At 42.4% G+C, this 278,081-nt stretch overlaps 6 protein-coding genes across 7 annotated transcripts; 3 read left to right on the top strand and 3 right to left on the bottom strand.

Moving 5' to 3' along the window:
- Nucleotides 1-9,438: 9,438 nt before the first annotated feature.
- igsf21a (immunoglobin superfamily, member 21a) lies at nt 9,439-190,891 on the top strand. 2 transcript variants are annotated; one of them, XM_070958331.1, is made up of 10 exons: nt 9,439-9,911; nt 69,853-69,965; nt 111,884-112,005; nt 123,075-123,193; nt 156,418-156,533; nt 168,020-168,500; nt 175,377-175,462; nt 180,533-180,725; nt 184,076-184,114; nt 188,625-190,891. In XM_070958331.1, exons 1-10 carry the CDS (start codon nt 9,773-9,775, stop codon nt 188,699-188,701), a joined length of 1,485 nt encoding a protein of 494 aa, XP_070814432.1. In that variant the 5' UTR covers nt 9,439-9,772; the 3' UTR covers nt 188,702-190,891. The 2 variants fall into 2 exon arrangements, with proteins under 2 accessions (XP_070814432.1, XP_070814431.1); XM_070958330.1 differs by having other exon boundaries at nt 9,441-9,911; nt 175,377-175,477; nt 188,625-189,891.
- On the top strand, nt 190,878-195,064 carry klhdc7a (kelch domain containing 7A). The gene has a single exon (XM_070958329.1). The coding sequence runs from the start codon at nt 192,662-192,664 to the stop codon at nt 194,954-194,956; it is 2,295 nt and encodes a 764-aa protein (XP_070814430.1). The 5' UTR covers nt 190,878-192,661; the 3' UTR covers nt 194,957-195,064.
- Nucleotides 195,065-195,869: 805 nt separating this feature from the next.
- Nucleotides 195,870-198,653, bottom strand: cfap107 (cilia and flagella associated protein 107). Its single transcript, XM_070958332.1, has 4 exons — nt 198,455-198,653; nt 197,884-197,994; nt 197,359-197,533; nt 195,870-197,081 (listed from the first exon to the last, which is right to left on the bottom strand). Exons 1-4 carry the CDS (start codon nt 198,563-198,565, stop codon nt 196,807-196,809), a joined length of 672 nt encoding a protein of 223 aa, XP_070814433.1. The 5' UTR covers nt 198,566-198,653; the 3' UTR covers nt 195,870-196,806.
- Nucleotides 198,654-199,059: 406 nt separating this feature from the next.
- Nucleotides 199,060-201,394, bottom strand: aadacl4 (arylacetamide deacetylase-like 4). Its single transcript, XM_070959816.1, has 4 exons — nt 201,218-201,394; nt 200,571-200,796; nt 199,953-200,016; nt 199,060-199,843 (listed from the first exon to the last, which is right to left on the bottom strand). Exons 1-4 carry the CDS (start codon nt 201,392-201,394, stop codon nt 199,060-199,062), a joined length of 1,251 nt encoding a protein of 416 aa, XP_070815917.1.
- A 2,051-nt stretch (nt 201,395-203,445) lies between these two features.
- dhrs3b (dehydrogenase/reductase (SDR family) member 3b) lies at nt 203,446-211,521 on the top strand. Its single transcript, XM_070958830.1, has 6 exons — nt 203,446-204,196; nt 208,553-208,696; nt 209,007-209,126; nt 209,558-209,796; nt 210,821-210,946; nt 211,051-211,521. Exons 1-6 carry the CDS (start codon nt 204,002-204,004, stop codon nt 211,133-211,135), a joined length of 909 nt encoding a protein of 302 aa, XP_070814931.1. The 5' UTR covers nt 203,446-204,001; the 3' UTR covers nt 211,136-211,521.
- A 29,274-nt stretch (nt 211,522-240,795) lies between these two features.
- LOC139329099 (leucine-rich repeat-containing protein 38) lies at nt 240,796-257,653 on the bottom strand. The gene is made up of 2 exons (XM_070959239.1): nt 256,083-257,653; nt 240,796-242,667 (listed from the first exon to the last, which is right to left on the bottom strand). Exons 1-2 carry the CDS (start codon nt 256,708-256,710, stop codon nt 242,420-242,422), a joined length of 876 nt encoding a protein of 291 aa, XP_070815340.1. The 5' UTR covers nt 256,711-257,653; the 3' UTR covers nt 240,796-242,419.
- Between the last annotated feature and the right edge of the window lie 20,428 nt (nt 257,654-278,081).

Genomic DNA, 278,081 nt, shown 5'->3' on the forward strand with positions numbered 1-278,081 from the left:
GGTTTAAGCCTCCCATTTGGCACTTATTTCAGATGGACAATAGCAGCCTTTCTACAATCTGCATATTACCGTTTTCAAAATCCAACAACAACCTCTGAGCTAGGTCGCTAATGGTGTGAACGTCAACCAGCTAGCAGCCATTAGCTTTTCCTTTGCGGTGACTTAGCTGTTTAATGCAAGGCCTTGCCCCTCCACATGCAAATTTTCCACCAGAGCATGTTCCCCCTGACACTATTTTTCAAGGGCACCCTCGCTGCATCCTGCACTTTGTGCCACCTAAGACGACTGATTGGTGGAGGGAAATATAAAGAAGCCAGAGTGTTTTTCCCCCCCGTACCAGAATGATAATGGTGTAGCTAGACCTTTCCCCAGCAGTGACACAGCACTGTGGGGAAACGTGTGGCTAAGCTATTGTGAGTAATTATTTCAATCTTATATTAATCTTTTGGTGCTAGAGAGACAAAGCAAGTGGAGCTTATGCAGCTTATACACTTCCTTAAATGTACTTTTTCTTGACCGTATTTGAAGATGTGCATAATAATGAAGCCACTGTAAGTGACCCTTCTTCCCCTTTTGTGCGTGAGTGATTACTGTATCATCGGCCACAAGCATGCTGCAAAGCCACCACAGGGTATCGCTCTTTTCAGTGAGTCATACATGAGGCCAACTGCTTCAGGAAACACTTGTAGCTGACATAGATGTTTTATTTCTCCCGATGTACGTGTGCTGCAAATAAAGCGAAATTGTGCAGCTAAAGCACGTCTACAGCTGGTTCCAACCTGGTCAACCCCGCAAGCCTGGTCTTGTCCCATTTTAAGAAGTCACCCGTAATCTCTGGTGATGGTTCAGGCACACTGCAATGTGTTCCCCACTGGCAGACTTCTGAGTCGTCCCCATGCATAATATCCATGCAATTCTGCTTCTGACAGATATGTGTTGTAATCTCTTTGAAAATGAGCATTTGCAACATGTAAGAGCCTCAAAGCTGTGGGTCTGAGAAGTGTGAGGGAGAAAATGACATAGAAATACTGCGATGTTAAAAAAAAAAAAAAATCCCTGCCTTGAGCTTGGCCTTTTATCCATGTTTTCATACAGAGTTTGGTATTAATTTCTTTGAAAGCAGTAACTGTAATACATTTATTATATAAACATTTTTAACTTTAAATGAACAAAATGGTCAAGTGACAGTTAGAAAAAGATTTTAATATGATCACCTGCTGGACAATCATATTAGACAAATGTGTTTCACACCTGGAAACATGTTTCTGTTCTTTTAGGAAAGTAACCATAAAGCAGCTGCACAACAAATATCTGATCCCTCTGACTCTGCAGCTCTCAGTCTGAGATAAAATCTGTTTTAATACCCGTATCAACTCACCCTTGCATTCAGAAAACACAACTGAAGGCCATGTAAAGGAAGCTAAACTTGCCGCCTCAATATTTAATCTCTGCCCGTGTTTTCACTCGTCTGTGGATATGCATTGAATGCTTGCATGCAAAATGATCAAATAGAGTGGCCACAATTTTTGCTCATGCTTAAGAAAGCAATAGTGATCGTAATCTTTCTTCCCCAGTACTTTACAGCGCCCAGCCTGTCCCATTTCCAAAATGGAAGTGTAAAAGCCTTTTCAGATGTGATTGTCTTATTAAATTCTCCTCACATGAGACTCTAAACATGAAAGCCATTTGAATTGAGTAATGGAGATAATTAAAATCAATCCTAATGTACCTGAGCAATTAAATTGGTCAAAATTGAAAGGTGGTTAATAATAGCTGGCAGGGCATTTACATTGACGACAAGACAAGTTTATATTCAGATCAAGGTTTCAGATGATAAGAGGCAATTCCATTGTCACACATTTGGGTAGTAATGTACCCTGAGTAATAATGTGAGTAATAGATAGAGACTATTGAAGAGACCAGCATTGTTAAGATGGGATTTCTGATGTTCAACCATAGGCACAGTGTCTTTAAAGGGATCCCTCCTCCGCTTAATGACTTAGACGCCCTCAGAGAGAGTGTATCACAAAGTCCGTTGCACAGGAATTATAATGTCAGGGTCCTTACACAACAAGCTGACTGTCCAGCTGTTGGATGTCATTGGGATGTTTGTGGCTGACCCTCGGATGTAGTTTTTGTGGTGTTTCCAGCACCATCAGCAGTGTTTGACCCCCCACTGCCTGCATACAGAGAGTTGGATGAAGGTAATTTCAGAAATCCTGCATCCAAGACTGACATTCACTTCGCTGACATTAATTCACTTGTGTTTACATTCATTCTATGCATTGCATCACCCAAATGAAAAAATCAGAATGCGTAACTATTCATTATCCATGTGCAGTGAGTAAAAGAAAATGTCTAACACTAGTCTGATAAAACTTCTTTGCAGCTCTTCTGTAATCAGAATTATTTACAGAGTCTTTATTGTGATCAAACAACAGTTTTGTGTTGGTAATAACTGGGTGAATTGGGAACATCCTTAATGTCTGACACTTCGCAACATAATTTTTTTTCAAATCACAGTAGTGCATGCAATATTCATTGGAAGGTGACAAAGAGTTGGCCATTCAAAATGCCAGTACTGCTGGAAGATGCAGGAATTGCTAGCAGCAGCAAATCAGGACAGCAAGGAGACGCTTCTCCATCCTTGAATATCATATTATTCCTATTAGGGACATTTACATTACACAGAATAAAAAATGATTTGTGTTCTCTTAATGTTACAATTGATTTCTAAGTGACTAAGACAAACAAATCTGTAGTCTCAGCTGATGCCAGTGCAGCATAAGAACAGCTACACACTGCGATGTTAGCTCAGTGTACATTCAGCCAAAGGTGGACAAGATCTTTTTTTGTTTGTAATCCCACATCCACAGCAAAACGCCAAGGGTTCTCACAGATATCCTCTTGGCAGCTGTTCTTAATGCTTAGAAGTTGTCTTTAGCAACAGTTCCCTCATAAATTCCCTTGTGATTGCACCACTGCTGTTTGCAGGTGTGAGGGCGTGTCACTGATTTGTGTACACAACTCACTTTAGTCGATTGATTCACGTCATTTTGCTTGATGCTTCCATTGACCATCGCTATAAGCCTTGTGTGCTGTTCCAAACGGCAAGCTTAGAGCTACGTATGCTGTGAATGACATGTACATATCTGTCCTCTGGGAGACATTTTCAAGGGTTTGGAGAATCAGGTCGATACTGTATTTGGGCTGTTCTTAAGCCAGCATCACTAATGCTGTTAAACATTTTGTTATAGAATTATTTAGCTGTTTGCATTGCATGCCTAATGTGCCACTGGTGGTGTGCCCTGAGGAGAAAGGGGGAAGGAATTCCAGTCATTGTTTGCCAGTTGTGGATTTGCTTATATTTAGACTTTCTAATCATCTTAGTATGCACTAAAGGCATGTACTGTGTAAGTGAATTATATTTAGAGATTGATCTGGCCTTTCTGATGGTCCACCTGTCCTGTTATGCTTGGAGATGCCTCCTCCTCTCATGCTCCTTTCTTCTGTGGTGTCCCCCTGGGGTCTGTTCTGGGTCCCCTCTTATTTACTATACACATGCATCCCCTGAGGCAAATCATGTGTAGACATACTGTAACATTGATTTTCATTGCTACGTGGATGATATGAAGCTCTACCATTAAAGCCTGGTAAGACCGTTGTATCCTTTTCCATGTCTCACCTCAAGGAAATTAAGAATCTGATATCCAGAATTTCCTGCAATCAAATGACTCTAAACCAGAAGTGATTATCGTTACGCCTTCTGGCTCCAGCACTAGCAGCATGAACAATTTTTTGTCTAGTCTGGGTGCCTTATGTAATAAGGTAGAGGAGGCCCGAAACCTCGGTGTACATTTTGACTCGGTTATCTTTTGATGCTTATGTGGCTAAAGTCATGCAGTCCTGATTTCTCCAACTGAGCATTTAACCAAGATCAGGTCATTCCTTTCATCTGTAGATCTATAACAGGTCATCCATGGCTTTATATCCTCCCAGACTTGACTTCCGCAAAGTACTTTACTCTGGTATTAGCAGGTGAGACATCCAAAGAATGCAGCTTACAGTATACAAAACAAAGCTGCCAGACTTTGAACACATATGAAGAGAAGCGACCACGTCACACCGATCCTTGCTGCCATTCACTCGTTTCCTGTTTTACAACTGAAGATTTTACATCTGTGATCTGTTCACTCCCTATGAGCCCGATCGCTGCTTGACATCTACTGGCGGGACCCTGAAAGTGATTCAAAAATCGTGATTTGTTACTGAAGGTGACCGGGCCTTTGCTGTCTGGGTCCCTCAGCTGTCGCTCTCAGGCAGGGATCAGGCCCATAGTTGTCTTAAACAAATCTCTTCTCCTCATTTTTATCTTATGGCTTTGTCTTAATTTGTAGTATTTGCTGTAATTATTCATATTATTATGTCCCATATTTTGGATTTTATTATCTACTTTTATTATTTCTACTGTAAAGCACATTCTAACATTGTTTTGAAAGGTCTTTTATAATCATTATTATTATTATTATTATTATTATTATTATTATTATTATTATTATTATTATTAGCCCTTTTTATTGATTTTCACTTGAACACAGCCCACAGCACAAATAAGGATGCTACGCTAATATTTTCAAAGCTGATACTGACCTATTTGCTCGCGGCAATTTTTATTTTTTCAATTAAAAATGGACAGGGGTTCGAGTTAATGTGATTTTATCTGTCTGTAGGTTTCTGTATAACCAGGTTTGGGTTAATAAAGCACACTTTATTGTTCCATAATAGCATCACTTCAGCTGTTATGAAAGCTCAAAGCTATCAGTCGATCAGGTCAGCATCCTCCTGCTTCCCTGTAAAGCTCAGGTGGATCACCCAGAACAGTCTGCACCAGAGTGTGTCACGACTGCTGTCCGAGGTGCTGATCCTCGTACTGCCAAGGATGCAGGAACTGTCTGGGCCGCTCGCAATCGTTCGTGTGCTGACAGTCAGGATTCTTACTGCCAACAATGAAGGATACACTCTTAACTGAACTCATGGGATTTGCTATTTTAAGCACCAATTTTGTTTGTCGACACCCTGGTAGCAAATTTGTGTGGTGGAGGGAAAGCATCGAGCAGCTTACGTTTCTTAGACCATGGTACATGTGTAAGCCTGTCCCAAACTATCTGAATATCCATTTGACACATCTGTATTCTGACGTCAAGCCAAATTTTCTTTTTTATTTTGAAAAAAAGTTAATTGCCCTGTATTTTGTTTTTTCAGCAAATGCACTTTTTTGATGTATCAGTTTCATGGTTGTCATTGAAACAAAAGGCATTAGTAGGCAAACTTGTCAAAAGCATATCTACCATGTAAAACATTAAAGCACAGCACACAGCCTAAGGACAGATGTAGTGATTTATCACATTTGAGGCAGCACATATGCGCCTGAATGTTCAGTGCATAGCAATTACTTGTGGATGATACTTCCATGTTTCACTCATTCAAACATCGTTGTAGCATCTTCACTCTCTGTTCCTCTCTGTTCAGTTATGTTGCTAATGTAAAATTATTAACCTGTAAAGTCACTGTCTATGCACCAGTTCATAGATCACATGAGTCACAATAAAAGCATTTTAATGTCAGTGCAGTGCTAGACCTGAGAGGCCACCTAAACAAGAGGATGGACAACACTGCCAAATACAAACAACATCAACAATTGACTTTTTACAAATGGAGAAAAAAGCAGTAAAAACACAAAGCAAAGGGTTCAGCCTGATTGGCTAAGCAAATTCATGTAAGTTTATGAAGCATATAGGGACTGTGAGTGTGCATGAAATAGAATCTAAGTGATACTTAGGCAGTCTAGCAACATGGTGCAATATCAGCCAGATAAAATCTGGTCAGACGTGCACCTTGAAAAATGAAATATGTGTTGTGGTCACTGTGGGGTTGTTCAGGTAGACTTGGAAAAACCTAACTTAAAAAATAAAAATGCCTGCAGCTGCATCCTTCAATGAGATGATTTTACGTGCCAAACATTAAAGGTAACACCAACAGAGGACTTGCTGATCATCCGATGTATTTCCATGTCAAATAATCGTTCAGTGACAGAAAATTAATGAATGACATTTTCACTAAGTACCTGCTGATTTAAGTATCATCATGTATCCATAAAAATGCCACTATTGTTCAAAGTTGAGGATTTGCCTGCTTTTCTCTGTTTCACACCATTACAAATGAAATATTTTGTCATTGTTACGCAGACGAAATAGGCTAATGGAAGAATAATGGTAAATAAATGACTGCAGTTAAATAGCTCTTTTATCCAAATCACTTCACAGTGTTGCCTCTCCCGCAACCAGTCGCACACACTGATGGTGGTAAGCCATGCAAGGTGCTGGCCTGTCCAACGGGAGCAGTTCAGGCTTCAGTCTCTTGCCCAAGGACACTTTGACATGCAGACAGGAGATCGAACTGCCAACCCTGTGATCGGTGGACGAGCCGCTCTACCTTCTGATCCACAGCTGCCAGGAGGTGACATGAATCCCATGATAGTCGAAACACAAAACTAAGCCGAGAGGAAGCACATGACACCACGATAGTTTGGATTTCATTTGTAGGATTTTTCTGCTCATGGTCCAAATGAAACTACTGATTTGGCTGCCTTAAATATATAATCTATATTTGAGTATTAATGTTTTTCAAAGAGATCCTAGATTAGTCTTATGAGGCTCCAAATGGGAACAAGCACAACACCATGCAGTCCAGCGATAATGATTATAGTGAAGAACAAACTTAGTACAAAAAGCAACCAAGTCTATCTATGGGTGGGGGTCGGGTTAGAGTGGAGGACCACACACGACCCTCACACAGGAGACCAGGATCCGATCCATGTGAAATTACTTTTTTTACTTTTTTTCTAAGGAAGCTACAAAACCATTATCTTTAATAGTTTTTGTGCCCAACCCTGAACAAACTGCAACCGTCACCTGAAATGTTTCTCAGAAAGCTTTATTTCGAAAGAGTAACTGGATGGTTCATATTTATTATTGCAAACTTGCCCTGGGGATGAGAAGGTGTTGTTTTCACACCTAGTTGATGCAAATCATGACACAGACGCGGTGGATCGGCATGAACCGGCAGTACGTGACACCAGCTTGTGCAGTCACACACATACATTTAAATGTATTTATCCCATATCATCAGTTTAAACCTAGCCAGCAAGTGTGTGTTCTCACCTTTGCATTCAGTGGTTGACTGTTTCTTTGGGCTTGCTGACCGTCTTTTTAACTAAAATCATTAGCACTTAGACAGGGTACCGCTAAGTATGCTACCACACAATCAGAGACAGAACTGTGTCCGCCCAGTAGCCGTGAGTATCCTCGCATCTCTGATAGCAGAATGGCCCTCAGCAACACGATATACACTCACAAAACAGTTACTGGATTAGTGGGAATGATACAGGCATCACAACAAATAATTCAAAGGGACAAGTACTTAATGATTACTGGGGAGACAAGAAGAATGAGAGGAGACAGTGTAATCCTCACCAAGATGGAGTCAGTCCTATCTGCTTGTCAGCTTTCCTCTTCCTCGCAGTTGCTCAGATCCGAAATAAAAAGCTAAGAAACAGTTTAAGGCTTATTGATTTGCGCCTATGATACAAAGAGAAAAGTAAACATCGGTATGTGGATCCTCGCAAGACTGAAGACCTGTCTTTGTTAGCAGGTCGGGTGCCATATGGACAGCAACACGTTCAGCTATGTTACCCCAGTAAATTGTTGTTGACACTGCCCTCTAGAGATTTGTGATAGTGCATTAGTACTGCAGACCTTAACCAAGGAAGCATCCTCTCTCCCTGTCTGCTGTGAGGGGAGGGGGTGTGGGAGAGTCTCTGGCACTGCATTTAAATGCCCCAAAGAGCTTGAATTTATGTATTTGTGGCGCTTTATCCTGTTGTCTTTTGAGGAGCAGGTAGTTCATCTCGCTCAGCTCGGTGTCATTGCACTGCACGATGAGGTTCCAATAATGAGCACAGTGCGTGAACCACCGAATCGCTACCTGCAAGAAAGCCGCTTTCCTAGGTCCCTGTATGGGTAAAAGTGAATGATGCTCAGATCAATACAAGTTTACGGCCTTGATCTATTGAGTGGCTTTGCTGAAAATGGTAGACCAATGGCTTTATTCACCTGGATTCATATTTTTGGGGGAATGGATTTGGCATGCCGGTGGCTGTCTTCCTGAATAACTTATTGCCTAGACTTTGAAAGAGAACCCCAAGGACCACTTCACAAAGGGCTCGTCATGCTGCAAACATCATTTCAGAGGAAAAGAGTGTTGCGAACCAGGGCTAACCTTGCTAAGGTGATGCTGATTAGAATGACATAGCCCGAGGCGCCTGTCAAAGTTTGGAGAGTCTTGACGATATTTGTTGCCCCATCACTCACTCTTCTTGCGATTTTGGAGGGTAACGTTAAGACAGGAAATGCTGAATTTGACTCCCTATTACTTAAGTCTACATCTATTAATCAAATGCGACTGATGTAAAAACCGGTTTATCTCTGTGATGGCAGGGATATGCTAATTGGAACTTCTGGAAAATGTCATTGAAAGTACGCATGGGGCATAATTTTAATGAAACTGACATTTACAAACAGCCTTTTTGCGCTGAGCGACATAACAGCATGAAAAAGGTAACACTGCAGCCATTCTTAATGTACTGTAACATACAGGCATCACTCCTCAAGTAAAAAACAGTCACTTCATCTCAGGCAAAATCCTCCCTGACACTTGAATCCACACTTGCCTGCCTGCATGACAGATGATCCTTAATGAGACAAATGATTGCAGCCAATTTGAACCAGAAGAGTGACTTTAACCTGCCGGAATAGGTCCATTACTCAGCCACTCATGAAGTTCAATTAAGTCCTTATGGGTTCAATGTTGTTCTAACAAAATATATATACATGTTGGTCATCTGCAGTTAAGCTAGTTGGACTAAAAGTGGACAACAATACATTTTTTAAAGCACGAGAAGCTGAGTGAATCTTGATTTAGTGCAACATGCAGTAGAGTTTAAAGCAAAATAAACTGAGCCAAAACACCTTTTAATTTGCAGATCAGAGCTTTTGAGTCTGCACAAAAGAAGGTAAATGAAATATTTTCTGATTCTGATTTCTGAATTTCGATGAACTGAACACCGCTGCTCTATTTGTACATCTTGTAGTTATAATATAGGCTAACCTGTATCATACACCGCAGCATAAGGATCTTTAAAACACGTTTTTTGTTTTGTTTTTTTAAACAAGGAAAGAAAAAATCCGACAGAAATAAATCGGCTTAATGGACAGAATTAGAGTGGTCTGAATCCAGGGTAGGATTAAGGAAAATTGTGTGAAATAAAAGAGCGAGTGATCAGGAATGACTGTGCGTCTGTCTGGAGGGCGGGAGGGGGGGGAGAGAGAGAGAGAGAGAGAGAGAGAGAGAGAGGAGCACATTTTCATCCAAACCTCCGTTTTTTCCACAGCCTATCTCTCCGCTCCGCGCCTCACCGCAGCTCCCTATTGTTTAAACTGGGAGGAGAGAGAGGGAAAAAACAACACTCCGCTTGTTCTATAATCGCAGCCAGTGACTCATATTTTTTATTTTTTTATTTTTTGTTTTTTGATCTGATGCTCGATTTTCGCCGCTCTGAATGCCGTATTCATTGTCAACTTCTCCGATTTCTCCACTTAGACTTGAGCTGCATCATGAGTAGTTTGGGGGCACCTTTCAATCGCATACCTCTGGAATGGCGGGGATTACACAGCCGAAACCCGGAGAGCATGTAAACGCAAATGGAGTTTGGGATTTATTGCAAAATAAGGGAAAGATGACCGTCTTCTCGTTGTGCTTGCTCTTGTGCGCGGATCTACTGGATTTCGCCGTCGGTAAGTCTGACCCCCCCCATCCCAGTCATGTTATTTTCACACAGTCGGAACCTCTCGCGCAGCCCTGCGACCCATGATCGGGGGTCTAACAATAGCCCAAGTGTTAATGAGTTGAGTGATTCATACGTGACAGTGAAATACTCACTGGCCAATTAACAGAACAGCCGGATGGAGGCGATCGGTGCCATTCTTGCCAACTTTCCCCCCTCGGTGGCGAGCAAGTCGCGGGAGAAGGGAAATCAATGAATAATGGTCGGATTCAGTGGCGGTGTCGGAAAAGGAAATGCAAAAAAAAGAGGGGTGGCAGGAGGCCTGGTTATGTATTAAGTCTTAATTCCTCTGCACTATTACGAGCAGCACGCATGACGGCACCTACTTCTGAGCACCGCACAACTAACGCATGCCGAGGCGCACTCCTCGGCGGTCTGGTCATCGTGGCTTTTGCACACCAGGTAGCGCCTGGGCTCAACAGATATTAAAGTTGCTGCCTTGAAAAACATTAAAGTGCGTCTTCTACTCCCCCCCTCCACACACACACACACACACACACCTCATACGTGTCTGCTTTCAGCGCGAGCTGCTCTGCACAGCGGTGGCATCGCTGTCGCGTGTTTTCTCTCCATCCTGCTTTGACGTGTTTGGATGTTGGAGGATGGAAACACAACATTGATCATTTTTCGTGAAAGCGCCGTCGGATGTGAAATAATATGTGTGTATCCTAAAGAATCATTTGGCTGGTTTCTGCAGGGTTGTATTCTCTCTTTTTTTTTGGGAGGAAGCAATGATGGCACTGGGGGTGTCATACTGCAATTTAGGAGAAGCCAGTATTCAAATATTTGCGACAGATAAGGACCTGCTGGCAGTAATTTAAGCATGTTCCCGCACTGCTGGGATATTTCCTGTCCTGTCATATATGTCTGTGGTCATATGCATGTTGTTTTGTACATGCTGTCATATCAATAGCTCGCACTACAGGACTGCATTGCAATCAGTTGCTTCCCTTCCAGAGGAAAGAGTGAGGCTCCTTTTCATTCTGCTGGAGTTGGGCTCACTGAGTGCAGTGGTGGTAACACTGTAGTGTTTGAAGGACTTCAGAGGAGAATTGACTCCTAGCTAGAAGATCAGAGCAGCGTGCCTCATGAACTAACCTGTTAACCTGTGCTGTTAGCCGAGGGTTTTGTTGTTTTGAAGTGTTTCTGACCTTCGCTGACCCATATAGGAAATCATTATGTCAGCTGTGCTCAACATAATGTTAAATGATAAAATGCCGCTGGGTCTGTCTTGCTCAGATGATGCTGCACTCCTCGCAAGCTCTGCACCATGCAAGGCACATAGGACTGCCTCAGTAATGTAAACATTTCAAGTGTTAGATTGCTTTGGTTTCATTGCTTAAGTACACTCAAGTGAGATTTTCCATGTCAGAGTTAACATTGATCGGCATGTAAACAAAGGAAGGTGGAATTTGAGCGGTCAATCGACAGGATGTCAGCTGTAGTGACTAGCAGTCAGCCTGCATGTTTGTTGTTTCTACTGTTGCAACAAAACACATTTAAACTGCAGCTACACCCCACAGTTTCACCTTCGTCTGTTTTTTTTCCCTCCCAAGTGGTGCTCTTTATAGAAACTGATGTCTGCTGTCTTCAGGATATCGCATCAGCTTCTAGTGTACAATTTTCCTCTGTGTGTGCGTGCGTGTTTTAACAGCATCAAGGTTTCTCTGTTTCCATGTGTGCTCCAGCGTCTTAAGATAGATTTCGTTCCCCACAGACGAGGCCTGTGGTCAGCGATTCCACTCTCATCTCTATCTTCAAATGTCATACATTTTTATTTCCCCCAACAGTTTCTTTCATGCCGCTAAAAAAAGTGGAGGGATGATACGTTCGCTGTCTCATTTCGGAGTGAAACTCTTTCAGGTGCTCTGTTAACTAGCAGCCTGTCGCCCTTCTGCCAGATGTGTTCTTCTTTTAGAAACTTCGGCACAGCTCCCTGCTTAATGCATCTGCGCCTGCAAACTAGCCTCAGCCAGTGAAATTTAGTCGTTCAGGATTTATGTGTGCCTGTTGAGCATGTCACAGTTATGCTTGAACAGCAGGCTATGCTACATATTACGCATGCACATGGGGTAGAGTATGGGTAAGCGCCTTTCCCCAGACATTCAGTGTAAATGCCAACAAATATAAAATGGTGTTCTGCATAACATACTAAATGTGTACACTTGGACTACGTGTTCACAACATGTAGCTGTGTCTTCAGCCTCCAGCGCACCTGTTGCACCTGACTGACTTTTGCACCAGTCAGTGCAGACACACTATGAGGAGCGATCAGACCCTGTAGCTCAAATATTTATAGAGAAATCAAGTCCAATCGAAGAGATCTCAGCAGCATTGGCTCCTGAGCTGACAAGAATTATGTCATACTGTGAACTTTAGAGGCATCTAACATTGCAAAGAAGCTCAGGAAGACCATTCCCGTTGGTTAAATAAATTGTTCAACATTTTGTGAAATACACTTATTTGCTTTCTTGCCAAGAGTTGAAGGAGCAGGTCGATACCACTCTCCTATGGTATCTGTCAGGTAAACATGAAGCTACAGCCAGCACACACTTAGCTTAGCAGTAAAGACTGGAGGAAGAGGAGGTGGAAACATGGTGAATCGACACATTACATCTCGTTTGTGTAAAAAGGATAAGTTGCAGTTTTACATGGGGTTATGTGCCAGCCTGTTTCCAGGTTGCTTGGCAACCTTAAGGTGACAACAAGACTTTAGGAAACACACTTCAGCTCCTAGCAAAGAATTAGCCTGGCACACAACCCCCCATAAAACTACAGCTTGTCATTTCCAACATTGGTTTTTGTTAAGCAAACGAGACATAACGTTAATTGGTGAGCTTTGGAGATGCTGGTTGGCGGTTTTCATCGCCTTAGGACAGAGCCAGATGAGCTGTTTCCAATCTTTATGCTAAACTAAGCTAACTGTCTGCTGGCTGTAGCCTTTATTTGAACCAAAAGGCTAATTAGCATATTTCCCAATGGTTAAAACTATTGCTTTTAACTAGAGAAGTATTAACGAGGTCAAAGGAAGCGTGGAAAGTCCTTTAGTCAGTCGGTGATGTGTTCATTTTTAACATGACTCCATGGTTAGGGTTAAGCCTAATCTTATTTTGTTGCAGAGATGGCTTCATCAGTGAATACTGAATGCTGCTGAATAATCACAGACATATTATTGGAATATTAGAGGCAGCATTGCACCTCTATGATCCTCTCGCTCTTCCATGACTACACATTACTACTTGTCACTTTGATCACGAGGTGACAGCAAATAGGCTATGATACATTAATTAAATGGAGTGTTCATAGTGTGTATTTTAGACAGTATTATTGATCCAAGACAGAACTGACAGAAGAGAGGGACTGAGAGAAAAATGCGCAATTTCAAACCCATCTGCTACTTCAGCACCGCGGACAGCGCCATGGATTTATCAATAAAAAAGCACAGTCAGGTGACTGATATTTCAGAGCCGCGGTCAGCGCCATAGATTCTGACATGCACAACCTCAATCAGATAAAGGATCAATGAGTCAGACAGACTAGACGGACATATTCAGCTAAACAAGCCCTCCGCCCCCGCACTCTCTCTGCTACTAGAGGTTGGAGAGTGAGGACGGCGGGTTAACAAGAGGGACGGCATTGTCCCTCATGCCCCTTCAAGTCGCCTGCCGCCCTTAGTTTGCCGTAGTGTGTCACTTCGATGTAACGTAAGATAAAAGCTGTGCATTTTTGTTTGCAGAGGTTACAGGGGTGTTGATTTCTAAGCTGCAGCAGTAACATCACACGTTCACAGCTTTACAGTAAGGTGCTACCGCTAAATTAAACATGAGGCACTTAGCTTTGACAATGGTGGTGACCTGATGTCTTGATACTGAAGTAGATCAGAAAATGTGCGAGGCAGATGATTTATTGGTCCAGCTTCTTCTAGACTAACCAATCATCATTGCCGCTCTGAGATCACTTGCAGCTGTTCGAGAGATAGTTTATAGTTCAGGGTTAAGTTGTGATTTATTGCTTCTTGTTGGGGAGAAATTAATATACCCAACCCTCTAGAGTTTAATTGGGCAACGAGTGTTCTTCGGTGTTCTTCTGGGTCTTTCAGCTTTCCTCTGCAGTGCCATTTGTGATTTTGGTGAATGTGAAATGTGTGTGTTTTCACATTAGAGTGGTGTATAGGGTCGCTTAATGCAATGTTTTTAGTCTTTGCAGATCACCACCACCCCCCGAAGAAACAAGAAACATAATCAGTTAGCATAAGGTGGTATTGCCGCCTGCATTATAATATCATTTAGAGAAGAAGGGATTGCCTCGTTGGGCTTCAGAGATGTCTCGAAGAGATTAAGGACTAGATAAGACTATTCAGAATTCAGATTTAAATTACAGAAAATTGCAGCTTTTTTTATGCTTTTTCTGTGGGAAGAGCAGTTAGCTTGGTATTTTCACTCATTCGTCCTCTGGCCTAGACCATTTTCTAAGATCAGCCTTCCCTCGAAATCAAAGTCTGTATCTCATTTCCCTTTCACTTTTTACAGCAGTCTTACATGGAATTTTAGATATGTCCTTCTGCATAATTCTTATGAATAATGCTTTTCCTGAAAACGAATAATACCTCTGCTTGTTTACTCTCACAGCAAGTGACACTTTGCTATCCAATGCAATCACTTATGTCTTTCCCATGATGCTCGTATTTCTATGTCTTGTTTCAGTCTTCTCCCAGGTGGAGCTGCAGTGAATACAAGAAAATATTTTTATGCGCATGTCTTTGGCTGAACACAAACGGCCAGTGGGCACTGCTTTAGGTTCAGGTCTGAACAGCTGGACGTGAGTTCAAAGAGCAATGCGGTAAAGTACAAGGCGCTCTGATTTTATGTAGATCAGGAAATGGGACAGGCGAGCTCTAGTGATTTGCTACCAGTAGAGTCTGGTCAGTATATTACAGGGATAAGGAGTAAAATAATCAACGCTCATGGACTCATGTTGACTGTGCCAAAGGTCAAAGGGATACTGAGTATTATGGACAACATCACCGACCAATACACTGCTGTGGCTGTTTTAGCTACTGCAGTTAAAAAAGCAGAGTCAGTATAGAAATATATGAGTGATATTACAGCTACAGGTGGCTGTTAAATTATAGGCTGTCAATCAACTAGACATCCCTGTAGTAGACTGAGTGGAGCTGTTGTTTGAATCTGCTATAGGTAAAAAACAGCATTTCATGTAATAAATTCTTTCAGCACTTGTTTATTTTAACCCTGTTTGGTTCCACCTACTGAACAAAGCATCTAAGAAAACCATGCTGCCTCACGCCACAGCACCGGAGGTGGGGCGCTGCAGATCGCGGATCATAGCGGTGTTGACAGATTTAACAGGCACTGCATCTCTGTTTGATCTGATGGTTTCCGGTGCACTGTGACTGTCTGCCACTGATGGCTGGTCTTGACTCACAGGAAGTGAGAAGAGATATTGGCTGGAAAATGGGCTGTGGTTATGCCACTATCTAACAATCATCAGGCTTTGCATCAGCACTGCAGCTTTCAGCAGTTATATAAAATGATTATACTCAGATTAGGAGCTGTCTTCATTGTTTTGTTCTGCTGTTGTTCGTCAGTCATTCTCACTGTTTACATCTACATACCCTCTTTTTCTTACACTGGAGATTGTGTAAAAGCACAATTCAGCACTTTGACTTACGTATTGATTTATTGCTCGCGACTCATTTCTTGATTATTTTTGATTCCCTCGGACCAACCTGCACCCAATGTGCAGCACTTTTGAGATAGACTGTAATTTAATAAGCACCATCCTCTGCAGCTGATAGGATCTCATTTGTCTTAAAACTCTATTAAGAATATATTGATATCTCTGATGCAACAGTGAGTTCAAATAATGAGGAAAATGTAGCAAGTGCAGCTCACATGGACCCAGTGGCACAGCGACACAGAGCGGCTCTCTGGTTGACCTCTTACGCTAGCTGACAGAAGTGACATCAGGGCAGCAAAACCACACAAAGGTGGCTGGACTGCGCGTAACAGCTTCACTGAAGGAGAAAAAACAACATTCAGAAACCAGGACTTTCCTGTAGCGCAGCCACATAATGTGTGCCAATTGTCCCGTTCAGTGATCATCCTCAATCAAAGTATAATTTTTGTTATGCTCACCTTTTAGTCTATATCTTTTGTAACTTGAAATTCCATTTAATGTTATGAAAGAGCCATATTAAGACTTGAAACAGGTTGGCGACCCAGAAATGACAGCTTTTGTTGAAGGGCTTCAGCCAGCTTTGTGCATGCAGACCACTGTGCTAAAAATTAAATGGCTTTCACTGAAAAAAAAAAAAAAAAAAAAATCAAAATGACCATAAAAGGTCTTTATGGTGTCACGCAGTCCCTGCAGGACTTCAGTGAATATCTGGACTTTATTAATCTGATTATGGGAAGTAGAAGAGCTTTAACTTCTGTGAGTAAAGAGCATCTTTAGCTTCTGTTTTATGGCCTCTCTCCAAGTGAAATGTAATATGTTGGTGAGCTATAATTACGAGAAGGATTTGATTAAAACTTGATTTGATTGGATCATCCAAAAGTGGGTATGGATCACGGGATGCAAAGCAATACGGAGCTGCTGCAGAAGACTGTTCGCTTCCACCTCCCTCACCTGGGCTGTTAGATTAGGAGCAGGACAACAGGGGAGAAATTAACAAATTGGAGCACAACCACGCTCTTTTGGAAAAGTAAACGCACACGTCTGACCCATGATATCAGCCTGCTATCCAGCAAGCAGGGTTAGCTAGTTGCACCAAATCAGGAAAAGAGGGAGTTTGACACATACTTACTAAAAAAAAGCTGATATATATTTGACAGAAACCAAGAGATGACAGATCAATTCACACTGGATTTAGATTAACCATGTCTTTTAAGGGTCAGTGCACCCAATCAAAAAATATCTGGCAATGGTTTATTTGGTGACGTTTGCTGAAACTTGGAATTTGGATGTGGGATTCAGTTTCTAGTCCCGAAATTACATTAAACAACTGAACAGCAGCTTAATTTCCCCCATAGAAAGAGAATTTTCCAGCTGCAGGTAATATTTGACGCCAAATGAAGACAATATCTAAATGTTACAACCCCTAGCTCATGGTGGAAAAAGGCAAGCAACATAAACCAGTTGGAATTGGTTAAAGCAAAGTTATTTATTATAAAGGTAAAGAAAAATGATATTTACAAACAAAAACCTGAGGCAACTCTAAAGGAAAATGGGCCTGCGAGTGCTGATAAATCAAAAAACAATTAAAACCAAAAGAGGACACAGCTAATTAACAAGAAACAAACTCTCTGCTTAACTAGAATTTAACATAACCAACAAATCAGCGCCCCCTTCTTCCTAATGTGCGCTAAACAAGGTCTACAGTGTCCACAGTGAGGGCCAGTTATCACGACTGACCACCCCCTGGTTTCCTGGTATTGTTGAGTTTTCCAAATGAAATGCTTTGAGCATTGAGTTCCATTCGCCTCCACCGTCGCGTTGATAGAAGTCTCTGGTGGAGATCTCAATGGGTGAGCTAATCCTTTAACATTGGTTTCAATCTTTTATGTGAAAATCACAGTGTGCTGTTTCACAGTGGTGCTAAATCAGCTTGGTATGCTTTTTTTTTTTTTTTTTTAAACAAAACTCAGACACTTAATGCTACAAATTTTCCAACAGCAGGCCTGAAATGGTTTTACACTCCTCAAGCATGCATTCATTTGCTTTTCACATCGAGGTACCGGTGTTGATCTTGAAAGAAATTCTGGCTTTTAGTTTCTTCAAAGGCATCCATCCCAATAGCGTGACACCCTGAAATGTCTGAGACAGTGATAAGCCACATGTGAGAGAATAACGTATCCTCGACATTAGCATACATGCCAACTATCTGCTTTTCAGGTAAATGTGTGAAACCCAGTCATCTCTCTGACATTTCGGATGAGCTAAAGGGTTTTGTTTGCAGTGAAGCAGTCATTGGAAACCCATTAGCATATTTTATTAACAGCTAGCGTCCCCATATGGGGGGTTGCAGACATGTTGGGACTTGTTGCCTCCGAGCCTCGAACCCAAGAGTTCAGCCACAGGCTATACGTCTCCCACAATGCAAATAATGCAACAGAATCTGGAGCGATCGTGACAAATCTGTCCTCCCCCACTGCCACCACAACAGCCTCTTGCACGCAAAGTGGTGAGGGGGAGAATCAAGGAAGATGTCCTGAAAACATGTTTTTTCCTTCGCCACATATGGCTGAAATACATTTGCATTCTCGAGCGGCGATGCTCCAAATGATCAATGATAAAGCCTATGATTAGGAGAGACAACTAAATGCTCCGGGCAAGGAAGTTCAAACAGCACAGTAACTTTCCTTTCTACCCCTGAAGTCCTTCATACGCAGATGTAAGCTGGCTTGCTGATGTCTCTGGCTTGCGTGGGAGTTTGAAGCAACTCTGATTCCCTCAGCAGCTGGTGGTGTGCAGAGATAGGAAAAAAAAAGAGTAGAGAGGCTTTGCTCAGAGAGGTCTCCCATGACGGGCTACAGCGAGAACATGTAACGTTCCTGTTTGTGATCGACGGTTAGCAAACAGTTTTGTCAGATGGTGGAGTTGTGCTCCCTCGCCAGAGATCTTATCTGTAAATGCTATTTTTTTCCATGGCTGAAATTTTGATATCTGAACCTTGTTTGTCTGAAATTAGCAGCCGGAATAAGCAGGGATTTCTTGACAGGTTTTATCAGCACTTCTCTCCCCTCACTGTTTCCTACATGCTAATGTGGATTATGTGATTTTGCTTATCGTGTTCAAACATGGCTGCTGAGCAATAACAATTGCTCTGCCACTGTGTCCCAACATTAGCCTCCTTATTTAAAGACTTTGAGAAGTGCCTTGTGTAATATACATGACACTTATCTCTGCATTCATGCTTCATCACAGGGGGCTTAAGCTTCCAGGAGTAACACTGCTGTGCACAGATGATTTTTCATCCACAGACGTTCTGATTCTTTGCAGTTTGCTCCCTTTTTGCTAGCGAGGAGTGTTTTCAGAGAACCTGAGCAAGTGGAATTATTCACCGTCGCTGTGACCTCAGTTTGGAAAGACACTTGCTGTCCTTGTGTTTTTCTGTGTTAGCATACTCAGATATACACAGTATATCAAGGTTGCGTCCTAAAGACACATGGAGGGGACAGCAAGACTTGCATTAGCAAGAAAATATACCAGATTTGGGATAAGATTGGTGAGGGCAGGCACAGGCAGGATTGTGAAGTTCATGTAAGCTAAATGAGGACAAAAGAACAGGGTCACAATGTGTCACTTTAATGAGAAACCCATAGAAATCAACCTTTTCATTTAATTGGAATTATATGGAGAGTATATTTGCTATGGCAGATTACTTTCACCCATTCTGTAAAACAAACAACAATTCTTCAGCAGGCTGAAATACTAATGTTTTAATTTTAAACCCCCTTTCGCACTTGGCTATACTCTCACTGTGTAGTCGCTGTAAATATCCCAAATCACTCTTTTTAGCTTGATTCTCCCGTTATTTAGCTATTCAAAGCCGCATCTTCCAGGCAGTGAATGCAGCATCGCAGAGGTTTCATGAAAAGTCGAGATTAGGCGTGAAAAAAGGGAAGAGAAGGGATAGGAGAGGGAAAAAGCTCTAATCTGCACATTGACGTCACTCTGGATGGGCTGAAGCTGTGCAGATGGGAGTGAGGGAGGATTGTGTGGGCTATGCATCTTATGACAACAGATTATTTCCTTTTATGCATGCTGACTTCCTCCATATGAGCCACAGAGAGACTTTCTTCCCCCGGGACAGCATCCCTGCATTTCCTATCACCGAAAAATCATGAAGACATCAATCTCCAGTCACAGGAGCAGGTCTTGGTGAAGTTTCGCAGACGGAGAGTCAGTCTATGATAGGACAAGTCTCTGTGTTCATCCTATAACATCTGCCGTTTACGATAACATTTATCAGCAAACCTTTGATCCGCCACACAACTTGTCTTGCAAGTTCAGGGAATTAATCTCCTGAACACGTGACGTGAGTTATACAGGAACAGAAGCTGCAGTTGCACGTGGATCATAGCCGGCATTAGATATGATTATTTAGCTTCACTGTTTTTCATGATGAATCTTAATATCATGAGGTTGCTTCAGCTTCTGGGGTGATTACGCTTAACTTTTTGCTGCTTGCTCCTCCATTCTGAATTTTCATATAAAGCTCAGATGATCTAATTTATTCTTGCCCAATAAAACTGTCAGCATTAATTTGACTCTGAAAGTGAGTGTGGCTTATGCCTTTTACCTGGTAACACTGGTAGAGTGCAGTGTTCCCAGGACAGGATAAAATATTGTCAGAGACTGGCTGTAATGAATCCTCGCTGCTGTTTGCTTGTATTGCAGTTGCTAACCTGCAGTGTGAAAGTATATAATGTGGGGTCATGTTGTGATTTGTCCTCTTCTGATTGCAATCTCTTGAAGCCTACAAACATTAAAATTTCAAGCTCTTTACATTTACAAACCTTCATATAGCTGTCTTCATAGAGCACAGCCATTTTTTTCTTTCCCTGTGGCCACTTGCTTGTAACTTGAGCTCTGTTCAGGCACGAACTCTCCATTATATTTTTCTTAAAGATTATTTTCTTCTGGCTGTGATAGCTTTGTAATTGAATTGTGGAGCAACTGTTTGTCAAACCTTCTGGCCTCGTCTTTGCTTTAGCGCAGCCGCTGGTAAGAGAACAAGCTCTTGTGCTCCTCTTTACATTTAGCTGTAACTATCAGCCACTACAAGTTGCACAATTTGTTACTCTGTCGAAAGTTTTTACATCAAATCTTACTGTGCATGTACCGTCGCGGGCATGGATATAGAGACCGTCTGCTGTATCACTTTTGAGCTTTACCTCGTGCAGACGTTTGCAGGCTGTGCCGGAGCTCACAAATTGTATCCCCAAATGTGTCAAAATAGCTGAAAAACTGTGACGCATTAGCTTTATACCTCATCATGTTGCTTAGACCAAAGGCAAGGCAAGACAGAGGCGGATGAGCAGAGGAAGACAGGGTATTTTTCTGGGGAACAGTGCTTCTTGAACAACATCATCGTGAGCAAAATTAGGTTGACTGATGATACGGTGAATGTCCATATCAATTTTTGTCATGTGTGGTATGTCACCCTGCTCTAATCCTGAAATGTATTTGTTCAGAGCCCGAGCGCTGCTAAAGACGGTTGCCTTAGCACCTCAGCAGATCTGTCTGCCTTCATTTACACCTCCCAGAAATAACGTTTATATCCAACTAATTTGCTTTCATGATTGCGCTGACAAACGTAATCGCTGCCTGGATTGTGTTCAGCGTCAATGTTTGTTTCAGTGAATGAAAAACTACATCTTATGTGCTGTGTGGAGTTGGAGGAGGGTGGTCGGGGGTGGGAGGAGGATGCGTAAAGGGCAGAATCCAGGGTTTGCATCCACTCGTGCAACTCATTGCAAGCATCTTTAGCTTAGAGAAAGTAATTGCTGCCTGCTTTTTCTGCATTAAAACAGACCACAATCTTTTCCTAACATTAACCAAGTGCTGCGGGTGCATTGAAAAGTTCCTCTTTTGGTGAAAAACAAATGAAATACATTGCCAGTAAACATGTCAACATTTTTGCAACTTGCCAGGTACGTTAATTAGCAGCATTTCCTCATTATACTAATACAAAACCTAATTCAGTCGGCATTGCCTTTCCTTCAAAACATATTCGTTGCTGCTAATTGGTTGTATATAAATGCAATTTCTGGGAGACGGGCTCTCATTTATCATGTCTGCAAAGTTTTATTTTTTAATTCTTGCATAATAAACCTCAAATGGTTTATGTGACAGATGTCCAATTCTCTGTAAACACAGACAAATGCTTTGCTACCTGCAGATGTTGATTCATCTAAATCACAGAATTTGATTCGTTCCTGTTAATCTAATACATGCCATCACCCCAAGTTTAGCTGTATACCCAACAGCACCACAATATCTTACACTGTACACTAGCCTTTTTCTTTTTTCATTCCCGGATATCAAAGTCAGAGCGTCTGTCAATATGAATTCAAGCCACTTACGGCACATTAGATGTCACCTCCGTTTTCCTCAAAACAAATCTAGCGGTCCGAGCTTTTTGTGGACAGAAGACCTCTCGCTGAACAAAGTCACAGAATCTGAAAAGAATAGTTTCTGCTCAGTCGTGACAGTCCAGACACAAAACTGCCATACATGCCGTTAAAATTCCATTAGCCTCGCTGCTGCTGCTGATGCCATTATATTTACAATCACTCAGCACGGTGCAGGCTGTGTGCTGCTAGCAGGGCACGCATGCCACCAATCACACCGTTGCTCTCATCACTTAATATGAAGTGGTTATGAAGCAGGTCTGTCTTTGGTGGCATTTCAGCAGGTGACACTCAGCCCACATGTCATTTGCAGGCAGTTTATTCTGAACATTATCAAGTTTATAGTTCATCGATCTTACTATCTTTAATACTCCAGCTTTATTGACAGTGTTACACACTCAGGCAGTAATTTACCCGTATAGTGGAATATAGGAAACAGTATATAAAGCTGTCCATGTTCTCGTGCATCAGTTTATGAACATATTTGATGCGGCATGGTGTTACAGTCAAATCTCTTATGGTCGACAACAGCAGATTTTAGAGAAAATTGCTCTGCACACACCTTTCATAAAGTGTTGTGGAATCCCAGGGTTTTTTGTGTGTGTGTGTGTGTGTTGTCACATAATCTTGCATCCCTCGTGCTGATTGTCCTCAGACAACAGGTGGCCGAGCCCAACAGGCTCCCCTGTGTTACTGGACCTCTCACTAGATTGAGAATCTGTGTATCCAGACCGTAATCAAAGTGATGAATACGAGGTGGGAATAGGGAAAAGGAACACTTGTGCAAAGTCTTTGGCTCTGACGCAGCAGAGTAAAGTCAGCCCTCGGCCATGGATCAAGTTTGTGCTGAAACAACCCCACTGGATTGTACTTAATCAAACTTAGAGCACAGCATGGGGAAGTAATGGTAATAGGGAAAGGGAGTAGGTGGAAAACGGCCTGAAGAGCTGTGCACTTTAAATGTGTAATAAGTAGATTGGCAGACTGGGAATCTCTCTTTCCGAGCTTTCGTCACGAACTGAAACTAAACTCTTGGATTTTCGCTTTCCGAGCTTTCATCATGCACTAAAGCTAAACTCCTTGGATTAAGTCAAGGTTGATTGCCCCATCCACATTATCCAGACGGGTGCAGATCGAGCCATTTATTATGAATGCATGTGCAAAATTGTGCCAATGAAATACACAAAGCAAGTAATGTGAACATAGTTGTATCAGGTCTTTAATACCAAAAGGGCTGCTGATGATTGTGGATTCTTTTTGAACCTCAGAACTGGACTTTTTATTCATGCTGGGGAGCAAAAAGGCTGTCTGAACCTTCCTGCCTTAGACTGACACTTCTGTTCCCATAAATATTACACAAAACTCCATAGGAAGCTATATTACACAGGATTACTTTAGCTGTGCAGCTGTCGACTGACTCAATCAGGCAGATTCTCAGTATTAGATAATCTGAACTGGGATCGAATTATTTGGACGTTTTCTAATGGATGGTTGGTGCTTGAGCAGCACTAATCTTGATCAAGCGAAGTTACCTTCACATTAATGACCACGTTTCACCACGTCTTCGTCTTTTTAACTTGTCAAACCTGCAGAATATTTTTACCGCAAGTACGACATGTTGGCTATGCACCTGTTTGGCAAAATCAGCGACAAAGTTGAATTGAATTGCTTTCCTGTCATCTCAGCAGTTTGATTTACAAACCCACTCAGCTGCTCGGATCCCTCATGTGGCTGCCTCTTCCAAGGGGAGTTGAATGTAAGAGAAAGCTCACATTAGTCCTCGTCACAGCTGACTGAACATTAGGCTACATTCTGCAGTGAGATAGTGAGACCTCCATTATGTCATAGTAACACTAAGGGATGGGAAACGCCAGTTTCAGGATGCAGTCAGATTGTGGATTCAATAGAGTGTATTATCAATTTTGTTTGCCATTTTATCTAATCCCCTTTTCCCTGCAAACCCAATGAATATGTATGCCCAGCCTCAATTTTTGCACAAAAGCAGCTCTGAAAATGAGAAAAATTCAGTGCACTTTGACTTCATAGAAATCCAGCGAAATGCCCTTGATATCAGATGTTAGACATCTGATGCCACAACAGCGAAACAGATGTTATGTAATTAAAAGTAACCCTGCGCTGCATTTTTATTTCTTTATTTAAAAACCTAGCGGGCAGCGCTGTATATGTTGGACAGCTGAGCGTGAATCACTGGGAGATTACGGCGTTAGACTGACACTCTCTCTGTCATTTGGTTTGAGGGGAGGAACAAAGGTCAGTGCTTCAGATTCCTACAGTAACATTATCATCACAGCTGAGATAAAACACACCAATAAGTGCTATGAGCAGCGTTGGAATATGTAAATCATCTCCGCCTGGCGTGAGAGATTCAATGACACTGGGAGATGACTGTTTTTTCTCTCTAGAATTAAAGTGTATTGTGAAGTAGACATCTGTCACCCTGCCAGAGACAGATTCTGGTGATATACGTCTCATCCCTTCTATCCCTCTCTTCCATCCCATCGGACCACTCTCCTGATGGGTCCACACTGGCTGCTATCAGTGTTTAGTATGATAATCTGAGAATAAAGAGGAAGATGAATCCTGTCAGTCGTAGGGCTGGACTAGTCATAATTCCCACTCTTTAAGCGTTCCATCTGAGGCTGCACAGTGCTTAATATTAATTCTATTGTTTAAGCTCCACCCATGAGGAAAAACATCAGCTGACGAAAGGATTATGCTACACCGAGCCAGAAAAAGATCTGGCTGAAACAACACATTTGTTCTTTTGTTTATGATCATGTGCTCTTGGGGCGGAAAGTTAAAACAACTCTGGATGATAACGATACGCCCACCGGAGATGCCGGGGAACACCTGCTCAGGTTTAATCCACGCTGCAGCATGATTTTAAATCTCAGTGTAAAAGACAAACCAGAGGTTTATGACAAAAGCTGCTGTAAACACAGTTTAAATCACTTATCGCAGTAATACAAGCAACGTTCAGGCGGATCTCATTCAATTATGCAAACTTAGAGGCTGTTAAAGAAGAAAGGAGGCGACCTGCAGCTTTACCTGCCATTAGACTGCTGTAGGAAAATAGCTTAAAGAGAGAGGGAGAACATCACACCATGAAGACACACTGCCTTTTTTTTCTTTTTAACATTTTATTTATTACTTTGGATGCAGTCGATAATGATATTTACAGCTTTTCCTCATTAAAAAGCAGCCACAAATCACAATGCACTGTGTTTCCATATAAATTCATTAATGTCAGGCTTAATCTGTTGCTGTCTGATGTTTGTGATTACATTTTTTTGTATGACTTTCCGTGGAGCTCTATTTATTGTATGTCTTTCACCATGATTTTTTTTTAATTGTGCAATCAAATTAAGACTCATTAAGATCCAGATGATCCCTGAGGATTTCCATCTCTTTACATAGTGTCGATAGGCGTAGATATATAGATGGGTAGATACAGATAAAGCACCTTCTATCCTGTTGACATCAGTGCTTTTGTTTCCCCCATGAAGGCGTGCAAACATGATGCATGCAATGCAGTTCTCGCTTCAGTCCCGTCTTGCTATATTGAATTTACATCCTGATGAATGAAGCAAAACAGCATTATTTTACCAAAATACTCCACGGTGGCCTACAAGAGTTACGTTTCAAAGAGCGAATGACTCCTGTAGTATGAGAGTACCTGTCATACCCGTCAGTGCTGTACAGCTGGGTTTCTGGGAAGGCAGAATGGCAGCTTTACATAGTTTTTCTTGACCTCTTAACTCAGTGCTTTCCAGTATATCATTCTGAGCCAATAGCTGGATAATTGGTAAAAATTCTTATCAGCAGAGTCCACTTATGAGGTCAGAAATGAACATGCAGAGATGCAGGAAGAGCATAAACAGCAGAACGTTCACTGCGAGTAGTTGTCTCCATAATAAGGCAAAATCAGGGATATTGTTTAACAGAAAAAAAGAGAGCCTGTGGTTGCATAAATCTCTAGTAATATATATATATTCCACCCAAGTATTTCCATTAATGCAGAAATAATTAGTCCATCAGTTATACTATAGTAATTATAATAATTATAACTACTTAGACTTTTATTAAAAGCTTTTAAAAAGTTTAATATATCATTGATTTAACGGCAAATACCCAGAAGGGTGTGATAGTGAAGTTGTTGAATGTAGTGTAATTCTTATTATTAGTTTATTTATTTAAACGTATAATTTTGGACAGCCCGAGCTACATTTTCTGCATTCAGAATATGTCACGAGGATCTCTGTCGATGTCCCAACATCTTTAATTTTAGTGACATTTCCATTTCAAACTAGGCTAATTTTAGCAAAGTGTGATTTCCAGAAGGAGGTATTTCAGTGTAAGTATAGAGCAGAAGAAGAATAAGAGGTAGACAGGGATCAGATTACAGCATGTGACCAAAGCAGGCCAGTAAAGAATAAAGCCTGCAGTAGATTAAAAACTGAAAGCTTGTCAAGGATATAAAGTGATGAGAGGAAGAAAAAAAAAAAAAAAAGGATGTAATTATGAAGAGAGCAGTGAAGGCTGTGACTTCATCTTCGCTGTCCCATGTTTTAATGAAACAAGGAGAGCTTTCCTTCACATGTGATGAGACTCTCAATTGCCGCCTCTGAAGAAACAAGGTGATTTTGCACCAAGGTTAGCGAGAAGTCGCAGAACCCACCGCCGAAAGCCTCGTTTTCACTCCCAGGAAGCAGAGTGAGAAAATACATGAGAAAACGTCTGTGTCAGTTTATATTTTTCATCATTTTGCAAAACAAATATTGTGAAATTGCATTCTGTAAATGTTAATAATTACAACATTTGCTTCTACTGCATTTCAAGTGTGTCTGCAGATTTGCTTTTTTTTTTTTTTTTTTAATTCTCATTAAATTAATTTATTCATATGGAAATATGTAAAAGCAAATAGCTGGAGAACTAATCAACATTCAGAAAGTGAAACAAGAATAGAAACATTGGGAGTGTACTGCTGACTCTACCAATAATACGACATGTTAAATCTTAAAACATCTCAAAACACGGTTTTCTGTGCCGCCATCCTCTTTTGACTGCAGCGAAGCAGCCGTTGCTCATTCATCACATACGAACAGCACCCATAATAATGACAGCAATTACCTCAAATGTTGGGGCTGGATTCATTATGGAAAAGAAGCTTAGGCGTAATTGTTTTTCTCATTTTTGCATGCTTCTCAACAAAGAGCATGGCCCAGTCAACGAGGAGCTGAAGCGAAGGGAGGAGCATGTGACCAACTGTACGCTTCAAAATGCCAAAAAACATTCTTTTTTTTTTACAGCAGTTCATGTGGCGGATTTTCAGTGCAGCTCTTAGCGTTGGGAGAAATATAATTAAATCTTTAGCTTAAGTCCTCATTGATATGTGGGGGGCGTCATCTCAGCATTGTGTGCATCATGAGACTGTTGTCCCAAGAAAAACAACAGAATCAATTGTTTGTGAAAATGCCTAAAAATGACATTTAACTGGCCTGTAGAGGCTAAATATGGCTGCCGTCCATCAAATGTGGAAGTCGCCATAGAGCCTTGAACTGAAGTGTTGCCACTTTATTAGGTACAGCTAGCTAAAGCCAATGCAGTCTAATCCAGCAGCCCACCTCCATGAAGGTTTGAATGCTGTTCAGGTGTTGATTCAGTCGTAGGGTCCTTTCAGAGGGTTTCTGTAGGACTGTAATGCGTTCTAAAAACAGGTGTTTCAGTCATTTAGCTGTCAGTATAACACAAACTCACATAGCAGTAAGCACTTGACTAAAGGAGGGATTGTGCAAATGGGGGATGAGATTTGATAAATGTGGTCGATGCATTCTGTCAGATTTACTCAAGGGCGTATTTCTGCATATTGACAGTCGGGACGCGTCCTTATTTTGACAGGACAGACGTGTCCCTGTCAATGTTTGAGCAAACTTATTCTCATTATCTTTGGAGTGAGGTCATATTATGTGACGGGTTGCCTCAGATGTCCGTACCAATGTTGAGGCCAAACCAGCGTCCTTGGATTTATTAGCGCTCTCAGTTTTTAAGGGCCAGTTTTGAATGTGAACTTCTTCGGCTCTCAAACTTTCACTCGTAAATGAAAGCTGTAGCGGCCGGGGGCTCACTGATAGTCCAGTTCAGTCTCAGTTTAATTGGTCACACGTAGGTTAACACGGGGACGAGTCAGCTCAGCATGGAGAGCACCCGTTATGAGATATATTTTTTAAATGCACTTTATACATACATGAACCACCATTTGCATATATGAGGATGAGGATTGCATGATTGTATGTTGCAATCCTTGTGTATTACTATGTAAACAGTATTCTAACATTAGTGCACAGAGAGTGTGTGAAAGTCCTGGTTAAGTAGCAGCAGTCATGGTTAATAGTGCCAGTGTAATAATATTGAAGTTACACTAAATTAGTTATTAGGAATAAAAACAACTGTTGATGATAATAATAATAATAATAATAATAATAATAATAATAATAATAATAATAATAATAATAATGATCATGATCTTCTTCTTGAGGAATGGTGGCGCAGTAGGTAGTGCATGTGTCTCACAGCAAGAAGGTCGCCGGTTTGATCCCTGGGTCGGGAAGTTTGCATGTTTGCATGTTTTCCTCTCACAGACCAAAAACATGCTCATTAGGTTAACTGGTGACTCTTAATTGTCCTTAGGTGTGAGTGTGAATGGTGTGTGTCTGTGTGTGTTGTCCTGCATTCGACTGGCGACCGGTCCAGGGTGTACCCCGCCTCTCGCCCGTTGACAGCTGGGATAGACTCCAGCCCCCCCGCAACCCTGAAAAGGGATAGTCGGGCACAGACAATGGATGGATGGATGAAAAGTCTTAGTAGTAATATTGTTATTGTAACCATTAGGATACAACATGTGTCCATTGTCTTCCACTGAAGAGAAGAGGATGTCCAATGATCTCTGTGGTGGTTCCACCTTTTAGAAAGACTCCCCCACTGCCGGTGTGTATTATTAACTCTGGATTCTTGAGTGACGCCAGCTGTATTGGTGCTATCTGCCTCCTCCAAAGGCTCTGCAGTGAGTGTGTTCACAGCCAGCTGTTCCATTCTTTTCCCCATGAGCAACCTTTTTCCTTTGTGCGCTCATGTCTTTCCATTTCCGTTTTCATTTCCGTACAAGCCTACGTAGTGACTTCCACTGCATTAAGTTTATGTTCAAATATGAAATATGAATGGCCAAATAAGTTTGCTCAGGTAAAGCGGAGCTGTACGAAGTTTCAGCAGCTTGTTATGTCACTGATGAGGATTTCTATTTCTGTATGCCTGAACTCATTTTCTTTTATTTCCTTTCTTTTGTTGATTTCTCCACCTTTGGTAGATTCCACCACCATATGGTATGTTTGAACTCCGAGTTTGAGCCTTTTTGCTTAATTAGCTACTGCATTGGTAAATTAGATGCTAATTTCACACACACACACACACGCCTTTCTCACACACACACTTTGTGCACAAACGCCCTGAAGACTTCATCTTCTACGTAGAATAATCCATACCCTTTATCTTATATCCACAGTGTCGTCACTGGTGCACATGCTTTATTCATGAGCGCTTGAACGCCTCCCTGTGTGCAGTGAAAGACCTTTGATGGCTGTGTTTTAGTAAAAACTACATGAAATGAAAACTGCTCACAACAGGGTCTGTGAGTTACTTCATCAAGTCATTGTACCGTTATCTGTTATAGTAGTATTTTCAAATCTAATTTTTACTACGTGCCACATGTGGCAGGTAATTTTTGGTACTTATGAGTGCCATAAATCAAATGCCACTGATGTGCTGGCACAGCAGACACCTGTAAATGCTGGCAAATCAAATGGAAGCATTAGCCCTGCAAATAAGAAGCAGAAGAACAGATTCAGATGGGTGACCATGTGCGAAAGGACGCATGCTGCCCAAATAGAAGTTACCCCTCTCTGGATTCATGAAAAATAAATGTGGTTCAGGTTGTAGTCTCTCTTGATCCGGCACCTGTTCCGGATTCGTCTGGATGCGTGCGCTGCTTCTCGCATTAGTGATCGCGGTTGTCACACAGCCAGTCTTTGGGCTAGCCCTGTGGTCATGGCGAGTTATCCTTATCAAGAAAGCAGAAATAATTAGTCCAAAACCCACTGCTCTTTCATCTCAGTCTCTTCTAAAGCTCCTCACACAGTTCACTCAGCATGATGCAAGCTACAAAGTAGTTAATTTACTGTACGGCTTCCATACTGAACGACAGCAATGAAGCAATCCTGCTAAATGGCTCCATTAAGGAGAATAGAATCCAGTTGCTTATTTTCTATTTGTATTCTATTATAATTATTGCTACCGGCGTTCTACAACATGCTACATCTGAAAATGTGGCACTACTGTCATTATTTGCTTTTGCCAAAAAGCTGATTTATGTTTTAGGCTAATAACTGTTTAAGACATATCTGCATTGAACGCACCTTTGCTGTCGGCTCCATCGCTGTTCGTCTCCTCGGCGCTCCGATGTGAGACTGTAAAACTGTAACCGTATATAAATTCCACGTTCCAAGGGTTCTGCTCAGACAACACTGTGATGTATGAAGTTGCTGGCAGAGAAAAGGGCAGGTGACGAAGCTGTTTGATATTCAGAGGGTAAGCCTCCTCAGACTGTCCTGAGTGAGTAGTAAAAGCACTTGCAGTTCAGTCTCCAAGACAACAATTTTCAGTGAAAACCGTCCATCCATCCATTGTCTATGCCCGACTATCCCTTTCGGGGTTGCTGGGGGCTGGAGCCTATCCCAGCTGTCATTGGGCGAGGGGTGGGGTACACCCTGGACCGGTCGCCAGCCAATCGCGGGGCAACATATAGAGACAGACAAACAAGCCATTCACACTCACACTCACACCTAAGGACAATTTAGAGTCACCAGTTAACCTAATGAGCATGTTTTTGGTCTGTGGGAGGAGGCCGGAGTGCCCGGAGAGAACCCACGCATGCACAGGAAGAACATGCAAACTTCACACACAAAGGCCCCGCCTGACCCGGGGATCGAACCGGCGACCTTCTTGCTGTGAGGCACGCACACTTCAGTGAAAACTGTCTCTGCTTATAGTAATGTCCGAATTGTCTGATGATTTACAGACTGAGGGCGACTATTATTTCCCTTCTGCCTTCATGGATTAGATTTTGTCGACCGGAAGTGACTTGAAACTTGAAACTGCTGCTGATCCATCCAGGACTAAAGTGGCTTTTCTTGTCGTTTTATCATTCAGTTATTCACTGACCTTGGCAGGACCACTGTGCCTTAGAAGAAGGTAATGTTGTCTCAATAATACCGTCCAAACCACTGTGACAGAGAACAGACCTGCCAACCAGTTGTGTTGTCTGAAAAGCAGGTAGCATTTACACTCCTTTGAAATCTGTACACACTCTCAGTGCTGGGTGTTCTTTAGAACAAGTGTTACTTGGAACGATGTGGCCTGAGCACAGGGAACACTCTGGTCTGCAGCCAAAGTGCTCCTGCTTGGCTTTGTAGTCTGTCCTCACTGCAAAATGCCATCTTCGGTTTGCCCCCCCTCCAAAATACTCCTCCATCACCAGATGTATTTCTGCTTTGAACAGCACCAGACAAAATCAACCTCTTGGCAAGTGCTCTGCAGCTTAGAGTCAGCAATAGGTAATCAATAGAGATTTACAGGAGAACTTTTCCCAGCCATCAGTGCGTGACATCTTCACTGTCACCTGACTGTGCAAACGGCAAAGTTCAACTGTAGGGCTACAGTAATTTCTGTGGGGTGTCTCCAGCTCAGATATCTTAACTGGGCCAGGCAGCGAGGCTGTGCTCCACCTCGAACTATCCATATCCGCTTAGTTAACAAGGCTGTGCATAAAAGGAACAGGGATTGCTCCGTGCAGCGCAGTAGGGCAAGTTCTTAATGTAGTGGATATATTTCATGCTGCTTTATTATGTCGCTCTTGTTATTATGCTGTTCTGGCTTTGCCGTCTTATTATAAACTTACTTATATTTCATGAACTGGTTGCAGGTTGAGTCGTTATTGCGGCAAAAGACAAAAATATATTGTGAATGAATTCTGTTCAAACACTGGGATGTTCAGACGTCTTGCAGGTCTGTTGAAAGGTTGCAGGATTAGAACATCGGTGAGGGTGAAATAAGGCTTTCTACACAGCTGTACAGTTTGTGGTGAATTGATTAAATGCTTGATTAAACACTAGGCAGACGAGTCTGGCACCCTAATTCAAACGCATATGCAAATAATCTTGTTTCATAGATTATTGCCTTTTATGCATCCTTTCACACACGCACGCACACGCCCGTGCTATCTGCTCATGCACATTCAGACGCACAAACACCGAACAAACTAAGTGTACATATCGTATATACTGTAAACATCCCAGCGCGCACATAGGCAGGCGCAAAATTAAGCAATTTCATTTCAGAAGTAGAGATACGTATCCACACACGGCTAGCACACGCAATTTAAGGAAATCAACCAGCATTCACATTATCCTCACAGGCTTTACAGCAGGCCACAGCATATTTTGTCGAGGATTACAGTTTTCAGAGTTTGAGCAAGTACACAGCCTGAGGCAGTGTTTCCCAACCTTTTTCTACCATGGCACACTTTCAGCGTTCAAAGATACGGGCGCTCACTGCTGTCCTGTTATCCACAAATATGTCACAGAGTATCACAGCACGGGGTCACGGCCGGCAGACACAGTGTCGCTCACCTGAGGCGGGATCAATCTTTGCCTTTTTAGAAAGAATAACGTATGAATTATCAGATATGTTGATGTTTAACAGGCCTTACTGAACAATTTCTGAATTGTAGACTTTTATTAGGTATAGAAAGTGTTGAAAAGTAATTACAAGTACGCATTTTGTTACTTTTGAGCTTAATTTAAAGCATGATGGACATATACTTCTAAATATGTACTTCTAAACAGATGTCACTTAAAAAAGAATATACTACTTCTAAGTGTATCAAGGTGTACTATTTTCAAGTTAACTAAGTCATTTTAAGTGTATTTCCAACACATTGTTGATATAATACCAAGTGTATTTTGAATACTCGTGAATCATGATTTTCACTGGTGTACTTCAGTACACTTAGAGTTTGATTCTCTGCCAATTCGGCAACTATTTACACTTCAAGCATACTCAAGTATCAAGTGGTACCCAAGGACCACCTGAGCACACTTAAATATACTTGAAGGCGACAAAAATAGCACAAAGTGTACTTAGCGTGTTCTTCAGAAAGTCTAATTTATGTGTAATCTGAGTTCACCTGGCATGTCTTTGATGAAACGCCATGTCTCAGCCCCGCTTCACACCACGAGCGTCGCACAGGAAGTCCTGTGTTTCTTTATTTAACTGCAGCGTGCGTCATTCAGCTGCTGTCCTGCAATAAAACGTGAAACACTACAAAAGCTTTCGTAAGATCTGGAAGTGATAATTTGTCCTGCTGTGTCATCGTTTGCCAAGTCTGTCTCATTACCCGAGCCTGAACCCATTTGAGGAATCACTTTGATGTGCAGTAAATGGTCATGGATTTGAACGTGCGTGTGTTTGATTTCCATTCTGTCTGTCTGCGCAGTAAGCGCTCTGATTGGCTGTTTCCTGTCGGCGCTTGGTCTTCCTTTTTTCCGTTAAGCCACCTGCTGTAATGAAACCACGCAGCATCACTCTTACAGAGAATCTTTGGAGAATCATTACCTCTCATTGTGCCGTCTTAAGCGATTGTATGTAAGGACATGAAAATGTGATGAGCTCAGCTCCCCCCGGTGCAGCTAAACCAACAGGAAATCCTTTCATTAACTAAATCAATAAGCTCCTCAGGTTGTGTGTGGTCACATACTGTATACTCTTACTTTTACTTTGTTTTTGCATGCTAGGAGTTGGCTGTTTTTTCCCTTTGTGGTTACTCTTCTGTTTTCTCGTTTGCCCTCGTCGCTGTCACTGACAGAGGCAGCGTTATCATTCAGATTACATTTTTATGGAGGTCCTGTTTCAGGCTTGCCACCCACAGTTTACATGAATGTTGATTTGTTCTAGTTGCTGGGTAACATATATTTTTGTTGTTGAATTTTTGTATTAGTTTTTCCATTTTTCAAACAAGCAACATGCATCAGCTTTAGTTTCAATTCAATATTCCTTTATTCGTCCATCCAGGGGAAATTCCAAAACAGGATTTGTGCGAAGGAATAATGTTTCTGCAAAGTAATGACGTGTTTAAAGGAGAGTTCCTGTATGATTGCATTGTTAATTCCTCGTATTCTCTCCATATGGGGATGGATAACGCTAGGCATGGTGACACAAAATCATCAGATTTGTACCTTTACTTGACCTGAAGTCTGGTCAGCCCACAATAGATACACAGACAGAAGTATTCTCATTATTTGCAGGTCTGTACAGAGACATGGGTGTTAGAAAATGTTCTCGGCAGCGGTGTCTTCCAGAAATGACTTGAAACAGGAAATATGATGGTCTCCAGGATACGCTGTGCATGTAATCACAGCCAGCGCTATAAGAGATGACTGCAAATATCACTGAACTTTCACATAAAATCCTCAACAGGCAGGATGATTCGGCACAATGCAAAAATATGTCCCCCGCAAAAGATGATTCAATAAGCACAGAGGCTGAGTATGAGTACTTACCTCCCGATTTTAAATTTATTTGATTTATTTAATCTTTGTCCATCTCCGTCTGCAGATGTCTTTACAATTCGATCTGATGCTTTACTTTGGTGGAGAATAAGAGATAATGCGAATAATCTCGGAATATCTTTGGGCCAAGATGGAGATGGATTTCTCTGAAACACAATGTTTAATGACTCATTATTGCGGTCAGCCACTGAAAATAGATGAGATAGACATTTTATCCTGATTAACGCGCCTAATGGGTTTGCCCATAAAACCAAACTGTTCCTTCAGTGATGCATGCTGAGTCTGTCTCTCTCTCATATTTTCAGGTCGATAATGCATACACTAATCCATCAAGATTGACAATGATCATTAGAATAATAAGGAGAGCAGATATTTGATATGAACTCTCTTGGTGGCTGTTGCCAGTAGAATAAAATTGTCTGAGACAAGCGGGCAACCTTGACAGCAGAAGCCAATAACTCGGTGAAATTCATCATTCATCCCACAAAAGTTCATCCCCAAGATAAAGTTTTCCATTTGCGAATAAATATAGATGTATTTTTTACTAACTCCGGCACACAAGCAGACATTGTTTGAGGTTCCTGCCCTTGTGTCTCAGTAGAGGCACAGACACAGCTGAGACTCAATAATGTACTACCCATAAACAATCTATATTTACTAAAGTGTTATCAACCCAGTGCTGAAGGCATAAACATAATTTATTATGCAGGCAGCAAGGGGAAGGTGTGTGTGTGTGTGCGCCCGACTGTGTGCATGCACTGTATATTCATGTGAACGTGGGTTTCCAGGTGTGAATGCTTGTCAGCAAATATGCATGTGTGTGGCTCAGAATTATGTGCCAAAGACAGCCAACAAATATTTATACTGTATATCTCTGAGCAAGTTTTATTTCAGCATCTTATTAAATATTAGTTTGTTGTCTGTTCGCAAACTCTGCCGCAACTCTCGGAACTGTGTCGCTCGACAAAATTCAAAATACCTCCATTAATTGTGTAATGATGTGTGCGTTACAAAGGAAGTAACTCACGGGCCGAGACGCCGCGCTGAGATTTACGGACGGGGACGGTAAGTCGTCCAGTCCCCGTGTTGAAATAGAGCCGTCATGTCAGTTCAGGACTAAGTTCAGCACTGCAGATGCATTGGTAGTAAAATGGAGCTAATGGAGCCAGCGGCCATCCATCTCTCAAGTACCTGCACTTGGATCAGAAATTAAGCTCGTCATGGTGCAGGTGTGGTGAAGCTCGGAAAAATGCTCGTTGAATGGGGTTTTGAGGGCAGAGAGGTGAAGCACCCATTTCACCCCACTTACAGACACAATAACACCGGAAGTGAGCATGTTAACGTCTGCGAGCCGCTTCACCCGATGAACGCATCAAAGCTTGTGCTCCTTCTGATGATCGTCATGTATCAGCTGCCGTTCGTGCTGCTGGAATCACCTTTAACGACAGCATTTCTCCCGCACAGGAGTGTGTGTTTACTGCAATAACCTGTCATTTCATTTCTCACAACGTCGTCTAATGAGTTCAAAAGTTTCTTATGCTTCAGTCTTCATTACTTTGTTGCTTATTTTACTTTTTCACTCAGAGAGATAAGATAAATAGTCGTGGTCATGGGTGACATCACTGTCAAGCAGTGATAATGATAACAATAATTTCTTTTTTCTCTTGATAAGTAACACATTTCTTCCTATCTTTTTCATATTTCCAGTGGTAATTAGTTTGGTAACAAGTACGTTGTTCGTTTTAACAGCACTGTAGCTTGTTAAATGATTTTGTACTTTGAATATTTGAATGTCTGTATTAAATTAATGGTGCTTGGTGTCAGTATGTTGTTTCCTTAATGACTGAGTCAATCATGCTGAAACTGTTGCCAAACAGAAGGAGCGATGGAGGAGGCAGCTCTGTTACCGTCACTGGTTTTTCGGGGTCATTGAATTCCAGGAAATGAATTAAATCTTTTAGTCCGTGGGCTAAAATATCTATAAATAGTGTCATTTTGCGGTGCTTTGAACACTGATTTGTGAACTACAGCACTTTCTTGTTAACTTCAGGTTCTAATATGCTGTAATTTAGATGACGTCCCCGTGGTTCAGATAGCCTAAAGATACATTACTAATTCAAAGTTTTTACAGTGCAGGTGAATTAAGGGAGCACAAGGTATAATTTGAGGACCAACTGCTGCATTTTGCAAGGCGTTACTAGATCAAATTCACTTATTTTTTTAACAGAGGAGGAATTATTTGCTATTTTTAAAAAGACCATGTCCTTTGATAATTGGCTTGATTAACGCTTCCTGCCCCCAGTGCTGAGCTCTATCCTGTGCAATAATGTGCCATGGCTGCCCTTAACAGTCATTAAATGCACTTGATTTAAGTAATTTATAGACAGGAATAATCAATTTTTGACAGCTTTTTCATGGTTGGTTGGATATTGAATGCATTTTAGAAACACGGCTGGGATTTCTTTTGCCTAAACCAAACCAATGTTAAACTTTTCCTGTAATATGTCTTTAGAAATATTTTAACTGTGCTGGGGCTTTCTCATCTTCTAGTCTTCAGATTCTTTTCATGAGCATTGCACGTCTTTTTCACAATGCATAAACTACTGTCCTCATCTGAAATCACTTATTCATTGAATCAGTCTGTAAATCACCTTGGTGACATTAAAGAATATGTGAGCAGACAGAGACAAATGCTCAGTTTCCTGGATACCGGTTACAACATCAAATATAGAATATCAAGATTTGACTCACAGACGTTTTCACATAAATGTTTCCAGTCTTTTTTTGAATCAAGAAATCTCAGATTATTTAAGCATACAACCACATCCAACAAATAAACATCTAGACATGATGTTAAATAGTACCATGAAATGCAATATAAAACCAAAAGGCTATTCAGGATGTGTGATTTTTCTGTGGAGCAGCTGCACTGCACAGCTGCAGCCGCCATCTACAAAATTAGCAAGTTAGCATGCTGCTAGTGATATTACACATGCGGATGCAGTTCAAGTACAAAACATTACATCATTAAAAAAAAAAAATCAAAATAAATCTTATAAATATCTGTGACTCCCACAGATTTCCATTAACATCTGTTGGGAACAATTAAGCACCTAAAACTCTTATTAAAACTCTTATTATTTCATAGTTCAGTGAAGTCTGATGGATATACGAAAGCTTAGGAGCTTACATTACTTTAACATCAAGCACAGTTCGTGGGGCAGGGAAGAATTTCAAGGCATTACATGAAGAGAAAAGAGAAAGAAACCGTCGTTAAGTCCTCCTGTCCTGCACTTAATCCAGGTTCACTCCAGTTCACTGGAAGTGCAAGTTATTCACAAACAATGAGGCTAAAGCTGCAAGAGGCATTGCAACATTAAATGTAAAATCTGATTCAGCATGTTTTAATAATAGCAACAGATTATTCTGCATCTCAGAAATTACACAAGTCCTCTTTTATTGCACATATATTTTGTGTGTGGTGGTCTTTTTTTTTTTTTTTTCCCCATGCTCTCTTCATCGCCTAAGGATAAAACTTCTTTTCCGCCAATGCCTGCAGGGCCTGCCAGTTAGTGGAGCAGGTAGTGGTTAAGTGTCTTGCTGAAGGATATTTCCTCATTTTCGGATGCACAGTGGTTGTGCTCAGGCCCCTTGCGTGGAAAATGACCTTATTAACCACCAGTCTATGGAGCTGGAGGAACTGAATTGGTTCATCCCAGATAACCGAGTTAAAACCACAGAAAACCAAGCAGGCTGGATGGAAAACTGTACCCTCTGCAAGGTCATCCACTGTTACCAGTATGTGTAACGAAAAAATATCTAAGAGGTTTTGTGAAACACCCTTGAAAACGCAGTACTTGCAGAGATTTGAGGATATCTATTTCTCAAGGTGCAGGCTATCTGGAAATACACCACAAGTCAGCAATTCATATATTCATAGTGTTTTCCTTGTTGCCTTGTGTACATTTTCTGTGTAGGTTATGAATAGGAAGATATGGAAATCGGATAAACACTTCATGATTGAGAGGTGAAAGTGCGACTTTATACTGTTTTAGTGCAAATTACGTATGTACAAATGACGCAAGCTCGCGTGAGATTTTTGCAGATGTTAACGTGCTACTAGTTGTATTTCACTCCAGCCCTAAAAAATAAGAGAACCGTTATCCTCAGAAGAAACAGAAGATGATACGCAGATTGGAAAAAAGCCGCCACGGAGGAGCCTCCACTTGGGTCCACACCGATCACGAAACTTATTTTTCATCCGAGTGTGCACATTCGCCCTGAAGCAGCCGTGCGATTTATTAACGCGCACCCGTCTAAAATTCAATGACAGTAAGCCAGGAAAGGCCATGCATCCCACTCTGCTCGCTTCTCCCAGCTTGTGTCACATGCGGCTGTTGAGCCACCTCATTAGACCATATAAGCGCAGAGGCTGTCATGGCTGACACAGGTATGAAGTGCACACCGGGGCAGAATTTGTCCTTGCGTTGGCACCCTGTCTTCACTCTGACTGCCGTGGGGTGGGGCTGGAAGGCATGAGAGCGCCGGCGCTGACCCTGAGGAAATGATCACATCTTCACTGAGGCTTGTCAGTCACTTGGACGACACGTCAGTGTCTGCACAGCGCGCGCCGTAAACCGTGCGTCAGCCTCGGATACAGTGTGATTGATTGGCAGATATTTATGTCTGTTCTCACACCACTAACTCCCGAAGTGTTCCAGCCAATTAGCTTTAGTTAAGAGTGATTTCCTTGGAGACATGGTGGAAAAGCAGTTTTTTGGCAAGTGAGCAGGCATGTCAAATGACTCAAATAATCAATTCCAGTGCCAAATTGGCGCCATTTAGAGTATGTTGTTTTATCATAGCTCTCCTGCTGTTTCTCATTACATTTACTTTCACACCTTGAAATGCAACTTGAATCCCAATTCTGGGAAGAAGTAGCTCTTTGCATGCACTGAGGGTCCATTGGGCTCTGCCAGCAAAAAGTCCAGTTATCAGGATCCTCGCTCCATGTTCTGTGCTATCTCAAACAGCTTATTATAATACACCTCTGATGCATGTTGAAAGAGCCTTTTCATTGAATTCAAAGTGGCCAGCAATGTACTGCGTCATTCTTTCTGACTGACTGCTCTGCAAGCATGAGATCTGCAGAAGCTCTTTTGGATGGCGAGCTTCGCTGATCTTTATCCCCTCATTATATTCACTCGTTCATTTCCACCTTAACTTTGTGCGCAATAGAGGAGGCCTGATGGGATCTTAAATGTACCGCAAAGCAAAACTGTGGCAATTTAAAGCGAAATCTTTCACATTATGACATTTTGAACAGCAGTATACACTTTCAGAGTACGGGCATTCAAGGCATTCAACGTCAGAATATTAGTCATTCAGGATGACATACCAGCCTGCTCTCATGAATGTTTGCCTTTTTTAAAAAATAATAATAATTATAATCATTTATTTTTTGCATTCTGTTTTTCCTGCAGAGGAAGATACTGCAAAGCCACTACTTAAGATGGTTATAGATAAATTCAATAATCTTCTGCCGAAGTGGCTCATTGTAATAGTAATTTTTCAGCATGCAACTGTAATACACTATGGACTCGTGCTCTAAACAATGATTATTCTATATGAGTCATGAGCAGCGTCAGACAGCTTAATCCATCACTGAGCTCAAGCAACCACTCTCTTCCTCTGGTTTCTGCTGGCCTTGATGAATCTATACCACCTTTTCCGGGAGCCTCATGACTTACTGCCTTTAATGTTCAGCTCTCACTTCTCGGCCCTTTTTCTTTTTATTTTCATAGCCTTTGATGTAAAGAATGTACTCTTAAAGACAGAGAATTCAGCAGCAATAAGTCACCGTTTTGGATATTGTGGAGGCTCGGGCTGTTCCTCACTGCACAGATTCGCAGCTCATGCAAGACAATTACTTTTACCACTCCATCATTTTTCGTGCCAGAATCCCATCCAATCCAACTGTTATGCAATCTGTAAACTTGTATAATAATCTTGTTGTGTAATAATCATTGTCATACACTGTTGCTGTCGAACACTCTACGGATGGATGCATGGATGGATGGATGAATGGATTCAAAAACAGCCTTCTTTTGCAGACACGAGCTGTATTAAATTTAGTGCAGAATGTAGCACCATTAACTCACAGGAAAAAAAATGTCCTGCGCTCAAACCTCGACATTGTTTCCTGTGCAGGGTTTGCATATATTAACATGCATTTTTTTCCACCTGCATTCTTCGCTTTGCCCCCACAGTCTAAACACATGCAAGTTTGGTTGTTTACAGATGCTAAAGTGCTCATACTGTAGCTGTGGCTGTTTGTCTGTTGTTCACCCTGCTCAGGGCTTGGAAAGAGGCTCTACCCCTGCACAATCCCTGCACAAACTAAGTGGGTTTTAGAGAGCAGATGGGGGTATGGACAGCTAGATGAGATGGCACCACAATATCAGATGAAATGATGTACCACTTGGAAATACTGTTAAAAGTAATTCATAAGCAAGGCTGCTCTTTGTCCATTCTTTACTGAATTATGTAAAACTGGTAACTCTCTGTGCTGTGACTAAGAGAGCCCATTTATGACGGCACACTGAGAAAAAGAAAAATCAGAAACCATGTATGGTATTGCAGACTGACAGGTCTAAATATCACAAGCTGCCAGAGGTCTTTCAGATCTCTCTCAGTTTACTGGATCAACAGTATGGCTCAGTGCATTGCACTACAAAGCTGTGCCAAAACATCTTAGAAACAGAAGCCTATATGGCACGGAGAGATAAGATGACTGTTTCATCTCATAGCACGGTATATCCATCCTGTTTTCGTGTCAATAAACCTTCCATAAGGCTTTCATTCTAGTCCAGATACCTTTCCTTAAGGTTGCTCCTTCCTCTCCATTGAAGCAAACAAAATAGCTATCCATGACAACAGCTTTGTGGATAATTATCTGAATGATGTAATTAGGGCCTCTTAGGGCCCTTTGGTCCTGAAGGACTCACCAGAAGGCTCCCTCCCATGGAGCGCAGAGGTAGACACACGGCCCCAGCGCCAGGCAGAGAGGTGTGAAGCATCCTCTTGCATTCATTCATCTTGCCCACAACACGAGGCTTTTTCCTGCTCATTAGAGCTATACTTATGCTCTAATGAGGAAGCAGGAGGGGTGTTGGCCATGGGGTGGAGACGCACAGCGGTCATTTTATTTTTGTTTGAAGGTGACCATGGTATTTAATGGAGGCGCGCCACATGCATGTGATCCGTCTCCCCTGAGTTGTTAAACTCCTCATCGCTTTGTCTCTTTAAACTTATTGTCTCCTTGTCTCTGGTCTTTGGCTCTGGCTTGCCCTCCCCCAACTCCTTCTTTCTGTCACTCACTTGCACTCTCTCCTGCCCCTGCGTCTCCTTCACCAGAGCCGAGGTGCATGTTGGAGCTCTTCCTATCGTGAATAATGCGCATCAACTGCAGAGGTCAAATGGAATGGGTTTTGTGAGATAATGACTGGAGTGATGGTACCTGGGCGCCACCAGATTGTGGAGTGTCTGAGCTTGTCATAAAACGACAGGGGAGGAGGACGCTGGATGCTCACTGTGTCCTTTAAGCATTATGAATGTCAGAAAAGGCAATGTCAGAGCCATCCTGTTTTCATCCCACCCCTCTCCAGCTCCCTGCACCAACAATCTCTTTGTCATTTTTGTCTTCATCCAAGCAGAAAAAACCCCTCAGTTCATCCATAGGTCACACGTCCATGTACAGCATTTACAAACTCAATCTGTGATTGAGTGACAGCCATATCGGACAGCTCCGTGTCATCATCCAACATCACATGCCGCTCAAAGCTAATATTTATTGCATCTGTCGTCTTGTCATTGAATGACTTTGATGCCTCTCTCCTGCATTACGAAGTCGAGGTTCGCTCCCTCTTTGCGTCGGCCCCCTCTGTATCTTCCTGAGATTTACAGCTCCATTGACTCTTTCCCTTTTCTCCCCTCCTTCCACCACGTTTAAAACCCAAGGAAACATCACAAGTTAAGGGAATCGGGGGCATCGCTCTGCTGTCTTCCTCCACTTTGCTGCTCCAAACGCAGAGTTTCAGCTCAAATTGCATCCTATTAAAAGTCAATGAGCCGTTGTCACATTATTACAGGCCCTGGACTTGACAGCTCACAAAATAATCTATTAAAACCCATGAGTCACCGTGATGTGTTTGTAGCTAGAGCACAACATTAAAATTGATATTTGGGACACAGGATATCACCTGTCATTGGGAGAGCGGGGCCATCATTGAATAATAATTAGCTGGAAAATCAAATAAATAAGTGAAATGAGAGGAGACTTGGAAATCCGGTGCCATTTTTTATTCAGACAGCTGTATGTGAACTGTGACTTTGCAGACAAGTAGAGCGACTTGGCGAAGAAGCAGTTTGAGAACAAAGGCAGCGTAGGATCGCGCCTCTGTCTTCCCCAGCAGCCATCACCTCGCTCACACGGCGTTCACACGGCATCGCTTTGTGGACTGGCCCGAGCCTGAAAGTGAAAATAATCACATGTGAGCATTGTTATGCAAGGAAATGGCCAACTTGATAGATCATCTAGCCAACCAACATATGTCAGCCTAAACCTACGTGCAGTCATTTTTAAACACAAGCCTCTGCAGCTTCAAAATGACATCGGTAGTAATATTTTGACAATGTCACTACGTCGACTGGGTTTCTCTGCATTGCACACATTTAACTTTCACTTGAAGTTTAATTTGTCCTTTTTTCAGAGGGAGAAATGTACGTTGCTGTGCTTTATTTGTGCACATATGATGTATCTTACGCATCTAAATTAGAGGAATGAGACAGCTCTATTACAGCCTGTCTTTGTGGTCTAGGCAAGGTGTTCATTTACATAAAAATCTTCCTTTTGCAGCTTCGTGGCTGTAATAATTTATTTAGTCAGATCTGTTTGGTGACATGGTGTATGTGGGTTCTTTTCACAGGGAAGGTCAATGTTCAATTCAGAGAATTGTTTTGAATCTCTTGTAATACATCTGTTCCCTCATCAAGGTCTTAACCAGCGCTGCTTTCTCAGGTTTTCAAGTCTCAGTGCAATCACAGCCTCTGGTGCTGGAGCCTCACACAAGTGGAGGTTCGCTCGGTGCAGATGTTAACACCTGATTGCTCCCGTCCCCCCATGACGGTAACCCAGGGCCCTGGTGGGATAGCTGACCTTGTGGACAGGTTCAGGGTTTTGCCAAGGATGCCTCTCGTGTTCCTTATTTAGACCGCTTTGCTAAAGTGGGAGGCTGAGACAGATGAGCATCCTGAGTGAACATGCTGCAGGGACCCTGGGTGATAGCAGGGACTTCCATCATTTAGCTTTATGCCTTCACTACTCTGCCTCCCCTACACCCATCCTTCCCACCCCTACTGCCTTGTGATTAAACAATCACACTTACTGTTAACATAAGATTTACAGTGACAGTGCTTCTACAGTGAATATACACAGATACAACACATCCTCATACCTAAACGACTGGATAGGTCGATTGCAAGTGACTCCTGAAGCAACTTATATCACTATTGGAGAGTAGCAGGACAAGAAAGAAAGAAAGAAAGAAAGAAAGAAAGAAAGAAAGAAAGAAAGAAAGAAAGAAATGTACTTTTATGATCACATCACACAGTTGCACACTACACGCCATGCTTCTTGTGAAATTATTTTCTCCGCGTTTAACCCATCCTTGGTCCGTCCTTCCTCCGCGGCAGACCAGGAGCAGGACCAGGACCAGCGGCGCCCAGGGACCAGTTCCTTTGTCATCACCATTGGTCAGGCGTGTTTTTATTGGGGGACGCGGGGAGAACATGCAAACTCCACACAGAAAGGCACCTTTCCTCGAGCAGCAGGCACCGAAGGCATGGTGGAGGACACGCCCCCGGCGCCCACAGCGGGAATCAAACCCGGGACCTTCTAGCTGTGAGGCGACAGTGTTACCACCGTGCCACCAAGGTAGACCTTAGTCATGCTGGCCTTTGGTCCCCATGTTAATGTGGTGACATGGTCCCCGTTTGCTCAGATATAGGCACAAAAATACCTGGTTGGTAGATTTAGCCAACAAAACTACTTGGTTGGCTTTTAGGGTTAAAGTATGTATCTCGCTGTTGCGTACACGATGTAAAGCAGGAACATTACGTAACTTTAAATGGGTCAACTCTGACTTTCGGTTTCACACAGGACACGAACAGCAATCTCCTGGGTGAATTCTCAATGGTGCATACTGTAATGTGACAGAAAGACACAAGCCATTAAACACTTAGCAGCTGTACTCTGTCTGTGAATTAATATGCAGCGGCGCGTGAGTGAATGCATCTATACTGGCTGCTTCTTTCCAGCCATATCTACAGTAGTGCCTTCTAAATGAAGCTGTGTGAATAATGAGCTGAAGACGTCGTGAATGTTGTTGCACCCTCTAGTGCTCAGGGGGATAGCGCCTGTCTGTCACAGCAGTCAGCAATACACACACGCTGGAACGCAGCAAGCCGTGCAGGAAGCTGCCGTCTTTACCTTCCTAGCAATTAGCACGGTCGCAGGATTGCTTGTGTGAGTGTCGCTGGTTATTTGGAGGGACTCTTTGCTGTGTTTTCCTGGCAGATACATGTATGGCTTGAAACAAATTCAATTATTTTTGATGCGAAAGAATAAAAAAAAGAAAAAAGAAAAGATGAAATAATTGCGTGCACAAACACAAGTCAAATAAAATAGCGGGAGAGTCACCAGAAAAAGTATCCAAGCATTTAGCAGCCTCTATCTGTGTGACACATGTACCTGTCTTCTGCGGCTGAAATTCCCTCATCGCACTCGCTACACACAATTATTGCCTTCTTGGAGGCGTGAAAGGAGCTGTCAGGAATAATATTGTCTTTTGAAGCTGTTGTAAAAAAAAGCTTTTAAGCTATTTTCTATTGACCAGTTTCCACCTATACTCACCCAAGTATGGGACAGTTGCCGTTTGAGCTGTCCAGATTGTGATGATTTTCATTTTTAGCACACCATCACACAATTATTGGATCCGAGCTGCATCGACTGAGTCTTGCAGCGGTTTTTGTGCGGTGCCTGCACAGAAAGACGAACCTGCTTGATTTAGTCGCTGTGAATTACTAAAAGCAGAATACACTCTTAGGCATATATATATATATATACTATTTTTTAAATTTCTGAATGTGACTATGATGCAGTATAACTCTGCATAATATCATTTGCTGCGCAGAAGTACTACTCATAGAGGCCAGAGCTGAAAGCGTTTCACACCTCTCAGCTTGACACTTTGTAGGCATCAGTTTGCTCATCATTTCTGCTCAGTTCCCAAAGGACACCTTGTTTCTTGTAGAGCATTACTGTACCAGACATATGGTGTATTGCCAAGCTCAACCTTTCCAGCACTGGCTCTGCATTTTTTAACTTTGAGAGAGAGAGAGAGAGAGAGAGAGAGAGAGAGAGAGAGAGAGAGAGAGAGAGAGAGAGAGAGAGAGAGAGAGAGAGAGAGAGTCTTTAGAGGTAACGCAGCTCTTTTGTAATCAACAGTAAAGTCCTGTTCATTAATTAATAGAATTATTGGCTGCACAGGTCCCCTGGAAAATACTGATGAACGTGATTTGTCACTAGTTAAGATTGATTGGCTTCATGACACCACCTGTGTTGTGAGAGTTAACAAAACATTAATTTGATTTGTACGTGTGTGTGTGTGTGTGTGTGTGCACTTGGAGAGAGGGAGCAGAGGACACGTGTAATGATTCTGTCATGTTGTAGTTGTGTGTGATGGTTGCGTGGTTACAGAGAAAGTAAAGATGTCAGGATGACTTTTTTTTATAAGTTATTTATCCCTCCTCCGTAGCGGCTGACAGCGGACTTTACTTTGGATTTTCTGAGGATCAGTCAGTAAAAGGAAGGCAATATAGGCTCAGATGTATGGTCCAGGCACGAGTCTGCAGTTTTATAGTTTTACCTGTTTGATTGGACCCACCTATGAGGGGGTGTTATCTCAGGTAAGCTGCTAAATTTACGCCATGTGTTCATTTTACCTCCAAAAAAAAAAAAAAAAAAAAGCTGATAATTGCTTGAAAACAGTCATTACGTTTCCATGCAGTCAGTATTCCGGTTATGGTCAATATTCCAGTTTTTCAAACATTCGGAAGAACCTGTTTACATGCGTGCGCAAACAGGGGTAATTAATGGGATATCCCGATCAAAACAGCGACGCACGGACAATGTGTCGACGCACGGAGAACGTCATGACGCAATGCGCGTCATTTCAGCTTCTTCTTCCTGTATCCAAAAACAACAACAGCAACAGCAGCATGGCGGATAATGAACAGCCCGGGGCTGGTGCTGACCCACCACCAGTACTCGACACTATTCTGTCTCACTTTCTTCATTCATGGAAGGCGAGAACGTGAAGAAATAGGAAATGGAGCTGGAGCTGTGCCATCCATATCCACGCTACCTGCACTCAAAAGACCAAGATTCCTTGCGAATAGAACATGCGCAGAACACAAATTAATGTTCCGTTCGATGGGGATACTCCGATAGGCGTATACATGACCAAATATTCGGGTTAGAAAAGGAGTAACCCAGGGGTCATATTCCGGTTTTTCAAAAGGGTTATTGGTGTTTACATGGCTGTGCACAACCGGGTTATTGCTGATATTCCGGTTATGAAAGGGTTACTTGACTGCATGTAAACATAGTGACTGTTTGAGCCGAAGCTGGTGTGAATTTGGTGACCTGACTTTCCTGTTTCGAGCGTTTTGCATCGTGTACGTTCCTCAGACGTTTGAGCCTGGCTCTCTTTGAAGCTGGTTCTGTGCAGTTAATCGACAGGGCCGAGAGGAGAGAAACCTCACTGGTAACTCGTGTTCGAGTAAAAGAGTGATTTGCAGTAAAGATAGTAAAATAGAGATTTTCATTTAGCAGCTTTTCACTTAGTAGAGCGCGTTGCCCAGTTCACCAGATGTGCGCGGGAAATAAAATGTGAGAGGCACAAACACCGTACGTCTTCTTTGATCTCATAAACCTGACAGATGTGATTCATCCATGCCTGTTTACAGCCATGCATTAATTTCCCCTCCCGTCCCTAACACAGTTTAGCCCGATTAACACAGTAGCTCTTTTACTAACAGTGTGAGGGGGAGATGTGCATGTGTCAGAGCTGCAGTTGGCTGCGGCCAAGTACCGAACGAGATCCAAAATGGAGGGACTGCTGTGAATACCAATGTTTCCCACTTCCCCTCGCTCAAGACGAGTGATAGGTTGTGCTCTCTCTCTCCTCTCTCTCTTGCTTTCTTTTCCTCGGGCTGCCATGTTTCTTTCATTTCAGTATAGAAATACATCAGCTCAAAGAAGGAGATGAGAAAAAATAACCCATTAAGGCATGCACGAGTGCACGATTAGAGGAATAATTGAGAGGCATAATGGAGGTAGTGAGATTAGATGAATGTGTGTAATTTTCTAAAATCTCCCAGTCAGTCGTGTGCACTTTCAGAGAAACAATAAATGTAATTCTCTGCCATTTTCTCCCCGTCATCAGCTATTGTTCTTCCCCTTCAGGATCTTAAAAAAGAATAGATGTCCCGAGGGACACTTGGGTCAATCCAGTTCATGACTGTGTGCCCGATGCAGGAGCCACGAGAGCTTCAAAGTGCTTGACACCAGGGCAGCAGCAGTGAGCTAATAATCAGGGAGATGTATATTGCTGGGCCTTGCCCAAAAAACCCTGCTTGTCATTGTAATGAATGGATGGAATCGCACTGATCTTGTGGAGCTTTTATCATTTTATCCAGTGCCATATAAATCCAAAATATGCCTACTCTGATCTGTAGATCCTGACATCCATCTCACTGGCAGTGCCCCCACCCCGCCCTCACCCTCCAGCTGATTTCATGCTTCCACGTTTCCAGTGAGATCTGAAAGTGACTAAAGGGAAATAGCCGCAGGGTAGACAACGTGGCTCCTTTGACTGTCCTACCTGCCACTGGCAAGCAGTGGGAGGGGACATATAGGCGGGTAAAATGACAGCAGAATTATACATGTGACACCAGAGCTAATGAAGACTGATTAATGCTAGGTGTAACTACAGCCACGGGGGAACAGTGCTGAAAGATGATCAAACCAGTGTCTGTCTAATCAGTAAAAATGCCCTTGGTTGAGTCAAAGACGACAGCGGGCGGCCTTGAAGAGGCTGACATTGGCCCACGCCGAAAAAAACCCCTGCTTCAAACAGAAGGTAAAGTCATACAGTACAGGATGAGTACAGTGGAGCAGTTCTGAAGTCATTTCATCAGCCTGATGAAGCTCCTCAGTCACGGCGGTGTTGTGGCTCCGCTCACATGATATCATAATGTTTCTAGAGCCGATCCAGTAACAGGACTCAGAGACTACAGCCACGCCAGCAGCTCTGCAGGACTGCACTTGCTTTGAGCTAGATGCTAACATCAGGGTGCTAACATGCTCCTAATGGCAAGCATGCAGCAGGTATACAGTTTGCCATGATATGTTTTGCTAATGCATTGTGTCAGCACTGCAAAGGATGATGGGAATGCCATTAGTTTTGCTGGTATGTTGTCTTAAGTGAAATTTTGACCTGATGGTGATGCACATCATCCTGCTGGGGAACCAGCATTTCACTCAAAACTACTAATGCCAACCTCATGGTGGCGCCAGAAGAAAATGTGCAGCTATCAGGCGCCATGTTTTCCATTATCATGTTCATAATAGCAGATTGCACAGATGTACGAAGAAGTCAGACAGAAGTCTCAAGAAGACAGAAGTCTCAAAACCACAACACCAACACAGTGGCAAGCAGTTTGTCAATAAGGGTTTAACAGTCTGCATGTCAATGTAACATTCAAACAGGTTTTTGATGAAAATTGCAGTTTTAAATGCATACATTTGTGGATTTTTACTACATTTATTTAAAACAAGAAATATTTCTGCATGGGCGGCACAGTGGGGCAGCAGGTAGTGTGCGTGCTACACAGCAACAAGGTCCCCAGTTCGATCCCCGGGTCGGGCGGGGCCTTTCTGTGTGAAGTTTGCATGTTCTTCTCGTGCATGCGTGGGTTCTCTCCGGCTTCCTCCCACAGACCAAAAACATGCTCTTTAGGTTAATTGGTGACTCTAAATTGTCCCTAGGTGTGAGAGTGAGCGTGAATGGTTGTTCGTTTGTGCCCTGCAATCGACTGGCGACCGGTCCAGGGTGCACCCCGCCTCTTGCCCAATAGCAGCTGGGATAGGCTCCAGCCCCCCCGCAACCCCGAAAGGGATAGGCGGTATAGAAGATGAATGAATGAATGAATATTTCTGCGTGCATCAGGAACACATTTGTGTTCATTACCATCCCATCTTGTCTGGACTGGTCAGTCTCCGGACTTCAGTCCAGCTGAGCAGATAACCTCCAAAACAAGCATATAAACGAAGATGGCAGCAGAACAGGCCTGGCACAGTATCAGCGGAGGATCCCACACTATCCGTCTCAAATGCATGCTGAGGTTTAACACATTAACCACATCGTGACTGTTTCATTTCAGCTCGAATGTGCTGGAGGACAACAAAAGATGAGTGTCCAAACATGTCGGGTCTGCATTATGTACACATCCACCATGTTATTTTTTTGACCCTTCTGCCTTGGAGGTATTCACGTTGACATTTTTGCTGAAGCCATACTATGACCTTCATGTTTGCTGCGGTGCACCTGTACACAGGACAGGAAGTGAAGGTCAGCATTTTGGCCAGCAGGACACTCTATTCCCCAGAACAGAGAGGAGAGGAGCTGCAGTGGCAGACTCTAATCCTCTTTAATTTGTTTTCAGATGGGGCTTTGGAATACCAGCCTGCTCCCTAAGCAGAGATCACATAAGAACGTGGGTTGGGACAGCTGTCTCCTCTTCTGGCGGTTTTTAATACAGGTCTGCTCACCACCCCACCCCGCCCCACCCTGCAATGAATAATTTTGGTGCTGAGCTGAGTAGTTACTTTATGTGGATTTTAGTACAAAAAAAAGAAAAAAGGATGCAATTCCACATAGTACAAAAGCATGGCGGTGCCAGCATAGCCGTATTTGAACAGCAAAAAAAAAAAAAAGAAAGCAGAAAATGAAAGTGGGTGGGGGTGGAGATGTGTGTTGTTTTTGTTTTTACTTTATCAGCAGTCATGTGGCCTCCTCCTCCTCAGCCCTCTACACAAAACCAAGCTTGTAATTGGGTTTGGGTGTGTCCCTTTTCTCCTTTGTTTGACAGTAAAGGTTGAATTGGAAAGCTAAAAAAAAAAAAGGTTTGTTTACCTCACCTGCTACATGCCCATGCACCTTCATGGAGCTGAATGCCATCAGTGAGTGCAGGAATGTGTTGTCTCCTCTGCAGCACTTTTGATCCAGCCACATTGGTCAGGCAAAGGCATGATGCTATTGAAGTGATGAAGCACATCTTGAGAGACAGAGGGGGTTTAAAAGCCGCTGAAACAAAGCATGCAGGCAGCAGGTTGGCGATGCAGGCAGGGGGCTGGCAGTCCTTTAATCCTCACTGCAGTGCTGATAAATCGGCATGCGAGTTTCATTTTTATCCCCCTTAGCAGTTTGCTTGGCTCTTGAGTGATGAACAAACCCCCACTTGCCTCTGAGGCCTTTTGATGTAATATCCAACCATGGCTTACGCCCTCTGCACCGGGCCAGCTCGGTGCTGAGGCACTGGGCTAACAGGTGGATGGACTCAGAGTCCAGTTAGCTTTCAGGCACACAGACAGAGCAGCCAGATCACCGGGGAGAGGCAGAAAGCTGCTATGTATCAAGGCTCTCTACTGAAATCCCACATAACGTGGACTTGAGCTTGATACATCTGATAAAAAGGAGAAGAGGCGAGTCGATCCAGCAGTTTTCTTTCGACTTTGACTGATTACTCTCTCTGTCCTGTGAACACAATACCTGACTGCGAATCTCCCAAAACTATTATGTGCTTATGAGCCAGTCTTTGAACTTCCATGCAGTGATGAATCTGTGCAGCCCTTAAACTTCTCCAAGGATGTCTCATTGATCCCCTCTGCTTTTTTTTGTCGCAGTCACATCTTATGCATTAAAATTTGATATCTCAAAAAGCAGGATGAATCCTCTTTTGAGAGGAACTTAACAAAAAAATGTGATTTTTTTTTTTTGTTCCTGAGGGTTTTGTCAGTCGCTTTCCCATCACTCATTCGTACTTTCATTTACAACGTTTCCGAACTGATCCTCTTGCCTCTAAGCTGTATGATGATTGTGTAAGCATAGATTGAAGATTATGCACTCCAGTTTGCCGTTGCATCATGCTCAACATGCTCTGCCCTTAAAGGAAGTTAGCTAGATGACAGAATCTCTTTCTAACGTACCATTATCTGACTTTAAGGCGGAAAAATACTTTGCTATAAGCAAAAAAAAGATGAGGATGCAACAGCAGGGAGGCTCCTCTTTGAAGGCCACTCGAGTTAATAGAAATATATAATACAACACCAGAAATCAGCCGATCCACCGGTACAACACAGCAGGTTGAGTTTCTCAGGCAAACTCAGTACACTCAATCGAAGACATCTTAATAGAGGTCACTTTTCCAATAGTTTGTCCCCCCCTTTTTTTTTTTCGAACATCAAGGGAAACTGGATCTCCTCTTTTTAGCCTCGACACTAAAACGGCTTGAGTAAAAACAAAAAAAAAAGACAAAAACAAAAACAAAAACCCCGCTGCCTGTGGGAGATTGTTTCTGAGGTGGTAGAGTGATGCTTCAAAGTGGAGAAAACAAGAACAAACCAGTGCAAAGATGCTGTGAATAGTGTCTGAAATAACATGAAATGGCCTTCTTGTAACGGCAGCAATTCCGCGATGATAAATTGACTCTGCAGTTTATGTTCCCTGCATGCTGGATGCGTTCCTCAAATCTAGCCGTTTGACATTCAGAATGGCCATTTCTCCACACTGCCCTCGTCTCCTCCCTCATTTCCTGCCATTGCTCATGACCTGTGGTGATGCAGGGGTCTACAGATTGAATGCACAAACAGTGATTGATACCCCGGCGAGTCTGTCTCTGGGTTACGGGGACAACTTGCTTCCGTGGTAACAGTATCGTGACTTCTTTGAGGCCTCCATTAATATGGCACCCAGGTCCTGTTTACCTTATTAAAAACAGATTGGAATATCTATTTCCAAGGCTCTGTGACATTTCATTCCTCTGAGCTCTAGATTTGTTTGTTGTTTTTATTACCAAGTAATGGAAAAATTCAAACAAACTGCCAGGCAGCTTTCACGAAAGCCTTCACATCTTTTGCAGATTGTTTACACAGACGGTGATGCAGTCAAGATTATTATTATTTTTTTTAATGATTTTAAATTAACAAACATCACCTTGTTTTTTTCGCCTTTGTTTCATATCTCAATTGCGATATTAATTCCCGAAAGAGCACACATGCACATAAGAAAGGGCGGCTGGAGCGTTGTTACAGCTGTGTGTAGCCCGTTCATGGCATTTTAGAGAGAATATTACACATGCTTAAGTTATCTCCTATTTATCCGTCTGTATATCTGGCCATCTGTTATCATGTGTTTCTTTGTGTGTGTGTGTGTGTGTGTGTGTGTGTGTGTGTGTGTGTGTGTGTGTGTGTGTGTGTGACTGTGTGTGACTGTGTGTCGCTGAATATTGGACTGTGACTCGTGCTCAGCTCTAAATGTGTTTACTTCATGTAAAACACCCACAGTCATTGTACCAGAGGCTTTTACCGAAATGGGAGTAGAATAGTGGATAGAATCATAAAATGCTATTTGAGAAATGACTTTTTTGAGGGGTTGAGGCAGGATTTGGAAACACATTTTCTGCTTCTACCGCAGGTGTCCCCTTAATTTTGCAGGCAAAATAAACACGTCTGAGCAGAACAGACATTTTGGTCACTTCCTGCTTCAGTCCACGTCTGCTGCTGATTTACTTACCCCAGATATCGCTGGATAGAACATTTTAAGTCATTTTTTCCCCAGTACCACTCACCTGTAACTGAACACTCAAGTGTTGCTCCCTGTCATTCGAGGAACACTTTATACGAGCACATGCCATTTTCTCCATACTCCTAGCAACAACCTCCAGACTCAGAGAATTGGTTCCTGCAGTTGCCCTTCCAAATTCGAAGTAATAAAATTTCAGTAATGCTACAAAATCCAAATATATTCATGGAAAAACAACCACACCAGCAGCTCAGAAAGCCCACATTCACCTCATTACCTCCTGTATTTACCCTGCTGACTGTTCCTTGTTTTTGAAAGCTTGGACAGATCCGCTGCCTGGTGTCTCACCCTGCAGCACTGTGCCAGAAGGCTGCGCTCGCTCGCTGTGCCGCGTGCACCATCCAGAGTCTCCTAAGTTAAAGGGTCAAGACATGCAAGTGTTCTTCAAACAAATGCTTTTTGTTGACCGCAACTGTTTGCAGGAGAGCTGAGACGCAGCTCTGGAGGCCAATTCACTCTTTCTGGAGAAAGGAACATCAGTGGGAGAGGCAGACAATGGCTGACAGTACAATCTCGCTTCATGAGTACATCATTTGCATTTCCAAAAAGTCTCACTCTAAAGGCTATAGAGGAGCACAGGAGCAGAGGGGAGGAGGGGGAGGACTGTTACAAAAACTTCTTATCATGTCCGAACACATTTTCGCTACTTCACAGAATAATATCTTTTCACATACTTGCAGATGTATGACTTTTGGAGTGCAGCTGTTTTCCAAAAGCAGAGATACAGCCCTCCCTGAGCAGAAGTTGGTTGATTTCTCCCGAAATTATTGAGATTGGCAGCCACAGAATAATGATAACAAATTATTTCCAGCTGCAATAATGAAGCTTGAAGGCAGATGGATCTATATTTAGCCAGCAGGAGCGACGCAGGTTTGCAATATCCTCTCCAAAACTAAAAATGCATTTTATTCTACAGACATCATTCAGTTAGCTCTGTTCTCATCAAGTCTACCAGATATGTCATTGTAATGAATCTCTTTAGCTCTGAGCAGAGGGAGATTGCTATTAGAGTACAGCATCAATTCAGCACCATTTTCAGCATCATTGGCTTCGTGTGCACTGATCCAAAAGCACGTCGACATAAGAAAGACCCAGTTGTTAGAGCCCCTCAACAAAAAAATAAATGTTTTCTTTAGCCTATAAAAGCAGTGCATGCAGTGTTTTTTTATTATTATTAGTTTTACTTGCATGGCAGCAGTTTGTTTTTGATTCTGTGGTTGTCAGAGCTCATTGTTCAGCGTGTAAAGTTGCTCTCACATGGCTGTCATGTCACAAACTCCCTTTTTCCCATTTTTCTTTTCATCCACTGTACTAAAAATCATACCTGTCACCCTGCGAGTTTGGTGTTTTCATGCCTTCGCTGGCATCTCACGGCCACAAAGTGAAACTTTCACATATTGTCAGGCCATCAAATGTGCCTGTTGTGATGTTGGCTCAGTGATAAAATGCGGTACTCTGTGGACTGCGGCGCATCCTTGCCAAGTGTTTAGCACCGGTGCCGAGAGCAGAGTGCTGCACTGGTACTTTTTTAAGCTACCCATTTCCACCCTCCCGTTTGTCATACGCTCCAGGAATATGAATAAACAAATGCATGGCGAACTCCCCACACTGATTATCGGAGACATTACAAATCTCAGGAGGAAACGCACAAGCCAATGGAACATTTATCCCTGTACATACAAGTTCCCGCTAGGATAATCTACAGCAGACATGGCTGAGTGTGTCATTTTTCCTGATGGTGTGACCGTGGAAGGTCTGCTGCTCCGACTCCCTGGAGGGCTCTTGCATGCCACAGCAGTGGTCATCCTCTGTCTTTATCATGAAAGCCTTGTGTGGCTGCTGTTAAACTAAAACCTTGTGTCTTCAAATAGTGTGTTTTTGTGTATTGAGTGGGGCAAAAATAGGGCTTCTTTCCCAGTCGGTGATCATTTATTTTTTGACATTACATGACAGGTTTGTAACAGGATTCACAGTCCTGGGAGTCATGGAGGTCGCTCAGCAAGTCAATGAATAGCTTCAGTTCAAGTTAGGAAAAATAAGAAAAAGCAGCAGTTATAATTGTCATTTCTACTTGATGACAGAGGAGCAGTAATGTATGGATAGAAAATGAAGAGTGGGATACAGAGGGAGCAGAGGTTCTGTCTAGTCGGCCAGCGGTGACATACACACCGCTGCATCTGCCTAACTCCACGTGGGAAGACTGGCTGCATTTCCTCCCCGGCTCCAGCGCTTCTCGCCAATGACATGATAACGCCACATGCCTGAAGGCCTTTCAGAACGAGCACCCGCTGATAGGGTTCCTCGTGATTGCTATCCACTACAGCGGTACGGGAGGGCGGTGGATCACAACGGACGGGTTCTGACACTCTCGAAGCTGAAGCATGTCATTAAACAGTAAATCACTCTGATTGAAAAACGCATCAGCTCCCGGCTTTCTGTTTATAAAAGAAGACCTTCTCCACCGGCGCAGGTTGTGCTCACGGCCAGAATAAATCAGCAGCCAGTCATCCACGTTCTCCTTCCATGTAACGCTTCCTGAGCTCAGCTTGCATGTGCGGCTGCAAATACCTGAGATGTTGACTTTGCTGAACTGTCTTCACCGCAGTGCTCAGTCATCCACGGTGACCGCCAACACTGTTAGTTTGTTCAGTGTGGCACAGTGATGAGCATAATAACACTTTCTTTAACACCTTTAATCTAATTTTATACCATGGTCTGGGTGAATACTCGATTCTGATTGGCTGCAGGATGTCCGTTAAAAACTGTTGTAGGACACCTATAAAAAAGTTCAAATAGCCTGATTGTTCTAAATTATCGCGCTGGCTCAAACGCTAGTTGGTAACCGTGGCAACAGAAACTCAGAACATAGGTTAGCATACGTTATTTCACAGTTTATTTATCACAACGGCAAGACAGCAGACAACAGGAGTGATTTTATAGTTTCCTTTAACCTATTTGGTGAATCTGATAATTTTGAAGACTGGGATGCAGCAGAATCAAAACAGAGAAGATAAGAAGAAGGAGATGCGACACGAGGAGGTGACACCGGAGGAATTACTTGCTTGATACACATTTACTGATCAATGGTGGATAATATTTCTTGCAAAAAAAATGATTTAGGAAACTATCTGTGGACTTTGGTTCTTTGAAACAAAATGTCGCATCATCCTCTGGACACACACAAGCGGTAAGAGGTGCACTTGTCCTCTGAAATGATACTTTGTATCATGTAACATAACGTTGAGCAATCATCTCACTTCCCTCCACTGATTAGGCCTGATATAACAGCTGCGCCTGACCGAGCTGCAGGTTCTGTGGCCAGAGCCGGTTACCTTGGCAACAACTCACAACGACAGATATTAAATAGTCCACTCAGCCACTTCTTGTGAAAAATTTACAATTTTAACGGTAAACAACAAAAACTTCACGTCGGACTGTTCACGCCTCTGCGTCGTCCATTCATTTCTGATAATGGACACCTTGACGGCCATTATCCCTTACGTAGTCCCTGAATTCTTTGAGAACTTCATACGAAGGTGTACCAGTTAAATGGATACAAACTGTCTGGAGTATTAACATTTTATGGCGTAGAATAGGTCCTTTACACTGTAAAGAATTTCACTGTAAAATAACAGTAAATTACTGGCAGCAGGGACGCCAGTAATTTACTGTTATTTTACAGTGCACCTACTGTAATTTATTTTAACAGTATAGTACTGTATATTGAATTACAGTACATTACCGTAGGATAACAGTGGGTGGTGTTGTAATTTTACAGCACATCTACTGTTGTTTATTTTAACAGTATACTACTGTATTTTGGATTACAGTACAAGACAGTAGGATAACTGTGTTATGGTAATTTTACAGTATACACCAGTTTATTCTCAAAGGATATTAAATCTGCTATTTTGCATTTAATTACTATAAATCCCCACAAATTAGCTTAATTAGCTTAGCAAAAGTAGCTTAACATCATACAGGGCTTTTGAAATTCTGGACTGAACAGCAAGTCAATCTGGACCCATGTCCATCCATACCTCATGTTTATCATGACAGCAGGTAACATCCACAAGTACTATTAACGTGCAAGACATGACTTTTCTTGTATTTTCTTTAAATTGTGTACCTTCTTGTGTTTGTGCTTCTACCTTTAGCCTATCACAAACGCATCCAGCAACATGCATCCACCACTATTCGTCTGTCTGTGCCAACTGAAGAAAAGTAGCAGGTTAAGCTAGTGGAGGAGACTGAGGAGAGTAACACATAGTGCAACGACCACTCACTCTGATGCTGTTTTCAAGAATCAAGAACTGACAGAGTACAGAGCGCTCACACTAACACCATTTCCCAGAAAAATCATAAGTGAACTGATTTAATGTTGATTAAATGTTATTGCCAATCATTCCTGAACTCTGAGCTTGAATAAATATCAGATCAGACTAGCTTTGAGAACCCCAGGTATAAAACACAAGAGAATATGTATTCCATAACATTACTGCATTTTAATAAAAACATCAGCAGACTAACATTCATTAAAACATTTGGATTACAAAAATAAAAGGTCATCTCATTGGAAGAACAGTCTAGCTTGTGAACAGTGAAACTGTGAAACTGTGAAACAGTGAAAGTCTAGACAGAGAAAGAGACGAGAAGGAGAAATACAGTGAAAGTACTTGACTTTTGGCTGGTATTCCCATCCCCATGAATAGTGCCTGTAAAACAAACAGACAAACAAAAATTTAGCAACACAACGTCACTGATAAAATATAAAAATGTGAAACAGACTAATGGAGGGAGGGGAAGAAACATAAGTATGAGGGGAGAGAAAAGGGCCAGAGCAATAAGCTGTTCAAGGGAGTGAGAAAATAAAAAGTGTGAAGAAGAGAGAACAGCAAGAGACAGAAAGAAGAGAGGGTTAGTTGGTTATTATAGTTTGGGGGGGGTGTTGTCGAAGCAGTAGCTGAACAGGCTGAAGCAATACTCCTTGTATTTTAAGAATTTAAAAGAGTAGGACGAACAATACTCTATTTATTATACAAGGAGTATTATACAACAATACTCATTTATTATAGTGAAACTAGCCCATTCCTATGATCAATGTTAAAAACCAGATGAAATTGTTTGCACCCATTCCTAATGCTCTTCTCAACCAAGCTCAGCCAGCCTGTTGAGACCATGGTATTCTAGGATGTTGCTTTGGCAAATTTATCATATATACTGTATAATCAAAGAAGAGTGCTTAGTGTGCTGTTTTACTGGAGCTTAGGCAAGCATATAATAAAGAAGTGACAAGACAGCTATGACCTACCTAAATGAAGTCCCACTCATAGTCCAGCAAGTTCTTCAGCAGTGTGGCAACATGCGGGTTGACACTTTGGGCCCTTTTCTGAACCACCTTGCCAGTCCTCTTGGAGATGACCTTTCCATGGGTGGCCTTGCTACCTCTTTCAGGATTTATGCCGACGAACCGTCTTTAAAAAAAAGAGAGAGGAAAAAAAGTCCCAAATACTGCAAGTGGATAATTACACAACTCACAGTTGTGTTAGACTAATCTGTCCCCCACAAAAAAATGACAGGTGGGAACTAATGAGCTAAATCATGAGACCTGGAGGCCACCTACTGTTAGGGAATAGCCATAACGGGCTCACTTTTTTCACAGTATTCATGATAACTGACAAGAAAATAAAGATCAATCTGGTTTCACTTAGTGAAATTTATTTTGCATATTCAAAGTTAGAAAGTGCTTACTGCCAGGTTATAACAAAAATAATGTGCATAGCACACATATTCAGACTTAAAAAGTGCCAGCTGCCAGGTTATAACATAAAATAATGTGTATAAAAAAATACGATATCGTACATCTGAGGGCTGTACTACGAATTAAGCTTAACACAGCCAGAGATAACAGGTATCACGACGGTGTTTATCAACTTGCTCTGTTAACTCAGGCTTTCATCTTCAGACTCTGTGCGCGCTCACATAAAGAGGGGCGTTTGTTGTGTCATTTGACTCTTCTTCCGCACAAAGTGAAGCGATCGAGAGCCGAACACTTCAGTCAAAATGATCAAGTTGTTATAATTGGAAAATATACAAAATATATGACGGCAAAAGCTACACTGTTGCTGCAAATAAAGCAGGAGAAGAAGAATGATGTCAGAAAATTACTGATCGACTAAATGCGATCTCAATGCTGCCGTTTATTTCTAACATGAAAACTGAACATTAAACAATAAAACTTCATACAGCAGATTTAAACATGACGATGTCAGTCTGACTCTGTCCCGTGATGAGAGAGCCGTGGACATCACATCAGTTGTAAACTGATTTAAGATTTTCCGTGATAAATGAAGAGGAATTTTCTAATCAGTGTTCTGAGCTGCAAAACGGACAATAAGTAAAAAAGTATTCAATGTCTGTAGCTGTTTCATCATTATTTTAGTGTGTGGATTATATATAATGTAAATTTAAAGTTTTAATATGACCTGAAGCAAACGAGGAAAATGACTCTGCATCACCAAACTGAGGTTACCATGACAGCGCGATGCACAGTCCGTGCTGCTGTGATACCATGTTAGATTTCTACATTATACCGATTCGTTCCGTGATGTTACGAACATACAGCTCAGCAACTTTTCATTTTTAACGTCTTCCCTCAGTTTATAGGCTAATATTGCTCAAAACAATCTTGCTAGAACAATAATTAGTTAAATAGCGGCGCTTTTTACAGCCGATTTAATCTGAAACTCGGAACATAACCTGCTCCCGAACAAGTTATGAGTTTAGCATAAGTTGATCTAGCCAGGTTCGTGACACTGAAAACCCTGGCTTTAGACTCAACATACCTTGCTAACCCATTAATCTCGCGTCGTACTACAGCCCTCGGGTAACACTGCTCCTTCGTGTTGTTTTGAATTTCGCTCGACTTCCTTTCTGTGAGCGTCTCCTGGGGCGGGCAGCTTACCATTCAACCAATCACACACTCGTATCTTACGCTCAGCAAAGCAGGATTGGCTTGTAACATGTCACATGGGAACAGATGCTTTCAGGGTTCACAAAAAAAACCTCCAGCAGACAAGTTTCGCAGGCAATAATATCAAATGGTAAATTATCGTACATTTGCCCATTTTTTAGGATTATTGATCGTACAGAGGGCCAAATTATCGTACACCTGGCAACACTGCATGTGGTGAAAGCATCTTAGCTCACAGAAGCTCTGAGCTCTGTTCTCGTTAACGGCAACGCGGTCGGCTCGGTGCAGCTGGTGAAGCAGCGGTCTGATGAGCATGACGTCCGTGACATGTCCCGTTAAGCGCGAAGTTGTGACGTTGCCAGGTGATGAAAAAGACACCTGATCATGTGTTGATGGAGTGGGAAAAGTGAGTAAAAAAATGTATAAACAATGCTTAGCCTGGCGGGGGGGGGGGGGGCAGGTAAAGCCTGGCGGCCCACCAGGCTTATAATATACTGGGGGAAACCCTGTATTCATATGAACAGGGTATTAGTGATGATTTTCCCGGGAAATTTTCAAAGACTGCACACAGGTAGTGTGTTTTAACATTACCCATGGATTTATAAAAGAAGAACAATTCTACCCCACTCAGCCGTTGCAAAACAAAGTAGACAGAGCTAAGGCAACAGACTTCATTTGCTGTGTGAAGGTGAAGCCGCGTGGTCTACTGTTTTTTTTCTGCAAGCACGAAATCACACGGTCAACAATGGATCCTCAGGTCGAGTGAAATCCAAAATTACTGTTTATCACCACAGGTGCCACCAAAGAGAATCAAATTCAGATCTTTGAAATAGTTACCTTTACTGTCTATTTTTTAGCTGGCTTCAATTGAGTCTAAGGTCGGAGATATAGGCCTACTTGCTGTTTAACCATGCGTCTGTGTTCGCGTATATGCGTAGCGTTAATTTCTGAAGACGTGCACAACCGTTGCTTCGAATATGTAAGAACGTATGTAAGAACGTATGAAATTAAATGAGTAAGTGACAAGATGCTAACACACTTACAAAGGTCAGAAACAACACCAGATTGCTAATGTTAGCTAACTGAGTTCAAGCTTGCTAAGTTACAGAGCTTGCTTTGCCAATTTTAGCAGCCTGGCCAGGTGAAGCACACCTAATGAAATAGGCTATTATTTATAATGTCAACTGTTTAATAATCATGCAAACAAAACAATACTGGACATTGACAGTTTTTGGAGATAAAAATAACTTTACCTCTTTGGTTGAAGTCCAAATGCTGATGGATAGTGTCACGACATGAGAAGGAATGTGGTGGTCTCCGCAGCTTGACAGAAAATACTGTTTTATACTGTTAAATTACAGTTTGTTGTTCTTAACCAAGTATTTACTGTTAATTTACATGTGGGAATGGATATTTAACAGTATTTTACAATTTTTTAAAAAACACAGTAAGATACTGTTCTAGCGTTGGAAATTTACAGCAATCCATAGATTTATGCTGTTAAATTACAGATTTATGCTGTTAATCTACTGTTACTGTTAATTTACTGATTTAACTGTTAATTTACATGCTGTGGATGAATATTTAACAGTATTTTACAATTATTATAAAAAACAGTAAGATACTGTTGTAAATTCACCGTAAATCTACAGAAATTCGTTACAGTGTAGAGTCAAATGATTGATTGTGGGCGTTGTTGAAATCTTAAAAAGAAATCTTCATTTCTTTACAGCCCAGTTTTGGTAGTTCAGACCCTGATTTTTGGGTATGACAGCATGACAGTTGTGAGATCTGCAGCATCACAGGTGGACACAGCTTTTAATAGAGACCAATAAGGCAACACAGGCTGTCAAGCTAATCACTTGTGTGCATCCTCTCACTGTGAAGCTCTGACTACACAGATGCCACATGGTACATCTCAGCCACGGGGCAAAATATGTGAGTATAGAGTCTAGTATTTACAAGTAATACATAAAACTTCAAAAGTCTGGCAAAGCAGTGATGCTGCACAACAACAAGGCCTTGGCTGTTTCTCAGCTGACAAAATGGCGGTAAATTCACCAGAAGCTAACGCTACCTGCTGGTGTTCCCGTCTCTAACATTTTTAACCATTTAACCAAATCTAATGATGGGATTGTACTTCAAGAATTTCAGGCGAGGCTTTTTTTTTTTGCTCCCATTATTTTTATTCGTGTTGTAAGAATGAAAGGACGAGGCAGTAAAGCTACTTCTACGACGTCTGTCGGGCTCCTTGAGAGCTTTAATAGCCACTAAGTTTCTATTTCTATTGTGAGTGATGTGAATATGATTTATAACGTGTTCCATTTACTTAATCTATACACCTATTTGCCTTATGCTCTGGATTTCAACATTTTCAGAGGGGACCCGCAGAACATTGACTGAATCCAAAGAGTACAAATGGAGAGGTTATCATTGGTAAAACATGCTAAGCATTAATATATTGTCCTTGGGTTGTCCAAAAGCCTTCGGTGCCATCGGCATCACTTACTTGCCTTAAGCTCCTGGCTTCAAATCAGCAGTTACTGTCTGAACTTATTGATTTACACATCTGCATAGCTGGATTTTCATTTGGCAGTGGATAAACTTTCACTCTCGTTATATTGGACGTGTTAAGTTTCAGATCACAGTAGCAGTCATGATATCCTGTCTTTGCTCGTGCAAAAATTATTCAAAATGAGGTTCTGCGTTTATCCCACGTCCTTGCAATCACTTAGAAAAAGGTAGCATATTTTTCCACACATATGTGCCTTTTCTGGAAGTGATAATCTTCAAATGTGTGTTAGGCTCTACAAATCAGCTCTGTTTGTTTACACTGCTTAGAGGCACAGATGAGGAGGAGAGCTGAGGAACTCAGCCATCTATTTTTCTCATACATTTAGTTGCACTGACATCTAAGCAAAGGTAGGCCATAGCCATAAATCACAGAGCACAATAACAGGCACATTTTGGGCCGGTCCATCATTGGCTGTGTTTTGTTTTCTCATTGCATCTTGGCAAATTGCTGTTATTAATGGGAGAAAGCATAGTTTGCAGCCCTCATTAGATGTTGTTCCAACAGCGCCTCTGATGGATTAAGACAAGCTGGAGGCCTTGTCTGCCTCTACAACCAGCTAATATGAGCCAATTAAATGCCGTGCACTCTCTGGCCACTCACGCTTGCTTATGTGCTCCAACAGCGATATCCAAGTATTCCGCTTCATGGCCAAATGGATGATAGTTTCAAGACAAGTAGATTTATTTCAAAGATTTTCTGCAGAACTGTATGCTTACCCTCACATTCCATGATAATAAATTATGTCCTGTTAAAGCAGTTGGTTTCTCTGAGGATACTGCACATTTTCCTTTGATCAAGTGCATTTTAAATCTTCATCCACTTTTTTTTAATCGCTCTTCTCTGTAATGGGAGCTTTGTGACACGAGCTCTGTAGGTTCTACCCGAGATGTGGGAGGCACAGACGTGTTTGGAAGTGTTAGATTTCGAGGTAACGTCACCCTCGCGGAGAGTCTGATTCATGCAGAGGAAACTTATGGGCAGGATGCTGTGAGCACTGTATAAATATACCTGAGGCTTCCTTCGAATGCACGGCTTACAGCACAGGAAGGATCGATACTGTGCAGCGCTAGCATGAAAACAGATTCTAAGTCTCTCTGCATGCTGAATTTAAGCTCTGCTAAAGTGAAGGTGTTCACGGGGCCAGGCATATTTTTGGTAGAGCTGACTGGATAAATCCAGGCAGACACTTAAAACATATTTCTGGAAAGGACTCAAAATATAATCTATCCAAGCAACATACACATATTGTGAATTCAAATTAATATTGTGAGCAATTGTTTTATAATCTTTGCAAAAAGTCCAAACACTGCTGTTTAATTAATGGATTTCTCTTTTCGGCAATTCAAAGCCAAATCAAAGGCGAATGAAAATAAAAGCAATAAATCTTTCACGCACTCTAAATTAAAGGTGACTAACTTGAAGCCGCTGGTTGTGTTTGCAGCGTCGTCGTCTTTGTCTCCTGCGATCAAAATTGAAACACGTTGGAGTCACAGCAACTTGACAAACTGTGATAAACAGCAGAAGAATTGCGCTGTAGGTTTTACATTTAATTAAAGGAGCATCTCTGCTGGTCGAGGAAACTAATAACCTGCCGTACTGTTTGTGAGAGCCTGCACAGAAGACTCAGTGTGGATTTTCAGTCTTGAGTTGACGAGGGCTGATTGGAGACTTGTGTCCACTGCGAGCTGATTCAGCTCCGGGGCAGCTGTCTAAACCATCACAAGTGTTGAATTATCTCCGACGGGCGATGACTTACATAAACACTTACACAGTGTTGATTTTTACGCTCAGACTTGAATTAACACTGGAGTTTTTCGCTGTGTGACTATGGCCCATATTAGCCTGCGTTTTAACAAGGGCATCAAGCGTAACAAGAGATATTGCTTCGTTGGAACACTTTCAACGGAGAATTGGCAAATAAAATGTGTCTAATTTATGAAGTCATTTGGATGGCATTGGATGGATATTGAATTGCGTGGGAATTATGCCCTCATGTCTTGGTATGTGCAGCCTGCAACTGCTCCAGTTTCTTGTAGGGATTATTTGAAATGTGAACTTCCCTGGCACGAGTGCATAACCCATGTAATTTGCTCTTTTAAAAATTCCTCATCCCTCCCCACACGCTCCGCAGCATTTTTCTGTCATTGGCTATGCTATATTTTCCTCTGTGTCCCATAGTCAAGGAATTGTTCACAATTAATCGCTGCAGCCACACAAGGAGCAAGGAGACCACCTAGCTTCTTGTATCATATTCTTCATATTGTGTGAATAATGTGTCATAATGACTTCATATTGTTGGTCTTAATCACACACACACACACACACACACACACACACACACACACACATATATATATGTACAGCAGATAAATGGCACATCTTGAATATTGAACAACCTATAACTGAATATGTCCTTTACAAGATGCATGTTTATCCCTCTGCGAGTGTTCCACACAGTCAGTTGACTTTTTTTTATTGTAATATGCATTTCCACCACCTCTGTGGAAAACTCACAGAGAGACATTTACAAGGCCAGGCTGCTCCTCTTGTGGGTTCGTAGTAAGTGGTTAGGATTTTCTCCAAGAGCTTCAGCTCTGTGTTAATGACATGCAGTCTCCGGAAAGGTTTATCCATTCAATTTGACTCTAGAGAGAAGATCTCTTCAGCCTGCTGATTAAATTAAGATTCTTTAATAAGCATATCTAGGTGCACTGACATGACAGACGGCGCGATCTGTGTCTAGCAATGCACATACCCAAGACTATCTGTTTTAAATGCAAGGAACCCTGAATTTCAGTAGTGCAGTGCCTTTGTCTCTCAGTTACATCGCCGTTTCCTACTATGCATACTTTTGAATTATTCAGTAAAGTCTCTTTGACTAAATATTATGTAGACCCGGGTAATTCTGGAAATCCACGTTGTTTACCTGATGCAGCATTTTGTGGGAGAGTAACAAAATGTGGTGTAATCTATGCAGACACATATTCTTATGTATAAGGTCCTGCAAAGGACAAACAGTCTGTACAATGTTGTCACTGTAACCTAACAAGGAAAAAACATGCACACTTCAGCAGTTTTGCAGAGACTGAATAATCCAAGTTGAGTGTAAAGTCTGTGGATATTTTCTAACGGACACAAAGGGCCAAACAGGCTGACAATGAATGACCAAATGAGTCAATGAGCAAGTGAGTGAGGGAGTAATATTAAAGCTCTTTTTATGAAAGAACGTAAGAGGCGACAGCACCTATACCACGTCTTCTTTGACTGCACATACATGCTTCTGCCTGTGAGGTATTTTGAGGATTGAACATTTCTGCATCTCTGTGGGAGGAGAAGCTCACCAGGCGGTGTATCATTAACAGTCAAGGGGAATAGAACAATTTGTTGGAGAGATTTGCATTTGGATTTGCACAAACAACACGTCGAAAGGCGGATAACATGGCCATATTTTGTCCATTTTGTGGCTTAGACTGCATGTCGTGTAATTTTACTTCAATACAAACCCTGAAGCAGTAAAAACTTGAACTTCTTTTTCCATTTTAGTTGACTACAAAGTCAATTTAAATTGACTATAAAGTTCATGCAGGTGCAGTGAGAATGAATGCAATTTAACATAAAACTGTCAGTGTGACAATGACATGCACAGTGTGGATTGCTGAGGCGGCTGGTTGCCTTTTTGGGCCTTTATTTGATGGCACAGAGGTTGAGGAAGACACTGGGGATGGCATGCAGAAGGGGGTGCGGGCTGAAATCGACCCCGGCCACTGCAGTAAGGATGCGGCCTTGGTACATGGGGCACTCTACTGGGTGAGCTATCAGGACACCCCAGCCAGCTGCTTTTTGAACAATTCAAAAAGCTGAATATATCACTCAAGAACAACCATTCTTCATGTTGTTTGTCCTGTTTTTACATGCTCAAAACACATAGAACTAAAACTGTTTTCATAGCTGCGGTAAAAGTGTATGTATGACCTGCAGATCTTTAAAAGAAACAAACTGACTTCATATAACTTACAGTGTAACTGAATTACAGTAATAGCAATATTGAAAAATGAGCTCCCATCCAGCCTTAAATTGTATTTTTGCCTGATACAACTAAAGCATTTCCTAAACTTGGAAATGAGAGTCTGAACATGCTTAGATGATCTGCTGGAACTCATCTCCATGCACATATTCATGAAGATAACTGATACGATTTAAGATGCCATATATTTATTACTTGAGCAGTTCTTGGATAAAGACACCAGTTTATTTTAGAAGAAGCCCTCTGAGGCACACACAGAAAAAAAAATGACTGCACTGTTATATGGACCCGAGTTAAGCTGCACTCCTCAACCATCCAACCGAGCGCGCCTACACTGAGTGCATCAATAAGAAAAATGTACGTTTTTTAATTGTATTTGAGATAAAACTTTGGTAAGAAGTGTGAGCAAACTCAGCAGTGGAGCTGGGGAGGCGCTTTGGGTGTTCAAAGGGTTGCAGAGTTAAAGAGATGCTTATTAGATAACAGTGAAGGTGCTTGCTGTGATCGTGCATGTATGAATTTCTTTGACTACTACTTTAATACTTGACTGTTAAAGTGTAAAATTCACCTAGATTTCCATTTGTGCTCTTGCAAACCAAGGCTCCACCTCCCTTTACCTCCAGTCTTCCTTTCCCTCTTTGCAGTGATCACCTGTAGAGTTCTGTGATATTCACTGATGCCCTCGTAGTGGTTTCTGTTGTTTTACCAACACAATTATTAGTCATGAGGTCCAATTTTACCCTGTTTTATATTTTTACTGAGCTATCCATCTGCTTTACAGGATACAATTTCCTCATTAAATACTGAATGTGTTGAAACTGCTATTATGTTGGGCAGAAGGTCGCTGTCTGTCAGTGGAAGTCAGCCCACGCACCATCGCTGGCTCACGCTGCTAGTCAGAGCAGTGGCATATAAAGAGATGTCCTTTTCACTTATGTGGAAACAAGATAGATTTCAAATCGATATAATAGATGTATTTTTGGACACGACATTGAGCTCCCTCAGATTTTAGTTTATGCATCGCCTTCGCTCGAAAACATCCTCCATACAGCCTTCGTTTGATTTAATTTAATCCTTCTAGTTTTCGGATGCGTTTATTGTCTCCCAGGTCGTCTCATTATCACCAGGGGATTGCCTTTGTATCTATACCCATCTTTATTTGCAGGATCTAATCTTACGGGTACGCTGACACTATTATCGCCTTGTGAACGTTTGTGATTGTGGAGTAGTGGAGCCGTACCTGCAGGTCTGTGTGACGGTGATGTAGTGGGGTCGCGGCTCCACCTGGGACTCTAGTGTTTGTGTCTGAGAAGCCAAACTTCAAATCTGTGCAAACTTATAAGTTTGCCCATGCATTTGAAAGTTCTTTCTTATTTTTCCTTTGTTTTTGTTGTCTTTATTGGATTGTATCTGTGCGATCTTTTTTTTCATGTGTGTTGCTGTTGTCTGTTAATGCTTGTCATCACAAAAGCCTTGGTTAAAACTTAATGAAAAATGTTAAGTATTTTCAATTATTTGACAGTCGGGATGCTCCAGACTGTGTTCAGCATGGCGCTAATTAAGCAGTTGATTGTTTTTTTTAGTAGAAGAAAGACATTTTATATCACACAGACTCCTGTCAATGCAATGGCAGAGTTCCCCCTTTAAAAGAGATTTTCACAATAAACTTCTGTTTTGTTGGTGCTGACTTTCCTCATCATGTTCTTTATATTTACTATGGCTATGGCTGAGAACTGTGATGCCATTCAATGCCTTTGCTCCTTTCAGAGGTTTATTGACTGGGCCTGTTTATTCAGGGCCAAACAACAACTTCAGATAAATAACTGGCTAAAAGCTAAACAAACGCTGCACAGCAAAACATGAAGACTAACTTTCCTGCCAATAATGTAATGTGAGAAGCAATTAAGTCCTCTAACCAGTCATGCAGATTTCACACATTTATCTGTTTCAAGGAAGCCAAAATTTGAATTTGAGAAAATAGAAGAGATAATACAACTTATTACTGAGAAATCACTGCCTGTAACAGCTGCACGTCTTATAGCTCACAGTGGTTTCAAGTAGACAAGCGGTTGCACTGTAGCTCAAGTTTGTCCGAATATCCAAAACCGGGTGAGGAAAGTGTGCAAGGTCACTGAAAAATAAATGCTTAAGTAACTACCGCTGAAGTGCTATTTACCAAGGTACTCAGCCCTCATGTGGGAGAGTGCTTGTTGTATAATTGCATAAGGATGAATCATGGCATTTTTCCAAAATAGACCGTCGGCCAGTCTTGAGCTTTTTAGAACGATTCACGACTGCTTTATTGATGTTGTCCAACATTTTCCTCAACAAGAAACATGTATCTTCTTCAGGCAAACTGTGTTTCTGCTTTCAGACTGTAATAAAACTCGTTTCTTCTTCTTCTTCTTCTTCTTTTACAGGATATTTGACAGTTACCATAGAGCCCCTGCCTCCTGTTGTTGTGGGAGAGACTGTTACTCTCAAGTGCAACTTCAAAACTGACGGGAGGCTTCGAGAGATTGTTTGGTACAGGGTGAGTAAGCTCTTTCACACTTCCCATGCCACGAAGCACAAGATGCCCACTAGCCTGTCTGTTTCTTTCATTTCTAGCCATTCGGCATCAGAGGAGATCAGTGCCAATAGTCATATCACAGGATTATGGCTGTGTTAGGAGAACAACCGTGTACTATCAAACTGCAATTGTCAGGAAACAAGCTATTATTTAGGCCAGCTGTATGGGAGGCATCACTGGCTGTTGCTTGGGAATTTGATTTCTCAATCCGCTGGTCATCACCATCATTTCTTAATAGTTCACAGCTGGCGACTCAACAGTTATTAAAATCCCAGTTGGTGTACGACACTGTCTAAGTGCTGCCAATAATTAGATTGCAGTTGAAGGAGGAAAAACAATCAAATCAACAACCAGTCTTTGCATGTCCTAGATGGAGTTTACTGGGCCCATAAAAGCAGCACGTTTGAAAGTTTTTATGAAAGATCGGCACTGCGAATTTGCCGAACGTGACAGCGAACAGAGGACACATTTGTTTCACTTCAAGAGAGCCACTGATAAGCACTTGAATTGGAAAGCAGTAGCAGCTGCTGCTATCACACCCTTGCTTGACCATAATTCTTGAGCGCTGTACAGATTTGCTTTGTGAAAGCGGATGATTCTTCACCAAGTTGTTAGTGAAGTTGCTGAGTGCTGATTGGATTTGTATAATGTGGTATAGACAAATTGCAGAGCCTGAAATGTCATCAACCAAGCCTCTGGGTATTCCATGAAATGCATTCCTGCTCTGTCTTGTGTCGCTCATTACGCTTGTGATATAATCTAAAAACTGACAGGCCTCCAAAGTAAACAAGTGAGCAGCCAGGTGCTTTGCAGGCGCGGTGTTTTTAGTGAGAATGTACTAGAATGTGCAGTCCTGACTTCCAGTACAATAGATGTGTGTACAGTTTATTTATGAGGAGTCCTACTCAGCTGAAAACTGTTGTATGATTTTATTTTTGGCTCTGCAGCTTTCTGCAGCTGAAAAATAACCCTGATGATGCTATTAGACAGAAAGCAAAGCAAAAGGTGCATTATGGGGAATGTAGGATCCAGCATTTCTGGAGCTGGACCCAAACTGGACTAAAAGTCAGGTTATCTCCTCATGTGAAGCATCGATTTGAACCAGTGTCTCTTGTGCATGTTCCAGTTTTATGGAGGTGCTTGTTGATGTCGTTCCTACACCTGACCAGTCATGCTGTTTTGATGATGGAAAAAAGGCTCTCTAACATGTGGCTAATGTTCTGAAATGGTCAACAAAATAACAATAACTTAACCATCACCAAGTGTGTTGCCTTTTGCTCAGTTGCAGTGATGATCCTGGAGCAACATTAATCATGATGTTACAGGAACAACACCAACACACAGTGTCAGATAAACCTCTCCCTGATTGGTTGAGGTGATGGAGGGAAATTTAAAAAAGATCCTGCCAAGAAGACACAGTCAGAACTAGAATTCACCGTGACTGGCGGTACAGTATTGTTTTACCACCTGAGTGAATCCTTTATCTGGCACATTATCAACCATTTGCACCGGTTTGCTACCAAAACGACAGGTCAACAAAGCGAAATCAAGAACTCCAAAGGAAGCATTTATTTCTGTCCTGAGGGGCTGAACTGCATCAGGATGCACACACAGTGTGTCCCTAATAAACTGGCTTAGGTAAACTTTACAGTGTGCAATCCTCACTGGTGAATTCTGCACCTTATTGTTAATAATTTAAAGAGTATTCGATATTGTGAACGTACAGGACAACACTATGGCGACAGTCACCTTGGCGTCACCCTCCACCCTGTGCTGGAGCACCGTCCATTCAACGAGCGAGCAGCGGTTTATTGCTTCGGCAGGAACTCCGTCGTCAGAGTTGCTTCTGCTTCCACACTTTCTTTTATTGTAAAATAAAACAGTGTCTCTGGACTCATCTTAGCAAATGCTGACCTTTCAAGGTAGGACAAAAGGAGATTTATGGCACTTTACACGTTCACCTTAGCATCATAGATCACTTTCATTGCGGTGACAATTTCATTTAATCAGGCAGGGATTGGAGAGCGTTGTTTTGCTTATATCCTGTCAGATGTCCGTGGCGTCTATTGATAGCTGTGGTTTAAATAAGCGGTCTGAGAATAGAGCTGCCCATATTAAGAGTTCTCACAAGGAAAGCAAAAAGGTTGTAACAGAAATCGGCCCCGTCTCTCCGGTGGCCACTGCTCAGCACAACCGTTGATAAATTATAAATCAATTACCCGCACTTGACTGCCAAAGTTTCTTTAATCTCTGCCTTTTATTTGACTAAATACTGTTGACTTCTCATTTTACCACCTGTTCAAATGGAACTGGGGTTGATACTCACCTGGGGAACGCTTGTATCAGATCGACGCAGCCAATCAAGGGGGGTGGGTGGGTGGGGGGGCTGAATCAACTGAATATTTCAGCGAGGGCTCATTTGTGGTGCTACGTCCTGACGAATTCTGTTTGAGGATTTTTTTTTTGATGCATAACACATCCAGACTGCAGTCAGAATTTGCATGTCTTAAGATGTACTTAAGATAAACCTGATCGTTTTAGAGAGCCTTTCAAGCCACACTAACTCACATTCTCTACAACATTATATTCAAAAGTAGAGAGATAAAAGTAATGGATTTGATACATACGAGTTACCCCGTGGTTTCTGTTATTTCTTACATTTTGCACTTCCTTTTATCCCAGAGAATAAGCACAATTTTTCGGGACTTTACAAGTATTATCAGTTCAGAGTGTAAGAGTGTGTGTGTGTGTGTTTGTGTGTGTGTGTGCGTGTGTGGTGGTGGAGGGAGGGGATGATTTTTCCTTTTAACGTCCCATCCTCTTTACTCTTTGGTTAAGATTTTCACTTGACCTTTCTGTTTAATTTGAAATGAATTTTTCATAGTTTATGTCATCATTGAAATAATCCACTAAAGACGCTGCAGTAGCAAAACCCACAAAAAGAATTGAACAGTGTGTTATCACAGTCTAATTCCAGGTTAGACCTCTGATGCACACACTGTTATAAACTCTAATATGACACAGAGCACATTGGATTTATCCACGTTTTAAGGGATGGGGTCTCTGAGACTTACCTTACCAAAACAGGTTTCTCTTTTTAGAAACAGTTTTCTAAAACTGGCTAAAATCCATGAAGTATGAAGATGTTAAAACCAGGGATGTTCTGAATACGTTTTTTTTGCCCCCGAGTCCGAGTCCCGATCCGATACTTCTATAAAACATTATGAAACGAATTAAGAGCAAAGAATAAGATCCAGGATGTCCCTTATTCTTATTTTTTTACCAATGGCTCTTATATTAACACGTAACATTTATGCACAATTGTGCATGCATGCAGTGCAGTGTATTGTAAACTTCTATGAGGTACTGTAGCTTGAATTACAGTCTCAAGTCAGAACGCAGAAATAAAATAAAATTTTCTTCACATTAGGAATAATGCAACATTAAAGACTCAACAGTCTAGTATTAAAACAGACAGCTGCTTAACTTAAAATAGGCATCAAAATATCAAATGCAAACAAATGAGCAAATAAAAGTGACTGTTATCAAGTGGCCTAAGGCCAGCATCGTGCTTTTTGGAACTGCTCTCCTAACTCGTATTCTCAGTGCAGTGTATTGAGGTGTCGTATCAAGTTTGTGGTGTTAAAAGCAGCTTTGTCCTTCCCACCTCTCGAGATCCCGATTTTGCATGTCTCACAGTTTGCGATTGCATTGTTCTCGTCGTTCACTTTGAAATATTTCCACACAGCAGACATAAACGTAGCAGCATATCACGCGCCTCAGCTTCAAAACAAACTGCTGCGTGCTCCCGTGTTCTGCGCATGCGCTGTTCAGTGGCGTCTGTCACCGACACAGACCCGGCCTGTAAACATTGGTAGTTAATAAATACTATTTTAGTCTCATTTCTTTTTAATCATGAGCCCATATATTGTAAATGTGAGTAAAAATAACAATAAATATACATATGTATATATATTATTTATTCGATACCTGATCGGGACATAACGTCTGAGTTCCAATCGAGTCTGCAGTCACGTGATCGGAAATCAGGGCCGATCGGATCGGGACAACCCTACTTAAATGATGTTAAGTATGTTTTTTGAAGAGGGCCCAGGGGTCTTTAGGACCCCCCATCAGAAAGCTATAATTTTTAACTCTAACCAAACATAAACTCCTATTTTTGGGGTCATTCTGGCCACCGTAATGAATCCCTGCGTCGTGGCTCAAGCGGCAGATTTTCTGCTGTATGGAGATGCATCATTAAAATCGTGCAGTGGAGTATTCAAGAAACAAGTAAATGTTAAAAAATGAATGTTAACCAAAGGCTTCAACCTAGAAATAAGCTGCAAACCCACCTCTTTTTATGCTTCCTACCCATAACATCTGATAATAATCACAGGATATAACCCCTATTACACCTCTCATATTAGTTTACTCAAGATGAGAATGAATGTGAGAGAGTGAGAGCAGTCCTCGGTAATGGATGCTGTATAGCCCTGCAGCTAATGCTTCAAGAGCAAATAAATGAAAGCCTCTTGAGTGTGTAGGATATTGCACTACAGGCCACATGAATGTTTTTAGTGAGTGGTGAATACCAGCAGGGCATGGATTAAGCACTATGCATAGGCAATACCATCAAGCTGTCTATTATGCTTTAATAGCATACCGAATAGTCACGATGGATGGCTTGATAGGGCGGTGCTGACGTGCTGCCTGCGCGTGTGAGGAAAGACTGTCAGCATGGCGGTGCTCAGAGAGCGCTCGCCAAAGACACGCACGCCGGCTCGTCTCATGCTGTGCTCGTTTTAATCCGTGTCGTTCTGATGAATATTGTACATATGGGACCCCTCCCAGCGGGCGCCCAGGTATGCAGCGCTGATGGCGGTGGAGCAAGCGGTGTCTGTTAGCTCGCCTGTTGAGTGCAGCTCTGCACTCTGGTTAATTTTAATCACTGGATCAACTCTCTCTCTGCTCTCCTGATCTCCCTCCTCCCTCGCTCTGCCCATTACAGAATTTCTCCATCCTCCCTGACATAACTCTTCTGGGATCCTCTCCCTCACCAACGCCACTGTCTTCCCGAAGACACTCGCCTAATTTACCACTGGCCCGTCTGCTAGCTGAGCTGGTTCCCTGATACTCCTCTCATCATTCAGCTGTCCCAGCTCTGTCCATTTCATGATTATGATTCAAGCTCACCTGTATTTATAATCCTGCTCTCAGCTGAATTAAACACCCCTCTCTCCACAGAACGAGTACACAGCTTTACAAGATAACGTGCAATATCAGCAACTAAAGAGAAAAGTATTAATTCCATCCCAGAGACATTTTGTTTTCTTCATGTGTGGGTTATTGTGAGCATGAGCTCGCCAGAAAGTACTGGAATCCAGTCTCCACATTTGTTAGATATGCTCTTGTCTCGTTTTCTTCTGATGAAATGAATGGAGTTAAGACTGAAGGTTAGAGACGAGTGCTTTCGTTTGGAGATTTCTCATTCAAATCCCCAGACGAGCTCAGAAAAAGCATCCATCATTCTTCAGTTTAGAACAGTGAGGCTGTTGCAAAATTGGTGGATGCCGTACAAATCAACATATTGTGAGCTGCTCTCTAAATTATATCCTCGTACATTCTCTAATTATCGAATTATTTGCTTAAATTACACGCTTGTTTTATTGCAAAGGCAGAATTTCAGCTATTACGTGGATAGTTTTGATTTCGAAACTACTGGAGGCAACACATCACAGACAGACTCCGTAGGTGCATGGTTTGCATGTTTTCATACTGTCACTTTTTAAATCACGTTTTAATCAAGACACAGCATAAAAAAAAGTGGTTTCAGCTATAATTAACTTGTGAAATGCCAGTAACATTAGCTCCCTGCCTGCTTTTGAATAACTCACTAAGCATATCCTGAAAATCATAATTGTGATCCATGAGGTGTACAGTAGCTGAGCACAGTAAATATTTGATAATATGCTGTGCAAGGGAAAGAAGTCGTGCTTTAGGGCTCCCGTTTAGGGCCTTTACTTGAAAGAATATCTGATGTTGGCTTTCTTTCCCTCTCCATGTGTGTGTGTTTGTGTTTGTGTGGAGCAAATCAATAGTTTATAACATCTAGAAAGGACAAAAACCAAAGACAGTCGTAAATCTCAATCATCAGCTGAACGCCATTGAAAGCCTGTCAGATCTTAATGAAGCCATCTGCCTCCACTGATTACATTCAGAGCATCGCATGTCTAACAATTAGCTTTACAACCTGCAGCACAACACCTTGTGACGTCAGGTAACTGTCCAAGCTCCTGCTGAAATCCAATACTTTTTAAAATTTCTGCTCTACCTGCAGGGATTGTCCAGTTTTGCGCAGCAGTGATGAGTGACAGACAGATGGGGTTATTCTTTTAGGTGAGGGAGGGGTCAGAATCTGATTATTCTCCATCGTCATCCTCTCTGCTCCATGGACCCACCGTTAAACCGCTCACCTCCCTGGCTGGACGCTCCCTGGAGCCGACAGCAGCGCCCTGAAGGTTGTCGAAGAGTCACTCAGCTTGTTTATTAGACACAGGAGGCACTTTTTATTGGGTAACTGATGTATTGAATCTGAAACATAGTATTTTTGTCTGCTTCCTGGGATCCTGAAGAGGAGTTTTTTGGTTTGCGATAAGGGCTCATTCATTGGTTATTGAACCGTGGGTTTTATATTGTGCACCGATGGCCCCCGCGGTCGCAGTCTGAGAGCTTTTTCTGCTTAAGTATCTAGTTATCATTGAGGAGTCTGCTCACAATGATGAAGACTAGCAAGAAATAGCATTCGTTTAGTAAGAGAGTTAAAATATTAAACAAGCTACTTGGGCCTAAATAAATTTCCCCTTTTTTTATTTGAAAATTCGGCCCCCACAGTGTCTGCTTAGAGAAATTGAGGCCCCTGGCATGACTGATCTTCCCAGAAAAACAATGGCATGGTTTGTCTGGTCGACCCACAATAGGAATGATTCAACAGTACCAAACTAGGAGGTAGTGGGACCTTTGTGTCCCATTACGTGCTGATAGTCTGTCCTGGTTTTCTTATAGCTTGTTAAGGTTAAGGCTAGAATCTGAATCCATGACTGTGTCCAAAATCACCCTCTTTTTCTCTATAATGCACCACATTTACTCTTTACCATTTTATTCCATGCTCTGTATTCTCCCTGCGCGAAATTATCCACTATTACCCTCAAAAAGTCCACCGTGGAAAGAAAGAAATTCTCTCTGCAAACCCACAAATGTGACACTGCGTCGCATTTAGTAGATGCAAATATTCAAACACTTCACCTGACGAAAAATAACGACGATGCATAAAACCTGAGTTTACTGCTCACAACAGAGCGAAAAGTGAGTGTCTATTGTGCAGTAGTGAGAGAGCGAATGAGGGAGTGATTTCGGACACAGCCCAACCATGACATCAATTTTTCCCGAAACTCAACAAGATACTTTTGGCTGCCAAAACATAACCACATATTATCTATAAAGCAGCAGCTCCATAAAGCGGCAGACTCAGTAATTTCTGTAATGCTCAGTGGGTCATTGAAAAACGACCTATTTCCTGGTTTAAAGAAGGGGATTTCTTGATGTGGTTACATGGAGTGGCTCCCCTGAGCGTGCCAATGATTGTGTTCTCCTTCGCTCTGAAAGCTCAAACAGAAATGTGTTTGCTCGGGCTGTCAGTGTGGTGTCTTTTGAATTCACTCACCCCACCGCATTCAGCCATTTTCATATTCTAATAGTGGGAAAGAACTGTAATTTAGATATATCTGCTTGGATTGATGTATATGATTAAAACTTGAGTCCAAAATTATGTCCAAGCCTGTCAACACATCATAAATAGAGTGCAGTCCTTTGTGGGAGTTCTCATCTCCAAAATGCTGCATGCACAGTTCTTCCCTCTCGACATATTTCCATTATCTTAACAGCGCAGAAGTGCAGTACACGTGTACTTAAATGTTTGCCAGCTGTGTTTGGACACAGGCCAGCTGCTTTAGGTGCTTTGAGGAGAACATGATGATTATATTTGGAAATATGAAAATAGCTCTGCGCATAAAAAACTGACCTGACTACAGCAGTCTAAGTTACAGCAAGAAACTGGTTCTGGGATAATAGAGAGATGCTTGGTGCCTACACAAACTCTGCAGCGCATCTTATTCTAATACCCCCAACTCTTACATTGCCTCTGGTAGTGTTTTTCAGATTTACTTGTGGCCCACATTTTGACAAATCCCATTAAAGCTGTTGACAGTGTCAAAGCACAATATAACAGCTATGCAAATGACTTATCTCTTGTCACAGTCTGCCAAGAAATATAGGAGTGCATTACCTGAGGGCAGTGTGTCAGTGGATTTACTGCCGCCATATGTTACCTCCGCATGCAATGGCAAAGATATGTTAGTGGACACTCAACTGAAAATTGCAATGTTCTTCTAGCCAGTAATCCTGTTTCTTGACTGTGGAGAGACACAGGAGGCGTCATATGTTAAATCCAAGTTTAAAATCTTCAAGACAGGGTTGCCTGGGCAACTGAAATCTGTGAATACAGAGGAGAGCCGGCTGAGCATGTGCACACAGCACACTCCTGTGGGGTTTTTTGGTGCCTAACTTCCTGCTGTTTAATCCCCAAGTGTAATTGTGTAGGTTCAAAAACTTCTTGTCTCACCTATCTATCTATCTATCTATCTATCTATCTATCTATCTATCTATCTATCTATCTATCTATCTATCTATCTATCTATCTATCTATCTATCTATCTATCTATCTATCTATCTATCTTCATGCTTCATGCATAAATAGCCGCTTGCATTACCTCCGCCTCTTATCAACAAAGAATAGCTCCATGGACAGATCACTATTGATCGTAAGGCTGCTGGAAGGTCTGTGCCAAAGGGCTCCGGCTCCCGGGGCATGTTCACTCCCATCATCCTGTGAATCTCCCCTCAGGGTAACTCAGCACCTGCGAGATTTAACGTACTTGTTAAATGCTGCTACATTGTTTTCTTGCCTTTTTTCCTGCTGTGTTTTGACACAATGACAGACAATTATATCCTCTATTTTTAAGTCTGCCAGCTTTTGCTGTGAACATAACTTCTTTCTAGATAAAGAACATTTATTGTGACAACTGTTTAGTTTTGCTTTTGTCTGTTATTAGGGCTTATGCCCAGTGAGTTATTTAGTTAGTGTGCCCTACTTGGCAGTAGAGTTTGTTGCTGTCGTCTGTAGGCTCCTTGTTTGACTGTGTAGCATCATTAAAGGGACTGATTGAGCATCCCACTGCCTTCATCTTGCCTCTGCACTTGGGTTCAACCCCCGATCATAAATCCTTCAGAAGGAATAGCTTTGCACTGATGTGCCCTTTGAAAGCAGTAACCCCTAAACACTTTAAATTGTCTAAATACAGAAGAGGAAAAAGGAGATTTGGAAATGAGCCGCTAATTGCAATAGAAACGGAAGCATAAACATGTTTAGATATAATCAACAAAATGCTCAGTTGGGGCAGCTGGTGTAGATCAAGATGTTTGTTGTCTTTTGCATCTTAAAAAATGTGATGTTTTGTTGTTTTTTTTTGGTCCGTCTGTGTTCAATTTGTGTTTCAAGGCCCACTAGAGCCATATGCAGAGTAATGATTAATGATAAATTTTGCAATTAACAGCCCAAGTAATTACTTCCTGATGTGGTCATTGTCTTCTACAGTTTTGTGTCCTCGACCAAATCAAATTTTATTGAGAGGAGTTCTAACAAATGAACTCTTTCACGTGTTCAATTAATGGTAGAATATTAAGTGCTACATTAGAGTAAATCTAGATATGATAAACTTCCCTACGTAAAACACATGAAGGCCAGGTCTGTGACAGTTTCCTGCCTCCCCAGGGGACTGCTTACTCACCAATCTGAACATTAAAATCACGACGTGCACACCTTCTTAATGGTAAAAAAGAGTGGTTTGCCCCTTTAAACAGTGGCATAAACCTCTGTCATCTTTATTAGCCTGCTGCTCCATACCGAATGTGGCGCCCCAAGGGGAATGGGAGATAAGGTGATATGGATCACTGCACCGCAACCTTCCCCTTTGAGGATGCCACTAGGGCAAATAAGCAGCCTGTTATACATGGAATGATAATTACACACTTCATGTCAGCAAACTACAAGATGAGTCCCCTTTTATCCATGAATGCTAATAGCAACAAAGGGACTGATCGTTGCCGTGCCCATCTGAGAGCTTGTGCTGCTAATGGCGGTGACTGATGACAATGGGACATTTTGTTTCCATGCTGCTAATAGTGAATAATGCCTCTTCATTGTTAGCATCTCCCAGAGATCCCCAGGTATCTATCAAAAGCATACTCTGTATCTAATTAATTAGGTAATTCAACAAATGATTATACAAAAAAGAAAAAGAAAAAAACAACCCTCTCCATGAGATCATTTGGTTCACCCCCTACTGACTCATTTTCTCTGCGTGACAACAGGATTAAGTACATCCTAATGGTTGGATCACTCTTTTTTTTATCTTTATGGTATATGTGGGTATAGTATATCATATCATAGACACATCATAGAAGCGTTGCATGGCACATTTATTTTAAAATCTCTTTTACAATTGTTTTTATCCAGAAATAAGTTAGATAACTGCATATAATACAATAGTAGTGCTTATATTGGAACAAATACTGTAAAATAAGAGAGATGAAAGCTGATGATACAGATCTCAAATATTTGCTTCATTATGTTTCATTAACAATGAACATCTGGGACAAGATTTTAATTTTGAAGGCAAAATCATTGCTTCTGCTTCAGCCCTCTTTTTTTAAGGCTTATTGTAGCGCTTCCAATTTTCAGCATGTCTTAAAAATTCATAATCTCCTGACCAGAATCATACCAGATTTTTGAAATCCATTCTTACTATCACAGAAGGATCAAACAAGAAAGTGATTACTTAGTGATTAGGAGTGGATCAGAGCCTCTTTGTGACATTTGCATTAGAGGAAGAAGTCATTTCCATGCCAGAAGAGTCTTAGCGGTGGCCCCTACTCTGACTAAATACAACACACTGAGAGGTCCTGCGGGGGCACGAAAGAAGCAAAACAATTACTTATTTAGTTCTTTATATATTTATTTACTTGTTTACTTCCTTGTTTGTTTATTTGCATAGACTGTGATGAGATGTTCTTCCAAAGGGGGGAAAAACACCCACATACAAAGAAATGACATAATATGAATCTCTGACTTCTTTGTTAATCTACACAGTAATTCATTTATTACATTTCCAAATGGAAACTCAGATACTTTATAGGATGTGTGTGGAAAGATTGATGTTTTTCTTATTAGCAAGAAATCCAAAGGAAAGACCAGCAATGAACTGATGATATCTGCTCGTATTGTCTGCAGAGCCGAAGCCTGATGTATTGTTCCTCTGTGCCATTTTTGTCCAAAAACCATTAAAACCCATCACTGAACCACATAGCTGCACTGGCTGACATGTCCCTTCATTACCATGAACATGGGCACTGTAGTGTATTTTGATTTGAGCCCACTAGGCCATCATGCTGCCGTAAATGCTCGCTAGAGCATCAAATGTGTATTAATCCACAGCTGAAAATAGTCCCCTATGAATGCACTATACGTTCCTGTTTGACTAAAACCTGCAGTGCCCGGCTGTTTAAAGAAACTATTTCGCTTTTTAAAATTTTTATGTTGAGCCTTTGTATCAAAACCAGCAATGAAATGTTCCAGGAGAGTATTTCAGTGTGTCTTTTTGGCTTGAGTTTCGAGTGGTGCTTTCAAAATACCACAGGCAGTAAGACTTCATTCCACTGTCAGCTTAATTGACAGTGTTAAACATACTGTGGCTGCAGTAAATACATCAGTATAACACTCCATGTGCTGGTAGAATATACAGCATGTGGTGATCTTTGCAGGCTAAATGTGAGAGTCGTTGGTACTTCTTCCCTCAATTGTCCATCAGTGATAATACATTACTATAGGAGGCTGAAAAAAGCATGATGTGAATGCCCCTGATTTGATCTCTAAATACCTATGACCACTGGTATGTGATAGATCAAGCTATAATTTCAGTTTGGTCATGGCTGTCTCTTGTATTCTGTTGTAAAGAGCTCCAAATGAATAGGACTGATGATACGTGTACATATAATATTTAATTTGGTTTTTCATTCAAAACAGATAATGCATTGCTGCCAGGTGTGACTGGCTTTAGTGACGCTATACGAAAGTGACCTTTAAGTTGACTACTATATATAACTACATAAAATCTAAAAAGTTGTGAATGGTGATATAAGTTGGGAACGTTATGAAGGAAGTAATATAGCTTTTCCTCGCTTCTGCTGCAGTTGGTTCATATGGCTCCAGTGATATATCTTGCGCCTTCGAAAATAACATAATGACATGTGACAACCATTTTAAATTTTTCACATGTATGAGACACATGTAGTACGTGTTGGCCTGCTCCTCCAGTGTGACTGCATTAATAGGCTATGATGTAACATCAGTGTGGGAGCGGAAACCACTGAACAACATTTTAGATTAAATGAAATAGGTCATTACAGTCATATTTGTCCATTTGAGCAGTTCCTTATCTATGCGAGCTTCACAGAAACAACATAAAATAAAATCCAATGGGAGACCAGAACATAATGAAATTAGCCACTGATTGACGCTATCTAAATTAGTCCACGCTCTGCCAACAAGAGGAAGTTGTCAGAAAATATTGATTGCTATGTACAAATTTAGACATCATCACTTAGCACAACAGCTCTCATCCACCCATCCATTTCCCATGACTTCCTGTATCTTCTTTTTCCTATTCAGGGTCATTAGGTGGCTATCCCAGCATGCATTGAGTAAATGGCACAGAAACAACCCTGGATGTGTCACCACTCTATCACAGGGATAATAGGGACACCAGCTATCAGCACTTAAAGAGACCAGGACTTAATAAATGCTGATTAGGACCACTTTAAGGGCACATACACTACATCCTGAGTGGGATACAGACAGTATAACATTAAAGTGTTTATGTGTGACGTGTTTAAAATAAAACATATTTGGCTGAGACGAAATAAAATAAATGTTGATAAATATGAATCAACTTTTTTTTTTTTTTTTTTTTTTAGATTTCTTTTCTTCTTTTATTACCACAACATCTCAACTGTGAGCTGCTGTGGACTTAATTTCTTTGTTGTGTACCCACAAAATAATCAGGTCAGTGGATGATTGTTTTTTTGTTGCTGATCCCTTCAAACAAGGCTTTGACCCCATTGAAAAGTCGCCTGGGACCAAACTGCCCCTCTCTGAAATCATGCTGTCTGAAAACCTGAATCTCTTTGGCAATCCATAATAAATTGTGTAAGACTGCTCTGCAACCTCGCAGCAATATGAGTAAGCAGTAATACTGCAGTCCAGCTACGGGTCCCCTCCCTGGGTGGCCATTTAACAGCATCAGGCTGCTGATTCACAAAGTGGGGTTGAAATCATCGATATCCTGACGCTAAAGCAACCCTGTGTCGGTCAGAGTCAGGATAACCCTCATGGTTTTGGTAGTGTGTTTTAATACCTTTTGTAAAAACAGGAGCAGTTGAAAAGTTTCCACTTTGTTTTGCACTGCTGTTATCAGTGCTGCTGTCTGCTCACATTTATCCATTTCATCTGGTACAATTTCTAAGTTGTATATTTCTCTCAACTGCACAATAACACTATTTATTATCCATATTGGCAACAATATTTTTATAAACTGTCTATATTGTGCAAGTACATAGACCTAATATTTCTCAAGGGCAATACAACATATGACATAAGTGGTTTGCTTTTTACGGGATTTAGTATTTTTATAACCTGTCCATTGACTTATACATAGTTGTTTTTCTATTCTTTATCCTGTACACTTTTTTTTTTTTTATCTTGACCTTTTTATTTATTGTGTTTGCTTTTTGTAACACTTGCTGGCTGTAACGACTGAATTTCCCCCGTGTGGGATCGATTATGTAACGTACGTAACACTAACCTTATTTAACAAAACCATGATCTTCTCTTAAGCCAAGTAGTTTTGGTGCCTGAACCCAAACAAGCTGTGACCGTTTCACAACATTAACCACATGGTGACGAGGGTCCGGTGCACCTGGTATTCTCCAATGTTCATATGTACTGTCGTTTTGAGGACAGTCATATGTCATTTTGGGAGTCACTGGCAATCGACCTATTCAGTCGTTTAGCTATGCGGACGTGTGTTGCTGGTGAGTTTGAAGGTGCAGCTTCTTCCACTTCTTTCTGTAGGACTTGACTTTTGCTTTAAGGCTGTGATCACTGCTCCTACTCACTCATTCAGTCTCTCATTCAGTTTCATAAGCAGCTTAATACTGTCCCTTGAATAAACTATAGAGGTTATCCAAGTGCTATGAGCACATGTTTTGTATCAGAAGGTAATATTACTAAAGTATATGTCCTTAAAGTCTTTTGCTTTAACAAGGAAAACAGAAACCGATCCACTTGTCTTTGCGACAGCGGTGCCAACAGTAATATACTTGGAAACTACTAGTGCATTGAAAAGTTGTCTGTTTCCACTTTAAATATATGTAGGTAATTGCTTTGAGAGGCTAACTTGGCATTAATGCTTTTGAATTTGAATGCTTAAATTGAATAAAAACCCAGTTCATACTCATCTATATCTGTTTCATCTGTAAGCAGGTTTGTTTCTTTGAGTTTCATAGATTTTTCTTCTTCTTTGGAGCAGTCCTCAATTTAAAGGTGTATTTTTTCTGATTTGTTCAGATTTCCGTTTTTGTGTGAAAAGTATAAAAGTCACCGTTGGTCACTTTCTTTGCAGAGTTAGTTATTGTAGTCACCCTTTTGTTAGGGTTAGCTTTAATGGAAAGTCCAAGGTCAACTTGCTGTCTGTGGGGGTCGTTCCTTTGCCCCACATTCTTCCATGAAAGGCAAACTGAGGGAGATGCCCTTTGCACTGAAAAACGCTTGTTTTGAAAATACTGTATCATTTCAAGTGAGCTGTGTGGGAGAAAACGTAGTACGAAATAAAGCTTTTCATCTTCTGGGCTAAGGGCCCACACATTTCACTGGATGTTATATATGACAGAGGAGACATGGTGGAGAATTCTGGGACATGTGAGGCAAAAAAAATGTTTTCGGTTTTGTAAGTGCAGCTTTTTTTTTGTTTTAACAAACTTTTATTCTGAAGAAACATAGTGTACAGAACAAGTTGGTCAGGATTGGCTCTTGTCCTTTTTCTACCTTTTGACGGTGAGAGATGCAGTAAAACGAGGCTGCTGCTTCTCCATAACAATTCGCCAGAAGAGCCTTTTCAGCATGGACATTTGCACTCTGCCATTTCACAGGGACAGGTGAACACTCATGAGAGCAGCTTGAGCCTTTTGTCGGTTTCAAAGAGACTTCAACATGGCCTTGAACATCATTCTTTGTTCTGTGGAAATGATAGTGCCTACACGAGGTAGAGAACCACTGAATGACCAAATGCAGCCGAGCCGCTTGCTGGTGTCAACAGGCGGGGATTTGTTAACTTTTAATGGGGGGAATGGCCCGATGGGAAGGTTAGGGTTAGGATAAGCCCCATGCATCTGGGAGTGTTTTTTCAGCAGCACAAATGCCACACAATCATCACGGAAATATTTTAGGGTTATTGTAAGAATACTATAGGAAACACTATGATCCTCTCCCACAGTTAGGCTACTAACATCCCCTTGAGCCATGGTTAAGGATCAATGAATCAGGCAGACTAGACTAACACACTCACCCTGAGAAGCCCTCTGCCCCTGCGCTCGCTCTGCTATTAGGGGATGGAGAGGGTGCAGGGGCATCTTAACATCCCCAGTAAAATTTTAACATTGATAATATATCAGTTGATTTGTATTCTCCTCATGATGTGACCTTACATTCGTGAACCTTCATCTTGTTTATCAGATGTGTTGCCGTACTGCTCACAACAAAGCCATGGCTGTGATGCCATTACAGTAACCCTTTCAAAAATTGATGTCATCTTTCTTTTTGGGTCATGAGGTTTAAATTTCTGTCGGTGGAACTCTCTGTTCCGCTTTCCCAGGCCACGCCAGCTCCCCGGCTCTTCTATTTATTTGAAAAAAGTACATTTTAATGCTCAGGTAAACATAACATTTCTCTACCTGATGCTCGTTTACAGAATGACATTTCATTTTATCAATCAACAATAAAGCCATTTAGATGAAAATATAGCTTTTAAAAAGACTGTGAAAATGGGGAAACGCTTTCCTCGCAACAAAATGCTGTGATATCAGCTATATTTGGCTATTTGTACTTCAAATTGCAGTTGGTAGTTGATAGCTGTAGAGTATCAACTCTAATGTGTTTGTAAAATTGCAACGGTTTCATTAATGCACAGTTCATTTTCAGTGTCTAATGCAAATGTCCAGACACCTTACTCCCTGAATGAAAAAGACACTTACTGTGAATAATGCCATTCTGTACATAGCAATGCGTAAATGATGGGTTGGAATGACCTGCTAATGTGGACTAGGTTCACTCATAACCAGGCCAGCTCTGCAGCCAAGGAAAAACAATTAGAGAAAAGCTCCTCTTCCCCAGTGGGTTTAATGCGAGTGGAGAGAGATGGGTTTTGTAATAGATTTTTGTCCGTGTAAAATGAGATGCTGACCTCTAGGTCCAAGACACTCAAAGACATCAGAAGAGCGGGACAGCACACTCCCAGTGGGGCTAAAGGATAGTCATCCAGGACATCATTCTCGCGCTTGGTGTGAGTCATACTACGAGCCATGACAGCTACTCCTCATGGTAGTTATCGCTAGAGAGTCTCTCAGGGTGTTGAAAGTCAAGATTGCATCTATGCAATCAAGTTCTTTTTTAAATGCCATGAGACCACGGCAACTGACGCTGGCTCTTTCAGCCTCTGTATGGCTGTTGAGTTGGCGCTGTTAATCACGTCATCTTGACGGATTAATGAAAAGGCAGTTTTTAAGGATTGTGGGCCTGGTTTAGAAAAGTGAAACAGATTTCGTTTCTCTTATCTCTTGTTTTAATTTGCCTGGTTTTGTTAATTGAATAAACTGCAAATCTGTTTGTTAATAATCTTCCTGAATAAATTGGAAACTACCATAAAACAGCTGAAGCTCTGCGAATGTATTACAGTATTTTGTATCTGCTGCTGTGGACTGATAGAGTTGACAAAACGTGCAGCAGCATTTGTGGCATTCGGATATATTCATTGACTGTATTTGTCAAAGTTCTTGTGGCTCATTAGAAAATGAAGGTGTGTTTGAATCCAGGCAATCACTTTTATTGCCTGCGGTCTATATTTCTTCCTCCCTCTGAATGCAGTCGGAAATATTTTATATCTAATATTCAAAATTATCCTGAACTGCTTTCTGTAAAACTTGTGAGCGAAGACTGCTGAAATGTGAAAGACTTTACTTTCATATCTTTGGCAGTGTGCCTGTCAGTGATATTGTTCATTTTAAATTTCTGTCCTCATTTTAACTTTGATCTCGTTGTTCCCTTTAGGCGGTCTTTGACATGGTGTAGCTAATGAAATCATTATAATGTCCCCAACTTTGTCAGAACTCTATCATTTTATCCCTCTCCAGCAAAATCAAATCCGGCTTGTCATGCATGGACATGGAGCTGTATATTCAAGCTGGAGTTCAGTTTTGCTCGTGATAATTTGGAGACGAGTGAAAATGTTTGTTGTTCGGTAAAAAAGCATTTGTAAAATGACTTAAAACACAAATGTTGCTCTATTGGCACACAATTTTTCTTTGGACTGAGGAGTTAACTTTTTTATTTCCTTGCTTGACAGTAATGGTGACAGTGTAGTTTCTGTTTATACTTTAATCCACAGTTGGTTATTATTGATTTTAGATATTGATTTTAAATGATGAATATAATCTGACTATTGATTTAACATTATTAATGAGCATGTGAATACGCTCAACAGTAGAGGCTCCTTTTAGCAAATGATCCTTTTTCTGTGTTTTTTCTCATGAGATTGTCTGCAGTTATTTGACCACTGACATTCGCAATAAGACAGTCTGCAAGTATTGAAATACTGTGTTCATGCAATTTACATGGAATGCTTCGAGAATAAATGATTTGCCGACCTGCATCCTACACATTTACGAATCCCCACTGACATTAATGTGTTAAAGTTCAGTTCATTTACTGAAGCCGCCCACATGCATATTATTGTTGTGATTCCAAATTTTAATCAACTATTTATCCACAAATCCAGAGGTCGATAACAATGCTGCTCTTTGTTAGGTTTCTTATTCAGAATGTTTAATTATCCCATAAGTTATTATTAGACTGTTGCTGTGCAGGTAATAAAGGCACTGTGATAAGAGCACTGCATACATGTCCTGCAGAGCATGTTCATTTTTAATAGAAAGTTGTTGCACATTTAGTGGATGTCACAAACTCAGTGGCGGTCCTGGCAATGATTGTGCCCCCCACCCAGCTACAGCACAAAACCTCTCTCTAACTACAGAAATTACAGATCGCTCACATTATACTAAATGCCCATCGCCCTTAACCCTACCTCCCATCTAATTTATCTTGATCAAAGCTTACATCCTTGTGGGCAGACATGATATTAGCATAAAATCCGAAAGACAGTGAAGAGGAGACAAGTGGAGTGCTAGGAGAGCACGATGTTATCTGCAAATGCTTGGTTTGCACTCAATCTTAATGCAAATGTACAGGCACGTAGAAGGAATTGATCAATGAGATCATTATATTCATCAGTGATTGTATAAATCTTTGCCACAAAATCCTGGGAGAGCACAGCTACACATCAGCTGGAAATAATGTGACCTTAAAGTGGCTTTAATAGATGCTTTTATAATAACAATGTATCAAATGACGATGTGAAAACAATGTGGCAATGTGAAAGGGAACGCTCGTACTGATGAACCGACACAGAGTTATCACCAGAATCTGCAGCTCTCTCCGGCGTTACGGAGATTTATAGCGAGTTTCAGCTCATTGTTTTACTGTCCGGCTGCAACTTCACTGTTTTGACTCACTCCCACTGCTCCCATAGTGTCTTTTTCGGCTGCAGCAGGCAGCTGTTTTTGGTGAAATAGCTCTAAAAAGCAGCTAAACAGCCACATATTTCCCTCAGGAGTTGATACAACAGAACTAATTGAGAGTGACTACTGGACTTACATTTGTTAGGCAGCCGGAGAGATGACTCCAAATGAATGATAATGTTGCTCCGTAACGGCTGGATGTGTAAATAAGCAACTTTTTGTGAACAAATTTGCAACTCATAAGGTAATTATATGTCAGTTTTGTGTTCACAACTTGTTTCTGCTGCCCCCAAGTGGCCAATAATATGAATTATTGTAGGTTTGTTTTACTGTCATCTGAATGAAGTGTCAGATGTGGACAGTGAAGCTTGAATGACTTATTAGGAACCAATGATCTTGTTTATTGTCCTTGAATGGGACCATTGTCTCATCCCATGTCATGATGTATGAAGCATGTCAGCACCGAGCATCACTCAGCTTTTCCTTGCTTTTTCTGCAAGGACTGGTGTAGTTGCAGGGGTGGACATTTTGTTGAACTGACCAGTCACTCTCCTTTTGGTAATTAGCTGTTTGCAGACAGTATCTGCTAGAGCTGTCTTTACAATGATTGATGTCCCCTTCAATTCATGTTTTCTATAACTCATCTGGCTTTATCTGCATTACAAGGACCAAATGGGATGCAACAGGCAATACCGGATGTTGTGGAAGCTGCTGATCATCCCTAAGAACCTGCTTTTACACTGCAACTTACCATAAGTGCAAACAGTACTATAAAAAGAAGGACCGCAGACACACAGCTATTATCCTGACATTTGTATATACAGTGCATTAAGGCTATGCTTTGAAATAGCAATGTGAACATGACAGGTGAGTGTGGTGGAGTCTTTAGACTGTACTGTATGATACACAGTATGTCTGCAGCATTATAGAGTTTTATCAGCTGAAGCACACTCCACTAACTTTGAACCTGGCTAGATCACCCCTCCACCCCCTTTTACACACTCTCCGTGCTCCAATACCCTCTGATTTACAAATTGAACACTTTGTTTAATCCCCCTTTATCCTGATATGATCCTACCATTTAGAATTCAAAAGCCAAGAGAGACATCTGTGTAATCTAAGTTTTCATGCTCTCTGGCTCCCCTGCTGATGCAGCACATGTGTGGTGGACCCCGATCGATCAGTCCCAGAGGCAAAGTGTTACGTCAGTGGTCCCATTAAACAAACTGAAGTATTGACAAGGCCGTTCGCATGTTCTCCCTCGGAAAGCTCACGCTGCTGTGGATTGTAACATTCGTGGTAAAGGGATGGCTGCTTAGCAGAGGGATGGATAGACTGATGGATAGATAACAGAGCAGAATCCCATTTTTCTCCCTCTTTATGCTTCTCGACAAAGTTTGCGGTGGGATCAAGCACACCTGGCTGGACGGTCTAATGAGGTGTTAATACAAAAGAAACAGACTGACGCTGAATAATACTGCAACCTGCACCAACCTGTAACAGGGAAAACACAAGATCAAAGCATGGCACATCATCAGGCAGCACACAGCGGTCTGAAGGGAGTTTCATGGTCCATGTGTATTTTACAGGTTTGCAGATGCAGAGCAGAGCAGCATATTGTACAGCCATCTCAAAGTATGGATGTGTTTGTTTTACCAGTGCACATACCTTAACATAAAGGCTTTGTTGGTTTAAGGTGTGAAAACTGTGAAACGGATAAGGATGGCAATTCCTGCTGCTAGCGATAAGTAAGATTCGTACCCCATAGAGTGAAACTACTTTGAGGTGTCCTAGTTAAGATAAAAGCTTTGTTTCAAGGCCTTGATTTTGGATTCGCAAAACTGTGGGAAGTTTTTTTTTTCTTTTTTCACACAGCGGCAGTTTAGTAACAAAAAAGAACCATAGCCTATAAGATTATTGCTGCTTTAGATGCAAGTGGCACAGGCTGCATTTCTCACATTAAAGTACACATATTTAAATATCATCTCATAGTTTGATTTTACAGGCTATTACCCCTGTCAAAAGTCAGTAAAGCCCAATTCACAAACTGTGGAGTATTGAAACCAGCTGTTAGAGCCGAGTTGAGTTTGCATTTCATGCAGCACCACACACTTAGTGTGACACACCTCTAGAGTCTCCTTGGCATTAAGGAATGGTGGACGTGTTTGTTTGTTTGCTAATTCACTGCACCAATCAGCTGTAAAATGCAGTTCTGTTAAATGCCAGTACATCCTTTGAACTATGCTTTCTTTTAAAGGAGTTAGAAGCTTCAGAACACTGCCAGCTGATGCATTTTGTAATGTTAATGAACTTGTCAGAGTCTGGATGATGCGCAAAGAAGAAGTAGCCTGTCTGTCCGCCGCCCAACATGCTGTTCTTTGCAAAACACTTGAATATTAAGCATATTTGTGCGACAACAACCACAGTGTACACAGAAAAAAGACATTGTTAGAACAAGTGCTCTCATTAATTGTAACTGAGATAATGGGCTCTCCATGCAACCCCAAAAGCTTCTGCTTTCTTTTTTATTATCTTTGTTATGGGCACTGGGCCATTGTCACAGTTTATCCTTAATAGCAGCCAACCAAAGGCTTTCATATCTTATTTTCGTTTAAATTTCAGACGTATCAGCTTTGAAATATGCTAAAAGTCCAAGAGCTCCCTTTCATCTAGGGTCTTCCTCATAATTATTGAGAAAGCTGTGATACTGGGCTGCATTTGGAGGCCTGCATCTCAGCTGGGATTTTATATGGTCTGGGTAAACCTTTTTCCTCACCGAGCTAATGACTGAGGCATTCTGAGCCAGGCAGCATCATGCAAAATTAAATCCTTCATTTCTCTTTTTTCCTTTCCCCAAAAAAGCACTGTCTGCCAAACATGTTTAGATTATTTGCATTTTGTTTTAGCACAGCCCTAATTTGTTAACAAAAAAGCTTACTGAAGCTCACCCTTGTTGACCAAGTCACAGCAGAGTGAGCACCGCCAGAAGAGCAAAGAGCACAGAAATCATAGCCAAAAATGTCTGGCAGTGATGCAGGTTTACTGACCACAGTCTCCATGTGAGCTATCTATGGATGCTGTGCTTCAGGTAAAAGAAAATCATGCGAGTTTATTCACTGTCCTGTCACGCTATCTGGTAACTTTCAAGAGCCAAAATTTGTAGCATTTTAATGGAAAATAAGATCCCCTGATAAGCCTGGCATGTCTGATCAGCTGCCTGTTTTACTTTACATATTTTTCACCTCACTGAAATAATCACTGGAGACACCACGAAGCATACGTTGGGCTTATGAAAGAAGTTTCGCCGGCATCTGCGAGAACGCCATCGCAGGAGTATTCTCAATTAAAAGCTACATGTTCTAATCTTGTTTGACGCAACCTTGATGTAGCCGTCCTGACATGTACACTCGAGCGGTAAATCACTCACAGATAGACTTCCATAGATGGTCGACTCTGCGGCCCAGGCTCCAGATAACTGTCAGCGTTACAAAACAACATACGCCGCATATATCAAGACCCTAGAGTAGCTTTACTGCAGCTGCAAGAAAGCAGCACATGCACTGCGGTGTCTTTATTGTGCAGTCAGTAGACAAAGCGTGCAACTTTGCTTGTTTAGCTTTATTTTTACACAATAACATAGCCAGAGTTAATTGGCAACCACAGTATGTCTTGAGAGAAAACAAATATGTGCATAAACCTTATTTGAACACATAAAGTGTATATCACGCCTTCAGTCAATTCAACCAAATAAATGCATCATATTGATTTAAAATTACCAGGTGACAACTTGATTCACATGCAGCAGAGTGTCTTGCCAGTACAGATCAGGTGTTTAAAATGTCTTGTTGTTTATTGGTTCAATTACACTGTTCAAATGGGCACATAAAAGGCAGGGATACATAAAAACCAGTTAGAATTTATGGCATTAGATAAATCTGTCACAGAGTTTCTTTATGCATCTTTTGAAAGCTGTTAAGATATCTCTGAGGCAAGCCGTTTTCTCCCAGTATCAGAAACATGCACTGAATGTACAGCTCAAACGAACTCCCTGATAAATTGAGTTGAGAACAGTGACAGAGAGATAAACTGAATTGTAAAGCAGCTGTGATGCATTGATAGAGTGCTCTGACGCCAGCAGTCCTTTGCAAACATCTCCACCGGGACACTTTTTAAAAGATAAAAAACATCTGATTGAATCCATCAGTGTGGCTTAAATGCAGACTCGACTCCCCCCCGCCCCCCCTGCACAAGTCTCCTCGGCAGCCTGGCGTTTGATCGAAACATTTCTGTGCTTTAAAAACGTGGTCACTTTCATAATATGCATATGTAGAATAGTGTGTTAAGTGGAATGAGCTCACTGCTCAGTGAAAGCAGGTGACTGTGTGGGCACTTCACACGCTGATATCCTGCGGCTCTTTCTTTGTTTCAGATTCGCTCATCGAACCTAAAGACTTGTGTGGTCGGCAAAAAAAAAATAAAAAATACGGTTCCTCTGTTGCAGAAACCCGCAGTATAGGTGAACATTCATTTTCTTTGCTTTCATAGCAAAACATTTCTGCCTCTGCTGACAAAGGTCAGAAATCTGTAATGCTAGAAAAAGGCATGCCATTGAAAGGCCTCCCTTACCATTCTGCCTTTTTAACTGGCTCTATTCAGCTATACGGGCTGCCAAGAAGATATATTATTTTCTCACCAACAGAATGTTACATAGATTTTCAGAGCCATTATAATTCAAGGCTTTTCTTTGTCATACTTAGCTAATTCACCCGTACAAGCTGTGATGTTGTGCAGGGTAAATGCAGCTACAGTATATGGCACTTATTTTTCAGTCAGCATGGCAAATACTCACTTCTGACTCCCCTCAGATATGCATCGTTCAGTAGTATATGATGGTGAAGGCATGACCTGGCCTACTCCGCCTTTGATTGGCCAGTACTGGTTGCCTCCGTTGGTTGTGTTGGTTAGGTTTAGGCATGAGGAGGTTAGATTTAGGGCTGCACGGTGGCGCAGCAGGTAGTGCGCGTGCCTCACAGCAAGAAGGTTGCCGGTTCGATCCCCGGGTCAGGCGGGGCCTTTCTGTGTGAAGTTTGCATGTTCTTCCCGTGCATGCGTGGGTTCTCTCCGGGTACTCCGGCTTCCTCCCACAGACCAAAAACATGCTCATTAGGTTAATTGATGACTCTAAATTGTCCATAGGTGTGAGTGTGAGTGTGAATGTTTGTTTGTCCTTTCATGTGGCCCTGCAATCGGCTGGCAACCGGTTCAGGGTGTACCCCGCCTCTCGCCCATTGTAGCTGGGATAGGCTCCAGCCCCCCGCAACCCCGAAAGGGATAGGCGGTATAGATAATGGATGGATGGATGGAGGTTAGATTTAGGCATAGCTGGTTCAAGTAAGGGTAAGAATGTCAGGGTAAGCCAATCAGAAACAGGGTAGGCCAGGTGATGCCTTTGCTATCCTAGGAAAAATATATATTTTGCAGCCCACCTGCCCTGTATATGGCATTTGGAATATTTAACTGATGACATGAATTGGAAAGATGAGACAATGTATGCATACAAAAACAAAAATTTTCTTGAGGTCAGTGCCGTTGGGGTTAGGGGCATTAATCTGGGTGTAGGTTAAGAGTATACTCACTGCTCCAGGCACCACTGAGTACAGGTCTTGTACTTAGAGACATGTGGATATGCGCACATGCATAACAAGGTTATTGGCATCAGAAGGGCAAACACCTTTAGTAGTTTTTCATTACATGTATTTGCTGTACTCAACTATCACCAGGAAGAAACAGTGCTTTCAGCCGCAAGCATCTTAAGTGACTCTAAGTACCTCCATCACACAATTAACATTGACCTCCACAGCAGAAATCAGTCGCTCTTGTAGGACCACAGCTCCTAACCCCTGTGTGATAACAGAAAAACACTTCTTAGTTTTGTTTCCCCCCGGTGCCTTGTATAGGTTTTTGCAGCAGCAGTCTGTGATTTCACTGTACACTAAAATATTTTCCCAAGGCCTCTCTCAGTAAGGAAACAATAGCTTTTTTCACACATGCATTTGACAGCTCTTGCTTGCAGCAGACTTGAAGCGATGTGCACAACACAAGGAAACAAACTAATGAGAGGAGATTTCTGGAAGGGGGGAGGGAAAGACAGAGGAGACAGATTCTTTTCTGCTGCAGCCGGCTCCCTGTTTGTCGCGTTATTATTGTCTGCTGCTTCATTAGCCAGTGTTGCTTCATCACACAGCCTTGAAATCCCTCAGCCCTCACCAGATGACCAAAACCTCCTTTAAACATGCTTTATATTGCTTTAGTCCCCGGATGATAACAAGGTCTCATTGGCACCAGCCCTCTCTTGCCTTTTGCATGGCAAGGCTGTGGTTTCTTCACTGCTACAAGCAAGTAAACATTTATGCTTTGACATGCTCACATTGTTTTTCCCAAGCTTCTATTCTCTAATTGGAAACCATTGCCTTTGGTGACGCTAAGGTCTGGTTGTATTTCAGATGAACTGTGTTAATGAATGCACCTCCTTGGACTGCAGATTTCAGTAGACACAGGAGTGGGCAGCGAGTACAAAAGCTCGAAGTGAGTGAGCTTGTGAGAGGTACTCTACCTTACAAAGTGCTTTGTACCGCGCTCATGAGCTGAGATGTATCTGGTGCTCATCATTAGGCCAGCTGATGGCTCATTGTAAGGAGAATGTGCCCAGGAGGAAAAGGACAGAGATCAAATGGGCAGCTAGTCTCCCAAGTCTTGTCTGATTAGTCGTTCTGTCCAGACGCCTCACACTGAGGGGCACACTGGGTCTGGCCTCGGCGTCCATCACAGCAACAAGAATGATGCAAGGCAGCGACATACACCGCTGTCACCCGGGGGCATCATTTCCCATGCTCTTATCGTCTGGTGAGTACTCCGCATCACAGCCAGGTCATCTCACCAGCTGATCATGGCAGGAGCAGTGTTTGGCCACATGGCCTAATAGGAAACCAGCAGTAAAGTGGGTCCGTTTCAGTGTTTCACAGGTGTGGAGAGGAGCTAACTACCCTTTTCTTCTGCTTCATCTTCATCTGCATCTTTGAATCAGCTTGGTTCAGTGTGGTTGCAAATACTGTTTGTTTGGGAAAATATGATGATATATGGCGGCACGATGGAGCAGCAGGTAGTGCATGTGCCTCACAGCAAGAAGGTCGCTGGTTCGGTCCCCGGGTCGGCGGGGCCTTTCTGTGTGAAGTTTGCATGTTCTTCCCGTGCATGCGTGGGTTCTCTCCGGCTTCCTCCCACAGACCAAAAACATGCTCTTTAGGTTAATTGGTGACTCTAAATTGCCCTTAGATGTGAGTGTGAGCGTGAATGGTTCTCTGTATTGTGTGTTGCCCTGCGATCGACTGGCGACCGGTTCAGGGTGTACCCCCGCCTCTCACCCGTTGACAGCTGGGATAGGCTCCAGCCCCCCCGCAACCCCGGAAAGGGATAGTCAGGTATAGACAATGGATGGATGGATGACGATATATTCTCTCCCATGAAAACAGAGTTTGCCATATAGTGTTTAATAATGTTTCCAGCCCTTTAATATCTGGATGTAGACCGCCATTGTTTTACGAGAATATTGGGCTGAGTGGATTTTTGCATCACATGATGTACCTTGATTTGTCAGGTATTTATTTGACTGGATCAGCCAAATTTAGAAATAGTGGTTGTGAAGAAACAAGGCAGAGTATCGTTTAATTGAGACGAAGCTGTTTAGAGATCGGGATCCGTTGAGGCGGTCGGAGCCACAAAGATATCCCAAGAGGGGTTGCGAGCTGACTAACAGAAGAGCGATTAGCAGAAACAGCAAAAAAGAATAAGGCGACACAAGATTTTACATGTTTTACAGACTCTGAACTGGTGAATTATTGAATGTTTTTACCTCTTCAGGCCTCTAAAACTTGTTGAAGTTAAACGGGGAAATAATTCATGCTTCAGATCAGGCGGTCACAACCAAGAGACCTCCTGCAACCAGTGATCAGAATCAGAAACAGCTTTACTGGCCAAGTGTGTGTGCACATCAGAGGAACTTGGTTTAAACATGTACTCAGTGTACTTGCATAGGAAAAAAAGGACAAAATGAAAAAAGACAGATGAAAAAAGGACTGAACAATAAGCTATGTAGTGTAAAAATAGTATACAAAGAATGATGCGGCAATAAATGATATATATAGAGAAATTTACAGTGTGCAGGTAATAACAATAAACTTCATTTCTATAACGCTTTCACACAGGATTTGCAGCTCAAAGTGCTTTACATGAAAGAAACCACAGCCACCAAGCGAGTGCTTTCCATAAAAAAGACAGAATGGACATAAAAACTGATGCAGATTAAAACCCACTTCATAATCATAATAATGATGGAAATGAAAATAAGGATAAATCATCAATTCACAGCGTAAAATAATAAAATAGGTTGAAATCGTCAGTGATCAGAAGTCTCTAAAGTTGGCTCGTTAAGTGTTTTTGTGGAAGGAAACTGACTAGCAAACCGTCTGTACCTCCAAAAATCCAGATTATTTTTTTAATGAGGGTCAGGTATCTATATATACCCTCGGAGCAACTCAAAAGTCAGGCCGCCACCCCTCATTTGACACCCCACCTGGGCGATGCAGAACGAATGTGCTGCTTCGGAGAACGAACTGTTTTCAAATTGGAGACCCTTTTATGTCAACAGAGCCGGTGTCAACACTCCCACGGGGGAATATTTTTATATGATAATTATTACTGTTAATAATATTTTGATATGAGCAACAACTCTTAATTTAAATGGCTTGAGGGAGATATATTCCAGGCTTGAGTGTGTGCGCGCGCGCATGCATGTGTGTGTGTTGGGGGGGGTTACATGTTGCCGTTGCACAGATTCATTTATAGCACTTCAACAAATAATTGGCCTCCGCTGTGAGTGCATGATGTCCCTGCTAATAGACACATTATAAATAATTCCCTTCGCTACTCTCCCATTTGACCTTTTGTTTATGTTGAGGTAATATTAAGATTGGATTTCTTTTCCTCCAATCAGCATGTTGTTGTTTTGCATAGCAGGATATGTTTACTGTTCCCTAATGACATCCTCGCGCTAACTCAAATGCAGCTGTATCATATAAACACACGGTGGCTGTGAGATTCAACATGACTGTCTCGCAGCGACGCGAGGTAAACAATGCATTTTCATAATGTTACCGAAAGTGTACATTTCCAACTTTCCCCTGCTACTAATAATTTCATTATTCGGCTCCCTGTAAAATCATTATCTCAGGGACTTTTTCTCTGCTCTGACTGCCTTCTACGCACTGCCAGTGTTGCTAATTAGCATCTGATTTGAGAATCATCAGGTCAACGTTAGTGAAGCGAAAGGCTCCTATCTGCAAGGAAGAGCCTTTTGGGTAAAGGTGTTTTGGCGCTCTTCTCCTCTAATACACAGATTAACTTCAAAAAAAAAAAAAAAAAAAGGTACTTAAATCAAAGATTTGTTGTTTCAAATATCATAAATCAACATGAGTCACTGGAGGCAATATAACAGATGTTTGGAAAGAAGCTTTCCAACCACAATAGACCGATATTAAACAGTGTTTTGGTGCTTAATTAATGTTGTGGCATCGTGGCCCCTCAGTGTTATATTTAAGTTAGGATATAAATTTAGACTCTGAGTACAATAAAGGTATCACGCAACCGTCAAATCCTGTCTGTACTGCAGACACATCAAGACAAAAAGATAAAGCGGTGGAACATGAGATTAGTCGTGTAGAGTAAATGAGAAAAATAGAAGGATTTAATATTAAATTAGAATTTTTGTTCCTCAGTACTTAGCTCAGTTGAATGAGGAGACAAAGTCACCCTGGAAACAAGCATTAGGAGTAAATAATATGAGCCACTGTCTGCTTCCTCAATTTAACTCGAGCATGTCTTATTAAAAATGGAAAAAGGGCCCATGCCACATTAAGGATTAGAAATTTGTATTTAAGCATGAAATTAGCCCTATGCTGTACGCCGTACGGACAGATAAATGTTTCGACCCAGCCCGAATACATATTCTGTAGATTTGCATTCAACGTCTCTCAACGTTTCATCACCTTGATGAACGAATCAGGTGTCTCTAGTCTCTGTAATGCTTTTGTATCGCGTAAGCAGCACTTACATTTACTGTGCAGCATCCTGTGTTTTTGCTGGTGAAATCAATCATTCATTGGGATCTTGCTTTAACCTTTTAAAGCTGTCCTGCACAGTAATCCCTACGTGCATTTCTGCTTTCAACCAATTTCTGTCAGAGGTCTGCTGGAGTGATAAATTTTCTCACAGTATGAAGACAGAAAATGCTTTATCTTAATAAACTTGCTCGTAAAATTTATGAAGAAAACAAAAACCTTTTGTCTACTTTAGCATTCTTCCAAATTCAGCATTCTGTTGTGTGCTCACGACCTGCTTTATGATTTATGCCTTGAATAACACTCCCCATATATCCATCAACCAGCAGATGCAGATGGTGGCTCCAGTAATCTGGAGGATAAGGAATAAAAAAAAAAGTGGGGGGGTGGGGGTGGGGGGAGGACTGCGAAGCTGCAAACATATGCAGACTCGTTATGTCCACAGTGGCCCTGATGTCTTCTAAGACCATCTGTTTTCCAACTTGTGTGCCCTTGTGAGCCGAAACCCATCTGTGATATAAAGAAGGAAATGGCAAAAATGTTGTTCGGCATAGGTTTGGTGAAGAAAACTGCATCATTAGTTAGATAATAAAGGAAAACTAAATATTTCTCTAGAATTTGCTTCAACAACAGCAGTGGTGGAAGGAAAAACTCAGATCATTTACAAAAAAGCGGTTAGGATAAGGGGTTAGGGTCCAAAGTTTTACACAAGGACAAAAGTACTAGCATCCAGAAGTATTCATTATGCAGAGGGTCCCATTTTAGAAACGTATATTATACTTAGCAGGCAGCAGGTAGTGCGCGTGCCTCACAGCAAGAAGGTCGCCAGTTCGATCCCCAGGTCGGGCGGGGCCTTTCTGTGTGAAGTTTGCATGTTCTTTCCGTGCATGCGTGGGTTCTCTCCGGCTTCCTCCCACAGACCAAAAACATGCTCATTAGGTTAATTGGTGATTCTAAATTGCCCCTAGGTGTGAATGTGAATGGTTGTTTGTTTGTATATGTTGCCCTGCGATCGACTGGCGACCGGTTCAGGGTGTACCCTGCCTCTTGCCCGTTGACAGCTGAGATAGGCTCCAGCCCCCCCGCAACCCTGAAAGGGATAGTCGGGTATAGACTATGGATGGATGGATGGATTATAATCACTGATAGATTAACATATGTGTCACTTTAACGCTGCATTTGGTAAATATGGAGTTTATTTTAGTTACTTTATGTACTGCTTTATAGTTTCATCTACAATTATATATCTTATTTGGTGATAATGATTCGTATTAATGATCTAAATCTGTCAAATGGTGACATTTATTGAGTATAGTGGAGTAAAAAGCACAGTATTTCCAATGAAATGTATTGGAATGAAGTAAATCCTCAGCTATAGCAAGTAGCTCTTAAGTGCAGCTTTTCCAGCACTGGTCACCCTGGTGGTGGCATATTTATTGTTTAGTGATTTTCGCAGACCGCTCACATCATGAGAGGAACAGCAGCGTTCTTGTAACCAGCTTGTTGATAACACACTGACATGTTCACAAATTGCCTGGGGGGCTGTGGCAGACGAAGTTACACACATACACCATCGCCATGTATTAGCCGCACGCTACTATTAGACTTACTGACGCCCTCTGACAAGTTCCACTCAGCAATTACCATCACCCCCACATTTAATACCCATAACTCACATATGCGGCCGCTTAGTCACATGCTGCCACACAGCTTGCGTTTCATGCCTGTAAGTTATATAGACTTTGACAGAATACATTATCAGTGATGAGCGCCGTCGTCCTCGTTTGTTTCAATTTTGCAATCAGGCAACAAGCGCGCACAGCAGCGGACAAAGTGACGCAAGGCTGCGGCCGCCTGGAGGTCAGATGGGCAAAACAGTGATTCAGACAGCGAAAGCAGATGCTCAGAGAGTGAAGGAAAGGGTTGGAAATGTGGTGAATGAAACAAAATACATGGAAAGTAGAACATAATCCACCATCATTACGATGTCAGGGTGTCAGTGCCAAAGCAAAGGAAATTGAGTTTATGCTTTAAATCCATCCATCCATCCATTTTCTATACCGCGCATCCCTTTCGGGGTTGCGGGGGGGCTGGAGCCTATCTCAGCTGTCAACGGGCGAGAGGCAGGGTACACCCTGGACCGGACGCCAGTTGATCGCAGGGCACAAACACACAACCATTCACACTCACACCTAGGGGCAATTTTAGAGTCACCAATTAACCTAATGAGCATGTTTTTGGTCTGTGGGAGGAAGCCGGCGTGCCCGGAGAGAACCCACGCATGCACGGGAAGAACATGCAAACTTCGCACAGAAAGGCCTGACCCGGGAATCGAACTGGCAACCTTGTTGCTGTGAGGCACGCGCACTACCTGCTGCTCCACCGTGCAGCCCCATGCTTTCGGTAGCACGGTGGCACAAGTGGTAACACTGTCGCCTCACAGCTAGAAGGTACCCGGTTCAAATCCCGCTGTGGGGGCTGGTGGCGTGTCCTCCACCATGCCTTGGTGCCTGCTGCTCGAGGAAAAAGGGGCCTTTCTGTGTGGAGTTTGCACAGAGGGGTAATAACCCCCACTAAAAACATGCAAGAAGATCACCACCTGACCAATGGTGACGGAGAAGTGCTGGTCCCCGGGCGCGGGCGTCACTGTTGCCTGGCAGCTGGCAGCCCACCGCTCCTGGTCTGCCGCGGAGGATCGACAGATCGAGGATGGGTCAAATGCGGAAAAAAAACTAATTTCACGGAAAGCATGGCGTGTAGTGCAACTAACACCTGTGTGATGTGATTAATAAAGTACGTTTCTTCTTCTTTCTTCTTCTTCTTCTTCTTCTTCTTTAAATCACTAATAAATTCAGAAATTATACTCAAAGGCTTAAAGGAAACAGTTTTTGTATCATATTGTATTTGTTATTGTCATCAATGCAGCCTTAAAGGGACAGTTTCCTGTTGTGCTATTTATCTCACTACAATGTTTGGTGTGAGCTGCCGAGTTCGGGAGATATCAGCTGCAGAGATGTCTCCTTTCTCTTGAATATAATGGAACTAGATGGCACTCGGCTTGTGTTGCTCAAAGCTTAAAAACAAGAAAAGAAAAGAAAAAAAAAAAACTCAACAGAAACGTCTCTCCATAGAACTCATGACCTGGTTATTCAAGATAATCCACAGACCTTGTTGCAAGCAGTTTCATGTAGTTTCTTTCCACTGAACTTCGCCCACTGTGCAGAAGAAAGCGTGCAGATCCTCCTCTGACCGCAGTTTGACGTCGCTAGCTTGTGGAAATGAATGCAGAGCTAACTGATACTGCTAGCGAACGCTACAACTCAGCCGAAGACGATGCATGTTTCCTGCAAAGATAAACGCTGGGCTCTTGCAGTTGCTGATGAGCATTTCTCATTATTTTATATTTTCTTAAAAGAAACAGTTGATCAATCAAAACATTATAGATCAATTCAGACTGCTGTCGCTCATATAGAACAAAGGCTTCTCCTGTATGCTTGCTTTCTTCATATTTTTCGACATAAGTGCATAAGTAGCTCTTCTGCAGACAGCCGAATGACTGAATGACTTTTCCATGACTGGAAAGGACAGAATATGGCCTCCAATCTCGAGCCATTTCAAGGCTTTCACAAGCGACGACCATATTTTTTTTATCAGAAAACATTTTTTTCCAGGTAGACATAAAAGAAAAACAGGCCTAAAGCAAATTTCAAAGGGATATCCTGCTGATTTTTCAGCAAAAGACTCTAAACTGTGTTAGTTCTAAATGTAGAAAGACATAAAAATGTTTTCGTTTAGCTGCTCTCACCCCTGTACAGGACACATTTTTAAGAGTACAGTAAATGATGCCGCACTGATTATCGCTGTCTACCATAAACAGAAACGACATCCGGTGTGTGGGTGTAAAAAAAACAAAAAAACAATTCCTACATGAAACTGCTCACAACGAGGTCTGTGGATTATCAACCAGGTCAGGAGTAACCAGGTCATGGTTTCTGTAAAGAGACATTACTGTTGAGTTTTTCAAATGTGTGTTTTTGGGGCTTTGGGCAACACAAGCCATCCAGTTGCATTATATTCGACAGAAAGGAAACACCTCTACAGTCTTTACAGTCATCTCACACCAAATGAATCTAGATGGATTAACAGCACCACAGGTAAGAGGAAGAAAATGTACTTTTGGTTTTGGGTCGAACTGCCCCTTTAAGTTTCTCCTCACCTCTCCTTCTGTGTCCTACAGTACTTGTTCAGCCTGCCAGCTGTCTAATAAAGACATTGTCAAAGGAAGGCGTGAACGAGGAGTCACTTAATGCACATTGATCAAACAGATTAAGGACAAGTGCCCACAATGATGTTCTTCCCTCAGTGCTGCATCTCATTACCTGCCCGTCCTTGATGGAACTCTTTGATACGTAGTTGAAGTCACCGCATTACATAATTTTCCACTAATTGCTGAAGTTATGCAACCCTCTATTATTCTTCTGCCCTTAAAGCTTGCAGTGTCTGGATGCTTTATTCAGTTTCAGGTTGCTTTTCTGCAGTTTGTATTATGTGTGTTACTTTTCTTTTCACTTCTCTTTTTCGTGTTGTTTTGGAGAAAATCCTGCTCTTAGAAATAGTAAATACTTCTTTTCCGGCACCTGTACTTCTGAAATTGTGAGCATTTACAGAGAGCTGCCCAGAACAACCACAGTTAGCTAATCAGCTTCACCGGGCAGTTTGGTTAGAAGTGCTTTGCTTATGGGCATCTCAGTGGTGATTGTTGAGGTAGATGAGTGATTCCTTGCTCTGATTTTCCAAGCCACTCATGGAATATGAGCACGGGCCATGCCAGTCAGTTAGCATTTGGTTAGCACCACTTAAATTTCATTCAGAACTAATGAGCTTTCTCCATCTTTTTCATTAATGTCTAAAATGCAGTTCAGGCAATGCTGCCTACTATATCTAGTAACGATATAATAACCAATATACTGTAGATCAGCCGTCTCCAACAAGTTGGACCTGCTTTGATCTCATCTCCTCCTCTCTGTCAGCCCACAGACAGCCTGTCTCCCTCCGAATGACAGCCATAATAACCATCTCTGGATGGCCTTGTCTCAGATGGCTTTAGATAACACGCTTGCATAACGCTTAACTGCCTGAATTTATACCCTGGCTGTGCCTGACCCTCACCCTGCTGCCTCCAGGGTGCAGCTGAATGCAGCTGGTCTGTTCCTGTTGGTGGCACAGTTTTCATGAAGCCCAGCTCTAATCCTTGTATGTAATCTGGCAGTTCCAGCAGCAGCCAATCACAACCTGTTTGTACTCTGTAATATTGGAATGAAAATGCCTGACAGCAGAGCGGGAGCATGTGACGCCAGTAATGTGCCAGATAAAATGTCTACTGATCATGCTGTCCGCCTTTACCCCGTGTGTGCATATAGGCGGCACGGCAAACTTGTCATACTGAAGACCCACACAGTCACACAAAAGCTCCTGATTGGTAAGCATTGCCACTGAGCCGGAAATGTATCAAAACTGTGGGTGGAATAATATATTTTGGGAACAATGTGAGATGTTCATGATGACCTGGTCACAGACTTCAGGTACACAGTGTCGCAGTGAACCATCTTGGCAAACGTATCTCTCTAATAAATGTCCCAAAATCACACTGAATGTGCTAAAACCTGTTGAATCCCCGTCACCAGTTTGGAACCAGCGTTCCTATAAAGGTATTTCTAATCTCACTTTTCCTGCAAATTCAGCACCCGTTTGAATTAACGTAGCATTGCACGATAAGCCAATCTGAGCATCAAAGGTACTGTACACGTTTGCATCGTCAGTTAGCTACCAGCCTGAATTAGCTGTGGTTCCCCACTGAGAGCGGTGACAGACAGAGGGAGGAGAGCAGCCTGTCATTTGAAGCATGAAATCCCTTTAACCAAGTCCTCTGTCACTCAGCTGCCAGTAGGGGAGCACAGCACGCAGGGCTGTAAATGCACAGGTTAAGAGGCAGGGCCACCGGTGCTGCTGGATCTGCTTGCTGAAGAGATCAACACGACGCAGCACCTCCACAGACGAACAGTGGCCATCACTTATGGTCCTCCTCAGTCAGCAGGCATGCCATATCAGCACCTCAGCGTTCCCCCTGCTTACACTTGGCAGCTCTAAGTGCTGCAGACTAATAAAGTTAATACACGATGCACTTTTATCCTGCTGCATCGTATTTTCTTCGCTTTATTACACTTTTTTTAGGTACAACACTTTTGCAACACTTCCGTCTGTATTGTCCCTTGTATATAATGCTTTGTGCTCCATAAAAGCAATGACAGCGAATTTAATCTCTTCCCTTACTCGGGCATGGTGCGTTATTGTTGTACCTTAGCACTCCCTTACCTCACATACTGCATATCTCCCAGTGTGCAGTGCAGTTGTCTGTCTGTTTGTTACAGTAGCTCAAAGGCTCAGAGGTGGCTCGTTGTTCTTCTGTATTTAATGGAAGGGGAAGGCTCTGTGCTTTACAACCTAATGTCAAGAATCTTTTCCTGTATGTTCTGACTTTCTTTGCTTATGTTTTATTATACCATCTATGTATATTCATCAAGACTGTTACTGTTTTCAGGATAAGCCTCTGAAGATGCAACCAAGACCTCGTTATTCACAACTATTCTGTGCCGCCGAAGGAAATAGAAGGAAAAATATGACAAATGATGAAAAAATTAGAGCATAATCATTGTTATAACATTGTAAGGAGAAAAATAAACATTAGAAGTGAAAGTAACTTGATTTCAAATATGAGAAAAGGTCTGCCCTAGTCTCACATGTAACAGGGTGGTTGTGCATTAATTATGTTCTTTAGCTCAGCAATTACAGCAATTTTACAAATAAGACAATGTCTCCAATGCTTGTGCCCCGTTTCAAAAAGACACTTTGCAAGATAATAATATTAGGAAAATTAGCACGGATATGAAGGAAAGTGCCAAGCTGGTTCATGAATGCTCTGATCATCTCTTTTGTTGCTGCTTGTCTAAGTCTTTAAATGAGGGACTGAATGGGAATAAATCTCATTAAGACATTATGTGAAACCATGCCGCTGTCCATCTTACGCAATCGTCAGACTTGTAGATCCAGATCACAAAGAAAAGCTGGTAAAATACGAATGAATGTTTCCTTAAAACCATTATCATCTACTTAGAAGACACCATGTGAAGAACATACTGTTATTACTCAGCCCTATCTTAGCATAACATTAAACCCCATGAGGTCCTCATATCTTTGCATGCGGAGATTAGAATATCATGCAGTGCATTTCATTTTTCATCTCTCTTTCTAACCAGCATGAAAAATACTATAAAGGACTTGCTGTAGTGAGTCTCTGACTGCTGCCTGAAATTATAAAGCAGGATTCAGGTTGAATCTCTCACAGTTGGCCTGCAGTGTGTTAGCTGAATTTCCTCCAGTGGCTGCTGATGCAGCTGCAGCCTATAAATAGGCCCACCCCAGACAGGCAGAGGGAGGGCTCTGGTTAACCCCTGAGACCCAGTCCTAATCTGACCCCAATAATAGGCAGCATCATTAGAAAGTCAGCTCAGCTGGCTGGCCAGGAAGGATACAGGAGCCCCTCCGTCTGGAGAGATCTTGGCATTATCACATCTCAGGAGAGGCACGAGACCCTGTTTTGAGCACCTTCAAACTCACCCCATTGTCAGCTACCTGTCGAGGACTTGTCTTTCGCCTGCTGGCTATTCCCTCAGCCAAAATCTGCTATCTGCCACAATGCAGACAAGGGAGGGGTAGCTGACTCTCTACCACCCATGCCTGTCTTTTCATATCTCCAGATGGCCGAGTGTTGGAGAGGTTTGGTGTCTCTGTGCCTCATATGTATTGCATGGCCTGGATTCAACAAAGCAGTTGTAGCAAAGCTTTGCTTCCCCAACGGTGCTTTTCTGCAATCAAAGAGTATTCATCTCCCTCTTGCCCTCCCTCTTGTACAGCCGTTTTGGCACAGTTTGGCTCTCTTTTTCCCCTCCCACTCTCTCCCTTCTCACTGTTCTATTCCTTCCATAGTCAGTCATTTATATCACAAACAGGTCCCCTTGTGGGGATCAGAAGACATCCACTGATGTGCAGATTCTTTCAGATTTATTACACAGGGGTTTACGGGTCAGTCTTAATTAAGAGGTGAAATCATTAAGGAGGGATAGATAAAGAGAGAGCGCCACAGAGATGACCTGTCGGAGGCAGAAATATCCTCTCTGGTCCTTATGGCTTCCAGACAACCAGAAATCTGACACCTGCATTATCCACCAGGTTTTTCAGGGGGAGGATGGAAGCAATTGTAATGCTTGTTGGATTAGATGGACTGTGAAAGAGGAGACGGCTAGAAAACGTCTCCAACTCACCTCAGAGCTTCAGGGCCAGCACAGCACTTTTGCATCGGTTTATGAAGCCTTGTAGCTTTAAATTCAACTGCAGTGTGTTAGGATGGAAGTGGAAGTGATCTTTTTTGTGGGGAATTTGTAAACCATTGCTTAAAATAGGCTCACTTGCTCATATGTGCAAATAAGCAAAGTCATGTCCTTTTCCCCCCCTTTATTCAAGAATAGCTTTCACTGTCACTTGGTTAAATGGAAAATAAATAGCTTTGAAATGCTGATAATGTGAATGTCACAGGCAGTCTTGGGCATGGCTATTCATGTGATCTGAACCAACAATTAAAACTAATAACATCCTTAAAAAAAAAAAAACATAAAGTCCCCTTTGAAGAGATAATCCACAAGTTCTTGTATCTTTTTCAACTCTTCATTGCTGTGGTGTTCCAGTGTTTCCACTGCAATTCCAGGAGATGACTTGACAATTAAACACTCTGATGTCTTTTTCTACCAGATTGTGGTAATGATGTTTGAGCTTCTGTCTGTGGAATCCTTTGTCTTTTTAGCTCTGCTGGTTATTACTGCTTGCACGTACTACTTCTATTTCTGCCGTTGGAGAAGGCTTCCAAAGTGTTACCTACAGTAGCTTACGCAAGGTGCAGTCTCAGTTGTGCTTTTCAACAGATGTCTGCAACAATGATGGAAAATCTGCAACAGCAGCGAGGTCAATGGATTTAGTCAAGCTTAGGTCACAAACGCGCACAGCAGGTCAGTCCTATGGAGGGTGTGTGTCATCTCAGACCTGACCAACACCCACGTGAGGACTTGGACAGCTACCTCCGGGCCATCGTGTTAGTGCCAACTCAGAGATGTAGCTCCAACAGAAGTGATGCAGTTAGTGCAAATCTCGGAGGAAGCAATGCTGGCGCTTTCATAAAAGTCCACTGGAGAATTGCCTGTGAGCTTTAATGCCTAGTATGTAACTGCCTGGCTATAAAAAGATTTTATTATTTTGCACTGTTACAGTACCTTCCTCACAGCAGGCTGATTCAACACACCACCCTCATCTCATGTTTGCATGTGACTAAAGACTTTTAAATTAGAGAGCATGTTGATGAGATGTATTAACAAGGTGAGCAGACTATATTACTGTTAGCTGCTAACAAGCTAAAATACTGCCAATCCAAAATTGATGAAAGTGCCATGTGTAAAGTCACACAGTCAGTTGTTCACAGCTACTGCTGCCTGAGGGCTAAACACATCAGTGGCTGCTTTATGTCAGCTAAAAGGTGACTGCTGATGTGCAGAATGCGTACACGCCAAGACGTGCACATACACGTGCAGCATGCCATGTTGGCTTTCCTGATGCGAAAATGCAGCTTTGCATTGTTTTTGCAATGATTTTTGCTGTTTTGTCGTATCCAGTGATTAATGCAGTGGGCAAAAACCCCTGGTATGCATTGCCAATTATGAAAGTTGAAGTATTTGACTCGAATGGCTGTTCTAGTGAAAGACTTTAGGTTGTTCAAAACAAACAAGCAACAAAATAATGAGTATCAATAAAAAGAAATATGTTTGGCCTGTCTGACTTCGACTGTTTACACTTAATGGAAGCAAAATATTCTGAGACTGTCAGGGACGTAAGCAGATCAGGTTTTGAAGATCGCAAAGAAATGAGGAAAATCCTTTTGTAGAATGGAAATATATTTGATTTAGTCTCACAGGTGCTTGCCCAAGCACTATTCCTGTGTGAAACTGAGAAATATAGAAGCAAGTGACTGGAAATGAACCACTCCAATTTCACTGACAGGTTTGTTGCGTAATTTGTCTTTATAAATGCTTGTCTCACACTGTACTAATCTGTCGGGTATATCACCTTATGTCTCTCTGACATCTCATTATTAATCCAGTAAAAATGTGCTGCCTCTTAGCTTTCCATATACTGCGGGTCTCATACATCAAGAAAGTTAAGGGTGGTATTCTTTCTTCGCTCTGTTTGACCATTTTCACACGGTGCTGTATAGCCATGCCAGACAGATATGTCTTTTGACTCCCTATGGTGATACTTCTAAAAGGTCCATTACTGTAACTACAGTGGTGACACAAGTCTGGGTGGTTGGAAAGCACAGTTTTCAGACATTGCTTTGCTTTTAGAGGCTGACCTTTTCCTGTTGCCTCTCCCTTTTCTGTAGGTCTAAACAAAGCCACATCGTTGCTCGGTGTCTACACACCTGATCTGATATTAAAAATGAGCAAATGGCCCAAAACACTCAAAGGTTTGACAAGGGTGGCAAACTTTTCTTAGCTGAATGGTGTCACAGGTCTAAAATCATACACTCAAGTGGAGGACTGTTTTAAAGGTGCAATGTGTAAGATATGTCCAGAATTTTATTTATTTATTTTTTTGTTTGTTTTATTTTTTCATGTGTTTTGCATTGCAGAGATATCACCTGAAGTTAACATGCTAACCAGCTAGCCCTGGCCCGTCCTGTTTCGTAATAGCATAGGTTTCAGCTGGGAGGTCTATTTGAGTAGCAAGTTTGTTACATTTCACAAGCACTTTTGGTTTTTTTGGTCTGATAAATGAACAAAATATACTCAAGAAAAGAAATGCTGTTACACGTATTAAACAGAAAAATACTGTACTGTACACCTTCAGAATTCAAGTATCTTGCCTTCAGTGAACCAAGATGAGCTTCATTGCCACGTTCACTCTCTGTCTTCATTCAAATTTGACAGTAAAGTAATAAAATGCATCAAAATCACCTTGACCTTCCACTCCGACAACAACCACCAACTCTGGTTTGGTTCTCTGTGTTTGATGCAAAACTTTTCCAGCTATAAATGCTGCTTTTCTCAGCTGGCGTTGACTGACCTTCCTCCTGCTCCTGTCCCTCTTCACTGCTCTCCTGTCCCCGCCTGCCGTGTCTTCATTGTCCCTCGATTCAGAGTGATGGTTGGAACTCAGCCTTGGAGAATCTGTTTTGTCCTGATCCAGCCGTGTCCGCCTGCAGTGTGAACACCAACAATCTGCCAGTGCTCTAAGTTCTCAGTTGAATAGACTCCAGTTACTTAAAAAGGCCACTAGCTCCCCAGCTAACTGAGGTAAACAGCTAATGGCAGCCAGTGGCTACAGCCAAAGATAGCCACAGCAAAGAGTGTAGTGAGCAGCAGTTGGCGGTTCCTCTGGTCCTCCCCTGTTTCTTTGAGCGACCCTCGACAGACGGCCAATTCTTGCACATTGCACTTTCAAAAACATTCTTGCAAACAAGCATCTTGACCTTTATTTTGAAATCTGTAAAAATATCTAAAAGCCTCCTTCTCATTGGTTACATGTGACAAAGGTAATTTATTTCCACACTCCTGCTTTTGGTTGTTTCAGCACTGCCGACTCCCTGTGCAGTACCACTTAGTAAACTAAGCCTGAGGCGGTGTGCTTTCTCCAGAGGCAAGAGGTTAAATGAGTTACACCACATTCACCAGGAACAATTGTTTGCTGACATAAATACAATTTAGCTTTGTCTCTTCATGAGGCGAACGTGTACATTATGTATTATATGGACTAATCATGAAAGGCTTTGACATTGTTTACCTCAGTGAAGGGATTGGATTGGATCAGAACGATAGCATCTTCACTGGCAAACGGAAGAAGGATCCCTGGCCCACCAACAATTTCCTCCTTCAAAGCAGCATTAGTGGCTCCATTAAAATCCTGTCACCCTTTTTCCTTTATGGCTGTCTGTGGCTTCTGAGGAGAGGAGAAATCACAGTCATTCAAATGCTAAGTGACTTTAACACTCCTGTGAATATTACAAAGGAAAGAACTACTCCATCATCTACCCTGCGCAAAAAAAAAAAAAAAAAAGAGATGAGACCAGTGTTTTGAATATCCTGTCCCCCTACCTCTGCAGTATCTCGTCACAAGCCATTACCTCTGCAGAAAGCAGACTGCTTGACACATACAGAACACCGTACTGTGTCAGTCTTCATTAAGACTTAACCATGTGCACAAACACAACCTGGCAGCTACCTAAGAGACTGTCTCGCTGCTAGCATGTCAGCAGGTTCTCAGTCCCCTGCTTTAGATGTTATATGGAATGGGCTTATCATGTCTGCAAATGAATCAATGAGTTAATTGCAGGCAGGAGTGCTATCTACACTCCAGGCCATAGGACAACAGTTTATGCGTAGGAGGAGCTCTAGGGGCAAGAAGGAAGGCCCTGTCCCATCCATCATTACAGGAATCATCTTATTAATGCTCTCTCTTTTTGCTTCACAGGTCACAGATGGAGGAACCATCAAGCAGAAAATCTTCACCTACGATGCTATGTTTAATACCAATTACTCTCACATGGAGGACTACCGCAGGCGTGAGGACCTTGTGTACCAATCAACCGTCCGGTGAGCCTCAAAATCAATTAACTTTAATCTGAAACAAGACTACTTACTTGTAGAGTAGGCACTGTGTTAACTACTCTGTTTTTACTCCATTCACTTTGCAGCACTAGCGACTTAAAAAAATTGAACTTGCGGTTTAATCAAACAAGCTCTTGATACTGTGGTTGTAAATACACCTAGATGAACTCCTGCTCTGTGCTGCACAACTTCATCCTCAGCCATCTGCTGCTGGTCAGACCAGGCCAGACTGGAGTGACCGTATGAAGGGGTCAGTGCATTATTACATGTGGACAGGAGGCACTGACAAACTCTAATCAGCAACTCTGCTCGGGATAACAAGTTCAGCGTCCAAGACTTAGCGAACATCTGGCCAGGCCGGTGCATATATCCCAGGTAGCGCTGCCTTCCTTAGGCATAATATCAAGGAGGTGAACATGCAGATGCATCTCTGATCATGATCCAGTGCATAGACAGCCCCTCTGTGTGTGCATTAACAGGTTTTACTCAGAGAGAGCAAGAGATGGAGAAGGGGGGAGTAACAGGACGAGGAGTCATCTGGCTCCGGTTGGCTTGATTACACGTTTAAGGCGTCGTGGGGACTGCCTTCCTTTACCCCAGGCTTCAACAATACGGCTGGCAGCTGTCTGCCCATCTCCTCATTTCTTGCTCCCTCTGCACTGGCTCTCATCCTACAGCAGATATCCCTGTCTGAATGCTCAACGACACAAAGGAAGAGCCGGCCATACATGGCACCTACGACTTCAGTCAAAACTGAAATGTTTCGCTCTTTGCATCCTTCTGCAATGATCCCACTTTCATCACCCCCTTTCATCTTTGTCCTCTTGCTTTTCTTTGATTCCGCTCATGTATGTTTTCCCACCTCTTCGGATTTATTTCTCCTTTTTTTTTCCCCCTCGTGTGGTGTGGCTGCCCAGCTGAGGATGATTTATCTGGACAATCCCACTATCCCTTTGGGAGAGTAGGCATCATCACAATAGAATGGTGTACACACTTACATGCACACAGACATGTAAACATGAATGTACACACAAAGTGAAAACATGACCCCCCCCCGCCCACGCCCACACACACAGTCATACAGAGAGAGGAAGTGAGAGAAAGTCTAATATAACGAAACAGCTGGATGCTACCTGCACTGACCTGTATCCGGATCTGTATCTGAATGCTTAGCCTGTGTTAGTCAGCCAGAGAGAAACGTGGACTCCTGCCACAGTCACACCATTCTTCCATCCAAGAAAGAATTCCCTCTGACTGGTCACGGTCCCACTTTCACGGTGTAACACAGAAGCTCAACACTACTAAGAAATGCAAAAAGCTGAATTTTTACTCGCTATAATCTCCCATTTCCACCTGAGAACGGTAAATCTTCTGTACAAAGCCTTAGCAGTCTGACAAATCCACTTGTACGACCAAAAATGAATGCCTCAATATGCTGTATCTTTTATAAACTCAGAGCATTCTGCAGAGGAGTATATTTTTAGCTTTTCCTTTTGTAGAATACTTTTTTCTCACTGCGATATGTGATTACTCTTCCATAATGGAGTAACAGTAATCAAGGTGATTTTTCCCCTCACGTGCCTGCTTTCAGCTCATAGACAAGTTTTCACAAGTGACACTGATATCGGCTTCATGTGAGATTGCTCAGTCTTGACTGGCTTGGACAGCTATTAGTCGAACTCCTCCTAAGAATAGATGCAGCTGTAACCTCCTCTGTATTCAAGTACCATTGCGTGGATTGGTTCTCGAAAGACAAATGACAGATCTTTCATGTCTCTGATGACACTTGATGTGTGAATGACCCCCAGCGTTCAAGCTCAAATCTCGAGATTTTAAAAAAAATCCTTATATTTGTTATGAACTTATAGTTATGCGTTTGTGTGTAATTTCCTTGTCTTGAATGCGAATATACAGAATCGGCTGTTGGTTAAGATTTAAAATGACTTACGGTTACGTTTTCCTGATCTTGAGGTTGTGACAGTAATGATTACTCTCCCTCTAAAGCAAAAGTGAAGGTTGCGTGATGTTGTAGCACCCCAAAGCCTCTTATGGGAGAAGATCGGGGTGGATGGTTGAGCATACAGTAAAAATTGCCTGATGTTGACACTGGAGACTGCGGTTCGTATCCCATCTCCCGCCAATGCCCGACATTGCTTCCTTTTACCCATGTCCACATCTTTTTCCATGATGAAACGAGAGGTGGAAGATCAGACAACCCTCCTGTGAATCATTTTCCTCACAGTCATATTGGTCATTTTGGAGGGCAACGAATGGATCGTGCTGCAGCTGCAGGGACGGGTTGATAATATTATGATTTTTGTTGTTAATTCAGGTAAGTTTCAGGGAGAGGAAGCCGGTCTCTGCAGGAACGCCCTGATCACACAGTTACACGCATTCACACCTGGAAGCTGCAGAGATCACTTAATGAAGCATTGATCCACTTGTAGGAACAATAGCTAACATTATATAAGTCATAGATGAGGACTTTGTTGGCTAAGCTAGGATTATGAAGCCTTGTTATGTTAGCTAAATCCCTATTGTCTTTGGAAAAGGACATGTCTGTTTTTTTCTGAGGATACAAGCTGAAATGTGTCGAATAAAAGGTTGCAGCTGGCAATAGAAAATGCTGCTTTGCTTTGCGCTGGCGTTGTCAGTCATTGGAGTGACACTTGTGGCAGAAAAAAGACAAGATGCAGTTTAATTGGTGGCACGGTGGAACAAGTGGTAACACTGTCGCCTCACAGCTAGGCCCCGGGTTCGATTCTTGCTGAGGGCGCCGGGGGCGTGTCCTCCATCATGCTTTCAGTGCCTAATGCTCGAGGAAAGGGGTCTCTCTGTGTGGAGTTTGCATGTTCTCCTCATGCTCACCTGTGGTATCCTCCATAAAAATATCCCCACTAAAAACATGCAAGAACATCACCACCTGACCAGTGGTGACGAAGGAGAACTGGGTCTCCGGGCGCCGCTGTCGGCTGGCAGCCCACCACTCCTGGTCTGCCGCGGAGGAAGGGAGACAATGGATGGGTTAAATGCAGAGAAATAAGAATGTCACGAAGCATGGCGTGTGCATTTGTGCATGATGCTGTGTGTGTGCGATAAAATATAGTATGTAGTAGTTTCTTCTTCTTCTTCTTCTTCTTCTTCTAAATGTGAGATGTGAAACCTACGAGCAGTGAAAACCATGTTGTTGTTGGAGGCTGTTCTAAACATCGGCAATGACAAATTACTTGACACTGGAAGAGACGTGTCCCCAAATGTCAGTTTACAAATGTATGACTTTGCAGCAACCGTCAAACTCAAGGAGTAAATTGAAAGTCCTTGTCTCCTTCAGATTGCTTTGTGAGTCGTGTATATAACTGAGGGAGCCCGTCTGGCTGAAGGTGATCAAAAAATAATTTCTTCAGTCTTAAAATTTCATGGGAGCGATTCTGGCAGACCACACGTTTGTTTTCCCCCCCTCGCTCTAAGTCTGACAGACGAGCCTTGTTGTTGTACTGGCAAGTGGAGGAGGTAACGCAGCTCAGTAAGGCGTTTGAGTAATTGATAAATATTTCCTGTGGGAAGTCATGTTAAGAATGTCTTTCTCAATTTTATTTTGATTAGAGTTGCAAATTAAAAATGTTCGTTTCGATATCTTTCCGCTCAATCTTCCTCTGAAGGTGAGTGGGTCCACCGAGGCGCCCCTCGTGAAAAAGACAGAATTTACCTCTGTGGGTGTGTTTTGATTTGTTGACAAAATATGGTTGCAAATTGCTTTCAGTCCAAACAAAATGATGCCAAATCACCTTTTGAAGCTTTTTGAGGATTGTCTCATCAATTTTGTTTTTTAGGTGTAAAAGAGAATTTAAGAATTTACTGGAATGATTATTCTTTGTGAATGATGAACAGTTTTTGGTAATGAATGATAGTTAATACAGCAGTTCTGTGCATGTTGAATGGGGCTTTAAAGCTACTGTAATCAGCAAAAAGCCTTTTTAGAGAGGTTTCTGTGTGGGTCTTTACTCTTCTTCCAGCAACATCTCCATGCTTTCTACCTTTTTATCCTTGAGCTCTCCTCTGTATTTGTGTGGATTTGAATCCATGAATGCATTTCTTAGGATAGCAAACAACGGAACTGGAGCTTTGTGGATAAGAGCAGAGAGAAGAGCTACATCAGCAATTACTATAATGTAACCAGCCAGCACAAAGCCAATCACACCTCCCTTGGTACTCAGGGAATCACAGCATGATCCTCGTCATTTTGTTTCTCGCTTATTCCGTAAGGAAACATGGGTGATTACACACCTCTCTTTGCATCCCGCCCTCTCTGCTTTTATGTCGAGTGTGTACGGCCTCGCAGGCGCCGCTTCTGACCCGTCGAGGACTGGCGACTTTAATGCTCGAGTATCTGACAATGTGCTAGTGAATTTGACGCGGAGATTGACTGGATGAGCGATCAGACGCCGCTCTGTCAAGACTGCTCTTTTTCACTCTCCACCTCGGCACTTGCATTTGCTTGCATTTGTAGGCAGGAGGAGTTCTGCAGGAAGGCCTACATAACAGGAAAGAGCTTTCAGATGCAACTCCTAGGGGACAATCGATCTCTCTTTGCCGTGTGCTGTTTTTGCTGCTCCTCCATGGGGGCCCATTGCTATCGATCTCCACTGTGTATGTGCTGTTTTTTTTGGTGCACAACGGAGATTTCGTGGTGTGTTTAATGCAGTTTGCTGGAAATTGCTTGTTTATTCAATTACTTATTCACTTGGTTGTGTATTTACCATATCTAAGTTGTGCTGACACTAATTTTTGTTTTCAAAGCTTTGAAAAAAGCTTAACTTCTTTCTGTCTTATGTATTTTTTTAATAGCTTCCCCCAGCGTCTACCTTGATTTGTGTCACTGCTAATCAGATTTTTACAACTCGCTGAACAATGGGTACTGTAATTTCAGAACAAAGGACAAAAATAATTCAGAAATTGTCTCAAAAGAAACAGTTGAATATGAAAAAAGATATAAGAGGGAGGTGTGAGGAAAAAACTATTTAACAGGAGGGAGTTGGAGACCAGGATCCAGGGGATGCAGAGACAACAGGGCTCTGCACGAAGGCACACTCAAATCATGAATGGTTTCTCCCAGGATAAATCCAGTGCTAGTGGACTTTAGTTAACACAGGACTCAAAATGTTTGCTGAACAGTGTACTCATGAGCTCTCAAAACTGCTTGAGCTGAAATGGCACGCTCAAAACTGTGCAGCACAGCCGATGCTACTCCTGATTTATAGGGATAATCACAGCAGCAGAATTCACAATAGAACTCTAATTCAGCAGAATTTGCACAAAACTTTGAGCGTTTCTTTCAGTCATTCCAGTTAAACGGTGATTTCATTCCAATTAGGATTTCAAACACTAGCTGACCCATTAATAGTGAATGGGAGACAGCTGTGAAAAGGAGCTTGAGTAATCTCAGAGTCACATGTTCCAGTTTTGCGAACACATTCTCAATGGACTAGCACCTCCGAAACGCATGACATCAAAGATTAGAGGGGGTGTTGAAAAATTAATTCCACCAGTCTTAATATTTAAAAGAAGTCTCAGTGTTAGGAGTACAACCTTTCCTCTTTTTCTTCGCCTAATTCTGATGGATGTGTCTCGCTGTCAAGCGGGTAAAAGACTTCAGGAGCAGGCAGCCGCTCAGAAATGCTGCGGTTGGGGGTTTCTTTGTGGCCTTCTCACCCTTCTTCCGGCAATTCTTCCATGCCTTGAATTGTCTTATCTCCGGGCCCCTTTCTCTACACTTGTCTTGGGTGGAATCCATGAATGCTGCAGTCAGGATTGTGGATAACAGATCAACGGCTTTGTTTGTAAAAACAAAGCAATGGGCTACATCAGCGTTTACTATAATGTAGCCAGCACAAGACGAAGCCAATTACCTCCCCTCGCCTGCCACCACAGAGAGTTTAACTGCTATTCTCATCATTTTGCACTGCGCTGAATACAAGACTTAGTTGTTTTATTCTTATCCCTCAAGGAACGGCTGGTGGAGACAACCCCGCTTCATGTCTCGAGGTCCTCGCTACCTTTTTCAAACATTTGTTTACGATTGGTTCATTCAGAAAAACTTGCTGCAAGTTCGTGCACTGAAGGCAAGACCAAAATTTGGTGGTTTTTGTTAATGATCTCAGCTGTCCTGGTCAGTGAAGGCAGCAATGGATAAAAAATGTTGCAACTCCTCATCAGGTTTTATTAGGTTTTGTTAAATATTTAAGATCTCAAAGGATTGCAGATAACTAAGAAAACACAGAGCAAAAGATATAAAGGAAAATATTTGTCTCATCAGTAGAGCTCAATTCTTTTTTTTTTGCTGATACTTAACATGAATTTCTATGGTTTTCCTTCCAAGGACAAACACTCGTGCAATATGTAAATGATTAAATAATCCACATTCAAAGACATAACAAACCCAGAAGAAGTATGTGGAAAATATGTGTACTTATAGTTAAGTTCTCACAGGACGAGCTAGGAACAGGAATAAGCTAAATTCATTCCAGTGTTTTTCTTTCTTTCAACTTTTCAGTTCAGGTGACAGTTTCTTGCTCAAGGGTGGTTCAAAGTTTAAGTGAGGGAATAGATATATATATATATTTATCTATATATGCACACACACGGTAGAAGATGTTTGTTGGCACACAGATTTGACTGCTCTCCAAAACAGTGATCATCACACACACACACACACACACACACACACACACACACACACACACACACACACACACACACACACACACACACACACACACACACACACACACACACACACACACACACACAGCTGAACTCATTAAAGCCCGGCTGCTGTGAGCGACCTGCCGCTGTTCCAACAGAGGTCCCCATTTGAAACACCCGGGCGGCAAGGACAATTGTCCCTGTTTTGTGGGAATAAATCACGGGGGCTAAATGTGACTAGTGGTGTCTCACTTTGATTATCGGTGTTGACATATTAGCCAAGTGCAGAATACAGATTGCGCTCCTTCGCGCTTTCAAAAATGCTCATCTGCGATCACAGACTGAGTAATTGTTGACTGTTGCTGCTCTGCAGAATTGGAGGCCAAAAAAAAAGATGCTGAGAAAAAAAACATATTTATGCCTGAAGAAGAAGCTCAAAAGTAAAATTAAAATGAACTGAAGACAGTACTGAAGTTCTGTGCTCTATGATAAAAGTTGTGCTTTAGATCTGTTTACTGTGAATATGTTGAAATTTGACACAGATCTCTTTCACAAAATAGCTCAAAAAACCTGCCGCATTTACGTACATGGACACTTTTAAATGGCTTTTTTGACAAATCGTGAAACCCACCCACAAGAGAAGAGTACAGGATACGGAATAAAAGCTCCATCAAACAACTTCAGGATATTTTGGTATTTCAGTGAATCAGTGACTCACACTGACAGTGCTGCTGAACTGTTGATCCCACTGGAAATCAACCATCATCTGTAGCTCCGTGCAGCTGCAGCGGCTTTCAGCTCCTTGGTTGGTCGGACCTTACGGAGTGAAGTAAACAGCTGATTAGTGAAGGGATTTAAACATTGAGGAGGTCAATGAGCGATGAACGTACTTTATTGATCACACATTACATGCACACGCCATGCTTCGTGAAATTATTTCTCCGCATTTGACCCATCCCTCGTCCGTCCTTCCTCTGTGGCAGACCAGGAGTGGTGGGCTGCCGGCCGACAGCGGCGCCCGGGGACCCAACTCTCTGTCGTCACCATTGGTCAGGTGGTGATCTTCTTGCATGTTTTTAGTGGGGTTATTTAAGGACGATGCCCCGGGTGAACACAGGGAGAACATGCAAACTTCCTCGAGCAGGCACAGAAGGCATGGTGGAGGACACGCCACCAGTGTCCACAGCGGGATTCGAACCGGGACCTTCTAGCTGTGAGGCCACAGTGTTACCACTTGTGCCACTATGCCACCCAGAACAGTGGAGTTAAGACACCAGGCAGTGACTTTTGGGTGTTACGTGTTTCAGCTAAGATGCATCACTGTGGATTGATGGTCTGGGCCGAGATCGTCAGAGGTCAGCAGGCTAAAAGTCGTTATAGTCAGAAAGAAATTTGATTTGGTCACGAATTTTAGCTGCAAATTAGCCATAGTGATTCTTTTTTTGCTTAGTTGAACGTTTTCCAAGTATTTTTGGTGTTTTTTTGCAGCTTCTCATATTGCACAATTCCTGGATATCATTAAGTTCTTTGTTAATTAAACTGTTTGACTTGTGTATTCATATTTTGCAGGGGTTTTTTATGTTTTTGCTCGGTTGGTTATGGGATATACTCTGTTTTTGTGTTTTACTCTTTGTTTGAAGGTCTTTTGCTTTTGAGAAAACTTTTCTTTTTTTGTTTTTCACATTGAACAAACCTCCTTTTCGGTCTCATGAAACGTTCACGTAAAGCCAGAGATTGTTTGAGTCGTTTATCTGTGAAAAGAGTGAAATATACCTACATACATGTGCAGACATCTTGGCCTGCACATTAGGGCGGAGAACATCCTCCATGTATCTGTTTCTCTCTTGAACTAAACCAAAAGCACGACAAAGCGAGGACGCCCTTCAAGCCGCTCAGCTCCGTTCGCTAGCAGACAACATGTGCCTTCTGGGAGAATTACAGATCGCAAACAAATAGTGAAAAATAAATAAATGATTCACTAAATAAATCACTGACAAGAAACAGTATTAATAATGCACTCAGCGGGAGTTTTAAAGGCTTTCAGTTAAGATTTTATTTAGACCCTGAAATACACTTGCGCTGATAAAATGACAAAAGGGAGAATTCATTCATACTTTAGTTTATTTTGTTCACTTTAAACACGCACACTGCAGCAATGAAGATGTACGACACAGTGACACTGTATGAGTTAGACTTTATTTCCGTGATCGTAATGCTGGTGAGCGCTGAACCAGCTGATGGTGTCGTCTCCATATTTATTTAGTCTGTGTGCGAGAGCTGATGCAGCTCAGAGGCGTCAGCTGGTTAACAAGCAGGTTTGGAATCAAAGAGGTTCACGGCTTGAATTCAGTCTGCATCTTTTAGAGTACATGGGAAGCTTTTGTTTTTCTGTGTTTTCTCCGTCACAGTCATGGCTTTTTTTTTTTTTTTTTAAACACTGGTTAATCCAGATTAGAGCCTTTAATAGAGGTTTAACTTTTCACTCTATCTTCTAAAAAAGAAATTGCGGCTGATTGAGTGTTTTGTTAAAACGTTACTGATGACTGTTCGGTCAACTTACCGGACAGTTTAACACATAAAACACTGCAACTCATTTAGTAATTATCATCATTAAATATTCTGTGCTAATGCTAATTATTAGGATATCATTGATAAATCATTGAACGGCATTAATTGATTCATCATCGCTGTTTACTATAAGCTGATGAAGATAGTTTATCAACAGCATCCTTTGACACGGAATTAAAGCAGTGAGATAAACTTTTAGCAAATGTACAAACAGACAGTGAAAGTTTCGATGTACTTGTATATATATATATGGAATCCAGTGTGTAGAATGAAGTTGTCAAAACTGCCTCTAAACTTGTAACTGCATTAACTTTTTTAACAAACTGGGAAGTATTGGAGAAAAGTCCTCAAACACCACAGTGCATCTCAGTCTGTTCATTCTTAACGCGGGATGTGGTCCAATGGGAGCTGCCCCCACACCACCAACCAGAGGACGCTGCTGCAGTTGCTGATATTGTTTTTGACTGTATAAACTTTGCCTTGAATTATGTAACTGTCGGAGCTGAGCGCGATGGGGTCAGCGGGGGTTAATTCCCTCGGTCACATGACCCGCTGCACTCCAGGTTTCACCAAACACCAACACTAAAAACCTCATTTGTAGTCATGTCTCCCCTCTAATATTTTCTTACATGGGTGGTTTGGTCTGGGTATTTTTAGCAGCACAGACGCTACAGAAGGATCATATAGATATGAAAGGAATATTCTAAGAATATTGTAGGAGCTCTACATGCGGTTGTGTGTCTCTATGATCCTCTCTCACAGTGAGACTGCTGATATTTCAGAGCCGCGGTCAGAGCCAAACCTGGGACAGATAAAGGATCAATGAGGCAGGCAGCCTAGACTGAACATATTCAACTAAACAACACTGCTGCCTCTGCACTCCCTCTGCTACTAGAAGAAGGAAGGGGGTGGCAGGTTAACTCGGGGGGCGGCATTCCCACTCATCACCCCTCAAATCACCTACTGCTGCTACTATAGACATGTCAAATGAAGTACATCATTTGATGCAGAAGCACCTGAATGCACTGGTTTTGTATATGTTTTTCACACACTCCCTCCTGGTGTTTAAAAATGTAAGTCTCCCGACCGCTCAAAGTGTGTTACAACACATGCAACATGCCATTCACACACGCACACACACTAACGGCACAGCCTTCAGGAAAAATTTTGGGTTCAGTATCATGCCTAAGGACACTTTGACGTGCAGACTGGAGGAGCCAGAGATCAAACCACAAACCTCCTGCTTGGCAAGCAACCTGCTTTCCCTCCTGAGCCACAGATGCCCCAAAAGGACGCCAACACACAACGCGCTTGTTTCCCATGAACATCTGCATTTTGAAGTATTTCACACTCAGCATTTGAGATACTTCAGAATTCCACATTACACTGAGCTTTCGGAAATGCCATTAAAATAAGTCGTAACTTTTCCCTTATTTAACCTCCTTTAGTTCAGGTGGAAGTAGAGGATTCTGGTCCAGTGGATTCAGATGTTTGGTCGATATTGTCTGAGTGCCCTTGGACACTGTGAGCGCTTGAATATCAGAATAAACACATAATTAACCAACGTCATGCTGAGAGGAATAGATCCGCTCCTTTATTGACTGTGAGCAGTTAAGTGTCTGATGACTGATTGACCTGAATTTAGCTCCTGTTCTCGGCGCTTTGAGCCGTCTTTATCGTCCTCTTGTCTCATTTATTTACTTCCTAATCAAACATTTACTTTGTGCACGAGTGTATCAATATTGCTAAAATGCAACTCACCGTGTAACGCTTGTGTCTTACAGGCTCCCAGAGGTACGGATCTCAGATAACGGGCCTTACGAATGCCACGTGGGCATCTACGACCGGGCAACGAGGGAGAAGGTTGTCCTGGCTTCAGGGAACGTTTTTCTTACTGTTATGTGTGAGTACCACCATCACGGCACTTCATCTGTATTATAAAGCCGAGGAAACGTACCTTCAGTGGCTCCTGCTTATAGCGTTCAGTGTGTTTTGGTGCATGCAGAGGGACTGTTGAAATCAGTGGGCTGGGCTCTGATCCCTCAAAGTCTGTGCTTTCAAGCCAGATGTGAGGCAAGTAGCAAGAGTTTGCTAGAATAAATTAAACAGGTGTGTTAACTACTTGCAACTTTCGTATTAAGCTGGTTGTCATATCTAAAATATATTACATATTTTACTATAGTACTATAATAACAATGTGTCAAATGACAACATAAAAACAACATGACAGTGTGAAGGAGGCACTCTTGCAGCATTTTGTATTAAGCTTTTGCTCATAGTTTCAAGGACACTCTGCTTTTTTAATTCTGCCTAACAACTCCCACAGTGTGCTGTTTGGCTGCAGCAGGCAGCTGTTTTCAGCTAAAAAAAACTTCCTGCCCAGCATCAAACAGCAGACAGACATCGTTAGCGACCAGCTAATGAACAGAGTGGAGCATTTACCTGCTAAAGATCCAGACATTTCTCTCAGGAGTTAGAGGCCAAAGACAGAAACACACCTCCAAGCGAATGACAATACTGCTTCATGATAAATGATGGTGGTCATATGTTAATATTCAGTTATTGTAGGTTTTGGGAATGTGGATGGGTCCGATCTCCACGATGATCTTTTTGATCACGACAGGTTCATTTTGATTAAGTTCATTGCTCTAATAGCGGCGATCAGTTGTTTCTCACCAGCCTGGTGTGTGTTTTGGGGTCAGCCGCCAGCTCTTTGTGCTGCATGTCGAGGATTTGTGTGAAAACAGAAAAATGAAAAATGACACGCAGCTCGGATGGGCGTTGGCTCAGAGAAGAACACAATGACTCCGCAGGCAACAAGCGGATTAATCACCTTCACCCAATGAATACCGAAGATATTTTACACAGAGGTGGATTTCAGCTTGATACAGTATTTATTATCCTTGTTATTTATTTTTGCCTTCTCCACCTTGGCTGCTTTTTCATCCTGCTGTCAGGACTGTCTCACACCAAGAACTAATGAACACAGGTCTTTTAAATTTTGCGGACTGAAAGGCCTTCGGATAACGAACGATTAATTAAATTTCAGTGGTGATCTTGACCCAAAATGTCCACCGGAAGGTTACTGCTTCCTTCAACTATGAACCTAACAGAAACGGACTTGATTCCAGATCCTGCGGGTGTGTTATCAGGGTCAAGAAATCGATGCAACTGAAATTTCAAGTTGATAGGAGCTATGTGTTTTTTTCCTCTGTTGTAACGGCAAGTGTTGACAAGTGTTAAGCACTGGAGGAGGTATGTGCCATCTCTGTGACCTCTACTTCTCTGAGATTTATATTTTTAGACAAAACGCTTTCTTTTTATTTATCTATGTCTATCCGCCTATCAATCGTATGGATTTACCACTGAGGAATCTTTGCATTCTTCAATTTCCTCCAAGCCTTATTGCCTCCGTCACACAGCCGCCGTTACCATGATGTTTCATTCAGTCACTAGCGGAGGACATGTGCCCGTAGCCTATTGCTCAGACTGTGCTGTAATTATTGTATTTAAGTCCCCCTAACGACAGCTGCTTCGCTTGCCTCTGATGTATCAATTTCAGCAGCAAAGACATGCTGTTCTCCATGTGGTCCTATGGCTAATTAGCAATGGTGAAATTTTTCAGTGGAACACCAGAGAGAGGCACCATGTGACAATCTTACTCCATTATCACATTTTGTGCCTCTGAGACCTGCCTTTGGTTTTCATGTTTCCTTTTTTTTCTCTTCCTGCTCACTTTCTTTTTACCCAAATCCTCGAACCTCTCTTCTTGATGACCAATCGCAAGCCTCCGTTTGAGCGTTCCCCCGCGCTGACGTCAGCCAAAGACTTTATCAATGGAAGGGGATTTACTCAGTTAACTGTTTCCTGTTTCGGCGTTGGGTGGGGAGAAGTGAATGATGTAGTCCGGGGATAGTTGGAGCACCCTAACTCAGCTGGGTCTTAAATCACCACTCCACAAGAGAGGGAGAAGAATGGCCTCTGGCGTTGTGGCTAATTGCCGTCTAAACTGAAACGGAATTATTCATAACCTATTAGTGTGTCAAGTTCAGTAGAGAAAAGTAGAGAGGAGAAAGAAAGAAAATGAGAGGAAAAAAAGTTAATTAATAGGAAGCAGTACACGGAGAGTATTTTAATTTTTTAAAGGGCTTCATAAATAAGAATTATCATTTTAATGAATCCCCTGCCAAGAAATTCAATCATCCAGTTTTAAAAGGCTAAACCCTGAACTCTTGGTTCCTCCGCTACTGTCCTTCACTCTCTGGAAAGTTTAAAAAGTCTTCGCTTTTCTTCATGCTCTGCAGCAGCATATGTTGACTTTATTAAACCCAAAGGCAGGAAGCATCTCTCACCCAAACGACTGCCATCGTCACACTATGACAACCAGTGTAGCTCAAGCTACGTCCAGTGACCAACGCAGTGAGTTAAGCACAGTGTCCTGTAAAATATCCTAAATATTTAAAGCTTGCAATATCAAAATAATTGGGAGTGTTCAGGTTCTTTTTCTTTTTTAATTTATTTATTTATTTTTTTAATGTACACTATATACCATATCCCCTGGACAATTGCACAAACAAGCTTTTATCTTTGTAATGAGGAGCATGCAGCACCAACATGGACCCATAACTAGGGCAATTTATTATGTACTGTGTTAGCTAAATTTTATCCCTTAACCTGAATGAGCTGCTTTGGCGCTCTGTGCCTGTAAATGTAATTATTGACACATAACTGTATGATAATTTTCGATGAAGCGCTCTGTTGTTATCAAAGTTCAAAATCAGCATCTGAACTGAAAGGTTAGGGATGAGAGGTTCAGTGGGAGAAAATGCTGAAATGCGCTGATGGACAGAAACCTTATTAGGCTATTGAGTTTACTGTCAAATCATTTTCCATCTCAGGCTGCAGACGACACATTCAACAAGATGTAAATACAAAGTGAGACTTGACAATGCAACAGAATTTGGCCTGTTGACCTCTTTCCTCTGTGTTGTAGTTTAATTGAAGAGGGCTCAGCTGACTGACATCAAAGAACAAAACATTGAGTTCTTTGATCTGGAGACCATTTTAATGCGATTATCATAAAAAAAGCATAGAAAATCTGAAAAACTGTGGGCAATACTTCATTAGGAAAGACTTACAGCACACTCACAGCAATCATTACCCACTGCTCTTGGCTATGGGTAAAAGTAGGAAATATAAGGCTGGAATATTTCACTCAACAAGATGTGCTTTCATTTTGGTTAAACTGTGAAAATGTGTCAGAAATTGCAAAGCACAGGTTTGTTATATTCATCACCCTTAGGCCAGTGTTGCACGGAGAAACTATGCATGCAACACCATGGTCAAGTTCATATAAATGTATTTTTACATGCAAGATTTCAAACAGAATCAGTCTGCTAAGAGCATCACGGACTGACACGGACTGCAGAGGTTATTGGCTTTGACTGTGTGAATAAAGAAATGTTTTGTTTTGGGTTTTTTTTTTCCAACAATAAAATCTCCTTTCTTTTCCTCAGTGCCAGAAATACTTAACTAGAATATTTAGTATATTTTAAAATATTCAGAGGGGGTTCCAGCTTAGACAGAGTTTAATAATAGCAAAACTGCATATGAATTGTGTTGCTGCAGAGTATATTAACTGCAGAGCTGCAAGTGTCCTAAAGCCCCTGATAGTCCTCCACATTTAACTAAGGTTATGCAATTAAAGCAGTTTTAATGTCAAAACATTGTGAAACACCTCGAGTTCACGAGTTCACTCAAGCAAGTTATGAAAAGAATTAAAAGCTTGATTTTGAAATTACTGGGCACTTGTTTGATCTTTAATTTTACCTTTCACAAGTCGTGTTTACATGTTTAGCCAGATGGGATTTTTTAAAGCACCATATGTGTGTGGCTATTAGAGTATAATAGATGTGTGTGTATTGTCATTTCAACATTTAGGGGATGGACTTTTGACCCATCAGCAATCACATAAAACAGATATTTCATTTTGCAAACAGTGACATATCCATCCCTGTAAAGCTAAGGTCATAATTTCAGGCTTTGGTGGGTGAAAGAAATCAATACCTCTTTTCCCAATGGTAGAGCTAGGGTCATTATTTGTTATTACCCAAAGTGATTCGGATGCGACATTCCAAAGATTACAAGGAAAGGTTATTTGTCTCCTCAGGACGGAGTCTGACCTTGGGAAGCCAGCTCCTGGTTGATCTGAGCACAGTGTCCGAGACGAGTAAGGTTGCCGTGTTGTTGTCTGCATCAGATGACCGTTGGGTTGCGTCGCCTCCTCTGGATGAGGAACACGTTAATAGCTCTTGTGTTTAAGCATCATGTCACGTAACTCCGGAAATCCTTTCCTCTAACCTTTTGTAAAGCGTGAGGATGTAATTTAAAGGATAGCCTTCGCGAGGCGGCAGGGTTGGTATTTATAACCCCTTGAAACAGAGATGAGCGCTAAGGTGTAGAGGGACTAATTACCTTCTCATCCCATAAAACTGGGATTCGCTTCAATAATGGATGCCCAGCTTTAATTAAGCGCTGTGTATATTTAGGCGCTCGTTTATAAATGGGTGGGATTAATGGCGTACAAGCCAAGCCCAAAGACAGCAACGCCTGCAGACACAGCAGTTCGGTGTACTTGTAGGAAGAGTTTAAGGACTGTGTGACTGCGCTTGCGTACTTGTTTGTGGAGAAGCTTGTTTGGGCGGCGGGTTTGATGGATTGCGAGGGAGAAGCTGCTCCCTCGGTGCCGCGCACTTGTTTGGGAAGTTAAGAGAGCATCTTGGCCAGAGTCGAAACGTAGCGCGACTCGAACACTTGCCTAGTTCTCAGCTCTCAGAGAGGATGCCAATTTGTCAGGCTCATCAGTTGTATTCTGAAGTGTTTGCCATGTCGTCTTTTAGCGCGTCTTGGGTCACCGCGGGGGATTGTTTGAGAGTCCTTGATATGATTCTCCATTACTCTCTCATTTATCTTCTGTGTCACCTTCCCGCTCATCACACTTAATGTCCTACAGTGTGCTATCAGCTTCGCAACCTGTTCAATTGGTTGTGTGCAAAAAAAATATCTCATGCGACACCATTCTCTGTTTCATTTTGTGACAGTGTAGTTCATCAACCGTCGTCCACATGGAGCAAGCTTTATCTTTCTTCTTTGCTCTTTTTTGGTTCATAATTAACAGTACGGACTTTCCTCGGAGACCATTTCATCTGGAAATAAACAGGTCTTGCTTTCAGATAAACTGCCTGACCGCTTCCCACTCGCTACCACTACCACTACTCAGTTTTGACTGGGAGCAGCCCACAGCACCAATAAAGCCTGTTGGCGTGGAACCCATTGAAGGAAAAGGAGAAAGAAATGAATTCAAAGAGCAGATGAATTATTAAATGTCTGTCTTTGAGCTAAACCCTGGGGTGATAACTGAGGCAAAAATAAACAACCCATAGGCTTCCTCAAGGATTTCTCTACCCATCATTGAACTGGTAGTCTGTGCATCACTTAGATGATGTTAAAGAATTTCTGTCTGATTTTTTTTGTCTTCTTTCCGTGCTGTCAGAGTTTTGTCAGAAAAATGTCTGTTTCCCTTCACTTGATGCTACTCCTTTTTTTTCCTCAAAACCCACAAGTGTTGGATCTTTCATTAAGTCAGAAGCAGAATTTTAAGCCTTCATCGGACAAACACGGAAATCTATTGCTGCCATCTCGCTGTAATTTGTTTCAACTGGGTTATGGCACAAACTTGCGATCGTATTTGCAGCCATACTGTATCTCATTTGAGGCTGAATTAAAAACAAGCCATTTTTACCCTCCAGCTCATTCAGTGCCTCATTCAGCTGACATTCACCAGGCACTCATCAGCAGGGCAGCCCATGCGCGCCAAGGCTGAAGCCTCATGAGTAAGCCTGTTTTCATACCCGGCGATTTCACACAGCAAACAAAAAACAAGCATCTGATGGTTGCATCATATCGTCTGCTCACATTCTGTCCACTAAAAGGCTCCGGGAGGCGCTATTTTGGCCTGAAATTCAACTCCAGCCTGAATTCACTATATGCACAATCACAAGCACGTACCATGGTGATACCATAGTATATAATTAGACGCTGTCTCATTGACTGCTGATCCCAGATAAGTTGATGACTGCCAGAACTTCCCAGAGGACGAGAGCAAACAACGTAACTGAAATTGTTTTTGAGACAGACTACAGTTTCAACTGCAATTTCCTCAGCTGAACTGTTGCACGAAAACACGAAGCACGTGCAGTCATCAATGAATAAAAATAAAGCAAAGTGTTCTGTATACCAACTAGCAATTCAATCTCACAACCTGTTTTGCAATTAAAATAGTTAAACTGCAGTAAGAATATGATGATGCAGCCCTGGTTTGTAACATTTCTCCAAAAGGCCTGATCTTACCCTGACTTAGGAGTAAAGAATCACATTTTCACCTGTTTTTTGGGCACTTAGTGTCTTTAAAAATCAGGAAGTTTACTTGTACTGAAGTATTTTAAGTATGCCTATTGTAAATTGAGATTAAAAGAGTAATAAATCAAGATTAGCATCACCTCAGCATAGGTTGCATCTACCTTAATTGATCACTCATGTAATGCACCACCAGGCTAGCGGGCTAAGTGACCCAAATCAAACACACCCTTGACATTGTGCGACTATTAGGTGCACACTCGATCTGCTTTAAATACTGACTTCCACACTTACTGAGGAGTGGTGGATGCCCTTTCTGCTGTTTTCGATAATCCCTGTTGTGACTGCTGAGCGCTCATTCAGCTCAAAAGTGGAGTGCAGCGGGACAGAAGCTGAGTGGACCAGTCATATTACGCACAGAGAAAGAAAAAGCAGAGAGGCTGAACGTAGGACAGATCGAACAGGACTTTGTGGTGCACGAGACTCACAGATAGTCGTTAAAAAAAAACGATCATAAAAAACACTTTTTTGATGTAGCAAATGAGATATAATGACATCATTGGACATACAGAGCAGGAGCAAATGTGTTTGATTCATAATGATTACACTACAAGTAAGTAGACTTTCCTGTTCAACTGTCATATTTGAGTTGAACATGCAGACGTCCACGGGGCTGCACGGTGGTGCAGCAGGTAGTGCGCGTGCCTCACAGCAAGAAGGTTGCCGGTTCGATCCCCGGGTCAGGCAGGGCCTTTCTGTGTGAAGTTTGCATGTTCTTCCCGTGCATGCGTGGGTTCTCTCCGGGTACTCCGGCTTCCTCCCACAGACCAAAAACATGCTCATTAGGTTAATTGATGACTCTAAATTGTCCGTAGGTGTAAGTGTGAGTGTGAATGGTTGTTTGTCATTACATGTGGCCCTGCAATCGGCTGGCGACCGGTTCAGGGTGTACCCTGCCTCTCGCCCATTGTAGCTGGGATAGGCTCCAGCCCCCCGCAACCCCGAAAGGGATAGGCGGTATAGATAATGGATGGATGGATGGATGCAGACGTCCACATATTTTGATATTTTTAATATTTTCACCATGGACAGAAATTTTACTATGACCTGTCACATGATAACTTAAGCAAGTTACCATGTCAGCATATACATGCAGAAATAAAGATTACTAAAAATAGTCCCAGTGAAGAACCCCCACAGATCACACTGTGCACAGAGCGGCCAAGAACTCCCAGCATCGCCTGCGACACAGTGTCACGAAGGCTGTGTTGAAGAGGAGACGTATGTATATGTCATGAGAGAGGATGCAGTGCAATACTGCCAGCTTTGGTGTGACCATGCATAAAAGCAGCATGTCGGGTCAGTGCCACATTTCACACACTTCAGGCCTCTGAGCCAAGTTGTCACTTTAGAGAAAACCAATAACATCCTTTCCAGTTTTCATTTTCTGTATTGGAACCTCAATTTTGGACCTTTATTTTGGCATTGCTTTCTGGCGTGTTTCGCCTGCCAGATTTTGTTGACATACTCATATTTTGTTGATTTGGTCATTTTTCCTTCATGCTTCTATCATTGCTAAGTAAACACTTTCCTTTTTTGTCTGTTTTAATTGTGTTCATTGTTGATATACGATCGGGAGTCTGCACAGGGTTTTTTATTTTGAAAAGTGACCAGATTCTCAATGCCATTCCTGTGCCTGACTTCCTGCTGGCTTAATCTGCTCTGTGCAGCTTGATGCAGCTTGATGCAGCTTCCATTAAAAATAGACTAGGCGCGTATTCTCTGTGGAGCACAGCGGAGAGATGCTTCTGGGCTGCTTCTGTAACGCACCGCAGCTCTTCTGGTGGAGTGACAAGCATTGTCTAGAATGGCGGCGATAGCTCTGGCGGCTGCACCGCGGCCAGAGCGCGGCGCTGCCGAGCCTGGTGGAATTTGCAGGTAAGCATACTATGCATTTTTCCTCTCCTCGCTACACCCACACACACTCACGTGGCCCTGCAGGCACATTAAAAGTTTGGCTTCTCATTTTCAATGTAGGCATGTCCTGATGAGACCCTGCTGCCTCCACCACCATATGGCACCATTGTTAAAGAGCACAAAGTAGGGCTGTGCTCAGTATACTAGACTGCTGAAATGCACAAATACAGCTTTGCTCTGCATGACATCAAGGGATGTTTATTATACCCCATAAAACACAGCATCTCCTGCCTGTCACACTTTCATCATTTAGGAGTGCCCCTCCCCAGATACATAATCCCAATCATGGCAGAGCAGCAACAGTGGGGGACACCATTCAAAGATCATCCTGTGCACTGGTTCTCCTCCATCCACACCATTACGCCTGATGGAGACTGGAGTATCAGTTGAAGTCAAGCAGTCACATCTAACAATGGTCAAGTCAAGGTTGTTATATCCATAAAGGCAAAGTTGTAGAATTGTCAGTGACATGGAGACACTGTTTTTGACAGGAGCAAACTTTCAGCAAATCAGCATTTTTTTTTTTTTTCAAAGCGCCGCTCTTAAACACAGAAGTACACATCTTCAAATGGTTCCAGGAGTCTTTAAACCATCACTTTTAAATAACCTTGTGATGTCTTTCACAATGCGGCCCTTTCTTGTTTTCTTGGGTAGCGTTCCTTCCTTCATCCTGAGACGTGCATGTCTGATATTGAACACAGTGCCTCCCCTGATGTCTCCTTGTGGTTCTCTGTATGCTGTGAAGTGGAGGCTTCATTCCTTGTGGCGCAGTCTCCCTCATTCCCTTCACTCCCCCTCACTAAAGATGTCTTCATCACTTGCTGCGCTCTGCTCCCCACCAAGGTCCCTCCTTTTGAGCGTGGTTGACTGAGGAGGCGACAGAGGAGAAACAGCTTCGCCTCCCCAGAGACACGCGGCTGATTGTACCAAAGGATGAGAAAACCTCTTTGTCTCTCTGCCTTTTGCCTCAATATCACCTTGCTTGATAAGTCTCCTTTCCTACGAAGTGATCCCTCTAAAAATAGTTTCTGGCTTCACAGGTTTTTTTGAGCAAGTTTGGCAAAACTTATCAGACAGTGTTATCTTTTTTTTTTTTTTTCTGTAAATGAATCGATTCATTCACTTAAGGAGGTTATGTGTTGTATTTTAAAATTAATTCATTTCTCAAGAGACTAACCCAAAGGCATCTGTAACTTGGAAAAGGTCAACTTAAAAGAGCCAGACAGGATGAAAAGAGCCAGAATGGCTCCCTAGTTTGTAATATCATCCCAGCTCTGTGGAGTAAGTATATGATTTGATTTATTTTTAGCTCGGCTCTTTTTTTTTTGTAACTTCAAGGAAACGCATAGATGTGAGGATCACCTGTCTGTCATTTATGGCCTGTTTGCTTTCCTCTCATAACATTTATTTTATGATGAATTTTCTGTAAGCAGGTGAGCCCACGCTCTCTCCCCTGTGTGCTCTCTATCAAAATGTTTCATTACGTCAACTCCCTTCAAACTGTTTTGATGCATAGCTCACCAGAAGGGATCTTTTAGGCTTTCACAATAAGATATTGACAAGAAAAGATAATGATGGCATTCTTGTCTCGCATAGGCCACATTTATGCTATCTGGAAGATGAATTCAATACGCAGTGTAGATGAAAGCCTTGGAAGACAATATGTCTGTTGATGACTGTTTTTTTTGTTTTTTTTACCAATTGTCTTGTGTGAAATCTGTTTCTTTCACAATCACGCTGCCTTGACTTTAAACTGCCTCTATGGAAGATTTTACCATGATTGTATCATTATGTTACCACACTTGCGCTTTTAAATATTAATAAACAGATCGTTTTTCATTTTTATTTTCATCAAGCACCTCCAATACAGCTGAGGCTGGTGGATGTCAGTTTGTGTGGCTGATCTTTCCAGTGTCACGCTGGGAGGGTGGAAAGTGCCACATATTCCCAAAAGTGGTGCTTAGTACCTTTCACTGTGGTCTTAGCTCTTTGAGATTTGACACTCATCTTTGCTGCTGCACAAAGGACTGTGAGACAGGCGATAAATTTATGGGGAAAGGTTTAGGAGCCCCTGAAAGCAGCCTGTGGGCATGGATCGAATGGATTTCTCCTCAGTGTGCCCATTTTTTAAACTTGAATAGGAATCAGAGGAGGGAAAGCTGAAGGGAAAATTGAAATGGGAAATTCATATTATATTGGGACCCTTACTCTGTGCTGTCAAAATCCATCAAATTAGGGGCACATAGGGTAACCTGTATTAATTGTGTAAATGTCTGATCTAGAACAGCGCTGCTGAGATTGAGAGGTTTGTAAAAATGTTTTCGGGGAATACGACAAAGTTGCTTTTAGATGTTCAATCTCCCATGTATTAGAAACCCGCAGCTGTTCAGATATTGATTAGAACCTATACCTACATAGGTACATGGGCAAGTCTGTCCCAAATAGACCTTGTTTCATTCTTGAGAGTAAGGCATTTTTGGCTTAATTGTGAATTTTCAAAAGCATTCTAAAAATAATTTAATTGAGGTTGAGGAACTTAGATATTCAGGTATTTCAAAGGGCAGAAAACAGAACTCGTTTTGATAAATATAGAAATGAAAGTGAAAACATGTGAAATGTGACAGCTTTAGAAGAGCCAGAGCTTGATGATTCTGCTTTTAGGAATTAACCACTAATTGGCACACTCTCGTTAACTTCACTTTCTTTCTCTCCATCTTCTTCTCTTTCCTGTTGTTTTAGTAGCAGTAATTGTACCACTGGGAGCTCTTTCCACAAACATTTCTTCAGATGGAAACCGTTCGCTGGAGAATCTTCTATAGGGATGGCTAACATATTCTCGTGTGTCACATATTTGTATATATTGATTGAAATTCTGCTGCCAAATCCCAAGAGAGAATGAATGAAATATGTTCCTGCCATACTGTTTAATTATGCTACTTCCACCTTGACTCCAGCACTATCATACATCACACAAACAGACTGTGTGTAAGTGAATTAGATTTTTTTAACATTATGTGATGAGCTCCAAAGCGCAGTTGTCTGCATCACAGGAGCAGCTCCCTTACAGCTGATACACTAGCAGCTTTGCCAGATAGAGGATAGACTGTTTGTGGAAATGCAGTCTCACAATCCATCTCTATTCCCACATTTACTACACTGCTGCAGTGTGTGCTTCAGCTCCAAGGAAGCTGCTCCCATTCGCAGTGGAGACGTGAACTTAATTGACTGCTGTCTCAACCTCACTCGAGCTCACAGTCACTGTCACAGCACACCAGGGAGGAATGTAATGGAGGCAAATCAATAGTCAATTAAAAAGTGTCCATTCTGTAATATTTCTTTTGAAAAAGAGTGCAAGCAAGAGGACACAGCAGTCGACACGTCAGGGCTGGTGAAGCTATTCATACAGAAAAAAGATCAAAAACGCTCACCTGCCAAAGTGGCCTGTAGAATTGACACAGCGCCTGCCAATTTTTAGCCCGTATTTGGCAGGTTGGCGAATGTTAATTTCAAGTCCTGGTGGCATGACATGTGGCACTGGCATGGGCTACAGTGGGCAGGTGTTGCCTGTGAGGGAGCATAAAGATCTAAAAAATCTAAAATTAGATACCCAGACACTGAAAAGAGGGGTACCTGTCCTTAAAAATGATTGATTGCACCAAGAAATGGAAGGAAACATGACGCAGGTCTGATTTGATTTGTATTCTTTTCAGCATCACAGTTCAACAATACTAAAATTAACCTTAATCTACTGCATGCTGGGGTAGCAATAATAGACAAGACTTAAAGATAAAACTTTAACAACCCTCATTAGCGGCTCTGTCCTCAGATCCAGAGGGAGACTATTCCAGATGTAGGACTGTGAGAATGCAGCTTCACTGGAAGAGACACTGCATCTTGGCAGCATATCAGTGCTGTGGTCAGGGGCAAGTCCATGCATATATGAATAGACAAAAGTCCCAGGATCTTGAAAATATATGCTAAGACTAATTGGAGTTGTGGCAAGTGCAGAGACTTTAGAACAAGAGTGATGGGAGCTCTCGTCTTCGTTGCAGTTAATGGCAGCAACATTCTGGATGAGTAGTAGTGATTTATAGACAATTTGGGGAACCCTGAAAGCAATTCCTCACAAATAGTAAAGCCCACTTGTAAAAACAGAAAGGACATGCTTTTTTGAATCTTTTTATTTTCCCCTCAATGTCATTTCGTGCAACTTAAAATCCAAATGCTGGAGCCAGTGTTGAAATGTGATGCGATGCAGTCACCTGTGGGCACTGTTCCTCTTAATTTCTCTATTGGGCCAATAAAAGTGAACCTGACCTCTTTCATAGATCATTTTGAGGAAATTTTGGGTTGCATTAATCATTATTCATTAATCATTAATTAAATGTGTGGTAAAAGGGACCATACACTTCAGGATTGACAGCTATGTAGAGTTGGACGTCATCAACATAAAATAAAGCTCGCTCATGCAGTGTGTGATGCTCCATATCTGGTGTGAGGGTTCATGCGATGTGAGAGGCCAACAAGTCTTCACACCGACATTAGATATTAGATCTGTCAATGCAATCCAGGAACATTCATCATCATTTACAGGTGGAAGATTTATGGATATTGTCTGTATGGATATTGGACAGCACAGGGTACTACTGGTAGAAATATGTGCAAAGAGACAAATGTTTGACTTGGCCCTAATCAGTTCTATGCAACTGAGATCCTCTGGAATAGGCTTAAGCACCTTCAAGGCTCCCGTATTTGCATACTTCAGCCCATTCAACTTCCATAAATTGTTGTACACTATTTCATATGCTAACCATTTTTCAAAGAATACAATACTTTTGTTGTTTGTCATCGTGTTTCTCAAGGACCCAGTCACGGCTTTCAAATATTCTCTGAAAATAATCTTGCAGAAACTGCGAGTTAGTTTTGAGTGAAATTAACTGAATCCAAATGCTGCCTTAAGGAAATCAATAAAAATGTAAGGTATAATCTTGAATATGGTTAGCACTAAAGTATGCAATATTTGTAATAAAAGTACAAATTGAACATATTTAACATTTTTGTAGACAGTTACAACAGATAACCTCAGCGAGCTTGAAAGCATTTATTAAACAATCAATATGAATTCAAAGCAGCTTTCACACAAAGAGGCATACAACTGCGGCAGGGACGCAGTCCAATACGTTTGATGTGCATTTCACAGCATGCTTTTGTCCACAGATCCATATTCAGTGAATATCAGTTCAATACTTTGAACTCCATAAACTTAATAGACGCTTTAGGCATTCAGTCTTTATTTTCATAGTATTCATAAGAAAAGTGAGGAACCAGCCAACACTGCAGACGGTGAATCAAGAGTACAAGTCAATGTTCTGCATTCAAATGCTGCAGTCATACTCTGCTAACTTGTCCACAAAATAGAGTCATTTCCCGTACATCGTCTGTTAACGTGGAATTGTTTGTTTCCCAGTCTACAAGGCAGCGACACTGACCAGATCTCGGTCATACAGGAGTCACAGAGGTGCCAGAAGCACTTCACTCACACAGGTCAACTCTGCAGTAGATTCACAGAGACTCCTCAGTGACTGTTTTACTCTTTAATGATAAAAGCTTTGCTAAACTCAACGATTAGATTCGCGCTGACCCGGTGAATCGCTCTCACCACATACACAGATGGACACTTCACACTCACCTTGAATTACCTGTAACTCAGTAACACATGAACTCACAGGCCTGCCATAGGTAGAACTTACCTCCAGGCTAGAGACAGTTGGCCTGGAGTCTGCTGATGGAGTCCTTCGCTAAATGATGCAATCTTTAAATAAGTAGGGATGTTTGGAGCTGGCTCGCTAGGGGCGATGCGTTCATAAACTGGGTCTGTATTATCTTGAGGGTGAAACGCTGAGTATTCTGAACATTGTCGTCATCATGGACTTACAGATTGATGGCATGTGGGCTGTTTTTGTCAAAGGAATTAGTAGAGATTTAAGATCTAAAGGTAGCCTCAGTCTCTGTTCTGATCTTGCATAATTCGATCTGTTACAGAGTAAAGTGTTGAAGTGGCCATGGGCCAAAAGAAGATTTGAGCTGGAGTCTGATACAAAATCTTGATGTGGGCTAGTGAATGGTGGAAAAACTGTCATTCAAACCAAACGAACCAGCCAGCAAATTTTTCACCGAAACCGCCAGATTGACGGATGACACAAAATCAGCTGAGGCAATTTCTTGAATAAGGGGTGCTGGAGGATTCTCTCATAATCACATTATGTGAGCAGTGGTGAGATGCTGCAAACTTAATGCACGTCATACTTCACATTTCCAGGATGCACATTGCGCTTTACTGATAATCATTTTTTTTGCAACATGGAAAGCAGATTTCCTCTAGAAATGTATATCCAACATTTTATGAGGTGCCAGAACGAAAGCTTGCTACTGAGCTGACACTCCACCTAAATCAAATTATGCCATAATGGAAAGTAGGTGCAGCGATATCTGCAACCTCATGTGTGCCAAAGTCAATATGTTTGTCAGATTGCCCCTGAACAGTGCTCCATAAATGATTCCTTGTTCCATATAATGAAGACTCTTTCAGCTGGCTCCTGCTGCTGGCTGTGACTTTGCCTCGGAGCATATTCTCACTTGTTCTATCCTATTGTGACTGAATGACTGTGGAATAGAAACAGCCTCCCAACCTGACTTACAATTATAGCTGGACTCTTTCTTTCAGGACCCAAGAGTTTGGCTCTTCCCTGCATTTCTGCTTGGCTGATATGAAGGCAAACAGATTTGTTAGCTCAGCTAAAATGACGCTTTTTTTCCCCCTTAAAACGATTGTGTGGGGGGTCAGTAAGGAAACGCCTCTTCTTACTCCTATTTCAGTGAAGAGTAAGCTTAAATTTAAAACCGACACACTCTTGCACAGCTTACTGTGGGTTCAAATTTAGGTCATGGAGAGCCTTTATTGACATCTCTTTTGCATGTGTTTCAGCCCATCTTACTGAAAACAAAGTCCCCATGGCTGCTATGATTGAGGAGAGCTGTGCTACCACGGCATAAATAAAGAAAATCTCCACACAAAATGAAGACCAGCATGAATCTAAAATGATCTGAATGTACCCAACATTCAGTGCTGTATGGGCATCGAATGCAGCCAGAAATTGAGTTTCCTGTCATGTGCAGTATTACTTTATTTTGCTACCGAGGAAGTACAGTGAACAAACCCTCAATGCAAGCTGACACCTGCCCAGTTTTAAAGTTGGATTTGTGAGCAAAATAAAACTCCAGAATACTTCATACATTGAAAACAATCATGATGGAATCACTGAGTTTTCCCAAAACATCCGAGGTGTGATTCTACCTAGAAACGTGTTACATCTAACACAAAATGACAACCACATATGCCAGTCCTGGCACCAGGAAACAATTGTTTTATCGAAATGCAACAATCCATTTGCTTTCTTCTCTCGAGGGCCTTCCATCAGAAGAGAAACACACTCCTGAATCATCTTTGAGCACATTGTGAATATATTAAAGTCACATATTTTTTATTTTGCTGTTCATATTGGCAGTTTTTCTTGCTTCTTTTGTCTTTCCGATGTGAATGCAATGACGGTTTACGCTAGATTATTATGTATTTGCCACATGATTTTGCTGCTTATTTGTTGACTTATGCATACTGTCTGTCTGACAGCTCATGGGAAACACCTGCCTGACATCACTGCCTGAGTTGTGGCCACAGGTGTGTCATGCTTGAATGTCTGAACCCACGCAGAGCAGCACAGCTCCACTTTTCTGCCTTCTGTGTTTGAATTTACTTAATTCAAGTGGGGAACCAGGAATCACTCTCATCTCTTTGACAACTTTGCCCTTGAATTTTTCACGCTCTTTGAAGAGCCATACTATTAAGGCCCAGACTACAGTTATGCATGTGACATCAACATGATAATATTGTAAGGCTGAAAGAAATAAGCGCTTGCACAGAGCTAATTTCAACCATTTGGTGCCCCAGTGAATTAGTCTCTTTGCAACAATTTGCCCTTGAAATTCATGACTCCATCAGTGTTTTAACTATAGTGTGTTCAATGCCATATAAGTATGTAAGTAAAATGCCACATAACTTAGCAGTCAATTGCAGTTGATCATGCAAATTACACTGTAGCAGCCACTGGCAAGAGTCTGATGGGTCGCTGTGTCAATCATTGTAAATTAACTCTTCTGTTGACGCTTGTGTAATTTGCACATTTCAATTATCATAAGAGTGTAATTTTGTTTTCTTGAAAGAAGAGATTTGGGTGCTTGTGCATCAGTTTTAAGGTCGGATGACTTTGGAAAATGTTGTGCCTCCTCAGCACTGAGTTGCATTGCAAATAAATCATCTCAATACGAACAAAACACTCTTTTCACTGACAGACATAAAAATGTGAGTGGCTGGCATCTGCACATCTGTCAAGAAAACGGTGGATGGTGGAGACATTATGGCGCCAGCTGTGGTACTGTGCATTGTTTAGCTCACGTCACAGCTGACGCCTTAAGCCTCCGTTTGGTTTGAACAAAAATCCCCACAATCCCATCTGGATGACCAGGAATCTGAGCTTTTACTAAATCCAACCATTTCTGTGCATGGTTTTTACATGTAAAACAGCTCATTTAAAAGCTCCAGCTAGAAATATGGATTAGTTTGTCAGTAGCAGACATTTTTCCTCATCTCAGCTTGATTAAAGAATCATGGACCATAGATTATTCGAAATTCTGCCGCTAGAAAGTGCTGCTTCTTGCTTTTTTCCACTGTAGTTTTGAGACGGCAAAAAAAAAAAATCCTGAATATTGAGACCTGTGCAGCGTGCAGACACTCCCTGCATGAAATTACCATTCTAACTGATTTTGCCTCTGCTGAAATTCACCAATATTCTGTTTGTGATGCTGTCCTTCATTTACTGGAGTGCCTCCAATATGTGGCACTGACCTTGTCCAGATTCAGAGAGAAGCTTTTGAACAAGTTTTAAAAATAGTACTCAGAAAGATTACATTTTGTAAAGGCTTTGTTCATTTTGCAGTTTTAGTCGGCATGTGGTTGTTGTCTAAAACTGTTATAATAGTGAAAATGCTAAATTAAGAACAACTATAAATAGAGAAAAGGGGCAATGCCACTAAGATGGAGATATTTGTTGAGCCTAATCTACGGATGATTTGACTGGATGGAGGAGCAGTACAAACTCTGCTCACTGTACTAATGAACACTCATTTCTCTTCATAACAAGGTCACGGCAGTAAATTTGCATATTCCTATCTCACTCGCAAGTGAACATCTGTAATGCTCATGTGCCATTCACTATTTGTATGAACTAAAGCTGATTACATTAATGAGCACAAGTGCAAAATATGTACTGCTGATTTATTTCTTTGGTGTTTTATTAAATATCCTCTCCGGCAACTTCGGAAATTGCAGTTTGCGTAAACTTGGAAATACTGAGTCTAAAAATTATTGATGGTGACAGGCTTCAAAAAGCCCCGAATCAAGTCTGAATACACCTTGAAGTTATGTCATGAATGATTTGAGTCCAGAACCTGAAATAAGGGAGTTCAAATGCTGGTCATTCAATTTTCAGGGTGAACCGGAGCAATCTGGCCATCCTAATTATGACGTGCTGTTTGGGAAACTAGTGAGGTCCTTGAGGAAAGTTGTAATCGAAACCTCCGGCAGCCGGCCGCTGCAGTGGAGTGGCTCTCTACATGTGCAGTTAATATGGAAACATGAAATTGCAAATTCATGACCCTTGAATGCAGCGTACGCCAGGCGTGAGGTCAGTCGTCGTCTGTTTCTCTCTCTCTCTGCCGTCTCATATGGAGAGGAAGATCGCAGAGGCCTTTCCCTGCTCGGGAATAGTGGGACCTGGATCATTATACAACGAATGTGAAGCGGCGGGTGTAGTGCAGCATGGCACAATTGCTTAACCTGCCTTTAACAAGGGCCACAACATATAAATCAAACACCAGACCATGACTTTATAGTTCATCCCATTTTTGTCCTCGTTTTACTTTGGCTTTACTGCATGGTATATAGCTGAATGGAATATTACATGGAATTGTACTATTATTATGGATAGACCGTACAGGCATAAAACAGGACATGCATAGACTCTTAACAAGGCTTTTATTTTGTCAGTTTCACCCTCTGAAGTGCTTCGCATGTTTCTCAGCCTGATCTTTGTGCTACAGCGCTGGTCAATTCAATGACTGTCATCACCCTTGGAATGTCAATGAAATTTCTAACTAGTTTAGCAATTAAAGGCATCCTTGAAACAAAAGCCGCCATGTCTCCAAGCAAAAGCTTCAGATTTAATTGAGAACGTTGTGAAGTGTGAAGTAGCTCAAGTAGAAAATGGGATTTTTGGCTGCAGTTATGTGACGGAATTAACTGCCATGGGATGTTATGACAAATTCTCTGAAATGCCATGTTCAAAGATTCAATTGTCAAAAAACAAAAATGAGAAATATGAGCAGGGAATGGTTCAACAGCACAGTGAAAGATGCCGAAAGATATGTACTTTGGTGGTAAAACTTAGACATTAATGGCCGTCGGGTTGCTTTTTAGGAGCTTTAATGATAAATACTTTAGAAGTGGAAAGTTTAAAACATGGTTTCGTCACAGCACAAAGGAAGGCCAGAATCACCAGGATGTTAGTCCTCATTTCCAGTTTGAAAGGGCTGCTGCGCCATGGGAGTTCAATTTATTCTGAAAATGAAACATGTTTTCAGCCCCTTCGTCACTCTAATATTTTCTACGGCCAAAATCAGAGCCAGTGCACTCATGAATATTTAGGAATCGGAGACGTAATATGTCACCATGAAGTAAGCAAATGTCATTTCCATGCTAATGGTGGATTTACATTTGTATCACATTTAGAATCGCTGAGATCTTATGGGGGTTATGACTAATTCATTCATTGATTCATGCATTTATTTGCTTATTTATTTATTAATTCCTGCATTTCTCATTCACTCATTCATACATTTTTCTATTTATTTCTGAATGATGTCTCTTATATATCATATGTGTTTTTAAATTACCTGACAGTCAGGTGTGAAAGGAGGGCAAACTTTTGTTTTCTTTTTCGAGGGAAAGAAAACAAATTTCGACCAGTTGTGCTAAATGATTATTCATATCTTGGGCTGTTTGACAAAATCATTTCCATCAAACCTTTCCTGAGTGTAATACACAGTAAATAGTGTTTATTTATCTTGAGCTTCCGATTTGAATCGCTGTCGTGCTTCATGTAATCGCCTCTGACACAGACAAACAAACTAAAAGATAAGATAAACAAAACAGCTGTATGACAAGACAAAGCGGAGGAAAGTGCTTGGATCAACTGGCTAGGCTTAGTCCTTTGAGAAATTAAATCAACTTTGGTTTGTGGATTTTATCTTTTTCTGAGGAGGAGTGTGAATGTCAGTGATAATATTTGCTGGTGCCAGTAAATATTGATAGATGCACCACCAGTAATGGAGAGACTACAGGTGCACCAAGAATGCCTCTTTGATTGGATTGAACAGAATACAGGCAATCTAGGGTGTGGCCATAATATTTCATGGCAAAAAAACCCTCTATCCTTCCCATTAATACTAATATTTGCTTAAAACAAACTAAAGAAACTAGCACAGAAGCAGTTAAAGCCTCAAAGAACTCTTCTTCATTCATTACATTTTTATGACAGCAAAGATCAAATCAAATTCAATTTAAAAAAACGTCCTGAGGTGTTATTCATTAAGATTTTAACACTCAAACTGTGCTTCATTGGCAGCGTGTGGGTGTGTGATAATCAGAGATCTGGCAACACGAGCAAGCAGCAACACTCAGAGTTGGACGCTAAATGATAAAATGTGTTTTTAGGGCCTTTAAGCCTAATTTTTTGTGACCGCCAGTGAAGGCAGCACTCTGACCGTTTGGGATTTTCCTCATCGTGAAGCCAGTTCAGCCACAGGTGTGTGGTAGTTTGGTTCATTAAAGGAGGCGTCTGAGGAGGAGCCGTTAGTGCTTTGCTGGAAAATTTGAGTCGCATTACTTTCCATTTTGCAAAACTTACCCACTGAAAGAACGTCAGGAAATAAATGCTGATCAGAGCTTTCACAGACTTCAAACAGCGCACGAGAGCGACGTCTGCTCGTTTGTTAAACTGCATTTCCGAACAGCGCAGCAGTGGTCAGCAGCAGCTACCTGTCAGCTTCAGAATTGACTTTTATCGGTTTATAAAGTTGTTAATGGTCTAAGTCGTACCGAATGATCAGATTTGCTTTTAATGATACCAAACGTCCAAATAAAAGCCCGCGATGAGGCAGCCGTTTATTCCTCTGGTCTCGTCTCTGGAGGGCAGCTCGTTGCTATTTTTACCAGCAAACTTATGACCTGCCTTTTTAATCTGGCTTTTCATTGAACTTTATTTATCTGATGTATTTCTCTTGATCCATTTGTTCTACGTCGTCTGTCCTTTTTATTCTATTTTTATTGTCTTGATTGTTTCCTAACCTCCTTCTTATGTCTGCCTTTACTTCATCACATCTCCTCTCAGTGTTATTTTATCCTCTTATTGTTTCTGTCTTCGTTTTCCTTTCAGTACCCCACCTTACACTTCTGGTTTCACCCACATTACTTAAAGTGACTTTATTTCATTATTTATCGATTATATCTTATGATTTTTTTTATCAGCTTTTACTTTATTTGTCTCAAGCACATTTTTCTCTTTTTTATCCTACCTCTGGTGTACCTCATTGCAGATTCATAAAAAGTTATGGACTCGTCTCTTCAGCATAGTCATTTAATGTTTGTGCGTGGTGTGCGGGGAGCGTGTGTGTGTTGGGGGTCGAGGTTGCAATATTTTCTTTTTTTGTGGGTGTTTTTATGTGAAGCACTTTGTGTTACATTGCCGTGGATGTAAAGTGCTCTGCAGATAATGGCTGGTAGCATCAGATCTGTGGCTGTGTGTGGACACTCGGGTGAAGAGAGGAGCAGAGCTGCCAGCTGATCACCGTGTGGTGGTGAGTCGGATCAGATGGTGGACCAGACTGCCAGACAGACCTGGTAAAGCCGAACTTGTCGTGAGGATGAGGCTCCTGTCCGCTGGGTCATTGATCTATAAACTAACATGAGTGAATCTTACAGTGTTATCCAGAGCTGATGTTTAGCGTATGAAAGCTTCTCCTTCAGTTCATTAAATCCCTGCAGCCGTCTGAGGGACAGACATGTTGACAAATCTGTAACCTCTGATTCGAGAAATGCCAGTCGCTGTGTTTACCTTCATTAAATCACATGCAAATGACGCCTGGCTGCCACAAAGTAACCCCATACAATTCCACACACATCAGACCGGTCAATTATAACTGCTGTTTATGCAGCGGCTCATCAGTCCCCTGTCTTCGCCTCCTTTTTTAACAAAAGTGACGTTTCATGTTTTATTCTTGACGTGCACAACGTTGATGAGACGATGTGACCATTTACAGCAGAACTGGAAGAGAAACAGCATGATGCGGCCACTCTGTCGTCGCTGCGCGAGTTCAATAAAAAAGCCTCAGCGTCTTCCTTTGGCTGCAGATTTGTGCTGCTGTGTGTTCACGTCGTGCCACTCTGCATCACGGAGACCACGATACGATTTCCTCGAGATGCGTTTTTCCATTTGTTGTCGTGCTTCTCTGGGATTGGCTCTGCAGTTTCAGAGCGATGGGACATTGATGCGACTGGCGGAGGGAGTATTTATTAATCACTACACCCTCCAGGTCACATTCTGCCTCAGACAGCCTTTTTGCGCTTTGTGCTGCTGCTCATACATGAACCAAAATAGCAGGTGAGCTTGGAGGCAGCCACACAGTCCGTGCACCCAATGCTCCGACAAATAAAATAGAGCAGTAGAAGCTTTCAAGACACAAATCTGAGTGTTGAGTGTTTTAAAACCCAAATATAAGAGGTTTTAAATGAGACCCTCTTATGCAGTGCTTGATTCTAATAAGCAATAATTCTGCAATACTTGCAGTACTTCGAGCATCAGTCTTCAAGAACCATTCTTCCCACAACGTACGCGTAGAGTCACATATTTCAGCCCTTCAATACATGTTCTTCTATGCGAAACACAATAGAGTGGAGCCGTAAGGGTTATTATTATCACAGCTCCCACATGCCTGCTGCAGAACTCTATACATCATTATGTTCTATAGCACTCACTCAATTTAGCATATGTTAAAATTGTGCAAGAAATGTCCGGCCCCATTAAGACCTTTAATGCGCTGCTCACTTTAATGAACATTGTTGAAACATGCCATCAGCTATAAGTTCCCATTCTCTTCAGAGTGGATTACTCACCAGAAAGAACCCATCAATCAATGCAACACAAGGGACATTATTCACACTTGATAAACCTTTTTATTCCTTTAATGTGTGAAGTTACACACTTCAAACATCCCATTCTTCCCATGTCCCTGAGGAACGGACTGACACTGTGGAGAACACGCTGCATTCGGTAGCTGCTTTGCATTTTTCTTTCTTCATCAAATTTCTTTCAAACAGGAACTCGCTGTTATCTAACTAATGACCCAGGTTAAAAGTCACTTGTGTTGAGCTGCCTTTGCATGTGGTCAGCGCGGAGGATACGCTGAATGTAACATTTAACAGTGGCAGAACAAGGCACATTTCAGACAGACAGCGAATGTATTAACAGGTCTGAAAAACAGGCTTCCCCGTGTCAGAACGTAGTGATTTCCATCCATGAGTTTTCACTGAGCGTATAAATTATTTCAATTGTGCTATATATTTTCTGCTGTGCAGCAGTACAAAACACTGTATTTTATTAGCCATATCCTACCATGTGTAATTTAAACTTTCTTGGGCGATTGGTAGTTTGTTCCAGGCAACTTTTTCAATGAACTGAATTTTTATTTTGGCATTTCTTATCACCAAGAAAGTAGGAAGCAAGTTTTCGTGACCAGATGGAGCTTGTTTGAGTGTGTTAAGTTTGCTAAGTAAGTGTTGGCTGCTAAAACAAGGGAAAATAAAACGGGACAAAAGTGAGAAAGTCACAATAACCAAGAAAGCCAAAGTCTAATTTACACCCTTTTCAAAAATGTTTTACAGAGATACTTAAAACATGAACACAATGACTGCCTTTTATTCTTTAAATAAAACATTTGGCAGCTCATGTGTGCCGTGAGATAGGCTGAGAACATAGTAATGCAGCAGCAGCCGCAGCCAAATTGCTTTTTTGAGGTCTGTTTTAAGAATTGACTGTGTCGCAGCATTTAATTGCACAAAGCTATCATTAAGGGAAGGTGCTGAACACTGTCTCAGACATATGCCGCTGTGCATAAATGCACAATACAGCAGCCTGCTGCAGCTCTTGAGATGCCATGACAACACATTGCCAGGACATCTTGAATGGAGTTGACCTTGAATTTATCAAATTAACACTTAAATCAAGGCTCTCAAGAAGTAAACACACGCAAGAATGGCGCATTTTGCGTAAGATCGTATTTTTTAAACGCACTTCAAAATGTGCTGGAAGTGTTTGGGAGTGTTTGGAAGTGTGAGGCAGAGCAGTGTTTTGTGCTGATCGCCTGCCATTCAAACGGGAATGAATAATTAAGGATGCCCACAGAGATTTTTACACTTTAAATACTAACTTTAGAAACTCATTGTCAAATCTCCTCACATTCACCTTGAGAACAGCTGTCAGACGCGTAACACTTCCCACAAATTTAAAGCAAACTGGCTGCGGTTCAACACGGGACACGAATTAATGGCACTTGATGAGACCAGGATATTATATTAACGTGTACATCCACTGATAGTAATCCTGTGAGCTTGTTCATCACACACTGCGATTATGAGTAGCATTCTGCAGGGTTGGAAGGGGAGTTTTGCTGTTGCTACACACACTGGATACCGTCTAGCACAGAGCGCTGACATTTACATTTAAAGCCCTCACTCACGATTGCTCCTTGTTTGCTCGGGTTGGATGGTCTGCCTTGCTCACCTGCAGACTTAACCTGATTTATAAGGCTTTCCTCTGTCTGCTTCCATCTTACAAACAGATCTACATCCTCCAAAAAGGTATGGGACGTTAATGCCACCGCTCCCTGGAATTAGCCCTATTAAGTGTCCCCTAATATGTTGCTCTCTCTGCTTCAGCTGAGATCACCTGAATCAGCTGCTGGTTTCAAGGGACTCATTTTAAGTGATTCTAAAGGACATCTGGCTGTAGATGTTTTGTATGTTGTTGATGTTTTTTTAGGATATTTTATTGGGGTTTTTTTATTTGTTCATCTTAAATTATCATGTTTGTTTTATATCTGCAGCCATATAAGATAAGAGATAAGATATACCTTTATTAGTCCCAAAGTGGGGAAATTTCAGGTGTTACAGCAGCAAAAGTGGATAGCAAACATAGAGGGCATCAGAAAAAGGACATTAAATATCAAACCAAACAATATAAACAAGGAATAATGAAATATGAACAAACAATACTGATAATTGTTCTGCTGCCTGTCTTTGGCCAAGATGCTCTTGAAAAAACATTTGACTCTTATAATTACAGGTTACTTCTTACATACAAAACGATGTACTTTTATGATATGATGGAGTACTACACTACGAACCCAACAGTGCACAAAGTATCTGAAATTATCTTCACACTGACAGACAACATTAAAGTGGTCTTATATGCATTAATTAGTGATAAACACAGAATAATATAATATTCTACAATAATATTACACTTTTGAAAGGAGCCATTCTGCATAATGAGTACCACCACTGCTGTGCTGTGTGTTTTTTTAAACAAACAAATGTCTGTATTAAAAATCTGTTGCTTTATTCACATAAGATAAGACAAAACTTTACTGATCCCACGCCGGGGAATTTATAAAAAGGGGAGGTAGAAAAAGCACAAAGAGACAATTAAAAGGATACAAAATAAAACCAACTATACACACAAAATATACAAAAGAGTATAAAAATAATGTTGCCTTGTGAAAGATGGCTCAGTTTCACGAGATTCAAGGGAAATTTTATATCACTTCATTACAGACGGAAAGAGATTTTATTTTTAAAAGCTGTAATGACAAGCAAGAGAAAAGAGACATGATGGCGTCTAAAATAGATATATCATGTCAATTTACTGATGGCTGGGAGATGTGTTTAATAGCTGGGAAAATTATTGCTTTTGTGCTGCTTGCCGGAGTGATGTTAATTTTAGTGTTTGCAAGTGTTTGTGAATAGAAATCCTCAGAAATGGTTTATGAGCACGCTTGCTAAAAATGCAGCTGTCTTATTCAATCAGATGCATTTTCACTAAAACAACAAGCAGATCTCTGAGCAGCGCGATCAAAGTGCAGGCGGCTTTAGAATAAAGGGTTAAAGATGTTATGACATTTTATTAGTATTACTATATTGCACCACGATGGACAAAACAGGTACTGTTCATCTATTTGAAGATCTGATAATAACGTCCAGTCTCTCGCTTCAAATAAACACAAACAGTTGTCAAGAACAGGTTAAATATGTGGAGATAATGAAAGCTATTCTGTTGTATTTTTTGCCCATTTTAAAAAGAGAAACCCTTGATGCATGGTCACCCATTTGTCTTGGTCATAACTGCCCCATCAACAACCCTTGCATGTCAGCTTGAAATATGAATTCTCCTCCCCGTCCCTGAATGCTGTGTATACCATATCGACATTTGTGGAGCTTGTGGCCGTCTGGCTGCAGGCATTTGATGTAGATTTTCTCAAAGACTTCTTCGGGGATTGTTCATATGGTCTGGGGCCAGGACTGAGATTTTGAATGATGGCTACTTCACCACCTCAAGTGACTCTCGTTGGCCTCATATAACTTTACAGCCTCATTTTACCCCCTTGGTATGTTAATTAGGTGTCATAAAAATGAAGAAAAAAAAAAAACATCACAACTAGACCTCACAGCCACAAGAAATGAGTCTGCGACACCCAGAGCGCCGGGGCCTTAAAGGTGCATCCGTGTCAATGCCTTGTGAATTACCAAGCTGCCAAAAGGGGGATGGGTGAAGTTGGAAAGGACTGGCGGTAAAGGGCCAAATTGTAACAGATTGCCAACCTTAAACCCATGCCCTTAAGCAAAAAGTGGACTTCAGGGATGAGGGTGCCATTCACAGCATAATTGATGCTGGGCTGGGTACAGGGGAAGTCCCATCTGCCACTATCTGTTACTTGGGCGCCAAAAAAAAAAAGCTTTCCCTTTTGTCCAGAGAGTCGACCAAACCTTCAAACTGTGCTGGCAAAATCCTCTCCTCTGTCCCCCTTGTCCTCATTATAGGCACAAAGCTGCAGTCCAAGCCTGGTTTACCCTCAGGGAGCAGCAGCCTGGGGAGGGATGGGGGAAGCCATATACGGCCGTGACATATTTCCTATCATATGAGCACAGAGCAGCGGAGAAAAAAGCACAGTTGTGCTTAAGATACCAAATAATTCCCTTTAGATTGTAGACGATTCTTCTGTGTGTGTGTGTGCGTGTGAATTTCCCTATTTTTAAATGAAAGCTATATGACCTTGTGAGATGTTTTTATGTGGACGGCTCTGAATAGCGCTGTATATCACTGTAAGCATACGTGGGTGGTGCGTATATCTCAGTGGTAGACCATCAATGAAGCCATATGTTTCCACAGACGTTTCCCGTTCTCTTAAACACACAAACCAAACGCGCAGGCATGCAGTATATGTGCTCGCCGCTTTTTCAACAACATCGATATGATTAATGGGCTTTGGAACTGGGGAACTTGTTCAATGTGACACAAGCTTTTGTCTCCGTGTTTCATCCCCTTCCTCCTCCTGACAGCCTCCAGAGTCTCCCTCTCTTTGCAACCGGCGACCGCTGGCTGCATGGCTGGGGCGGGAGGATGTGATACGAGCTGACAGCACAGTAATAACCCATGCAAATTAACAGGGTGGGGTGTAAATGCAAATGCTAAAAGCACAATAGAAAAGTGATTAAAAAGCATTTCGGTGTCTTTTATCTCGTGGTGCTGCTCATGCTGGGGAATAAAGGCTTTCTAAAGGAGCAGACTTAGGTGTTGGGGACTCGTGCCAGCGCTCATTTCAACATGTCTTTTTTTCCCCTCTCAAGAGGACTTAACTTTGATTGTTTTTCAGGCTGCCTTCTATCTCCCCCACCGCCACAGTCATAGCCAACTGTGTGACTTCTCAAAATATGGGATATAAGCGCGTTGGCAGTGTTTTACGTCTCACTCACTTAACTCAGCCAGGAGTTCATGTACGTTTCTCTCCTTCATGACAAATAACTTCTGGTTCTCATGCATGTGTGTTTGCAGAAATGTTCATTCCCACATACTGTACACCTCTCTACTAGGAGCAGTTTAGCCTCGGAGAGATGAAGCAGCATCGGGTCGTATGGTGCGTGCATTGCCAAGAGCTGGCAGCGTAAATTTTGTTTTGATTGTTTGGATGCCAGAATCATATCTTCAAGCTGACGAGTTAAGTTGAGATCATAGGACTGGCTCAGGAATGGACCAATTAACTTCCACTCCAGACTCCACTGGGATGCATATCAGGTGAAAGAGTCAATTAAATTGACATTTTGAATTTCCAGTTGCTTAATTTGCAGTAATGTGGCATGGGCATTTCTGTTTCCACTCCTCAGGTTCAAGCTCCTGCTCATGCCTTTGTGTTTAGGACCAATTACAGATCGCTTTCAGAGCAGCTGAGTAATATGCAGTGCCCTTTTGAGATAGTACACTAAATGCACACGAATTTATCTCGGTGGCATTGGAGAGCCATGAAAGAGTTGCAGAAGAACACAAAAGGACCTCACATGTTAGCACCAGATGCAGGCTGAACCAAGATGAAGTGACTGTTTTGTGTGTAGTGTTCTTCAGATGCAGTAAACAGGTTCAAGCATTTGCCTCACCTCGCATTATTATCTGCTCCACATACGTGTCTCTGCGATAGTAATTGTATTCCTGGCAGCTCTAAGAAGGCTCCTTTGTTACTGAACTCTGACCTCCCCGTGGAGGGGAACTCAGAGAGAGAAGAGTTAATAAAAATACTCTGCTACTTGTAGCCAAAGACAGACTCTTGTAAAGAGCAGTGCATCACCTGATGGTGGTGTTTGCCAGCCTTTCCTCTCCCTCCATCTGTGTTCTCTCTCTCTTTTGTTGCAGATCTGCATATCAGAGACACAGTGTGACATTGTCACTCTGGCAGTAAGAAGAGAGAAATATTTTTTAGATGTTCTTTGGGGTCCACTTCCGCCTCTTTCTGTCTGCGCTATTATTTCCAATTTCAACTATAAAGAACCTCTCCAGATCCAGACATGAAATTGTTTTGCATATTGATGACACTGTGTCACCTCAAGGCCCACTTTCAGTGCGGCCTGATACCAGAATCCAGCATCCAGAATACATGCGCCACATTCACCCTACCTGCTTCAGAGAGCTCAAATCCACTCGTGCCTTTTTCTTTGTGAAGATGAATCCAAATAAATTACCATCCTCGCAAATGTTGCTAGGAAATTAGCCCTTGAAAGGTTTATTAAAAGCAAATCTCTGCAGTGGAGCATTCAGAAACAATGTTCTTTTGCGACTCAATGGCATGCATCCGCATAGGGTGGTTGGTGACTCAAGCACAAGTCGTGCATAAAAGCTAATATGCAGTAAACAAAGGGAAAAGCAGCAATAGCGGGCAATCATGAGCTGTCTGAAATTGAAAACCTTGGCTAAGTGATTGCACTAATGTTCCTTTTGTGGATGCTATTTAAATCGAGTTTCCGTTTAATTTTTGGACAAAGATTAGCCGCTGCTTAGGCATGCTAGCGTTCACCTGTAGGTATCAGGTCACCTGAAACTAAACCGACAGTGCTGTGATTCCATTCATTTCCTGCGCCCACTTATCCTGTTTAGGCCATCCCAGCATGCATTGGGTGAGAGTGGGGGTACACCTTGCACAGTTCGCCAGTCTGTCAGAGGGCAAACACATGCATACCTACAGGCCATTTACAGTTTCCGAGGTACGCATGTAGTAACAACATGGAAAATGTCATAACTTCTGTTGTCGCGGTTCTCCAGCTGCCAGAGAAACTGTCAAGAAAGTAACCCTCGGGTGATTTTGATAAATTTACACTGGGAAGTGAAATGCCGTGCACTTTTAGCTTTAGCATTTAGCTTGGTGAAACCATTCAAAATTCATACTGATTACTCTGGGACCCCTGTGCTCGCAATAAAAAAGTACAGCTTCATCAAATACTTATCACTGAATTACTGTCAGTGAAAGTGCGCCAAGGATGACCTTGGTGCCTTTTCTTTGCCATCCTCTCTCCACACACACACACACACACACACACACACACACACACACACACACACACACACACACACACACACACACACACACACACACACACACACTCACACACAACCTCCCTCCACTATAAATAAACCCCCAGAGATGTGAACTCGAGGCCAGGGTGCTTAGTACAAGGGGATGTTGGGAGTGTCTTGTGAGTCCAGCTGTCTCCAGAGCTCTAAATCCCTTAATTATGAGGCCAGGGAAAGCAGTCTCTTGGGAGCATTAAACATGCTCCTGTTCTGCACATTCACCAATCCCATTTGCAGTTTTTTTCTTGTTTTTTTTTTTTTTTGAAAAGATAGCAGGGTAATGGTGCTTGAGGATATATAACAACAAGGAGGTGGTAAACGAGAGACAGAGGGAGAGATCATTATTGATGTAACTGGCACAGCAGTGCTACCAGGGACAAAAGGAAGTAAACGCTGCTTTTAATGCAGCGGTGTGCAAATGTGCTGTGAACAATGGAAAAAGAAGGGATGGCTCATGGGACTGCGGGCCTCACATCTGCACACATTTGCAGTGTCCTGCTTTTAAGTTTTAGGATCAGTACTTATATGATATGATGGAACAAAGCCAGCAGCATATACAGAAGGTATTTCAGGTTCAGCAGCTTTACTGGCCAAGTTTCAGGACGTTATATATGACTTTAGTCAATCACTTTTGAAAAAGTGGCAAATTACTCAAACTAAACCTACCTTGGAGGTTGTAATCTTTAAAGTAAAGCGAAGATTTGAAAATCACCACAATTTGACCTACTGAGGTAAGTGGTATAAAAGCTCTTTCCCTCTCCTGAGACCCAAACCAAAAATACACATCGCCGAGAAGATTTCGATCAATTCTGAGCAAAAAAAGACAAAACTTTTGTGGCAATCAGAATGCCGAGCACACAGAGCAGAAATACTTTTCTGTACACTGTGTATCTGTGCAGTTTTCATTATGTAAAGGAAAGGGAGAGATGGTGCAGAGAGGATTTTGAATTTTTATATCCGTACTTGAATCTTTTGAGTCTTTAAAGAAACCTCAAGAAGAATGTCAAAGATATTGACATTTTTTATTTTTTCTAAAAGTTTCTTTGCTTTTGATACTTTTTTTTTCCTCCAGACTTCTACATATTGTTTAGCAAACTTGTGACTTTTTTTGTATTTCGATTTTTCTCTCCCTGTTTTGTGCGAGCACTATATCGGCGTCAACAGTAACCTCCTCATGACGGAAATATAATTATTTATCCGATGTTTTTAAATGATCGGGATACATCCAACGCCCCCGTTTAACACACCCAACAGACAGCTTAGAACGAAGAAAAACAAGAGAAAAAATGAGCTCAACCTTTAACAAGTGGGCGAAGAGAGAGCTGCAATTAAATGAGGTATGAAAGGCTTAGAGTCCATCATCACAGACAACCATCTTAATCTTATACAGGGTTGTTGTGTTTGCAGATAGTGTGCTGTGCGCAGAAGGTCTTGGTTTTAATCACGTCAAATATTTCACTAAGGCTTATTGCTGTCTTTCCATCCCATTAGATGGACCCTCAGCCACAGGGCAGAAAACAACAGAGCTCCATGATCAATGCTCAGGTTGTTTTAGTGATTTTGCTCAAACTGAACAAAGAATCTCCTCACTACTGACTTGGAGAAGTGCTTGTCAGGGGATTATCAATGCTTATCAGCCATGTGGAAACTTGCAATTTGACAGTAATTATTTTTAATCTAATAAAATGGAATTTCATGAGATTATCTTCGTCTAAATGAAATGCGTGCGGTTTGGTGTGTTAAAACTCTCTGCAGATTGCTACGAAACTCCCTTGATCTCTCGGTATTTACAGCTGCTAATATTGTGAAAATGAATCATAATTTTTAACTGCGCACTATAGCGGCACTCGAAGCACTTTGCAGAGAAAAAAATTGACGATGGCGTTAGGAATATATTTACTGGACTCCGGCAAGATTTTACAAAGTAGAGTATAATGCTGCTTTATGAAATAGAGCAATCAATATTATAAATCTATAAAGTCTGATTTTTCTTTATTGTCTGGTTATGCGCCCTGCATATTGGAGCAACTTCACTGCACTAGAGGCACTTGACACTGCTTCTGTGTCGAGCACTTGAGGATGATTGGTCAGGAACAGACACCTCTGACAGCTTATCATATGCCAGGTTGAGACAGGCTTGTCAGTGAGCTAATGGAGTGTTCTAAGGTTAATTTACTACCATATGAATCCCATCAATAAGCAATTAAGAGGTGTGGAAACACAGAGGCACCCCTGCCAGCAGCTAGATCCCCACCAGCCCCCACCTCACCTTTAATCAATTAATTTTTGTGGCATGTCTGATGGACTCGCACTTAAAGGGACAGAAAAAGCCACTGCTCCCTGTGTGACCTTTTTTGTTGCCTTATCTGCCTTAAAGCTCGTGGACTCGTAACTTGTGAAGATATTCTTCGCAGTCCTCCACAGATTTCACAAACGCCTCTCGCTCTGATTAGAGCTCGGGCCAATTGAAATATTCCACTGCCGAGTCTGGAGGAAAAGACTGGTCCAGCATTGTGAAGAGAGGACATGTAGAATAGATGAAAAGCCCCACAAAATGTTGCAGAATGTGCTTCTGCCGCTCAGCAGGCCTTATCAAAATTCAAGTGGTCCTTGTGCAGCTGGCCATCATCTGCTGCAGTGTCATCAGTTAAAACCTGCTTGTTGATATTTCCCTGAATCAGCCACAATATAGTCTATGAAGTATTCATATTTAAGCCGCCGTACAAGGACTAGAGCACTGCATGTTGAACAGCTGATTTCTTCGGGGATGTAGGAGATTTCCATTCATTACTTCTTCCTCCTCCCGGTGCTCTCCTATAATGCTGTGAAGTCTTGCTCACATGTTTTCCCTTTACACTGCTATGACATACTTGCTTGAATCCCTGGAGGTATTCAGGGTTAGTGATATGATATGTATGAGATTTTCTACCTTATCAGCCTCATCCGACTCACATGAGCCCCGGGGAGTTTTGAACACACTGTCCCAGACATTCAGTTGTCATTTTAAGTGGAGATTCTCTCAGCATGTCCATGCTTTCTAGTAGATAGAGAAAGCAAGTCTGCAGCTTTGTTTTGGTCCATTTTATTTTAAACATCTGGGCACATTGCTCTTTCCCTGCACTCTCCTCCGTGCTCTCGCTCTGCTGTCAGGATTGCCAGTGCCGTCTCCACCTACACGTATAACCCTAAGATGACATTTCATCTCAAAATACCTCTTCGAATGCACGGGCCAAGAGAGAGCGGATGTTTTCTAATGGTTTAAGAATATCTGAGGTTGCATTTTGCGCCTTTCAAATGTTTTGGGATATTGTTTGACAAAGCTTGTCTCTGTCCTCCACAGCGCCTCCAAACAACATATCAGTGGTGGCAGAGAACACTCCAGCCCCATTCAGTCGATACCAAGCCCAGAATTTCACTCTCGTCTGCACTGCGAAAGGAGGGAAACCAGCCCCATCGGTGAGTCGCTGTTGAAGATACGCCATGCTGCTCGTCCGCTGGGGACCTGCCTTTACAGCACACAGATCCCTGTTGTTTACAGAGGGGGAGAAAAACAACTATGTTGCATGTTGCTGCCATTTTTTTTATAGACCACTTCCAGTAAAAAGGCTCTTTAAGCAGAATTTTTAAAGTTGCACGACAACAGCACATTCCTTGATCTCAGTGCATCCCACAGACATCCAGCGTTGTTTGCCAGAAAGTTTCTGGTGGATGCCAGCTCTGCACAAACCAGGCCACACATAAACACACACACAGTCATTTAAAGTAGCTGGCTCCAGTGCCGCTGTTACATTCATTACAGAGTGACATGTGATTGATTACTACCACTAATTTAGTCATGCAATGTAGTCATTAAAAAAGGTAGATCGGGTTTAGGAAACAGACACATTAGTGTTATTGATGGTCACACTCAGGCCAATTAATCTAATCGCAGTGACATGATAGTAATGATTGCACACAGAATTATTACTGGACACCCACATACATGCACATGCAGGAACACACCGATGTGCACGTGCGTGAAATCGAGCCGATACAAGCAGGCACGCATTTCAGAGTGACACCTACCTGCAACTTTTTCTGTCAACTTTTTGAAGTGCAGGACAAGGTCTTGAAAATATCTGAAGCATATGCTCCTGTGTTTGGTGTATGAGCTTACGGACGCTGTTTGAGAGCGGTCGCTCGCTGTTTGTTCCCACCGGGTCATTAATCATCGTCCATGGGTGTATGGTAATGGACTCCAGACCCTGAGCACACCCATCTCCAGCAATTATGAGCCCAGTGAGAGGTGAATACAAGGTGAATATAATTTCCGCCTCCCAGGTACTTCCTGGTTTGATGGTGTGATGAGTGAGGTTCTCCCCCTGTTGTGATTTCACAGGGAGCCTTAAGCCATTAAAGCTCAGCACTGCTGGATCCTTTTTCCAACACTTGAAAAGAAGAAGAGAAAAAAAGGAAAAGAGATCTCAAAGGTGTCAGCTGGTCAGTGAGCCCAGACTGCCTCAGTGTCAGCGGCCAAGTCACATTGCTGATAATTAGCTTTGTCAGTCACTCTGCGAGCAAATGGTCCAAGTTGTTGACTTGAGATAAAACGAAGAATTGAAAGACAGCTTGGCTGCTCCGTTCGCCATTGTATTAGCAGACTGCAGGAAAAAATGCTTTGGTTTAAGATATATTGGCAGATTTTTGTATTGACTTGCAAATGCAAAGAATCTTTATGCTGCAAAGGCAGTTCACGGTCATTTCAATGCACTTAAGAAATTCAAGTGGGAACAAATAGTTTCATACAATAAACATCTGTTCATAGAATAGAGCAGTCTCAAAGAGAAACCTCCAACATTTCTTCGTATTCTTTAAACAAATTCCAAGAAAATGAGCCATGTAGGGAAGAATGAGCTCTCAAAGTACATGAACACTTGGTTTGATCAAACATGAAAAGCAGATTATTTGCAGGATGTAGCAAAGTAAGACAGATGTACTGAAATCGATGTGGTGAAGGAAAAGGTGCAAAGAGAAGATACCAAGTTGAGAAATCATTGGCAATGGTGAAGGATGTGGAATGAGTGAGAGACACATTACAAATTTAACAGCGCACATATAAGCTTGTCAGTATATGAGAGGTGATGTGCTGTATCCTAAAATAAAGCAATGTAATCCAGAGTATGAAAAAAGAAAATGAAGTTGTCGACCTTTTGTACGAGGCTGTACGAGGCACAGCTGCAAAATCAGTGAAAATGGCAGTAATGGACAAAAAGTATGGAATTACTTAAAAATAACAAGCTATGTGGGCTCTGCCTGCATCGCACACACAAGAAACTGATATGGCCAACCTTTGTCACAATAAATTTTTCAGTTCACCACTGAGATCCAGCAGCCTCCAGACAAGCGTTTTAAAACAAGCAATCTTAGGGGAAGATAATGAATCCAAAAACAACAAGACATCTTCACACTGGCTCATTTTGTCTCCAAAATGGCTTTTTGAACCAATTCTGTTTTATCAGAGAACAGAGACGACACCGGTAGACTTTAAAAGTCCCGCACACCCACACAGCTGTTCTCAGTCATTCTGTTTGAAATGCCTGCTGAAAGATTTCTCAAGTCGCCAAACTTCATATAAAGATGTATTTCGTATTTCATTTCATATACCGTATGTATATTCATGAGGGTATAAGTTGCTCCTCCTCGGCAGATGAAACAATGCTAACAGGAGAGTCGGATGTTAGTCGAGCGCTGTTTGTACACACCCACACAGGCCTGAGAAGAGGCTTAATCAGCCAATATAAGTGAAAACACCTGCGTTTGTGCACCACGAGTCTGAATGTTCCTGGTGCTCTCATGACACGGAAATCATTTGGTAAAATTACATTTGTGAGTCACTGAGCCAAAAACTATTGCAGGAAATTTTCTTGCACCTTGTGCCTGGATGGAAACTAATTTCAGGGTCGCTTATTAGCCTCACAGGCAGACACATTCAGTGTTTACACCGGAGTGATGCAAGATATGAAGTCAAGCCTGCCCGATCCAAGGAAAGGGAGAAAAGAAGCACTTTTAACTTGGAAAATTAGATTTCCTCTGTGGGGAGCTGATCGCGGCCCGTCAAAGTTGCCTTGTACTGCTGGACTAAATCAAAACCCAGTAAACAAGCGCTGACAGGTCTCATGGATAGATTTTAGGAGTACAGTCTGACTGTGCTCCCCAGTCCTGCAAACTTTCTCTTTAATCTCCTTTAAGATCTCACACAGTGGTCCTTAGTCAGTAAAAGGAAATATTAATTTTTAAATTGCATGAAAAGTAGTTCAGTCCTTTGGGAAGTGAAGCTTGCTTTCATATTTCTTTTTGGTGCGTATGTATGTTTGCTTGTCTGAATTGTTACAGCTGCATCAGAGCAGGTTCGCTCTGTAGCAAACTCTATGTGGAAGTGAAATGTAGTCAAATGATTTCTCAGAGCTTGGCACATCAAGATAATCAAAGCTAAACTCATAGCTACTCTCAAAGATAAGAGCTGGTTGAAAAAACAAGATGAAAACAGTATTCTTAATCACCACATCTACATATTACTACAGTCGACTTGATCCCCATTCAGTTTTAAGAATGAGTACAAACAGCACGTTTAAACTGTGACCATTTGTTCTATTTATGTTGTTGTCCGCGGTCATGCTGCATCACAAAACCTCATTATTAGGTTTGTAAGTATTTGCTTGAATGTTGCTGCTTTGGCCCAGTTATGTGACTGCAACTTCAAACGGCTCCCGTTGCCTTTTGATGAAACTCATTTAGTCTTTGTCGGTGCTGCTGCCCCGGGGCTGGTTGCAAAATGAGCTGTTGTCAGCTCTATTTTCAATGTCATATCACTGCAAGCCCGGTCTCAATAGTGGCTCACAACTTACAAAGAAAGTGGCCAGATTTATGGAGCCACCAGTTAACAGCTGCTGAATATGACCACTCTGTAGTATTTCTCATTTTAAATTATCTTTATCAAAGCGTATTTCACCAATAAAATCCTTAATGAACTGAATATAAAATAAAATGAGGTTTACAAGGAATTCTGAGTGAACAGTGAAACTAACATCAACCTACACAAAATCATAAATAATTTTAAAACCTGCAATAGTTTTTTGGCTAAAGGAGAAACAAATGCTGAACACGACGTTGACATTTTACCTTTCAAGCTGATAACGTGGAATCTGTTGTGGAATATATGAGGTGACGTAATACGTGGAGAAAGAAAGTCCACATTTGAAGGAAGGACGGGTCAAAGAGACACAGGACTTTCACGCAGGAGACAGATGTTCGTGTCCCGCGTGAACCCGAAAGTCAGCGCTGACGTTACTTCACGTAATATTTTCAGTTTAACCCACAAACCTTTCATAAAGCTAAAGCTGGTGGTTAAACATCCAAATCTATTGAAAATTGAAAATACTTTTAAATATTTTATTTAACAGAAGAAATAGTTTCTGGACACCTGGAGGACGTAAATCTAATCTTTCTTTTTTAGCTCTGTTTTTGGTCTCCACCAAGTCTTGAGGGAAATATTTAAGATTTAAGATATACTTTGTTAATCACAGCGCACACATGCTACAGGGGGGAGACTGCACACACGGCATGCTTTGTGAAATTATTTTCTCCACATTTGACCCATCCTGGTCGTCCCTCCTCCACAGCAGACCAGGAGCGGTGGGCTGCCAGCTGACAGCGGCGCCCGGGGACCCAATTCCTCTTTGTCACCATTGGTCAGGTGGTGATCTTCTTGCATGTTTTTAGTGGGTTTTTATGGAGGATAGCCCAGGTGAACACAGGGAGAACATGCAAAGTCCACACAGAAAGGCCCTTTTTTTCTCGAGCAGCAGACACCAAAGGTATGGTGGAAGACACGCCCCCCCCAGCAGCCACAGCCCCCCAAGAATCAAACCGGGGACCTTCTAGCTGTGAGGCGACTGTGTTACCACTGTTCCACCATGCCACCCAATATCTGTCTCTTTAGCTGCTAAATGCTCCACCGGCTATAAAGTGGTGAGAGTAGACTGAAAAAATAAAGGTCAGACAGCAATGAGTGGAAACTTGTTGTAAAGCTCCGTAAAGAAAATAATAAAAACATCCACGTAAAAATTAGCGATTATGCCTGCCGTAACAGTTTTGTCATTTCAACATAAGCTCACCCGCGTTCAAATTCCAGGCATCAGAAACGGCCAGATCCAGGGTCCTGTCGTGGCAAGTGCTGCTTCCAATATGGCTGCTGCTAACAGAAAGTGAAGAGGAAAATGGGTACGAGGCACAAGAGCTGCTGATTACGCTGCAGATCAGCCAAAATCCCTTCGAGTAATTAAAACAAAGCAACAGTGAAGCTCCACTTTGTGCCTCAAATGTTATTTTTATCGTCGGATTTTCACATAATTGCTGTTTTTTATTTTTACCTTTTGTATTTTAATGTTTAAAAATAAATGCTAATAAATTAACAGATTTTTTTTTGTAATAATGAGCATCCAAATTGTGAGGAAGCGAGGGGGAGAAAAATACTCATAAGGCCCTCACAACTGCTTCACACTCACTTACTGTCTGTGCTTTATGGACAGAACGCACGTGTCAGATGTGTCCTCTGGCTCTGTACTTTGTGTGCTGAACAGCTAAACATGCGGTGCAGTCACATTTTGACACTGCTGCGCTCAAACCAGAAATATTGCACATCACGACAGCCTTGGCTTTATCTCACCATATAGAAGAACCTCGAGCGCTTTAAACATCGTTTAACACAACGATTTCTTTTATCCTAAACACAGACAAGAGCCTCGTGTTTGTTTTCATCCTTTCACTTTGGTCCACAAAGAAAAAGATTTTCCTTGTTGCTATGCGACATCCTTTTACGTCTTTCCAGCATGCAGTCGTGTCTGACGCTTCACTCTGGCTCGGTTTAGACATTTGAAAGTGCTGAAAGTTCATTCTGCTCTGCCACTGTTGCATGTCAGTTACACTAATATTAAAAGCAGCTCTGGAGAGGCTCCTTCTCATCCTTCCTCTGGCTCATTATGTTCTTTTTATTGGTTCTTCAAATGTCACAGTAGGATTGAATGAAAAATTAGCATGCAAATGTGCGCCGCCAATAATGTTAAATGCTTAGTGGGCTATTTTTGTTTGTTTGTTTTTCTCTTTCCTAACAAAAGGAGATGTGTAACCGGTGGAAGTAAGTTTGTTTGGCATTTAATTAAAGCAGTCACCTGCTTACAGACTTCTGAATCACCGTGGGCATTTCTGGTTTCTGATTTTAGCCTCATTGGCAGCTGTTTCCCCCCTCACATACAGTTAGCATGCGGTCGTCATCTTCCTACGTAGCTAGCCAGCTACCAAGCATGAGTCAAATTTCTTCGATTGATGTGAGAAATGATAGCTGCTCCCATGGCAGCGGCTACCGCAGTTTCCATGTGAACTCAAGAATGTGGCTTGTGCGGCTAATGGAGCAAAAACATCAACAAAGCACTATTGTTAGCGTGCGTACTTTCTGTGGCCCTGGCATGAACGCAGTCATACTGAAAGCTGCATAATGGCCTGCATTCTTTTAACATGTTATCTATCCTCTGCAGATGTCACAGAAATAATAAGGTGTCTGGTGTTTTATCTCAGCATCCTTGCATCATAAAATGTAATACTGCGTTGCTCCTAGCAGAGAAGTATGACGGTTTATTTTTTACCTAAGGTTTATCATAATATAAGGTAGATTCACCATATTTGCACAAATCATCATGCTGTGCGCAGTTTGCGTGTATTGCATCATAACTTAAACCGTGTGTTTTTAAGTTCACGCGCTTTGAAAAGCTGTCGCTTCCCACCACTTTTAGGAGACACCCAACATGCCAAATCCCCCCACTGCAGCTTGCAGAGAGCTGAATATAATGGACTGCATGTGTTAAAATTGTCTGGTATTATGTTTCGAGATCTGTCGGCATCTGATGCCACTGAAGCAAGCTGGTGACATATCAATAATAGCTTCCCAGTGCCACTCATTAGAGCATCCTCACAGCACAAGCAAGCCCTGATTGAAAAGAAGAAAGATAATGACAGTTAATAATAAGAAGGAAAGCTGATTAAGTCATGACCAGGATCCTTCCCTCTGCCTCTCTCCTCTTTCTCTACCCTTTTCTCTTGCCTCTGCTCTCTCGTTGAATCATTCTGTCACCATGAAAATTACCGCCTTGTCCCTTTGACACCGCCGTGATTAATTGCAGCAACATAAAGGTGTATATGGACCAATGCGTGATTGTTAGGTTTTCAAAAAGGTTGTGGATTTGAGACGTTGGTGAGGGAGGGAGCAGCTTGGCAGTGTGCACAATGCAGGTGCTTTCATCCCTGTCTATTCAGAGGAAAAATGCAAAACCCCTCTCTTGCCATCCCAGCTTAATTTTACCACTGCCGTATGCCATTGTGTATGGACTACTGCTAAGAATTACATGTCTTTTTTTCTGTGCTAATTCATTTCAGAATGAAGTAAGTGGTTTGTGTCTGGTTTCATTGTCTGCATATATTGGACTATGAAGTGTTTGGGGATTTATAACAGAGGCGTGATTGATAATCACTTTATTCCATGCAGTAACACTGTTTGTAAGAGAACAATATAACGGCAATGCCAAAAACACTCAAAAATCCCCTTGTACATGAGGACAAGCACGACTTTCCAAGTCCTGCAGCAGGAAAACGTATTACCTAACAAACAAATGTGTTGATTAAAGACAGTAACATTCCCCTGCACGCTTGCTAAACTACATTTGGATGTTTTATAATTTCCTGAGAGGGCATGTTTGGAGATTTCAAGATCCACGCTTAGCATTTCAAGCCACCTTAAAGGACAAGAAATTGCGTGTTGTATGACAACGTGCCGTTCGATAACCATTGATCTTTCTGTGCGGCATAAAAAGTAATGTTCTTCTTGTCAGTACACAGCGATGCAGGATAATCACACAGCATGCGGCTTTTCTAAAGCAGTGCCCGACAAAAGTTTCCATGTCACTTTGTGAAATGCAACCGTTTATTGGAGACATGTAGCACAGTGAGAGACAACCTCAGTGTTATTTTGGCGGCTTTATAATCACTTGTGGAAAATTAATCAGTGTTTGCTCTCCCATTCGAGCAGACGTGAAAGAAGTGATGCGTTTTCCGTTATCTCTGCCTGTCAGACAAGGAAATGTGGGAAATGAGATTTTAGCAAATTAGTAGGCATCTTAAATGAATACAGACCACGTTTACAGTGATGGCAGATGTCTCCTTAATTGTGCTTAGATTTTGAGATGAATTGTGGATTGATTCATCGTAATATTTGCAGACATGCAGGGTGCTGGTGGCTCGTTTTGTCGGGCTCATGAGATTCAGTCTAACTCGGGACCTTTGTCTCATGTCTCTCTCTCTGCCTTCTTATCTGGCTGCTGTAAGCTCTCCAGTACATTCACAAATGCCATCAAAAATCATTTCAAAACACATTTCAACACTTTCGCAAGATGTCAAATCGTAGCCTTGCGGAACTGTACTCCACTCAGACGGATTGTTTAATCCCGAGTCACGATTTTGGAGGCATTAATTGAACGGTGTCTTACAGAGTGCTCACATTTAACTAATTTATAACAACAGTCAGAGCTCTGCTGAAGCCAACACAGCCTGCTGATTGGCATTCACCAAACAGGACATCCACTAAACAACATTACAAATTACAATCTGAAATGACTGGGTTCAGTCAGTTCCTCTGACATTTCTATATGTCTATTTATATCTGTGTCTGCAGTATTTCCAAATCCATATGTGATCTGCTTCCCAGTAATGAAAGGGGAAATGAAAAAGGAGCAGAACTGCAGGATAATGACACAGAAATAACACTCCACTCTCTCCCTGCAGCTACATATCTGTTATCCCATTCATTCATGTCTTTGATGAAACATTGATAGATTCCTTTTCTTATGCTTCAAGCAGACAGGTGGCAACGAAGGATATTTAGTCATGGTGGGATCCTTATGAATAGCTAAACCGATGCTTGATATTTTGCTGCAGGTGAGACCTCCGTAAAGGTATTATTTCTGACTCACACGCAGCAGCACACGGCTTATGCACTCTGTTAAGCTGTGTAGATGTTTAATCAATAATTCTTTTATGCCAATAAATTAAGTTGCCTGTTAATGTTTACAGAAACAAATCAGTTATTTAGGCTTACCGAATTAATTCCCCATTATACCGATCCATAGCCAACACAGGTGTTATTGTGTACCCACACCATTTTGTCCAACAAAAGCTACAGAACAGGTGCATGGATCGCTCTAATCCACGCTGCTCTCCCTCCACCTGCTGTGATAATTAATGAGGTGTTTTAATACCCAGTGAAAAAGCGCCTTCTCTTTGCAAGTTGTCTAGGAGCTGTAGGAGTTAGCAGCAGAAGCAATGGGGTCATTGTGGATCTGAGGCTGATGCTTCTACTTCCCATTGCGCTATTGGATTTTAAGCTCTGGCTCTGCAGAGCACATTAGGTAAATGCAGATGAAAGGTGAAGAGTATGAAATTCTCCCACATGGTAAAATTCAACTGAGGAAAATCTGCTAATGGAACTTAATTGGTAAATTAGCCTTATATGCTACACAAGCCTTTAACCAATACATATTCTTAAGTACTCTTGACTACCAAATGTTCGAAGAGCTCAGGTGTATTATCTTTTCAATGAGCAGGTTTCCAGAGATACGAGTACCTGACGCAGCCTGGGCCTCACCTGCCCCTCAGCTACAGTAATAAGATGGAGTGTAATAATGTTACTTTGCACATGTGTGTGCAGTGAGCTACACTTACCTTTTTGATGAGCTTTTTAAAAATTTTCCAGCAATATCTTTTATGTGTGTGTGTGCACTAATTAAAAATTAAAGGTTGTACTCATAGATGAAGTCATTAGTCATCTTTTAACAACAGATTGCACTGCAGTGATTTCAGAATTTCCCCAACAAGGACAATTTATTATCAGACGTGATAGACTAGATGGAAAAAAGGACATGACAAATTTAAGTACTCAGATCTGATCTTCCTCTAATGAAATATCTAATTAAATTTAATGAAAATCAATTGAAATAAATAATAAGGACCGCTGTGCATCAACCTCTACAATCACGTCCCAAAATGAACAAAGTAAACGGGGAACAGCAACTCAAGTTTGGAAGAAAAGTTTGTTTGAACCCCGCCTCTGTACTGAGAGTGTGCTGCAGGTAGATGGAGCCATGGAGCAATGCGAGGAAGGTAGGTAAGAGCCGCAGGTTGGTTAGGAGGACAAGTGGTTAAAGTTTGATTTTTCTTTATCCATGGCACTGACAGCAACCAGTTTTGCTGAACGCCTTTGAGCAAGGTCACCTCGCCCCATGTGGATGTGTACAAGCCGGCTCTGATGGCAGGCATTGGAAAGTTTTTAGAGTTGGCTATAAATACTTTGATACAGCCCAGCAGCACAACACAGCTTGTGATATAATGATGCTGCATCTGTCTTTGCAAACATATCCTCATCAACAAGGGGGCCCACACAGACAGACCCCATTCATCAGCGTTTTGGAATAAAGTTGCTGGAATAAAGGTTGAATTGAAAGGAACTCGGAAGGTTTGCAAATCAGCCAGGCTTTGTTCATTTAAAGTGACAAAAATAAAACTTTTCTGAACGATGTTTCACTTTGTAATTAAAAGAAAATAGTGTGTGTGTCCTTAGTTACCAAATACAAAGTTAGCAGTTGAAGCAGTGAATTGGACCATATTTTTTAGTGTGTACCGTCGCTTTAAAGACGAATGCTGATCCATAGACAGGGCCCTGCGTTGTGAAGCTGTTTTGGGGTCCAGGGATATTTGATTCTATCCATTTTCTGAACATGAAATTGTCATTTGGAGTTATCCCTCCGGAGCTCGGCCTCATCTATACTTGTTGACACTCATTATTGCTGTTTACCCACTCAAGGCATCAGCCGTAGAGCTGGCACCATATCAAAGCGCACTTCAGCCATCTCCTCACAAAAACCACTAACAATACAATGAATGAATAATGACTCTTTGATCTTTGGCAAATTGAATTCAAATGACCAAAGGTCCCCAAAAGAACTCTGGATTAAATTTTCTTTGAACAAAAAAAGAGAAAAGCACATCTGTTTCCAAAATAGCAACACCACAGGCAGTGATGATACAACCTTATTTCAATGCTAATGTCTGGAGGTTATAGGCTGAAATGGGAGGATAAATTTCCCGTCGGAAGATATGGCAACCAGAGATGTTAATAGACTCATGAAAGGGGGAGAAAACTCCTGTAATATCGAGGGAAAAGCTCTCTCGGTGGCCTGCTACTACACCACTGACACAGAAGATGGTTTTTAAAGCTGCACTAATCAGCACTATGAAATTAACAATTGAAAAAAATGATGCTCCTAGTGTCAAAACAAAGAATTATCACCCAGCTCTGCAGCTCCCCACAGCTCTACAGAGCATTTTAGAGCCTTTGGGTTCATCGTTTTTGCTTTTTACAGCCCACAGCGTTCCCATTTTTGGTTCGTTCTCAGTTTCCATCAACCCCATCTCTATCGCTATTTTAATTTGTCAGCCGAAAAAGGTCTATTAAAGCCACTGTACGCTACCTGCCCTGCACCAAAAGGCACACAGACAGAGTTAGCAACAGGCTGGTGAACTTAGTGGAGCATTTAGCTCCTGGAGAGAGAGATTTTACTAAAACTGAGCTAAAATAAAGGAGAATCCAACATTCACCAAGCGGCCAGAAACAGAACTAAAAATGAATGTGCTGGATGTGTAAAGAGGAAACTGTTCGCCTTGTCAAATTTATGAGGTATATGATGACAACCTTGTTCTTTTCTGCTAGAGTCCAGTAAAAACAATCCAGTAAAAGTGCAGCACAGTACATCTTTCCGTCCTCTTCCTGCTTCTCACTCTATTTTTTACTCCTTGTTCCGTCTAAGGTGTACTTCAAGCGTGATGGTGAGCTGATCGAGGTGATCTCCTACACTCAAACCTCCACCAACGAGCAGGGAGGCGGCTCAGCGGGGGTGAGAGGAGCCAGGCCGCTCATCAGCAGGGACCTCGATGACACCAAACTGCAGCGTTCCCTCTCCCTTCTGGACCCCGAGGGGCGGTCGGCACGTCTGTACACAGAGAGCCCCCAGCGTGTCCACACTCAGGGTCAGCAGGCCCACGAGCCCAGCCCCGCGACAGAGGTCATCCCGGAGACAGTGGTGAGCCGGGAGTTCCCCCGCTGGGTCCACAGCACAGACCCTCTCTACTACTTCAGCCACACTCACCTCCCCCAGAGCGATGGCTCCGTGGTGGTGCAGGCCCGACTCACCTGGACCCTCAACCCTCAGCTGGATAATGATGCCCTGTTCAGCTGCGAAGTCAAGCACCCGGCGCTGTCCATGCCGATGCAGACAGAGGTCACTCTAGGTGAGCAGGATGCAGACTAGCTCATTGTTCTTGCATGCCGCTGCCTTTTTCTCATCTGTCCTCTATTCCCCCTCCCACTCCCACACATTCAAAACACCTCGACGCACACGCAGCCTTTTCTCATTTCTTCTCCCTTTTAATCTCCTGATGTCTCCTTGTATCCCCTTGCCGCACTTGAAAACCGACTGGGCCCCCTTATGTCTCCTTTGCAAATGTACTCAGAACAACACTGATTTTCATTTGATGCCACTTAATTGTGTTACAGCTGAGCAGATTGCGAGTTTAGCGGCGAATGCAAAACTCCATGTGACTGACAGGGCAATTCATCGAGCTGTCTGTTGCTAGATTGAGTTAACTCAGTACCGTTATTGAAAAAGTCAACCTGAATTAGACGAGTCAAATGAGAATTTAGACACACTGACCAGTGTTATATCACTGGAAAGACAATCTCAGGCCCTTCTTCGAACTTCAGTGAGCTCCTCCCTTAAGCTCTTTAGTCTGAAGCTTTAGTTTGTTTGTTTTTTTAACACACATCGCTTCTAAAACGTGTCTGCTTATTTGCAAACTATCAAAGCGGGAGGCGTATTGATTTAGATCATGAATCCTGAAAACATAATTTAAGGAAAAGTTAGCATTAAGTTTTAATGGCGTGCGATCCAAGAGAGACACACACAGTCTCTCATTTTTTTAATCTAAAAACAAAGATGGCTTCCAGCGCATCCAATTAACACTTCAAAGGCAATACATTGGCATGGTCCTCCTGGAAACAAGCCACGCAATCCTGACATGATAAACAGAGACATTATCTTCCACGAGATGCTAGCAATGGTTGACGGCAGGGAGACGCTCTGAATGAGGAGATGCTTGGTGCGTTGTGTCTCGCTGTCAGTATTTTATCTCACATCACCACCTTTCATCTAATTAAATGTGTCCTTCTTATTATGCTGGTGAGCAGCTGTGGTCACTCAGAGTGGATGTATGGACACTGTCATTAACATCTAAAAATGGAAAGTCTTTAGCAGGTTTAAGAAGTGACAAGTAGGAGTTTAAAGGCACACCACAGCTTTTCCTCACCTGAACTGTGGTTCACTGTTGTAAAGGAAAGACTTACAGCTCATTTCATTCACATAAGTCAATACTGCACAGTAAAGCTTGCTGACTTTGTCACAAATAGCAGCATGATTTTGGGGGGAATTGAAAAAAAGTGCATTGTACTTATCATTTTTAATGTTCTAAGAAAAATTCCTATCGTGATACTGGCAGTATTCTGACTTGTTGATGTGACCTCATACCATTATGCACAGCAGCATCGAACATGGCTGAAAGCGAAGGCAACACAGCTACCAGCCTCACAGTGGAGGAGCTGGTTCAAAAGAGATTTGATGGACCACAAACCACTATAATATGTAAGAAATGCAAGACGACCAACAACAAAGGACGCAATGCAACAAACTTATTTCACCACCTCAAGCAGAAGCACCTGCTCGTGCATGAAAAGAGCTCAACAGTTATTGTGAGTCCTAAACCAAACAGACAAACTGCATCGGCTCAGCGTAGCATCGCAAAATCTGTGGCGTGATGGATTCAAGAATAGTAGCACTGCAGAAACACCCTGAAAAATGTGGTATTGTTTTGAGGCCGTATCACCCAGTGCTGCATTAACATCATGTGACACTGAGGACTCCTTGGACCTGAACTCTGCCAGATAATCTTGTTGCAGAAGTTTGAGCTATCCATTAATCCGTCTTTCTTTTGATGGTGCACTCACAGATTGTTGCTTGAGAAGAGAAAAGTTTTTGGATTTTGGGTTAATTTCAGTTTCAGTTTAGTGTGCCAAGACGATTTCCTGCCAGAATCCATACACATATCTGGGTAAATAGGATGAATCTACAGGGTCTCAATTAGTGAGGAAGGGACACTCCTTTCTGTTGTACCTCTTGAATCAGTTTTCTGACAAGAGGCGTGTATTATCAGATAAAGAATATTGTGCAGAGCAGCTGAAAGGAGGCCGGTGTTATTCTATATGTCTCTTTTGGTCGATAAATCCCATAAAAAAATCAAAACAGTAACTAGTCTGTGACACGCAGCCCCAAGCTTTTTTCCAGCTGAACACATAAATCTTTACAAAACGGTACTGTGGTAAACACACATATACTATAGTTCATTTCTAAGAGAGGCTCGTTAAATTTGTAAAACAGCTCTAGCTCTTAGCAAACATGACTCAAGCAAGTTGTTGGGGACTATTTTCAGCTGCGTATTAATACACGTGTGGCACAGCAGTGTCGCTGGTTCTACTTATTAGTGGGATCAAATTATTGTTGCTTTTGGTCTTTATGGATATTAAGAAAAATATGAAATATTGCAAGCCTTGTCTTATAGACCAGGGGTTCCCAGACTTTTCCATGCCATGGCCCCCCAGACAGCATTAGCTTCTGGCCGGGGACCCCCTTTGCAAACCCACTGACAATGCTACAAAATATGTAAAGAAGCATCAACTTTTAGAATGATTTTCTTACTTTTGTTCACTATTCAATAATTATTACATTTGTTTAGCATAAGAATATTAAAACGAACATGTTTTGCTTTTTTGCTTTTTTTTCTTAACTTCCCTCCAATTTTCTGAGCCTCCCTAGCGCCCCCTGGTGGCCCCCCACTTTGAAAACCACTGTTATAGACCATTCAATCATATCCAAGCACGATCCGGTGTCTAAATAGACATTTTAAAAAACGATTTTTGCAATTGGGACTTTTTTTCAAATGGGAATATCTCATATAAGCAAATAACTCTCACCATCATCTCCCAAGTGGTGGGAAACATAGTACATCACATGCGAGACGTAGACGGCAGCATCAGTCGAAGGTATAACGACATGAGCTGTCTTCTCCAGACAAAGTATTGCAATAAAGCCTCTAACAGCTCTTTCACATGTTGATGATAAAACAGATGACACACCCTGAGGGGAATGGGCCCTGTGAAACTCTTGCTAAATGTCAAAGGCGCTAATATTTTGACAAGCCTTCCTCTCCGCTGCGTTTGAAGTCATTAATTCATCACTACCTTTGTTCTTTTAAAGAGACGGAAGCATCACCAGACATTCCTCTTTCCCCACACCACCTAAAGGAAAGAGAATGTGCGTTTGCTGCTTCTAATTGGAGCTCAGTTGAAATTCAAAGCATTCGCAGACCTGCTGGGGACTTGATCCGGCTCGGGATGGAATGGAATAAAACAAGTAATGGGGTTGTGATAGTCTGACTCACAGGAAGTAGGCTGTTGGCATAAGAAGAAGAAGAATCAGAGGGACAATCCCCTCTATTTGCCACACAACATACACGACACGCCATGCAATTGGTGAAATTTGTCTTCCGCATTTGATCCATCCTGGTCGTCCTTCCTCCGCGGCACACCAGGAGCGGTGGGCTGCCACCCGACCGGCGCCTGGGGACCCAGTTTCCTTTGTCACCATTGGTCAGGTGGTGATCTTCTTGCATGTTTTTAGTGGGGGTTTTTTAAGGAGGATACCCCAGGTGAACACAGGGAGAACTTGCAAACTCCACACAGAAAGGCCCCTTTCCTCGAGCAGCAGGCACTGAAAGCATGGTGGAGGACACGCCCCCGGCGCTCACAGCGGGAATCGAACCCCGAGCTGTGAGGTGACAGTGTTCCCACCGTGCCACCATAAGGCTGCCATTGGCTGAATGGTCTCCATTCTTGTCCCCTTGCGCTATTTGCGTAAAGTACAGCAGCAACATCTAAGCTCATCCTACGCACAAGTTTCGAGACGATTTGCATCGTGCAGTAAGGCAGAATTCTCCCTATTTTGCAAGGTCACCATTGCTGCATCCCGGGCTCGCTGCCGTCCAAGACGATTGGTTTAAAGTAACAAGCCAGAGGGTTTTTTTCCTCCGACTACACCAGAATGATAATAGGTTCAGTCAGACCTTTCTCCAGCACTGTCGCAGCGCTAAAACGCTGTGTGGAGATGGGTCTGGCTATGCGAGACGAGGGTTACGATTCAGGTCAGAGGTTGTTATAATAGAAATTTGATTTTGCTCATATAATAGACAAAATGGAACACAGAGTTTAAGAGTATGCAGCAGTTTTTTTAATCTCTAAATGAATGTGACGGTGTAAAATAGCTCACCTAAGGATTCCCATCACTGACATACCCGATTCATTTAGATTATGCAGCTATAACTGGATAATTATGCTCAGGATCTGTCCTACTGTATACACACACATACACACACACTCTCGGCTCTCTCAGGTGTGTTTGGTCAGGAAATGAAAAGGAGGTCTTTGCAGTGCCCATAAGTAATAAATCTTTCAGAGATTTAATATTGCCACATGAGATGGAGCGACAGTCTGACAATTGACCAATGTTGCATTACACTTTATGAATATTCATGATCGGCTCCGTGCTCGCCATGCAAATGGACCGACGCTGCCTCGTGGCCTTGGGAGCCTCCTCTATGAGATCACGCGGCCGGTCTATTTTACTCTCCTGGATTGTATTCATGACCATGCTGCGTCTTAATAATTAAAAGCATTTCTTTGCGTTGGATTTAGATGAGCTAAGTTGTTTATTATTCAGCATCATTAGACAAGTGGTGGATTTCTCATTTCATACGCAGGACGGCGGTGAGAAGAGATCCAGGCTTCCTCACATCTCCCAGTCACTGCTTCGTCAGACCGTGATAATCAAAGAGCAGATGCTCAGTTTCAGGAAGGCGGCTGTGATCTGTGTGTGTGCAGGTGTGTGTCTGTGTGTGCATTTGGGGGGGATTGTGTGCATATACGTGTGGGGTTATTTGTATGTAAATGTCTGTGTCTGTTTGCCAATGGAAATCTAGATTTGTTATGTGTACCTAGTATGTTGTTTGTGTCTGTGTTCTTCGGCAGCTCGGTTCCGCATTCATCAATCTGTCTTATCTCCCTGCTTTGGGTCACCTCGTCTATCCGTGAAAGACATTACACAGTGTCGGATTCACCACGATAGCGTGATCCAGCAGTCAGTCAGGCTTTTTAAATTCGCTTTCATGCCTCTCCAGCTTCTTTTTTCAACGAAACCAGTCACCCAGCTAATGTGACAGGTTCCCTTCAACTGCTTTAAGTCTGTTGTGCAGCTGGGTAGACCTGTTGATGTCTTGGCTTTGTATTAAAGCACACCTGATGCAGCGTGCGCAGTTGTTTTTCTGTAGGGCATGTTTATTCTCTGAGCCCTCCTGAAGTGATAAGAGTTCCTCCTTGCATACGGAGAAAGTTGGGTCTTAGGTGACGGTCTCACGGGAGCGAGGCTCATTTCCCCTGTGAGGCCCTCACCCTCAGAGTGAGGCTGTGTTATGTCCATCACACTGCATGCTGCCCTAATCAAAGGTGGTGACGTAGCACGCCAACTGTCACTGTTGGAGCAAATCCCAGAAATCAGCCATCATCCTCCCCAGCCATATGCCTTGCGAGCTCAATGTGACGCCATGACACCAGTATTTAAAAATACCCTTCCGTTAGTGTGTGGGTGGAACGATAGTGTTTGACACCGTCATGCCAAAACTCGCCTGTGAAATGCAATCCGTCGTCGGCATGAGATGGAGCACTTAGCCATGTCAAACTGCTCACATATTGTCTTTCGATGGGTTGCCAGTATAAATACGCGGATGTTTTCCTTTAATCTTAATAAAAAGCTACTGATTCCAAGATTTCCTCTGCTATGCAGATTTTCCGGATAAATGAGTCAGTTTATGCAGAATAACAAGTTTGTGGTCCAGTGGAGCTAAAATCTTAATGAATATCTGCTCCTCCGCTTCCACCCCTTTGCATTGCATGAAGTCTCTCTAACGATTCTGTGCAGTTCAAATGCTTTTGTTTCTGCTTCCAAAGTGGACCCCAAGATGTGATATACATGGGCAATGCCACATGCTCAATCCTGTTTACATATATGATAGTGAAACTCCTAATCCATTAGCCTGCTGCAGGCTTGCAGTCAATGGATGCCTAAGAAAAGGCCATGCTTCATTAGCCACAGTGGACAGTTTGTTGCCAGATTAATAGCTAAATACTGAGGTCATTTGTCTGTTTATTTATTTATCCTTTGGTTTAACTCATCAATGAAAACAAGTACCCAGTGTGATTTATATTGAGAGTTCAAACCAAATTAATTGAAGAACTCCTGGGGTGGACTCGTACAGGCGTAATTGATAGGATGCCCTTAGCTTGAGTCTTTTCGCATGTTCTGCTCAGTCCATTTGTCTAACATATGGAACTGCACAGCGTGTGAACCAGTTATCTTTAGGGGAATTGTTAATCATCTCAAATCATGCAGAACCTGCTTGTATGGGCCCTAATGCAGTATACTGTGCAGCTTAGCCACAATGAAACGACTTACCTTCTCATAACATTATGCAAATCTCTAATTTTATTTTGACGCTTCACACACAGGACGATCACTGGCCCTTCAAAATCTCAGAATATTAGAATCTACCTACTCCCTTTCCTGTTTGCATCCCATTGTTTTAGAGGGTCCAAATGAAAGCCATCTGGGGGCTGCTATCCACACCAAGACAAGGGAATTAGCTCTCTGAGTGTCCCTTATCTCACTGCCTCCACACTCCACCCGGTGCACTCCCATTCTCCTCTAGTAATGAGTATCTACCCAATTTAGTTCTTTTCTCTCCAAGGGGGAATAAATCCAGCGCAGTCCTTTGGATGAAAGAACCTGCAGGTCCCTTCCCTCTCGCCCCGTGACCTTAATTGACAGGAAATTGTATTTGTCTCTCTCCCTCTGTGACAAAACAGGTATCTGACAAGATTTGCTCTCCACGCTCAGTACGATGACCTTTGTCTTTTTGTCTCCTTTGTCTTTTTTTCCCCTCTCTTTTCAGCTGCTCCAAAGGGTCCTAAACTCTTGATGTCCCCCACTAGGGCAAAGGTGGGGGACACAGTGCGCATCACTGTGCAAGGATTCCAGGTAGGATCGCCTGGGGTAAGTGCATGGGGCAATGAGGAAAAAAAGTTTGGTCTCTAGTAGGAGACTTGTCCTTGTGTGCATGTTTAAGTGTGACGTCTCTGTTGGGCCTGGACATCTTTTCCTCAGTCTTTTCAACTCTGCTTGCAATATTAGTCAAGTTTTGATTCGCATCTTAACATTGTGGTTTAAGTATACAGGCTGTAAAAACTACTGTAAAAACTGATATTTCATGGCTGTTTCTCAGTAAAGCTTTACACCTGGGCCACACCGCCTACCTGAGCTGAGTGTGTGTGCATCGCAGATCCTCCTGCTTGTCATTTTGGCGGCCGTGTTAACAGGTTAGAGCAGCCACACAGCCCACGCGAGCAGGGCGGTTCAGGCACGGCTGCGGCATCATGTCATCTGGTCTATTTAAACTTAACATCTCCCATATCCGTTTCAAATTAAAAGCCCTTCAGTGTTTCTGTGGACGGAATCCCTTCATTTGTTAACAAATGACATGAAACATTCTGTCACTGATGGCCATTATCAAAGGCAAACTCAGTGTAGAAGGATGAGGCACTGCTGCAGCAACGCTGTCTGTGTGGACACGCATGTGGACGAGCCGCAGCACTTCGGTGATGTGGCCGTCACGCGCAGGTAGAGGTGGGCCAGTGAAACTCAAAAATGAAAGATTAATTTGCATATGAATGACTGGGGTCCATCTGATGTCCATGCCCATCGGTCTGACTATGCTATGTCGTTTTTTTCTGCTTTCACACTTTCTGCTCCATGATCTCAAAGAAGGAGCTAAAGGTAACAGCAAAGAGATTGTCTTTGTGTCACTGTCATCCCCTGACAAAGAAAAGACCATGTCCCGAGTGTGAATGGCCCGTGGATGGTCCTGATCCCTTTGACAGGAATGACACATTGAAGCCAGGCAGCTGGTGCCAGTCAGGTGAAGAGGATGGGGCTAATCCTGATACAGGACCTGTTAATGGCCCACAGCACAAATCGCCTTTGTTGCCTTTCGGTCACTGCTTGTAGGAATCATAAGTCTTCGGTTTTATTCTGACACATTTCCATGCAAAATGAATGTTTTGTGCTGCTTCTGGTTTAGTGCACCGAGCTATTGACTGCACAGATTTGTACATGTGTTTACGTCTGCTGAATGACCTCGGGAATCTGCGAAAGTTTTTCTTTGAACAGTGTTAAAATTGGTTATTATAAACAGGCTTGACTGTGGCATACAGCCAGTTGGGCCCCCGCGGCAGCGAGGGCATCGGCGCATGCAGACTGATCAGAAAGCAAATTTCCCTTATCCTTCAGTGGACCTCAGCTCTAGGGTTTCACAAGTAGATAAGATTGTGTGTCAAGACAGATAATTTTGACTCCCGCCTTTCTGATAAAATAAGATGCCAGTTTCCCCTCAGGTTTATTGTTTTAGGAATTTATTATGGATGATCATCCTGCAGTGTGGTCTCTGTATTCATTTTTCATTGCTTTATGTATGAGATTAAACAGGACGTTGATGGTTTGCGCACTACAGTGCTCAGACCTTTTTAATTTGGACTCTACAGGCTCTTGGGGCCATGTGACAGGAAGCTCTCACTTAAACCCTTTTAGTGTTTTTTTCTTTTTTTTTTCTTAATGTGACCTTTTCCCAAGAGCTGGTCTCAATCTACTGACTCATTTAACCGCTGTCATGACTTATACATAGACCTTGGAGAGCTCTTTTATTCACATTTATTTTGAAAGGTTAGACAATTCACACCAGCTTTGTCACAACAATTACAAACCAGCAGGTTGAGTGCTTTCACCGTTTTCACTCTTTCAGTGGGTCACTTTGGATTATTCAGGGCAGCTTTGCTCCACACATGTTCAGAGTAGTTTACCTGAACTCTGAAATGTCTGGTTTGTGCGGACATGTGAGAATGATGTGATTTGATCTCGGGTGCATGACAAACAAATGCACCAACACTGCTCGCTTTGGGGAAGGATTCTCAGATGTGCCCTTTTTTGAGTCAGTGGAGAGCGATGTTGACATCTGATAGCAGCTGTTTGTGCTTGAAAAGCCGCAAAGGAAGACAAACTGCAGTCTGGACTCATTTTCATTTTCAGCTGTTTGGTCGTGCACTCTTAACTGATATGACCAGCGTTTAGGTAGTGTTGCACAAGCTGGATTTGTTGGCTCTGTTTTGATTCACTCCACTCACATAACTCATTTTGAGCGCATGCACCTCTCTTCCAACACAGATAGTGGTGGCATGTGGAAGACATTTATTTTACACCTCCTGCTTCATTCACTGTGTTTGTCACAAAAGATGAGGTCATACATTGCTGATCTCTAAAAACATCACTGAGGTCAGACCTCGAATCTCTTCAATGAGCCATTAAGTTCTGCACGAACAGACATCTCCTTCTGTCTTGTCATGTGTCAAGTACCTTTGATGTCCAAATGACGTGGGCTTTTCTTTGACATAGAGTGCTGGACACCCCTTTCTACACCGAAAGGCTGAACTGTTGAAATGTGTTTCAGGGCCTTTTATTCCAAGAGTGTATCAAATGGATGGAAGGGATATTATATTGTGTGTTTCTGTGAACTGCATGTTCGTGCTCCATTCCTATCCTCCAGTGGACCTCACCATCCTCAGCGTTGTTGCTCCTAAAATCATTTCTAAAATTGAAATAATTGTTATTTAAGCCAAGACGGGACCTCCAGGTGGGAGAGGGTTAAAGTTCATACTCACTACTGCCCCTGCAGGCTGAAGCAGGGATTGTAATGACTCATTAACTTGAGCTGTTTTTCACACTCCTCCGTTGACTTACAGCCCCAGGAAGGCTTTCAGACTACATGAGGGCTATTTCACAGGCTACATACTGAAAGATACAGGCCTCTTAAACATGTATTTACCTCTGCCAAAGAGGTTATGTTTCAGTCCCGTTTGTTGGTTTGTTTGTCAGAAGGGTTACAGAAAAACGACTTTCCCGGTTACCATGAAACTTGGTGGAAAAGTGTAGCATGGGCGAAGGAAGACCATGTTAAAATTTGGAGTGGGTCTGAATCACGGGGCGGATACACAACTTATTTTTCACTTTTGTTAACATTGTGAGAATGGTCATTTGGCCTTATATGCCATACATCTTAAAGTCCAGTAGATGGCAGTAAAGCTCATTAGTGTCAAAACAGCCTTCCACTGCACAGATAAACAGAAGTCCACTGGTGTTTAAAGTCCCCTCTCAGCTAGCAAAGAGCAATATTAACACTGTAGTACGGATAAATAAAATAATAATAAGGAAAACGAATTATTAAGTGATGTTGATAATCCAAATGTATTAATCCAGTTTTGCTTCACAATTGTGTATTTAAATTTTTCAACACCACAACACCTGAGACGCTGCTAACGTGACACAATGTTTGCTACCTGGATGGTTGTGAATGTCTAAAGCTTGAATCTTTCTCACTCCTGAATAACTGCAGCCTGTTTTTAGATTTATTTTTATTTTTTTTTTGTAAAGTGGTTCCAGCAGGGTTGGCTTTGTTGCCGCTTGAATGAAGGAGTGTAGTGTGCAAACACAGTGACAGCCTATTATGATAGAAGTCAGTAAAGCAACTGCGAGTATGTTAGGAAACACTTCAAATGTTGATATTTAGGTAATTAATCTGTCTTGCATTTATTTAAATGGTATGAAAATACATTGTGAAATTGCCGTTAGCATGTCAGCTACTATTACAAAGCTTTTATTTGGCTCAGCATCTGTTTTTCTCAAGAATGATGACATTTGAGATATTTTCTATTGTTGAGCAGCGAGTTGCTGCAAGTCCAGTTCGGGGACATTCATACTGGTTATACTTGTATTTGTCTGTGTTTGCTTGTATGATTTTTGTTATGTGATGTTAAAATTGGGGAATGCAGGAAGGATGGGAAACAGTATATAAGCTGGTTCTGTTCATTTATCCCAAATGAAGCTGAAGACTTATTGTCAAAAACTACTTTTTAAAGGTTTTAGCGCTGAGAGAAAAGAAGGTCCACCGCTCAGACTGAAAGGAGTCTCTCAGCTTCTCTTTAATGACACAGGCGCCTTCTTAGAGAGCATGGAGCAATATTCATTCAAGTTGTGAGTACTTCATATTAGAGGAGGAATAATTCAGCATCTTTTATCTGACTGTTGAGTTAAAATGATGCTCTATAGATGCTCAAACAACCACAACAAACTGTCATCCAAGCATATTTCACAACACGACTGGAGACGGCGGAAGGTTAAATAAAAAAGAAAAAGGTCCCTCCTTCGATGGATGATCAGCAGGGCTGCAAGTACCCTCATATATTATGAAAAAAGACCTTGAATAAAGACTGTTTTAAAAAGTTAGGTTGTCTAGGAATATGTGTGTGTGTCTGTGGCCATGTGTTACTAATGTTGTGGGGACATAAATGTGTTTGCACAGTCACATTGTGGCGACTCATCCAACCTTAAGGGGACAAAATGCAAGTCCCCATAATGTAAATCATTAAATTTTAGGGTGATGACTAAGCTGTGGTTAGGGTCTCCAGGAAATGTATGCAAGTCTATGTGATGTCCCCAAAAATGTGCGCGAGTGTGTGGTTGTGGTGCACGTGTCACGGAGGGATTATGGTGCGAGAAGGAAGATGAAGAAGCAAAACCTTAAACCTCAGAGGTGGAATCAGTCAAGAGATTCACCCTCGCTCTGTGTCCTCTCATTATCTATGAACACGTCAACCCACTGGTATGAATGAAATGCTGCTTTATGGAGGGTTATATTTTTAAATTGGAATTCGGGGGAGTATTCTCCGGAGGGCTCAAAATGTGAGGAGGAAAAAAACTGTTGTAAAGTGAAGTGTTGATTATTAATGCATGTTGTTAACTTGCCATTGCATTAGGGAAAAAATTGGGGCTTGTATTATTCATGTATCCTTTGCTCTTAATCTCTTGGCTGAGACTCACAGACTTTCTCTGCACCACCCTCTCACCCCTCCTTTCCTCTCTTTCCCTCTCTTTCCCTCTCTTTTCCCTCTCTTTTCCCTCTCTTTTCCCTCTCTCTCATCCCTCGCGGGTGCCGGGTCTTGATAGAATGAGGTGTTCCCCGAGCCCCTCTTCACCTGGACACGAGTCGGGGGCCGCCTGCTGGATGGCAGCACCGAGCGTGAGGGGAAGGAGCTGATTCTGGAGCGAGTGCCAGCCGAGCTCAACGGCTCCATGTATCGCTGCACGGCCCAGAATCCTCTGGGCTCCACGGATACGCACACTCGCCTCATAGTCTTTGGTATGTACGCTCCGCTCAGCAACGCGCCCTGCCCCCGTTCTGCAGTGGCTACTACACTCGCAGTCGAACTGAAATCACATTTAAGTTTGATTAATTATTTAGAGGACGATGAATATGAAACATTTTTTTTGTTACTGTACAACTTGGCTCCACACGAATTGTCTGGAACACTTTCACAATTACACAGTTGAATGTCACAGAAAATTACATAATTCCACAAAATTCATTTCATGTGTCTACAGTATCTTTGAAAAATACTTCAGAGGTTCATGTGGCCGCTTTTAGGTATTAATCATTTATGCAGCTAAGTGTGTGATTAATAAGAGATTGTATCCCTAATTGGCTCACAACACATTCTTTTTAAGGCTGCACTTAGTGAGGATGACTATTCTCAAGCAAGGGATTTACCGACTCTTCCATCCAAGCCTTGTCTTGTACTACTCTCACTTCAACCCCAACAGCCAACAGTGGCATCAAAGGCCCATGATGAAATCAAAGGACCTTTGTTGTTGACAGTGTTAGAAAAGCACTTTGTTCAATGGCCAAACTACGGCAACGTGTTCATCCGAATCTGGAAGTTGTTCATTTACTGGTGTTGATGTGGGAGCTGGATTGCTTACAGGCTCTATTATATCTGTGTGCCGTGCTCCTCTGGATCTGTTTACTCTCCACACTCTTGGAAGAGCTGGGATGTGCACTTCTGAGCTTCTTCAGCAGGCTTTATCAGTGAGGGGAGTTTTATTCAAATAGGTTCTGCTATACGCAGGGAAACGGAGCGCTGCCTCCTAGAAATTACGTTTATATGTAGCTGATTAACCACAGCAGATATGTTTTAAAGGAAGTGTGATGCATAATGAGGAAATGTAGTTAAGGCTCCCGGTAAGGTGCAAAAATGTTCAGACTGAACAGCTGATTTCATTTGTTTTTTGCCAAAATGGGCAACGTTGCAGCATTATGCATCTTTTTTATGGCTATGTTTAGGCACTGGCAGCACTCGGTTAACCCTCTGATCTTAACCAACGTGCTTTAACCACAGTCTGGACTTCAATGCTGGTGTCACAGTCCTGCACTTTACAGGTCCACCGGCCGCCCCGACCACCTCCCTGCAGCTCCAGCGTGGTACATGAATGTAGTTTTCCATTCACTGAAAAAACCTTGACTCTGAACACAATCCAGGCTGCCATAACGTCTGTCAGCACAACATAATTGTGAATACAAATTGGTTGTGTATAAACCCAATTTCTAGTAGACAGGATTTGTAAATGAGTGCTGGCTCTTTTGTTGGCACTTTTCAGACGTGCACTTTACCCTAAATGCGATGCCAGTTTGACGTGTTGGTCTCATGTTTGAATAAGTCCTCAAGTCACTTTTCCAGAAAAGTCTGATTTAAAAGACTTCCTGTTAACACAGATGCCACAACACACAAAGCACTAAATATGCAGACATCATTTGTACAAATTAGGCAGCAAATTTCTTTATTCTAGCTAACAGTTATGATAATGAAGTATATTAGGGGGTCTCCGCTAGCGTGGCTGAGCCTCCCTCACACTCACGACGGTCATTAATTAAGGCTTCAGCTACAAAATAAGTTTTGAAATCCATCATTGATGCAGCCCTTAAGAGAAGTGAGAACACGTCTTCTTTGATATGTGCTATCAATCCTTCTCGCATACCACATGTAAAATATCGTGCCAGCGTTGCAGCTCTAGCCATAATGGCTCTGTCATGTTTGAATGGAGCCATTATGAAGCGTTTACGTAACAGAGACCTATGTGTGAAAGCTCAGAAGACATTTCTCTACTGTAGATAGATAAAGACAGCGATGTTACAACGTTAGAGCTTTTGACACTTGTGCTCTACAGGAGTCAAATCACGTAAGAGAAACCGGAGGAGGATTTCTAAAAAGTGCAGGAGTGAGTGTGGCTCGCACACGCATTGCACTTCAGTCCTGAAGTGCCCCATTAACTTAAATCAGGTCGACACCATTTTCGTACTTCATCGAGTTTGAAACAAAGAATATTGTATCCATCATTTTGTCTGAATCCTCTTCCTGAAACACTCCTGTGAACAGGGTTTTAAAGTATGTCACAAATGTACAAATTACTGGGCGGGCCTAATAAGAACCAACATTAAGGCGAAAGTGCCACTTTAGGGAGGCGTTACCTTGGGAGGCGTTTTGCTAGGAAGAGCACTAATGTCTATTTAACACCCTGATGCACCCTCAGGTGTCATCGGCTACGTGCCTAGTATGGCCCATCTGTCTGCCTGCTCCTTGTAGATTGCTTCCCCTCACGCGTAGGGGAAGTAAATGGTGATTAAGTGACCTTGGCACCGTCCCCTGTGGCCTTGAGATGAGACACTTCTCTCCCTGCCGGGGTTGAAGAGAGAGAAGTATTTGGGGGCTCTGCTCGCTTGGCAAAGTGTTCAATATACATCATCAGGAATAATAGAGTATAATGACGGCTTGGTATAGAGACTCTCCACTGACGACGAGCAGCGCTCACGTCTTGATGATGTACATCTTTAGCCACCCTCCGTGATAATACTCTCTGAGATTACTGTGAAGTGAGTCAGCACTGAAGAGCCGGGCAGTGACACACACACACACGCACACACACAGGCAGACAAAGTGCACACACATGCAGAAACACACAGATATCTACGCTTGTGCAAATTTTGCATGAGCAGGCAAACACAAGCGTGCATGTGCAACGTGGACACGCTAATTTCCCTGCGCCTCTCTGAGGAACTGCTGTGTTAATGTGGCTGCAGTGAGACCAAAAAAGTTTCACACTGTGCTGTATGTGTAGCTTCCACCTGCTCAGACGGTATGCTAGGACAAAAAATAGCTCACAAAGTGGAATTCAGGGGTGTTGCTAATACTCTGCAAACCCTTCTGCTTCTTCCTTTGCAATTACTTCATCCCTCTGAGAACTCTGAAAACACACTGTCAGTGTATTATGCAGGGTAGACATTGGTGCTACTTATTAAAGGTGGAGTCAGTTTCTCCAGACCTCTTTCCCAGACAGTCTGGCCACAGCTGCACTTGCCTGGTCTCACTGCTGCTGAAAGTGTCCGAGCTGTTCTGGTGCAGTGCTCTGCGTTCCCAGTTCCATTAACAGGCCCAGTCTTCCTCTCTGGGGGTGTGCCATTTAAACATGTGCTTCAGGAACTCTGGAGTTCAGCTTCATTAGAAAGCCACAACCTCTGTCAGAAATGACTATTTTTCTCTTTGTCTCCTCCTCCTTGTCTCGCTCTTTATCGTCTTATTAACTCCCTCCTTCATGCGCTCAGTCTCTACGCTTTTTTTGATCATCTCACAGTTGATCCTTTTTCTTTGTTTCCAACAGAAAATCCGAGCATGATGAAAAACACACAGAATCAGAACAGTAAGTATTTCATCCACAGAACTGACTCATAGATCTTTGACTGTGTGTTCATAATAATGCGTCTCATGATTCCCGCTGTATCGCTTGATCACCATATTTCCAGCAATGCTGTCTGTAATATACCGAAAAATGTGGCACCGCTGTCTGTTCAGTCAGAAAGAGCGTGTAGAAATCTGGCACTGATCAGAGACCAGGGTTTCAACATTCAAAGTATTGACAAGTGGATGTTTCTCATTCTGTCCTGAATGCATTTTCCCAGACAGACTGCCTGAGTGATTCAGTCAGGATTAATCTTCGCCGATGTTCAGTAGCAGCGAGCAACAAGCCTCTTCCAATGACTAACCAAGCCTGTCACTTTTGGTTGAGTGTGAGATTATTGGTGTTTCATATGTGCGGTGGTGGCTCATTTGCGGCTTCTGAGATTATCATATGTAAAGATGAGGGATTGTCAGGAGAAGCCGCAGGGCTGTGACAACAACCTTTCCATCTCTCGCGCTTTTCTGCCGCTCCCTCTCCCTTTCTACTTCAATCTCTCTGTCTGTCTTTCCTCTCCTCCTCTCTGACTTTTCATACTCGCTTTCTGTCTCCCAATGCCGAGCTGCTGTCTTCCCGTTTCATCCATTTCTGGTTGCGCTTTCCCTTTTTCATCACTTTATTTCCCTCTCCCTCGCTGATTCTGTCTCTGCCTCATATTTATATTTCCTACTTTTCCTCTTCAGCCGAGCTCACAATTTTGATGCATGTTTGTGGCCACTCAGGCCTTATGGTCAGTGCAGATTATGCTGTAGTGTAAAAAAATTCAATTCTGGCTAAACAACTAGAGTGTAGAGACTTTTTAGATGGGCTGTGAAGAGGTCTAAGACTCACTAAGACGGAAATCAGAGTGTGACCCCATAGAAATAGCAATCAGAGTGTAGACAGTGGAGTAAGAAAAACTGAGTGAACCATAAAAAGAGACTCTTTAACACGTAGATTAGTTTGTAGCCCTTAGCTTCATTTCCTCCAAGGTTGATAAAAGATTATAAAAAAATAGTTGAATGTGGCAGCATGTCATGGTCAGTCCTAGTGTGCAGTAATTAACGATTAGTGAAAGAGCAAAATTCTGTAAAATTCATCATGTGCACTAAATATAAACTGTAACCTCTGTAGCATGAAGCAAGAATCAATAGAGCACCTGTATGGTAATAGTTTCCTTTTCACAATGAGCTGCTGTTGATGAAGTGGAAAATGTAATTGAATGGTGTAATTGCATAGTGTATAATCCCTTATGCATGTGTGTAACACCCATGTTTGTCCCAGCGTACAGTGTGAACAGATTCCCAAGCAGATGGCAAGCGGCGCTGTCTTTAAGACGAGCTGCCCCAGTCACATGAGATGTGAGCAGTCTTATAGACTAACACGGGCTTCACTCCTTCTCTCGCTTTTCCTGCTTCCTACTTTCAAAACATCTCATTATTTGCCTCTCGTCTTCCCCCACGCTCGATTTCTCAGTCTCTCTTCCCTTTTTGCTCTTTGTTTTTCCACCTCTCTCTTCCCCTCCCTTTCTCGGCTCTGCTAGTCGTATCTTAGGGATGCAAATCTGAATATGCAAATGCTGTGGTAAGCGCAGGAGCAGGTGTGTCAGAGCAAGGACAGAATCAGGTCAGCATGGACGCGCAGACATGCCTTGCATGCAAGTCAAATTGGTGTACAACACGGCCCCAAGAGGTCACCACACACGTGCCCGATCGCTTAATGGCTGAATACTCAACTCGTCGCCTGGTGCGAGGGGAAAGGACCACCCTCATCAGTCAGTCAAGGCCGCAGCAGTTGAGAAAACTGCGCTTCCTGTGAGGGGTTATGTTCATTTATCTTTGTCAGAATTTGACTCTCCCAGACAACTTGTCAAGCCGCACTGTACGGCAATGAGCAGAATTTAAAAGATGAGTGAAATTGAGGACAAAAATGTGACATGTTCTCTGGCACGCAGTGCTGTGCCTGTCAGCCTAGGCTGGTGAAAGTGTCAAAACTTTGGGGTTATTACCTCTTTGCGGGCGATGCAGCATCATGGCTGAGACACGGTCGTGCAATCGTAAAGCAAAAATTATTACAACTAACTAAGTCTCAACTGATGGGCTTGGCATTCAAAAATGGACTCAAACATAACAATATCATAAGTGCCAGCAGCTAAAATCAAGTAATCTGCATTTTTTTCTTTTTTTTGGCAGACATGCTACATCTGTCTTTTTCCACAGTGCTGTGCAAAATTCTAATTTAAATCCTCTTTTAGAGGAGAGGTCAGATCAGAGACTGGAACCAGACTGGAAGGAGCACAAGCAGATGTGCCACAGCCACAGTCAGAAATATCAAATAGTTTTGTAAAGGCAGCTAACTCGACTTCAGCCTTCTTTGGAGTCAAAGCAGTCATGACATCATGTGGAAAAAATAAAAAAATATATAAAGCATTAGTTTTTCGGCTGGCATTTGAGGTCCAGCACAACTGAGGTAGAGTCATCCTTTATTAAAAAGAGCACGATGCAACAGAAATCAGTTCCAGTTCAAATTCAGGTTGGCAGAAATGCACTGAGGTCTGAGCCAAAATCTGAAGGCAAACAGATGGCTGGCTGACTTGCATCTATGATTGTGGACTGGAAGGGGACCTCAGATGATGATCTTATGGTTGGATGAGTCCATTACAGGATGAGATATTTATTGAGAAGATCCAGTTTTTATTGTCTAATGTTGTATGACTTAAACACAGTTGAGCACGCTCTGTTCAAATGTCAGATTATCAGGCATCCATTAAGAAACCTTAACGGTTTAATTTACAATCCTGAAAAATCATATGACGTAACTGTTAAAATCAACATTTCCCATCATCCCAGATAGTATTCTATCATCCAGACTCAAAGGACCTGACAGGACTAACCGCAGACAGATCAAACACTGAATGTAGCCACACCCCGATGCATTCAGGTTCACATTGTGATTGTTGGTGTATCTGCAATCTTGGCACAATCTGAGCTAAGTGTTGGTTATGTCAGCAGAGCCACACCCACAGTCCGAGACAGCTTTCCTCCCGCAGCAGCTCCAGTTCCACAGTCCTCTCTGTGTGATGTCCGTGAGGGAGCTACAAAAAGCAATGGCTGCATAAAGCTGCTGTCTCTGCTGAGCTCTCCTCTGTAATCTGGAGTCCCCGCTGTGGGCCTTAGAACAAGTCCAAAACAGAAAAAGTCAAATAAAATAAGGGCTTCACTCCTCACATCTCATTTTTTTTATCTGAGGGCTCTTCAAATATTTGACAAGAAAGAATATCTTTGTGTTTGTCTGGACTGCACCAAAGGCCATGTAGGGACATATTTGGGAGTTGGTGCATTGGTCCTATACTGTATATAGACAATGTCCTCCACGATCCATATCTAGAATTTGTCATCCTGATTGTTCTACTATGCTGATCTGTTGTGTGCACATGACAGCTATTGCATATCTGCTGCTCTTCCTGAGCTTTTTCCCCTGAGTTTTTCCCCTTTTAAAGGGGTTTTGGGGGGAGTTTTACCTTTTCCAAACAGATGTCTAAAGATAGATTGTGTCATATTCAAGACTGCAAAGCTTCTTGAGGCAATTTGTGATACTGGTCGACATAACCAAACCTGACTCGACTGCATGTCATTATATTGCACTTCAAAGAAGAATAAGATTTTCTAAAAATGAGTGTACTGAAAGAAAGAAGGGTTTTATTGCTATCATTATCATTTGCATGACCGATATAAACTCAACACACCTCTAGTCCCAGAACAAATGTGACTTTAAGTAGCGTATATTACTGCAGAGCAACTTACAACACAGTGACAATATAATACTTTCATGCATTTAGGTTAAATGCAATTGATAATTACTTGATAATAATAATAATACCTTCCAAATTAATGTTACTTATTTGGTCTCTTCAGCACTGGTTTTACCAAAATAGCAATTAGGTTATTCTGGAGTAAACATTGTGGTTTACTTTAAAACGGTTTACTTTAAAAAATACCAGGTAACGTCGCTCTAAATCACATTCATTGCATGTGATTAAAGTTAGGTTTATTGTCTCCCCATTGGAGAAAAGTGAATTAAGGGAACAGCTGCATCAAACCAGACATTACAATAAAAACACACGCTTGAAACGTGCAAACCTTTGCCCTCGATAAAACCGAGCAAATTAGCCACAAAGTCATTCAGAACTTACAGATATTCTAAGGCATGCTTCTCATGCTTCGAAGGCATGTTTGTACATAAATTACAAGCAACAACACGTCTCACTTTTCATGCTTACAAGCAAACAAGCGATTAGTGCAACCTGCAGTTTTCTGAGATCTGAATCATCTCCTCTGTCTGCTTGAATAAGGTTACATAAAGGGGTCGTAAAAGTCCTAAAAAGTAGGATTTATGTCTCAGGAGTGCCAGAAATATGACTTTTCTGATTGATGAACAGACTGATAACAGAGGAAGTGTGTCTCCCTCTGATCGACTGTTTCTCCGGTGTTTGTAGATGGAGCCTCCCGCTTGGACGTGCTCGGACTAACGTGGATGGCGCTTGTCCTCACAGTGACCGTGGAACTGACGTGAAACCCCTCATCCGAGACACTCTCACTCGCACACATACACACACATACCCGCCCTTCTTACACAACATCCGCACACACTTTCCACAAATCCTGCAAGCCTTCTCCAGTCATCAAGAGGCCCTCCATGTGTCAGTCGATCAGGAAACAGTACCACCACAGGATGGCGCGCCACTGTTTTTGTAACAAAATAATAACCAAGATAATGATATCAAAAGAACAACGTGATGAACATGACAATAACCACCCCCTATATAGCCCTGCCCAGCTACACCTTTTTTGTTTCTTGTCCCACGTCTGCCTGTTGATCAATAAAATCAGTTGATTTGAAACGGAAAAGAAAAAAGCATTTGGATTTTATTTCGATGAGTCAAAATGTCATTGGTGTCGACTGAAATGTGAAAAGTGGAACTGGCTTAGGCTGCGCCACCGTATCAACCCCACCCGTCTGTTACATGTCCTGGGATGCACCTGATTAGCAACAAGCTGATAAACCACGGGGGAACAAACACAGATGCTCCGAGAGAACATTCGTTTTTTATTAATATACACGTATTCCTTCTTTCTGATGGCTCGGAATGTACAAGAGGATTTAAATGCATTGAGAAACTAGAAAAAAAATCTCCTTTTTGAGTGTATTTTGTGTACATCATTGTAAATATTGAAAATAATTAAAGAGGTTATATGGGTTATGGTGAGGGATGGTTGCTGAGATAGTTGGAGTTTTACACTTCTCCACCTTCGTTTGTACTTCATTCAACACTGTTTTCAGAGATAATTCTCGGCTGAACGGACAGACGCATTAACAGCCTTTATGTTTCTCATTTGGGCTTTTTATATCTATATGGCAGGTCTCCAAGGACAGAGTAAAAAAAAGATCTAACATATGTCTGCTGTTTTGGGGTTGTGGTGCATGTGACGTTTGACGATTCTTTCTCCTTTTGGTGTGTTGCAATTGACAGCACTGCAACTCATTGTCACTGGCCTGTAATCAAGTTATTTACTTGTGACATACTATCTTAAGTGACCTACATTGTGTACAATACGTAACTCTTACCCAGACATTTACAGTACTAGTAGGATCATTTTAGCCGCCATTCCAGGGAGGTGCTCACCTGAGGCAGCGTGTGTAAACAGGGTTGTTGCATTTGTTTCATTTCACCTGTATTAAAATGGAGAGATGATAAAACTTGCAAGCCTTGGCTTTACTTGTAACACTGTGTTTGACATGTTCCATAGTATATGTGCATCTTCCAGGCGTCTTTGATGCTGGGTACAGGTCATTTTGGCCACTCCTGCATATCTAGATTGTTGCAGGAGTCCAATTTTATGATAATCTCACAGTATAAAGGAAATCTGAAGGACAGGCTGCGTAGGCCGAGAGAAAATGACTCATTTTTATGTCTGCTCAATTACATTCAAGCTCCGAAAATGACTTTGTTTCAGATTTCTGATTGTACTGACCCCAGCATGACGCGGAGGAGATTCTGGCATTGCTGTTAACCATTTGCAGCTTGCGCGCTCTCACACAGTGAAGAGTAGCTCAATGCAGAGTAATCCTGCATTTTTTGGACTTCACAAGAATTGCAATTTAAGCTATTCTAAGGACACAACATGTATTAAGGGATTAAGGTTTAAACCAGGTGGGAGGGAAGAGGAGACATTTTTAAAGCTTAGTCAAATAGAAAGGATAGACCTATCCGTTTGGGATATCAGCTCACCTTGCCAAAGTACAATCCATATTCCTGGATTCTGGAGATGAGAGCTGCATAGCACAAACATTTTTAATGTCATATGCGCTTTGAATTAATTCTTTTTTCCAGTGAGGGAAGTGAAGGGCATGAATCCTTGTCCACCCACTGTATAACATTATAACTCATCATTTTAATTTTTATTCAAGAGGCACTTCTGTGCTTTTTTTTTTTTTTTTTTTTTTTTTTGCTTTTTTCACCCATTTCACATTCATGAGAGACAAAACAGGGCCATCGCCATACCTGAACGCATTAGGGAATGTGCAAATTGTATTTATGTAATCGTCATGCCAATAGAAGAAGTACATCATGACTTTGTGCGTGCGTGTGCGTGCGTGTGCATATGTGTGTAATACAAATGTCCTCAGTTTAATAGTATGTACGAAGACTTCATGTAACTTTCGTAAAAATTAATAAAAATCTATTCAAAGCTGTCCCAGACCAAAAAAAAAAGTCTAACAGGCAATAAATAAGACCCTTTTCAATATGTGGTTTTACATTATTACATTTTCTGTTGCCCAGAAAGGAAGAATTTCCTATTTTAGCCCTGGATGTGAAGCATTTAATTGTTCCCTTCAGTGGTAACTGTCCTTAATTATAGGGACATCGATGTGAAAACAAGAGCAGGCTTTTGTTTGCACCTTTGTTTGCTACAGTGAGTCACTGCTGTTTAGGTTTATTTGTGAGAAAGCTGAATGACCCCTATGGATAAAGTTTGTGTCACCTCAGTTTGTCTTTTATTTCCTTAACAAATTGATGACTCAAAAAATGTGACGGTCACAAAATATGAAGCTTTGCTTTTTGTGTCTACACCCCTCGTCTGCCTGCCATGCTTCACTTAACTGCATAGCTTTTACAGGAAACAGCAGCAAATGGCTGCTAAAAAAAAATGTCTTTGTGCCTTCTGTTCTTGTTCAGTCACATGTTGCACACCTGTCACGCACAATACAAGAAGAGGTGAAAATGCCGCCATACGACAATGCACAGCGCTGACAATCATGTTTTTTTCCTCTCAGTAGCACTCTCAATAGTTCACCTGAGCTGGGAGCAATGGTGAGGATAAGAAGCTGCCTCTCTGGCCCATCTGTGAATTATTCAGCAGTCAACCATGCTTGCAGAATCCAGTTTCCTTTATGTCATCTGCAGGCTCAGGTATCGGATGACCAAGCAGCGCCCATGTCGGCTAGGACACCTGACACACCCTCTATATGCCTCTCCATGTGATGCACCTTTAAAATGCTCCACAGAGCGCTATTAAAATAAACACTGTTCTGTTGTTGACCGCAGCCTCAAGTGTGTTATCAGCAGCACAAATGACAGCCTGACAGCTGCGACGGAGGGACATGGCTCCCATGTGACAGGATGTATGTTTGCATCTCGGTGTAGTGTATGGAAATGAATGACACTGTCAGGTTTTTCTTTCCAGAGGGAATTCTTCAGACAGTTCTCTCTATTATTTACAGTTCTATGTGTTTATAATATCAAGTGACTGCCTGCTATTTTGTTGTTCGACAGCAATCTTCAGCTTCTCTTTAGAGAGAGAGTAATTTAAGCATCTGCGCTGGCACAGAAAAGGACCTTTGATCTGCAGCATGGCTGTGCAAACAGATGTATCCTGGTTAAGTATTTGATAAATGTCACCTATCATCACTCTCCACCCCTTGCTCAAACCATGTTTTCCTCCTGCAGCCCTAGCTGTGTGCTTGAGGTAAAGACTGTGATCTATCATAATATTTTTATGCACATTTTCAGAAATTGGCCTAATAAAGCATGACCTGAACCCCTCCTGTTCATGTAAACACAGATGCCACAACAACAGCATAGCTCAAATAAAGTTTAGTCAGAAAGTTTGACCGGAGTTCTTAGACAACATTTGTATAGTTACAGGAAAAACTTGGGTGAGTCAGCAAATTACATAACCAAATATTGATCTATGGTATTTACATATTCTGTGTATGTTTGCTGAGTCTGTATCTGACTTGCCACAGATGGTGCATGACTGGTGCCCCGCCTCTACAGAACCAGGGATGCAAATAGTACCTCCACCGGTATCATCTTACACTTGATCCTTTAGACAAGAGGTGCAGTCATTAGATCACAGCAGCTCTTTTACAATGAAAACCAGACAGCATGCTACTGTCAGCTGAGACGCATTGACAATAACATTCAATAGGATCAGTCAACCAGTCGTCGCCGCCATCACCGCTGCAGCTATGCCCATTGCAGAGCTTCTGGGAGTCCAGTTCGACATGCAGCTTCTGTTGAAACTGAGTATCTCCGTGGCTGCTGTGCTGCTCATTTCTTGGGCCTACAGGCTCTACAGCTCCAGGGATGCGAAGAAAATTCAGGTCTGCATCAAAGACAACAAAGCGCCAGAAAATGCAACCTGCCAAAACTGCAATACGACACTACGATGCCAAAACTCACCAAAACATGACGCCACCAATGGGGACAAGCAACCCAGACCCTCGCGCTCAGCCACTGAAAACCTGACGTCTGACAGCTCCAAGGAAATATCAGCAGAAGCTCGTCTGACCCAAGCTGAAAAGAGTGAGGATGCATGTAGATTGCCATATAGTGACCAAGATATCAGTTTGAAAGGAGAGATACTCGCTCATCAGAAGCAGGCAAAGGTTGCCACCAGTAATATTTCATTTGGATCTGCTTTGAACCTTCCTCATCCAACGGAGAGAGGGATGGTCAGTGCAACGGGGCGCCGCTCCCCTTGCTTTTTGCAGAAGCTGGAGGGCAGTGTGGGTGTGGGCAGGGAGTTAAGGCAGGACTTGGAGCACCAGGGGGCCTACTCCAGCTTCCTCTCTAAGGCAGAGATCAAAGTGGAGGATGCTAACGTGGTGCTGGAAGGAACAGGAGACCAGATTGTGCGTGGAAAGATATATGATTATTATGTTGAGTCCTCTTCTCATTCTATTACAGACTCAAATACTACACTGGGTCAGTTTGAGAGGAACTCTGAGTTACAGCCAGCGGAGTTTGGAAGTCGTGGCAGCAGCCTCACAGAATCTCCTTCTTCTCTGAGCTCCATCATTATGCGTGATCTGGTTTTACCACAAAGCACCGCCGCGGATCCCTCCTCGCTGGGAAGCCTCAAGCCGAGGGACCCCTCAAGGCCTGTACTCCTACGCAAGGAGAGCTATCTGTCTGCAGCTGAGCAGTCTGAGCTTTCCATCCCCTCTCTGACATCAAGAGCCTCTACTCGAATGACTCACTTGCTGGCCTCAACCACCGATCAGCCTGTCTGTGTTCACCCTATGATCTTGAGCTCAACAGACAACAAAGATCTTAATGCAAGGGAAGGGACAGATCTAGAGAGTGTAGCAGGGGCTCCATTTTTACACCTTCAGACAAAAACTCTTGACATCACCGATTTGGAAAGCTTGAAGAGTAAACTTGATCTGGGTAACTGTTTGGAGATGCTCTACCTGGCCAAGAAACATGGCCAGGCCTCTGTGCAGAAAGCAGCCCTGGGAGTCATGTCAGACAACTACCTCCAGGTGCTCAGGGACCCCAACCTTTATGGGCGGCTAATGGCTGGTGAGCGGGAACAAATCAGGAAACAGAGAATACGAGGGAGAAGGTTTGTCATGGTGGCAGATATGGACCCTCAAGACTGGGTGAGGAACGCAGGAGGACAGACAGCAGAGACAGAGCAGAGGAGGACATCCAGTGCAGTATACTATTATGATGACTACAAAGACGCTTGGCATACACTCTGCCTGATCCCACAGGAGGTCATCTCTAAAGCCTGTGCCATGTGCACAATGGATAACTACTTATTTGTGGCAGTGGGCTGCCAAGGCACAGACAGAGAAATGACACCCTCAAAGCGAGTGTTTTGCTACAATCCTTTGACATCCATTTGGAAGGAGATCAGTCCTATGAATGAAGCCAGGCCCCGCTGCAAACTGGCCGCTCTGGAGGGCTACATCTACGCCATCGGAGGGGAGTGCCTTTCGTCAGTGGAGCGCTATGACCCGCGACTGGACAGATGGACATTTGTGGCTCCACTGCCTAATGATACATTTGCAGTGGCACATCAAGTCACAGTGTGCAATGGAGAGCTTTTCGTTTCAGGGGGAACTCTTCGATGTATCCTACTGCGTTACAGCCCCAAAACCAACACCTGGAGGCCAAGTCTGTTGGTAGGCAGCAAAGACAGAACTGCAGATATGGTAGCCGTGGGGAGATTTTTGTATCGGTTTGATGTTAACTCAGTGCTAGGCATCAGCGTGTACCGCTACCATACGGTGGCTCGGCTGTGGTACGAGTGCAGCTCCAAACGGCTTCTGCGCTGCCCTGCCTTCCAGTGTGTCACGACAGATGACACAATCTATTGTGTCAGTCGCCAGTTCACCATGAGGTTTGAGGCCGATGAGATCTCTCCTGCTTTCACAGATGAGAATTTGAGTGTCCTCTCTGCAGCCAAGGGCATACTTTTCCCCTTTGTCCTTTCGCTTCCTGATAAGAAGCCTCGGCAGACCAGCGTGTAACGCGGACTCAGTTTTCCATTGATGATAAGATTGGGTGGTGATGGAGTATCGCTACCAGAGCATGCTTTACATCAAGTTTTTGGTTGACTGAGTGGGTTTTTCTTCCAGCCCAACCCCCAAATGCTCTTGCAAATTGTAAGATTTGTGTTGTCACCTTTCCACAAAGCTTCCGTATCTTTTAGCACTTTATTTCTTTGAATTGGGTATTACACGAAGAAATGTGTGTTTCTCTTGTCTCGATCCCCAGCACTAGATGTGACGTATTAGACTCTTAATGGTAGTCAAACTACTGTTTGCTTAGATTTACACAGGATGTGCTGCCATGTAAATTGTTCTCTTCTTTGATTTGCCACTCCTTCTTGCCATTAAGTTAGTTTTATATCATTCCAGATGCTTAACCTCTTTAGCTGTAAAGATAATTCATAAATAAGCCTCACAGTAAATGAGTTCATTCAGCTCTAACGTAATGCAGAGATTGGGCAATATAGTGACAATATATCACTGCTCCAGTGTGTAGGGCACCAATATAACTTACAGAGTGGCCTGGATACAATGCAATTATCCACAGTTGCTCTTTAAATATGACAGGACATAAATGGGTTTGTCATACAATATAAATGGTTGATCTAAAAGAATTTGTCTTTACTTTACTCTTCCAACACAACAACTTGCAGTTGTTTTTATAATTCTAGTCACTTTCCTTTGGTGGCCATTTGTTTTAATCTTGACTGAGCAGATTCTTTGTTCATTGTACCTACTAAATCTCTTTGTTTTGTTATCTATTGTTCCATAAACATCAAAGAAATTTATGAACTTGTCATTCACTGCAAATTAATCCACAATTAATGGTATTAAGTCAAAAGTCTATCCCAGTATTTGTGCACTGGTAACCAATAATAGAATAACACAGGAACAATGTAAACACACATGGTTTATTTTCCAAGTGTTGTGCAATTAAACTAACAATGGAAATATGCATAAGAATGATACAAATATTAAATCCCTCATTGTTTGCTCATTTACATTAAAGTCTTTCACGATACAGACTTTCATGCTGAGGACTTCAAAGACTCACTGATGGCTTTCACAGTAGTGACGTGCTGCTATAGCACCATCATGTGGCTCTCAAGGCAAACACCGTGCTTTGGGTAAAACATGTCAAGCTCCAGACTTCCCACAACACAGGGATGTCATGTGACACACAGGCATCAGCAGCACAGCAGAGTGACTAACCGGCGAACACTGGGTGAAGCACAGGGCTTCAGCTGCTCGGGAAGGCAGCAGGCAGGCGGGAAAAAAGGGAGGCAGTCGCAGATGGTTGACCATCAAACATAAGCATCTTTGATTCTTCCTAATTAAACACTTTGAATCCCTGTAACTAAACACCTAATGGAATGGGAGTTAGACACGTCCCTTCAGATGTTGCCTTGGATGACTCATGGCTTCCAGTTTGCCTCAATGCCCAGGTTAGTTCAGGCATCGACGCTTTTCTTCTCCTTCTTTTCTGTTATCTAGGGTAATGCTAACAGCCCATTCCATGAGTTGCAGATATTAACTGTACAGAGGGGGGAAGAATTTGCATACAATTATCCCCTGGAAGGGCGGACATGATTTATTGCCCCCTCCTTTCTCCATCTTGCACACAGACAGACACATATTCATATATATAAACACTGAAGCAACTCACCATAACACAGTAAACCTGCAGTAGTCCTCACAGCCATGTAATGAGAATCATGTTTAATTTTTTTAAGTTGCTTTTGATTTCCCAAACGGTCTGCTCCGTTAAATTTTTTCATGGAGCCGACTATTAAAACAAGAGAAACCACAAAGCAACCACAGTGTTGTCTCTAAGCCTGTTGTGATTGTGGACTCAGACTGAGACAAGGATCTGGGATTTGTAGTAGCGAGCGGCATCTCAGATCCAGGTCCTTGTTGTTGTGATTGGCTGCATGGAGGTGGCTGGAGAGCATGTGTGAAGCTCTGGCACAGCGGCTCTGGCAGAAGGTACTAAGTGGGTGCCTCTGGTATGCTGACCTGTACACAGTCAGTGACGGGAGGTGTGACTGCTGCTTTTCCAAACGGTGCTTTGTGGACTGCGGCGGGCCAAAGTTGGTTGGAAGGGCTGTGAAAGAACACAGAAGAGAAAGTTAACTGCCATGTTACTGCAGCCATTAATTACACTGGTGACTGATTTGGAACAATAAAAGGCATCTGGGGCCACCCAGATTTAATTGTTCATGAGCACAACTGCTGATGTGTTTTGTCTGTGCAAAATTTAATCCTCTGATGTTTGCTCAACACTCATGGCGCTACTGCCTGCATTGTTTAATATATCATTCCCCATGTATAATCTGTACCTTCAGGCAGTGGTGGCACGGCACTTTGAACTGTATTCTTACCAGGAATTGGCTGGTCAGATCTGTCAAACTGCCATGTCAAGCTGTCCGGATGCCAGGGTCGCAGAGTGGGCAAAGCATTCGTGTGCTTATGCCCGTAGCTCTCTTTATACTGCGTGACCAAGTAATGAGAGGACGGTGGGCCATGGTGGGCAAAAAGCAGTTTGGATGGAAGCCCCTGGAAGACAATGCACATCAGCCTGTATCCATTGGACTTCACTGGATTAAGATATAGAGGGCATGACCTATTCTTTTACAATAATCTTCAAAAGGCTCACTATGTGACAGCAGCAAATTGCTCTAACTAGCCTTTAACAGCCCAGTAAGACTGATTATTTTACACATTTTTCATGACTGCTGAGTCTGACCAGAAACTTGCTTTCATAAAGAGTTTTATCACAAGCCTTTATCTTGGCCATCAATATTATGCAGAAGTGGCCACAATCTTGAGAAGAAAGCCCTGACTTGCAAGGCTGTGACAGGCATTCAATTGGTGCTAATGCCATGAATGAGCAGTTAAAGGCTGACCTCAGCTCTCAGCAGGGCAGATCTTCTCTCAAAGACGTCTGGCTTGAAGTCCCAGTGGGGCCGGTAGTCTACACGATTGGTGCTGTTGGCCGTCTTTGGCTCCCGAGTGAACTGTGTCGGGCAGAATAAACAGAAATCGCAAAGAGGAGTGAGGAGGGGGGAGATATACGGGGACTTGAGCAATGAGCCCAGCGCGAGGATCAGCAAAGCTCACACTTCACTATCGATCCGCACTGTTGTACAGTATTTCTTAAGTCATTTCTCCTCTTGGATCCTGAAGCAGCAGCCCGTGGCCACTCACGTCAATGCAATTAGTCTCCAGCTCTAGCCTCTCCCACCAGGAGGCTGTGCTGATGTAGCTGAACTGAGGCTGCCTAATCACTTTGCTATAGATTTTGACTACCAACTGAGGTGCTACAAAACCCTTGGCATGCATTATGTTTTGGATCTGCAGCATGAAAAGACATAGGTAGCCTGTGTTCTCACATTCAATTTAAGTGCTTAAATCAGAAAGCCTTATTTTGATACCAGCATGAAAGTGAAAGAGGCAATGAGCAGACAAAATGCCTACCTGGAGTCTTTCTTCTGCCCAGTTGCCTAACAGCACTTTGCTTGAATACTTCTGCTCTATTCTCCAGCCGGTTTGGGCCCACTTATCCTGCGTCACCCCTGTTTGGTTCATGCCTAACCAGGGGAATCTGAGCCCCTGTTAGAATATGGTTAGCTAGTCAAACAGATAGCATGTGGGTGGTTTCACCTGGCTCCATAATGGCATAGGCAGTGGAGGGGAAATAGAAGAGCTCTGTTGCTATGGATACAGCAAACACTGAAAGGGGAGGCAAGCAGAGTATCCGGGAAGCAAATGAGAGATGTCTTGCGTCTGTGTTAAAAAAGGAATACATCCCTTAAGGCTAGGGCATGACATTTACCTTTTAGCCGTATACTCTATATTGTATTAAAGAAGCGGTGCCAGAGATTGTTTCCAGACGTTGTGTCTTCAGGCTACTTTTCATTTTTGGAATAAAACAGGTTATGTTTATAGATTTGTGTGGGTTTTTTTACCCTCTGTGAACACCATACTTTTAATGAGGAAGAAAGCTCTACCACAGGAGGCCACTTTTGTTTATTAAAATGAAAGACAAGAAGGAAAGTGGAATGCAGTATATTGTCTGATCTTTAGAGCGTCTTCATATAGTCAGCAACACTGTCCACAAGCTGCACTGCGGAGGGAAAGGTGAGCCAGCCCTGGTTAAAAAAGTTAATCATGCCATGAAATCCTTCCATTACATGTTGCCAGGTGACATCCTTCTCCAAGTCCAGCAGCCGCTTTCTGTAAAGAATCCCATCATCCCTCACGACGTCATATTCACAGGTGAGGATGAAGGCGGGCGGGGTTTTCTGAATGACAGCATCGTCTGCCAGTAGAGGTGATACCTCAGGTTCTAAACCAGCTTTGATTGTGTGATACACCTCTCCATCGTATTCTGGGGCTGGGTGCTCACAGACACCCCGTGTGAGGCACTCAGGAGGTAGATTGGAAGGGGAGAGCCACTTCTTATAATGTGGCCTGAGCTCAGTGGGGACATGGTTGCCTTCCAACACATCTTGGCACACAGACATGTCCCCATTGAGGTACTGTAAGAAGTAGAACGCCATCCGGCCACGAAACAATATGGGCACAGCGTGATTTTGCTGGTATGAGGGTAGGTTGAAATCTGCCATCTGCAGAGCTGGGTAGATGAGGACCTGAGCACAGGGGGACAGCAGATGTCCGTCCTCTCTCCTCGCCAGCCTTTGGCACAGTGCTGCTGCCAGGTTAGCCCCAGTGCTGTCTCCTCCGACTGCTACTCTGCGAGAGTCCACGCTGAACTCTGCCTCAGCCACAGACAGGAAGTGACACGTCGCTGTCTCGCAATCATCCAGCTGGGCAGGGTACCTGTGCTCGGGGGCTAATCGGTACCTAAGAGGGGTGAGAGGGAAGACGGAGGGACAGTATGTTGGATTCTGGCTCTGTGGTACACAGAATACATTTTTTTTCTTACATGCATTGTGGAAAAAAGTTTAAGTACCCAACAGAAACCACAGTGGTGTCCGACTCTTTGGCGATGCGCCGACAGACTTCATCAACAGAATCTGTTCGGGATTAGCAAGACATCACAGTTAGTGAAGATACGATACTAAGAAGCAGCTGAGCTCTGCAGACGCAACATGCCAATTTTTGTTTTCTCTCTCTCTGCGTACACTCTTCTCCTTTTGTCTATTAAGACAGCATTTAATACATTTGTTCGATTCAAGAAACATTCATTTATATACAAAGATGGAAAGTGCTATATGTAAGTACATATTTAAGTATTTCTATATTTTGGGATTTTCCACTCTCTCAGAGGAAAATATTCTGTTTTTTACTTGTTGCTTGTTAGTTACAGGTTATTTTGCACCGTGGCAGGGAGGGATCTTGCCATTAGCCACAAATTGATTGATAGGTCCTGATACGAATGAAAGAAAACAAAGTCGTCATTGTTTTCTGATGCTACATGATGTATATTTGTGTGTATTTAGAAATACATATCTCTCATTTATATAGTCTTACTTATTGTAGTTTTGAATGCATTTTTCACATAACTGAGTATTTTATGCAAAATATAATTTCTGCTATTACTTAAGTAAATTATCTGGACTTTGTGTACCTAAACAGCCTAACACCCATCCTCCTCCATGGAAATAAACAAGTCCTCTTCTCAAGCCTTCGCACGCAGCGGTGGGTTCATAGACTCGCACTGGCACATCAGAAAACTCCAAGTCCTTCACTCGCAGGCCTGCAGGAACTGGATTTAAGCGAGTCAGAAAACAGGCCACAAACCATCTGATGAAGCTGACCTGATGACAGACACCCAGACGATGCAGGATTCGGCCCTTGTAGGAGAGGAACCACAGACGCACCACAGGTGGGAGAGAGTGGTGAAAAAAACAACAAAAAATGTTCTTGATGGGTAAAGTCAAAGTGAAAGTTATTCTGTCTGAGAAACCATATTTACTATGACAACATCAAAGAAGGGGAACACATGACCTTGGGTTTTTTTGCACCTTTGTTAGACTTTGATTTCTTATCTAAAGTTTCTGTGATCTGAGCTTTATCAGTTGCTGGAGGACAAAGAAAGGACAGCCATCTTTGACAAGGGCCTAAAAGAATAAAGCTTTTTTTTAATCTTGCACAAGCAGAAGCTCTTTACAGGAAAGGATCTAGTTAGTCTAAGCATCTTTAAAAAGGTTAATTATAATACAATACAAAAACATGCACAAAACATAAATAATGAGCACAAACATAGATACTCACCACAATTGCTATGCCAACAAACAAGCCATGAACCATGTGCAGTTTCCCACCATTTTCAACCCTACGAGGAATGTCTGAATTCATCAGCTCAGAGTACACAAGTCCAATTACCAGAAGGAGGAAGGCTGCAACAAGCGCAGCGAAGCCAATTATTAAAATTGCCGAGCCGATGTCCATGGTGTTGGTAGTCTGCTCTCCTAAAGGTAAGTCATTAGGAGTCGATGCTTTATCTACCTGCTTCCAGCCTCCTGCCACCCCTCCCACAGCCACGTGTAATGTATTCTGACCTTGGTTTTACTTAATGGCATGTTTGGCTGCCTGTTGCCCAGGAAAAAAATAAAATAAAATCTATTCTTCAACATATTTTACGCCTTTGCAGTCAAAGTAATTACATGTTACCCAAAGAAGCCAAGTTGTTCCACTACTGCTGAATATTGTTTGTGTTAATAGAGCAGTTTTCACATTACGCTCACATTTCCACAGTACCTATTATGTTGCCTTCCAATCCCGAGCAATATTTTGCTATATCTGAAGATATAGGCGCAGCCTGGCATTGCCATTGTCTGGTGTCTGAGGGAAGAAAACGTTCCCCGGTGAGGGCTGACTGAGAAGCACCCCTATCTGAACTTTCAGTGCTGATCTGTAGATGGCAGTGATAGCATGAGTATAAATAAACAGTGCCTTCTGACATATACACTATTTACATTTTTGCATTCTGTGTGCAGCCTGAACCCATTTGCCCCCCCACCCCACCCCCGTAATGTACACCTTTAGGCTTTTTTCTCATTTTTTCCAAATTCACTAACTTTAATTCAGTTTCACTTCAGCCGAGAATACTTTGGTACAAGCTCCCAATACAACTTGACTTTAGGTTCACATTTTGTAAATCTCAGAAATTCCCAAAATGATGACAGCATCTGGAGTCTTGTTGTCTTGGAGTTTCTAGCAGCCCCCGAGAGCCTCTCTGCCTTCCCTAAGTAGCTGAGCCCAGCACAAAGCAACCATTGTGAGGCTGCTCTTTAAACCCATCCCAGTTGCTGAAAAAGCCCTGCATTCAGTGATACCCAGTAAAAATCACAGTGCCAGGGCCAAAAATCACAGACTGGGATCTTGTCTGAGGCCCATGAATTCATAGGATTTGTTTAAGAGGTATTCATGCAGTTTTCTTGCTTCTGAGATTGGGCTGACCTATTTCCCAAATTGCACTGTCACACACAGAAAGATAGTCTGCTTCAAAAATACTGTTAGCACAACAAATTGGGTTCAAACAACTGATGTGGTTCTGCACATTGAAGACCACTACAAAAATAGAGCAGGCCATGAAATGAAAAAACACCTTCACTCAGTGGGACATAAACGCTGCCGTGCTTATAAAACTGAAAACAATATTTGCTCCAATTTACTATGTGAGCTGTTCATACAAGCAATCACCCAGACTCACTCCTGTGAGTCTGCAAATGTGTCTGCAGGTGCGTCAGCGTCACAGTGTTGTTGTTGCTGGAGATAGCAGAGATCAGCAACTGGCTGAAGGCACATCAGCATCGGCGGATGTGCTTGTCTTTATAAAACGTGAACCCGTTTTGTCCACTGTAAAGGTAATCACCTCAATTATTCTCCAGCTCTTTCATGGTTTTGCATTTGCATTTGTGCTTCAGTGCAAATTCAAGTTACTTGTACTTGAGTGTTTTATATTCTTGAATCTAACTCATATTAATACTGTGCCAATACTGTACTCATAGTACATACTTTTACTCAATTGGGTTTTGAATACAGAACTTTAACTTGTGGAGAATTTTCAAAGTGTGGAATTAGTACTTTTACTTCAGTAAAGTATCTGAATACTGCCCATTTGGGGGTTTAGTGTTATGGTAACAATTGCCAGGTTTCTCAGCTGTGTGTTTGGTTAGTGCTTTGCTGTTTATTTATGTGATTGCATATTTGTTCCATTTAATTAATTGTGAGGGGGCGGGAGTCAGGATTAGCTGATTAGGGCTATCAGTCATGTTGACCAAACTCCCCCTATCTAGTTTGATTTGCACTGGCTGCCAGTGAAATCTGAGGTTGCAACATCATAGCATAAGTTCAAGTCAGTTAAACTGTAATGGAGTTAAACTTTCCCAAACCGGAATGGGCTCCCACCTTGGTCGCAGTGGGGCGACCACTGGGGGGCCCCGGACCACAGATTGAGAAGCACCGCTGTAGGCACATGAAGGGGGTGGGGAAGAGGCAAGTACGCAACCACTCAGGGCAGACGGGCACTGGAGCAAAATATTCATCCCCACTTAACATGTCAATCAGGATTAATGCCCTTACAGACCTCTCCTATAGGTTCAGCCAGGTCCTTTGACTGGTGGAAGTACCGAAGCCAAGACAGAGGCGGTAATATATAAGGCAGGACAGGAACACAGCTCCAGAGCCCAGCGGTGTCAGCAGCGCGCACCACGGAGCGTCGCCCGGACTTTTGTGCTTCACGTCTCTGCGTCTCTGGCAGCGGCTGACAGGCGTAATGACCGATCAGTCACACAGTTCGACAGCGTGATGCCCGTCGACTAACATGTCAGAGCTCCTCGCAGTCACACACCTCTGCTTCTTGAGCGTTTCCTCGTCAGTGGATTACACATGCAGCAGTTTCTGAGGCTGCACATGAGACTGTTTGCATGCGGCTAAACTTGCGGGAGCTCAAAAGTCGCCGTTTCTGCACTGCTGGAGGAGATCTGTTGCGCACGTAAACGCGCAGCGCAAACGTTCCACTCGTCGGCTGCGTGACCGCGAGCACTTTCCGAGATGGAGTTGAGGAGCGCGTGTCGTATGTTTCTTTTCCCGGTTCAGATGATCTACTACATTTTCAGGGCAAGTTTGTTGTCGCTGTTGCCAGGCAGAAGGAAGGATCTGACCAAGGAGGTGGTATTGATCACCGGTGGGGGACGAGGCATCGGGCGCCACCTGGCCAAAGAGTTTGCCAAGCAGGGGGCCAGAAAGGTAATCTCATTTCACTACAGGCGACTTGTTGCACCCACATTGCTCCTTCCGCAGAAATGCATTGGCTAACCGCTGAAGTTATTTTGCAAGCAGTTTGTTTTGGTCAGGCATGGAGTTTAGTTTGCGTCCAAACCAGCAGGAGTAGTTGGGCAGGCTGAATCCCCCTCACACCTCCCCTCCTTCCGGTAGCCCGGTCAGTCCTGTCCACCCTGCCCCAAGTGTATTGTTCCACTGTAGGTGGAAAACAGGGATCATAACCTCTAAGTAGCCTAGTTGGTCCAGTGAGACCGGAGACTTTGCCCTCAATTTTGCTTCAAGTATTGCACAACAGCGCGGGTCAACCAGAGGGCAGGTCCGGGCAGCCTTTATGGCTGATTGATGTGATTAAGTGCAGTATTGAGCTGACATCCATTCTGCTGGGGTCCGGGGTGAATCTGGTATGACTGACATGGCAAGAAAGTGCATTATGTAAAGATTTAAGCTGTGATGAATGCATTGACTCTGTGTGTGTGTGTGTGTGTGTGTGTGTGTGTGTGTGTGTGTGTGTGTGTGTGTGTGTGTGTGTGTGTGTGTGTGTGCGTGCGTGCGTGCGTGCGTGCGTGCGTGCGTGCGTGTTGGGGTGGAGGTTTCTGTGCACAAAGCCTCACTGAACCTTCACAGCCATCCACCCAATAGCAGTCGAGCTCTTACCTTGTTATGGTTTCTTGCCATTTTATTGAGCAGCAGTGTTGTAAAATCTGCCAACATATCACAACACAACAAAAGGCTCCTTGATGCTCTTAATAAAAGCCAGATTAGGTTTTGTTTTCACCCATAGCATGGAGACTGGAGATGCCTTTTATGGAGTGGATGCAAAACTAAATGAACCCAGCACAAACAGGGAGGAACACATTAGATTAGTTTGGATTAGTCTAATGCGAAGGTGGCAATTCTAACTCGTAACAATGAAAAGTATGATGAAAGTAATATTTACGATGAGACTGAAGTTATGACTCATCATTATTTCCCCCAGCTGGATGTAAAGATGATTCAGCATGCTGTTATCCATGTTTTGATAACTCTCTAGAGTAGAATCAACAGTGCAACCTGCGCTATAGATTTTAAAGCGTTTCTCAGTTGGACTAAACTGTGTTTGCACACCCTGAAATTGCAAAATCAATAATCTCCCTGGAAATCAGTTTAAAAGTGACACATCTAGTCTTGCCCATTTTGCAGAATCACCCCACCCATCAACACCACGCACCCTCACCATCCCTCACCCCCCCTAACAAGGAACCGTCACTTGGGCCAGTGGCTGCATGCACAGTTCCCCATCACTGCAGGTCAGCCTCTGTTCCCATCATCATTTCTAGCTACACTTTTGCCTACCAGTCCAGTGGGTGAACATTACACAGCTGAGTGCCTGATGAGCCGCTGGTGTCCCTTTAGCTGTAATGTGTTAATACAGAGCCGCTCTATTTTTGATCACCTCAGATGGGAGTCGTCATTACACGGGGAAGAAAATGATGGTAATTTCCCCGGCAGAAAGCAGTGAGCAGCCCAGCTGAAAGCTGCGGGTTGTAATTATCCCTACGTGTGTGACATGGGCTCATCTTAGATGCTGTCTTAAGGCGCAGTTTTAGTAGCTTGAAAACATTGCTAGAAGCTCAATGAAACACTAACTGCCTCCCTCTGTCTTTCAGTGCCGTCTCCTTGGGGGACGAGCAAGAAGAAACCAGTGGGTTTTAAAAGCTTTACTTTGCAGCTGCACAACAAAGGATGTCACCATGCTTTTCAGCACCCAATTGTTGGGTGTTATCAAGGTGTGAAGGCTTTGAAAACAACACCTGTGGTAATGTGTATGACAATTACTCCCTGCCTAAAGACATGCTAAAAGGAAATAGGACGGTAATTATGAATAGGGCTAACCCCGACGAACCCGCGCTCACCCCTGTTTGAGCCCCTTTGTGATTGGCAGCCGGAATTTCCTTTTCCCTCTCCTCGGCTTTGGTGTTTTCACGGTGTGAGGAAGACTAACTACAGCGCTGATGAAAGAATCCGGCGAGATGGAGAGCCGGGTACTCAGGAGGGGAGCCAGGTCTTCTTGTGTGCTGTTGGGGGGGGGGGGGGGGGGCGTTGCAGAGCGAAGCTCTGAAACAATAAACCAGACCAAAGTATTTTCAAAAACGGCATCCAAGTTCAGAGCACTGCGAGAGGTCTTTCAGAACAATTCCAGTAAATATTTGACAACTTAAAACAGCATATTTCTTCAGAGCGCCTTTCAAAGTAGTTTTCAGTAGCATGACAACAACTCGAGAAGAAAGTGTTTGCAGAAAACATTGATTTTTGCGTGGCTGTTAGCATTACATAAAGAGATCACTGCAAGGCAGATGAAGCAAACTGATGCACTGACATCAGGTTTGTGTGTGTGTGTGTGTGTGTGTGTGTGTGTGTGTGTGTGTGTGTGTGTGTGTGTGTGTGTGTGTGTGTGTGTGTGTGTGTGTGTGTGTGTGTGTGTGTGTGTGTGTGTGTGTGTGTGTGTGTGTGTGTGTTGTGCTGGAGGCGGGAAGCACACCGCTCCCAGCTGGGTATTGCCCTGCAACTGACCTTGCTGTCTCCGCAGTAATTAGACAGCGGCAGGCGACTGCCTCCTGAACTCCTGCTGCCCCCTCTGTGTGCCGCCTCTCTGCTGGCCCATACAATGGGTGTGAAAAGGAGGGTTCATACCCACCCATACATTCAGACCTGGGAGATAGAGTATCACTGTAATTCAGCTGGAGCTACTGGGGACAGGGAGACGTACACCACAGCCAGTATTGAGTGGCATCTGCATTCTCTCAAGATCTTGTGTGAAGCGTTGCCGCATTAATTTGTCAATCAGAGAGCTTTTACTTACAGTCTGCGCTGACGTTAAGTCTTGTTAGGCATGCCTGGTTAGAACAATTACCGGTTCATCACTGATAGCGAAGGGGGCTCATGCAAAGCCAATTAAAAGCTGTTTTCTTACTGTTTCTATCCAGATGCAATTTGGCCAGTGCTTGTTTGTTCTGAGGGTCCTGTATGTTGTGACGGGTGATAAACTAATGAATTAAATAGCATTTTAACAGGAGAGCACAGTTTGAGTGCTGGCTTTTAATGAGAGCTGTCAGGTTTGTTTGTAAGGTTCAAATCCTATTAAAAGCTTTCAGTTATTTATCAAGACCTGTCTGCCTTCACTGATTACTCAAATGGGCTTGCAAATGAAGCAAACAAGAAACCCAATCAAAAGCAACTCAAACAAGGGCTGTTCAGAGGAAGCCAAACCCTTATTGCTGTGGATCAGATAAAGAATTAAAGAAAACATTCCAGACTGTAATGTTTGATGTCCCCCGAGCTTTAGAGTGTCAGTGTTCGTCTGTTTGATTCAACACTCTTGCTATCAGACAGTTATTGACATGCATTAAAGCAGTAGCAGGGCAGGAATTTTGGTGATTTTTAAGGGTTGTGGTTGTGCAAATGAACACACCGTGTGTAATGTTTGGCTCTATATAAATGCTGAGTAAATTTTAAAAGACTGGCACCGCCTGAAAGTGTCCTGTTACTGCAGGATGACAGGTTCAATACATGCAGAAGACAACATGAGATCATCTGTAGTAATGGAAGCCTTGCAAGTGGCCAGAGACACGCTCTCTTTTGTGTGTGCATGCATACACACACGCAGTCTTTCTGTCTCTCACATACACAAGATCACTTTCCAGTAGACTTTTTGCTCAAATATTAACCTTGGTCACGGGCGACCGGCCAAATCCCACACTGGCGTCCTCAGCACTTCACACACGCACTGTTTTCAGACTCCCTGACCAGAAATGACGGGGCTCATCTGCCCAACAGGCCGTGTAATCTCTTTGAGAATTTGTGTTTGAGAGATGAGGAGGGCTCACCCCCTGATTTCATTACCTTTCCCTGACCCCAAAGACTGACAGATCTAATTGCCCAATCACTAGTCCCCCACCTCCATCCAACCCCATGTTCCCTGCTCAAATGACCGGCCTTCATTTAGTCTCCGGGTGGATGAAGAGACAGTTCATTCACACAGCAACCCCCAAGCCTTTAATCTTGCTCGAAAACTATTTGTTGGAGTGAAAATGGCCTCTCTGTTCTCTGAATGAAAAGAACATTGCTGCTCAAAGATCTCCACAGTTACACCAGGTTTCATTGCCAGAAAAATTGCGCAAAACATACGTAATGTTTTGTTGATGACTGACTGTAAAAACAACCTTTTTTGTTCCATTTATAAGCGAGAGTTCACTTGATTTGCTCCTGATCCCGACACAGTTTCGGCGCAGAACATTTCCCTGTTTGTTTCTAACCTTTTTGAAAACGTTATTTTTGTGCTAGGTGATCTTGTGGGGCCGAACGGAGAAGTGCCTCAAAGAAACAGCTGAAGAGATCTCTCTGTCAGGAACAGAGTGCCATTACTTCCTGTGTGATGTGGCCAATCGGGAGGAAGTTTACAAGCAAGCCAAGGTGGTTAGAGAAAAGGTACACCAGCTTCATATTTCCAGACATCTCTAGCTGTGCAGAAAGAAATTTCATTTGCACTCAGTGAGACGCTGCATGAAATATTTCTCTGTGATGCCTATCTGTCTCTTATGCATATGTATGTTGGCTCTGAGCTGCTCTCTCTCCCATCTGCTGTATAGATTACACTTCATCTGAAATATCTGAATAAGAGCGGGGAATTTTGCTGACAGTTCTGGTGCAGCACAACCGTGTCATCTCATGGAAGAAGAGAGGAAAACACAGAAGATCTTTGACCGTTTTTTCTTACTGTTGTGCTTTTTAATCTCAGGTTGGAGACGTTACCATATTGGTGAACAATGCAGCTGTGGTCCACGGCAAAAGTCTGATGGACAGCGACGACGACGCCCTTCTGAAATCCCAACACATCAACACCATGGGACAGTTCTGGGTAAGGCTTGCAGGAGTTGAAGCCGAGGCAGTTTGCATGCAGAAGTCGGGGAATTCCTCCCGAGCAGATTATCCTTATCGTTTTCTTATTTTGATTACAGCATGGCAGCATTTACAGTAGGCACCCCCAGACTTGTCAATCATGGCGGCGATTATGGCAGGTTAAGTAGGGTATTTCCAAATCTTCTCTCAGCCCCTGAAACATCAGAGGGGTTTTGAAACTCGTGGCATTTCTATTTTGAATGGAGATCAAAAGACTTTGTCACATGCAGACAGAAATGCAATTATCAGCTAAATGAAAATTGAAATGGGTGGTTACACTGTGGGCCTGCTCTGCTCTTCTTTTTACTCGACTGAATATATTTCACCTTCTTCTTCCTCCTTGTCTTTATTTTGCCCCTTCATTCACCCTTTTGTCTTTCCTCATCCCAGACTACGAAGGCCTTCCTGCCTCGGATGCTGGAGCTGCAGCACGGCCACGTCGTGTGCATAAACTCCATCCTGTCCCAGTCTCCCATCCCTGGGGCCATAGACTACTGCACCTCCAAGGCCTCATCGCTGGCCTTCATGGAGAGTCTGACGCTGGGCCTGCTGGACTGTCCTGGCGTTGGCTGCACCACTGTGCTTCCCTTCCACACTAACACAGAGATGTTCCAGGGCATGAGAGTCAGGTAGATATGTGTAATTGTTTCTTAGTTTTAACCTTTCTGGCGACATGGTTCAGTCCAGCACTTTAATATCCTAACAGCTATGATGGATTTCCATATTTTGTACATTCAAGTTCCCCACAGGATGAATCATACTCCCTCCTCCTTTGGCTGAGGCTGAGATTTGTACTTTAGAGTAGAATATCTGTACAACTACTGAATGGATTGCTGTGAACTTTGCCATATGTAGATTTTCAAGGTCTCCAGAGGATAAATTCTGCTAAGGTGATCCTCTGACTGTTCATCTTGCACCACCTGTAGATCAAAACTTCCATCTACTTGATGGACTGACAAAAAATTTTGCTCATTTTTGGTCCCCAAACAGTGTATCCTACGAACGTGGTTGATCCCCTGACTTAATGAGCTGCAGCCTAGTAGACCTTAATAAAAGGCAGTCAAAATGTGTGGACCCTCTAAAGTGTGAGTTCAGGACTCTGTGCAGCCCTCCGGCTCTTCACAGAGCTCCGCTGGCTTCATAGTCCGCTGCAGTTTTTTTATGGCTGCTTAGCTCTCTCTTCAACACACTGGTCAAAAATGGCAGCACCTGTATCACCTAACAAAGAAAACTGCTGTATTCATTAAGCAACTCATTGCTTCTCAGTCCATCCGCCTCCTGGTGGCTGCCTTAAAACCCGTGCAGATGACTCCGAACCTTGATGCTTTAAATCTCTGATATTGCTAAACTGTTTAAGGAGCTTTGCACCTGTGACACAGACTGTGCTTGTAGAGGTGTAAGAGTGCACTCAACCTTTCAGATTGTTGTGTAAAAGCTTTTGCAAATGTCAAACCTTTAATGTACAGTTTGGCAGCTTACACCAACAGTTTATCTAAAATCTGTCGCCATGCTGCCTTAAAAAGCATATCATTTAGCCAAAGCAGACATTGTTTGTAATTTCAGATGACTTGTTTATGAGCAAGGGATGCACCAGTCTTCATTTCATCAGAATGATCCTCGTCTTATCTTAAAAGTACTGTCTTTTCTTTGTAGGTTTCCCCAGCTCTTTCCACCTCTCAAACCGGAGGTCGTTGCCCAGAGGACTGTGGATGCAGTCAGAGCTGACAAGGCCTTCCTCTGCCTGCCCTGGACTATGCATGCCCTTGTCATTCTGAAAAGGTAAAAAAAAAAAAATCAAATTCAACATTTGTTCTGTCTTGTTTTCCTCACCGTAAATGTTTCGTGCTTAACATTCCTTCCATGGTCTTTATTCCACTTTTTAGCTTCATGCCACAAGTTGCACTTGAAGAAATCCACAAGTTTTCTGGGAGTTATACCTGCATGAACACGTTCAAAGGGAGGACATGAACTTGGTTGCACACAACGTGAGAGCGACCTCAGCGTCTCTGAGGTATAATGAAGGGAATATGGACCTTAAGGCATCTGGAGGAGGCCCAATGATAGCGTGAAGACAAACACTTAGCGGACACGAAGGTGGTTGCTTCTGCAGGTAGAATTAATTGACAAACTGCAGGACTGACCCTGGTCCCATTTGTATGTGTGTGCGTATATGTATAGTATGGAGAACTGAATGCCATTCTCACTTTGAACAGAAGCCATGCATAGGTCTGTACCAGTAGTTATTCTGGGAGTTTTTTGTGACACTTGTTTTAGTCTGTTTTTACACGTCTTTTTTATTCTCCTTTTAATGTGTCTTTGAATCAAAACAAGATAATAAAATGGAGTTTTAGAGACGCACCGTGTTTCTTTGTGCATGATGAAAATAGAAAAAGTGAACACTTGGGAGGTAGACATTGTTTTGTGTCTGGCTTTTGACTCCCATGGCAGTGTGATAACACCTTTGATTTATTCCAAGCATGAGATCAGTGACTGTGACAGACGATGTTGTCAAAACGTAAAACACGCTTGGGGGGGAATGTGTGTTATTGTTTGTTCTCTGCTGTCAGAAAATGGTGCAGGCAGATGATGTAATTCTCCATAAATATAATGAACTCAAAACAAGTCGGTCAGGACCTCCTCATCACACGAGCGAGTGGTCTAAACCACGCTGAATGAACATCGACGTGCAGAGAGACCATTTATCGAGCCCTGAAAGGACAGCCGTCATCTTCAGGCCTGAATAACTAAAGTTAAAAGTAAACTTCTGAGAAAGTCAGCTTTTTCATTGTCGGCCATGAAGGCGATAATATATCAAATTTGTTTTTTTTAGCTTGGCTCATTCTCATATAATCTTCAATCACTCAGTGTCTGCAACTGCGACACGTTTGCAGGAGCACAGTAGATCACACAAATGTGATTTGCATTAGTAAAACCCCAGAGGCTAATATTCCCGAAAAAAATGTGGAGCCTCTTTCACTTTATTGCATCTGAATTTGAGCATGTTCCAAGGCTTTAGAGCAAAACAGGAAGAGAGCTGTGGAAACTCACACTGGGTGAGATTTATCAATGCCAGAGTCTCATAATTACCTTGTGATTGAGGATATTATTTAAGAAATAGAAAAGCATGTTGTAAAATTGGCAAGAGCCAAGTTTGGTAGCAGAATTACCCAAGACTGTTACAAAAGCTTGGAACTGAAATTAAACAATGGTCTGTCCTGTGGGAAATTTGCAAGGAGCCTCGGATCGAACGCTACAGTAACTGATGAGCACCTTCAACCGCAGAGGAGAAACTGATCTGTGATCTTGTCCTGTATGAACTGCATAAACCCTGTAACAGTGCTCAGTATGTTAAAGGAATAGTTTTCCATTTTAGGAAATGTGCTTTTGCTTTTCTTTCCCAGAGTTGGATGAGAAAATCAATACCACTCTCATGTCTGTGCAATAAATATGAAGCCACAGCCAGCAGCCATTAGCTTAGCTTAGCATAAAGCAGGGGGAAACAGCTAGCCTGGCTTTGTCCAAAGGTATTGGTATTGATCTGCTCATCTCTCGGTGAGATCAGGTCAAAATAAGATTATTGTCCAAAAATGTTGAACTGCCTAAAGGCAGATATCCCGTTCCAGTGTTGAATCTCTTTCCGTTTTCATTTGAGGTGTAAAGTTTTCCACATGTTGAATCTGTTTTTATTGAGAATACACAAAGAAATCAAGCTTCAAAAGACATGTTTTATCATAACCTCCACTCCTGAGCCAAGAGCGTTTTCCCGCAGCTGTGTCCAGGTAGCGAAAACGCAGCCTTTGTTCCACAGAGTTTGGCTCAAACAGTTGATTCACTGATTTGACTTCTTGAAGGTTACTGCATTGATCAGTGCTGCACAGGTCAGTACCTTTCATACCTTGGGGTAATGGTGCCTGTCCTTTTCTTTGATGCCCTGCTGTTGTGGTGTGTTTGTGCTCATTTGTCAAGGACTGCTTGAACTTGGATTCGCATTAGCGCAACAGACAGACCTGAGACTCTTCGACAAAAGCTCTTTTTTTCTGCCTCAGTTACACAACAAGGCCCATTAGACAGCTGAAAGACAGCGTGTGTACCACCTTTTCTCCAAATGTCTATAGGTGCCAGAGAAGAAGAAGCCGTTGCCTTTGCCGGTCTCTGTGACAGCTGTCATTTTCAGAATAATCACCTGTGCAGCGCGTGAAGGCCCTTCTGACAAATCAAGACGAGACCAGCAGAGAGCCTAAATGTCAGTACAGAATACAAAGCTCAGGTTATACTCCTCCACAAAAACACGACGCCACCAGAGATCATGAGCTGCAATAAAATAACTAATCTGTTTAAGGAGGGTTTGTGCTCTCTCTCACATCACAGATGGTAGACAGTGAATCAGAGCTCATTAATGTTTAATGAGATGAGGCTAGAATCTGACCACACTGAGGTTTATCACAATGAAAGAACAGGCTGCGGTAAAGCGAAAATACCACACTGGCTACCCTTTTTTTAACCTCGTGTGGAGCCTGTGTTGGATTTTTTTTTTTTTTTTTTTCACTGAATCTCTTTATGATGTCTAGACTGTCGATGCTTGAGTTTGGAAAATATACAAATCAATTACAACTGTCTGTCTGGACGTGAAAAACATTTCAGTTGAAAGGGGATGGCTTTTTCAAATCAGACAATGTCCCTGCTCCCTTCAGAATTACCACAGCCTGTAATGCTACAGCTGTGTGCAATATTGCATTTGGGAAAATGATCATCTGTCTGCACTTAAACTCTCACCACTCTATTTCACTCCACATAAAATGGCAGTGGATGTTTTTTGACTTAATAAAAAAGCACTCGCTTCTGCTGATTAATGTGTTGACTTGACATGAAGACATGCAGCAACTCTTCATTTGCACACCTGAAACAGGACTTCACACATGCATCGCTTGTGTTTGCTTGCTGAGATGCTCTGATTGCTCCTCCTGAGACTGTAACGACTATATTTAGATCAGAGCAAAGAGCAATGTTCGCTGAAAATGCAATGGAGCGCAAGTTTTTGCTTATTCATGGGCCATGCGGTTTTCTTCCTTGCTGTGAGGTTAATCATGAAGCCAGTACCCTTAACATGGCATGTGAGGAGCATGACAATCAATACAGATTCTCTGCTAGACTACGAAGCCACCAACATCGACAGAGCAGAGGTAAAATGTGTCAAATTGAAAGGCAAGTGAACTCTGTGGTTTTTGGGTTCTGTAAAACAAACACACACAGAGTACATACCCAAAGAACTTTAACCTTCCTGCCTTGAGAGTAATACTTCAAACCCTAGTAATAAACGCATGAGGGGATATGGAGATCACAGATCCAGACACACACAGAGACACCCCATATCTCAGCACAAGTCAAAGCAAGCACACACAACCAAAAGCAAACCCATGAAAGTGGCTGTAAAAGCTGGGATGGTGCCTGCCCTTTGGCTGCCAGACAAGCCTCATAAACATTCATTTGAATCCCAGCGAACCATAAATGCCCTCCTGCGCACTCACGATAGGGCCGCACATTGTGATCAGTAGGTGACCCACACTGGGTGGGGAGGGTTGACGGGCTCAGCCGAGAGTGAACCCGAGCCTCCTTCAAGGGCCTGTTTCTCATTCTGCGAGTGGGCTGTTGCGAAAGCAGTGGGAGAAGAAGCATGTTGGGATGGAACTAGGTCGAGGAGGCATGTAGTTCACGTATGCTGGAAGAGGAGGGCTAAAATGGTTGGAAACCTCATGAGGCAGGTTCAGAGCAAGGTTAGCCAAATACTGAATAAATCAAAGGGGGTTTGGAAAGCCTTTTTCCTGCTGGAGGCGCTCAGCTCCGGGATGACTGACCAGGCGCAGGTGGAAGCAGAGGACTTAAGGTTTGGTCACATGGGGAGGAATCTGAGAGGGTAACATCTCCGCTGTGACCGCATTCCCAGGTGTCTCTGCTGGACATTTCTTTAGGACTGCACTGCGGTCCTAAAGCAAGTGATTAGAAGTCTGCGAGCTTTGTTTTTCTTTCTTTCGCTGTGGTTAATTCGAAAAGACTGCAGTGAATTGAATCAGCACCTTTGATACTGACCACAAATATGTCCATGCAAGTTTATCTTAAATGTTTATTAGTCATCATTACCCCTCACTGAGCCTTTGTTATTGAACACCCCAGAAGTTCCCTCTTCTATACTTTGAAAGAGAGCAAGAAGCCTGAGTGTGTTTTTCCTATATGCTGTCCAAGCATTTGTAATCCCAACACAGGGGCTTGGAAAGTCGGCCTCCAATGATCCATTAAATATATTATAGGCGCCTGGATCTGGAGTCCATTTGGCTTGTTGTGCAGTGATGCTGAACGCATGTAAAACCTCAGCCAGTGCAGGATTCTGTCGTTATTCACATCACATACACTTACAGATCCTGTGCCTCCCAGTTTCCTGGCAGATGGTTCACTGTGACTTTGAAGCTAAATATGGCTCTGCTGCACATGATGAATGTGTTTCCAAAACACTTCATATCCATTTTCCCCTCACATTCATTTGATATCTGCAAAATACAGAGAATGTTTGTCTACTACCGTCCTTTGAAGACACCATCATTTCTGTCAGTTTCTTGAACTCGTCATAATGCAATAAATAAATATCCCCTTTCTTTGTACTGACAGACTCAAGACAAGTGCTATCACAAACCAGCAGTGGACTAGCACCTGTAATAAGCTCCATAAGTCTGCGTGCTTCGTGGACCAGCAGACGCCACCTGAAGCAAATGGCCGAATGAGCCTGAAGCCGGGGGCGACGAGAAGGTAGTGGAGCGGAGTTCAGCGAGGTGTTATTTGTTACAACGCCTTATCCGCTTTCTCTGAACAACGCTGTTAGCCCCCTCGCCAGTTTGTTGCTGGGTTCATCCATCACAGGGTAGGTAGTATGATAAAAAGGCTCAGGCCTAACCCACAGCAAGGGGCGAGTCGTGACGCCTCAGTTGACCTGTCAAACTGTAAGAGTTATTATACACTGTGGTGTTAAAGGTCAAAGGGAGCAGCAAGCTCAGAGGGTGTCAGTCCTCAAAAACACCCGCACACGCACACACAAACACACAGAGTAGATAAATTTAGGGAATTAGCTGCAAACCATTAATGAATGAGTAAACTGCATGAGACATGTTAAATATCAAATTAAGCTTGCATGACTGTCTCTTTCTCTCTGCTACTTGTGGATTTACAGGCAATGAATGGATCAACGAAACATGGCAGAACTTGTTTTTTGGAGCAAATAACTTTTTCAGCTTGTTTCATGAAATATTCAATCACTTCGGCCACTTTTTTTTTTTTTTTTATGAATGCAGCCTTTACAGGTAGATGCATCATACATATGCATTAGGTGGATGGGGCTGTAGTTCTACAACACAAGGTCAAAACTTGGTAGTTGGGGCATAACTCTCCATAAATTCTATTCATCACTGGCTGCCAGCCATATCTACACAGTCCTTTCTCCACAGCGAGCAGAGAGGCACAGAATATCTATATAGTGATCTTTGTGGGGAAGAGGTTTGGGAGCTGCACAGAAAAATCTGTCTCTGCTATCGCCTGGTGTTCATTAAGGTTTCTTTCTGGAATATCGTATCAAGCCAACAGATATGATTAGGAACAACACCAGATCAGAGCGACGAGCTGCGTGGCGCCGCTGGAGGAGTAGCTCAGCTGGTATCACTGCAATGGCAGTTTGCAATTTTGAAATGAAAAATATCATGCATATGTAACTTCTGCTCTTTTTATTTCAAAAGGAGGGGAGTCGCAGTCCTGATCTTCCTGAACTACCACATGACATAAAAACAACCCTCCGGGTCATTCACCTACATTGTGAAGCCGAGAGAGTTCTGTTTCACATGTGGTTTCCAGTGTTCTGCTTTTGAACGCTGACAGTTAACAGGGAGAAAGTGGGAGGTAAGTGCTGAGGGACAAACAAAGCAAAGTAAAGCCTGCTTTTCACTGCGAGCAGAAGGCAAACACTCAAAGGGGAAGGGTGTGGGAGGGTGAAACACAGTTCACATTGCGCGGATGGGCTCAGGATATTTATAAAGCCCACTAGGCATCACGTCAGGAGATCTCTGCTGAAAAATGCTGTTCCCAGATGGACCGCCTCAGCCAGATTTATTTATTACAGAGCAGCTTCCTCACAGATTACGCAACAGTGTCGCAGCACGAGCAAACTCTGCGGCTCGGTGTGTGTTGCCAGCAGCCTGCCTTGCTCAAGGTGAATCAGATGTGGGTCAAATGGAGGGCACGGTCCTCTCAGCGCCCTCCTCTGAAATCCAGACCAGATAAGGTTATACAACCTTTACAAGATGCCATTGCTCTCACCATGACAAAGGGAGACATGAGATGAGCAGGTCATAGACTCTTCCTGAACCACAGACACAGTGATAAGACTGACAGGAATAAAAATAGACAAAATGCCAAGCATATTTTCTTGGCTTATGTAAAATAGCTCACAGTTAAAATGCTCTTTAAGAGTACTATTGGCACAGAAGCTCTTGATCTACCACAGGGATATATTACAGACAAAAAAGGCCTCCCAAGCCCACAGCCTGCATGCAAGTCACATGACCAGAGTTGGCGGCCTCTGTGAACTACACCTGAACTTAGCTAAATGGAAACAGACCAAACACATAGTTTGCGTCAGGATGAAAGCATCCCTCTGGAGAGCTGTTACTGCGGGTTTTGAGGAGAGGATGTGGGTTATCAAGCCGAGCAGGAGAGCTGAAACGCACTTCTCTAAACGATTGAGTCAGCATGAGGCTTAGTTATATGTCTGAGCAAATATCACACTCAAAACCTTCACATCTCAGGAGAACACTTCTCCCCTCATTGTTAGCTTTATTAAAGTGGAACATGCGCCTTTGCCAGAGGTCATTCACATATGGGTTCCTCATTATGCTGTTTTTGTAGATGTGTTTTCATGTGTACAGCTTTCATATCTGCATCTCAGGATGGCATCAATCAGAGGTGAGAGGACTAAAAAAAAAAGACTGACATCATGAGTGATCACATTACTGTGCAAATTCTCTCTGGGTGTATTTTTCTCCTAAAGCTGACTGACTAGAAACTGTGGCTGAGAAATCTTTAACAAAAACATCCACACAGGCTTCAGGTAGAAGAGAGCACAGAGGCGGTGGGAGGCAGAAACACAGCAGCCATCCTCCTACACATGACACGCTACTGAACCTCAAGATGGGCGCGTGTGTTTACGTTGCACTTGTATGTTCTCCGAGCGCTATGAAGTCAAGGAAAGAGAGAGACATGAGCAATGGAGAGGGATAGCAAACACTTCACACAGAAGCCAAGAAGAGTAATTGGCTGCTCAACACCTCAGAGGTGAAAGGTTGCCTGGGAATGCGGGGGGGGGGGGGGGGGGGGTCGCACAGCCTGCTGTAATTAGCTTGCAAAAGGACAAATGAGTCTCCCACCAGATCCCTGTGAGCATGTCAGAGTTGGACCTGGCACTGAAGACCTTACAAGATAATATCGTGGCCTCTTGGAGATCCTGATTACACGATAAGCTGCTCTTGAAACGAGGATGGAAATAGTTTGGGGAAAGAAGCGCCACGCATGGCTTCGACTACTCTTTCTGGTGGTTAGAGCGCTTGTTTTGCATAAGAAGTTATCTAACTTGCACAGACACGCAGTTATTTTTTCAGGCAAGCTTCGAGTGGGAGAGCGGTTGAAATAGGTTTAATGCTTTCTTAACTCGTTCCATAAAGTAGAACTAATCTAGACGGGGGCATCTGGGGGTAATTTGGTTGAAAGAAGGGATTATACGTAGAGTAATGTGCAACGCAGCTGCCGTCATGAGACATACTTTGGTTCATTCTGAAGTACTTCATCAAAATGATGAAAACTACACAGCAACCTGTTTTTATTTGCCACAAGGCTCTGAATAAAAAAGCTGCAACTTTGCACAATCTCTCACTTAGACAGTTGCACCGTAGATGGCAAGTGGACACTGAAACGGACGTCTCCTGTTCGATTGGACTGGGTGTCAGATAACAGAATGATCAGAACTACCCGCCCCCTTCCTGCCACTGCTCTGCTGCCGGGCTTGGATGAGCCAGACTGGACTGAGATTGAACTGAGCCGAGGAATTCCAACATCTGGCTTGTATCTACAGCTTACGGTCATTTGGATGCAGTTGATGGTTTCCAGTAGATCCACAAAGACTGAATTGTTCTGGGTTTGGGCCTTGTCTGCCTTGGACTCGGAGGGCGTGGTGCTCTGGCGCCTGACTGCCACAGCTGGGCCTGTCTGTCAAATCCTCATGTGACACACAAGACTGAGTTATCCCCAGCGTGAGAATTGGGAGAGAGAGAGATTGGGGTGGTCACCACATGACTGGAGGGGCTTCGTTGAAATGTGAGAACATACTGTACGTTAGGCCTAAATCACCACATTCATTATGTGAAGAAAAAAAAAAGAGGCTTTGACGGGAAATTCCACTTTTCACAGATTTTTACTACATTAGCTGAGGCATATGAAATCATTGTGCAGAACTCTTTCAGGGACCAAGAGATGACAAACACTTGCCTCTGTCAGCTAAACCACACTCTGGTGCCTCTCCTCCCCCACCAAGGTCCCACACTACACTGCAAGTTTGACAATTGGGTTCAACACCAGGTCAAGCTCTGGGTTTGACAATGGGCCAACCAGTCTTCAATGGGAGTAAAGCAGACAGCTTTCCCACAAAGAGCTCAGTCACACAGAGGGGATTCTGGCTTAGTGGCCTCGCCTATTTAAACCACACTGACTGGAATTAAATAAAATCTTTCTCACTGTGTTACAACCTTACCGGTGCTGTTGCTGCTGTTGTTGCCGGCCATGGACACTATCAGTTACCGTCTCACTGAATGTGTTTGCACCAGGAGACGAGCCCTTTCACTTTTCCTTCTGCGTGTTTATTTTGCGTACGTCTCCTGCAGACAAACTTTGCTTGCGCTGATATGAAAAGAACATGTCACCATGCATGTAGAGACAGCACGCGAGAGACTCTTACTGTTTGCTCACATGTGCAAACTCCCATTTCGCCCAGCCTGAGAAGATTGATTGTATTTTAAACATCCTGTACGGTTGCGTCTGTGTTTGCTTGTTGTTGCTTTCGAGCTTGTCTTTGTGCATGCGTGTGCGATGATACACATGAGTTTTTCCGTGTTGCTGTGTATCTGCTGGTGTACGGCTGGCGAGCGCTGACTGAGGGACATGGATCTTGCACACTGAGTGTGTGAACTCTGGCTGAACCCCTGGGTGTACTGTTTCAGGCACGCTCTGACAACCTCGCCCCAATGACCCGGCTCGCGACTGCACAGTTCACAGGGAGGTCCTCTACTCACGCACAGCCACCCCCTCCTCCCACTCCCACCTCTCTCCCAACCCTTCTCCCCTCATCCCCTCTATGTTCCCCCTGCACCCTCCTTCACCTCTCTTCTCTACCCTCCCTCTCCTCTCAACTTTTCTCAATCTCTCCCTTCACACTGTGTTTTTTCACAACCCCTCCTGCTTTCCCTTCCCTCTCTATTTCTATCACACTGTTGTCAACAAGACAGAAACTGTCTGCTGGCATCTCGGAGAGACAGGTCCTGCAGACCTGCCAATGGAGACAAACTGTCTTTAAATCCCAGACACTCGAGCATCCTTATCGGGTTTGTGGAACGAGTTCTTTTTGTGGATAACAAAATGTTCCTTCACACAGAGGTGACAGTTTTCAGGACAACAGGATTAAATCAGATGGGTTCTGGAGAATTTAAAGGAAATAAAACGCTGCTAATGACTGAAAACTTGTGTATTTTGTGGCATTTTTGCTTGTGACTAATTGAATTCTGTGGTCAAGAGTAGAGTACACTTTTAAAAGTACTGTACTTAAGCACACTTTTGAGTTATTTGTACTTGAGTTTTTCCATTTTACACCACTTTTTACCTTGTCAATATAATATTGTACCTTTTACTTCACTACACTTATTCATCAGCTTTTACTTTCTTTGTCGCTAATACATCGGTAAGTTTTGAAAGCAGGATTTTGACTTCGAGAGAAGTATTTTTATGCTGCTTAATTAAATAATTGGGATATTTCTTCTCTCATAGATTGAATTATATATGGAATCCACATGTGTTATAGATTTTTATCCATGGTATTAAGGGACCAGTGTGTTAGATTTAGAGGGATCCATTGCCAGAAATTGAATATAATACCCATAAGCATGTTTTCATTGGTGCATCAGCAGAAAATAAGAATCTTTGTGTTTTTGTTACTTTAGACTGAGCTCTTCATATCTACCACAGTGTCTGCCATGTTGCACCACCATGTTTCTACAGAAGCCCAGAATGGACCAATCAAGCGTTGGCCACTGTGGTTCTGCTACATGCTTGGAAAAGTGAGGGATGAGGCGAGGTGTATTTGGTTAGTTTCAATCTGCAATGATGGTCTTAGAGGCCTTTAACTAGTTAACTCTCTCCCCTGTCTGGTTTTAAGCAACATTTTTGTTGTTACTGTTGTCTCTGTCTTCCAGGGTTGGTCTTCAAGTCATGATATATTAAATTTAGTCTCCTTTATGCCATGGATATTTTCCCAGTCTGAGTGGGGCAGATGGCCAGACACAACGCAAGATTCAGAAAATGTGGAGAACTGGTAAGAAAAGTCCCCTGAGATGTTTCTGGAGGTATGATGCATTATTAATCAGATGAGGATTGATCAGTGTGTTAGTATAAAATAAGAGGATGTTTTCTTTCAGTCTTATCAACAAAAATGTAAAAAAAACAACATGTCATTAGTCATTGGGAGTGAGTCGCAGTGGTTGTTATTCGTCTCCAAGCAAAGAACAGAAGTCTCCATGTTGACCTGATCTGCTCTGGATAACATTACAGTGCTTTTTCCGCTGTCAATGAGTCACGGGCAATTTCAACATAGCCCTAAGTGATTTTGGTCATGTAGCCCAGGAAATCTGATGATTCAGTGTGTATGTATTTCAGTATTTTGCACATGCTGACCTATGACTTACTATTCTGGGCTCGCAGTCTAAAATGGCAGTTTAGGACAGTAAGAGGAGCGAAACGGGGAGATCTGTCATTAAAAATAGCTTCAAAATAAAGTGCACAGAGTGAAAACAGGCGAGCTGTTTCTGTCAGGCTGCAGTTTACCTCGTGTGTCCTCGTGGCCACCTGATGTGATAAAACAAACACTTCATAAATCTAGAAAGTATTCCGTCTCTATCAATGTGTGTCTTGTGCCGTGTCATAGGTCTTCAAACCTCTCATTGCTGATCACCCCACCAGTCATCTCATTAACTCCCTGCCAGCCTCTCCCTAACCCCTGGTACAGGATTTACTCTTGACATTATGGGAGGCACCACTTATCCACTCAAAGGACCCATGCTGTGCTGCCTGTGCAAACTGCCTGATTAGTTGGCCACCCCTGACTTGCTGTTTGGTCTGTGAGTGTCGAATGATAGATTGTCTCTCATTTGTCTTTTTCAAAAGCCTTTATATAAGCTTCTGCTCCATCTGTATGGTTCATGCATCCACCTGGTACTTGTGTTATTTGAATGAAGTTCACTCATGAACAGTCGTGAAGTCAACAAGTGCTGAACGAGCAATAAAGGGCTTTTCATGGTAAATTTATGGGGCTAGAAAAATAAACTGCTTTCAATTTCTCCTATGTTACTCGATTTCACTTTCACTGACAGAGTATTTTCTCTGTGTGACCACACAGGCTCGTTTTCACATTGCAGAGCTGTTTCTGTGTCCAGTGAGAATAGTAATATGAGCCTTTACAAAGACACACAGGGATGAGAGCTTTAAAAACAAACCTTCATCTGACTGTCAGGAAAATATTTATTGGTGAAGGTGGCCCTCCTCACCCTCCCACCCCCAGAATGACCTGCGTTTACCCAGGGCATGCCCTCGTTCTCCACACACCCCACAGAACTCCTGCTGGAAATGGGTTTGTGTTACAGGGCCCCTGGGGGGCTCGCAGCAGGGGCTGGAGGCCGTCAAGAGCAGGCCCCTTCAGCCATGGACAGCTCCTCCGCTCTCGCAGAGTCAGCGAGGGAAAGACCTGAACTTGGAATGACCCCACCAAGCAAAGTCCCCGATGGGTTCATCCACAGGCCAAAGCTCCGGTTCCCCTCACCCCTAAATTTTCCTGCTCCTCTCTTTCTTTTTTTTTTGGACCTGTTTTTCCAACTAGACCAATACATTTTCCAGAGAAGTATCACCCCCCACCCCCAGCCCCCCTTGCCCCCATCCCTTCCTGCTTCCCGTCCTCCCTTCCTCCCACTACAACACCATCAACCCCCCAAAACCCCCATCTCATAGAGTCACCTAGTTAACTCTTCTTACTCCTCTCACAGAGAGGAAAGGTCTTTCATGTTTATAGCCCCTCTAGATGCTTCCTCCTCTTTACACCTGCCTGTGTTGGGAGAGTTTATTGTGCCCTTATCATGCAACTAGGTGTTTGTGTCTCTGCACGCTACAAAGAAAGACAGTCACTTCATAACAAACAAACAAACAAACATAACAAATGTAGCTTTAGAGGTGCAAAAACGTAAGATATGGCAAGAATTTTAGCGTGAAACATTAAAAAAAAAGCTAACATTATCTACAGAATGTGAAGAAGTAACAATTTTGACATCATGTCAAAGACGTCGATGTATTGTGTTGCAGTTATCTACTGAAATTAGCATGCTAACCAGCTATCTCGAAATTGTAATATTTTAGCTCCCTGAAGTTTCAGATGTATGCAAGCAGCAAGTTTGCTACGTTTCACAAGCACTGTTAGCTTTTTTAGTCTAGAAAATAACAAAATAAACTCAAAAGTAGCAAGAAAAGAAATATTCTTACATCTATTAAACAGAAAAATACGACCGCACACCTTTAAATGCAAGTTGACCAACCAAAGACAAGCTTCACTGCCAATTTAGCTCATCGTAAAACGCACTTCATTCAAACTCAACACAAACAAAATAAAACTCACCGATACCGTTTTGTCGTTCCACTTTTACAACAATCGACTCGTTCGCCTGGTCACTCAGTCATGGCTAACTAGCTAACAGGCTAGTGGCAGCTAGCAACCACAGCCAAAGATAGCTACAGCAAAGAGTGCTGCCCCCTATTTGTTTGGAGGAATCTTAGAGAGGTGGCCAATTCTTAAACGTTGTACGTTTAAGCAAAATGTTGAAGACATGACTTGTAGTTGTAATGGAGTATGTGTATATTGTGGTATTTACTTTCACGAAGGTAAAGTATCTGAATACTTGTACATGTGCAGTGTACATTTAGTGTGTTTGAAAGCAACACAAATGTAAAATTATGTAACAGCGAGATACGGACGACTAATGTTACATCATCAGCAGATTGTTGCAGAGGCTGTTTTAATGATTACAAAACACACAATAGATAAGACGGGGATGACCTCTTTTCTGCCATATCAAACGCACTCGTACTTTACTGCTACAATCTGAACCTACAGTTATTTCTTTAATGGGCAATAGACATGTTGGCTACAGCAAAATGACACCATTGGTTTTTAGATTGGTTCCCTAGAAGTCTCGCTTTCTCGATGCAGCATTATCTGCCAGCTGGTACGATGATGAAAGCTGACTGGCACCATTTCTATCTGCTTTCATGCACATTATAGACTAAACTCGTGCTTTTTCTCCTTATATTTTCATCTGCTCCCCCCTACATCCCTGTGCCAACCCCTGCTCTGGTTATTTGCTTGCACAAAGTACCGCTATTGCTTCATTCTAAATTATGACAATTTTACTTCGTCTCTTCAGCAGACATACTTCTTTCTTCTCTCTTATTTCCAAAGTAGTTTTCATCATTTCTTCATGGAAATTTGGAAACATTTGCAGTGTATCCAGTGTTTTTTGGTAGTGCAGCTCTGCAACAGTGGCGCCAACAATAAACCACTTGGAAACACTAGGAGGGGTTGAAAAGCTGTCTGTTTGCACTCTAAACCACAGAATACACTTCCAGTTTCTTCAGATATGGACTCTGCTTTTAAATCAGTGAAGTTTATGACACCAGGAGATAAGATATATACATCCCTGCTGTATTTCACGATTTGTAGGAGCTCCACGAATTGCTGCAACTCACTGAGTCACCCAGTTTGAGTCAATGTCACCGAGATGAAGTCATTTGCAGTTATTGTACGCAAGAACTTAAGTCCTCTCCCTCTGACTCTGAACTCTTCAGTGCTGCTCAGGCACTAAAAGCAGCGGACTTTTCCACTCAGCCTGAGCCTCTGTGAGCCCTGAGCTCAGAGCAGAGCGGCTGGCACAGAACCAGACATCAGCACTGGTACTATAAAGGCTTAAAGACAGACAGGGCTCCAGAGGCATTGGCAAGCCTTCCCCCATGAATTTTGCATAATAAAGTCCATAACACTCAATATCCTCACCTTAGTTGTCCACCATTTATGATACGAGTGAGGGGACCCGATGGATTTATAGGTATTAAAATGTCCCCACGAAAATTGGATTTCTATTAAACGCTATGGTAAGGAATTTTAACAAGGAAAGCTAATTTCTTGGCAGGGTCTTTTCCTTTTTTTCCTCTTGAAAATGTTGGAGAGCCAAACCCAAAAGTGTGTTTGTTTGTTTTTTTTTTTATCTTGGATTCAGTATTTTGTGAGATTAAATTTAATGCAAATCAGCCTGTGTTTAACAGTCAGGATCAGATCACAGGGAAGTAAACAAAAGCATGTGAATGAGAACAGCACCACCTTGCACACTGAGTGATTGCAGGCCCTCTGCTGCTGCTGCGTAATTACTAAATGATGCCTTTGCACCCCCATGTGGTAAAATCGCATTGTTACACATTCGTTGGAGATGATTTAAGGCTTTAATTTATTGTTTTATAGTACTGTTGTGTGGAGCCTTTTGGGAATATCCACTTTAACTTTACTTGACTCTCTGCAGCTTCTGATTTATGAAAGAGAGACATCATTCACGTTGAAGATCCATCATACATCACACTTTGGTTTCAAGCACAGTCCATTTGTGAAGAGGTGTGACTTCTATTCAAAGACAGAAACCGAAGAAGTGAAAGACATGGGCCTGTGATTGAGCTGTCACCGAGATGTAAAATATAGCACCGCTCCATTAACAATAGCTGAGAGACAGTTTTTATGGACTCACAGCATATTTGAGCTTTTATATCGAAATGAATTTTACTCTACAATTGTTCGCACCAGTGAACAGGAAAATGTATCCTTATAGGCCGCCTTAAAAACCTTTTGCTGTAGTTGTGTGCTCTCACAGATACTTTTATAATCTTCTCTCCAATTTATTTTTTATGGAGGAGCTCAGTCTTATCCCTCTGGCTCCTCACTTTAAGAACAGGTTTGTGAATTATAATGAATATTAACAGAATTGCTCATATGAGGATATAATTCAGCAGATTTTACACTGAGTTGGTTGTCAAAAAATATTATGTTTGGATTATGTGATGATCATTTGTGTTTGTCAATATAGTAGACAATACAGAATGTGCTTAATGCAGAAAAGGAAACTGCAGTCTGAGGAAAATTAAAGTGCTATTTGACTACTGATGAATGCACACTTACTGTAGTTTATGGATTCACAGGCTGATACAATTGTACACATGGAAATCTGTTAATTGATGGTAAAAGCACTATTCAGATTAGCATTACACTGAAAATAAATGTAAAAATAATTGAACCAGTTCTGCAGAAACGATTAAAAAACTTGACCAAGTCCAAGTGTTTTTGTGAATTATGTAAATGTTACACATAATGAATAAAAATTAATTAGCGATCCCCACCCTCCTCTCAAAAAAGAGAGAGAGAGAGTAACCTTTCCAAACCTGCTTACTCCAAGGTTGTCCTGGCATAAGGAAGGATAAATCACAGATCTAACGTGAGTTGATGGAAAGGGATAATACTTTAATCTCAGCTGGATCTCAGCAAAGTTAAAGGGCACATTGAAGAAAGAAAAGGATTACGGTCTTCTCTGACAGCTGACTCCCTGGCTTTGTTGATGTTCTGATGGTAGAAGCAGACAAGAGTGGAAAGAAACTGCTCAGACTGGAGTACACATGTTCATCTGGGGTTATTTGGGTTAAAGAGCTACAGTATATTAAAGCATTCATTAATATTTTTCATTTTCAGTGTTTCCCGTAAAAGCAAAACAAAATTACAAAATGTTTCGAGGCTTCCAAAGCTGAGAGAAAACATTTTTTGTGCTGATATTTTCTAAAACAACAACAAAAAAAAGGCCTTGGAATAGTAGACATTCATTAGCATTTTTATGTCAGCTGCTTTGTCAAATGAAAAATGTTAGTGATAGTATTACTGGTTCCATTAAAGGTCCTGTGAAGGCCAAAAAGATAAATAAATAAACACAATGAACATCTTCTTTGTGTGAGATAAATGTGAAATAAAGCTATTACTTTCCTGTTACCACACTTTCATTTTTAGACTTTTGTTTTCATAGTTGCTGCTTCGGAACAAGTCGACTTTATTTGGCACGAGTTCCTGAATGTGAACTGCCGCAGTTCCCAGAGGCTTTCCGTCTGTGTCATAACATCTTGACCTTTTATGGGCAATAAGTAATTGCTGACCTCTGCTGGTGACCTGAAGGACTTGCATCCACTTTTACAAGAAGAACTGCAATATCTTACACAATTCTCCAGCCTGCTTGAACTGCAGTAACCTCATCCTTACGTAAACACGAAAACAACGTTTCCTTAGGAAAGCAGAGGTCCAAAAAAAAAGGCTTTTAAGGAGCGTAACAATGACTGTGAGACTTCACTTTGTCTTATATTCTTTTTATTTCTGACATTTTTGATCAAGAAGGCCTTTCTCAGTTAAAGTAAAATGCAAAATACTAAAAAGAAATGGTAAAAACGAGCTATTAAAGGCAATTTCTGTGAGAATTACAACAACGAAACGGGCCTTAATGAGAGACCTTTGAATATTCAAACATGCAGATATGTGTTTGTCACACATTCCTCCCGAGGCCTCTCGCAAAAAGGTTTGATTCCTAATTTTGTTTTTATTTCTCTTTGGAATGACACGTGGTTCACTTTGCCTTATTCTAAGAACTTTAACAGATGAATATCCTTTAAATTTGCCTCTGATACTTATTGTTTAATACACAGCAAAAAAGGGGCCCTTATTTTGAAGGCCAATTGCAATGACCCTGGTTCATCACTAGATGGCAGTCCTTGACTGACTCACTGCATTAATCATGGTGGAACAATATTAATTAATAACAGTTTTCAATTATTAAACAAATGATTACCCTGAACATTATCTGATATCAGAGTGGCAGTGATAGCTAATATTATGAGTTGCTCAAATGCAAGTTTGAGGTAACAAATGTCTAATTTTCTCATGGTTGTATTGCTGACACATTCAGCTTAATTTCTAATTATGTAACATGATTAAAAGGTGAATTTATGAAAAAAAAAGTCCCTCAGACAAAGCATCTTACCCAAGTCATGCAGCCATAAGTTACTATCTTTACTTGCATGATGTCCAAAACGTTTTATTTACTCATGTTTGAATTCTAACTTTTTAGTTCTGTCAGTGCTTTTACCGAGTTAATGGATATGTGTATTGTTTACAACTAGATATCGATCAGGGGCTTTTTGACATAAGATTTAATGTACTAATAACCTATTTGAATGGAATTATGCCACAAAAAAACAAGAAAAGCAGAGCATCACTGCTCTCCTCTGAAATAATTATGAACCAGATGTTTCCAGTGTCCTCTGTAGGCAGTGCAATAAGGCAAAACAGTACTTGTAACTTTATAAGAGTGTGATTCATTCTGTATTGTGTACTGTAGTACGATATTTGCAGGCCATGTTATGTAAAACTGGCTCTGTTTACCTATTAATATAAAACATTAGGCATGAATATTTGATTGAGCCATGATACATTCATGACTCAGTAACAAAAGAGATGAAGGAACCATCATTGCAGTCTAAGCACTGGCGCATGCAGACTTTCTCTTATGAAACGTGCTGTGTAATTATGGCACATAAATGTGTAATGATGCTGCTGTAGGTGATAATTAATTCAGGAATCTAATCATTTCTCTGTTATGAACATGCTTTGGCAACCTGTCACAAAACAGGAGTCGCCGTTTTTCTGCAGCTGATGGATCCAACACGTCCAGTTTCAGGGAGCTTAACCTTTCATGATTGTTATCTGTTACAGGACAGTTAATAAACAAGCCAACCTGCAACCTTTCAGCAAGACATTTTCCTGTTAGAAGCTGTGTTACTGCGCTGTCTGTGTGGAGGATTCCCCCCTGTCAGCACATCATTGTGTCTTGTTTAGGATGACTCACCTTTAAACACAGTTTTCATCACAGCCATGTGAGTTATGTGCAGTGAGCACTATTATTAATGTGTTTGGTGTGAAAGGGAAATGTGTGCACGTGTCAAAAAGGACAAAACAGTAGTGACTCCAGTTAGTTTTAATAGTTTATACGAATGCACTCATTTAGATTTACATGAAAACAAGCCGCAGTCATAAAAACTTCCTTTGTGAATGCAGTCAGATGATAATTATGATGTGTTTTGACAACCACTTCAGTTGAGTCAGTGGCTGGCCTCCGTGTTGCACACAGTGCAGCACACAGGCTTTAGATTTAACAACTTTTGACAAAGAGTCCTCCGTCTTGATCGAGCACCGCAGAAGTCGTTGCTCCCAAAGATCTCCTGCCTGAGCTCTCAGACACAACGTTTGTTATAGCCGCTTCGCCGAGATCCATTGTGTGATTTGTTTTGTTCGTCAAGGTCAAGCATATGCATCTCATCAGCTGAGTGAATCTGAGTAACTCAGCAATTACGCAGCATGGCACTGGCAGGATTCTCTGTCACAGCGTGCCTATCAGTTTCTCTGCAAGATGAAATCATTAGAGAACCCTCTCAGGTGACTATAGTTGTCCTATTTTAACGCTCCAGGAACATTTACATGAAGGGATCTTAACAGAACGTCTTCCCACAGCAGCCACAGCACGGTCACACTGTCACTTTGCTTCTTTCTGCACAGCAGAATATCCAGTGTCTGAATGAAACTCGGTCAGTCTCTGACTGTCATTGTATTCTAATTAAAATCCTGTGTGCTCACAAGGAACACAACATTCAGATTTATTCTCTAATTAGCAGAGATGAGTCTGGATTAAAGGCGAGCAAGGCCGAGGGCTGGGGCTCTGCTGCACACTTGTGCATGCACACCATACAACACATGCATAAATGAGGGAATAAGCATGTGCGACATCACCGTGAGAAGAGTGGATAGTAAAACGATGGAGGAAAAAGCTGAGAAAGATGTTGAGACGAGGGGCAGGGGACAATAACTGGTTCATACAAAGATTCCCATTCGCTGCATTTTAAGTAGACGATATTTAAATTTACAACTCAATCATGAATTAACACGTTCCATTAAAAAAGAATGATGATCATCCTCTGGCTCTTTGACAGCGAAGTGCTTGAAATATTTTATGATTACAACAGCAGAAACTGTGCGTCACGTCAATTCAACTTTCATTCCCAGTCATAAACAGAAGCCTTTGTGCGTAGTGACAACCTGTCTGCTCCTGGAGGACATCATGTCCTCCCTGCTTTAGGATAACTGGCAGTGATCGCTGACTCTCATATTAACTGGTCACAATTAGCCGAACGATTGCCCCCAGCTGAAATCGTTTCTTAAATAAAAGTGTTGAAGGGAAAAGGCCATGAACCTGGAAGTTAGCATTTGGCACAGCATCTTTCCTTTATTTTGGGCAAATGAGTCAGCATGAGTCACACAGGTTTTGCTATCACTGGCTTTGTTTGCAGCCTTATTCCCAGGACACCCATGTATATTTTTTTTAAATGAGTCTGTGTCTTAACGTTTTGAATTCAACTGAAATGTAAGATTACAAAAACCATCTCACGACCTGAGCCCTGCGTAACCTTTGCTTGAATTTTTGCTCATTTGTTTGAGGTGTTGTGTTATTTTCGACGGCCCGCTCCTGTGAGAGAGTGATGCTTGGTCTCCCCTGTGGTCCGTCGCGGCTTCCTCCCTGCTTGGATAATCCAACCAGATGTGGACTTCCCTCAGTGCCCCCCCACCCCCACCCCCGCATCAGTCCTGTGCCCCCTCTCACATCAACTAATCTCAGCCATGCCTGTGATAGCGCAGAGTACCATCTGCTCTGCTCCAGCCCTCTTTGAGATGGGCAGACCTCCACATCTGGACCCCTGCCTGCCCCTCCTCCTCTCCCCATGTATATAGTCTCTATCTCTGACACGACACAGAGTGCAGCAAGGATTTAACAACCCATCCAGCTTTATAGTCTTAATATATCAGTGTCGCAATCAGGGATGTGGTGGAGGTTCAACTAATCTAGAATCAAGTGGTTTACTACTTTTTCCATGTGAAACACTTCAGTAAATCCTAATGATGTTGAGTCTAAAAATTAAAGGTCAGACTGATGAAAGTTACATAAAAACATTCTCAGAAAAGCACATCAACTACTATTTATTTTAGGAAATTGTTATTTATTTTTATGGAGTCTGGAGTGAGATGACAGATTTTTTTAATTTTTTTTTTCAGGGGTTAATTACAGTCAACTTGTTAAATGGTGCATTTGAAAAGCTTAACAAAGTGATCAGTTAAAGTCGTGCTGTTGAGAAGTGCGTCATTATGGTCACCAGCAGTTTGCTCGGTTCTCAGCCAGCAGATGTTGTGCACATGGTTGCACTTCCATGATGCCGAGCACCTCCATCCCTTCCCATCATGTTGGCTTAAAGTTGAGCTTAATGGTTTATGCTGGACCTTAACAGCAGCTGATGAAATATGTTATAAAATATATAATCGCCTTGTCAGCCACGCTTGTGTTGGCTCCTGCTGTTGTTGTTTGCTCTTAAGGCCTGAAAACCACAAACAAACACCAAACTTCTGTAAAAACACTTTTTTCACACTCAGAATTTCTGTGGTTGTGTTTTTTTGTCTGCACTCCTCTTCCTGGTTTGAAGTTGGAAAAAGGTGATGTCACATATCTTTTTGCAACAATCAGAGTTCAGCACCATTTCACTCAGAATCTGATGACAGTGGCGGCCTTTGCTTATGTGTCTATGCTTCAAACCACAGAAGATTAGCTTCATGCTAAACTCTTCACGGTGGCACAGTGGCAACACTGTTGCCTCACAACTAGAAGGTTGAAGGTAAAAGGTTCGATTCCCGCTGTGGGCGCCGGGGATGTGTTCTCCACCATGCCTTCAGTGCCTGCTGCTCAAGGAAAGGATTTGCATGGTCTCCCCATGTACACCTGGGATTTCCTCCTTAAAAAACCCCACTAAAAACATGCAAACATGCAAGAAGATCACCAGTGGTGACGAACAGGAACTGGGTCCCTGAGCGCGGGTTGGATGGCAGCCCACCGCTCCTGGTCCTGGTCCTCCTGGTCTGCCACGGAGGAAGGACGACCAGGGTAGGATAAATGTGGAGGACAAGTTTCACCAATTGCATGGCATGTGTGTGCATGAGCATGTAAAATTGTGTGACAATTAAAGGGGATTATCCCTCCAATTCTTCTTCTTCTTCTTCTTCTTCTTCTTCAGTACTGTTTAATGGTGCCTTTTGATTGTTGCTGTGAATATTTAATGTTGTAGAGAGACTTTCTTCCAGCGTCCCTCTCTAAATGCACTAAACCCCACAGAGCAGGAACAGGAGCTGTGATTGGCCAGCCATTATCTCTGTGCTATGAGGAAGAGAGGAAGAGCCTCTCTCAATTCATTGAGAAGAGAGGCTCTTATGGCTGTAATTAACTATTGAACAGTAAGTGTATAATTATCCATACATGTCAGCTCAACACCCTTTTAATTTCCCCTGCAGGATGAATGTACAGCCAGACATCCCAGCTGGGACATCGACTGTTACACTCGACTGATTTATGTCTTTGATGTATAAACTGCCAATTGATTGCAGAGTGTTTTGACATCTTCAGGGATATATCGCCAGATGCCGTTGAGCCAGTTATCGACTGAGCTATTTATCTGCATCATCACGTCCATTTTATCACCATCGCCGCGCACACTACAGAAACATTTGGACATCCTAATGGAAGTCCTTGAGTTTATCGCCTTGCCCATCCTCCACCCACATGTCCCCTCCCTGTGCCCGTATTAATTGTTCCGGACACGAGGACGTAGCGGAAGAGAACAAACAAGGCTGACCTTTTCCAGGTGGCTACACCTAACTGTTTTTTCATTTTTCTCCATCCTTTAGCTGCATTGTGCGTGAGCTCTCGGGCCTGCAGGGAACTTTGAAGGATGAGGGCGGGATTTATCTTTTTATCCATCAGCAACAATTCATCCCGCGGTAAGTGATTTATCGTGGCGGCCGGCCCTGCCACCGCAGTATGGAAAATGCTACAGACTGTGTGTTTGAACACTGTCACAGCTCAGACTTTGCCTTGACGTTTATGATGTTGTTTACATGTTCCACTGTGTGAAGCGCAGAGTAGAACAAATGTGGCCTGTCTCCAATATTCTTTTGTTCCATTTACTTTCCAGCACTTTGCTGCGGCCTAAGTCTAATCCATCTTCAAACTCTAACTAGGCCATATGGAAGCCTGTATTTATTTATAGAATATCCCTAAATTAAGGTGTTCTCTCTATGATTTATATATAGTTGAATGCTGTTTTTTTTCTCCAGCTGTCCCGGTCAATCACACTGTGGTGTATTCAACCAACGCACCTTTCAATAACTGCTGACTCAGGAACTGAAAGAGCAGAAGAGACGCTATAATTCGTCTAAAAGGCAAGTAAAATATTACTGTTTAGTTTTGATGACAAGAGTTTAAAGCTCCAAAGTTATAGTTATTAATACTTTTAATAGTAGTAAAGTGAAAAATACTTGTTTTCAAGTCCTTTGTGATTCACTATCAGCGTGTTTAATCACTTTAGTTTCACTTCATTTTAAGTACATTTATGTCTATTTCCAACATGTTGGTGATATAATACAATTGTACTGCAAGTGTGTTTTGAATTTTTACTGGTGGACTATAGCACATGAAAGTTTGTAAAAAGTTGCACTCCAAGTATATTCAAGGACTACTTGATACCCTTAAGTATACTTCAAGGTGGCAGAAATAGCACAAAGTGTACTGAGTACATTTGTCCAAAAGTAAAACATTTGGGTTTATTCTGCATAAGCATCATTTTATCTTAGATGTTTTTATATTGAAATATTACTTAAACTAATGCAGTCTTATTGCAGGCCTGTATTAAAGAGAGCATCTTATATTAGTGCCTTTGTGGTTTCCGCACAGGATGATTATTGTAACAAGAACATGACAAATAGTCGGCGAAGAGGCTTCCAGATTTTGCTAACAATTATTGAATTTCACCGCTTCCTCCACTGTTTCCTGATGCCATAATTCAACTGCAGGTCATAACCACTGCGGCGGCGCCTCATACAAATTTAGTATTTTACCCAGAATTTGATGAATGCAGTATTTCTTGACCCCATCGGACCTCGAATGAGTCAGTATAAGCGACGCTTAGATCCGTCTCCTCCTGCCACTGCGTTGCCACCAGCTTGCTCTCCCTCATTCATCTTTAATGTGTTTGCTCTGCTGGATTAATTTCTCCAGTTCAACACACATCAATCACAGGGGGATCTGACTCCCCACTGGGTGATTACAGTAAACCCTTTTTTTAATATTTAGGCACATATGTGCTGAGCTATTATAAAACTTGTGTTTACGTATTAATTTAAATATTGCCCGACTTCTGAATATTGACAAATATCCTGTTGCAGGGTTAAATTATTCTGTAATAGATGAGCACATAAAATACTTTTAGTACCTTTGTCCCAATTTTCGCTCTCACTTTAAAACTAAATGAATTATCTTTATGGCACAGGCGTAAATAAAATAAGCGTCAGCTGTGATGCTTTTATGTTACGGTTTATTAAATGTGTGTGCGAGGGATGGGCTGCAATATAGAGCATCCAATTGTGTTTTACACTGTTCAGCTGACACGACTTTCTCTATCGATCGTGATGTCTGACATCTATCTCTGCCCGCTGTGGGGACTGAAAGTGGATACAAATGCTTTTATCCCCAAGTGATACAACATAAATCATCGTAAATAACAAATCAGATGAGGATACAGATCCTGTGGACTCTTGTTAACTCAAGCGTGATCTGAACTGCATGAATGATGGACAAGAGAGATTTCATCAACATCCATATGCACATACATGTATTTCTTTTCACTATATAAGGAACACAGTTTGAGGGTAACTGACTCCGCCAGCCTGCCAGCCTGTGTTTTGGTGCAGTGGGTGAGCGGTTTGCCAGAAGCATGCATTGATGCTCATGGCTGCCCACGGCTGCGGTGTCCCCGATTCACCTCTCACCCTCTCCGCTTTGAATGATATTTCAATGCTGCTGCCAAACGCTGTGACCAGGCAGTGGCAAACGCACGTTTTCATTCCTCCCTGGAGTTTTCTGGCGTTATCTCAGGTACACAGATAGAGATGAAACGAGGGCTGCACACTGTGCAGAGAGTATTTGTAGTTATTAAGTCAAATTTAGGGATATATTCTGATATATTTTGGTAATTTTTGCCAGTGAGAACAATGAATTCAGGTGACTCATTGGATAAATATAGCAGCAATGTGCAGCTACAATATATATTTTTGTTCTACTACAGAGGCAAAGCCAAGTCAGACATTTTCACATTCTACACATGCCAGTAGTGGTTTTAATGGAGCTGGATGTTAAAGAGGCACTCCACTGATTTTATGCATGATGTTGAGTTCATTTGTCAAGAGTAGCACTACTCAGCCTGTGAAAACGGTTGTATGTCTTCTGTTGCTCTAAATGGTGATTTCTAATGTTTGAAAAAAAATAACCGCAACGGCCTCATCAGGGGATTAAAGTCAGAATATCTGCTTCAATTCTGGCCATTCTTTATTTTAATCTGCCTTTTGTGAGTCCTCAAACTGGTGCAATAGTAAATCTCTAGAGTGCTTCTTTAATATCAACCAGCCAGCAATTGTAAATGCATTGAAAGCCGAGAATGAATCACGATAGGTCAGAATTTTATGAGAAAAAACAAAGAATAAAAGAAAGAAATGAGAAAAGCCAGAAGAGAGGAGAGGGGAGTGAAATCGCCCCAACCATCTCCATTTGTTTGTGTCACGCCACCGCCTCCACAAAATCTCCACCCTTCTGAACTCAGTGACCATTCTGCATGTGAGTATCACAGACAGAGAGGAGCATCAGGTGCGGCGCCTTTTGAACTCCGCAACCTGACCCCTCTGCTGCCCACTCCTCCCCAAACCCTAATCCCACTGTAAACCAGCAGGCCATTACTCATTCAAAGCTTCCTCTCTGAGGGTTGGCTTACCTCCCGCTCCGTCCTGCTCGCTTCCTTTCTTTGTAGGTCAGAAACAGACGGTAACAAGAGACAGTCGGTCAGTAAATAAATAAATGAATGCATCTTTTCCTAAACACGATTCACTTGTTTTATTCATCAAATTGTTACCTGATCATCATTGCTCAGTGTTATTTTTGCAATTTCACCTCAATTTGTTGCAAAAATTCATTGCAGGAAGTCATTTTGGAGTTTAATATTGAAATGATTATGGGCCAGAGTTTGTGATAAGTGGTCAAAATGTACACCAGCATGACGCAGGCACTCTGCTGGGTCACAGCAGCTCAACACAGACTGATGACCCTCCCCTGTTTCAGGGCATTACATGGACTGCAGTAAACTCCAATGATGATGCGGATGTTATGATGGATATCCTAATCTGACCTATCACAAAGCCTTTTACAGACAGATCAAAGGGGGAGGGGGATGGGTGTAAGAGTCACAGATTGGTTCACAGGGAGCTCCAGTGCTGTGGACATTTTTTTTCTCCTTTTTAAATGCCAGGTCCAGTTAGCTGATGCATGGAAAGAGAGGCGAGGCAGCCGCACTGAGGGCCATGCTTCCCAGCATCCCTCCCTCTCCCTGTTCCCGCCTCGGCGTCCAAGAGCTCGGGCCTCCGGCTGTGTAGCCATGACAACCAAATGAGGTAAATGGTTGCAGGAGAATCCTCATCACGACCACCACCCTCACAGGCCTCCTTTCAGTGGTGCACTAACGTAGTCTTTCTTGCATGCTACTCCCCGTCCAATATTCCTGTTTGGAATTGCAAATATCTCCAGAAGTGATTCTTTGCTCATTGTCCTCTGGTGTGTGCCATGTCGCTTACTTTCTCACCATCATAGCATACCCTGAGGGTGAGGTTCGGTTTCATGCTGCGATTCTTTGACATCAGACTGCTTTAGAAAAGCATGCTATCGTGTTGAGTCGCACAATGACAGTTCAAGAGAAAAGGACCGTGTAGAGAAAAATGTGAAGAAATGAATCAACAGCACAAGGGGTGAATAAAGAAATACAGACCTCTGTCAGCCAAAGAATTGTCAGCACCTCATATGAGCTAAAGACCTTGACACTGCAAAAAAAGACACTGGATGCAGCCAAGAAAAATAAAATATATTCATACGATAAGATTGCATGTCAATTCATTTTTGTCTGATTTTTTGCAGATTGTTCAAATACACACAGCTCTGAATGAGACAGGCGGGATAGTTGTTATGTAAGCTGATGGTATTTGATTTTTTTTTCTTTTTTCTTTTTTTTTTTAAGTCTCTAATTTCTCTAACACCCTTTCCAAAAATAGTGCAACCATTTGCATACCTGCAGTGTGGTAACAGTGCTGTGTGAAATAACACGCTGAGCCGTCTGAGCTGCTCTCATTTTCTGCTGTGACAAGACAAAATCCGTCAACTCCCGCAGGTGAGAAGAGGTTAACCATTGTTATTGTCATTATTAACACTTTGCGGTAGGTATCACTTTGCTTACAGTCACATTTCCACTGTTCCAAGGCTTGATGAAATGAATCTATTTACCATTACTGATGCATGATGTTTGTTGGCATATATTGCATTAATAATAAATGATCGTGCTGCTTTTTATCTGTACTTACACACTGACATATGAAATCTGAACAAATGCAGACCAGAGGACAGAAAAAAGGGATTTTATTTATTGATTTTTTTTTTTAATTTATTTTTTTTTTACCAAACATCAATATACAGCTACACATACGGTCTGTTTGACAGTGTCTGTTTGACATTTGGAAATGCATTCAGCTGCAGCAACAACGTCACACTCTTCTCTGCCATTTAATTTAGATTTGAGCCATTCTGACATTTATCTGACAAAACATAACATGGATTTTGGTATTTTAAGCAATGTCAAGACAAACTGTGCGAAAGCAGCCACCAGTGTCTCTGCTTTCCAGGGTGCACAATGCCAAAAAATTACTTTGGGGACTGACAGAGTAAATAAATGCTTCATTCTGAAAGGTTGAATAGAAAAATAGACATGAATCTGAACTTTATACTGCAGGTAACTGAACAGTGCATGCTCTAATGTGCTGATATTTGTTACTTAATAAAATGAGTAAGAGAAAGGAAATTGTCATGCTAACATAGGCTTCAAGCTAACAGCTAAGCTAACATAATAATTTGTTAATATACAGTAACTACACAGTAGTTGGAAATGATAATGATATGTATAAAGACTCTCCCTCTCATTCCTTGACTAAGGTCTGAACCTTCAGATATCAGTTAAGAAAGCAGTTTCTCATCTGTTCGTGACCTATCTAATCCACTTTAGCTTGTCTTGTGGCATTAAGCATTAATGTTTATTTTTGTACTCTGAACCTGCTATGAGAACCTGCTCGTCCTATGCCAATAATTGGAAACTCGCCTTCTGGACAAATTCAAAACACTTTTATTCTTTCGTTGGGAGTTGAGTTCCTATATGTCCCCCCCACCTTCACTCTGGCTACAAGAAATATAAGGTGTTGTTCACTAATATTGACCAAAGAAATAAGAATGGCAGACTTCAGATATGAAATTCGGTGGCTTTTCCCTTACTTGCACTTAATCCAATGTTAGCATCGATGCTTTGCTAAGCTGCGCCCTCCTTAGTTAGTGCTGCTATGTCTGTCAAGCTTTCCATTCTTGTACTGCACGTTTTTTAGTTTACAGTGACAAAGGCAGCATATTTATCAGTGAATTTCGGACCAATTTTTGAAATACAATTTTGTTGATCCCTCACAGAAGTAAACAAAAGCAGGCCTTTCATTTCTAGCTTACAAAGGCGAATTTTTTCTGCTAAAATGATCAGCAAGTGTAGCGTGCTAATATAACTAACGCTTGAACTTCTGAAGCGAGCTGAGAAGTCTGTCTCCAGCTGATGTTTCCATCTGACATATTTTAAAAGGAGAACCCTGTGAAAAGAACTTAAAAATGTACTTGATAGCTGCGGCTAAAGCTACATGTTCATGTAAAAGGACATGTAGCTTACACAAGGCAGCAGCATTGCTAGCGTATTTCATTGTGTCGCTGATTAGCCTCATAGCATGGCATTAAAAAGTTATTTGCTATAATCTTGAATTGCAAACTTCAGAAAAACATAGTTGGACAAGCAGTACAGGAGTCAGATTTGGGCTATGCTTTGTTGTTCCTGTTTAAAACCTTTTTTAAGAGAAAATTAGTTGAGGATATGAGGAATAAGCCATAAGTTTGGCAAATTGTAGTGTATCTAACACAAGTTTGGCTGGAGGTTTGAAAGATAGTAAGCTAGTCAGCAGGACATGCTAACATTTGCAGCTTAAAGTATATAAAGACAAAGTTTAATCAATTCCTCACGTTTGAGCTTATGTTTTAGGTTTTTCAGGGATCACAAAAAAGGTGGCGCCCTCTGCTGACAGCTCCATGCATGCTGCTTCAACATGTAGAGAAATCCAAAGCTTGACAGGCCTGCTGAAGTGCCTAGTTACAGTTACTAAGCTGTGATTGGTCAGTTGTTGTCCAGGGGAGGGATTAAAAGACAGGCAAATTGGCTGTTTTAGATAGATATTAATTTCCAATGGATGTTTGTCCTCAGTGTTCTGGTAAATACACGGTGTCCATACAGCACAAATCTTACACCGTTTATGAGGATGGGGCATTTACACAAAATGTGACAATACACATTAAGAAAACATACTTTGACAATACAGGCTGGTATTAACATATGATGCGACACATCCTTTAAAAGAGTCTGCTTGAATCACTTTAGTTTCCTGTGAGATCTTTGTGCTTTTACTGATGCTGATACTGATGAAAAGTAACAAAAATAAATAAGGCCACATTTACCTCTTGTCATTTCTGCAAAATGTGCCTCACAACGCTGCACATTCAGGGTTATGACTTGTTCTAAAGGGACACAGGCATTCGGAATTCCTTTTTATCTTTTGTTAACCACAGAGAAACGATGACTATTCGCTCATGGCTCTTTTTCTATCCTCTGCTTCTTCGCATTAAGAGGCTTGACATTCTTTCTGCTTCATAACTCAATTTCGCTGAATTATTCATGCCTTACAAGAAAGTGAGAAGCAATGCAACATACCTTAGCTTTGGGGGAAAAAATACAAGGAGTCCAGCTTTGAGCATTCCCAATTTAGGAGGACATAACTATACAGGATGCAAATAACAAACAGAAACCCATAGTACTGAGGGCACTGCTTTATTTCGTTTAGATTGTACTGTACTGCCACTCTTGCAGATGCTGTTGATACAGTAAGAGTTTTGATATGAGACTTCAAATCAACAGCTTTACTACAAGATACTGGAAGATCTTTCGTGAAAGCAGAAGAAGAGTTTGTGATATACCCATCAAATATCATCTATTCATATACCTCAAGAGACAAACCTCTTGCCCACCACCCTCATACAGTAAATAACTCTTCGTTCTGAAGTAAAATAGAGGTTAAAAACTGCCATGTGTGAAGCAAAGTAAGACAGCTGGTTCAAGACTGGGAGAAAATGTGAATCTTTGGAGACCGTAACTGTTCGACTGAGTACAACATGTGTATACAGAGTGTGATTTGGCTATAGTGCTGCCTTCTGTTAAGGAGCTACCCCTACCTCACTAAATAACACATCATCCTCGACAGAGTCCTTAGACGCAATCTCTCCTTCACCTAAACCTAATCTTTGGCAGATGAAGACAAAATCAGTCTACAGAGTGTAATTAGGGGCTTACCAAAATTAGGTTCACCATATAAAGTGCATTATTTGACACAATAGTTCTACATAGACTCTATTTTAATACCGTATTCGCCATGATTTTCAAGGTTATACTGTTTATTTTAGATATCTTCCTATATCATTCTACACAGTTCACAGGTATCAATCTAAGGTACATACAGTACAGTACATCCTCTTGATTTATGTTTGTTTTACTGTACAATGCTTTCTTTTGTACATAAATTTGTGATTATATGATGAATATACTTCTGAAAGAATGTGTAGACCCACTGGAAACTTGCAGCCTACATCAGCTACATAACATGCCGCCATTGTCCAAATCCTACCTGTTCGACTGACACCTCTGTCTCATTTTACATGCAGAAGGAACACCAGTATTTGCGTTCTCCGGTGCTTGTCAACCACTTTTGAATGTTATTGAGTGAGGCTGTCCAAAAAAGACATTGTAAATGGCAGGATATGCCAGCATATCATGTTATAGGCAGTTAAATACTGAGGTCATTGGTCAGTATGACATCCTTTTTTTCCAATGGGGTCAAGCATTCTCCCCTGCACAGATAAACCCCCAATGAAATCATCTAAAAGTTTGTGGTACCTTTAATGTCGCTTTACAGGTTTCAGACCAGTGTTGCATGTCCGAAGTGTTGAGAATTTATCAGCCTGTCTAAGAACGTGACAGCACTGCAGCAACACGTCTTATCTTTTTTATATTTTCTCTCTCATTATAAAGGCGTGAACCTCGCTTTATTTGTGTAGGCCTTTAGCATCGAGCCAAGAGCCAGTAGCCATAAAAGATGACTCGGCTCTCGTACAGCCAAAAATACGAGCTCTATAATATCATTTTGTGAGTGGAGCAGGGCACTCGCTAATTTTTACTGGACTTTGGCTCGTTCCTTGGGAATGTCCTTCTTTACCATATTTCAGATGTCCGTGTGCAAAGAAAACAACTGCAACCATACTGGGGTTAGATCCTAGAGTCCTGGAAGCAGCATGAAACTTGTCACATGAATCACACACTGTCTGCGGTGTCCTCTCATTGTTTGAAGAACCAGGACCAGACGGGCCCTTAAAAAGTAAATCCCCCTCACTCCTCACTCTCCTCATCATCCCCTTTGGTGCCTTTACTCCAGCGCTGGAAGCAATGAACAGTTGAAGCCAGGAAGAAGCTTGTCATGATGGCCACCACAGACACTGAGATGCCAGAGAAAATGATGATGAGCAGGTCTGTTAGAGTCAGGGTGGCCTGGCACTCACGGAAGCTGTCCTTTGAGAGCTGGGTCAGGGACACGCGTCTGCCGTCCATGGGGAGGGAGCACTCCATGCCTTCCACCCCTGCATTGAAACAGGAAATAAGATTAGACTGATATACTGGACTACAGAACCGGACTTGCTCTGATTAATGTCATATTTATGGACTTTTAGACAAATGTATTCACATGGCAGCCACTCAGAAACTACGTCATTGAGAAGAACAAGCAGGCAGAACAGCTCTACCGGATACACACCGCACAAAAGAAAGAACTCATTTATTATTTAATCGATTCTGCAAAGATTTAAGGTTTAAGGTGATGTAGGTCTCTAAATTAGACCCACAGCTCACACAGCCCACGCCTGAAGTTATCACAGATCGAGTACACACCTCGAGGTGTCCCGCTTGTACGCAAGTATTTAATTCAGATGGTGCTGCAACAGATCTGAATTCAACAGAGCAGCGCCTTTTTTTCAGCTGATTTAATAACTGTAAGGTCAATCAGCAGTCTTCACTTATGAGTTGAAGTTGCTCTGTTTATACAGTACACCCACCCACAGGACTGCAGGTTCAGCGTGGGAACAAAGTCGAAATACTAAGAAACTGTGAAGCACAGTGATACTATTATCTACTGTTAACTATATACCTACTATATGCTGTAGAGAACATTTGAAATTATTCACTTGTACTGCGTCTGCAGTGCAGTGTAAGCTGCTCTGGATTTTAGCCCATCGCTTTGCCTCTGACAACAAGATAAATTTGTTTGGATCTTTTGTACTTCGGTTTGGAGAATGTAATAAGCATCCATTTAAATCATTTTAATTTCAGCTGCCAGCTGCACAAGGCAAACCTCTAAGAATATCCTTCCTCATTAAATATGACTTCCTGGGTACATCTCAAAAATGTACTGATGCATCGGTAAAGGGCACTGTCTGAGACATGGGCACCTTGACCAAGCTCATCTCAAGATAGCATGATAAATCAGTGAGTGCTGCTCTCTGTGCCTCTGTCACTTCCACGTAGTTTATTGTTCAGACATCTTTTAAATGGAAAAGGACGGGGACTGCGGCTCTCAAGGATATAAGTCTTCTGGTGAGTCTTCTCCTCCTGCTCCTGATTACAAATGAGAACAGCGCTGGATTATTGGGGTCAGTTTCAACAAGTATATGTTAAAGTTTGGCCACTGACCACAGTAGAGGATGCTCACATTCACACGCTTAACAACTCAACTTTACTAACTTCTGAGTGCTCATTAATCACTTCTGTTCCGGGTCAGTGGATGATACATATTTCATAATGGACATAGCACTGCAAACAACCCATACAGCCAGTAACTACCTTCATACTGACCATGTGCTGTATGAAAAACTAGACATATTGATGTGGACGCATGCTTAGGTGGGTAGAGATGGAGCCTAGCGATGTGGGTGGCTACTTTCTACTGATACTGCACATGCAAATGCACACACTTGGCAGTACATCAGTTCTGGGTTTTTGCTTGAGCGTCAGCACAATGTGCAGCACGCGTTGTCATGATGCAAATGCAGCAGCTTCCGTTGTGATTAAATTCATTCATCGAACTACTTTGATTGTGAATTAATTCAGGCTTTAATGTCTGACATTATAGTTGAGTGAATAATATGAATTGAAGTAAAAAACTCAATTTGCAATGAAGTAACAATGAAACAATGTGCCTGTGTATGTAAATCCTTGATGTACATGTCCAAATAATCGTAAAGTAAACAGCTTCAAACGTATTAAGTGACAACGGAAAAAAGAAATAATGGATTAGTGATGACATGGAATTGGTTTCAGTTTTCCTCCGATTGACTCTACAGTATTAATTAGGTTTGTAACTGAACTCTTTAAAGGCTTGATAAAACTTAGTGACGCTAATCCCTTAATACAAGATACAGTTTCTGACATTGCTTTTAACATTCAAGCAGCAGAGGACATAAGATACACACACATACACACACATCAAGCTTACAGGCCAACATACTTTAAATGCGTGTTTTTGTTTTTTAACCTGTAAAAGGCATTCAAAGCTAGTAGTAAAAGGTTCTGACTTACATCTCCAATGAAGGTCCATGTGACCAAAAGCTTTGACGATGACTGCTTGCAATGGATGGATGGATGGTGGTGGTGGTCACTGGGGGCCATTGTACTCATTATATGTGACATTGTAGTTTTTAGCACACATTACTGAACCGGAGGAAACTGTGCATTTGTTGGGGGTCTATTTTCAGCTGCAAATGAATACACATTTCGTGCCCCAGCATATAGCACTAAGGTAGTGCATGTGGGATTAGGCCAAAATAAAGTACAGTACTTTAATTTATACTTAATTCATGTAAAATGTGTGGCTCATTTATGTACTTTTAATAGTCTTTGGACAAGAATGGAGGTTAATGGCACAAAAAAATAAGCTGTATCAGGCTTAGGCTACAGATTTGTTGACAGTACGGAACATTAATAATATCACCAGCCTTACCCTTTAAATGTAATTGTTCCTGCATGAAAATGTCATAAAGTCCAGCTTTGGTCATTTCATGTGGGAGCATAATTCACATATCTTTAATGTATGTAACTTGTTTTATCCTAATTAGTGTTCATTTTTAGAAATGGCTGGCATTGCTCCCATCACAGCGTACACACAGGCCATAACCAGGCCTGCAAGAACCGTGCACAAGTGCATGCTGGACGAGCTCCACAGAAAACTCAAGTAGCCTTGGATCAGGATCAGATGAAGTGAGTCAGACGCAAACCCAGCATCAAGAGTGAGGCTCCAAAGTGATTAGGGGCCAATATCAACAATCCCGGTGGAGCCAAAGAAGAGCACACTGGTTCCTGGCATGATTCATTCAGAGGCATGTCTGCCGTATGTTGTGGGAATCAGAGATCAAAACAACTTCATTGCCTCATGCATGTGAGAGAACTGCTCAGTCTGAGTAACAACATTTCAGCGATCCGCGGTCAAGTTAGCAGTGATAAATATCCAATGTGTGGTTACCAACATCTGGTTGGATTTTCAAAATAAAACTTGCTGAGAACAATAATAAACATGTGCTTAACACTGTGAAATGATTGCGCTTTGGTAAAATTAGGCACCAGAGCTGCTCGCTTGGTTTCATAAAATGATTCGTCTTAAAATAAGTTACTTACATACTCGAGTTAGGAAAGAATTCAGTCTTTTTTTGGTCTCACTTGTCACACAAACACCAGTGTCCTGGGTGAACCACCCAACGTCCTCCACAGGTGGACTTTTTTTGCTCTTTACATATCATTTGGGAGACAACCCTGCATGTTGAAAAATGACACTAAAGGGGGCTCAGTGCCTCAAAATGTGATGTAAGGGGATGAGTGGGAAATGAGTGACTGAGGAGGAAACACTGAGCTGCTGACCTGTGGCCTTACAAACTACAGCACGATGCTTAATGTCATCTGTGGGAGCAATAAGCTGAAAATACTTCTTTGTTTTAAGTCTAATATTGTGGTAGAGTTGTGTTGCATAACTAGCCATATGGCTCACACTGAAAGCATCAGTGCAGCTTCCAAATTACAGTTTACCTCAGCAGGGCTTTGATAGAAAAGTTTGGGGTTTTTTTACAGAATCATGTCCAACTTCTCTCACAGTGTTTTTTTGAATAGCAGTGGCCGAACCTTGGTCTGTCTAAACATGCAGTGTCTGATTTTTTTATTTATTTTTTTCCTAATATTACAGTCTTGTGAAATTAGTAATGAATTAATCTAACGGTTGCCACGTACGGTAACCCCACCGATGCACTTTTGATTTTGTGCAAAATAAATCCCTTCCAATAAATGACTGACTGTCAAATGATGAATCACGAGCTGTAGAGAAAGGAATAAAACGTGCAAACAGAGTATTCAAAAAGAGGCAGACAGGATGCACTGACCTTGTTGTAATTAATGGTTCAACAGCACTTTAAATAAATAACACAAAATTCACCTTTAGCGTCATTGCTACACATCTCACTGAAGACAAAGAAAGCTTCGAATGCATCTGAAAATCCAATATATTGGAGTGCCTGTCCTGTCTGTTTGTGCCAAAGATAAATGGATCATATTTATATTCATGATGCACTTATTGCATGACAAAGTAACCCACCACCTCAGAGACCCGGCCTTTGCCTTTGAGACAGTTTTGCCTGGTCTTGTCTGTCCTTAGATGCCTGATTAATAACATCTCAGACCGAAATTATCCTGGTGGACACATGGCCCCTGCAGGAGTTACGGGATTATTACATTTATTGTGATAAAAGCAGAGCTGGTGAACAGGCCAGTGGTGGACTATGGAGTCAGATCAGTCTCAACATTAATGAATGCACACAGAAGGATTCACAAATGTATTTATATATAGATGACTCTCTGCACAGAAGCTGCTCTCCACAGCTACGCAATAACTCTCCTGTCACCCAACATTAAATATGCTTGAGTTAGGAATGCATTAACTAGCTAGCTAATAGATGATCCTAGGTTGTCTATCAGTAGTATACAGCTAACTTGTTAGCAAGTGTTAAAGGTACATCACTGACTTTGCAAGCATTTGCATAAATGCAATGAAGTTCCAAAAAATTAAGCAGTTTATAAATGCAGGTTTGACAGTTTGTATATAAATGTAACATCAAAATGTGTTTTTTTTTATCAAAACTATCAAATACCTCTAAAAACATATCTGTGCGTTCCACCACAATTATTTAAAACAAGAAATATTTGTATGTGCATGAGAAATGCATTTATGTGGAAGAGTCATTTATATATAAATCCAAAATACATTTGTGAAACCCTCTGTGAACATTCATTGAAATGATAATGATATAATAAGAGTTGCAGCTCAAAGCACTTTACAAAAAGAACAAACAAAAAAAAAAACCACATGCACCATGTGCTTGTGTGACTCCATCGTGGATACAGAAACCAGGTCTGAATCTTTTTATTGGTAATCCTTCTACAATTTTCATAGTCTATAGATGAGCACACAACACAATACCAAAAGCTGCACTTTAGGTGCCTGAAATGTATATATTCCTATATTTGTCATTTATTTTAATACAAACAGAAGCTGTATGTGCCCTACAACAAAATACACAGGATTTGAGGAGAGATACTCTAATGGCTTTCCGCTGGAGCGACACTGCTGCAATTAAAAACTAAAATTACACAATAGGGCACGCAGATTTATTACTGTACAGGGATAATTACTGAACAGCTGTGGCATTTGGCCAAAAGAGGAATCTTCTGGAACAAGAACCATGATTACAGTTTGTCAGCATTACAAGCTTGTCTGCGACAAAAAAATCTTTCACTGTCCAGACTGAGATCCCATTTACATCTGGTATAAAAACGCAATGTAACCAGACATGTTATCGGCATGAGGAAAAATGGATGTAAATGCAAGGTGTACATATGTTGTAATCAAAAAACGCTTACACATAATGTAGATTGTTGTTCAGTTTAAACAGCAATCAAGCAAGAAGGCTGAAAAAGAATGACTGATTATGTCCATTCTGTGCCAGAAAAGCACCAAAAGATGATTTATCCAGCAGAACTGCATGAAATATTATTGCAATATGGGTGGAAAATGAATGATATACAGTGACAAATAACAGTGCCACAGTGTGCCTTGTACTCATCTGTGCAGCTGATCTGCTGTTAACAAGCCATATAATTTATCTAGTCACAGAGTAGCCTGCGACATGCAGTACAACATGACAAACTGACACAACAGTGTTCCCTGAGTCAGCAACTTACAAAATTCTATGTTTTTTAAAGGGAGTCTGGTGTTGATTTGCCAACACTTCAAATTACTCACACGCAGGTTTTGTTCAGGTAGGCAGATCTGATCCCACCAGAAAAACGAGAACACATCAAAAATAGCAGGTGTAAACGCAGAGGCAAGACCATGTGGTTTCTTATCCGGATAACTTATAGGAATACGATCCCCTTTAAATTCCAGGTGTACATGGGGTGTTAGTGAATGTGACCTCAGATGAGAGGTCGGAAACTGAAACCTGAGTATGAGCTATGGGAGCGCTAATTTGTTATGAGCTGCTTTATGTCAAACAAAAATTGAACCCAGAACAGCTTAAAAACTCCAACAGCTTTGAGAAAGCTTATGCCAAGTTCTCATGATATTTCTGACACTAATCCACTTAGCCAAGGAAACTACCAGACTGTCAACAAACCAGTGGCAATGTAACTGCAGCAAAATCTATTATGAGGTTAAAATCAACTCAGCTGATTAAAAAGGACCTATTCTCTGTTTGCTGGTATCATAGGTTTCAGTCAGGGTTTGGGAAACAGCACCCTACTGAGGCGGCTTTTCTGAGAGTCTGTAATGATATTCAAACGTCCTCTGTGTTAGCACTTCCTGACCACAGCTCTGCTTTTGGCACAGTTGATCATCTTATCCTGATTGAGAGGTTATGTGATTGGGAGAGCATATCAGGCATGGCATTTCAATCCAGTCTCACCAATATAAACTCTGTTGGAGACCTTGTGTCTCCGCTGTCTTGTGGGGTCCCACAGGGCTCAGTTCTGGGGGTCCTTTAATTCTCTATATTTGCCTTTGGGACAGCTCTTAAACAGATTTTATGTTGCTTAGCATTTATTTGCAGATGATATCTGTTTTAAACACTTGCTTGCCTTTGCTGAACACTCCATCCAGTTAATTTAGGGGTAATATCTCCTCAGTCCTCGTCATTCTACATGCATGTTGAGCAGCTTTGTTTTCTTCTATGTAAGAAATCTAAGTAAACTGAGAACTGCTGAACTAGAGATGGTTATTCATGCCTTTATCTCATCTCCTCATAGACTACTGTAACACACTTCTGTCCTCACTTGATGCGTTTGATCATCTGCAGGCAATCCTGGATACTGTCGCAAGACTACTCACTAGGTCAAAGAGGCTCTCCGGATCCAGTTTAAAATTCCCACTGTGACTTGGAGAGCATTGCACGGTCAGGCTCCTGCACATTTAGCTGAACTGACTGAGCTATTTTGTCAGGCAGCCTTCTATTCAGAGGACTTATCCGTCAGCTGCGTACATTCAGACTATGTGTGTTATATTTGAAGCTTTTTACGAACATTTTCATGAACAAGTTTTGAACATTCATGTTGACCAACGTGATACAGAGATACTTTAAAATGAGCAAAATTAAAAGAGACATAGTCATACAAAGAGATTTTACAGTAATCTACAGTATAGGTAGGTGTGGGAGAGAAACTATTTTGTTTGTTGCTTGTCTGAATCTATTCACCTAAAACAATAATGAAAACTGAATTTAATTTATACCCCATCCCATTTATTATGGCAAAGATATCTTGATACATAAATACAAGCATATAGCAATATATAAAAGGATTTTCTAACGCTGTGCTCAGCGAGTATCTCAGTGGACAAAATGACTAATCGAGACAATTTTTACTGAAAGCTGCACGTACAGAGGGTCAATATCAGCTTAAGTAACAGAAATAAGAAATAAGTAACCTGACACAGCACAATTTCTGGAGTTCATAAATGATCCCAAACACCACTATAACCCCAAAAAGAGTGGCTGGAGAGGCTACCGTACAATCATCTAACACAAATCATGCCATTACGCTATCAGCTGTCGGGCCACACAGCTATGTTACGTTCCTGGCGCGGACAGTTGATGGATTACATTTAGGATTACAGCCAGCCGAGGGGATAGGGGATCGGCCATCTCGGCCGTGATTGATCTACCTGGCTGTGACAGACTGATATTGGAGGCTTGTTTCTCCTCCCTCCTTCAACACCACACTGTCTGTCCAGATTGATCTCTGCACCACTAGCAAAGGCAAGATCGCCACAATCTACATCTGCAGACTCCTGCAGGAGTTGGCGTTCATGCTAAAGTCTTGTTCCCAAACCACTAGCGTCTAGACAGCCGGCCTAAATAATCCAGTTGCGATAATGACTCACAAAACGGTCCCCTCTCTACTTTATTAAATGAGATGGATGTGCCTCTCAAGTCCAATACTCAATAGATGTAAAAAGAACCAGGCAGGCATAATTGCGGAGAGATTGGAGAATTATTCAGTTGTGATCACAGGAAGAGTCTGGGGGAAACCTGGAGGAAAAATGGTGAGAGACTCGTACAAGAAGAGTGGGAGTTGGAGCGAGTGTAGAGTGTGTGTTATGAATGCACAAAATGACAAGCGCTCATGTGACAGTGGGGTGAGGGTGAATCATTCAGGAGGGGATTCCTTCTGCATGGAGACTCACTGACATCACTGTGCCATACTCAAAATGTCTCATCACAAAAGCACAAATTCAGACAGAGAAATCAGCCCGTTCCCGAATACAAGAGATCTCAGCTCAGATGTGAATACTGCGAATGCTAGTAGACGTCTTTTCACTTTTTCGTCATCATAAAAAGCAGTTTGTCTACTGTCACTATTTGTTATAATCCTGAACTGCTAAACACGCGGTTCTTAGCGATTTATGCTCCACACTCGAACACACACACAGGCGGACGGGAAAGCAGCCATCATGCACGAGGCTGCATGCTGCTGCTGAAATAAAGCTTTTGGCTTTTCACCTTTTATTTCTGACACTGGCAGATTATCCCTCTCTGCTCCTGTACGTGCAGCAGCTGATGCCATCGCACTGTGTAATTCTGTCCACCTTTTCACACTCTGCTCCCCATCTCTCTCGCCAGCACTCTCTCGCTCTCTCTCACGTCCCAAACTTTAAATAAACATTAAATTAGGCCAAGATATAAGAAGCTGGCAGCCTGTGCTAATGAAGTGGATATTTTCTCATCACATATCCGCGAGTAGTAAAGATAGCAAGTCATGCCATGTGGGGCGGTGTGGCATCATGTGCGTGCTGTGTCGTGCTGGTCAGTGGCTTCAGGGCTGCTTGTGCGCCGCGGTAACGAGTCTCATGGGAGCAACTTGATAGGCTGCGAAGGAAAATTCAGACTTTGACCCTGTCACATGAACTGCTACTTTGTAGTGAAACCGTTCAGGTCATGACTAGTGTTGATAGCAATGCCACGATGGGCTTCGGCCTCAATCTCTCATGGGAGTTGGCCTCTCCTGCCCTGTAGGCAGCTCTGGCTCCAATTACCCTGGCCAATGCGCCGTAGAACTGTGTCACTCTGAATTATACATGGCCTTTGTTCATCCTTAACCCAAGAGCACTGGAGACAGCAGTGGATCATGTTTACACTCATCCCTCCATTAAAACATTTAAGAGCCTGATTGGTGGCTAAAAACCTTACAAATGGCACCAAAAAACAAAAGATGCAGACAGTTTCATGCATATCTGTCTGACTGTTTGCAGCTCAGAATGAGTACTTGGCTGAATGCTGCACGTAGGAGACAAAACACAGCCATGTGGAAAGAGATCCGTTTTTTATTCTTTTTCTGTCCTCAAAAACCCCCCCAGAATGTTAAAATCCTTCCACCCACTCATCATGCTGACCTGCAGTAATCAAAGTTATGCAAACAAAAAAAAAAGTGTGCTGCTTCGTGAACTTGAAATCACAGGGGAAATCAAGATGTGAAAAATGGAAAGGGAATTGGGCTTACAGCACGGGCTCCACAGCTGCTGCATTATGCAGGCCATCACAGAGGGAACCGTGGATGTCTCAGGATGACATATCTTATGAAAATAGCATGACCGTTTTGTCATGTTTTATTAACAGTGTTTTAAATTACTTTCTGATCAGTAAAGTTTTCTGAATGCCATGGCTGCTAAATGCTGATGATATGTGCGGATGTTCAATCAATAAACCGCCGTCAGCCTAATTCATGCTACCGAGGAATCTACAGACACACCTGCTTTTAACTGATGAGCTGCTTCTCAACGCCTGAACTCAGCCCAGAGTTTAAAGGTAAAACCAAAAGCTTGACAGAGCAAATAGCCCCTGAGTTTTCTTTCTAATAAACCTTTTTTTTTTGCACATAATATAGAGGAAATGAATTATTGTGTGCTAACGGGAAATGATAAAGGATGACTGACATTAATCAAATGGTGCCACTACTGCAAAGATTTTATATTTGTTTTCTAAACAGTTTCTGGAGCTTCTCACCATTATTCACACTCTTTCTGTACTTTCTGCTGTTCTTTCAACAGAAATGTAAATAAACCCCTCACTCAATAATCAGGCAGATTTCCTGCTTTGCTTTAGCTTAATGTGTTTGTCAGTTTGAGCACACTGCACACAGAATAAGCATCAGAACGAGTATGAAGTGGGGAATTTGGATACAGGGAATATTGTGGAGGCTTTAACCTTTATGTGTTTTGAAAATCAGTGCAGCGGCTGGTTTTAAGAGGTCAGGCTCATCTGAAATTTAAACATCCATTTTTTTTGGCTCTGTTACTTCGTTGTTGTATGATGAAACAGACAAGAGGATGCAACACCCACGCGGATGGGAAAAGCACACTGATGTACAGTTTAGCCATCTCTGTCTTTGTAATTGATTTTCCTTAATGATGTATGTGATATTAAGTTTAAACACCCACAGCGATGACGGTTGTTCGAGCTGATACATATTGAAAAGCTTATCAAGTCAGCCTCATTCACTAATGAGTGTCCATCTGTTATCGTGCAGCCACTTCCAACACAGCGTTCCAGGGAATAGGTCATCGCATTTTTCCGTGATCGAGAGCTGTCATTATGTTAATTAGGTCTGGCAGTGGATGCCTGCATGTGTGAAATGGCCATGTTTGTAAATCCAGCCCACTGTAATCCTCAATGCTACTTTGTTTGTTCAATAGTCTGTTTAACGCTGCATGTTTTCCTGCAGAGCTGGAGCTCATAGCAGAGGAGCATCTACAGGAAATATTAAACAAAACTGGTGGTTCAGAGGTTGTGTGGGTAAAACTCAGATTTTGATAATCTGGTCTAAAACTCAGTAAATCAGTATACACTTCTGCTGTTGACAGGTTGTCCTTTTAAAACAGATTAAGATGTTATATAGCTACAAATATAAGCAAAAACATGCACTTCCCAATAGTATTAGCTAGCTGTGCTGCACTTTGAGGTCTTATTGTAAGAAAAATAAAGCAAGTCTTCTACAAATTAAACACAGAGGAAGACAAAAAAAAAAAAAAAAAACTTGTCGAAGAGGATATTTTTAGTTCAGTGAAGAATCTTTTTGTCCTCTCTGGCCTGTTGCAGAACTAATTTGTGTTCCTTTGGAGGAGAAGATGAAAAATAATCACTTTCAACTTTCAAGAAATATTCCTTTGCAGAAAAACTATGTCTTTCTTTCCTCCGGCATTATTAGCATTCCAGAGTCCAGACACCTTTTATTGGCCAAAAATAAAATAGTACATAATGTGAGCCACTTTAGACATCCAATGAAAACAAGCATATATGTGTGTGTGTGTGTGATCTCTGTAAGCCGCTGGACTTGTCCTTCGGGTCATGAAGCAAATACTCACTGATGGGGATGTAAGAGCTGCATATGATGTGAGATACGCATTACTAACTCAATTTGAGTGTGTGTGTATACACTGGGGCCAGTTGGCAGCCTTGCCAGCAGCTTGGCTGGGCCTTTGGCTCCTGCTTTGTTGTTGATGTCTGCCTGGCCAGCTCCACTAATGCAATTCATTATGCCTTGCAGTTGACGACACTTAGAACCTGTGATTAATGCATTTGCTGCCTCTTTCAAGAGGGAATCAAGGTTTTTCTCGCCAGTTTATCAGCTTTGCTTTCCCACAGGTCCAAACCTGTCTGTTTTTGGGGGCAAATGCAGAAAGACCAGAGAGGAAAGCGAAGCAGTATCAATAGCAGAGTACACCGTGGCCTAAATGTATATAAGGAGTGTGCTTTTGTGAGTAGTCAGCAGTTTGCAACAGCCACACAGTTTTTTGGGGGGAGCTGAGATGAAGCTTTTGCCAGATCATCACTGAGATTTGAGCAAGCCTTTCATTTTCATTTGGAAATAGAAGAATGATCATGTTATGAAACTGTTTGCATAATTACTATATCAAACATCATGATATCCACATGCTTAAGTTTCATGAAGTTAGGCTGATGATCTGATAATCTGTAGTCCTTTCTCACACAGAAATAATATCTTGACTCAGAGGATTTGGGCCACTGCTTTTCATCCTTTGGACAAAAACCTGTTCTTTGTATAAACAGGTCAATGTTTCACACCCCAAACAACCTTGGAACAGTGACAGGAATAAATGTTCCCACTCCTTATCTGCACACCTGTATACATAACACCCCGTATCTGAACTGAATTATGTTTTTCAAATACACCTCGTGCGTGCATGGGCAAAATCATGTAATGCGTCAAATCCACACTCTGATCTGAACATAATAACAGCACGAGTTACGAGTCATGTGTGGCTGAACTGGCAGATGTGTTTATTTTTGCCTCCTCGGCTCCCACGTGCTGGCTTGAACCGAGGAGATAACTGTTGTCTGTGTCCTTTGTCGGGAGTAATATGGCTGACCTTCAGTAAAAACATTGATGGTTCCCTCCGAACAAAGCATAATTATGATGATTTGTCTAGGAATAAAAGGCGTTTGATAGGTATTCTAGATCTTTGCAGTCTTCTTGAAAATTAATATTTGCACAGATTTGAACAAATGTGAGGGTTTGAGTTTTATCCAGGACATGATTTGCAACCTAGAATCCAGCAGCTTTGGACGCTGAGACCAATCAGCCCCTTGTAAGCGGATCTTACCCACAGTGAAATACTTCAAAAAGGGACACTGTGATCCCCTTTGTCTTGTGTTGTTCCTCAGATATGCATGCACACATTCACATTGCCTTGCACGCTCAAATACACCAAAACTCCAAACTCTGTTATCTAACTCAATCCTCCAGGCTGAATCACAGTGGCAGACAGACTCTGTAGTATTGGCCTAAAAATTCACATGGATAGAGCGATAAACACGGGAACAGGAGAAGGGTTTTGATCTTCACTGAAGTAGGAAGAAAAGTAGGAAGAAAATCATTGATAATATTGCTGAATTACAGTGTCCACCAAATGGCAAGTATTACATAAATATTATATAAATATAAGCTGCAAAATTGATCGATTCGACGTCCACGCAGGATAGAGGTCAATACAGTTTATATGCATGGTGAAATTTGGAACTGCGAGCTGAAAATCTCAACGTGAGTCGTTTGGTTTCTTTTTCCACGTTGGACAACGCCGCATTTTGAGTTGGTGTCTTAATTTGAATTTGGAAATGAAATATGAAAACAAAGCATCCTTGTAGTTTTGGCTTTCAAACAAGAGCTATTGTGTTATGTTACATGCTCAGCCTCACACATTATGGGAGTGGAGGAAGAAAGAGATAAAATTAGAACAAGGGAGAGGGAGGAGGGTTCCCTCTCCTACAGGGAAAACATAAATAGACCAGAGCAGTGTTATGGCAATGGATTAGCCATGATACTGTTGTATGTTGTGCTCAGATACGCTTTATTTGGGTCAAACACATGGAGAGCAAACGCTTCTGATGTCGCTACTCACCGTTTGGAAGCTTGTGGCTGTTCTCCATCAGCCATGTGAACAGGTTGGCAAAGTTGCAGTTGCACACCCAGGGGTTGCCCTCCAGCCGCACCACCCGCAGGGAGGGCAACTGACTCAGCGCCCCCACCTTTAGGGTGGACAGTGCATTACGCTCCAGTTCCAGTTCTCTCAGAGAGGTGAGGCCCAGGAAAGCCTCCTCATTCACCATGCTCAGGTACGGGTTGTTGCCCAACCGCAGTTTGATCAGGCTCCGGGAGTCCCCAAACGTCCCCTTGGGGATTTCAGTCAGATTGTTGCTGCCCAGGTCCAGGAAGACCAGCCTGGAAGTGGTGCTGAGGGTCCCCGGTTCTATGTGGGAGAGGGAGTTGTTCCGCAGGTCCAGGTAGACCAAGTCACTGTACAGAACCAGGAAGTCCGAGGGGATGCGGGGTATCCAGTTGTCAGCCAGCAAAAGCCTGCGCACATCCAGGGGGATCTCATCGGGTAGACGGGTCAGCCCGCGGCCGCTGCAGTCCACAGTGTGAGGATCTGGGCACAGGCAGGTTGCTGGGCAGTTTTCCCCCAGGGTCCATAAGACAGAGGACAGCAAGATGAGGATAAGTTGGAGCCAGCAGACACATGGCAACATGGTCAAGGGGGTGAAATGAATTATGGGGGAAAGAGGCTCAGGATGAGGGCAAATAGGAGTGGGCGGGTGGGGGTAGAGAACAAGAGGGTGAGGGTCAGAGGGCAGGAGATCAGGACAAGGGAGGGAAAGGGGAAAGTGAGAGGGGGCGGACGGGGATCAGTCCTCGTGAAAGAGCATCGTGCCGTGGATGAGACGGAAATCTGAGAGGGCTCAGGAACTGCGAGGTGGCAGAGCAGCGGCGAAAACTGGTTTCCAGGAGATCATGTAGCAAGCTGCTCGCATAGAGCAGCAGCCCGCCTGCTTTGAAGGAGCAAAGAGAGGGAGATAGTAAGCAGAGGGGAGCGGGAGAGCAAGAAAGACGGAGCTGAACAGAGAGGGGAGGGTAGCTTAAGAGAGGTAAATAGACACGAGCGAGCTGGGAGTGAAGAGATGCCGGGGGCACAGACGAGGGAGAGGGGGGTTGAGGAGGGAGCTCTGTCCGCCACGCTACCCCACAGTTGATCTGGCGGCAGTGACAGACAAAGACAATAAGGTCTCTGACACAAAAGGATATATGAAGCTGTGATTCACGCATGACAAGCAAAGAGTAACATCATTGCATCCCTCCATTAGTCCCGGGTCCCTGTGTGGAAAAGCCTGACGGTGTGAAACGAGAGAGACAGAAGCTCACGGAACATCGCTCAAGTGTGCGGTGAGGTTGTCCCCCCTTATTATTCCCTCTCTATCTCCCACTGCCCTGCAACATGCTGTGAAAAAGCACAGCACGGCTCAGTGTCGTGCCGTCCAGCTCCGGATCAAAGCTGTGTTGCCGTGCAGAGAGGATCCAAACGTCCAGGCAGCAGCCTCGTGCGCGTAGGTCGCAGTGCTGAGCTGCACACAGCCATGCCAATCCAATGTCTGCCTCCGAATCTACCACGGTCTATCTCATGCCCTCTCCCCTCTCCTTATTTCCAGGGAGGCGTGCCTGAACCATGCTGTCAACATGTGATGTCACTTCCTATAGTGAGAAGAAATGACGATCAAGCGAATCTGGAAAAATCTGAAATAAAGAGGGCATTTATTTATGATGCCGTCGCGTCGTTTTAAAGCATATTCAGCTGCATGTCCTTAAACATCTGATTTTATTTTAAGAAATTTGACATTCTCCATCCCTCCATACATTGAGCCCTTGTTTAATCTTTTCATCTGCTTTGTAATCCTTTCACAATAACAAGCTGTTGCTTTGCCCATAAGCCTTTCTTGGTTACAGTTTTAGAGAATATCTCGTTAAACTCAGCCTGACCTTTGGAGAATCTTCATTAGTTGTGTCCACAAATGGATAAATGTGACATGTTCATAAACATTATTAGCCTTTATCCATGTAAATTTATTTCTTTATTTTGCGTCTGCAATTCTAACATTAGTGCCTGTCTGCTTAGAAATGATCTTTATGTTAATTGATTTGTCTTTCCATTTACGTGGAGTAAACCAGAGGTGTCATCAGTGTCAAACCATAATGGAGAAAGAGGACGATTAATTCAGAATGTGTGTTGAATTTCCCAAATGGGATTTGCTTCAACAGGTAAATGCAATTAGACCAAGGTTGTTGCAGGGGGACGGCGATTTAGACCTGTGACGACAAGGATAGCAGGAAATTTCTAAGGAAGCAGTGTTGTCATGGATGATAATTGCGCGTTACCAAGCAGCAAATGTAATGCGTTAATAAGTTTACACACATACTCGCGAGTGCACACACCTGCACCTCATAACATCCAGGCAGTTGGCAATAACATCTAAGTCACTTCATCACAGGTAATCTAATAATACCACTCCCTGCTCCAGGCGTCCGCCGAAGTCAGATGAGTCTGCAGCTCCACCAGTGATGTTGACTTTGTGCCACGGGGAAGAGAGCAGCTCTTTCATCAGAACAGGACATTTTGATCACAGTCAGCATATATTAGCTGGAAGACACTAAACGCTGCATTGGCTTCAGCTGTTTCCTGCAAACGTCTTTCGTTACATCTTTCTATGATAATTCAATTAAGTGGTGCTTCAGTTGAGCCAGTTATGCTTAAATATTTGCAGTCTCGGCTTTGATGTTTTTCCCAAAAAGAAATGCTTTTCGTGCAGTTGCTTACAGAGATGCAGCCGATGCAGAGAAACTTTATGATGTGCCACTGTGAAGGAGAGCCTCTTAGCGGACAGCACAGAGCAGAATTCATATTTGCTAACATCACTGCTGCAATGGAGATTCATCGATCAGCTTCTTGTTTTTCGGTGGCACAGATGTGAGTGTATTTACAGCAAATCTGATGCAGCGTTGTGTTTTTGTTGTTTTGTAAAACTTTATCATTATGTTTAAGCAGCATATGATTGTTTATAAGTGGCTTATAACATGCTATGATGTGTCCGTAAACAAAAGTGTTTTAAAAAATGTCTTCACATGATAATTTAGTTAAAAGGTGACAAATTACTTTACTGAATGCTTTAAATGTCCTTTAATGTCGCTACTTAAAAGCTACAATGTACTGCATTATTAACTATCTGTTAAAGGTTCACTTGGTGTTTAGAAATGCTTAACGGGGAAGTTAAAGTGTTTGTTTTTCAGTTTGTGGGTTGATGAGAATGATGTTAGAATTTGCAAATATATGTCTAAGCATAACTTCTCTGCCTCAGTCACCTGATCCAGTCATCTGCTCACAATAGCTGTGGACGTCTACAGAGGACAGATGTGCAGGAGTTTGTTGCCTTCGTGTGCTGGTCTTTATCGTGCTCTCCCTGTCTTTACCTGCTGTAATAACCGTTATATCTCCCCATTACCCCTGATGTGTTTGTCTGGTCTCATTCATCGCTGCTGCCTCATAGACCTCGTGAAGACTGTTGGGCACCAGATAAGGTCAGGACTGCAATTGAGGCATGCTTCAGTGTGAGCCAAACCGCTTCAAATCAGTGTGGATGATCATCATTTTCCAAATAACTGACTCCTGGATGTATGTATGTGCACTGGTGAGATTCATTTGCTCAGTTTATTGTTGATCTTGCTAAGTGACTAATGCTTGAACTATTAGTCATTCAGTCGTAGTAGAGTGCTTTTTTGTTTTTTGTTTTTTTTGTTTTGTTTTGTTTTGTTTTGTTTTGTTTTTTCATTTTTTTCCATTGTTGTATTTTTAACTCGCAGCTGCACGGAAGTAACCACAGGAAAAGCTTCTCTTGGCAAAGGTACATATTAAACGAGACAACGCATTTCCTCTGCACTGTCTCTGTCGGCTGATTACTCGCTAAGCAGCTCAGATGAAATGGACTTAGAGATACTTAAAATGGAGATGGTTCACATTGAAATGCAACTAGAGCGCTGCCACTGGCGGATATAATGGCCAGTCTGTGGCTGAGGGTAGTCATGCAGATGTCCAATCCCCAAATGTGATCCTGAAAGTCTCTTGACAGCAATTTGTCCACATAAAAAGCCCCTGAAATGTGTCTGTGTGGGGATAGTAGTCCTTTTGGTCTACTGACTAGTTTGTCATCCAGACATATTAGAGCTGCATTCACTGAAGTTTAACTATAATACATTCCACTTTTACAAATCCTCACTTTGGCGTTGTTTGCTTCCAATTCCCATAAAATAATGTATTTGTACAGCACTGGTGGCAACTGGTGATTTAGAATACACAACTGAAAAAGTGTAAAATACAGGATTGTTTGGGCCTTGTGCAGTGAGAAGACCCATGAATACAGATAATATATCCATGTGACCTGTTAAAACCAGGTGTAACCAGGGCCAGAGAGTCACCTCTAGCACAGATTAAGTGGCTGGTTGTGTATTTTAGAGCCCAGTTACTCACCTTTACTGCTCAGTGTTACTTCTTGTATTGCTCTTACGAATAACTAATAACTATGATCCCTTTTGGTCATTTGTGTTCCTCCAAAACTAAATGCAGCACCTCCAGACCCTACACTTGTCTAAGATGCTGTGGACTGAGTTTAAACTAGAACGATGGGGGCGTTGGGTTCATATCTTCAGAGCAGCTACCACAAAGGTTGCCTGTTTAAAGTGAACTTATTACAACGCTAAATAACCACTAAACTTCAGCTCAGGCTTATTCGCTATGTAAACTTTACTGGTGGCTTAGCGTTGACTTTAAAACTTTGCCCTTTATAACAAAACATTTGCCAAAATACACAACTAATACAAATTAGATCCCCATAAAAGCAAAAAATACAAAATACATACCATTAAAATAAATCACAATGACTTAAATAGACCAATTATCAAAGTAAAAGAACTGAAATATCAGTAAATTTTGCAATCAGCAACAATTTGGCCCAACAAAAAACAAAATAATAATCTCTGAACGTTCCTTTAACACTCAAAATTACTCTTCGCACTTCATTTTCTACACCAGCTAGCTCAAACGCAAATAATTAACCTAAATTACCTTGAAAGTAAATCTCTGGTGTACACAAAGTACCTCGCTGTAACTGTATATGCCACACACACACACACACACACACACACACACACACACACACAATAAAGCCTTTGCAGGCCTGTACTTGACCTGATTGGAAAATCCTCTTCACTCAAAGTGTTTGAAGGTAAAAAAAAAAAAAAAAAAAGTTCACCTTCAACACTTGTTTCAGTCCCGTCGAGGACGTCTGAGTCTGAGAAAATGAGCAGCAGTGGAGGCTGAAATCTTCACCATGGGAGCATTTTCTGATCCGCCTTCCCATTGGTTGTGGTTAAGTTTGGGCAATTTTTCGGACAAAATCACAGAAATATACATTTAAGTTGGTCGTGGTTGGAATGAGAGAAGATGGGATTCACCCCGACCTCCCCACGACTCTCAGCACTATAAAAATGTCAGACTTTAGCTTCCTGTTTTGGCACTGAACATAAACATATTTGCATTACTGAAAAAAGTCATTACTTCCACACAGATTTGATTGTTTTAGTGCTGTCTCTGTTGTCTTTTTTATATGTTTGTTGTTGTTTGACTTTGACTTTGCTTTGCTTTCGTATCTTCCTCAAAGTGCCAGTCCAGTGTGCTTCCATGCATGGTTAATCAAGGCGGGTGTTAAAACTATATACGCCTCATTAATGTTGATTTCCATTTGCTTTCACCTGGGACACAGCTGACAATAAAGCAACAGCAATGTCACCCTGCCGCAGTAAACTTTATGAATCCATTTTAATCGCTGTGGTTCAAATTTACAGGAGGTTTATGGATATGGCCGGCTGTGAGGATTTGTATGCTCATTATTATTATTGTGCTTATAGGCCTTATCCTAGCTATGGCAGTGCTGTTTGTTTGTTTACATTAACCAGAGCAGGGAAATTATCCACTTGGCTAAATCTGGCACAGTTTAATCCGATTGATGTCAATCAATGACCTAAAATCAGATTTATGGATCTTGAATATATTGATGTTGAGAAAAATCATGTCACTTCACTTATCAGTCCAAAGATTCATGTGAGGTTTTTCAGAAATCATTAAATTAGGGTAGAAAATCAGCCTCTACTAATTTTACCAGTGAATGCAAAATTCACTGATAAATCATTTTTTAATTCCCCGGTTTTACGGTGTGACTCTGAGGTGGCCAGAGGTGGGAAAACAAATCCTTGTTTTCCTTCACTTTCTTCTCTTCTAACCTTGAAAGCCTGAGAAAAAGTATTAGATATTGAGTGGCACTGATCCACGAGAGGGACGGACACACTATTGCTTTCTCAACAGCTGCTTGCACAAATTGATTTTCTAGTCTTTGCAGTAATGACACGTAACTGCAGTGTTGTAAGTAGTCTAAATGTGACATGAGGGGCGACTTAGGATTTAGTGACCTTGTCAGTGGAGGCAAAGCATCAATCCAGGTTTACCCTCCTGATTTGTCCTCAGGTTGTCATCTGGGTCAGTGTACACTCAAAGGGGTGAGACTCTGCTGCTTGATTTATTATTTAAACTTACAAAGCATGCTCTACTTTGTAATCAGGTAAAAAGAATTAAGAAAAATCTCAAAACGTGGACTTGGACTCAGCTTGAGCTGATGTTGCATTTTATTTATTTATGTGTGATGGTTGTTGTGGGGGCTTCCAAGCACCAGTACTTGGTTGACTTTGGTTTCTCTCTCCCCAGGTTTCCTGTCTGAAGATGCACCACCCAATACTGGCTAAATGTCCCCAGAAATCTTCAAAATAGAAGAAACTTTGTGTGCTTGGAGTAGTTTCTGTATAACGGTTCAAGTCCCTGACTGCACTCAACACCCAGCTGGTGCTACAGCATCTACTTGACGTATTTCTTGGCTAAAGCTGCGCTAAAACCTTTGCATAGAGTACAGCATTACTGATTTACAAGCAAGATACCATTACAATAATGGCTGTTTGTTTACTTCCTCACACTTCCATGGATTAGTGTGCAAGACAAATTGCACCCGTGGACTTTCTGTACACACATGTGCCATTTCGCTTGATTTTCATAAGGAGTGGTAAGCATCACAGTTCAATCCCTGTCCTCTTACAGCGACAATTAACCAACTGTCAAACTGCAGCTGCACACGGAGGCAAATTAATCCCATGCCAGATACGGATTAGATGAGGAAGGGGATAGGCCTGTGTTTGTGGTTGTAAATGAGAGAAAGCACCGTGGTTGCAGGAGGAAACACATGGAAGGATTAGTTTAGGTTTACAAGGCAGGGTTCAGAGAACTAATCCTCGCAGGACTTTTGGTGAGTGGAAAGTTCATTTTAATTGCATAACTCCTGTGGATGAATGGAATTTAGCACTTCATCAGCACTGAATTTAACCGGGATTTCACTTCCCACCACACATCCCTACAGCAGATCGTTAGAGGTTGAGTCTCAGGTTAAGAGTCTCACTTTGACTCCATTCCCATTCGGCGGTGAATTATTTAATTTCTGCCCCTGAACATCCTTTGGTCTCAGCTCAGAGTAAGAATGGAAGAAGTGCAAGCAGAGTGAAATGCTAACAAAATGAAAAGAGGAGGGGAAAAAAACAGCCCTGCAGGTTATTTTTTGTGTGTCACAACCATTATAAGTCAACAGTGGTGCTCCCAGCGCGCTAAGTAAATGTGGACCCTCAGTAGGAGGGCCTTCCCCATGGATTAGCCAGCGTGAGAGCAGAGCAGCTAAGCACTCTCCCGCTGCAATTAAAGAACAGCCCATCAATAAATGATGAATGTCAAACACAGCATGATGTTTGGCCTGGTAAGCAGACTAGTATCCTATGTAGATCCACGGTCACAGCAGGGCAGGAAACAAGGGGTGGCATGGTGGAAACACAGAGAGAGGAGACAAGAGGATGTTAAGAGGACCCCGCTGCAAATGTCACTTCGTCCTTTTCAACACTTCTGGAAATGTGGCGGTGGACATTCAAGATGCAGCGGCAGCTGTCATCTCTTAAGCCATCCGCTGACATTTGGGATTCTGGGCCTCTTGCCCTGCACCAGCACAGGAAGCGGGATGGAGGACAGGCGTGTTCTCAGCCAAGGACACAGTGGAAGAGATGGCTCAGGACGGTCACTGTGGCCACATCATGTCAGTAGCGCCAGACAGTCTTACTGTAACTTAACACAGCGTTTTCCACTTTAGGGACAGACTTTAACTCTCATAACCTTCTCATGACCTATACTTAAAGGAAAGGGCAGAACACTCGGGAACAATTTGACAAAGTAACACCTCACACAGTATTTCATGTCCTCAGATGTGGCACTAAGTCACCCACGTAGCCGTGTTTTAGCTCTGTTTACAATTGGGCTATCTGCCGAAATCAACAGTATTGGTATCACTATCGCATGACTAACTGGCTTTCTCAGAGCTGTGGGAAGGTTCCTTCTTTTGCCAATTTTACCAGCTGGAGGTGAGTGAGAGTGAGTCAGAGTTATTACTGTTTTAGGAGCTCTCTGAGTGTAGTCAAAGCCCACAATGGTCCACACTCACCGGGTAGTGTTACGTCCTGCGCAGTCCGACAATAAAAACATTCTGTCCACTTAGATTACACAGTCAGTGTGCAAAACGCTGCTGACATGCAGTCTTTAATATCATCTTTTCAAGGTTACATGAGCCTCCAGCCACATGGAGACTATGTGGGGGTATCCGAGTTCATTATGGGTACATTTTCCATGACCTGACATTCCTGGCAATCGAATCGTATAATCAGAAATGCAATGCTAACCTGCTATGATCTCCAAGCAGTCCTTAATTCCTGTAAGGCTGACATTTTATTTCACCCACCAGGGCCAATATGAGTTCAAATCTATATGGAACAGCAGTTTATGTGTGTTTTGAAGCATTTTAATCAGATCACATTATTATGAGAATACATGAAAATCCACCGAATGAGAGTGGAACTATCAGACTTCATTAACAGATGCTTTTACTGTGGAAATTATACATTACGTCAGCGAAGGCAAATCTCCCATATCAGAGTGGTTGGTTTTTAAGCCTGTTATTAGAAGGATAAAAGGGTGGTTGTGCATAAGACTAAGTGGGCATTAAGAAGGTGGCTGTGCTTTCCACTCTCGTTTCAGAAACATTTAATGAGAATACGCAGCGCTCACCATCTGGTTCATCTTGTTGCTTTCCACTTTGAGGTTGAAGCACCTCTCGGCTGTTTGCTGCAAATGACCGTCACATAAACTTTGACATTTTTGCTGTCTGATGTGTAATATTTTAAACTTAAGAGTGGCATGATCTCATTTCTCTTTAGGAAATGAATCAGGCTTCAGTTCATATGGTGCCACCGTACAGTATATGAGTGACATCCATAAGAGCCACATGTCAAGTGATTCCCTTATTCAGATAGAGGCGATTATGTGGAGGAAGACGGCGAAGCAGCAGACACCCTGATGTCCCACAGTAAAGTCCTGCCTCTGGTGTCCATATGTGCTTTGGAACTTTTTGGAAAAAAAATGTTGACCTAAACGGAAAAAGCCCTCTGAGCAGTCATTCACAAACAGCTGCAGCTGAGGGACCACAGGTACAAAAACAATGTTCCCTTCACTTGACATCACGTCTGATGTCATTCTGTGTTTGTCCCAAAGTCCAAAGCACAAAACATCAACATGCACTGTGTGACCTGTCCACAGTGATTCAGGAGTCTGACAGCTGCAAGCTTCTGGGCCATTAAAAACATCAAAAAATAGAGGTGATGGTCATGCATTAAACACGCCAGCATGGCAGTGTAAACTATTAATGCCTTTAAATATTTACTTTACAGTGTTTTATGGCCGCTAGAATAAAACAAATCTATATTTCATGGTATGCTACATCCCAGAAAAGCTTGTGCAAGTCAGATGTTTCTAAAAATGTAAAACCATGCTAAACTTCACAGAGGAAGACGTTCAGTAGGACCACAAAACTCTTATTCCAGCCACAAACTACCATTTGATGCTACCATTTTATTCCAATATGCTGTTGATTTAGTACTGAATTAGAAAACCATCTACTTCATGAGGGGAGTTTTGGACCACTAGTAGCATTGTAGAGCATGAAAAATCTTGTGTTTGAGAGCAATGCCGCTCACATTTCTGCTCACATTTTCATGCTACTGATTCACACTTGGTGGCTGTAACACGGCAAGAAACAGAGCAATGCACCAGCCAAGCACAGAAGGAGATTACTAGCACGCAATCATGGATGTTTATGATGTAAAATTCAAATTTAATTGAGCATACAAGTACTGCAAATTGGCTTTGCAGATTCGGTAAGCCTGAATGATGTTTACAAAAGAAAACCCTCCACAGGGTGTCTTTAAATTCCCCATGTTTGCCCTAAAGTGTTATATTTTACATCACTAACAATACCAAACACTCGCTCATTTTGCTGGAGACCCTGCAGAGCCCGTTTGATGACCTCTGTGGGTCCCCAGCCCACACCTTGAGAACCCGCTGCTTCAGCGTGTGCCTTTGCGTCTGTTCACAGGGATGTTATGAAATGGCACTGTGTTATTTAAGCTGTCAGTGGCCATTGTTGCCTCGGCCGCTGTGTCCCTGTCAGCTGTCTGTGGTTTCTGTGCATCAGGGGGGAACAGAACCATGACTGAAGCCTCACAAACTGAATCAAAGCTCTGCGCACTGGATTGAAAGACAGCTGTAAACACCCTCGAGCAATAGTGCTGGGGGATGACGTGCATACATGCACAGGCATACACAAAACCACACAGAGACTCCCAGTCCACTGTCAGTTATCAGTGAAGTGTGGTGATTTGGGACACTAGAGGAGTTTTCAGAATTCACATTTAAAGTCTTCATCTCAAAGTATGACTCCCTGCTGATGCCATTGCACAGACATATGCAATGGCTGCATGAATTTCACTTCTACTTACTCAACTTGTACAATTCAAATGTTATAAATCTTCAGTGGTACTGTGAAGAATGACTACAGTATAAACTGGAAGCTGTTTTCATAATGAAATCTGTGGAAAGTTAATTGAACCCAACCTTGGCAGCGCACATGATGCTTATTACCCTCCATCGATCCATCAAAAGGTCTCGACCCTTCATTCTTGGCCAGCTGGCTATTTCAGACTGAGGCTAACACTTCAGAAATCAAGTGTGTGTGACATAAACCTAGCAGCTACATCCCTCCGCCCAGAGGATGAGCTCTGATTAAGCATGGCCTCCTAACTGTGTCATCTCCCAGCATGAGGAGAAAGCAGGTGAGAAGAGGAGGAAATGAAGCAGAGGGACGGAGAGGGTAAAATACAGAAGAGCAAATGTACAAATAAACGACTGAGAATGAGAGATCTGCAGAGAGATGGAGCCCTGAATATGGCAGTGACTCCACAGAACGGAGAGCAAAAACATGAAAGCACAAATTTGTGCTTTTCCGCTCACGTTGTTTGCCACTTGACGAGGAGTGTGCCCTGTCAACCCAGGACTCTCCCCTGACTTGTCAACCGCCAACACACACCTCCCCAGCCTTGCCAACTGCCAGGGCAAATGAGATGGTCCGTTGATCTCGTGGAGGGTTTGTATTACGCTCATGCAACCGAGAAGCTCCACTGCTCTCTCTCAGCTGTGCTATTGAGGGAAGTGTTTATGTGGCGATCAGGGTTTAACTATGCCCTCAGATGCCTGAATTCGTGTAATTCTCTCGCCACCAGATTTAGCTGCCATCTGCATGGTGTCAGCAGCTCTGTCTGAACATTTTCTGCCATGTCATGGTTAACAGCAGCAGCCTAGCAAGTCAGTCCCATGGGCTATGGTTTGGAAAACTGTAATTGATTTACCCTCAGATACAGACCTGTGCTTACAGACTCACCAGTTTGTAAATCATTCTTATCCTATTAAGTTAAGGCCAACATCAGGGTTAGGGTTAGGGCTCAGAGATAGGGTTAGGGCTCAGAGATAGGGTTAGAGGTTAGGGTTAGGGCAATAAGTTGTAAAATATATCACTTTTCCCCCAAACTTTATGTCTGTAATGAAAGCTATGCCGTGCTAGTGGCTCTGCATCGCTGTGCTTCAAGGTAAATGCTAACACTAGCATGCTAACATGACTCACAGAGGCAGTTTGCAGCAACGTGCAGCTAAGGTTGATGGGAACAGCATTATTTTTGCAGCTATTTGTTCATAAACCAGTAAAAATAGATGGAACTGTCAACCTGAAGATGGCATTAGGCAAACATGAATGCACGAAATTTTATAGCGACCTATGCAATAGGTGAGACATGAACCACCATGAACCACAAATGCTAGCCTTGTTGTGGTGCTAATGGAAAAGTCAGGGAATCTCTAATATCTGGAAACATTTTGTGCTAAATTTCATGACAATCAGACCAACCATCCCACACGCTGCTAGCATGGCTAAAAAGCTACCATGTGTTGAATTTAGTGTTCATTGCTGTCTGTCACAGTGTTTTTTACACCACTGCTTGTACCAAATATGAATATTTTCACATTCTTCACATAATGACTTTAAATCCATAAACTGCTGCCAACTGGATGCAAAACAACATAGAACATCACAAATTATTTGTGCAAAGCAGCTCTACTGGAAGAAAGTGATTCATCAGAGGGCAACATGGGCAAACTTTAGTTTATATGAAAAAGGAATGATAAATACTGCATGGGTTTCTTAGTAAATGAACGTACCATTCAAATGTAGTTTGACGTTAGTCGCAGAGATATTAGCAGTCAGCATGAATCTTCATCACACTGAAAATTACATTTTGTATGCGATCAAAGCCGTGTTTGGTAACCCTCCACCCACGCACGCTTTCCTCAGAGTCATCTAATCTTATTTATCGCTGGTGCAATCCCTTAAATTTTGGGGCACAAAGATGAGTGACCAAGCTGCAGTGTCACAGCATCATCAGTCATTCATTGTCTCTGTGAACACAGACGCACACAGACGCACACACACACATGCACGCACACACACACACACACACACACACACACATGCACGCACACATTCAGTGGATTTGCAGAGGAACAGAAACCAAGGACAGCCTCTTACACCCAGCAGGCCTCAGGCTGTGTGGAACGGTGCTAGTGGAAAGGGCAATGTGACTGGCTTTTCAAGTGAAGTCTCTGCCTTTGCCCTCGGTCTGGCTACTCTGAGCATGTTAGAGACAAAAAAAAAAAAACAAAAAAAGAAAAGAAATATAAGTGCTGCTCATGACGGCAGACAATACTACAGGAGGCACAGATGGACCCATGAGGCCAAGATTAGGAGAACATCTGCTCCTCAAGTAACTCTGACTAGAACTGAAAAAGACTGCTGCACTTTATCGCAAAGCTCCGGCCCTCCAACCCAATGTAGAGAGTGGTTGTAAATTTTCACATAAATACAGGCATTAGTAAAAGTAAACAAGCACATAATATATAACAAAACCTTAAATTTTCTCATTAATTTAACTGATCTAAAATAAATGCATTTAATTCACTCTCAGCGATCTCCCGGCCATCCATCCATACGTTGTTCTATATCCATCCATTACAGCAGCAGACAAATTAAATCAAGCGACTGAGCTAAGCTAAATCACTCACAATGACGTTTTGAGAGTCATCAGCAAATTACAACAAAGTTTTAGATTACATAAGCAGTGTATTCGTGTGGCTGCCCAAACACGGTTGGATAAGCTGAGTACAAAATGTAAAATCAACTTAAAGGAAAAATAAATAAATAAACTGCAGCTTTCATGTCATCAGTTAAACAAGGATTAAAACATGACTGCACGGAGGAGAATAAAATCATACCATTAAAAAAGTGCAAAAATAAAGCCAAACATGACAATAAGATAAAGTCTTCTTGTGTTTGATAAAAGTCAAGCAGCTGCGTTTGAAGGTGTGAGAACGCTTTTCAGCTTAACTCTGAATACAACGAAATGTAACGATCTCACTGAGGTCATGTAAAAGGAAAGACCTTCTTAAGATTACGCTGATAGTTTTCCTTAAAGACTTCCTCAGAGACTCATCCCACCAAAATGCAAGACTGAACGCCACAGGAAATTATTCCTGTCTGTGGCCATCAAACTTTTTCATTCCCTGTTAGATCACACATATTATACTGCAGTTCACTGTTGACCAAATTCAATATACAAAGCACATTCTTCCTGTATGTACTCTTTCCTACTGTAAATACTCTTTTTATTAGCTATTTTTTGCTTTGTCTATGTGTATACTTATGATAGATAGATAGATAGATAGATAGATAGATAGATAGATAGATAGATAGATAGATAGATAGATAGATAGATACTTTCTTTTTCTCTTCAAATTTTTTTAATTCTAATTTTATTCTTGTAAGGACCACCTGCAACAAAAACGATTTCCCCTCGGAGATCAATTAAGTAATTCTGATTTAAAAAAAAAAAAAGAAAAAAAGTAGATTTCTTGAAATAGCTGGGCACTGTGATTTCAAGCTAACACTGCTAAAACAGGAGAGAACACAGAATTTGTTGGGGACTATTTTCAGTCGCGGATTAACACACTTGGTGCTCTTGTGGGTATGTATGACAGTAGGACAGCGAGCTTGAACACATCACAGTGAAACTCATTGATTATTTGGATTTAAATTGACAGGAAGACAAAAATAGAACATTACCAGACTTAACTTTAAGATGTTTACAATCAATCATGTACATTTATTGACCTAAACCTGTCGTCTCTTTGCAACTCAAGTGCCAGAATAAGTGTTGGCATTGTAAAATTCTCCAAAACCACAGATACAGATTTAGGTTTAAGCACAAATAACATTCAGTTAGGGTTTGGAAAAGTTGATGTTTGTTGTAAGTTGTAACAAGCATGGCTAGAACAGTGGCCGGCTGCTTGGCAGTCATCTCGTGGTTATGAAAAGATCAGGGTTAAGGTTGGGGGTTTGGGTTAGGGGTTGGTCTGCTGCTTGGCACCCGTCTCACATGCCTGCCACACCACCACCACCCCCTCCACCTCCTCCTGGTGAGTTATTTATTCATTCCAGTATTTAGGACTTTTGTTTATTGAGTGTTTTTTTTTTTAACATAAAAAAATAGATGTTTTTTTATGTGTGTGTGTGAATGTAATGCAGCTGTAAATGCTGCCTTGTGTGTGTTACAGTATGGAAACAGCTGCGAAATCGGTGATGCATTTTGAAAAAAGTCCGCTGATTAAATCACTTGAAAGCACAGAATATCTCTATTACGAGAACGGTAACCTTTCACATCGGCGCGTAGAGAACGTTTCAGCGCGAGGTTCAGCAGTTTTACTCCGACTGAGGATCTGCCAGGAAAGTGGGTCTGAAATCCTCCACAGATCGGCCACAGAACGCTGCAGAGAGCCCATTGTGAAGATGTCACACATTCGGTGCGCTCAGTGACGGCAGAAGTCCCCGGGGTTCAGGCACATGCAAAAATAGATCTGCTTTGATTGACGGCCTGAAATACAACCAGGGATTTTCATTGAGAGCTGTGATTCATATATTTAAGTAAGAGATCAGCCTGTGAACGTGCGGTAGTATATATTACAGCTGGGATGGCCAAACCACAGTCTGTGGACCAACTGCAGCTCACTCCCTGCTTTTAAATGGGCTGCAGTGAATTTCTAAATATAAACTAGAACATATTCCCAATAAACTGCACTTTATGTCCATTTCACATCCGATTTAGATGCTGCTGTCATCTTGAACAAGTACTGGAAGGCCCTGTTGTTGTACTTCTTAGTTTGAACACTAGAGGTCGCTGCCATTTTGAACAACTGTTTGACCTCTGATGGCTGTCAGTCAATGGAAACATTTACCTCAGTTGATCACATTATACGAAACAACAGATGAGTGTTGAAAATTGCAAAAACATTGGGAAAATTAGTGCTTTTCCACAGAAGTCAAGAGGAAATGTGTTTACTTCATTTGCAATGTGTGCACTGTGGTGATGAAAGAGAAAGCTAGACAATCACATAACATCTAAATATATAGTATGAGAATTTAAAAGCACTTTAAAGAGAAGCAGATACAGACATACTTTTTCTGATGTGTGAGCAAACTGCTGTCAGGTCAAACTGCGTCACAGTTATTTTGATAGAAAATGGATTTTCTATGGCACTGGACTGGATACGCTGATTTTCTTGCAGTGGAACTGGTTGAAAACTTCATATTTCCTATGATCTGGCCTGTGGGTCTTTATTTTACTGTACATGATGCACAATCCAAAATGTTTGGCCACCCCACACTGCAGTATGCTAGACCAGCATTTTTAAAGACAAGGCCACGGTTTGCTGTTTCTCATGTCAGAGTTTATGAGAACACGTAAACATGCCAGACGAACAGCAATCTGCTGACGCGGGGACGTGGAAGTCACGTGAAGCCTAATGACCTTGTCAGCTGCCAGAGGGACGCGTTGACTGACAGGCCCGTTCCTCTGACAGCTGCCTCCCAGAGCCCGGCAGCCGAGGCAAAAGAATGGCTCTCCTGGATTGGAACAAGACATGTCCGAGCGTATTTCATCATTGCGGAGGGAGATTGGAGGATGCGAGGACAGTCTACAAGTTGTCAGCATGGACCAGTCACCCCTCACATCACAGGAAACCCCCATGCATTTGTGTTATGACAAATCACGGCTATTACATCAGCCAGAGGTCAGCTCCTCCTCGTCATATCCGAGGCCGGGGTGTTAGTTATGTTTTAACCCAGCCGTACATCATCAGCTGTGTTTTGATTTCTCTCCCTTCAGCTCGCAACGGGCCGATCTTCGACTGTCTGTTTTTGTCCACGGCCCATAAGCACAAACAGTCTGCCGAGACGAGGCGGTATTTCCGAGCAGTCGGTCATGAAGGTTTTGCAGCACTTGGGCATTCTCAAACATCTTGGCATGAGGCTGTTTTGTCATGTCCACAGCTGCACACCACACGTTGTCACTAATGTGTCCCTGGCACAAGCTCAGGGGTCAGGAGGTCCAGCTGAGAGATGGCTTGAAATGATGACATCATCAGCCCGGTGCCGCTGGGCAGCGTGATGGCAGTCAGAGGGCATGCGGGGTGGCACTGCAGGGTGGAAGGACAAAAATAACACGAGTGTAAATTTCTGCCTCTTCCTCTCGGCCAGCGGAAACATGCTACGTTCTCCATCTAGCACTTCGCCATCACGTCGAGTCTGGCAGACGACGCTCGGCCTGATCTCACCAAATAAATTCGCTTGAGTCCAAGAAGGGTGTTGAAATCCAAGGTTAACAGTGTTTGTGTTGGCAGCGTCACGAAATATGCGCTTCTGTTTCAAGTCTGTCCAAAGGAAGATGAAATTAGACAGGGCACTCAGACAGAATGCGTAATTTCATTCAAAGGCACATTAACTTTGAGTCAGCTAATGAAAGGGATGGAAACACAGAGACAGAGACAATTTCAATTGGTGTGAGTTGAAGCGGGCGGAGATAGTTGCCAAGGAGATAAGTCCTGTGAGCACGAGGTGTGACTTCTGCGTCACTGATTTTTTATTTTTTTCCCCCCATTTAGTATTCCTCCCTCCTCTCCTCGGTGTATCTCAGTCCTGCGTTCCTGCTACGTCAGACATCATGCTCCAGCATCCAGCACCCCCACACCGTCTCCGACCGTCACCGAGGAGACGTAGGTGGGGGCCTCGCCTGTTTTCCCTTTTCCAAGATCACTGTCAAAGTCACCGCTTCACGTGTGACGAGCGCTGGAAAATATTTCTGACTGTCACCAAAGAAATCGTCCCCTTGTTCACAGCTAGTCAGCAAGTGTAAGGATGTTCTGTCAGCACATGCCACCCTGAGTGCACGCACGCACACGCACACGCACACACACACACACACACACACACACACACACACACACACACACGCGCGCGCGCGCGCACACACACACACAGGGGGAGAGTGATGACATTTGAGCTGTGTGTCGCATGTCACCAGTTCCCTAAATCAGCCATGGAAGCCATATTTTGAAGTGACGGATGGATTCGGGGTGACATTTAGAGATACTGCTTCAATTAGTCGTTTGCAGAGTTGTGGACGCACACATAAACACAATATCATGCATAAAAACACACCGTGTATCCACGCACTGCCCCTGTTGTCCTGAGCTGCAGAAATACACAAGAAAGGACAAACTTAAAGGACCCTGGCTTTCCATGAAACTGAACTGAATGTTTGATCTCAACTTTAATTGACAGACTCGAGCAGCAAAAAGCAGCAGAACCTGAAACAAACGTGATTCTTATCTAATATCCCTCCAACATGACCTTACCCACGCTCCTCCTTACAAACCTTTGTCAGGTTCATTTTACATTCGTCATTTCTTATGGACTGTTTTTAATAATTCGGTACATGTATGCTCCAAAAACACCTGTTTGGATCATTCCACAGGTAAACAGGTTGATTGGTAACAGGTGATAGTGTCATGATTGGGTATGAAAGGGTCGTCCTGGAAAGGCTCAGTCGATCACAAGCGAGGTTCACCGCTTTGTGAACACATGATGGTATAAAGGAGATGAGCACATGGGCTCAGGAACATTTCGTAAAGCCGTCGTCTGTACATACAGAATCAGGGTTGCATGTTTCGACAGTTTGCTGTAGGAAGCTAAAGGTTATGGAGATGATCTGATGGACCAGTATGGATGCAAATACCGACCTCATTCATTGTATATTCATCCAGAAGTGATCGATCGATATAATCTTGTCCTCTCTGTTCGTTCGCTGTGTTGCGCTCACGTTGATGCGTAAAGCCGCTGCTGATGCTTCGCTACTTCCTGTGTGTGCGTGTGTTTGCATTCAGTGCTGAAGAGGCTGACTTTGACTGTGTATCTGTTGTCCCGAGGTTGATGAAATCTGATGATGTAATTGCTATATGCAGGGTGCATGAATGTCTCCAGTTACAGTTTACTTAAGAAGTGACGCCTAGTTACAGCTTCACATTACAGAAAGCTGTGAAGAAAGATCCATCAGCTCCAACAGAGAGGTCTGTAGAGGACTGAGACCTGATTGGTGCTGGCAGAGTCTGGGCATCAGGATCTGGTGAGAAAAAGCCAAACTGGTGCATCCTTAAAAGTTTACACCCAAACTGCAGACGAGGCAGATTTTCAAACACAAGCAACTGTGCAATGCTGCATTTTCCAGTCTGAACCTGTAAAAAAAAAAAAAAAAAAAAAAAATCATGACCGTCCATAAAATGTGCTGATTGCAAATACACAAACACGCACTGTGACAGAAAATGTCCAGACACACGCTACCAGGACAGGAAGTAAAGGACAGAGGACAGGAAGGGACGCAGCAGAGAGCCTCATTAGGAGACAAGTCAGTGAACTACACGGGACGGAGACGCTGCACGCGAAACGTCTCACCCCGACTGCTCCCTCCCCCAGAAGTCCCCGTGACTCCCATGAAGAAAAACTCAGTTCAGAGAGACAAATGTCCCCATCAATTCTCCTCCAGTCTAATGGACGTCTCAGAGGGAGGCGCGGCCAAGAGCTTCGCAATCACTCATGCCTCCTTCCCTTATCATTCACAACACCTTCCTGCCTGGCAAATGTCAGCGTGCCACAGCCTAACCGGCCTCTGCGGTGCATGTGTGTGTTTATGAGTGAGTGAACGAGTGAGTGAGTGAGTCTGGGGGCATTAAGACATGTGAGTGGGAGATGGATTGAAGCGGTGATGTGGAGGCAGCAGGATAGTGAGGTTAGAGAGGACAGCCGCTGTGAAACGTCTCCCTCTGCCCGCATTAGTCAAAGCAATTCAATCTATCATCCTTCCTCCCTCCGCGCTCCTCACCCCCTCCACTCAGTTGTCATTCTGCCCTGAAGAGTGTGATGGATGGACTCCACTCGCTGTTTATTCCAACTCCACCAAAGAAGCAATCCCGCCGAGAAGCCGCCTCGGACAAATATCCCAATTGTTTGCTTTAACTTAAGTGGCGTACCAAGCGGGCGGGGTTTGGCACAGCGGCACATTTCAGAAAAGAGTCCTGAGTTTCATGTATTCAAGAAGATAATGTGGTCGTCTGTATGCGCGAATGAGCTCATTAACAAGTTACAAGAAACTTCAAATCTAGATTTACTCGCAAATACTTTGAGATTTGGAAGTGTGTTTAACAGATTTCTGACCCTTTAAATAAAGGTCAAACAGGCTACAGTCAATATTTTTACATTCACAGTTTCCTCTCAGCTCGTCTGAGATTTAAAGCTCCTTGTTTTCGCTTTACTGTTTTGGTTCACTCTCATTTTGTGTCTGAGCAGGCAGCAGTCTTCAGAAAAAAGCTCTGAATACCGTCTGTAAGCCACCTGTCCACCACCAAACAGCCAAAGTTAGTGATTATCTGGTGAACACAGCGAAGCATTTCCCCACAAGAGCCAACTGAAGGAGCTGGTGGAGGGCAGAACTTAATCAGTTTCACACTAACACGACTCCAGATGAATGCTAACGCTGCTCCATGTCAGCTGTTTGCCAACATCTTCCCTCATCCACTTAAAAGGTGAAAACATGTCAGTGTTGTGCTCACACACTTTCCACTGGGACCAAAACATTTACAATTGCAGGTTTCAGTCAAATAAATGAATAACCAGTGAGTGCTTATTTAACCATTTTAAAGGTCAGAAGACATTTATTAAATTACTGTCAATTAAAATGAGGCTAAATTTTGAGGGGTTTCGTTTTGCTTCAGCAGAATTAATTTTTAGCTGCGTGTAACCAAAATATCAGACCTAATTAGTCTATTATTGCTTAATATTTTCACTTTTATCATGTTATTTTCATGAGTCTATATCAGTGTGCCCAGACTGCATAATAATGACTACATACTGAATTAAAAAAGACCTCAGTGCTCAGTATGAACCCACAGTTCAATTACCGTTGAATGAATCCTCGACTAAAGCTGCTCCTCTGGGACTCATGATGACAGTTAGCCAATGAAAACAAACCTAAGTGACACCTCTCGGGTCTGATAGACAAGCTTTGTGACGCTCCATCAGGGTCTGTTTCTGTAGAACCACTGAACAATCACTTTGTTTTCAATACGAAACCCACAATTCAACCAGTGAGCGAAACTCCTCTTCAGGATGCCAGGAAATACAAATACTCTGCAGTCTGAGACTCAATACAGCAGCTGGCTAATGGAAATAAACCCGTGACGCCTCTTGGTCTAACAAACAAGCTTTGTGATTGTCGTGAGTTTCCACAGAGCAGGTGAACTATGAATTACAGACGTTTTGGCTCGTGGCCGGGGGTTGGCAAGCTGGTCGACCATCACTCTCAGGACCGACTGGACCTCTTCCACTGCTGAGTAACATTAGACGGGTGCATTTTCTGAATTCATTAATATTCTGCAGGCTGGATGAGAATATGGCGAGCTGGATGTGCCTCCAGTTGATAATATGAACCAGGATGTGGACCGAGGTCTGGACTTTCAGAAGCCTTGGTCCTCCACCATGCCTTTGGTGCCTGCTGCCCTTTATCTCGAGGAAAGGGGCCTTTCTGTGTGGAGTTTGCATGTTCTCCCCGTGTTCACCTGGGGTATCCTCCATAAAAAAACATGCATGAAGACCACCACCTGACCAAATGGTGACGAAGAAGGAACTGAGTCCCCGGTCGCCGCTGTCGGCTGGCAGCCCACCGCTCCTGGTCTGCCGCGGAGGAAGGACGGACCAAGGATGGGTCAAATGCAGAAGAGGAATTTCACCTAAGCATGGCAGGTGCATGTTGTGTAGTGTGTGACGAATAAATGATGTCTTTCTTTTCGTCTTTCTTCGTTTAGGCCGATCATGTGACAAGACGCATCCGGATCCAGCTGGTTTACCAATCGGCTAATTGATTTCATGGGGGAAACCCTCAGATCATTTCTTCCTAGGTCTTAAATTTGAGTGAAAATGGAACAGATATCCAAATATAAATACCTGCAGAGGGTGATCCATCAGTGCGTGGTTGCATTACAAAAGGGTATTTTCGAGTGTAGCATCATATGCTC

The sequence above is a fragment of the Chaetodon trifascialis genome, chromosome 3, assembly GCF_039877785.1.
Source record: "Chaetodon trifascialis isolate fChaTrf1 chromosome 3, fChaTrf1.hap1, whole genome shotgun sequence".
Taxonomy (NCBI): Eukaryota; Metazoa; Chordata; class Actinopteri; order Chaetodontiformes; family Chaetodontidae; genus Chaetodon; species Chaetodon trifascialis.

What these genes read in the sequence shown, in the direction of transcription:
- igsf21a (XM_070958330.1), top strand. Translation starts at nt 9,773, where the DNA reads ATGGCGGGGATTACACAGCCGAAACCCGGAGAGCATGTAAACGCAAAT. An exon ending in CGTTTTTCTTACTGTTATGT is followed by an intron (nt 123,194 to 156,417) that starts GTGAGTACCACC and finishes TGTCCTCCACAG; the next exon opens with CGCCTCCAAACAACATATCA. An exon ending in AAACACACAGAATCAGAACA is followed by an intron (nt 184,115 to 188,624) that starts GTAAGTATTTCA and finishes CGGTGTTTGTAG; the next exon opens with ATGGAGCCTCCCGCTTGGAC.
- klhdc7a (XM_070958329.1), top strand. Translation starts at nt 192,662, where the DNA reads ATGCCCATTGCAGAGCTTCTGGGAGTCCAGTTCGACATGCAGCTTCTG.
- cfap107 (XM_070958332.1), bottom strand. Translation starts at nt 198,565, where the DNA reads ATGAACCAAACAGGGGTGACGCAGGATAAGTGGGCCCAAACCGGCTGG. An exon ending in GGGCAGAAGAAAGACTCCAG is followed by an intron (nt 197,995 to 198,454) that starts GTAGGCATTTTG and finishes TGCCCGACACAG; the next exon opens with TTCACTCGGGAGCCAAAGAC. An exon ending in CTGCCCTGCTGAGAGCTGAG is followed by an intron (nt 197,534 to 197,883) that starts GTCAGCCTTTAA and finishes ATTGTCTTCCAG; the next exon opens with GGGCTTCCATCCAAACTGCT.
- aadacl4 (XM_070959816.1), bottom strand. Translation starts at nt 201,394, where the DNA reads ATGGACATCGGCTCGGCAATTTTAATAATTGGCTTCGCTGCGCTTGTT. An exon ending in ATGGGTGTTAGGCTGTTTAG is followed by an intron (nt 200,017 to 200,570) that starts GTACACAAAGTC and finishes AATCCCGAACAG; the next exon opens with ATTCTGTTGATGAAGTCTGT. An exon ending in ACCACTGTGGTTTCTGTTGG is followed by an intron (nt 199,844 to 199,952) that starts GTACTTAAACTT and finishes CACCCCTCTTAG; the next exon opens with GTACCGATTAGCCCCCGAGC.
- dhrs3b (XM_070958830.1), top strand. Translation starts at nt 204,002, where the DNA reads ATGGAGTTGAGGAGCGCGTGTCGTATGTTTCTTTTCCCGGTTCAGATG. An exon ending in TTCCAGGGCATGAGAGTCAG is followed by an intron (nt 209,797 to 210,820) that starts GTAGATATGTGT and finishes TTTTCTTTGTAG; the next exon opens with GTTTCCCCAGCTCTTTCCAC. An exon ending in GCCCTTGTCATTCTGAAAAG is followed by an intron (nt 210,947 to 211,050) that starts GTAAAAAAAAAA and finishes TCCACTTTTTAG; the next exon opens with CTTCATGCCACAAGTTGCAC.
- LOC139329099 (XM_070959239.1), bottom strand. Translation starts at nt 256,710, where the DNA reads ATGTTGCCATGTGTCTGCTGGCTCCAACTTATCCTCATCTTGCTGTCC. An exon ending in CAGCCACAAGCTTCCAAACG is followed by an intron (nt 242,668 to 256,082) that starts GTGAGTAGCGAC and finishes GTTTCAATGCAG; the next exon opens with GGGTGGAAGGCATGGAGTGC.